The 286,953-nt window shown below is 43.5% G+C and overlaps 12 protein-coding genes, 1 long non-coding RNA gene and 1 pseudogene across 47 annotated transcripts; 7 read left to right on the top strand and 7 right to left on the bottom strand.

Moving 5' to 3' along the window:
- The first annotated feature begins 3,764 nt into the window (after window positions 1–3,764).
- On the top strand, window positions 3,765–17,414 carry SPACA6 (sperm acrosome associated 6). Its single transcript, XM_026488323.4, has 10 exons — window positions 3,765–5,942; window positions 6,404–6,481; window positions 12,154–12,222; window positions 12,824–12,847; window positions 13,189–13,266; window positions 13,386–13,492; window positions 13,571–13,573; window positions 13,855–14,011; window positions 14,090–14,300; window positions 15,001–17,414. The coding sequence occupies exons 1-10, from the start codon at window positions 5,729–5,731 to the stop codon at window positions 15,032–15,034; spliced, it is 975 nt and encodes a 324-aa protein (XP_026344108.3). The 5' UTR covers window positions 3,765–5,728; the 3' UTR covers window positions 15,035–17,414.
- Window positions 17,415–20,572: 3,158 nt separating this feature from the next.
- Window positions 20,573–29,819, bottom strand: HAS1 (hyaluronan synthase 1). 2 transcript variants are annotated; one of them, XM_057314032.1, is made up of 5 exons: window positions 29,695–29,819; window positions 25,585–26,292; window positions 24,134–24,355; window positions 23,392–23,528; window positions 20,573–21,643 (listed from the first exon to the last, which is right to left on the bottom strand). In XM_057314032.1, exons 1-5 carry the CDS (start codon window positions 29,701–29,703, stop codon window positions 20,968–20,970), a joined length of 1,752 nt encoding a protein of 583 aa, XP_057170015.1. In that variant the 5' UTR covers window positions 29,704–29,819; the 3' UTR covers window positions 20,573–20,967. The 2 variants fall into 2 exon arrangements, with proteins under 2 accessions (XP_057170015.1, XP_057170016.1); XM_057314033.1 differs by having other exon boundaries at window positions 20,574–21,643; window positions 25,585–26,289.
- Window positions 29,820–49,758: 19,939 nt separating this feature from the next.
- On the top strand, window positions 49,759–61,144 carry FPR2 (formyl peptide receptor 2). Its single transcript, XM_026488262.4, has 2 exons — window positions 49,759–49,798; window positions 59,751–61,144. The coding sequence occupies exon 2, from the start codon at window positions 59,762–59,764 to the stop codon at window positions 60,815–60,817; it is 1,056 nt and encodes a 351-aa protein (XP_026344047.1). The 5' UTR covers window positions 49,759–49,798; window positions 59,751–59,761; the 3' UTR covers window positions 60,818–61,144.
- Window positions 61,145–71,434: 10,290 nt separating this feature from the next.
- LOC125283300 (zinc finger protein OZF-like) lies at window positions 71,435–74,254 on the bottom strand (annotated as a pseudogene).
- A 14,558-nt stretch (window positions 74,255–88,812) lies between these two features.
- LOC113247253 (zinc finger protein 260-like) lies at window positions 88,813–102,578 on the bottom strand. 13 transcript variants are annotated; one of them, XM_057314021.1, is made up of 7 exons: window positions 102,490–102,578; window positions 101,252–101,363; window positions 96,862–96,966; window positions 95,489–95,614; window positions 92,611–92,737; window positions 92,245–92,334; window positions 88,813–91,558 (listed from the first exon to the last, which is right to left on the bottom strand). In XM_057314021.1, the coding sequence occupies exons 4-7, from the start codon at window positions 95,510–95,512 to the stop codon at window positions 89,718–89,720; spliced, it is 2,082 nt and encodes a 693-aa protein (XP_057170004.1). In that variant the 5' UTR covers window positions 95,513–95,614; window positions 96,862–96,966; window positions 101,252–101,363; window positions 102,490–102,578; the 3' UTR covers window positions 88,813–89,717. The 13 variants fall into 13 exon arrangements, with proteins under 13 accessions (XP_057170004.1, XP_057170003.1, XP_057170002.1 ...); XM_057314020.1 differs by having other exon boundaries at window positions 101,252–101,366; window positions 102,490–102,576; XM_057314019.1 differs by having other exon boundaries at window positions 102,306–102,546.
- A 4,655-nt stretch (window positions 102,579–107,233) lies between these two features.
- Window positions 107,234–120,804, bottom strand: LOC113247260 (zinc finger protein 268-like). Its single transcript, XM_026488223.4, has 3 exons — window positions 118,920–120,804; window positions 113,293–113,388; window positions 107,234–110,904 (listed from the first exon to the last, which is right to left on the bottom strand). The coding sequence occupies exons 2-3, from the start codon at window positions 113,363–113,365 to the stop codon at window positions 109,277–109,279; spliced, it is 1,701 nt and encodes a 566-aa protein (XP_026344008.3). The 5' UTR covers window positions 113,366–113,388; window positions 118,920–120,804; the 3' UTR covers window positions 107,234–109,276.
- Window positions 120,805–120,890: 86 nt separating this feature from the next.
- ZNF577 (zinc finger protein 577) lies at window positions 120,891–139,194 on the bottom strand. 2 transcript variants are annotated; one of them, XM_026488235.4, is made up of 6 exons: window positions 139,017–139,194; window positions 137,923–138,013; window positions 130,757–130,959; window positions 128,488–128,614; window positions 128,123–128,218; window positions 120,891–124,093 (listed from the first exon to the last, which is right to left on the bottom strand). In XM_026488235.4, exons 3-6 carry the CDS (start codon window positions 130,769–130,771, stop codon window positions 122,736–122,738), a joined length of 1,596 nt encoding a protein of 531 aa, XP_026344020.2. In that variant the 5' UTR covers window positions 130,772–130,959; window positions 137,923–138,013; window positions 139,017–139,194; the 3' UTR covers window positions 120,891–122,735. The 2 variants fall into 2 exon arrangements, with proteins under 2 accessions (XP_026344020.2, XP_048079879.1); XM_048223922.2 differs by lacking the exon at window positions 137,923–138,013 and having other exon boundaries at window positions 122,290–124,093.
- A 16-nt stretch (window positions 139,195–139,210) lies between these two features.
- On the top strand, window positions 139,211–194,750 carry ZNF613 (zinc finger protein 613). Of its 19 annotated transcripts, none has more exons than XM_057314029.1 (8): window positions 139,211–139,319; window positions 140,893–141,019; window positions 182,348–182,452; window positions 183,685–183,797; window positions 185,396–185,595; window positions 186,842–187,012; window positions 187,292–187,384; window positions 192,279–194,750. In XM_057314029.1, exons 6-8 carry the CDS (start codon window positions 186,874–186,876, stop codon window positions 194,009–194,011), a joined length of 1,965 nt encoding a protein of 654 aa, XP_057170012.1. In that variant the 5' UTR covers window positions 139,211–139,319; window positions 140,893–141,019; window positions 182,348–182,452; window positions 183,685–183,797; window positions 185,396–185,595; window positions 186,842–186,873; the 3' UTR covers window positions 194,012–194,750. The 19 variants fall into 19 exon arrangements, with proteins under 19 accessions (XP_057170012.1, XP_048079854.1, XP_057170009.1 ...); XM_048223899.2 differs by lacking the exon at window positions 183,685–183,797 and adding an exon at window positions 140,180–140,357 and having other exon boundaries at window positions 139,235–139,319; XM_048223897.2 differs by lacking the exon at window positions 183,685–183,797 and having other exon boundaries at window positions 139,214–139,319.
- On the bottom strand, window positions 145,580–156,975 carry LOC130544166 (zinc finger protein 613-like). Its single transcript, XM_057314660.1, is given in 5 exon segments — window positions 145,580–146,833; window positions 146,835–147,193; window positions 153,447–153,548; window positions 153,826–153,952; window positions 156,892–156,975. Coding segments are annotated over 5 exon segments (1,926 nt in total).
- On the bottom strand, window positions 166,484–168,526 carry LOC113247313 (zinc finger protein 84-like). Its single transcript, XM_048223975.2, is given in 2 exon segments — window positions 166,484–166,905; window positions 166,908–168,526. Coding segments are annotated over 2 exon segments (1,626 nt in total). The 5' UTR covers window positions 168,481–168,526; the 3' UTR covers window positions 166,484–166,852.
- Window positions 194,751–210,219: 15,469 nt separating the features above from the next.
- LOC113247312 (zinc finger protein 432) lies at window positions 210,220–249,417 on the top strand. The gene is given in 7 exon segments (XM_026488319.4): window positions 210,220–210,566; window positions 211,403–211,601; window positions 216,104–216,246; window positions 217,410–217,505; window positions 221,644–223,356; window positions 246,476–247,316; window positions 247,318–249,417. Coding segments are annotated over 6 exon segments (3,009 nt in total). The 5' UTR covers window positions 210,220–210,566; window positions 211,403–211,593; the 3' UTR covers window positions 247,526–249,417.
- On the top strand, window positions 229,018–240,941 carry LOC130544093 (uncharacterized). The gene is made up of 3 exons (XR_008960073.1): window positions 229,018–229,182; window positions 230,778–230,955; window positions 238,493–240,941. It is a non-coding gene; the product is annotated as an uncharacterized LOC130544093 (long non-coding RNA).
- Window positions 249,418–252,353: 2,936 nt separating the features above from the next.
- ZNF615 (zinc finger protein 615) lies at window positions 252,354–267,621 on the top strand. 2 transcript variants are annotated; one of them, XM_048223879.2, is made up of 5 exons: window positions 252,354–253,283; window positions 257,330–257,540; window positions 259,677–259,803; window positions 260,064–260,159; window positions 263,919–267,621. In XM_048223879.2, exons 2-5 carry the CDS (start codon window positions 257,526–257,528, stop codon window positions 265,877–265,879), a joined length of 2,199 nt encoding a protein of 732 aa, XP_048079836.1. In that variant the 5' UTR covers window positions 252,354–253,283; window positions 257,330–257,525; the 3' UTR covers window positions 265,880–267,621. The 2 variants fall into 2 exon arrangements, with proteins under 2 accessions (XP_048079836.1, XP_026343967.2); XM_026488182.4 differs by having other exon boundaries at window positions 252,354–253,330; window positions 263,919–266,545.
- Window positions 267,622–273,230: 5,609 nt separating this feature from the next.
- On the top strand, window positions 273,231–286,531 carry ZNF350 (zinc finger protein 350). Of its 2 annotated transcripts, none has more exons than XM_044380029.3 (5): window positions 273,231–273,361; window positions 277,790–277,985; window positions 278,492–278,618; window positions 279,842–279,994; window positions 283,815–286,531. In XM_044380029.3, exons 2-5 carry the CDS (start codon window positions 277,971–277,973, stop codon window positions 285,170–285,172), a joined length of 1,653 nt encoding a protein of 550 aa, XP_044235964.2. In that variant the 5' UTR covers window positions 273,231–273,361; window positions 277,790–277,970; the 3' UTR covers window positions 285,173–286,531. The 2 variants fall into 2 exon arrangements, with proteins under 2 accessions (XP_044235964.2, XP_026344024.2); XM_026488239.4 differs by having other exon boundaries at window positions 273,237–273,361; window positions 279,842–279,937.
- The last annotated feature ends 422 nt before the right edge of the window (window positions 286,532–286,953 follow it).

Here is a 286,953-nt window from a genome sequence, read left to right as displayed (position 1 = left end):
TAACTCACTCTGCAGGACCTTCTCCTTACACGGAGATAAAACAATTCCAATAGTAAGACAGCTGCAATGATCGAATGATCGAATGTATAACAAATACCCAGTCCACGGCTGGTCCCAAACTAGACATTCAATAAAGGGTATGTGTTGTCATCATTATTGCTCCTATCATTAATAATTAATAACAACATTTAGAAGACCTTGAAGTGAGTATTTATCAAATATCTGAGTTCAGAGGCTTAAGAGCATTGGAAGAAATCAGTAAAAAAAAAAAAAAGTAATTTACATATGCATCGGCATTAGTTTTTGTATGCAAGGAAAAAAATCACCCGATTGACTGATTGGATAAGTATGAATAAATTTATGCAATGGAATACTACACAGCCCCTAAAACGAAAGTTATCTCTATAAGCGTGGGTATAGGAGAATTTTCCAGATAGAGTGTTAAAAAAGCAAAGTGTGGGATAACGTGATCTCAGCTGGGGACAAAAAAAGAAGGGGGTGGCATAATATATGTGCATAGCTCTATAGAACTCATCTGGAGAGATACACAGGAAATTGGTAAGCATAAGCTGTCTCCAGCGAGTACTGGGTGGCTGGGGGACAGGGCGCAAGGGAAATGCATTTTTCACTGTTGGAGCCCCAGCACCGTATACCCACCACTGTCTGTCTTCCCTAAATGTCCCCTGGCCCAAAGGTCCATGAAGTTCCGAGTTGCGCATAGCACCTATCCTCTCCTGTCCCCTCTTCCTACTACTTCCTAGTTAGGAACAACTTCTGTCCCCTCAGTTCCTGGGCCAGATTCCTGGTTGGTGTATCTTCTTCACCCCTTCCCTCCTCGTCACCCCCCCCCCCCCCAGTCTGTCAGTGCCCAGTCCCTCCTGTCTCCTCGCATTCTCTGCCCCACCCCCTCCTTTTTGTCCGCAGGGTCCCAGCCCCAGCTCGGGCATCCTCCCCCTGCAACCATCCCCCACAGGGCCCCAGAGGGGACTCTCTGACGCCCAGATCTGACCACAACCCTCCATGGCTCCCGGTCACCCCCAGGAGAAAGTTTCCAGCCTGGCCTTCAAAACGCTCGTGAGCCTGGCCCCGCCCACCACCTCAGCCGCATCTTCGGAGCTCCTCGGCTCCTGTCCTCTAAGGCTCTAGGCAGACTTGACTGCTCTGCGGTCCTCCCGGAATCGCCCCCGGTTCCCTGCTTTCGAGCCTCTGCCTGGAACGCCCTTGCTGCGGCCAGCCCCCTTCTCGGCCAGCCAGATCTAACTTCTCCCGGTTGAGAGGTCCCTTCGGCTGTCTCCAGCTGAAAGGATTCCTGCCGCCCCTGGGCTCCCACGGCCGCTGGCCTCTGGCTCCGTCATACCGCGATCGCCCTGGATGGGAACTGTCTGCGTCTGGGGCTGTCTCCTCCATCAGACTGTGAGCTCCGACTGCAAGGGCAGATATGGGTCTGATTCACCTTTGGGGCCCCAGTGCGGGGAGCGGGCGGGGGGACCGAAGCGGAGGGAGGAGAAGGAGGCTGGGAGGGCTGGAAGGGGGAGAGCGAGGAGGGGAGCAGACCCTGCTGCGGCGGGGGGGTGGGGGTGCGGCGGGAGGAGGAAGAGGAGAGACACAGAGACCGAGAGACCAGGAGGAGAATGCACCGCGCAGGAGGCGGCGGCTGCGGCGAGAAGGCGAGGGAGCAGAGGTGGAGGGCGCGGGAGAAAGCAGAGAGGGGAGAGCCGGGCCGGCCGCGGGAGGCGGAGGGAGGGAGAAGTGGAGCGCGGCGCCCCGCCGCCCCGGCCCCTTTTGTCCCTTCCCTCCGCCCTGCGTCACGCTCCCGGCCGGCCTCCCCGCGCGCTCCCTCCCCCGCCCGCGCCTCCTCCCCGGGGCTGGATGGAATTTTTTCCCCTGGACCGGGGCCAGCTCCGGGGCCGGGGGAGGCAGGCCGGGCCGGGCCGGCGGCGGGGAGGGGCCGGGGCGGGGGCGCCCGGGGAGGGGGCCGGCCCGCGGGGTCCCGGGCGGAGACGCGGGCGGTAGAGAGTCGGGAGGAGGGAAGGAGGATGGCGGGGCCGCCGAGAGGAAGGGGAGAGGCCGTCGGGCGGCGGAGGCGGGGAGAGGATGGAGAGCGGGCGCCAGCGGGCCGGGCTCGGCGCGGCCTAGGGGTTGGCCGGGGAGCCCCTGCCCTCCGACGCGGGAGCCCCGGAGCCGTGAGTCTGCGGAAAGCGGGCTTGGTGGGGGCGGGGGGCGGCTGGGGCCCGGACCCAGGGTCCCAGAAGCAGGAGGCCGCGGCGGCCTGGGTTTCTGGGTTCTTGGAGGAGGAGGGGGCTGGGGACCCATACTCCCGAATCCTCCGGGGAGGGGGCTGGGGGCTTGGGGGCCTGGATTCCGGGGGTCCAGAGGAGGAGAGAGATGGGGCCGGGAAAGCTCGATGCGGAGGCTGGAGGACACTGGGGCAAGATGCCCGCCCGAGCCCTCTGGGGAGGTGGAGGGAGAGAGGTTGGCTTTGGAGGTGCCTCCGGCAGCGGAAGGGTTAACGTCTGGCTGGAGGGGAGGGGGAGGGGCAGGGAAGGGGCTGCGGGGCTTTGAGGGGTCAAGGGTGAGCCGTGAGAGGTGGGGGCGGAGGGGGGGGGAGGTTGTCTGGGCTGCCAGACAGGCCAGGGTCAGCGGCGGGGGCAGGGGATGTCTGGCGGAGGAGAGGCCCAGCATCCAGGCTCCCTTGGGGACCTGGGATTCCAGGCCCCAGCCCCCTCCTCCCTCAGACCTGGGAGTCCTCAACCCAGCCCCCTCCCTCAGAATTCCAGAACCCGAACCCTTAGCCTCCTTTACCCCAGGACCCGAGAGAGTCTGGGCCTCCGGCCTCTTTTTCCCTCAGACCTGGGAGTCTACACCCCCCCTTCACAAAACGACCGAGTCCGGGGCCCTAGCCCCTTCCTCCCCCGAACCCAGGCGTCCCCACCTCCTCTTTTAGCCCCAGCTGGATCCCAGCCCTCCGGGGGTTAAGGGGGCGGGGCCAGCTGGTTGCCATGGTGCCAGACTGTTTGGGTCTGCTCTCTGACCCTTGGGGGCTCCCCAGGGTCTGCAGAGAGGGGGAGGGGGACCCAGACCTGAGGGAAGTCCAGCGCCAACCCCTTCCCCAAATCGGGCCTATCGGCCCAGAGAGTTTATGTCTCCATCAACGCTGCGTCCGGTGACCTTGAACAAGCCCTGACCCTTCTCTCTGGGTCTCAGTTTCCCCAAGGAGAAATTTGTTGGGGGAGTGGGGAGATGCTCGGGTCCTGCAAATCTTTAAGATTCTCAGCTCCCCTCTCACCCCCTCCTCAGGCCCCAGGCAGCCCCGGGGCATGCTGGGAACCCGGCCTGGGCTCTGGGCCAGGTTGTGGGGGGGCGGGGGCAGCCTCCTCCCTTCCCCTTCCTCCCCACCTTGGCCTGACTCTCGCCCCCGCCTGAGGGTCTGGGAGGTTGGGAAGGAGGGAAGGGGGATGAGAGCCGGACCCGACTCTGGCCCCCCATCTCCTCCTTTCCTCCTCCGCCCCCTTCCCGCCTCTCCTCCCCCTCCTCAGCAGGTCGCTACCCCAGCCCTGGGCCCCTTCTCGAACCACCCCCACCCCACCCCCAGCTCCAGACCTGGCTCCGAGCTGCGAGGGGGAGGGAGAGAGGGAAGGAGAAAGACAGAGAGAGAGAGAGAGAGAGGCAGAGAGAGGCAGAGAGGGGGCGAAGGAGAAGGAAGGGAGAAAGAAGGGTGGGAGGGGAGGGAAGGGAGGAAAGAGACAGGGGGAGACAGAGATGTGAGATGGAGAGAAAGGGAGAGGAGAAGGGAGAGGGCCAGAGACAGAGACCTTGAGGAAGAAAGAGACTGAGAGAATGAGAGACAAAGAGAGAGGGAGGGAGGAGGACCAGGGAGGAAGAAAGACAGAAGGGAAAGAAAAAGAATGAGAAAGGAGAGAGAGGGAGAGGCCATCTGCAGGGGAGAGCGCCGGAACCACGGAGGGGAGAGAAGGACGACAGCGAGAGCGGAGAATGAGCAGTGCAGAGCCGAGAAGCAGACGCAGGAGGTGGAGACCAGGTAAGCCTGGGGCTGACACGGAGACCAGGCGCAGCAGAAACAGACAGCAGGAGGAGAGAGCTGGAAAGATGGAGATGAAGCGTGGGACCGGGAGAGCAAGACAGACAGAACTGGACCGAGGGACCGACCTGCGAGTCGCAGGTGCACACTTTTAGCCCTGGGGTGGGGAGGCTGGGTGCTGGGCCACCGCCTACCAGGCCCGGCTCCTCCCACTTGCCCGGCTCTGGCCAAGCCTCTCCCTTGGTCTCCGGGTCTCCGGTTCCCAGGGAGGCCTTCTCCCCTGCCCACTGGGGGAGCTGACAGCACCTGGGCTGGGGAAGCGTAGTGCTCGGGGGTCATAGCTGCCATCGTTATAAATGATGGGAGGCCAAAAGAAGAAATGAGAGAGGGGGAAAATATCCAGAGGCTTGAAGGTTTCCTATCCCGCCTGCGCCCTAGTCCTGGATTCCAGAATCTGACAGGTAGGTAGGGAGCTGCTTGCCCAAGAGGCCAAACTCTAAAACAGGTGAGGCTCCCTCTGACTCCGCATCCAGGAAGCCCGGCTATGCCTTCCCCAGGGAGGCAGGTCTGGCTGGACTCCCAGGTCTGAGGGAAGAGGGGGCTGGGGGCCTGGACTTCTGAGTCTGAGAGGGGAGGGGCCTACTGGCCTGGACTCCAGGGACCTTTGAGGAGGAAGGGGCTAGGGGCCTGAACTCCTGGGTCCCTGCTGAGGAAAGGGCCAAGGGACTGATTCCTGGGTTCCTTGGGGAGGAGGGGGCCGGGGGCCCGGACTCCTGGGTCCTGGCACCCACCCGTAGAACCGACCTTGCGGGGCCTTCGCCGCACACAAGCTCGAGTCTGTGGGTCCGTGTCGGGGGCTCACCATCGCGGCTGGGGTCTTCCCGGCCCTCCCCACCCTCCCTGGCCCCCATCTGTCCGTCCATCCGTCTGTCTGTCCACCTGCCGCGCCCCCCGGGCTGAGGTAGGAGGTTGTATAGTTGAGGAGGACACCCACGGAGATCACTATACGGCCTCCTAGCTTTCCCCAGGCTGCGCCCTGCACGGGACGCCCGGCGGGGACCCCAGCCCCTGACCGCTGCCCCATGCCGGGGGACCCTGGGAGGAGGAGCTGGGCTGTCTCTCCTGTCCTGTCCTTCCGTTCCCTCCTCCCACTTCCCTCCAAGAGTTTCTCTCCCATGAAGAAACCTCTATTTTGCCTTCTCTGTCTTTCCATGTCCACTGTGTGTCTGAAGTCTGTTGTGTGTCTACACAGCGGCCTCTCGGACTCTCTCCATCTCTCTCTCGTTGTGCTTTCTGGTATCGCTCCATGTCTCAGTTTCTGTCTCGCAGGCTCTCACAGTATCTCTGTGCCATCTCCACTCTGACACCCCCACCCCACCCTACGCCAGGGCCTGTCAGGCCACCACCCACCGCACTGCCAGCCTCTGGGTCCCTGAGACCCTTTAACCTGTGAGGACATCCAGGGTCACAGGTGAGGTTCTTGGGAGCCTGGCGTCCGGCCCAACCACAAGCTTGGGGATTGCCCGCCTGAGCCCGGACTCCTCACACCCTTTCTCCTTGGAAACCCAGAGCTTGACATTTGACCAGCCACAGAAATCCAACCTCTGACCCCATACCACGTGCCCCTCCCCCACCCCGTGGTGACCTCACAAAGGTCGCCAGCTTTTCCCTGGGCCAAGACCCTCCATTATGGCCCTGCTGCCCCAAGGCAGTGCTGTCCCATCTGCCCTGGTAGCCCTCATGGTCTTCAGGGCCCCGGCCTGGGCCTGTCTCCTCTGCTTCACGTCCCATAAGGAGCGCATCCGCATCTGCCAGATCTTTGCTGGTACCGAGGGCCCCGAGCTGGAGAAGTGCGAGGAGGCATTCGCTGTTGCCTTTAAGGGCCTCCTAGATACTGAAATCAGTGAGGAGACCTGCCACTTCCTCCGGGGTCCTGGGGGTGGGGTATGAACAGGGAGGTTCTAGAGCGCATGGAGAACCGCTGAGAGAGATTCACCCAGAGAGGAAGGGTGGGGGCAGACTTAAAGGGAAGGATGGAGACTGAGGGACAGATTCTGTGAGAGGAGGATAGAGTGGGGGACAGACTCAGAGGGGGAGGAGGATAGAGATGTGGGGGGACAGATTCAGGGAGGAGGCTAGCGATGGGGGACAGACTCCAGGAGGAGGACAGAGATGGGGGACAGACTCAGAGAAGGTAGGATAGACACTGGGGGGGGAGGGACAGACTCAGAGATGGGGGCATAGCAGTGGGGCGGGGACAGAGACTTGGAGACAGGAGGTGTCTTAGACAGAGAATGTCCATGCCGTGGACTGGTGTTGAGGGAACTGCTTTTCCCAGCCTCTGTCCTCCACCGTCACTCCCAGACTATGATGAGAGAAGCCACCTGCATGACGCCTTCACCCAGATGACGCACTCTCTCCAGGAGATAGCCGCTGCCCAGGGTGAGTGGGGTGGGGATGGTTTGGTGCACGTGGGGTGAAAACCCCCAAGAGATGGATGTGTGTGCAGGGGGCCCCCAGAATGTGGCAGGTCTGGAGGAGGCAGCGCCAGTAAGCTGAGTGAGCTTGATTCCTTGTCGGGGGGAAGGGATGGGCGGATGCTGGTGGGGACCTCCAAGGACAGCGCAGAAATGACTAGAGTCTGAAGCCTAGTAGGGATGAGGTAGACATGAGTTCTGAACGGGCTGTGTGGCTCCCCCTCTTCCTGGCTATGAGGTTCTGGGTGTGTTACTGCCTCCGTCTGGGTTTCAACTTACCCACCTGTAAGGTGGGACAGTGTCCTTGCCTCCCTGATGGCCATGGAGGATAGTGAGAGGGAGGAGTCTCCTGACCCTGCGGACCTCAGAGGGGGAGGGAGGAGGGAGGTGGAGCACTGCTTGCAGCATAAACTGGCCAGTCGTTGGTCCAGGGCTCAGGGGCTTACTTCTACATCTGCTGTTAATGCCTTTTGTTTTCTGCTCTTGCCCACCAAGCTTTCTGACAGTGATACTAAAAGATGGGGAGGTTCCTGTTCACCCAGGGGGCATCTGGGGGGTCAGCATGGAGAAGATTTCAGCTACAGATCCCCCACCCCCAAAGAGAGGCCTGAGCAACTCAAAGCTGAGGTGGGGGGAGGTGCTCAGGACTCCAGAAAACACCCTTTCTCCCCACTTAGGCCATCTGGTCATAGAATTTTGAAGAGAGCAGGAACAAGTCCAGTTCTACATGTAGAAGACCTCTCTAGAGCTGTGTGTGGGATGCACTGGAGGGGGAGGCAGTGGAGGCTGGGAGGCCTGGGTGAAGGCTGGGGTGAGGGAGGCGTGAGCTGGGGCGGGGCTGTGAAGGTGGAGAAGCAGGCATGGACAAAGAAGAGAGTAAAGGGCAGGAGGGATGGGACTCAGGCCTGACGGTCTGTCTGGGGACTGGGTTTGGGGGGGGTAATGGACAGTGCCCAGGGTCCAGCCCCACGTGAGGGTGGGCACTGGGTCCTCCCTGAGACAGGGAGCCCGGGAGAAAGCAGGAGGGGGAGCAGACGGTGAGCTGGGCTAGGACATAGCGATGGTGAGGGACATCAAGGAGGCAGCTAGACACACAGGTCCAGGGTTTAGCTGACAGGTTAAGGAGACCTGAGACTGTCCTGAAGGAGCAGGGCTGTGAGCTGCCGGGGTGGGGGGGGAGGGGTGTCAGCTCTGGGTGTAGAAGGACCCTCTGGGGTTGTGAGGGGGACAGACTGGAGGCCGGGAGAATCTGGTGCAATACGACAACAGGTATTCGTCGAATGTGCCAGAAACAACACTGGGAACATAGCTGTGACCAAATCTGCAGACCACTAGCCCTCAGGCTGCTTATACCGGGGGGGTGGGAGGGGCAGGCAATAAACATCATCAGTGAAATACTACAGTGTGTCGGTTAGTAATCCAGGGTGTGGAGGAAAACGGAGGAGAGAAAGGAACACGGTGCCCAGTGGGGTGATTATTTTAAATAGGTTGGTCAGGGGAGTTGCACTTAAGAAGGTCCAGTTGAGGAAAGACCTGAACCAGGTGACAGAACCATGCAGATAATCAGGGGGAAAGAGTGTTCCAGGCAGAGGGAAGAGCCAGTGCGAAGGGCTGGAGTGGAGTTGGTTGGGGGGGGGGGGTAGCGGGAGATGTCAGAGGCTGCAAAGAACCACATCCTGTAGGACCTCATAGGCCAGTGGTTCTCAAGCCCCAGTGTGTGTCAGAATCTCCTGGGAGCTTGTGGAAATGCAGACTCCTAGGTCCCACCCTCCATTTCTGACCAGTAGGTCTGAGGTGGGGCCAGGAGGTGGGCCTTTCTAGCAAGTTCCCAGCTGCTGCTGCTGCTGCTGCAGGAACCCACTTGGAGAACCGTTCCTGTGGACCCTTGAACTGACTTCTGCTTTTGCTCTTGAGGTGGGAGTCATCAGACGATTTTAGGGAGAGAGAAACAGACAGGGTCTGACCGAGGCCACGTGGGCCAAGGGCAGAAGCAGTGAGACTGGTGAGAAGGTCAGTGGTGATTTGGACCCGTCACAACCCCAAGACAAGGGCTAAGCTGAGAGGGGCAAGCCTGAGGGCGGAGGGGGAGGAAGAGCACAGATCTGACTCTGGGCCAAACCTGCCCCACACATGGGAGAGGCCACGTCTGCACTTACTGACGCTAATTATCCTCTAAAGGATATCTTCATAGCAGCCCTATCAGGTGGGGTTTTATAGCCCCATTTTCCAGATGGGAAAGTTGGGGCCCAGCTGGACAGAAAGGATGGACCCAGGAGATATGGGGACTGGCCTTGTGGGGGACGGGGAGGGGGAGCGGGGGAGGAGGAGGGCAACTTCCAGGTCTCCCAAATGGAGGACCCAAGAGCTGGACGTGCTGACTCAGAGAGGCTCTCGGGGGTGGCAGGTGGTACTGTTTGTGTCTATAAACCAGTGGGTGGTATGGTGTGAAGAGAAGGGCAGTGTGCTTCGGGTAATGCAGCTCGACCACCAGGGGTCAAATGTAGCTATGCGACCTTCGGCCCCCTTCCTAACTTCCCCGTGCCTCCGCTTCCCCATCTCAAACCTGGAGATGGTAATACGCTCGCTGTATGCCAGACACTATTCTCGGTGCTTACGGGCGCACTCTCCTGCAGCCGTCCGGCGGCACATAGGTTGGCACGGGGATGCTTTTATACTGTATGGCATTAAATCCCCCCCTCTCCAGCCCTAATAGACAGACACTGATACTGTCCCCATTTTACCAACCGAGGATCAGGAAACTTACATATTTGGCCGAGGTCATGCAGGCAAGAGGACTTGAAATGGATTGCTTAGGGGGGAGGCAGGTGTGCTCACAGATGGACGAGCCAGGACTCCAACCCAGATGGTCTGAAACAGTTGACGTTTCTAATGATACACACTTCTTTAGGGGAGACTTTGCAACACCCACCTATGCCCCCTTGTGGTTCACTTGAGATAACCTCCACCCCTTGGCCTCTTTGGACATTTCACTCCATCCCTCCTTTATTCCCGCGACGTTCTTGGATATCACACACAGACACATACCCCTGCCATGGCTCACTTGGCTTATCCCACACTCATCCTCCCTATGAGTCACTTGGTTTGGCACAGAGATATTCCTTGGATGACGCCTCCAACATCCTGGCCTCTCATTTGAGCACCCCACTCTGACCACATCCTCCTGACCATCCTGCCTTCTCCAGACCACACGCCTGCCCTGTGGCCCAGGAGAGACCTCTAAGTCCTTGACCCTTCATTTTGAACGCACTTCCTGGCTTCAGTGCCCCCTCTCTCCAGTTTATACCCAAGGATCATCGCATGAGCCACTCTCATCAGTATTCTCAGTTCCTTCCCTTTCGGTATGGGTTGAAATCACAGAGGAACGTGCGATGGCTTAAGCAAGCTAGAAGTCTTGAGGTAGGCTAGAAGTCTTGAGTTTCATATGGCAGCACCACTTCATTTCCTGGGGGACCCAAACCCCTTCCAGCCTCCTGCTTTACTATCCTAGGATGCGGTCCTTATCTTCATGGTTCTGCGTGACTGCTAGAGCTCCAGCCATCGAGTCCAAGTCTCGGGCAGCAGACGGAGGAAGGGGAAGGGTCAATAAGATGGTGCCATTTCTCTCTTAAGGCTCCTTCCTCTAACTCGCACATGACATTTCCACTTCCATTATCAGACCAAAACTTGGTTATATGATAAGTGGTTATATATAACCACATAACTAGCTGCAAGGGATATTGAGGAATATAGTCTTTTAGCTGGCCGGTTGGCGGGGCTGGGGGTGCTTTCCCAGCTGACATGCAGTGTGATGTTACTACAGAGATAGTTGGAGGCAACTAGCAATCCCTGTGTATTAGTTTGCCAGGGCCGCTCTAACAAAGTGCCATATACTGGGTTGCTTAAACAACAGGAACTCATTGGTCACAATTCTGGAGGCTAGAAGTCCAAGACCAAGGTATCAGAGTGAGCAGGGTTGGTTCCTTCTGAGGCTTCTCTCTTTGGCTTGTAGATGACCATCTCCTCTCCCCCTGTGTCTTCACATGGTCTTCCCTCAGTGTGTGGGTGTCCAGATTTCCTTCTCTTTTAAGGCAATCAGTCATACTGGATCAGGGCCCACCCTAATGACCTAATTGTAACTTAATTACCTCTTTAAGGCTGTATCTCCAAGTACAGTTAGATTCCGAGGTACTGGGGGTTAGGGCTTCAACATTATGAGTTTGGGAGGGACACAATTCAGTCCATAACACCTGCCACATTCCCTTCTTTCTTGATTTTATTTATTTATTTGAGAGAGAGCGCAGGGGGAGGGGCCGCGGGAGAGGGAGAGAGGGAATCCCAAGCGGAATCTGCATTGAGTGTGGGGCCCAACGCAGGGCTCGATCTCACAACCCTGAGATCACGACCTGAGCGGAAATCAAGAGTCAGACACTTAACCAACCGAGCCACTGAAGCGCGCACATCTGCTACACGTCGAATTTCCAAGACCACCTCCACCGGTAAATCAATCCAGCCAGTCATCCGCTTTGGGAAGAGCCACAAACCTTACAGTTTGGAGGCCATTACAATGGTCAAAACTCCAACAGCCATAAGAACAGAGATCCAAAAGAGTCAAAGGGGTAGAAATGAATAGTCTGGAGACCATGCAGAAGTGGCAGGTGCGTGCCCTGTCGTAAGGGGGTGGGGGCCACTAAGCTCTAGCTAATTGCTGCCTCATGAAAATACAGTCCCTTGTGTTATAGCTCTCCAAATTTTGTAAATGATGCCAAACATTTTATGTGACTTTCCCAAATTTTTTACGATGGCAACTGGTTCATTTTTAAAAATACTTTTCAGTCCAAATATAACACATTCAAGGGATGGACGGAAGCCACAGGCCACCAGTTGTGGTCTCATTCCAGCTGGATCCTGGAATTCATTCTACACATATGTACTGAGCACTCACTAGGACTCAGGGCCCTCTCCTGGGTTCTGGGGATACAGCACTGAAGAATGACATGTGTACTAACTTAAGAGACAGACTTAAATGATCATTGTATATATAAATATATAGAATTGTAAACTGGTGAGAACTCTGAATGGAATGAAAGGAACAGTTCGAGAGGCAAAAATAGGGAACTAGATTAGATTAGATTTATTTCTGGTCAGGGAAAACCTTGAAGGAGATGACATGAGGTAGGAAATGAAGGATGAGGAGGAGTAGGGGGAAAGATCTGTAGAAACACGCCAGCACATGCAAAGGCCCTGAGGTGCTAGGGAATGTGGTTTTCATACCAGGGGAAATGAAAGGTGGGCAACAGGGATGGAATAGAGAGGCAGAGGAAACTAGGCCAGACCTTGTAGGGCTGACTAGAACTTGGTGAGGAATTTTATCTTTAGCCTCCACTGTCCTCTAAACGATATCAATGCAAGAGGATGCAGAGGAGGGGCTCCAACAGAAAGATAGACCAGAGGCAGACGGAAGGAGACTTGGAGATCTGTCAGCCTTCTAGGTAGACAGGGTGGGAGGAGGTGAGACTGGGATGCTTTATATCCTAGAAGTGGGGATGGGGAGGAGTTGAGGAAGAGACAAACACTGTGATAGCAAGTTGACGGGCCTTGAGGAAGGGTCTTACTACAAGATCCCCCTCCACCCTCCAGGCTCCTTTAAGGTTGCTTTTCCTGATGCTGCCGAGAAAATGCGGAAGGTCATTACGCAGCTTAAAGAAGGTAACACACACACACAGAGAATCCTAAAATCCTGAGCCAGCCATTGTCTCCCCTCAGCCCAGTCTGTCTGAGCTTCTTCCCCTGCGATGAACACTCTAGAATCTGGTCCCCGCTTCAACAGAAGATTTCCTTTGCAGCTAGGATCCCATTTGGGGATGATTCTGTCCCAGATTAGCCCGGGCCTCTCTCTGGATCTGTCTGGCCCTATGCACTCTGTGACGTTTCCTTTCCAACTGGTCATTCTCAGTGGGCGAATTCTAGACGGGCCACACCTCTTGTCTAACTGAGCCCCCTCATTTGACCCTGTCCCCTGAAACTATCGTCCAGGGTCTAGCCCCACCCCCTCAATGGAAAGCCCAGGGTTGATCCCGTCTCCTTAGTAAGCAGCAGGCCTGTGCCTGACCTTAGTGGAATACAGCAGGCCTGGCCCCGCCTACAGGTGGAATGCTGCAGGCCTGGCCCCGCCTACAGGTGGGCTGCGGCAGGCCTGGCTCCGCCCCCTCGAAGGAAACCATCTGGCCCAGTAACCCATCCTCTAGGGGAGCTTCAGGGGGGCACTTCCAGGCCTTCCGGGATAGTAACGCTTCCTCTCTCTCCACAGTCCGGGCCTGCATCCCTCCCTGCGGTAAGCACTTCATTCCAAGCTCAGAATTGAGGGGGAAGGGAGGTGGTCGGGAGCGAAACCTGGGACTTAGAACGGGAGACCAATAAGAACCCTGGAGACCAGTAATTAAACCAGGTATTGCTCACAAACCTCATATAAGGCGGGCCTGAAAGCAAAAAGAAGCCAATAAGAGTCCTAGAGGCTGGAGAGTGTTGCGAGCCAGCCAGTGAGCGCAGGGAAGGCGGCGCCCAGGACCTGTCTGGCCGTTAGCGCCCGGGAGCCTTAACAGACCTTAACTTGGCCAAAGGGACCCGGGCTGGGGAACGCAGATGGAGCCCAGGAGCAGCGTTTCCGTCCCACAGGACTCCAGGAGGTCGCCCGGCGTTTCCACTGCCGCGGCTGCTACTCCACGGTCTGCGACCTCCCGCTGGACTGTCCAGGTGAGAGGCGGGGCCTGCAAGGGGAAGGAACCGGACGGACCGGAGGAACGAGAGCTGAGCAGAGAAGGGACCCGGCAAGACGGGGGCGGGCTCGGGCGGTGACGCGGACCTGTTTTCAGTTCAGGACTTGACTGTGATTCGGGGTCATCAGGCTAAGTTCTCTTGCACTGTGAACTTCCAACTGCCTAAGGAGGAAATCACCTATTCCTGGAAGTTCGCAGGAGGTGTGAGTCGGAGCGGGGCCGGCGCGAAGGGCTTAGGACAAGGGTTACGCTTCTCTAGAGGGTGGGGGGTAAGGACGCAGGGGGTGGGGCTCGGGGGAGCTCGGTCTAGATTCAGGCTTCGTGCAAGGGGAGGGTCCCGGGATTTAGAAGTGGAGGCCAGGCTCAGGTGGCTTAGAGGGGCGGGATCGTGCGTGAAGGGTCTGTGAATAAGGGGTTAGGGGTGGGGCCACGGCTCAAGAAGGCGTGGTCTAGCCCGGGGACCGGGCTTGAACGTTACATTTCGGCGAGACGCGGCAGACGGAATCTGACCTGGGCTGGGGCGAAGCGCCTCTCCTCCCGCCGCCTCAGCCCGAGCGTCCCGCAGGTCCGGACGCAGGACGTATCCTACTTCCAAGACCTCCCGCAGGCCCGAGGATACCTGGCGCGGATCCGGCCGGTGCAGCCCGCGCACCGCGGGACTTTCTCTTGTGTGATCCAGCACGACCAGCTCCTCCTGGCGCGGCTCTACTTCTTTCTTAACGGTGCGGGCGGGGCTGCGCAGGGGGCGGGGCTGCGCAGGGGGCGGGGTTCGCGTCTGACTGACGTGCGTGCCCCCGCAGTGACTGGTGCGCCCCCACGTGGGGAGACCGAGCTCCAGGTCTCCTTTCGGGAAGTGCTGCGTTGGGCGCCGCGGGAGGCGGAGATGATCGAACCTTGGAGGCCAAGCCTGGGTGAGCTGTTGGCCAGGCCCGAGGCTCTGACGCTGAGCAACCAATGCCTGCTCGCGGCCGTCGCGGCCTTAGCATCAGCCAGTGCGACCCTTGTGGTGTGGTGAGTTCCCTGGACCCCGGAGTTCCAGCATCCTCTCTCTTTCCTCAGACCTGGTGTCCAGCATCCTCATACCTAGGAGTCCAGGCCCCCGACCACCTCCTCCCTCAGACCCAGGAGTCCAGGCCCCAGTCCTCCCTCAGACCCAGGAATCCAGACCCCCAACCCCCTCCACCCTCCGACCCAGGAGTCTAGGCCCCCACCTCCCTTCTCCCTCAGACCCAGGATTCTAGACCCTCAGCCTCCTCCTCCCTCAGACCCAGGAGTCCAGGCCCCCAGTCCCCTCCTCCCTCAGACCCAGGATTCTAGACCCTCAGCCTCCTCCTCCCTCAGACCCAGGAGTCCAGGCCCTCAGTCCCCTCCTCCCTCAGACCCAGGAGTCTAGACCCTCAGCCCCTCCTCCCTCAGACCCAGGAGTCCAGGCCCCCAGCCCCCTCATCCCTCAGACCCAGGAGTCTAGACCCTCAGCCCCCTCCTCCCTCAGACCCAGGAGTCTAGACCCCCCAGGCCCCTCCTCCCTCAGACCCAGGAGTCCAGGCCCCCAGTCCCCTCCTCCTCCAGTTTCAGGAGTCCAAGCCCCCAGGCCCTCTTCCCTCAGATCCAAGAGTGCAGGCCTTACCTACCTTTGGGACCCAGGCTTCCAGAACCCAGATATCTAATCCCCAACCTCTCCCGCAACACAAATGCCTGCTTGTTTCCCCAGGGTATTCTTTCGATGGTACTTCAAGGGCAACTAACAAAGGTATCTTTTTCTTACTTCCTGATCTTATTTTAATTCCTAAAATAAAGAATACATTTCGGCTCTGTAGATCCGTTCATCTTTGAAGGTGGTCACTGCTACGCAGGTAGGAGGAGGGGCAGCATACCCCCAATATGCCCAGGTGGCTGTTCCTTTAATGACACTAATATGTAGAGCTGTCACAGTGCCAGGTCCTGTGCTAGGTACAGGACTTTAGGTACAAGCCCAGACCCCCCCCCCGGATTTCTGGCAGTTTCTTCGACATTTCAACCTGCAGAAATGGAGCCCTTAACGTCGCTTTGGGGTTTTTTTGTGTGTGTGTTCTTTTTGGGTTTTGGTTTTTGGGTGCAAAAAGGTGATTTTATTAAAGCACAGGGACAGGACCTGTGGGCAGAAAGAACTGCCCTTGATGTTTCTTTGAAAGCCTGTTCCTCCTCAAGGCTTTCCTGCCGAGGGCACCGCCATCCACCCAGCTGCTCATCCGGAAACCTGAGTTTAATTCCTCCTCCACTTCTGCTTCCATGGCTCAGCCTTTTTAACTCCTAAACATCTTGTGTAGCTGGCTTCTCTGCGGTCCCAGTCACTATCGTCCCTTGCCTGGATCACAGCATTCCCGCTCGCCTCCCTGCCCCGACGCAGCTTTGCCCCACCGTGGGCCATCCTCCACAGAACAGCCGGAGTAATATTTTAAAGTATGTCAGATCAGGTCACTCCTCTGCTCAAAAGCTTTCAGTGGCTCCCTGTGTCCATTGGAACAAAATCCAGTTCTTAGTCAAGGCCTCCAAGATGCTCCTGGGTCTGGCCCTTGCTGACCTGGCAAGCCTTGTTCCTTACCGCTCTTCTCCCTGATCTTTCTACCCTGCAGTCTGTCTGGCCTTTGCTTATTCCTTACACCTGTCCTGATTCTTGTCACCCTCGTCAGGACCTGGTTCCATGCTGTTTCCTGCCTAGAATAAGGTTTTGTCCCTTTTGTGTCTAGTTAACTCAGTTATGGTATCCCCTGAAAACCCTTTACATATATTAACCTATTTAATCCCCACGATGACTCTGTGTATCTGGCACTATGTTTGCCGGATTCCACTTCCCTTTTCTTGTCGCCCTCTTTACTTTCTAGCCCCACTAGCCATTTTTTTGTCCCCTGAACATGCAAGGCTGAGTCCCATGTTTGGGCCTTTGCACATGCTTTTCTTCATATTTGAAATGACTTTACTGTGACTCTCACAGAGCTACCTCCCTCTCACTGCTTAGGTCCCACTCAAATGTCATCTTCGCTGACTACTTCCCTCCCCCTCAACTGACATCCCCCTGTTCTAGCTTGTGCGTAGTACTCATTGGGACTTAATGTCAACCTGTGTGTGTTATTCAGATCTGTGTCTTCCCACCTAAAAGATAAGTTCCTTCTGGGCATCTACTCGTTCTTGTTCACTGATATATTCCCCTCTACCCACTCATTCAGAGAATATTTACTAAGTGCCTGGCATTTTCAAGGCACCGTAGAGACAGCAGTGAAGAAATCAGAACAGACAAAAATCTGCGTCCTCATGGAGTTTAGATTCTTTTGGGGAAGGGTGCAAAGAGAGAGGGAGAGAAAGAGTCTTAAGCCAGCTCCACACCCAATGTGGAGCCCAACATGGGGCTCGATCTCCCAGCACTGAGGTCATGACCTGAGCCAAAATCAAGAGTCAGATCCTTAACTGACTGAGCCACCCAGGCACCGCATGGAGTTTAGATTGTAATGGATGGTCAGATAATAAACAAGAAAATTAAGCACAGTAAGACATGGATCAAGGCAGAAACAGCAGGGGCAAATGCCCCTGAGTGCGCCTAGTGTTGGGGATGTGGCCGGGAGGCATCTGGAACAGGACTTTAGGAAATGAATATGCAGTGAGGTCAGAGAGAATGTGAGGGGATCAGATCATGCAGGACCTTGGCCACTGTAAGGTCTGGATTTTCCTCTGAGATGAGAGAGTTATGGGCAGTTTTTGAGGCAAGAAGGGTCATGATCTGATTTGATTTGCATGGCTACTGCATGGATAAACTGTAGGGGACAGGGGTGGAAGCAGGAACCACTGTTAGGTGCTGTGGTAATCTGGACAGCTTTAATTCGGGAAGGAGATGGGGGCAAAGTGGTGACAGTGAGGAGCAGTGGTTCTAGATCTGTCCTGGTGGTAGAACCACTGGGGTTTGCTGATGGATCGGGATGTTGGGTGTGAGGGAAGAAAAGAGAAGGGGCAGGTGTCAATGGTCATGGCAGCAGCAATGTCAGTAGAACCCTCTGCCATGACAGAACATTCTAGATATGCATTGTCCATTGTGATGGCCATGAAGCAGGTCAAATGTGGCCGGTGATACTGAGGAGCTAAATTTATTTTATTTTTTTTAAGATTTTATTTATTTATTTGAGAGAGAGAGAGAGCACGAGCAGGGGGAGCGGCAGGCAGAGGGAGAGGGAGAAGCAGACTCCCCACTGAGCAGGGAGACCGATGCAGGACTCCATCCCAGGACCCTGGGATCATGACCTGAGCCAAAGGCAGATGCTTAACCGACTGAGCCACCCCGGTGCCCCCGAGGAGCTAAATCTATAATCTTTTATAGCTCTAATAATTTAAATTGTCCCTCATCTCTGAAGACAGAAGTCATAGAGGCAGGTGTCTGGGCATCCTGGGTATAACTCTGCATCGCCCTCTTTGTTGCCTTGACTAGGGGCTGCTGGAAGGCAGGGGCTGCCTCTTACTCATTTCTGTATTTGCAAACCCGGCAAAGTGTGGAATTCAGTACATACTTGGTAAATGGTTTTGGGACTGATTGACATCATCAAAGAATGAGTGAACGAGAAAAAAAAGCCCTATGTGGTAGGGGCTACTGTTGTGCAAAGTGCAGTTCTAGCATTTTTGGTGTGAGCAGCTGGAACGTCCGAGTTCTGTCAGGGAAGCAGGTGTCATGGGGATTGAGGAGGAGGAAGAGGAGCACAGATGAGGTGTTGGGTCTGGTGAGGAGGTATCCCAAGTGGAAGTGTCCTGGAGGCAGTGGGGTACACGAGTCTGGAATTCAGGGGTGAGGTCTGATCTGAAGATACAAGTTGCAGAGGCCCCTCTCCAGGCACAGAGCGTGAATGAGGCATGCAGAGCCATGCCACTGGATACACAGAAGAAATGAGTGTCGCTGGATGAGAGAAGTGCGTAGGAGGACGTTTCCCCAAAGTTAAGCAGCCTGAACCATGAAGGGGAACTGAGAAGGAAAACGGGGAAAGCAAGGCAGCTGCGGCATTCTGAAAGCCAAGCGAAGAAAGCATTTCAAGGAGAGTGATCAGCTGGGTCAGATGCTGCCACGTGGTGATAGAAGAGGCCTGAGAATTGGCCATTGGTTTTAACAACAGGGACATCCGTGATGAACTTGACCAGAGCCATTTCCATAGAGTGGGGTGGGGTGGGGGGGAGCCATCTGATGGGCATGGGTTTAAAAGTCAGTGGGAGGCCACACACACACACACACACACACACACACACACACGTCATCAGGGAAATGCAAATCAAAACCACAGTGTGATACCATTTCACACCCCCTGGGAGGCTGTAATCAAAAAGTCTGGTGAGGGGCACCTGGGTGGCTCAGTCGGTGAAGCGTCTGCCTTTGGCTCAAGTTATGGTCCCAGGGTCCTTGGATCGAGCCCCGAATTGAGCTGCCTGCTCAGCAGGGAGTCTGCTTCTCCCTCTCCCTCTACTCCTCACCCTACTCATGTGCTCTCTCTCAAATAAATAAAATCTTTTTTTTTTTTAAGTCAGGTGATAACAAATATTGGTGAGGATATAAGGAAATCGGAACACTCCTACTTTGCTGGTGGGAATATAAAATGGTCCCGGCGCTGTGAAAACCATCTGGCACTTCCTCAACAAATTAAACAGGATCACCATATGACTCAGCAACTCCACTCCTAGAGAATTCCACCCAAGAGAACGGAACCCATGTTCGCACAAAAACTTGTATGTGAATGTTCATAGCATTATTCAGTGACCAAAAAATGGAAACATCCCAAATGTCCATCAACTCATAAATGGGTAAACCAAATGTGATACATCCCTATGACGGACTATCATTTGGCAATAAAAAGGAGTGAGCCAAGGATACGTGCATGTCTGCAGAGACGGGGAGTAGACTATGGTGGCCTAGGGCAGCGAGGTGGTTTCCCAGTGAGGAATGCAAGGGACTGTCAGTGGGCATGGGGTTCCTTTTTGAGGGAGAGGAAAATGTTCGAAAATGAGATGACGCTACTGGTTGCACAAGTCTATAAACTTACTAAAAACCACTGAATTACACACTTGAAATGGCTGAACTTTGTGGGAGAGAAACTGGAGACAAATAGAAACGGCCCTCAAAGAGTTCTGCTGTTTGAAATGAGGCAGTACGGGGTGCCTGGCTGGCTCAGTTGGCAGAGCGTGCGAAAGATCTTGGGGTCGTGAGTTAGAGCCCCATTGGGGGTAGAGATTACTTTAAAAAAAATGAGACAGTAGCTCAGGCAGAAATAGGTCAAGACGGGGAGTCTTTTTTTTTTTTTTTTTTAAGATTTTATTTATTTATTCGACAGAGATAGAGACAGCCAGCGAGAGAGTAAACACAAGCAGGGGGAGTGGGAGAGGAAGAAGCAGGCTCATAGCGGAGGAGCCTGATGTGGGGCTCGATCCCATAATGCCGGGATCACGCCCTGAGCCGAAGGCAGACGCTTAACGACCGCGCCACCCAGGTGCCCCAAGACGGGGAGTCTTAAAAATCAGAGAGTGAGGGGTGCGTCGGTGGCTCAGTTGGTTGAGTGTCTGCCTTCGGCTCAGGTCATGATCCTGGGGTCCTGGAACTGAGTCCCACATTGGGCTCCCTGCTCAGCGGAGAGCCTGCTTCTCCCTCTCCCTCTGCCGCTCCTGCTGCTTGTGCTCCCTCTCTCCCTCACTCTATTGAATAAATAAAAATCTTTAAAAAATGTATTTAAAAAATCGGAGAGTGACAGCACATTTGGATGCTGATGGTAAAGACCCCGTGGGGAGGGAAGAATTGATGACGTGGGAAGAATGGAAGGAGTGAGATCTTTGAGTAGACCAGAGGGCATGAGGCCAGTGCCCCAGTGGAAGGGGTTGGCATTGGAGCACAGACAGTTCGCCCTCAGGAACGGGGAAGAGTGGCCTGCGTGGGCACAGATGCAGATCAGTGGAAAGACGCGCAGGTGGGACTGAAAGTTTTCTTCTTGTCACCTTTGTTCTCACAGTGAGATGGGAAGCAAGCTAAGGGTGAGGTGCTAGGGGTTTGAGGAGACAAGATATGACTTACCTTTCTCAGAGAGTAGCCAAGTAGACGGACCAGGAAAAGGCCCTCCACAGTACCTAACGGTGTCCCCACATAGTAGGCACTCCATAAGTATCTGTGATGAGAAGTTGAGAAATTTAACCCTCACAACTGTGACCCAGGGGATTATTATCCCTGTTTCCCGAAGAAGGAGCATGTCTACGTTCAAACAGGTGGCACCCAAGACAGAGCCACGAGTCCTCAACCTTCGACCATATAGCGCTTCAGTTCTCAAAAAAAGGGGGGGGGGAGACCCAGAAGAAAATAAATAAAATTCTTTATTATATCCTAATCACACAGTACAAATGGATATTAAATAAGAACAGGGAGAAAGCAGGCCCCAGGACAGCATGTGGGGACCCTTGTCCCCCTTACCCTTAAAAATCCACACCCTGATCAATAAATACCCCTCCCCAGGGACCCTGAAGTCCTAGCCCCAAAACAGTCCAGGCTGAAGAATCTTGGATCGACCCCCTCGCTTCACAGAGGAGGGAAACTGAGGCCCAGAAAATCACCCAGCAAGTCCGTGGCTCCTGGGGCCCCCCCGCTGGTTTCCGCTCGCCTCCCTTGAAGTCCCTGGGCGAGCAGCGCGCACACCTGGACTCACACCTGGACCCGGTAGCCACCCGACCGCCGGCGGCAGAGCCTCCGCACGCCCACCCAGTAGAGCGTCAGCATGACCACCCAGTACCCCACGTAGGCGCCAGCCCCTGCGGCCAGGTGGTGGGCCTCGGCGGCGCGGGAAGGCCCGCTCCAGTCGGCCCGGGCCTCGTGCACCACGCTGCGGACCAGGCCGCCCAGCAGCAGCAGAGCCCAGAGGGCCAGCGGCAGCAGGGGGACGTAGTTGGCGGCCAGCTTCCGGCGGCCGGACGTGCCCCAGCCGCTCTGGTTCATGGTGGCCAGCGCCAGGAACTTGGCGGGCAGGAGGCCGCACATGTAGAGCGGCGCGTAGAGCGAGAGCAGCACCATGCGCGGGCAGCCGCGCAGCCAGGCCGCGAAGGCCGCCTTGGCCAGCGCCACGCCCTGCACGCACAGCAGCACCCAGAGCAGCGCCCACGGGCGGCCCGCGTAGAAGAGCCGCAGCACGGTGGCCGCCACGAAGAAGGGGAAGAGGCCCGAGACCACCGCCTCGTAGGTCATCCACGCGTGGTGCCGGTGCCACCAGAGCGCGTTGTACAGCCACTCGCGGAAGTAGGACTTGGACCAGCGCGTCTGCTGGCTCAGCCAGCGCAGGAAGGACGAGGGCGTCTCGGAGTAGCAGCGGGACCGGGAGGTGTACCTGCGCCAGGGGCAAGGCAGGGCATCAGCACCGCCCTCGCGGTGGCAGCACAGGCACCAGAGCCAGAAAAGGCCGCTGCCGCCCGACAACCGCGGGGCTGCCAGCTTTCTCCACCGCCCTGGGCCTCGCGTGCTCACAAGTAAAACGGGATCGACAAGGATTCCTACCTAATAGGGCTGTGGGGAGCCCTGAATGAGGATGTTGTACTTGCTCAATAAATACTAGCAACTCCTGCTGTTTGTGGATGACTAATATCACGACTGCCGTTACTAACACCATTACAGTTACTGACCTATTACTAATGCTATCACTAATCTATTACGAATACTCCAGCGCTCACTCTTATTGGCAGGCCCCGTGGTGAGGAACAAGCCAGGCGATGTTCCTACCCAGGGCAGCCCATGTGTTCGAGCTCAAGGGACCCATCAAGCCCCCTTCCTGTGGCGGCAGTGGACATCCTAGTCGAGCCCCACCCAGTTCGCAACTAAGCCTACACAAGGCTAGGATCCCGTTTACGGAAGGTCATCAGGTGGCTACTAACAGTCAAGTTTGTTAGGAGGCGTCAAAATATTCTATCCCCGCGGGGATTACTTGACACGGTCCCGTCTCCTTCCCCGTGTCGCCTGGCATCCTCAGTAGCCTCCCTGCCCTGCCCTTGTCTCCTGCAGTCTGTACTCAAAACAGCTGCCGGAGGGATCCTGTTACAACGACACGTCACCCCTCTGCCCAGAGCCCTCCCATGGCTCCCTCATTTTCGTTCAAAGTTCTTGGGTGGCCTATAAGGCTTTCTTGAGTGTGCCTCGTTACCACTCTGTCCTCCCCTGGTGCTCTCCCCCTTGCTAGGGCTCCCGCTGCACCATTTCAAGCCTCCATCCCTGCCCTTCCTAGGGCATCCTAGTTAACACTTCATCCCCTGCTCGCAGACTCTCTAACCCCCTTGCCTGGCACATCCATTATCCAGCCCCATTATCCAGCCTACTGCAGGTTCTCTTTAGTTACTGTCTCCCCAGTAGGTGTGAGCATGAATTTGTGTCTCTTGTTAATGGCTGCATCCTCAGAGCTTAAAACACTGTAATGAGGGGGCGCCTGGCTGGCTCTGTGGGAAGAGCGTGCTGTTCTTGATCTTGGGGTCGTGAGTTCGAGCCCCACGCTGGGCATAGAGATTACTTAAATAAATAAACTTAAATAAAAACACATTGTAATGAAAGCTTGCCTTGTGAATGAATGCATGGGTTCCCTCGGTGTACCCCAAGTTCTCCCTGTCCCTTTCACGGGGTCTAGCTTTGTAGAAACCTCTTTCCCCTGAACTCGACCTGGTCGAACCCATACTCCCCGAGTCTCACTGCATTACAACTCTTCCTGAAGCACTCGATTCTTCTCGCTGACTCCCTCACTAAATCCCACTCTCTTTCCCTTCCCACCTCACTTGAGGCACCTGTGCTGCTGAGGCAGGGCCATCACGCCCCATCTCATGCGGTATCTTCTAGGTGGAACTCCCCACCCTCACCTTGTCTCACTTGGTGGGGTCCACTGGGTCACATGATCAATGTAAATGCCACCCCTGCCCCTTCCAGTATCTTCCACTCTCCCCTAATGTCTCACTTGGGAGAGCCCCCTGTCCTGCAAGATACTTTGGGTTTGGAGAATTCCCAACGCGCGCGCACACACACACACACACACACACACACACACACACACAGAGTCACTGGCCTCCATGCACACCCAACTACCTGATCCCCTCAGCTTACTTGGTGGCATAGCCCATGCTGAGCATGCGGTTGGTGAGGTGCCGGTCATCCCCGAAGGTGCAGTGGGTACCCAGGAACTTCTGGTTGTACCAGGCCTCAAGGAACTGCTGCAGGAGGTTGTTTCTGTACAGGCCTAGGTGGGGGGCGGGGAGTACAGGAGCGTCAGCCTCCACTGTCGCCAACACTGTCCCCAATCCTGTCTCCAACCCAACTCACCTCCAATTCCAGCCCCATCCTCAACCATCGCAATCCTGTCCTCAGCCCCATCTCCAGCAACAACTCCAGCCCCAATCCCATTCTCAACGCCAATCCTTCCTCAACCCCATACCCATCCCAAATGTGTCCCGATCCTGTCCCTGACCCACACCCACATCCACTTGGACAGCAAAGCCACCCCAACTCCATCCTCAACCCCATATCCATTCTCAGCCCTGTCGCCTACCCATCCCCATCCCCAAACCCTTTACCAACCCCAAACTTGGCCCCAACCCTGTCCTTGACTCCAATTCCATCCCATTCCCTTTCCCAAACCTGTCCCCATTCCCTATTCCCATCCACACCCTTTCTCCAACCCCACCAAACACCATCCCACCTTCAACTTCCAGTCGTAGCCCTACCCCCAATCCCTGTTGCAGCGCTATCTTTGTCCCCAATCTCAATCACATCCTCAACCCGTTCTGGCTCCCTCTTGCCCTCTCCACCCTATCCATGGCCCTCCTGAGCCCTACCCCTGCTCACCTAGGGGGCCACTGATGCAGGACACACAGTGGAAGTAGCTCTGACAAGCCCGCTCCACGTTGAAGGCCACCCAGTACCGCAGGCTGCTGAGGAAGCTGACCCAGGAGTCCAGGGGGTTAAGGATCCGCACATCCCCCCCAACAGCCCCTACCCGGGGGTCCTCGTCCAGCACCCGCACCAGCTCCAGCAGTGCCATGGGGTCCAGCCTTGTGTCCGAATCACAGACCTGTGGGGTGGAAGGGGCCAGGATCAGACCAGATCCCTACCCAGGGCTGGCGGTTGAGGGGAGGGCACTAAGGGGTGGGGAGCTGCTGGGACACTCTGCACCTGATCTGAACATAACTTTCACTTTTGTAGTAATTTTCAATGTCTAATCACACTTTAGGATGACCTCCCTAAGACCCATAACCTTGTATCATACCCTCCTCTGGCATGTGGCTGAGACCTGGAACTTGCTTCTAACCCATAGGATATGGCAAAAGTGATGGCACACAACTCCCATGATTATATTGCCTTATATACAAATAGTAAAGGAGTTTTGCAATGTAATTAAGATCCCTAATCTATTAAGATTTCCTGGGTGGGTCTGACCTAATCAGGTGACCCCTTTAAAAGAAGGTCTAGAAGTCAGAGACTTTCTCTTGCTGGTCTCAAAGATGTTTTATGACCGCAAGAAAATGAATTCTGCCCACAAATCCATGAGCTTGGAAGAGGCCCCCGAGCCTTAGATAGGACCCAGCTCTAGCTGACATCACGATCATAGCCTGATGGTACCCGAACAGACAGTTAAGCTTTGCCCAGACTCCTGATTCATGGAAAGTAGGAGATAATAAGTGTTTTGTTTCACGCTGCCAAATTTGTGGTCATCTGTTAGGCAGCCATAGAAAACTAAAGCAGTGCATTACCGAATGAATTTCTACATTGGATGAAGACAGGAAGAAATCTCTACATTGAATGGGTGAATAAATAAAGCAGTGAATGATTTCTACATTGGATGGATAAATGAATAAATCTTTAGATTGAGTGGATGGATGGATGGATGGATGGATGAACAAGGGAAGAAAGAGTCTGCATCCAAGAGGTAAATGAATAACATAAACGAACGACCTCCCTATTGGAGAGAGGGATGTAAGAAGGGATGAGTGATGTCACCTACAATTTTAAAAAATGTATGCGTAGGAGTGAACGAGTATGCAACTGGAGAATGAATGAATGAAGAAAGGGAGGAATTAACGAATCGCTACACGATGAATAAAATGAGTGGTCTCCTTATTGGATGGATGGATAGATGGACGTAAGAAACAATGAGTGAGGGAAAGAATCCCTACACTGAATGGCTGGCTAAACAAAGGGAGTTAGAAAGAGGTGCCTTCCAATCTCTGCACTGAAGAATCTTGGAGAAGAGTGTCAGGGGCACAGCGGAGCGCGGGCACCTTGCACGCACCTTGCACTCACCTGCACGTAGTCCACTGAGTCGCCAAGCGCCTTGAAGGCAGTGTACATGACCTCGCGCTTGCCGCCCCAGCGCTGCGCCACGCACACACACCTGTGCGTCCTCACCAGCGCCTCCACCGCCAGCCGCCCGGGGTCCTCGGCCTCCACCTCCCGGTAGGCGCCCGTGCCCGCAGCGCCAGCCGCCGCCGGTTCCCAGGGCTGGTGGTAGTTGCCGTCCCACACGTAGGTGGCGGGGTCCTCGTCGGCGAAGACCTCGCGAAACATGTCCACCATGTAGAGGTCCTCGGCGCGGTTGCCGTCCACCACCATGAGGACGCGCAGCCGCGCGCGCGGGTACTGCAGGGCGCGGGCGGACACCAGGCACTGGCGCAGGTACGCCGGGTCCTCCTGGTACGCCGAGATGGTCAGCGCCACGCTGCGCGCCGCCGCCGCGTCCAGGGGCCCCCGCGCCGCCGCCCGCCGCGCCGCCGCCGCCACCCGCCGGTGCTCCAGGTACGCGAAGAGGCTCTGCGCCACCAGGTGCGCGGAGAGGAAGGCCCCGTAGAGGCCGAAGGCCAGGAGGCCATAGCGATCGGAGGCGAGCGGCACCCCGGCGGCGTAGGCCCAGGTCATGAGGCCCAAGATGAGCAGCGCGAAGGTGATCGTCAGCACCCGCCGGGCCAGGCCAGAGCAGTGGCGGGCGGCCCGGGTGGGCTTGGGCAAGTCCTGCTGGGAGCAGAAAGAGGAGAGAGCAAGGGGTTAAGAATCCTGAAATCCTCTTCTGGGAAGGGAACACCTAGGGTTTTTTTCCCCAAGCCAATACAACATCTCCTTTTTGTAAAGAAAATCCCCTGGGCACCGCAAAGTTATTTTCACTAATGAAAATAATTGTGGCAAACAGCAAAGCTTGATGCCTGATTATATTAGATTGATTCTAATACATTTTCCCCACATTTTAAACAGCTCTTCAATCCATGAGGATTACACTCAACGGAATGTCACAGTTTAATTAACAGGGGTTCTCGTCCCCTCCCGCTTCTCAGCGGCACATAGAATAATCACTCATCTCACAATTAAAGGTTTCTTAGTGTTGAGATCATCATCATCATCTTAAAAATAATGCAATGTGTTGGGGCGCCTGGGTGGCTCAATCGGTTAAGCGTCTGCCTTCTGCTGGGGTCATGATTCCAGGGTCCTGAGATCAAGCCCCTCATCTGGCTCCCTGCTCATCCGGGAGCCTGCTTCTTCCTCTCCCTCTGTGTCCCTCTCCCTCTGCCTGCGTCTCCCCCTGCTTGTGATTTCTCTGTGTGTCAAATAAATAAATAAATAAAATATTTTAAAAAAATAATGCAATGTGGTATGTACCAGGTGCTGCTATAAGCCTTTTACAGAAATTAACTTATTTTAATCCTCGAGACAGCCCTATGAGGTAGGTACTATCATCCCCATTCTACAGACGAGGCAACTGAGTCAGAGAGAGGTGCAGCAACCTGCCCCAGGTCACACTTGGATAGCAGAGAAGCCAGGATTTGAACATAAGAATCCGGTCATTGAACTACCAGTTTATACACTGGCTTTACAGCTCAGGGGAGCTAGGGGGGAGGGGGTGCAGCAGATAATGTTTACTGTCACCATACACATAGCAAAACTGAGGACTGATTAAGCCAGGAAGAGTGGCTTGCTCAAGGTCACGAAGCTCACAGGTGGAGGAGTCTTTGCTCTGACTTCCCAAATTGCTCAGGTTCCCGGCAGGGCCAAGTGCCCAGTACGCATTGCAGGAAGAGCCCAGACCAGAGAAAGGGGTGCCTCCATTTCCTCATCTTGTAAAATGGGGATTTAGCCCCTTCTACACGCCAAGTACTGCTCCAAGTGTGCTAGATACTGGTACTCGCTCCTATTACAGATAAGGAAACTGAGGCCCAGGGAGGTGATTCTCGTGCCCAAGGCTACTCAGGCAGTCTGGCGCCATCGTCCTCTAAACTGCCTCCCGTGTCACCAGCTCCCATCTCACGGGCTTCTTTATGAGTTAAACGAGTCATTAGGATACAGATTTGTGTCGTCCAATACAGGCGTCACCAGCCACATGTGGCTACTGGGTCCTTGAAAAGCAGCCAGTATGACAGAGGAACTGAATTTTTAATTTTATTTAAATATTTAACTTTAGACACTGATACTTGATTCAATTATTGGAAAGCTTTTAAGTATGTTTGAAACAAGTAGGGTGTGGGAAGCTTCTTTTTCATTGGTAAATTTAATGAAATCTAAATGCAGATCAAGTATCTCCAATGAAAATACAGCATCTGCATGAGATGTGCTGCACATCTGGATTCTGAAGCCTTAGTTTGAAAAAAAGAGGAAAACATCTCATTAATATTTTTGTATTGGTCACATACTGAAATGATAGCTTTAAAAATCTTGTTATGAAGTTTCATGTTACGTTGTAGCAAATACAGTCTGATGTGTCTATTCATGAAATGATAGTATTTCTGAGAGATAGCAGGGGTCGGCACCCTACAGCCCCGGGGCCCAAATGCCTGCTACCCTTTTCACTACAACCCTGCAAGCTAAGACTAGTTTTTAGGTTGGTCTTTTTTTTTATTTTTTAAGTAATCTCTACACCCAATGTGGGGGTTCGAACTTACAACCCCAAGATCAAGAATCACATGTTCAGGGGTGCCTGGGTAGCTCAGTGCGTTAAGCACCTGCCTTTGGCTTGGGTCATGATCCCAGGGTCCTGGGATGGAGCCTCACATCAGGCTTCCTGCTCAGCAGGGAGTCTGCTTCTCCCTCTCCCTGTCGCTCCCCCTGCTGTAGTCTCTCTCTGTGTCAAATAAATAAATAAAAATCCTAAAAAAAATAAATAATCACATGCTTTACCAACTAAGCCAGTTGGGCATCCCTAGTTTTTACATTTTTAAATGGGTGAAAAAAGTCAAAAGAATAATATGTGGCATATGAAGATTACGTGAAATTCGTATTTCAGCATCCTTAAATCAAGTTTGATTGGCACACAGCCACACTCCTCTGTTTACGTACTGTCTATGGCTGATTCCACGCTACACCAAAGTTGAGTAAATGCAATAGAGATCATATGACACAAAAAACTCAAATATTGACTATCTAGCTTTATACAGAAAAAGTCTGATGACCCCTGATACATTGGGTTATATAAAATATATTATTGAAATTAAGTTTACCTTTTTACTTATTTAAAATGTGGCTACTAAAATTTTTTGAATTATGTATGTGGCTCACCTGATGTTTCTATAGGTAGAGCTTTTAGCCTAGTAATAACTCAATATTAATAATTACATTATTAGTACTTCTTCTGGAATTCTCCTTCTCTGTTCTTTTGCTCCAAACCTGGCCCTGTCTGAGTTTCTCGGGCTGGCCCAGTTCGTCCTGGGGATCAATGAGATAGGTGGGTCACTGGAGGGTTCTAATGCCAATATTCAGAAACACACCTGTATCAGCTGTGGACACACAGCCCCACACATATGACAAGAGACACACAGTGTGTGTCTACATAGGAAAACATTCATATTCCAGAAGATAACCCTAGACACTTGCTCTTAGAACTTAGGGATCCTGAGACCTTCACCAACAGCCACACAGGTGAACTTGGGAACACACCCCCTTGAGCCGGAAGGAGCTAAGCCAGGAACAGATGCCCACAGAGCAACAAACACACAGGCACGCACTCGTGGGTCTGGGTGGAAGCAAAGGGACAGAGCTTCAGATAATAGTAACAGTTAAGGTTGAGCCCTATGAAATGGCCATTTTTTCAAGGGCAAAAGTGACCAGATATCCGCGATTTCATTTGGTTCAATTTGATAGTTACTGAACGCATAAAAGTAGAAATCCGGGCCACGTGTCAAGCAAATACAGCTCTGCCTCGCCCACTCGCGCCCCGCACGCAGACACGGACTCAAGGCGGGATCAGCAAGGACATGTCACATCTCATACACTACAGGCGGGACGGCCACCTACACAGGGGGATGGAACCCGCACGCTCCGATGGGGTCATTGTCCCACACTGACGGTCGCTGTCACGCACAGGAACGCGTGCTGTGCCCCTCACCCACGTGGTCGCACAGGTGCCAGAGTCCCCGCACGGCCGCCCGCACACACCTGTGTCATCGCTGCGGGTCCGGCGGGCGCTCCTCTCCTGCTCGCTCCCGGGTCTCGCTGTGGCTGGGGAGCCCGGGGGTCATTTGAAGACCGACGCAGGCGGGGGCGGAGGAGGGCTGACGTCAGGGAGGAGCTGGGCCAGGGGCTCTGAGGTCACGGACGAGTCGGGCAGCTCCACCCGCTTCCCGCCATTGCCCGCACCCCCGCGCCCGACGGCCTCCCTTCCCAGGGCCGCCGTCGCGCCCTTCCCTGCCCTCCCAGGCCTCCTTCTCGGCTCTCCGCTCTCTTCCCCCCTCTTCTCTCTCTCCATTTCTGCGTTCCTCCCCTTCCCTTTCTTTCCCGCCCCCCTCCACCCCCTCTGTCTTTCCTCCCGTCTGCCCGATTGCTCTGCCCCCTCTCCCGCATCCCAGCCGCTAAGCCCCGGGGACCAGAAAATGCGCACACGTGCGTGGTTGTGGGTGTGGCCGCGCGCGCTGGCTGTGAGGCCCGCTGTCTGGAAGGAGCTGTGAGTGGTTGTGGGTCTGCAGGTGTGCGCGTGCAAGCGTGTGCGCGTGTGCCAGGGCCCGGGGAGGGGGCTGGGCACTGGGATTTGTCTTCCAGGGGTGAACTCAGAGTTGTGGGTCAGCTGCCCCCAGGGAGCCCCGGGAACCCGAGTCAGGGTGAAGGTGGCAGTGGCCTCGCTTAGACGCCAAAGAGACGGGGTCCTGAGGCTTCTAAGCCCCCAGCCCCTCAGGACCAGGAGACTCAGGGATAAATGTCATTGTTCCGTGCCCTTCTTTTTCCACGATTAAAATGTATATATAATTCTTTCTCTCTGTTCCTCTTCCTGTGAACTGATAGTGCCCATCTCTCTCCCTCGATAGCTGCCTCTGTTTCTCCGTCTGTGGCTGTACATTCCCATCTCCTACCATCTCTGAGTCTCTGTCACTTGGTCTTTGTCACTCTGGCTCTGCCCCTCTGTCCACCTGTCTGTCTGGTTCTCTCTGTGTGTTCCTGTTTCTCTCCATGCCTCCCTATCTCTTTCTCTCTCTCTCTTTTCCTTCTCTCGGTGTCCATTTCTGTCTGCTTCCCTCTAGGTTTGTATCTGTCTGTCTCTTCATTTCTGACTCTTGGTCTCCCTGACTTTCCTTCTCTGTAAGTCTCTCTCTTCCTTTCTCACTTCCGGTGTTTCTCTGCCTTTGTTTCCTTTGTGTTAGTCTATCTTCTCTGTTTCTCTCTGAGTATCTGTATTTGTATCTTTTTTTTCTATCTCCCCGTTTTTCTTTCTCTGTTTCTCCCTGTTCTTCTCAGCGGCTGTTTCTCTTTTCTCTATCCTCTCTGTCTCTGTCTCTATCTCCCTCGGTCTCTGTGTATCTCTGTGCAGCTTCTTCTGAGGCTCCATCTCTGTGTTTTCTGACTCACTCTCTCTCTCATTCCCTGCTTCTCTCTGTGTTTTCTGTCTCTAAGTCCTCCTTTCTCTCTCGCGATGCTCCATCTCGTCCAGACTGTCCTGGGGCTTTCCCTTGCAGGACACCAAGTCCTCACTCCCTGGGTTTCCCTGGGGAGGCAGGGTGTGAGGGGCCATCACCAGGCTGGGCCTTGCCTGAGCCTGGCTGTCGCGGGGGAAAAGGCCAGTTCAGGGCCCAAGTGAGAGGCACCCCGCCCACCTCACCAGGGCGGGGCGCGTCTCTGACGCTGTTGCCAGGAGCCTGGCCGCCTGGTGTCTGGCTGTGTCAGGATGATGGATCCCCCGAAGGGAGCTGAGCCCAGAGCAGAAGGGGAGGGAGATTCCTCTACCCTAGGGTGGGGGTGGGGGCAGTCCAGGCTCCACTCAGAAGCCGGGCATTTGGCTGCCCAGCCCCCACCCCACCCTGCCCGGGTGGAGTAGCTGTATAAAACCAGATGTTTCTAAAACCAGAGTGTGGATGAAGGAGGGACCAGGACTTGAAACCCCAATGGTTTCCACTTCCAGGATCCAGGAGTCCTGGCCCCAGCTCCCTCTTCTTTCAGACCCAGGAGTCCAGGCCCCCAGCCCTCTCCTCCCTCAGACCCAGGAGTCCAGACCCCCAGCCCCCTCCTCCCTCCCAAAAGTCAAGCTCCCAGCCCCCTCCTCCCTCAGATTCACATGTCCAGTCTCCCAGAATTCCTTGCAGGGAGAGATGACCAAGGCTGGCAGTAGCCAAGACAAGGACAGATGAAACCAGGCACTCTCACAGGCGGCAAGAGGTAGTGGCAGGATCACCTCCTGCTCCCCTCACTAACAGCCATCTCTCTCAGAAAGGCGCCACTCCAGGGCCGGCTGATCTCTGTTCCCTGCCCTGGGTGCACAGTGGCCCTCCCAAGATTTCCATCATCACAAGAAAACCTCAGGGTTTGGTTTACAGAAAACCAAGATAGAAGTGAAGAGTGGGGAGATAATAAGGCAGAAATGGAGAAAAGGGAGGGGAATAGAACATTTGTTCACTGTAGGGACATATCCTGATCCACTGGTGGGCCAGGCTCTCGGCTGGGTGATGCCAGGCACACAGAGATGACTCAGATCCAGGCCCTGCCCTTGTGGAGATGCCAATCTTGTGAAGGAGACAGCTGTGTAAACAGAGGATCAAAGACCAGTGTGAGGATGCACCAACCCAGCTGGAGAACCAGGGTGGGCTTCCTGGAAGAGGTGATGTCCTGGAGGAGTAGAGTCCTGACTGGTGAGGGGTTAGCCAAGTAAGGGTGGGGGTGGGGCTGGTGGTTAGAAAGTGGAGTAGGAAGGGCAAGAAAGGCAAGAAATGTCCTGGCCAGTCAGCAAAGTACAGGTGGGGGTGGGGTGCCTAGCTGGGTTCACCTCATGCAGGGTTTGGATGGGCAGATTCAGGGGTGGGATTTGGTCCCGGGGGTGCTGGAGAGCTATGGGAGAGTTGGGAGCAGATGGGGGGCAGATGGCTCTGGGTGCCTGTGAGGGACAAACTGGATGGAGAGACCAGGGACTTATGGCTGGGGTGTCTGAGTGGCGGGGTTATATCGGGGTCTCCTCTGAACAAGTCTGAGCTGGGATGCAGGCAGTAGCTGTGGGGCTGGAGGAGAGGGGGGCACAGAGCGAGGCTGAGCAGAGCTCCCTGAGAACCCTGAGGGGCAGGGAAGCTGAGAGGCAGGCAGCTCACTGAGCCTTTCATCTGAGCTCCTTCTGACTACATTTGCCTCCTTTCAGGTGGATACCCTTCTCAATGATGACTTGTCTCCTGGGGAACGAGGGAGAGCAAAGGCCCCGGGGAAGTAAGGTGAAGAAGTTGTGGTGTTCTGTTAAATACTTGAGCCCAGGCAAATGTGTCTGGTGGGAAGGAAGAGCTTTAGGAGAGTGTAGATAGGGAGAGACAGAGCATGGAGGGAGGAGGGAGAGAAACGGAGAGGAAGGGCAGAAGGATGGAGGGAGAGGAGGAATGAAAGAATGAAGTGAGGGAGGGAGAAGGGAAGAGGGAGGCTGGTTTACCTGACCATGCTAATCTAGAAACCTGCCCCCCCCCCCCCCCCCCCCCCGCCCAAGGACTCCTGTTCCCCTTTACCTCCCTCCACTCTTTCCTGTTTTGGGCAGCATTTTCTACCTTCCTACATAAAGTAGAAGTTGCCCATTTATTGCCTTTCTTGAATAACGTGCATCTCCCTTGTTGGAACACAAGCAACATACAGGCCCTGGTCTTTGCCTGTTTTGGTCATGACTCTGTTCCCTCGGGATCCGGACCCGTGTCTGGTACATAGTAGGTGTTCAACAAACATGTGTCGAATGAACCAGTGAGATGCCGATGGAAGACAGAATGGGAGGTGGAGAGAGGAAAGACAAAGAAGAGGAGGAAAAGGAAAGAAGAGGAACTGGGAGGGGCGAGGAGGAGACGGGAGGAGAGAGAGGGAAGGACAGGGCTGAGGGGAGAGGGAAAGGGAGGAAGGCAAAGTGGGCGCGAGAAAGCCCAGTGCTGAGATCCCCCTACCCCTACCCAGCTGCTGGGGGGCCTTCCCTGAGTGGCCAGTCCTGAGAGGGATGGGATTAGGAGCTCCCGGGGAGGTGGGACCCTAGGCAAGGCCCCCCCAGGGTGGGGAAAATCCAAATCTGGAAGGAGACTGCCTGTGGACTTCCAGGAACTCAGAGGGCTTGGGTCCCAGCGCTCTCAGCCGAGCCCTGGACAGTCGCAGCCCACAGGGCCTTTCCTCCCACACGCCTGCCTGCGTTCTGGGAAACACCTAGGCCTCCAAGATTCAGCAGAAATCCTGGGAAGGAGGGAGGCAGCAGTGACTGCATGTCCACCTTCGGCCTCTAGGAGGAAGCTGTGGGGCCTTCGGGGGCCCTGTCCTCCCTTAACCCTGTCCCTGCAGCTGGGGATGCCTCGTCCCAGCTTCCTCCATTGCTCCTGTCCATGTCCCTGGAGGAAACAGAAACAGAAAGAGCCAAAAAGAGGGAGAGGAAGAAGGAGAAGGAGATTTCTTGTTCTGGGAGTTCTGTCCTCTCCCAGGAAAGCAAGAGAAGGGTCTCCTTTTTCAGAGAGGGAATCTGAGGCCTGAGAACAGTTTCCTAGCCAAAGTGGTGCAGCAAGCAGGCAGCAGAGCCAGAAAAGAAGGTCACTGAGGGACGAGAGGCTGAGGGCTGGATCTCTGGGTCTGAGGGAGGAGGGCCTGGGGGCCTAGGCCCCTAGGTCTGAGGGAGGAGGGAATGGGGGCCTGGACCCCTGGGTCTGAGGGGCAGGAGCTGGGGGCCTGGACCCCTGGGTCTGAGGGAGGAGGGGATGGGGGCAGGACCCCTGGGTCTGAGGGAGGAGGGCCTGGGGGCCTGAACCCCTAGGTCTGAGGGAGGAGGGCCTGGGAGCCTGGACTCCTGGGTCTGAGAGGGAGGAACTGGGGCCTGGACCCCTGGGTCTGAGGGAGGAGGGGATGGGGTAGGACCCTGGGTCTGAGGGAGGAGGGGATGAGGGCAGGACCCCTGGGTCTGAGGGAGGAGGGCCTGGGGGCCTGGACTCCTGGGTCTGAGGGGGAGGAGCTGGGGGCCTGGACCCCTGGGTCTGAGGGAGGAGGGGATGGGGGCAGGACCCCTGGGTCTGAGGGAGGAGGGCCTGGGGGCCTGGACCCTTGGGTCTGAGGGAGGAGGGGATGGGGGCAGGACCCTGGGTCTGAGGGAGGAGGGGATGGGGGCAGGACCCCTGGGTCTGAGAGAGGAGGGGATGGGGGCAGGACCCCTGGGTCTGAGGGAGGGATCTGTACTCCAGGCTGCTGAAGAGCAGGGCTGGGGCTGGACTCTCTTCTGAGCTCCAACAGAAAGAGACCCAGGTTACTCTTGCTCACACGGCTTTGGCTCTGAGCCTCCACCACTTCCTTCCGAAAGCGGTCCACTATGAGCCTGAGCCCACGTCCAGCACAGGCCAGCGCCTGATGAGCTTCCATGGGAGGAGCACAACTGTCTGAGTCAGAAGACAGATGCGAGTATGAGGAGTCGGAGGGACAGTCTGGGGCCCCCAAGGAGGAGGTGGTTACTTGTGTGTTCTTGGCAACAAGCCATTTCATTCCCCTGAGCCTCTTTCCGCATCTGTGAAATGGGAGTATCTCAAGTTGCCCCTCACAGAGCAGCCCTTCAGATTCAGGGAGAGAGAGCATGCGCCTGGCACACTGCCACGTGAGATACGTGTTAACTGTTCCCGAACCAGCAGCACCGAGGGTCTCCATGAAGGATTTGGGTGGCAACAGGGGACCCTTCACCTGCCCTGGTCACCTCCATTATGATCTGGGGGGTCAGCCTGGTAGGGTCTGGGAGGGGCCCATGGTCTGGAGTCAGCTGCTCCTGGGTTCCAAGGTTGGTGGCCTTTGGCAAGTCATGTCCTAGCCTAGCCAAGCATCCCCCTTCCACACGCGGACGAGGAGAGCCCATGACCACACGGATGTGCGTGGACGGAACTGTGCTGGCCACAGAGCCAATCCCTGGGCCCCGGATTCCTCAGCTCTGGAGGAGGGTGAAAAGACGCGCCCACTCCAGACTATTTCAAGGAGCTTGGAGAAGTTTGGGGAATGGACAGTGTGCAGCACAGATGGTGTGTCATGAAGGGGTGCCCTGTGGGCTCCAGATGGAGGAAGTCAGAGGCGCAGAAGCCGGGAGCCCCCTCTGTGGTCAGAGCCGCAGGCACCAGCCTTCTGGGGGCTCTGACCGCAATGCTGGGAGACGAGGAAAGGAAGCCACGCAGCCTCCCCGTGCTGCATCCTGCCAGCCCCCGGGCTCTGGGTTTCCGACCCAGCTCTCGTCCTGGCCCTTGTGCCTCTGATGCCCGTGAGGAGTTCCATTTTCCAAATGCCGAAACTGGCGCTCAGAGAGATGATGAAGGAAGGTGCCCCAGAGCCCACCACCACCACCTACTCTTGGCATCTCGTATGCAAGGATGCTGCCCGCACAGCATCCCAGTCACCTGTGTGCAGTGGCTAGAGATGGAGAGCACTGGGCCCCACTCCCACATATTCTGACCCCGTGAGCTCAGGGCCCCCGAATGACTTGAACAAATGTCCCAGACGGTTGTTAGCTTGTCAGGGTTGAAAACTGGTCCGAGGATTTTAGAGCAGAGTCTGCGGAATGATCCCCTGATGTGCTGATTGCTAAAGGGAGGTGAGGTGGGGAAGACAGACTGAGGCTGGACGAGGGCGGGTCTGAGGGGAAGGGCCAATATCACTGTGGTCTGGATCTCAGAGGACAAGAGAAAGCAGAGGGAGAGCAGGCCTGTCGCTGGCAGGTGGAAATAGCCAACATGTTGATGGCGGCCACGATCTATGCCACGCCCTAGGCCACCCACTTCACATTCATTAGCTCTAACCAGAGATCTCCTTCAGATGGTTACTATAGATCCGGTGTTAGAGAAGAGAAAACTGAGGTTCTAAAAGGTGACCCGTCTAAGGTCAAAGAGCGGCAGAGCCGGGATTTGAACATGGCTCGTATGGAATCAGAAGTCCACAGGCGTTCTGCACTCTGGTGTGCTCTTAAATGTTAACAGCTGGCTCCAGAAAAAAAGTATGCCTGTGTATAGAGACATACGTTTACAATAAGAGATTTACTGATTATAAAGCTACCTATTAGCACACGGTTTACAGACAATAATACAGTCCACGATACTCTTTGTTGTAAATTCCACACAACTATAGTTTCAGGAGACTTGCTGTTTCTTGCGACACACAGCACCAATTTTTATAATTCTGTCACCAACAGTAATATCACAATATCAGACTACAAGTGAATATTTGATTCTTATCTAATCCAGCAAAGACATAGCTCATGTCACCGATGAACAGGTGTAGGTCTGACATGAATGTCGGGTGGTATTTTTGCTTATGTTAATGAAAGACACACGTGAAACAAAGATGTATGTTGGAACTTGATTTGCTCATCAAATACAGCAAAGAAATGAGGAAGTGATGGATTTTAAGAATGTATTGCCTTTTTTAAAATGTGACTTATTTAATTTTATATGATTGATTTCTAATAATGGCTCATAAAATTCTTGAAATTTTAACAACTATCTCTTTGTGAGAGGGTACAAGCCATCTCAACACATCACTGGTGTTGCCCCCACAGACATACAGGGGCCAGCGGTGGTGGGGGACAGATGTGGGGACTCGACCATGTCAGAGTCCAGAAATCATGGTCCCTGCCTACTCTGAGGCTTGGGGGACTGAGGCCATCTGTAGCCGTGGAAATAATACTGCCCATAGCGGGCATTTGTCCATGGTGGTCTCTGCCTCAGGCACTATCCAGATGCTTCAGGACACTGACGATTGTGCTTGGAACCCAGATATTTCTGTGTGTGGTGCTGGTGTTTCTCCCAGCGCCCCTCTGTGTGGATGAGGTGGGGTGGGGAAGGGTGGGGAATGATTTTCACGGAGCCCTGTGTCAACTCACCCACCTCAACTCTGAAGCTGCAGAAAACTCTGAAACCCACCTTTTACCTATCCTGTGCCGGGAAAGTGCTCCCTCCTCCCCTTCTCTGCCCCTGCTCCCCTCCATCCCCTCTACCTCCCTCCTCTTTTCTTTCTGCCCTCCCTTCTTTCTCTCTCTGAGAGAAAGTTCTACCGAAGTATAATATACTTACAGAACATTACACTTACCATAAATATACCATCAACAAATGGTCACAAGATCGAGAAGGAGAACATCTCACCATCCCCTTGCCCTCACCTCGTGCCTGTCCCCCCCCACCCGCCATACGTGAGAGGCACTGTCCTGAGTCTAATCGACCCAGTCTAATCAACCCATTTTAAAATTTCAGACAGTGCATTCTCTTTTATGCCTGGTGGCAGTGCCTTCTACTACTGCTTCCTCTTCTTTTTGAGGATTTTATTTTTCTAGAGATGGTGAGAGAGAGAGACCGAGCATGAGTGGGTGGAGGGGCAGAGGGAGAGAGAGAATCTCAAGCAGACTCCCTGATGCGTGCACAGATCCTGATGCGGGGCTTGATCCCATGACCCCGAGACTCATCACCTGAGCTGAAATCAAGAGTCAGACGCTCAACCAACTGAGCCAGCAGGCACCGCTAGCGCCTGGCTTCTTTTGTTCAACATTATGTCTGTGAGATTCACCCAGAGCTGTGTACGTCATGATTGGCTCATTCTCGCTCCTGTAGAGAAGCATTTTGTTGTGTGAATATTCTCTGTCTGTCTTCCTTGTGCAGACGATCCTCTACAGAGGGACTGTTAACAGACCCACATTACAAGTGGGAAGGCAGAGGCTCAAAGCCATGAAGTCCTCGGTGCCAGGAGTCTGAGTCCCCAGCACTCCCTCAGTTGCCCTAAAGCTGAGGTTCTCTGTTCTCTACCCTTCACAGATCTGTCTTCTGATGAGGCAAAATTTCTCAATCTTCCATGATTTCTAAAGGAGCAGAGCTGAGGGACCAGAAGGAGAAGTGGATCAGGTGCTGCTTGAGTAACAGGAACCAGCGTCTCTCCTGATTTCCAAACAGTCAAGGATGTGATGCCTGTGTTGGCACCATCTGTGGCTGAGCCAAAGCCTCCTGGGAGTCTAAACACCCAAGCCCCTCACCCCCAGGCTCCTACTGTCCGCTGGCCCCTGCACGTTAGGGTTGATCTGTGATCTGGGCTGAAGACATACACGTCTCCCTGAGGTTTGAAGGGTTATCAGAAAACACCAGTGGCTATCTCACAAATATATTTGTCAAAAGCAGAGAGAAATTTGGGAATACAAAGGCAAAGAGGAGAACATGAGGGTACTCACTCCTTCATATTCCCTGGAGCCCGCACATGCCAGGCTCTGTGGCCAGAACACGACGCAAATGGGACTCACAACCGCCTTGATGAGCTCAGAGTGTGGTGGGGAGAAGGACCCTTAGTCATACGAGAGCTACAGAGCCAAGCTCATGGCCGCTAGCCACATGGAGCTATTTAGATTTAAATGGATTAAAATTAAATTAATTTTTTAAAAGATTGTATTTACTTACTTGACAGAGAGAGCCAGAGAGCACAAGCAGAGGGAGCAGTAGAAGGAGAGGGAGAAGCAGGCTCCCCGCCGAGCAGGGAGCCCCATGCAGGGCTCAATCCCAGGACCCTGGGATCATGATCTGGGCCGAAGGCAGGTGCTTAGCCATCTGAACCACCAAGGTGCCCTTATAATCTAGTTATAATTTAGACTCGGGGCTGGATGCACAGCCGCCATGACAAGGAGTGGGTCAAGGAAGAGGAAAGTAAGGATTGGCTGATTTTGAACCTCGTTTCACCAAGAAATTCTTTGACACCAGCTGGGTGTCCTACAATTTAATGCAATTCCAACACTACCCTGAGCTAGAGTCAGACCCCACAGACTGGGGGCTCAGTCCCACAGGATTGCCCCCCCCCACTTCGGATGCCAGTTGCAAGTCCAAATTGTCACCTGCTTCTGACCGATAGGCTATAAATCAGGTTCCCATGACCCCCTCGTTGGGTTTGAATAATTTGCTAGAGTAGTTCACAGAGCTCGGGAAACCTGTTTACTCACTAGATTACCAGTTTATTGCCAAGGACATTAAAGGATATGAATCGGGGCACCCACATGGCTTAGTCAGTTAAGTATCTGCCTTCGGCTCAGGTCATGATCCCAGGGTCCTGGGATTGAGCCCCACATCAGGCTCCCTGCTCAATGGAGAGCCTGCTTCTCCCTCTCTCCCTCTGCTCCTCCCCCGCCTCACGTTCTCACTCTGCTCTCTCCGTCTCAAATAAATAAATAAATAAATAAATAAATAAATAAATCTTTAAAAAAAAAAAAGGATATGAATCAACACCCAGATGAAGTTGAAACATAGGGCGAGGTCCCAATCAAAGGAGTTTCTGTCCCCATGGAGTTTGGGGCTAAGCATGGTGGCATCTGGAAGCATTCTGGTTCCCCAAACTGTAAGCTCTCCAAAACCCAGCCTTTTGGATTTTAATGGAAGCTTCATTACATAGTCATGACTGATTAAATCTTTGGTCATTAGTGACTGAACTCAATCTCCAGCCCCTCTCCCCACCGCAGAGGTGGCGGATGGGGGGGGGGTACTGAAAGTTGGCTTCTCTGGTGTGACTGGCCCCCATCCTAGATGCTTTTCAAAAGGCACCTCATTAACATAACAACAAACACCTTCATCACTCCCATCACAGGGAATTCCAAGAGATTTGGGAGCTTTATGCCAGAAACAAGGGTGAAGATCAAATATGTATTTCTTATTATAAATCACACTATCACAGACGCTCCCACAAGTCCCGCAAGTCACCTACCAGCAAGATCGCTTAGCTAAAGATAAGGTCCTTGCCCTCAGAGAGAAAAGATTGGGCAAAAGGTATACAGAGAAAACAAGAACTCTAACAAAAACGTGCACAGATGGTCATGGTAGCACTCTTCACAGCAGCCAGAAGGTGGAAGGAAACAAGCCAAAGATCCATAATGGATGGATGGAGAGACAAAGTGTGGTCCCTCCACACGGTGGAATATTACTCAGCCATAAAAAGGAACAAAGCCCTGCGTTTGCTATAACATGAACCTCAAAAAGAGAAAGAAGCAATACATAAAAGGTCACATATTATATGATTCCATGTTGATGAAATGTCCAGAACCGGCAAATTCCATCAGAATGCAGATTCAGGTTGCCAGGGGCTGGGGAATGGGGAATTACTGTTTGATGGGTACAGAGTTTCTGTTTGGGGTGATGAGAAAGTTCTGGAACTAGGGAGTGGTGATGGTGGTGCAATATAAATCTGCTTAATGCCACTAACTTATGTACTTAAAATGGTAAATATTATGTGTATTTTACCACAATTTTTAAAACGCAAGAAAAAAAAAAGGTGTACAGACATCAGGCTGATGGTTGATGGATGAGAGACAGCTCCAGTGACTCACAGTTGGACAGACATGAACTAAGACTTTCTTCCTCCCATGACTCTGCCTGAGGGCTACAAGACGCAACTTGCCCATCTCAGATCCTGCCCTGTCTCTCTTCAGGGGCATGAGAGCCCCCCCTTTCCTCTGCCATGGTGAGAGGTCAGGCACAATATTTGGTTGGGTTTCAAAGCTAGGCAAAATGGATCTGTGAGTGATAACAGACAATGTGTCATCAAGCATTGTGTCTTGTGGATTCCGTGCTAGAGGAAGTCAGACTCTTGTCTCTGTGGTTCTCCTGGCCAGATAGATGGGGCGCCCTTCTCCACCCATTGTGTGCACTCAGTTCTCTTGGGGATGAAGAAGAGCATGGTAGGAATTACCATCCAGATACATGCCAGGGATGAGAGTTAGCTAGAGGGGCTGTGCAAAATACATGCGGGACTCCTGCCAAGAGCTCTACTTCCCTTCTAAACTTCGCAGCAGCCTTCCTCAAATGGTTGTTGGAGAATGAAATAGGTTAATACCATACAGCCTGAGCCAGTGCTTGACACACCGTATGCACTGAATAATGTTTGCTTTTTACAGTTATTTTGCAGCTGAGGAACCTGAGACTTACAGCAGTTAGGTTAACTGCTTGCGGTCACCCAGCAGCTCAGGCTGTCCAATTCCAGCCAAGGTCTCCTTCCACTCCCGCTCTGCCATCCGGCCTCTGCACCCAAGCTGTGTAGTGCAGCTGCCACTCACCCCCTGTATTCTGAGCCCCTGAAACATGGTTAGTCTTATTTGAGCTGGACTGTACGAGTAAAAACACCCATCAGATTTCAAAGACTTAGAATGTTAAAAAATAACGTGAAATATCTCATTAATAATTTTTATACTGACTACATATTGAAATGACAATTATTTGGCTCTGGGAGATTAAGTAAAATATTTTCTAAAAAATTAACATCGCCTGTTTCTTCTTTTTTAAAAAAGATTTTACTTATTTATTTGAGAGAGAGAGAGCGCGCACACACGAGTGGGGGGCAGAGGGAAAGGGAGAAGCAGACTCTCCGCTTAGCAGGGAGCCCCACTCTGCTCCATCCCAGGACTCCGGGATCATGACCCAAGCAGAAGGCAGACGCTTAACCGACTGAGCCACCCAGGCGCCCCTCACTTGTTTCTTCTTACTTTTTCAAAGTACCTACCAGACCATTTAAAGTTACATACATGGCTCATGTTTCTATGGAACTTTGATGCCCTACAGTCTGAGAAGTAACTCCCCCCCCCCACCCGCCCCAACTAACCACAGAAACACCCTGAGGGCTGTTTGTCCTCAAGAATCTTTAAGGCAATCATTTTAAAGCAATGAATAAGGAAGATTCTGCAATGACAGGAGGGGACACACTGTGCAACTCTTACTCCACCATGGTTGGAGGGTGGGCAGGAAGCCTGTTATGTGCAACCAGTACAAATCACGGTGGCTCCCATTTATTGAGACCCATCTCCGGGGCCATCGCCCTGCTGCATCCCCACTCTTCCTGCCTCTCAGCTCAGCAAGCTCCAAACGGGCTAAGCATCATCACCAAATGCCAGAAGGAACTCTGCCTTGGAGAGGGGAGGCGGCTGCCTAAGGTTTAAGGTCGCAGTTTTGAGGAGGCAGAGCTGAGTCCTGTTGATGGGTCCCATGGAACATCCAGCACCAGTCTGGTCATGTGGAGACCAGGAATCACTGCTCTGGGAGGCTTCTGCTTCCCTATCACCTTCATTTCCCCGTGGTCCATAATAATTACTTTGGCCCTCTGCTTTGTCCTTAATGCTCCGAACCTCCTCTGTCATGCCCACTCACAGCTGATGCCCTTGCTTTGTACGCCACCAACTCCACCATCCTGTCTGCTCCTGTGCCACTGTTCTCTGCTTTTGCCTCCATGACCACCAAGCAAGCAACCCTGCCCAAGACCTGGCCTTCTACTTGTCTTCTGAATCTCGCCCCCCACCCACTCTCTCAAGAACTTCCCTCCTTCACTTTTCCCCTTTGTCCTGTAGCAACAATATTTTCTCTCTACTCCATCATTCCCTTCAGCACCCCACTATGGTCTAGAACCTCTTATCTTATAAATATTTTTTCCTTGATTCCATGTCCTTCTTTAGTTTCCAACAAATTCTTGGCTCTTTCAGAGCAAAACATCCTGAAGGAAGAGCGTATGTTCACTATATTTATTTCTTCACCTTGTATTTCTCTATAACTCACTCCAAAGGGTTTCTTGACCCCATCATTCTGATGTGCCCTTGTCGAGGTCTGCAACCCCTACAGATACATTTCCCACCTGGACTTTCCACAGACTGTGGTGTTTGTTCCGGATAGTTCTAAGTTCTGGTCTCCCGAGAAGAGTAAAGAGAGTAATCCTAAAAACATTATTTCCAAGGCCCTGAATCAATTAGGGTGCTTTCAATTATAAGTGATTTACAATTTGCAATTATACCTAACAACGCCTGAAACCAACACAACATTTATGGTCTACTTTACAAGAATTTGGAAATGGAGAGTACTAGGTTAGGTTCTGTCTGAATAATATCATCAAGAACCACATTTATTTTAATCCTCCTAGTTTATCGTCCCCAGTTTGGTGGCTTTCTTCCTGTAGATTGCCACCTAATGGCTGCAAGATAGCTGCCACAGCTCCTAACTTCACACACAGTATCCCAAGCCAGGAGGATGAGGATGAAATGGGAAATCACTGAAGATTTTTAATCAGAAGTAGGGCATGTTCAGATCTGTGTTTAATAGAAATTTCTTTGGAGTCATACATAAAAGACACATGTTAGAAGGTTCCCAAGGGAGGAAGGGTAACAAGTGTGGATGTAACCAAGAGTCAAAAGGAAGTCATAGTCTTACTGGGAATTAAAGTGAAGAGAATAGCAGAGGGCACTACTATTCATAGAGGAGAAGGGCTCAGGTGCTGAGAAAAGATAAGAGACATAAGACCCCACAGAGAGTAACTCCCATACAAATTTCCAGGTCTTTGGAAGTCTCGTGTTCTTCCTGAAACCAGGCTTCTTGGATGCCCTGCATGTTTCCCATAAGCCCTCTTTACTAAAACATATGAGGATTTTGTTCTTTGCTACCAAATGGCCCATGATTAACACACCAGGATTTGCAAAATGGACAGAGGCAAAGTGACTAAGGTGAAATAAAGGAAATTCTCAACAGGACTCTGATTCCTGAGTGTCCCCATTGTCTAATCTGTGTAAGGCCAAAGGGGAAATGATATTGAGCTTGGCCTTGGTGGGACAAGTTCCTGCCTATGTTGCAAAAATCCCTGACCCTTGTGGTAACTGATACCTGAAATGGCCTCTGTGACCAGCAAAATCTTTGAGTAAATCACAGTGCCTGAGACAGTGAAGCCAGATTGCCTGGGATGGAAACTCAAATTTACCACTGACTAGTTCTGCAACTGGTCAAGCCATCCAACCCACGGACTGGCTGACATTTTCTGTAAAGGGCCACAGCAGTAAATATTTTATGTTTTGCAGGCCATAGTGTCTCCATCACAACTACTCAACCTTGCTGTTATAGCACGAATACAGCCATTGACAATATGTAAATGATGAGCATGGCTGTGTGCCCATAAAACTTTATTTAAGGACACTGAAATTGGAATTGTATGTAATTTTTACTTGACACAATATTATTCTTTTGATTTTCTTCAGCCATTAAAAAATATAAAAACCATTCTTGGCTCATGAGCCAATCAAAAATAGATGGGGGGCTGGATTTGACCTCTGTTTGAACTTTCCTGAAAGTTCACCTCAGCCACCCCATCTGTGAATTAAGGATACTAACGCTCACAAAGGACATGTTTGAGCAAAACCAGTAAGATAACTGGTGCAGTTATCCTGGATTAGTATGGATTAGTTAGTTGGCATGAATTATCATTAGTTCGCAGGGATTCTTGTGTAATACATATTACCATATGCTAGTAATCAGAAAAGAATCTCTTCCTCTCATGTTTTACATTCTCTCTGGGTGAACCTATCCACACTTCAGGCTTCAACCACACCTCATTAATAATCCCCAAATCCCTGCCTCCAGCTCAGACCTTGCTCTTGAATTCCAGGCACATCATCCTGGGTTCATTTGTCCCTTCAGGCCCATTTCCAGAATTTGATCTCATTACCTTCTCTGACAACTTTGCGTGATGGAAGGAATTGTGTCCCTCCAAGATTCATACGTTGAAGGCCTAATCCCACTACCTCAGAACGTGACTGTATTTGGAGATAGGGCCTTTGGCCCTGACCCAATCTGACTGGTGTCCTTAGAAGAAGAGGAAATGAAGGTATGGACGCACACAGAAGACAGACATCCATCTACAAGCCAAGGAGAGAGGCTTCAGAAAAAACAAAAAACAAAAACGAACAAAAACAGCCCGGCTGACACCTTGATCTTGGACTTCTAGCCTCCAGAACTGTGAGAAAATAAGTTTCTGTTGTCTAAACTGCCCAGTCTGTAGTATTTTGTTAAGGCAGCCCTAGCATACTGATATACTCTGCTTCTTCTCATGGAATTCCATCTCAGCGATGGCCCCCAAATGCACCAAATTACCCTGGTGATTTTAAAGAAAATAGCCACAAAATTCTTTGACACTTCTCCCACTGAAAGGTAGGGTCTGCGCCCTCTCGCCTTGAATCTGGGTGGGATTGGGACTACTTTGACCAAAGGAATGTGGTAGAAATGACACTGCACAACATCGGACACGAGGTCAGAAAAGGCCATGAAGCTTCTACTGGTTTTCCTGGGACACTTGTTCTGGAGGAAGGCGGCCATCATGCAAGAACTCTGATTACGCTGAGACCACCATGCTGGAAAGGCCTTATGTAGGGCCTCAGTATTGGAGTCATTCCCACCCAGGTACCAGACATGTGGATGAAGGAGCCGTCAGGTAACTTCAATCTCCAACTTTCAAGTCACTCCCAAACTTTTGAGTCTTTGGGAGCAGAAAGAAGCATCTCCTCTGTGCCTTGTTCTAATTCCTAATTAACACATAATCCATGAGCATAATAAAATGGTTGTTTAACATTGCTATGTTTGGAGTGGCTTAGCAATAGTAACAGGAACTCAAAACCTGTGGGATTCATGAAGAGCCCTTCTTCTTCTTTACTCCACATGACTGTCCAGTCTCCGAGCCCAGTCTCCTGAGCCCGGACACCTCTCCCCAACCATACCTCCTCTCTGGGACCCTAGACCTGCCCTGGGCAGCTCTTCAACTTCCCTTTAATCTTTTGCTACATCCTCCACTCTAAGGTCTCTGCCTTCAACTGGGAGCATTCTCAAATCTATCCCTTTGCAGGACTCTAGGACAATTTTTTTTTCTGAAGCACACATCTGACAAGTCCCCCTCTTGCCTAAATGGTTTTTCATTTTTCCTATTTTTTTAATTGAAGTATAGTTGACACACAATGTTACATTAGTTTTAGGTGTAAAAAATAGCAATTCAACAACTGTATACATTATACCAAGCTCACCACAAGTGTGGCTACCATCTGTCCTCGTACAACGCTATTACATATCACTGACTAATTTCCTGTGCTGTACCTTTCACCCCCATGACTTACTCATTCCATAACTGTAAGACTGTACCTCCCACTTCCCTTCACCCATTCTGCCCATCCCTACTCCTTCCCCTCTGGCAGCCACCAGTTCGTCTGCATTTATGGAATACAGTTTCTGCTTTTTTGTTTGTTCATTTGTTTTTAAATATTCCACATAGAAGTGAAATCATATGTAAATGTCATTCTGACATTTCACTTAGCATAATACCCTCTGGATCCATCCATGTTGTTGCAAATGGCAAGATCGCATTCTTATGGCTGAGTAATATCCCATTATATACGTATACCACCTCTTCTTTATCCATTCACCTATCAATGTACACTTTAGTTGCTTCCATATCTTGGCTATTGTAAATACTGCTGCAATAAACATAAGGGTGCATTTATCTTTTTAATTAAAAAAGAATTAAACACTAATTGTTTTTGTTTTCTTTGGATAAATATCCAGTAGTGGAATTACCGAATCATGTAGTATTTCTATTTTTGACTTTTTGAGGAACCTCTATACTGTTTCTGACAGTGGCTGTACCAATTTATATTCCCACCAACATCAGCGCTCCTTTTTCTCCACATCCTCACCATACTTGTTATTTCTTGCCTTTTTGATTCTAGCCATTTTGATAGGTGTGAGGTCGTATCTCATTGAGGTTTTGATTTGCATCTTCCTGATGATAAGTGATGTTGAGCGAGCATCTTCCCATGCGTCTGTTGGCCATCTGTACGGCTTCTTCGGAGAAATGTTTATTCAGGTCCTCTGCCCATTTTATTTATTTATTTATTTTAAAGATTTTATTTATTTATTTGACAGAGATAGACACAGCCAGCGAGTGAGGGAACACAAGCAGGAGGAGTGGGAGAGGAAGAAGCAGGCTCATAGCGGAGGAGCCTGATGTGGGGCTCGATCCCATAACACCGGGATCACGCCCTGAGCCGAAGGCAGATGCTTAACCGCTGTGCCACCCAGGCGCCCCCCTCTGTCCATTTTTTAAAAAAGATTTTATCTATCTATCTATCTATCTATCTATCTATCTATCTATCTATCTAAAGCAGAGGCAGGAGGGGCAGAGGGAGAGGGAGCGAGAATCTCAAGCAGACTGTGCTGAACATGGAGCCTGATGTGGGGCTCTGTCTCGTGACCCTGAGATCACGACCTGAGCCAAAATCAAAAACAGGACGCTCAACCAACTGAGCCACCCAGGTGCCCCTACCGTTGTGTTTAGCGCGACTGTGTTTTGTTAAGAAATATATTTGGTCTTTGTCCCTGGTTCCTGGCACAGGCTCCTAAAACCCTAGGAATTTCCTGAGTGATAAAAGTGTATTTTGTTATACCTAGGGAGCTCTTTCTGATCACACCAGAGTTTATGCTAATGAGGTGACTTAAGGGGGGCTGAAAGACCAGGTGATTAAAGTTTGGGACTTTCAGCCCCATACACTGACTTCAGGAAGGGGAGATGGGAGGGGGCTGAAAATTAAGCTCTGTAAAAACTCCTGACGGAGAAGATTTGACGAGCTTCCAGGCTAGCGAACACATTAAGGTGTTGGGAGGGTGGAGCCCTCAGAAAGGGCGGGGAAAGTGTGCACTCCGCCTTCCTCGTACCTTGCCCTAGGCATCTCTTCATCCGGCCCTGTAACCGAACCAAATGAGTTTGTCCGCCTCCCGTGCACAAGCCAGTAAAAACGGACATTGAGCTTTGGCAGAGGAGAGAGCAGGGCTATTTATTGGTGTGGCACCGCTCAGGAGAATGCGGGGCTAATGCTCATTAGCCCCAAATGCCCTGATGCCTTGCAAGTCAGGGGTTTTAAAGGGCAAAATTTGGGGCCCCTGGGTGGCTCAGTCGGTTAAGTGTCCTACTCTTGATTTTGGCTCACGTCATGATCTCAGGGTCACAGGATCGAGCCCCGAGTCAGGCTCCTCCCTCTGTGGGGAGTCTGCTTGAGATTCTTTTTCTCCCTCTCCAACCTTGCTTGTGCTCTCTCTCTCTAACAAATCTTTAAAATAAAACAATGGGTAAAATTTGGGGCAGGGGTCTCCTGAGAAGGTGGATGCCGCTGACTGGAGGCCCATGAGATAATGTTAGCAGGTGCTATGGTGCCATTGTATCTGGTCCCCTGGAGGTCTTTTCCAACTCAAGAGACTGAGAATCTGAAGAATATCTTTATTCTTTAGGTTAGAGATTTCATGAAGTACATCTGGTGATTATACCTTTAGGGTAGTGCTAATTAACTACTTGTAAGCTCGCGGGGTTGCCTTCCTACAGGTTCCTGGCTGGTCCAGCCATGCCTGGGGGTGATAAGAACTCTACTGTTCATTTTTCATCAGAACTGACATGATGGATGCTGGCTTCTGCTGGTCTTGAATCCTTTAAAATAAACTGGTAAACAAAAGCAAATTGCCTTCCTGAGTTTGTCGAGCCACTCTAGCAAACTACTGAACCTGAGGAGGGGGTCCCAGGGATCCCTGATTTATAGCTGGTCCGTCAGGTGTAAGTGACAACCTGGGTCTTGCAAGTAGCATCTGAAATGGGGGCGGTCTTGTGGGATTGAGCCCTTTACTACACATTTGGTGTCAGAAGTGCTGTGTGAGGAGAGAAACGAGTTTTGGCTTAACCATCATCTACCACTTTGTATTGCTTGTCTCGAGTTCTCCTCACCTCAGTAATTGTTTCCTTCATTTTCCTGAATCTCCGAAGGAGAAAGGGCCTGGACACCTACACTCCTTGACCCTTGACATTTATTTTTAATTTTTTTATTTTTTATTTATTTATTTGACAGAGATAGAGACAGCCAGCGAGAGAGGGAACGCAAGCAGGGGGAGTGGGAGAGGAAGAAGCAGGCTCATAACGGAGGAGCCTGATGTGGGGCTCGATCCCATAACGCCAGGATCACGCCCTGAGCCGAAGGCAGACGCTTAACCGCTGTGCCACCCAGGCGCCCCGACCCTTGACATTTAGAGGGCTGAATTCCTGTCTCCCACAGTAGGCTGGAGGTGAGGGGAACATTCAGACTTCAGTCTCTAAGGAGAGTACACTGACAACATATCCAGGGTGCTTTCTGGAAATTGCAAAAAGCCCTGGGTTTCTGTCACCTGATTGGTTCCAGCTCCACCACCCCTCCCCGACCTTGTCCAATAAAACATCTGCCTACCCTGAGTCACTCTGCAGGAAGCGGGAACTAGCAACAGAAAAAGGATCTTAGCTGGTGGTAAGTTGGGGCCTAACAATTTCGAAAATTGTTATTTGAACATCTGCTAGGTGGCAGATACCTCCTAAACCTTCAGAGCTGGATTGTCCAATATAGAATCCACTTGCCACATATAGTAATTGAGCTCTCGCTGAGCTGTGCTCTAAGTGTAGGATTCGTTTAGTATATTCAAAGAGTTAGCATGGAAAAAGGATATAAAATAGCTGATTGATAATTCTTTTTTTTTTTTTTTTAAAGATTTTACTTATTTATTTGACAGAGAGAGAGACAGTCAGTGAGAGAGGGAACACAAGCAGGGGGAGTGGGAGAGGAAGAAGCAGGCTCCAGCGGAGCAGGGAGCCCGATGCAGGGATTGATCCCAGGACCTTGGGATCATGACCCCAGCCAAAGGCAGACGCTTAACGACTGAGCCACCCAGGCGCCCTGCTGATTGATAATTCTTATATTGGTTCCATGTTCCAATGAATATTCTTTTTGATATGTTGGGTTACATACAATATATTATTAAAATTAATATGTTATCACAATCGATTTCTTCTACTTTGTAGAAAGAATGGTAAGGGGCGCCTGGGTGGCTCAGTTGTTAAGCGTCTGCCTTCGGCTCAGGGCATGATCCCGGGGTCCTGGGATCGAACCCCACATCAGGCTCCTCCACTGGGAGCCTGCTTCTTCCTCTCCCACTCCCCCTGTTTGTGTTCCCTCTCTCGCTGGCTGTCTCTCTCTCTCTCTGTCAAATAAATAAAATGTTAAAACAAAACAAAACATGAAAGAATGGTAAGCCTCACATGTGGCTCACGTGTATGATTCTTTTTTTTTTTTTTTAATTGTTTTGGCTCCTCAGGATCCTTGAGATTCTTTTTTTTTTTTTTTTTAAGATTTTATTTATTTATGTGACAGAGAGACAGCCAGTGAGAGAGGGAACACAACAGGGGAGAGGGAGAGGAAGAAGCAGGCTCCCGGCTGAGGAGCCCGATGTGGGACTCGATCCCTCAACGCCGGGATCACGCCCTGAGCCGAAGGCAGACGCTTAACGACTGCGCCACCCAGGCGCCCCCACGTGTACGTTTCTATTCGACAGCATTACTCTAGAGTTTTAGCACCTAAAGAATTTGGTAGTCTTCTAGCATATATACTACTGTGGAGGATATTTATTTATTTATTTATCTCGCTATTTATTTTAAATATTTTTTTTAATTTATTTGAGACCGCATGAGAGAGAGCACGATCAGGAGGAGGGGCAGGGGAAGAGGGAGAAACGACCTCCCTGCTGAGCAGAGAGCCTAGTTTGGGGCTTGACGCCAGGACCCCGGGATCATAACCCGAGCCAAAGGCAGATGCTTAACCGACTGAGCCACCCAGGTGCTCCAATGTGGAGGATATTTAGAACAGAAAATGAAAGAATAGATACATACACAAAAATATCTGGTAGGATAAACTGTGCCTGGATTAGCTGCTCTGCATTGTGGGCCAGGTGGGGCCTCTGAAGATGTAATTACTAAGCTGAGAATGAATATTTGATAAGAGCCAAACGTGGGAAGCTTGAAAGAGCATCGTAGGCAGAAGGAACAGAGGAGGCAGAAGCCCTGAGATGGCGATGAGCTTGGCATATTCAAGGAATTGAAGGAATTGAAGGAATTCAATTTGGAAGGAGCACATTGTGCAAGATCAGAGTGTATGGAGTATGACTGAGTGTGATGTTGTGATATATAATTAGAAATATACACCCGGTTTTGGTCCTGTTTCTGGCACAGAGCTCCTAAAACCCTGGGAATTTCCTGAGCAATTGAGGTATCTTTTGTTGTGTTAAGGAGGTGACTTCTGGAAAGCACCTAAGGATGGGGACCAACCATGTGATTGGATGGCTGGAACTTTCAGTCTCGACCCCCTGACCTCCAGGGAAAGAAGTGGTGGAGACTGAGTTCATATCCAATGGTGAATGAGTTAATCAACCATGCCTATGTAATGAAGCCTCCATAAAAACCCAAAAGGATGGGCTTCGGAGAGCTTCTGGGTTGGTGAAAACATGTGGAGATGTGGGGAAGGCAGCTACCTGGAGAGGACATGGAAGTGCCACATCCTTTCCTCATACCTGGCCCCAGCATCTCTTTCATCTGCTGTTCCTGAGTTGTATCCTTTAATAAACTGATGATCTAGTAAGTAAAATATTTCTCTGGGTTCTGTGAGCCACTGCAACAGATTAATTGAATCTGTTTATTTACTAATCTGTTTATTAATCGGAAGCAGTTGTGGGAACCTCTGATTTACAGCCAGTCAGAAGCACAGGTACCCTGGGCTTGTAACTAGTGTCTGAATTGCCCCAGGGGCAGGTGGGCACCTTTTAGGACTGAACCTTAAACCTGCGAGTCTGATAATGTGAGAATTGAGTTGAATTCTTGGACACCTACTGGTGTCCAAGAGTTGTTTGTTGGTGTGGGGACTCTCCCACACTTTGGAAATTGGGTCACAAAAGGATAGATGGGGAAGATCCAAGAGTGCTCAGTAAGCTTGAGTTTGGAAGTCGGAGTTTGGAAACCACTGGAGGATGCTGAGCAGAATGTCGTGTTCTGTGTTTTTAAAAGATCATTTGGCTATTGTCTGAAGATGGATTTCTGGGGGGGTAGTGGCAGGGGAGACATTTGAAGCAGGAAGAAGCTATTTGCAAGGTCAGTGCAAATATGCAGGCCAGCCGAGGAGCCATGGACAAGGGCAGTGGGGATGGGAATGATTCTGGGTGTGGATTTAGTTGCTTTGCAGACAGAATCGATAGGCTTGGATTGGGTTGGGTGATAAGGGAAAGGCATCAAGGATCCATTTTAGATTTGGAGCTTTAACAGCTGAGTGTTTAATCCAAACAGATATGGAATACTAGGAGAGAGGCAGATTTGGGAGGATGGGATAGTAAGAGTTTGGTTTGGGTAATGTCAGGTTTGGAATGCCTATGGGATTCCCACAGGGAGATGTCAAGAAGTCAGGTGGCTATTGGTACCGGGGCACCTGGCTGGCTCAGTCAGCGGAGCATGGAACTCTTGACCTCCGGGTTGTGAGTTCGAGCCCCACGTTGGGTGTAGAGATTACTTAAATAAATAAAACTAAAAAAAAAAAAAAAGGAGTTATCAATGTGGTGTTATAAGCCATGAGACTGGATGATACTATGGAAAGACTACGTATAGAGGATGGAAGGGAGCAGGTATAAGCCCAGAGACACCCTAACATTTAAAGTTAAACTTAGAGGGGGTGTCTGGCCAGCTCAGTCAGTGGAGCATGTGACTCTTGATCTCAAGGTTGTGAGTTCGAGCCCCATGTTGGGTAGAGAGAGTACTTAAATAAATAAAACTTAAAAAAAAAAGGAGTTATCAATGTGGTATTATAAGCCATGAGACTGGATATTACTATGGAAAGACTCTGTATAGTGCATGGAAGGGGTATAAGCCCAGAGATGCCCTAACATTTAAACTTAGAGGGGGCGCCTGGCAGGCTCAGTCAGTGGAGTGTGTGACTCTTGATCTCAAGGTTGTAAGTTCGAGCCCCATGTTGGGTGTGGAGAAATCTTAAAATAAAATCTTAAAAATAAAATCTTTCAGAGGCACCTGGGTGGCTCAGTCGGTCAAGCATCCAACTCTTGATTTCAGCTCAGGTCATGATCTCAGGGTTGTGAGATTGAGCCCCGCGTTGGGCTCCGTGTTCAGTGTGGAGTCTGCTTGGGATTCTCTCTCTCCCTCTCCTTCTGCCCCTCCCCCTGCTCATGCACAAGTGTGCTTTCTCTCTAAATAAATAAATAAAACCTTTTAAAAAAATCTTTAAAAATAAAAAAAGTTAAATTTAGAGGAGAAAAACCTAGTAAATTGGACTGAGAAGAGGTGGCCAACTGAGCTATAATATCAACCAAGAGTGTGCTGTGGATACATTTGATCATCTCAAGGCATAAGAAAAATGTCTTAAGAAGGAGGGAGGGGTCCGTGGGTCCTCTGTCACTGAGGTATCAGGATGAGGACTGAAAAGGGACCACTGGAGTGGGCAAGGAGAAGGCCACAGGTATCCCTGAGGAGAGCACATTCTGTGGAGCGGTGAGCAGCAAAGTCAGTCTGGAGTATGTTTAGGAGAAAATGTGAGGTGAGGAGTGGAGAGGCTCCCTTCTAAAGTTTGGCTATGAATCCTCTTCACAGAAAGAATTCTCTTGAGAGAAATAGGGCTGAAGCTGGAAAGGACTATGGGCCAAGGATGGTTTCTTTTTCTTTTTTTTTTAATTTATTTTTTAAAGTAAGCTCAATGCCCAATGTGGAGCTTGAACTCACGACTCTGAGATGCTCTACCCACTGAGCGAATAGCCAGGCGCCCCAGGATGGTTTCTTTTAAAGGGAGGAGATACGGTCACATTTATGGAATTGTGAGAATAACCTAGTAGAAAGAAAATCTTGGGTTTTTGTCTTTGGGAGAAAAGAAAGGGGATAATGCAGGAAGAAATTTCTCCAGAAGGTGAAGTAGAGAGGGAGCAAACATGGGAGGGTAGCTGCTGGGATGAAAGAGAACTCTTTACTCGCTACGACAGGTGCAGGTGGATTGGAAGGTTTGGGGCAGGGCAGGCTAAAAAGTTCTCATGGTTACCATTTTCCCATTACAATATCAGGCAAAGGCATCTGCTGAGAGAGGGGACGAGAAGGGGAGATGCCAGGTAAAAGCAGGAAGGAGAAAAGAACTGAAGTTATTTCAAAACTTGGAGGAAAAAAAAAAAAGCAAAAGTTGGAAGTGCAAATATGGTAGAGAAGTAGAATAAGCTAACACAGAAATACTGAGTTGCCATCTGAAATCTGGTCATAAATTCAGTTGTGCCCCTAATAGTTGTAACACTCACTGGGCAAGTCACCTCCCCTGCCAGAGCCGTGGTTTCCTCTTCTTATCCCATAGCAAGGTTGTTGTAATTGGAGATTATAAAATGGACAGTGACTGGCACATTCGAGGGGCTCACCAAACAGGAGCCCTCATAATCCACAGTCGTATCGTGTGCGGTTCACAGGTCCCGTCTCCCACACCGCAACTAGGGTGGGCCCATAATGTACAACTTTGCCTCACTGGCCTTTCCCCTCCTGTCATTGCACAATTGTCCTTCCGTGTTGTAGCAGCATTTTTAAACCAAGATCTGTGGATCACTGAACATACCATATTTTCTGAGCGCCTCACAGGGTGCTTAGTGAGTGTGTAGAGAGAACTTTACTCTGTTAAGGCAGAATGGTGGGTGGCAGAGAATTGAGGGGACAATTCTGGTGGAATCTGTCTGGCTGAGCTCAAATGCTCATATGTGAGGGTTGTGGCGAGGGCTAAAGGAGCTCTTGACATATGGAAAATATTCCTAAGTACTAGCTACTACCGTTACGAGCACTGGTCTTGACCTGAACTTGAGCTTCCACAATGCATGGCCCGGGACTGAACCCCAGCACACAGCATAGAGCCTGGTGAAGACTGAGAGTTTCCATCTATTAAAGACTCACTTGGTCCAGCCTCAAACACTTCCATGTCCACTCTTAATTAATCCTCACCTGAAAATCAGTCTGCACCATAAAACCGCCTCCATTCTGCAAAGGAGCAAACTGAAGGTCAAAGAGACGGCACTAAGAACTCCTTGGGCAGGTGTCAGATGAAGAGTAGAACACAGACTGACCTCCCTCCAGAGCCTAGCACTTTTCACACTGGTAACAGTGACTCTCAACTGGGAGTGATCCCCCCCCAACCCAGGGGACATTTGACAATGTCTGTAGGCACTTTTGGATGTCAAAACTGGCGGCGCAGCTGCCTCTAGCATTGAGTAGACAGGGGTCAGGGATGCTGCTAAACATTCCACAATGCACAGGACAGTCTTCCAAAACTAAGAATTATCCAGCCCCAAATGTCAATGGTGCCAAGGTCGAGAACCTGCACTACACATCAAGCGATGTGCCATAGAGGCCCGCTGGGAAGTGACTGGTAAAGACAGGAAGAAGGACCGGAGGGATGGAGATCACTTCCAGGTAATCTTGGGGGAACTCCTTTAAAAAGCAGCATTTTAGACTGGCAAAGGCAGTGGCTCTGGAATTGGTTAAATCCAGTTTTTAAAACTTGCTGCCTCTGCTGACTAGTTGGGCATGATGCTGAACAAACTACTGAAACCTCTGGGCCATGGTTTCCCCTTGATAAAAGAAGGATGATAACAGACACCTTGCAATATTATTATTATTATTATTATTATTATTATTATTTTAGTTTTAATTTTACTTAAATTCAGCTTAGTTAACCTATAGTATATTATTAGTTTCGGGGTTGAATTTAGTGATTCATCCGTTGCATATAACACCCAGTGCTCACCACATCGAGTGCCCTCCTTAATGCCCATAACCAATTACCCCATTCCCCCACCCTATTATTATTTTTTAAAGATTTACTTATTTATTTTAGAGAGAGAGAGAAAGACCATGGGTGGGAGGGGCAGAGGGAGAGGACAGAGAATCTCAAGCAGACTCCTCCCTGAGCACGCGGCCTGATGTGGGGCTCAATTTTATGACCCTGAAATCACAATCTGAGCCGAAAGACTTAGACACTCAACCTGACTGAAACACCCAGGTGTCCCTATTTATTCATTTTAGAGAGACGTGAGGGGAGAGGAAGAGGAAGAGAGAGAGAGAGAGAATCTGAAGCAGACTCCCTGCTAAGCGTGGAACCTGACGTGGTGCTCCATGCCATCACCCTGAGATCATGACCTGCACCAAAATCAAGAGCTGGACACTTAACAGAGCCACCCAGGCGCCCCGACACCTTGCAGTATTATCATGAGTATTAAATGTGAAAAGGTGCTCAGTAATTGCAATTTCTCTTAAGGAGGCTGACTAGCCCAGAGTAAAATGATCCTCAAATTTTTGAGGCCTTAGAAGACCACCTTAACTTTTATGCAAAGAGATTCCAGGGTGGGGTTCATGAATATGCATTATTAATAGCTGCCGTGGATTTTTTTTTTTTTAAGATTTTAAGTAATCTCTACACCCAAAGTAGGGCTTGAACTCACAAGCCTAAGATCAAGAGTTGCATGCTCTACTGACTGAGCCAGCCAGGCACCCCAGCCACCCTGGATATTTCTGATACAGCTAACAGATCACAATAGGAGGAAATCTGTTAATGTGGCACAAGTCACACAGACTTCTGGGTTGAATGTGGAGCCAGTGGTTACAGACGTGACCTGGTCCAGACGCAGACACTACATTTTTTTGAATTCTTATTCTTTTTTTTGGTGGGGGGATTTGTATTCTTTTTTTTTTTTTTAAGGGGGAGTCTTATTCTTTTTTTTTTTTAAAGATTTTATTTATTTATTCAACAGAGATAGAGACAGCCAGCGAGAGAGGGAACACAAGCAGGGGGAGTGGGAGAGGAAGAAGCAGGCTCATAGCAGAGGAGCCTGATGTGGGGCTCGATCCCGGAACGCCAGGATCACGCCCTGAGCCGAAGGCAGACGCTTAACCGTTGTGCCACCCAGGCACCCCAAGGGGGAGTCTTATTCTTAAAAGCAAGCAAATCTATCCCTAGAAGCTCCCCTGGATATCTTCCCACAGTGTTACTGTCTAGGATTTAGTCATGTGCCCACTGTCAAAGCAAGCCTTTGCAAAGCAAAGGGGATTCCAGCTACGGGTGAAACTAATCAGAATTTGCCTCCAGAGAACATAGGCAACAACCTCTACGACATCGGCCAAAGCAACCTTTTTCATGACACATCCCCAAAGGCAAGAGAAACAAAAGATAAAATGAATTTATGGGACTTCATCAAGATTAAAAGTTTCTGCACATCCAAGGAAACAGTCAGAAAAACTAAGAGGCAGCCCACGGAATGGGAGAATATATTTGCAAATGACACTACAGATAAAGGACTGGTATCCAAGATCTACAAAGAACTTCTCAAACTCAATACACGAGAAACAAATAAACAAATCAAAAAATGGGCAGAAGATATGAACAGACACTTTTCCAATGAAGACATACAAATGGCTAACAGACACATGAAAAAATGTTCAAAATCATTAGCCATCAAGGAAATTCAAATCAAAACCACACTGAGATACCACCTTACGCCAGTTAGAATGGCAAAAATAGACAAGGCAAGAAACAACAATTGTTGGAGAGGATGTGGAGAAAGGGGATCCCTCCTACATTGTTGGTGGGAATGCAAGTTGGTACAGCCACTCTGGAAAACAGTGTGGAGGTCCCTTAAAAAGTTAAAAATTGAGCTACCCTATGATCCAGCCATTGCACTACTGGGTATTTACCCCAAAGATACAGACGTAGTGAAGAGAAGGGCCATATGCACCCCAATGTTCATAGCAGCAATGTCCACAATAGCTAAATTGTGGAAGGAGCCGAGATGCCCTTCAACAGATGACTGGATTAAGAAGTTGTGGTCCATATATACAATGGAATATTACTCAGCTATCAGAAAGAACGAGTTCTCAACATTTGCTACAACATGGACAGCACTGGAGGAGATAATGCTAAGTGAAATAAGTCAAGCAGAGAAAGACAACTATCATATGATTTCTCTCATCTATGGAACATAAGAACTAGGATGATCGGTAGGGGAAGAAAGGGATAAAGAAAGGGGGGGTAATCAGAAGGGGGAATGAAACATGAGAGACTATGGACTATGAGAAACAAACTGAGGACTTCAGAGGGGAGGGGGGTGGGGGAATGGGATAGACCGGTGATGGGTAGTAAGGAGGGCACGTATTGCATGGTGCACTGGGTGTTATACACAACTAATGAATCATTGAGCCTTACATCGGAAACCGGGGATGTACTGTATGGTGACTAACATAATACAATAAAAAATCATTTAAAAAAAAAAAAAAAAAAAAGAATTTGCCTCCAGAGACAGAGAGGAAAGAACACCCTCTCAGAAGGATGAGTAACTAAACAAAACCATGGTTTGGGCAGCAGAAGAGACTAGGGGAATGGATTGGGGGCAACCAGCAATGTCTGTCACAAATGTGTAACAGAGAAAGCCAGATTAACCTGGGTCAAAGTCCTTCCTCTACCACTTACTACTTAAGTGACTTTGGGCAGTTTCTAGAACTGCTCTGAACATCAGTTTATTCTTATGAAAACCAGAAATAACGAGCATTATAGCATTCTTACATAGATCAAACTGGATCCCCACATATAGCAATTAACACAGTGCATGGTCTCTGACAAGAACCCAACAGTTACTACTAACAAACTTTATTACTCTCATACTCTTTATCCCACAGAACACTAACGCTATGCAACGGGCAAAAATTCTTCACATCCCAGAGAAGAGATCCATATCAAGCAATGAAAAACAGAAGGTTGAAAGCAGAGATAGGGCCCCCTTTGCTGACTTCCTCTAGCACAGAATCCACATGATGTAACAGTATTACTACATATTACCAGTAACAGTTCAAGGTCCTCAATTACACACTCAAACCAAATTCTACAACTTTAACCTCAATACTAAGCAAATAGCAGGTGAAGGGTTCTCGTAGTGGGAGCTGGGAGTCTGGGAGAACCTGGGGCGGAAATCGCTGCAGAGCTTGCCAGCATCTGTGCGGTGAATCATGGGTGAGAGGTGAACCTACTGACTGAGTCTAGTGTTTCCCCTCACTAGGCCAAAATTGTCTACCCACCAATTTTTTCTTATCTATATACCCTCAGTGTAGTTTTCTGCTAGTGAACAGGAAGCTTCTTGACTAAGCAATCAGCCCAACAGGTGGAATACATCTGAATAATTATGGGAATATGGAGAACTATCCTCTCCCAAAGTAATAGCCAAGGGAGTGCCAATTTTATAGTATGACTGGCCACAGGTTTCAGGAGAGTGGGTGTCCTGGTTGGAGTGGGAGCTTATTGGAGGTTGATGGTGGCCACGAATAGGGATGCTGGCAGATGGTTCTGCAGATGAGACATGACCATTGTTGAAATGTTTCAGGTGTGGGCAAGATGGAGCGCAACCTCTCTATCCCTGTGAATGGAAGTCAGGAGATGCTCCATGAGTCTGCTGGCTACACGGTTCTGCGGATCCTATCATTGGTGGTGCTTGGGATCACCTTTGTCCTAGGCGTCCTGGGCAACGGGCTTGTGATCTGGGTGGCTGGATTCCGGATGGCACGCACAGTCACCACGATCTGTTACCTGAACCTTGCCTTAGCCGACTTCTCCTTCACTGCCACCCTACCATTCCTCATTGTCTCAAAGGCCCTGAGAGAACAGTGGCCTTTTGGCTGGTTCCTATGCAAGGCAGTTCACATTGTGGTGGACATAAACCTGTTTGGGAGTGTTTTCCTCATTGCTTGCATCGCACTGGACCGCTGCATTTGTGTCCTGCATCCCGTCTGGGCCCAGAACCACCGTACTGTAAGTCTGGCTACAAAAGTGATCATGGTACCCTGGATTCTTGCCCTAATCCTTACTTTGCCAGTTTTCATCTTTGTGACTACAAAAAATGATGAAACAGGGAATACATACTGTACTTTCAACTTTGCACCCTGGGGCAACAGTACTGCAGAGAGGATGAAGTTTACCATCGCCATGTTGACGGCCAGAGGGATCATCCGGTTCATCATTGGCTTCAGCATGCCAATGTCCATCGTTGCTATCTGCTATGGGCTCATTGCTGCCAAGATACGCAAAAAAGGCATGATTCAATCCAGCCGTCCCTTACGGGTCCTTACTGCTGTTGTGGCTTCCTTCTTTCTCTGTTGGTTCCCCTTTCAAATGGTTGCCCTTTTAAACACAGTCTGGGTCAAAGAGAGATTGTTGGAGGGTAAGTACAAAATCCTTCGTGTCTTTGTTAATCCAACGAGCTCCCTGGCCTTCTTCAACAGCTGCCTCAACCCAATGCTCTACGTCTTTGTGGGCCAAGACTTCCGAGAAAGACTGATCCACTCCCTGCCTGCCAGTCTGGAGAGGGCCCTTACTGAGGATGTAACCCAGACCAGTGACACAACAGCCAAATCTGCTTTACCATCTGCAGAAGCAGAGTTACAGCCAATGTGAGGGGGCTGGGGGACACTTTTGAGCTCTGCATACTCTTAACCCTGCTCCCATTTCCAGCTTCATCTTACCTTGGGTCATACTGAGACACTCATCAGGAAAAATACTTTGGTGTCCCCTGATTTGGGGGGGGGGTGACATAAGGTGTCATTTTGATTTTGGACCTCAGTCTCTACCCTGGGATAAAGTGGAGGTTGTCAAAGAGTACAAGGGAGGAGAAAAGAAAGTGGTAGGAAATTTGTAAAGTTTAGGTGAGAGAGTATAGTAAGGGGAAAACTTTAGTTATTTTACCATTAAAATTTTGCCTAGGGTGTTTTTTAAAGCTATTTTAATCAGATTACAGAAACTTCTTTGTATTCATAGTTTACTAAGAGTTTTCATTTCAAAATCATGAATGGTTATTGGATTGTATGACTTCCATTTTATGTATATATTAAGATGATCATATTAGTTTCATCCTTTCAATCATCATACATTACACTGATTAATTTCCGCATGTTACACTACCCTTGCAGTCCCAGAATAAACCACACTTGGTCATGATGTATTTTGTCTATTTGTAATTTATCTCGCTAGGTTTGTTTAGAACTTCTGCATTTATGTGTATGTAAAGATGGAAGATGGATCTATTACTTTCCTTTCCTCAAATGTCCTTGTCAGCTTTGACATTAAACTTCCGATGGCCCCCTAAACAGACTTGGGAAGTGATTCCTCTGATTCTTTTCTTTCGTAAATGTTTAGAATTTCACTAGCGAAGCCAGCTGGCCTTGAGTTTTCTTTCCAGGAAGGCTTCTAGCAATGAGTTCGATTACTTTAATAGTTATGGGACTATTCAGATTTTCTATTTCCTCTTCTGTCAGTTTTGGTAAACCGTGACTTTCAAGGAATTTAGCCATTTCATCCAAACTGTCAGATTTACTGGCATGAAACAGTATAATAGTGTGTGTAGTACTTGGTATGGTTTCCTTCACATACTGAGAATATAAGCTATCTGAAGGCAGGGATTTGGGTCCATATTGTTCACTGATGGATCCCCATACTCTGTATGAAATAGTGTCTAATGTGTGATAGACACTCAATATTGAATTAATGAATCAATAGACAATAGTGTCATCCAGGTGTCAAGTAATGTGTAGCTAAAATGATCTCTCATCCTCATTTCATGAATTGGGAGTGTCCAGTGGATTCTCACCGCAGTTTACAATATTTACAAATTCCCATGTGGTTTACATTTTTATGAACACCTCTGGTTTTGAGCTTCTGCTTCAAGTAAAACACTCTGGCTAACTGTTGCCTGGTGCTTTTGTTTTGGAAAAAGTCAGTCCACAATAGTACTCAGCTTTTTTTTTTCTCTCTCTGCAAACACCACTCACATATTATCTATTACTGCACAACATAGTTCCCTGATGCATTGGCAAAAGAAAGAACTCAAACTAAATATTAGGTAGTCTTGTTATCAAATGTCCCTTACTCGTTCTGCTGCTTTACTGTCATCCTCTCTCCTTTCCTCATGTCACCCCCAAAGTTTTGCATTTCCAGTGCACAAGGCAGTCTACCCATTTCTATTGCATTTTTGACTCCTAGAAATGCCTTTTAGTTCCCAAGAAATGTCCAACTAAGGTGTGGCTATAGAAAATAAGACACAAGTAAGAAATGCACGAGTGCAAAGCCAGGAGTCACAAAGGATGGTATACATCTTCTCAACAGAACCAGTGCTTCCAAACTGGTTAATTATGAAACTTGCTTCACTGTCAGGGCCAGGAATTCTTACAATTCCTGCTCACTGGCCTTGGTTATTTGCAACAGAATAGTGCCTGCTGTATCCTATTTTTCTGTTCTTCATTGGAAGTCTTCATTGTGTATGCCCAGCTCCTATTGCACTATTACGTATTGAGTCTCTGGAAGCCGAGGATTCTTTTAAGTTTATGGAATGCTTATCACAAAGAAACACTTACAAAACTCATTGAATCTAAAACTCCAAAATAAAACATTGGGGCTATATCACCTTTGGAAAGAATGGGATTACTTCTGTTTGGAAGAGTATACAGGGATGTTGAGGAGGCAAAGAGGTAGGATGTGGTAGAGACTGCCAGCTTCCTACCCAATATTCATCCCCCTCCATTACAAGAAGTAGGTGGAAAGTCAACCACCTAAAATAATACTTTTCTCAGTCATCCTTTCAGCTAGATGAAATTCTAGCAATTCTTAGCAAAAACATGCCAGTTATATCAGCATGTAGTTTCCTCCTTTTTAATGCTTGATGGTATTCCACTGGATTGAGATAACAAAACATTTAATCAGTTACATATTAATAACCATTTAAATTGTTTCTAATAATTTCTCTGGGCTTTTGGCTAAATTGTTTTTTTGTTTCGTTTATTTTATTTTTTTAAGATTTTATTTATTTATTGGACAGAGAGAGCGAGAGAGGGAGAAAGCACAAGCAGGGGGAGCAGGAGAGGGAGAAGCAGACTCCCCGCTGAGCAGGGAGCCCGATGGGGGACTTGATCCCTGGATCCTGGGATCATGACCTGAGCCAAAGGCAGACACTTAACTGACAGTTTAGAGATATATAACTATGTCGTAAAATTATGAAGGAAAGTGATGAATTGATTGCCATAATCAAGATAGCGGTTACAGTTGGAAGGAGGGAGGGAAAATGATCAGAAAAAAGTACGGTGTGGTTGATGGCTTCTGGAACGCTGATCATGATCTGTCTTCACTTGCTGCTGGTACACGGGTATTTCTTTTACACAAAGGTATTAATCTTCATTTTAAAAAATGATTCATTTATTTACTTTAAAGGGGGGAGTGAGGGGAGAGAGATAAAAATCTCAAGCTGACTCTCGGCGGAGGGTGGAGCCCAACCTGCGGCTTGATCTCACCACCTTGAGATCATGAACCTAGGCGGATGCTGAACTGACTGAGCCACCCAGGCATCCCTAATCTTCATGTTTATCTTCTATTCATTTTTGCCCTTAGGTTTGTTATATCCCACTTTTTTTTTTTTTTTTTTTAAATAGTTGAGTGAAATTCAGGCTCCTTTTCCTTCATACCAGGAATGCTTCACAGCTTCTGGATTTCGGCTGCCTCAAGTAGGGCAACCCATTCTTAGAGGCACTGAAATTCTCGAAATCTGGATTTATCAGGGCAGGGAGAGCTGAGGGGTCAAAAGGAAGCAGCTGCAAACAATCCCGGTATGGCTGGCTTTGGTGTCCTTACTTGTCCGAAGTGCTAAAGAAAACAAACTTAGAAATCGAGCTCCACCCTGTGGCTGCCAGAACACAAAGCAAGGAAATGGGAGTCTGACCCGCCCCCTCAACTGTACCACCTCACTGGGAGCGGTCCTCTAGGAGAACCAGATTCTAACCTCCACAAGTTCCCCCAGAGTGAATTTTTTTGGGGGCGGGAGGGGCAAGCAGAGAGGGGGAGAGAGAATCTTAAGCAGGCTCCACACCCAGTGCAGAGCCCGTCGAGGTGCTCGATCTCGCAATCCTGAGATCATGACATGAGCCGAAATCAAGAATCAGCCCTCACCAACTGAGCCACCCAGGTGCCCTCTCTAGAGTGAATTTCTAAGCGCATCTGAGCAAGGAAGTCTGTTTTCTAATCTAGGAAGTCCCTTCATTCCAGAATGTACATTCCAGAGATAGGAGAGTGGTGATCTCTCCTGCAACTCATCCCACCCTAAGATACTAGATAAACTTGCTAGTAGATAAAAAGAGAACCTGTGCGAATGTCTCATGATCTTGGGACACTGAAGATTGAGCAACTGTGTTTTTTCCTCATGTTCCCATCTCATGGCTCACCCAGCTCCAAATACCATCTAGGTAACTGTTTCCTAAATGTGAACCTACCGCTGATGCTGTTCCGTCAGAATCACTTGGGGAGGTATTTTTTTTTAAATAGGGGTCAGGTCACTGCAGCATCAAGCCATCTGATTAACAGAGTCTGGTGCAGAATGCAGGAATCCGTATTTATTCACCGAGCTCTCTGGTAACTGTGATGTGCAATCAGATTCCTCTCATGACTAGCAGTTACATAAATGCTCTCTTTACAAGAGAACAGAGTAAGAAGTAGTAGCAGATCTTGGAAACACAGATAAAGCTTTATAGTCCACACCCAAGAACAAATGGTCTTCTTATGGGGCTGGGGAGGAAGCTATTAGGAGGGCAATGTGGACAGCTCAGTTAGCAAAATACATCTTGACAGAAAGGTCGCTGCCCCATCTTCTTCGAGGCCCTCTAGAACTGCTTTGGTCTTGAAGTCCCAGATGTGGGCGAGTTAAGCTGTCAATATTCTACTCTTCTAAAAGGAGCGGTTCTCAGGAGCAGCTAAGAGAATTACTAATTAATCAGAAAGACATCTTCCCCACCCCTTCCAACTCCAAATTCTCAGCCTCCACAATCATGAGAGCTGATACCTCCCAAGAAATCATACAGCCACACCTACACAACCTATTAGTTCTGTTTCTTTGGAGAACTTAATATATTTTTTTAAATTGTCAATTGTAATGGTATGGTGGCTATAGTTTTTAAAAATCTTCATCTGTGGGCCGCCTGGGTGGTTCGGTCATTAAGCATCTGCCTTCAGCTCAGGTCATGATCCCAGGGTCCTGGGATCGAGCCCCACGTCAGGCTCCCTGCTCAGTGGGAAGCCTGCTTCTCCCTCTCTCTCTGCCACTTCTCCTGCTTGTATTCTCCTCCCCCTCAAATAAATAAAATCTTTAAAATAAATAAATATATATATTCCCCAGGGGAAAAAAGGAAGGAAAGGCAATGAGAGATCAACAAAATATTTTCAATTTTTGAAGCTTTCTACTCTTGTAGATGTTTCCATTTTGCACTTTTAAAGTCTTTTAAAAAGTCACTCTATGACCCAATAAACCCACTCCTAGATCTATGCCCTGCCAACAAACATGTGCCTATGAACGCTGGGATACATAGATGATATGGGAGGGAAAACAGGTGGACAACAGAGCGTGCCCAAGATTATAAATTACTTACATATTTAATAATAGTCCCAAACTGGAAACAAACCAAATGTCCATCTTTAGTAGGATAAACAACTGCAGTATATTCCTAAAATGAATTACTGTACAATAAAAATAACTGAAGTAGCCTGTGTGACATGGGTCAATCTTAAGATCATCATGTTAAGTGGTGGGGCGCCTGAGTGGTGCAGTCGTTAAGCGTCTGCCTTGGGCTCAGGGCGTGATCCCAGCATTCTGGGATAGAGCCCCATATCAGGCTTCTCCACTAGGAGCCTGCTTCTTCCTCTCCCACTCCCCCTGCTTGTGTTCCCTCTCTCACTGGCTGTCTCTCTCTGTCAAATAAATAAATTTAAAAAAAAATCATCATGTTAAGTGAAAAAGCCACATATATCAGAATAGATTTGTTATATTCCATTTATGTACAGTTTTCCAAAAGGCAGTTAAACTATACTACTTAGGTATACATACTTAGATTTAATTTTAAAAGGCAAGGGATTTGGGTGCCTGGGTGGCTGAGCTGGTTAGGGGCTGACTTTGGCTCAGGTTGTGAACTTGGGGTCCTGGGATTGAGCCCCACATTGGGCTCGGGGAGTTTGCTTGTTCTTCTCCCTCTGTTCCTCCACCCACTCGTGCTCTCTCTCTCTCTCTCTCAGATAAATAAAATCTTAAAAAAAAAAAAAAAAAGCAAGGGATTTATTACAGAAAGCCAAGAGGGTGATCACAGCTAGGAGGAGATAACAGGTTCGATCTGAAAAATATACGAGGTTGGCTGGCCGGCTTCTGGGGTTTCGTAAGTTTCTAAATCTTGACTTATGTGGGGGCACATAGGTGTTTGTTTTATAAGAATGGGACAAGCTGTACTCTTGTTTTATTCACTTTTCTGCACTTCTGGTATCCTTCACAATAAGAAGGTTATTTTTTTAAAAAATTAATTCCTCTCGTGTCCATTCCCCTTTACGCTAAAGAAGCCTCTCGGCTTCTGGAATCTAGGCAACCTCAAGTACAGCACTCTATTCATATCAGAGCTATGGTACCTAAAACTGGGCTTATTAGAAGAGAGAAATCTGGGGGATCAGAGGCCACCAAAAGCAAAACAACTCAGGTTTGACCTGGGGTTGATGCTACTTGTGTTACTGTATTTGTTCGAGTTAATGAAAACCCGAGTTAGAACACAACTGCCACCTAGTGGTTGCTTGCAGCTAAGACACAATAAAGGAAGCGGAAGTTTGCTGAACCTCACTTCTTCATGCCCACTGGGAGAGGCTCAGAACTTGCTTACTTCCCTGTCAGCTTCTCTGGAGTAAGTTTTCTGGGGCTCCCTGAACAAACCACCTTCCAAGAAATCCAGGATATCCTCATCCATCCGAATGTATATTCCAGAGACTGGCCCTCACCTCACCCCTCACTGTTACTAGACTGAAGAAAATAGGTTGTAGATGTTTCCCACTGTTTGTCCTCATATTCCCAGCCTCACCTCCCTGCCTCCCCCAAATACCGTCTACGGTGGTATTTCCATAATGATGATCTCCACTATGTCCACAAGAGAACCAGCCAGGGAAGTAGCTAAAAATACAGATGAGCAAACTGTGTATTCTGTTATTTAGCCATAAAAAATGAGAAAATCTTGCCATTTGCGACAACATGGATGGACCTTGAGGGCATTATGCTAAGTGAAATAATTCAGAGGAAGACAAGACTTGGTCCCCGGACTCTGGGATCATGACCTGAGCCTAGGGCAGACCCCTAACTGACTGAGCCACCCAGGCGCCCCATACCTACTGTTCTAAAACAAAAGCTTGGTTTCTAATGATTTGTCATGTGGAAATTTGCAGTGAAGCAAAAATGAAGCCAAATTATTTCGTACTGTTCCAAAATCTCAGTATGCAATTCTCTTAAGTATCTGGCTAATATAAAGGTGTTCTGACTTTATTGTCAGACACTTCATGAAATTCCTACAATGATAAAAACAATGGAAAGACACTATGAAGTCTTATTGTTCAAATATAGTAGGTACTGATCACCAAGTACTTGGGTTAGACACTTTCTGTCAATTAGGTCTCACAGTCAAAACAAAGGAAAGTGATGTTGATGTTTATTCACTATTATAGTACTTTCTGAAATTGTAATATTTCATACACATAATATGTATGTAAGATAGAAAAAATTAGTAAGGACTCCCATCCACCACTAAGCTTCAGAGAGATAATACTACCGACGCTGCGAAAGCCTTTTCTTTGCCTTTTCTGACTAAATTCCCCTTTCACACCAACAAGTAACTACTATCCTCAAGTTCTGTGTTTAGCATTCCCCTACCATTCTTTAGTTTTACTATATATGTATCTCTAAGAAACTTGTTTGTTTATTCCATGTATTTCTTTTTTCAAGCAATCTCTACTTGCCCAAGGTGGGGCTCGAACTCACAACCCCCAGATCAAGAGTTGCATGTGCACGCTCTTCCTGCTGAGCCGGCCAGATGCTCCTTTTTATACCATTTACTCTTACACTGTTTGTATTCTGTGACCAGACTTCTCAACCAACACTATGCTTGTGAGATTCAATCATACTGATAAACATAGCTCCAGCTCATTTCTTTTCCCTGTGGTATAGTGACCCTCTGATGAACATGTGGTTTTTGCCTCAGCATACATAAAACATATAATTAATGCTCTCTCTCTTTTTTTGTAAAAGGAACTACCCTTATTCTTTTTTTTTTTCTTTTTTTAAGTAAGTTCAATGCTCAATGCGAGGCTTAAACTCATGACCCCGAGACAAGAATCACACGCTCTACTGACTGAGCCAGCTAGGCGCCCCAAACTATCCTTATTCTTATTCCACATTCATGAATAAGCATAAATAAATAGGAATTCCAACCCTTTCAGAAATACTGGGAAAGAGTCATATATTTTCCTCTATACTCTCACTCATCTTCATCCAAAAAAACAGGTTGCAGATAACATAGTAGTTCCTACTACTCCAGTTATAAGGATACTGCACTGTTGTGATGCAAAATGCAAATGCTGCATTATTTTATGGGAAGTCTACGTACTAAAAATCATATAAACTACTTTGCTGAGTATGCCTTTGGGTATAGTTTTGACTTCTGGAGCCATGCTAATGTTTTGCATATAAAAAAATAATACCAACATCCACAAGGATGGGTATAAAAATTCTAAGTCTACAAACAGAAAATAACTAATCAAATTTTATTATTCATAATCACTCCAATGTAATTGTTAAAATTGTCCCAAGTAACTTTTTTTAAGTTTATTTATTTTTTAGTAAGCTCCACACCCCATGTGAGGCTTGAACTCATGACCCCAAGATCGAGAGTTGCACGCTCTACCAACTGCGCCAGCCAGATGTAAATGAGATAACAGTACTGAATCAATGTTCCTGATTTTAATAGTTATACTGTGATTATGCTGGACAATGTCCTTGTTCTTGGTATTTACACACCAAAGAGGCATCATGTCTGAAACTTACTCTCGAATGGCTCAGGAAAACAAAATACTATGTATGTGTGTATCCGTGGACAGAGAGAATATAATAAAGCAACTGCAGTAAAACGTTAACACCTGGGGAATCCGGATGAAAAGTCCTTTGTATGGAGCACCTGGGTGGCTCAGTTGGTGAAGCATTTGACTCTTGATTTCGGCTCAGGTCATGATCTCAGGGCTGTAAGACCAAGCCCCAAGTCCCACGTTGGGCTCTGAGCTGCGCATGGAACCTACTTAGGATTCTCTCCCCCTCTCCCTCCACCCCTGTCCCCCGCCCCGATTGGTCACCCACTCTCCCTCCCTCTAAAAAAATTTTTTTAAGTTCTTTGTAACTATTCTTGCAACTTTTCTGTAATTTTGAAATCAGTTCAAAATAGTTACAAAACATATATTCACCTCTTACCTATAAATATACTTACACATATAGCTCAAAAAGTCACAATTTTCAGAGCTCAAAAAGCATGTTCCATGATATTATCAGGAAATAAACACCTAAATATATAGCTGAAATTGCTGGTAACTTCTCTTTTTCTAAATGTTCCATGTATACATATACTTAAAAAGTCTCATACCCCACGGTGAACACTGATGTCTTCTTCATACTGAAAGCCTTCTGAAATATATTCTTTATCAATATGGTATTCACAGCAAGAACATGACTTACTTTATAAAATTATTTCTAGAGGAAATGATCTCAATTTATTGACCTGGCTTAATTTTTCCTAAATATAAATTCTTATACCCAATAAAGTTGCATTCATGGTGTAGTCATCTATACACTTTAATTTTTTTTTAATTTTATAAAATATTCTATTTGAGAGAGAGCAAGCACAAATGAGCACATGAGTCAGAGGGAGGGGCACAGACAGAGAGGGAGAAGCAGGCTCCCCAATGAGCAAGGAGCTCCATGTAGGGCTTGATCCCAGAACCCTGGGATCATGACCTGAGCCAAAGGCAGATGCTTAACCAACTAAGCCACCCAGGTGCCCCACTTTTTTTTTTTTTTAAGATTTTTTTATTTGAGAGAGAGAGAGAAGTAACATGAATGGGGGGAGGGGCAGAGGGAAAGAACCTCAAGCAGACTCCCCACCTAGCATGAAGCTTTATGTGGGACTCCATCTCACGACCCCGAGATCATGACCTGAGCCAAAACCAAGTCTGATGCTCAACCAACCGAGCCACTTAGGCACCCCCCCTTTTAAGAAATTAATTTATTTTACAATGAGAGAGAGGGTGGAGGAGGAAAGGGAGAGAGAATCCCAAGCAGCCTCCCTGCTGAGCACGGAGCCCAAGGCCGGGCTTGATCTCATGACCCTGAGATCATGACCTGAGCTGAAATCTAGAGTTGGATACTTAAGCAACTGACCCACCCAGGCACCCCCACAGGTTTGCATTCTTTTATGTATTATCTGTGGACATTTTTTTTCACAATCAGAAAAGGTTTTCAAGGGGCGCCTGGGTAGCGCAGTCGCTAGGCGTCTGCCTTCGGCTCAGGGCGTGATCCCGGCGTTGCGGGATCGAGCCCCACATCAGGCTCCTCGGCTGGGAGCCTGCTTCTTCCTCTCCCTCTCCCCTGCTGTGTTCCCTCTCTCGCTGGCTGTCTCTCTGTCACATAAATAAATAATAAAAAAATCTTAAAAAAAAAAAAAAAAGAAAACCTTTTCAAGCATTTTATGGCAATCAGTTATTCCTTAGTGTAAATTCTCTAATATCACGTTTCTTTCAATAAAAAGATTTTTCTCACATTTATGACTCTTCTATGATTCGCTCTGGTGTAAACTCTTTGATACAACTGAGATTTGGTTTCTCAATGAAAATTTTGCAACATTTCTCCCCTGTGTACAGTTTCGTCCCCCTGTGGGTTTCTGTGTGAAAACTTTTGCACATTTGCTGAATTCAATTTCTCTCGTGTATGCCTTCTCCTGATGAAGGACTGTGCTGCAGGTTATTACTGAAGATTTTTGTCTATTTGTCTATGGCACTAGATTTCTCTTTCATTTTAATTCTCATTGAAAGTAAACATCTGAGTGGAAGCTTTTTTTTAGTCACCATAAGAACTGTCTCCCGTATGCCTGCTGTCTCACGTTGGAATGACCTCCTTAAATGCTTTTTCATTTTCACATATCCATCTTATCCACCTGATTTCTCTACTATATGACATTTTTGGTGTCTAGTGAGGTGTGACTTGACGCCAAAGGATTTCACACATTCACTGCATTGTGGGGTCTCTCTCCTGTATGTGTTCTTTGATGGCACTTAGACAAGGCTTCCAGGAGAAAGCTCTCCCACATTTTTTTTTTTTAAGATTTTATTTATTTGACAGAGAGAGAGACAGCTAGAGAGGGAACATAAGCAGAGGGAGTGGGAGAGGGAGAAGCAGGCTTCCCACCGAGCAGGGAGCCCGATGTGGGGCTCGATCCCAGGACCCTGGGATCATGATCTGAGCCAAAGGCAGATGCTTAATGACTGAGCCGCCCAGGTGCCCCACCTTTTCACATTCACTGCATTCACAGGGTTTTTCTCCTGTATGGGTTCTTTAATGTACAGGGAGTTGTGACTTCTGTGAGAAAACTTTCCCACAACCACTGCATCTGTAGGGTTTCTCTCCTGTGTGTGTTCTCTGGTGTATAATGAGTGGTGATTTGGTGCTGAAGCCTTTCCGATTCACCACATTGGAAGGGCTCCCCCCTCCACCCCCTCTTATAAACTCTCTGATGTGAAACGCATTCTGACTGCCTCACGAAAGCTTTCTGATACCGACTGCATTTATAAAGTTTCTCCCCAGTATGAATTCTCTGATGTAAAGTGAGCTCTGACTTCTGGATGAAAGTCTTCGGACATTCATGAAAAAGGGTTTTCTCCAGTGTGAGTTCTTTGGTGTTCAAGGAGCTGTGACCTGCGGATGAAAGCTTTTGAACCTGACTCCATTCATTAGATTTTTCTCCTGTATGCGTTTTATGATGCAAAGTGAGACTAAACTTAAGAGAAAGTTCTTCCACATTCCTTACATCCACAGGATCTCTTACCTGTATGAGTTCTCTCACACTTAATGAGATGTGGCTTACTAATAAAGGTTTTCTGACATTCGTTACATTCATAGGGTTTCTTTCTGGTATGAGTTCTCTGATGCAAAATCAGACTAGATTTGTGGCGGAAGGCTTTTCCACACTCACTGCATTCATAGGGTTTCTCTCCTGTGTGACACCTTTGGCGTTGAGTGAGCTGAGACTTACTACTAAAAGCCTTTGGACATTCTCTGCACTCATAAGGCTTCTCTCCTATGTGAGTTCTTTGATGTAAAATAAGCTCTGTCTTCTGAATAAGATCTTTCAGACACTCACCACATTCATGTATTTTCTCTCCTGTGTGAATTCTCTGGTGTACCACAAACTGTGATTTCTGTGAGAAAAATTTTCTGCATTCGCTGCATCCAGAGGGTTTCTCTCCTTTGTGACTTCTCAGTGTAGAAGGAGTTGTGACATATGGTTAAAAGATCTTTGACATCCGCTACATTTATAAAATCTCATTTCTATATAATACATATTGAGGCACAATGTTCTACTGACAGCTTCTCCACGACCATATTCCTAGCAATTCCAGAATGAGTGTTTTTGTGCATAGTGTGGAAAAATAACTTTCAGCTTTTTTACTTATATAATTTCTGTTCTGGAAAAGTAAATCTAAATTATGTTTCAAAGTTCTTCCATTTGAATCAAATTGATCGAAGTCTTTTCTCAGGTGAAATATTTTGCTGAATACATCACATTCCTGGTGCCTCTCCATGGGATCCAGGCTGTCAGAGTTTTTCTGGAGCCAATCTATACCATCGTCAACTTGCCAGGTATCTTCTAGGAAGGAGACCAGTGAATGTGTATATGATTAGGTACTGGAAGGGGCCAACTCTCATAACAAGGATCAAGGGATTGAGGAAAGACAAGGTGTTCTGGAAATAGAATACAAGTTGGAAGCACCCACTAGAAGGAGAAGAGAAATTGAAGGGAAGCGGAGGGACATAAAAGTCATGGTTAAGGGGAAAAATCCACTTGTATCTGGAAGCTTAATTCTGACCATAGGTGAGATGCTGAGAAAGAGAAAGGCAACATGAGCAGTGCTGTTGATGAAGAGGGAAGATGCCAGAAAGAGAGAATTACCAAGAAAGCCGGGTCCTAGTTAAGCTCCAGATATAACACAGAGTGCAAAGACATAAAGGGCCTATCTCCTTTTTTTTTTTTTTTAAGTTTGTCTGTTTGTTTATTTTTAGTAATCTCTTCCCCCAAAGGGGGGGGGGCTTGAACTCAGACCCCAAGATCAAGAGCTGCATGCTCTACCGAGTGAGCCAGCCAGGCACCTCAAGGGTTTAAGGGTTTTTAAGTAGTGTTCTCAAAATAACCTATCAAAGGTTCTAGCTCCTTAGGCTTTCACTCATGGACCTGGCTTTTATCCACTCACCTAGATGGCCCTTACTGCTGATTTCTCCCTGTACAACCCATAACTCCCTGCTCCAGATGGAGGATTGCTGCTAGTCTGGAAGCCTAACAATCTGCATATGGATAAACATGGCACCAAGAACTTGGTCTTTGGAACCTCTGAAGAAGTAGGAAGGGGCTGTTTCAGAGTCAGCACCTCAGCAAACTGAAAAACCTCCAGTTGGTAGGTGAGAGCAAGATCCACTCTCCAGGTTCAGACAGACACAAAGGTTCTACCATCTATAAATCCTAAGTTCAAAGACATTAAACATTTCAGAAAACTTATAAATTCCAGCAGTTAAGAAAGGAATGGCAATAGGCTGCAGGTTCACCAAGAGTCCTTACCCACGGACATGAGGTTGCTATCATTTTCCAACAGTACATCCCAGTACAGGTTCTTCTGAACAGCTTCCAGTAGCTGCCACTCCTCCGATGTGAAGTCCACAACCACATCCTCAAATGACGATGTTATCTGTAACGGCATATTCTTGTTTCAAGTGATTTTTCACTTATTGATATGGAAAAAATGCGTATGAATTTATTATGATCATTTTCACAATACATTATGTATCCAAGGGTTGGTGAATCTAGTTTTACCTTTATGGAGGAAACTTAAAACTCATTAAACATATCCTGCCATTCAAAAATCAACTAATGTAACTCACCAGATTGCCATCGTCATGTCAATGGATGTAACACAGGTGAGCACACATATGTCAAAACTACTAAATGTTCGTTAAGACTTGTACATTTCGTTGTATATACATTTTACATCAAAATAAAGATACTATAAATAAATATTAAACCCTAAGTTAATGATATACATGCCGGAGTATTTAGGGAGCAGTTTACTAATGTTTGCAATTTACTTCAAAATACATCAAAAAACAAGAAAGGGCTGGCTAAATGGAGAGGCAGGTTCTTTTGATATTCTGAGACTCGATTTCCAACATGATGGTTTCCTCATAACAAAAATAAGCAATTCTTGGGACACCAGCTCAGTGTCCTACAATTCAGCTCAATTCTGACATTATCTACCATTTAAGTGTTCCACCATTTAAGGGTTCAGTCCCACAAGACTGCCCTTCCCCTCTCCCATTTCAGATGCCAGTCACAAGTCCAGATTGTCACCTGTACTTCTGATCGACCGCCTATCAATCAGAGGTTCCCACAACTTCTTCCTCGGGTTCAATTTCTTTGTTAGAGCAGCTCAAAACTCAAGAGAAACATTTTACTTTCTAGATTATCAGTTTACCATAAAAGGATATACCACAGGAACGGCCAGATGGAAGAAATGCACAGGGCCGGGTACGGGGAAAGGGCAAGGGGCTTCCATGCATTCCCCAAGTGCACCACTCTCCCCCAATCTCCACTTGTTCCCCAACCTGGAAGCTGTCTAAACACTGTCCTAATGGGTTTTTATGGAGGCTGCATTGCACAGGCATGACTGATTAAATCACTGGCCACAGGCAACTGATTCAACCTCCTGCCCTTTCCCCATTCCCTTAGTTTCAACCTTCTGATCACATGGTTGATTCTCCTGGCAACCAGCCCTCATCCTTGGATGCTTCCAAAAGTCGTTGTTCACATCACAAAAGAGACTGTTATCACTCTCAACATTTAGGACATTCCAAGGATTTTGGGAGCTATGAGCCAGGAACTGTGGACAAGACCAAATACAGATGAGAAATATATTTTGGTTGTCTGAATGACCAAATGTGTATTTCTTATGAATTACAATATCACATAGGTGATTAAGTGCAGTAAAATGTTAATTACAGGATCTAGTTGGCTGGTATATGGTGTTCATTGTAAAATTCTTTAAACTTTTCTGTATATCTGAGATTTTTTATAACAAAACATCAGGAAAACACTAGGAAAAAAGCATATAATAAAATTTAATGCCCCTTAATGATGAAAACTCTTAGCAAATTAGGAATATAAGTAATTTGCCTTAATCTGAAAAATAGTATAAAACCTAAATAATAATAAACCTAATAATATAAAACCTAAAGCAAACATTACACTCAATGGTGAATTATTAAAAGTTTCTGCACTGAGACAATGAGACAAGGATGCCTATCACCATTTTTATTCAAATGGTACTGAAGATCCTAGCCAATGCAACTGGGCAACAAAAAGAAAAAAGAGGCAAAATTATTAGAAAGGAAGAAATTTATCATTGACAGAGGACATGATTTTGAATGTAGAAAATCCATAAGAATTATAAACTATTAGAATTCATAAATGAATTTCTCAGTGGCACTGGCCATAGGATCAGTATTGATAAATCAACTGTATTTCATTTTTTTTTTAAAGATTTTATTTATTTATTTGACAGAGATAGAGACAGCCAGCGAGAGAGGGAACACAAGCAGGGGGAGTGGGAGAGGAAGAAGCAAGCTCATAGCAGAGGAGCCTGATGTGGGGCTCGATCCCACAACGCCGGGATCACGCCCTGAGCCGAAGGCAGACGCTTAACCGTTGTGCCACCCAGGCACCCCCCAACTGTATTTCATTTTTTAAAAAAGATTTATTTATTTACTCTAGAGAGAGGGAGAGAGAGAGAGCAGGGGAAGAGGGAGAGGGACAGAAGCAGATTCCCTGTTGAGAGGGGAGCCCAACACAAAGCTCGATCCCACAATCCTGAGGTCATGACCTGAGCCGAAACCAAGAGCTGCACGCTCAACTGACTGAGCCACCCAGGTGCCCCAATCAACTGTATTTCAATATACTAGTAGCCAACTACTAGAAAATGAAATTAAATAATACCATTCATAATTACAACAAAACAGCAAATGCCTAGAAATAATTCTTGAAAAAATTTGCAAGACCTCAATACTGAAAACCACAAAACTCTACTGAAACACATTAAAGAAAACGTGAATGAATCCAAGAAAATACCATGTTCCTGGATTAGAAAATTCCATGATATAGGGGCACCTGGATGGCACAATTGTTTGAGCGTCTGACTCTTGGTTTTGGCTCAGGTCATGATCTCATGGGTCACGGGATCAAGGCCTGTGTTGGGTTCTGTGCTCAGCAGGGAGTCTGCTTGAGATTCTCTCCCTCTGCCCCTCTCCCCACTTGTGTGCACACGCTCGCTCGCTCTCTCTCACCCCCTCTTTCTAAATAAATAAATTTTAAAAAATCTTAAAAAAGAGAAAATTCCACAGTATAAAAAGGTTGATTATCCCCGAAACTGATAGAGCCAAGCAACTGGATAAAACCAATATCCTAGGAGGTGTTTTGTGGAAACTGACAAGCTGATTCTAAAATTTATAAGAAAATACTAAGGGCCAAAGCAACAAAGCAATGTGGAGAAGGGCCTGCAAGAGAGCAAGAACATTAGCAAGAAGAACAGTGAGGAGGCAGCTGCAGTGGTCCAAGTGACCTATGACAATGGCTCTGACTAGGGTGGTGCTGTGGAAATGAAGAATGACAGATCTGAGGACTCCTTTGTAAACAGAACCAACAGGGTTTGCCCTCGGATGATGGGAAACACAGAGACCGATGAAAGTGTGAGAAATGGAGACAGGCCCATTGGCTTCTGTATTGTCTACGGCTGCTGTTGTGCTGTGTGTGGCGGAGTCGAGGAGTTGCAACTGAGGCTCTCTGGCCCACAAAGACTAATCATCTTACCCTTTACAGAAGTTTGCTGATCACTCATCTGAGAAGCCAGGAGAAGCTATTAACTGAAAGAGGGAAACTATGGAAGGAACAGGTTTCAGGTGAGATTAGGAGCTTGGTTTGGGAAACGATTAGCTGGACACACCTGTAGAGATGTGTACCTTAGAGATGTCAGGGAGTCAGTACGATACAGGAGGAGATGCTTACGGAAGAAGTGCAGGCTGGAGATATAAAGAGGAAGCCATCACCATACGAGTGCTGCTTAAACTATGACACTGGATGAGAACACTAAGGAGTGAGTACAAACACAAAAGACGCAAGGAATGAGCCCTGAGACACTCTGGCTTTAAGATAAGAGGACGGGAGGGGCGCCTGGGTGGCACAGCGGTTAGGCGTCTGCCTTCGGCTCAGGGCGTGATCCCGGCGTTATGGGATCGAGTCCCACATCAGGCTCTTCCGCTGTGAGCCTGCTTCTTCCTCTCCCACTCCCTGTGCTTGTGTTCCCTCTCTCGCTGGCTGTCTCTATCTCTGTCGAATAAATAAATAAAATCTTTAAAAAAAAAAAAAAGATAAGAGGACGGGAGACAAGACAAATGACAAAAAGAAGCTGAACCCTACAAGGGGCCAATAAGGCAGAAAATCCAGAGAGCACGGCATTCTGAACACCAAATGACAAGAGTATTTTAAGGAAGAAGTACCGACAATGCTAGATGTTGATGAAAGGTCCAGTAAAAACTGAGCGTGGGATTTAACAACATGAAGTCACTGGTGATCCTGATAAAAACCATTTTTGGAGGAAGGAGGAGATTAAAAGTTAACTGGAATGGGTTCAAATAAGAAAGGGAGGCGGGACTGGTGATACCGATTTTGGGCAACTCTTTTGGCTTTTGACGAAGACCTTGTGCCTAAGTGCCAGAAAGCATTTACTGACTGTGAGGAAATGTCTTAATGGAAAATGTACTTCGTAAAAAGGCCTGTTTCTCTTTTGATTACAGCTGCCATTAGCACCAGAGGAAAACTGGCAACTCCACTTGGAACCCCATGGTTTACACAGCAATGTTTCGACATTAAGCACTTTGAAGGACCCACCATCTGTATGTGCACCCATGCTCCACCCGGCTGCGTCTTAATCTTCTTTCTATGCCTCTTTCCCACCTGACTTTTACCATTTGTGTAGTGTTGCTCTTAATTACGTACATTCTAGAAATGTCCTCAAATCCTTTGGAAAGACAGCTCCCCTGGGATTTGGTCATTTTTAGCTGCTCTCGGAAAATGGCCAGTGACTCCAACATCTGCTCAAATGACTTTTCCAGCTCTTCTCTGAATCTTGATAAGAGCTCTCTGGTTAAGAGAACCACCAGCGACAAGACACTGCTCGTTCAGGAACCTCTACCTCCTCCCATCATGGAATCTGTCTTTTCCCAGGTAGTGAGACCTGTGGATTTAAGGGGAATATTTACTTTAGATGGCATATCAACTACAGGCCCCGAATCTCTGCCTTTATTGCAGAGGACCTACCCTCACATAGAACTCTAGGCTGGGCCTTCTGTTAACTCTGATCAGGCTTCTGGGAACAAAAGTAACATTGAGTCTGACACCTTAAGTGGTTAGTTCAATCCAAAGGTTCTAGAAATAAAATGTCCAAGGCTGAGATGCTCTTAATATTCATAAATACATCCTACACGTACTTATGGATTGGTAACTTCCCTAGTTATTGTTACTGGACTTGAGTGCTTGCACCCAGCAATGGTGGAAATAAGGATGGACCCAAAATTTATTTTTTTAAAGATTTTATTTATTTATATGTTAGAGAGTGAGAGCACAGGCAGGGAGAGCAGTAGGCAGAGGGAGAAGCAGGCTCCCTGCTGAGCAGAGAGCCTAATTCGGGACTTGATCCCAGGACTCTGGGATCATGACCTGAGCTAACGCAGCTGCTTAACTAACTGAGCCACCCAGGCGTCCCTGGACCCAAAATTTAAAAGCACATGCCAGGCTCTATTGGGGCTTATGGTCAAGCACAAGGGAGGCAGCACAAAGGAAGGAATCCTTAGGCTGACTCCCTGAGGAGAGGTCAGGGAAAGTTTTTAAAGAAACTTCGGTGGAAAAAGCATGGAGAGGCAGAGATTTATTTATATCTGTACACTTAAAGGTCATGCCTCTTCATGTGCTGCATGTCTAACATATTAAATCTCCACACACACACCCCACGTGATTTTTTAGTATTAAAATGAGGGTGAACGTCAGTGAAAGGTCAAATTGGGTAGCCATTGTGTCTCAGACTAGTTTGAACTGATCTGGGCTTGCTATTTGGCTGGTGCTTTGCTCTGCAAGAAAAGTGGTAACAGCCAGCAATGAGTTTCCCTGGAGCATAGAGGCTTATTTTTGAGTTTTTGACTATATATTGAAATCTGCAACTTCAAAAGTATAGTCTATTGGGAAACATAATAACTAGTAGAAACTGAGTTTTGAGAACAACCCAAGAAAAGAAAATTACAGGCAAATATCATACATGAACACCAGTGATACTAGGCAAAGGAATCGTAAGTCAAGTCCAGCAATGCAGAGAAAAGCTAATTTAGGATGTCATCATGGGTTTTATACCAGGAGTACAAAGTTGATTTATTTATATTTTTTTAAAGATTTATTTATTTATTTGAGAGAGAAAAAGAGAGCAGGGGGAGGGGAAGGAGAGGGAGAGAGAATCTCAAGCAGACTTGGTACTGGGCCTGACGCGGGGCCTGATCTCACAACCCTGAGATCAAGACCTGAGCTGAAACCAAGAGTTAGATGCTTAACTGACTGCACCACCCAGGCAACCCAGGAGTACAAAGTTGATTTAAAATCCTAGAGTCAATAAAGGTAATTCACAACAATCGAATAAGAAAAATCAAGATAACAAAAACATCTGAAAAAATTCAACTTACACTGATAACTAAAACAACAAAAAGAACAAAAATCTTAACAAAGTGGGACTAGAAGGAAACTTTCTTAGTCCAAAAAACAGTATTTATCAAAAAATCTACCTCAAATATCATACACTGAAAATTTTCCCCTACTGAGATCAAGAAGAAAAGGATGCCTACTAGCAGTATTTCCATTTTTCATTATATTGATTGTCCTGGCCAGGAAAAAACAAGGAAAAGAAAAAAAACCTGTAAGGATCGAAAAGATGAAACAGAACTGCAATAATTTGCCTTCGTTAGGATTGTTTACAAAGAAAAATTCAAAGACTTCGCAAATATATTAGTAAAACTAACAAAGTTTAATAACATAGCTAGATACATGATCAATATATAAAGTTTAATGCATTTCTATGTAGTAACAATAGCAATTGAAAATAAAGTTACTAAAAAAAATTTAACCATCTTTTTAAAAGTGTGCAAAATAAGTCACAGAATGTGAGAACATCTGCAACATATATCACCAACAAGGACTCGTATGTAGAAAATATAAAGAACTAACAAATCAATTTTTTTTTAAGATTTTTTTTTTTTAAATTTATTTGAAGAGAGAGAGACAGCCAGCAAGAGAGGGAACAGAAGCAGGGGGAGTGGGAGAGGAAGAAGCAGGCACATAGCGGAGGAGCCTGATGTGGGGCTCGATCTCATAACGCTGGGATAACGCCCTGAGCCAAAGGCAGACGCTTAACGACTGCGCCACCCAGGCGCCCCCTAACAAATCAATTTTTAAACAATGGGCAGATACAGGGCATCTGGCTGGCTCAGTTCGTAGGGCATGTAACTCAATCTCAGGGTTGTAAGTTCGAGCCCCACAATGGGTGTAGAGATTACTTAAAAATAAAATCTTAAAAAAATAAGGGGTACCTAGGTGGCTCAGTCGGTTGAGCGTCTGCCTTTGGCTCGGGTCATGAACTCAGGGTCCTGGGATCGAGCCCTACATTGGACTCCCTGCTCAGCAGGGAGTCTGCTTCTCCCTCTCCTTCTGCCCCTTTCTCTGCTCATGCCCTCTCTCTCTCTCAAATAAATAAATAAATAAAATCTTTTTTAAAAATCTTAAAATTAAAAATGGGCGGATAACCCAACAGAAACTGGGCAAAAGATTTGAAGAGGCATGTTATACAAATGAAATCCAACGTCCTTGAAACATAATAAAAGGGGCCCAGTCCTATTGATAATAAAGAAGATGTAAATTAAAACCACAGTAAGATACCACCACAATCCCAGTAGATGGACCAAAAGCAAAAGATCTGAAAATACAGAGGGTTGGCAAGGATTTAGAGCAAAATGAGCTTCCACACGCTGTTGATAGGGGTGCAAATTAGAAGAGCTCCTTCAAGAAAAACATGGTGTTAGCTAGTGAAGTTGACTGTTATGACCAAGCAACAAGTAAATATCTCAGAAAAACTTACGGAGACTAAACCAGGGTACGTATACCAGAATGTTCACAGTAACACAGTGCATAATAACCAAACATGAGAAACAATTCCAATGTCCATCCACAGTAAAATGGAAAAAAATTAACTGTGCCACATTAATAATATGAATGAATGAAATAATAAGAAACCAAAGATACATGTAATACAGATGAAGCTCATAAACATAATATTGAAGGAAAGAGGCAAGACACACAAAAATATAGCATGTGACTGTATGAACAGAAAGCAAATAAGAGAAACAGTTAAAAGTGCAACTGTCACCTACTGTTCCAGCTACTCTAGATGGAGTTCACTTAATGTTCACAGCCCTCAGAGTCACTATGAATTTAGTTTACACAAACGAGAAACTGGACACTCAGAGAGTTTAGGTAACTTTCCCAATGTTCTAGCTGGTATAATTGAGATATAAACCAAGACTTTAAAAATCCACATTCTTTCCACTAAAATCATTTGAAGATTTTGTGATTGCTTTCCTAAAAAATCTCGAGAGGAAAAAAAAAAAAAAGGAAAAGTATGCATAATAATGAAAAATCAGCAATGGGCCCAGGAAGATTTTTTTTTAAGATTTATTTATTTATTTTTGAGAGAGAGAAAGAGAGAGTGAGTGCAAACATGAGTGGGAGAAGGACAGAGGGAGAGAATCTTCAAGCAGACTCCCCAGTGAGCATGGAGCCCAATGCGGAGTTCAATCCCAGGACCCTGGGATCATGACCTGAGCTGAAGGCGGATGCTTAACCCACTGAGCCACTCAGGTGTTCCCAGATAGATATTTTAATTGCTTTTCTTCACAGCAAAATTAAAACAGAAGTCTAAATGGCAAAAAGAAGCACTTGCAATATAAGTAAAAATATAAGTATTAAAGACAAGATAAATATCCAGAACCTATATAATAAAACCAGAAAATTTTCTTGAGGAGCTGGAGAGAGACCAATTTGTATAAATATAAAATTATAGATTGTTCTGCCCAAATTTATGTATATTTTTAATGTGACACCAGGCAAAATTCCATAGTATAGCCACTTGATGGAATATTAAAAGTATTTTTTTAACTTTTAAAGAAGGATTTTAAAAAGAATATGGGAATGCATATATGATAAACTCAGTTTTAAGAAATTATTCAATTAATAACTTTTCAAAAAGCATAAAAATGCTAAAATAAAGGGGCTCCTGGATGGCTCAGTCAGTTAAGCATCTGACTCTTGATTTCATTCAGGTCATGATCTCATGGGTCCTGAAATTGAGCCCCAAGTCCCACCGGCGCTCAGTGGGGAGTCTGCTTGAGAATCTCTCTACTTCTCCCTCTGCCCTTCCCCCCAACTTGAGCAGTCTCTCTCTCTAATAAATAAATCTTTTTTTAAAAGCCTAAAATAAAAAACATAAGGAAAAGTTAACAATTGTTATCTCTAAGTAGCATATTTTGGGGAAACTGGCTTGTTTCTCCCTACCTGTTTCATGATCAACCAGAAAAGAAACACGCAAGTGAGATTTACAAAAACCCAAAGATAAAAGGCAGAAGCCACACCTTTCATAACACATATATTTTGCACATTAATTTAATCTAGTCACTTGAAAGTATTTTCATATTACATAGAACGAATAAGAAGAGAGTATGAGTTGGGGTCAAAGGAGAGTTGAAACAGCCCTTGCGTAGGTGACTGGGTATGATGGACCAAATTGTGTGTCAGCTATGAGAATCAAACCCCCAAAAAGCCTGTTCCCATTTTCTGAGCCGATGGAGTCAAATTTCTGAAAACCCCCTGCCCATCAAAATCTCCCCCAGTTCACACGTCTCAGACTTGTGCACAACCAGACAAGCTACTCAATTACAAACACAAACGAGGCTGTCCAACCACTCAAGCCCACACACTGCTATCTCATCCTGAAATAAGTCACCCCATTCAGGGACCCACCACATGCAGGTTATCGGACTCACATAGCCAACTAAACGCTGACCATCAGAAGCGCCCAAGGAGTAATCTCTAGCCCTCGCTGACCCCCTCCCGCGACACCTGCTCTCACACCCGAGCCACCTCTCCAGTCACTCATCACGGATCCTCCAGCCCACCGCCAAACGCCCGACACCCCCAGGCTGCCTTCATCAGTTAGGGACCCCACCACCGTCACCGAGCACTCGCTAAGCGCCGCACCTCCAAGCCAGCAACTGCAGACTCCTCAGCGCGCCACAGGTTTAAAAGGACAGCACACACCACTTCCGCTTCCGGTCCCACACAGCGCCGACGGCTTCTCTCGTTCACTCCTGAGCAGGTGGAAGTAAAAGGCCGCATCCTTCCAAAGATTCGAACGTCGCCACTTGGCGAGTAGTACGGCCGCCCGCATTGATCGGCTTCACAATGGGAGCAGTCGTTTTGAAATAATGTGCGGGGTAGAAGCCTCCGCCGGCTTCTCCCGCTCTCGGTCTTGCTCCCTCGGGAAAGCCTTTCCCTACCGCACCTCTGCAGCACGCCGGGGCCGTTACGCATGCGCAGTGGCACGTCCAACCCGCCGCGCCTTCTCGGAGGCGGAGGGATTACCTCCAGCTGAGGAGGTGGTTGATCTTGCACTGGATCGCAGAATCCGGGAAGACCTCTGATGAAGGGCACGGGGCACAGTAGACATGTGCATTGAAGAGAAGTAACTCTAGGGTGTTGGAAGTAGAGGTCGTGGAAGAGGAGGCACCGGGGCCAGTAGAACCGGGAAGCAAACGTGAGGACAGGCCTGTGCGTGCCTGATGGTGAGGAAGAGGGACGAATGTCGGCCCGGGGGAGGAGGGGAGCCGGAGCTCAGCGGCAGGGGGCTTTGCAGGTGCAGAGGGCGGGGTCACAGAAGAGCGGGGGGTGAGGTGGGGGGACACTGTTGCGAATCCCAAACGCAGAAAAAGTTCAGAGGGGAGCTACTGCATTTCTGGAAGCATCTGGTGAGCTCTGCCAATCAAATTAACCAGCCCTACTCCAAACGCCAATCTGTTACACATCCTGGGAAATCAGAAAGCTAAAGTTATGTCATCAAAAAAATATATATATATATGCTTCACCTCAATGCCTCCAAACTATCTGTGGGTTGGAGATGGAGATGTCACATAAAGACCTTGCTTTTGAGTTCCTCTTCACACGGCTGAAGAGGATTTTTGTGAAACCCCAACGACAAAGTGGAGATCCATGCTCAAACGACTAGTCACGTTAATGTGACCTGCTGCCAGACCGCAGCAAAATGTCCTGGTATACACTTTTTTATTTTTTTAAGATTTTATTTGAGAGAGACCGAGATAGCAATAGAGATAGTGAGAGAGAGCAGGAGTGGGGAGGAGAGGGAGAAACAGGCTCCCCGCAGGGAGCCCCACCGCGTGCTCTGTCCCAGGACCCTGAGATCATGACCTGAGTCGAAGGGAGACGTTTAAGGACTGAGCCACCCAGCCGCCCCTGGTGTACACTTTTATAGCTCTTATCACTTAGGAAACCCCCAGTGTTTTAATTTCCACCATTTAATTTCTTAGGTTTGGTAATGATGTCATGATTATGCAGGGGATGCAATGATAATATAGAAGTAAGGTGTCGTAGTTATCTTTAATTTCAGATGATTCTGAAAGGATAAAGAGATAGATAACTAAATGGAAAATAGGTACATAACAAAATGGTGAATTTGCTGAATCTTTTTTATAGGTACATAGGGACCATTATTATTTAGATTTTCAACCTTCTTATACTTAAAAATTATTAGAATGCAAAGTTGGAAAAATGACAATTTCTTCTTTGACTCATGGAATATTTAGAATTGTTTCCTAATTTCCAAAATTATAGATTTCTAGCTAATTTTTTGTCATTGACTTCTAAGTGTATGTGAGCTTAACAGAACATAATTGCACATTTAGTTCTTTGAAGTTTGTTGAAGTTTGCTTTATAGCCCATAACATGGCAAACATGGCAAACTTTGAGAAGAAGCGTTTGAAAATTCTGTGAATTTTGAGGATGTTGTATACAATACCTCCATTATACTGATTTTTATTAAGTATATTCAGAACTTTTATAAAAATTTTATCAGTTTCTTCTGTAATATACTGGCAGAAAGGGATTAAAATCTCCATGATTGTAAATTTGTCTTTTATAAATCTTACATTTTTACTTTAGATAATTTGAGTCCCTGTCTAATGTATGAATTTAGCATTTCTTCCCATGATTACTGAGTGTCCCCTTACAGATTTTTTTCTTCTGATATTTAGTTGTACTAGTTTTGTCATGTTTAGTATTTGCATGAGATGTTTTTTCATAGAAGAAAATCCGTTCTATATGTTTTATGTGGTTATTTCATTTAAAAAAAACCCAGTATTTTAACTTTATTTATCAAGTCTGACAAACTGTATATAAACCAGAGCATTTAATTCATTTACATTTAACTTACTAACAAATTTTTGTTTGATCCTACCTCTATTTCGGCAGCTTATTGTTTCTTTATACTCTACTTTTTAGCCCTCTTTGGGTTCGTGATAATTTTTGATTTTTAGTCATTCTATTTTTGCACTTTACTTTTGCTTTGACTAATTGGAAGATATACACCCTGCTCCTAATCCTTAATGATTACTTTATCAATTTATTTATTTTCCTTAATGATTACTTTAAACATGCATCCTGAGCCATAACATACATTCTTAACAACACTCCAAGTTAATAACTTTATACTTCTTTAGGAAAATAGAAAGTACTTTACCACACTTTAATACAGGATACTTGCAATTTACATGCTGCTGTTGTCACGTAGTTCAAGTCTACGTAATTTTTAAAACAACACGATAGGATTATTTTTGCCTGTCATCTTCATTGAAGTTTACTACACTTTGACTATAATTACCTCACAGTGACAGGGTAAATTAATGTGAAGATAGCGTGAATTAACTTTTATTACTATATATTTTAATTAATATTAATTATAGTTATTAATTGCTGTGCTGCCCTACCAAAGGATTACATAGCCCTTTCCTAAAGGCTTGGCCATGTGACTTTTTTCAAGAAATGAATTGTGGGGGGAAGTAGAATGTATCACTGTCAGTCTTTAAGAGCCTGCAAATTGTTTGCCCTGTTGTCTTTTTCCTTTGCAGTAAGACACACAGGATTTCAAATGAACACTGCTCCTTCAGTCCGGGCTGTGAGGAAGACGTGGAGCCAATCTGTAGTCATTGTGTGGCACGAACTGAAAATACTATACTCCTGTAAACCACCACAATTGATAGGTTACTGATAGCAAGGCATTACGAAGCCTCTATTGACTGATACAGAACTGGTACCTAAAAGTGAGGTACCACCATAAAAATATAAAATGAATGCAGTGGGGGCACCTGGGTGGCTCAGTTGCTTGAGCAGTTTGAAGCCAGGAGGGGGTAAACTGTTACTAGGAGCTGAAAAGTTGGAGGCACATCTTATGTAGTGATAGGACATTTTGTAAAACACCGTTTTTACAAAATGACATGTCAAATGTCACCTTTGACAACTTGGGTGATTCTAAATCAACCCATGGGCTTTGAATGAAGGGGATGGAAAACAAAATAATAGTCGCTTGCCTTGATGGCCATTCTCTGCAGGTGATGAGAATTTCCATAAAGAGACGAGTTCAGAAAAGAATTAGCCAATTAGGAAGAGCTAAAATAAACATATCAGAAATTCCAATTATTTCAAGATGAGCAGATAACACATTAGGTCACAGCTCCATCTGGTAAAAGATAAGATTAAGGGCATTTTTGAGTGTAACAAAATTCAGCTAAAACTCCTTTGGCAATTTCGGATTAAGGTCCCTCCTAAACTCAGATGTAGTCTGTGCTCACTTCCTTTTTCTGTTTGGGTTAGCCTGTTGGTAGTACAAGACAGTCCCTCATATATCTGCTGTCACAGCGGCAGGCGCCATTGGTATAGGATGGAGGGTGTGTCTCAGATGTAAATGCTGACTTCTTCCTCAGTCTCCACTGTGGAGGCCTGACAAGTGTGAACACCTGCCTAAATAAATGTATCAGACCTGAAACTGAGACTCTCTCTATAGGTTTATATCCAAATTACTAGGTGTTATGAATTCTTCCCCTCCCTTCAAAAAAAAGTACGCTGACCTAACCTCCAGTACCTCAGAATGTGGCCGTATTTGGAAATGGAGTGTTTGCAGATGGAGTTAGTTTACGATGAAGTCCTGCAGTAGAGTGGGTCTCTCTAGTGACCGGTGGACTTATGAAGTGGCCACGTGATGACACAGAGGCACACAGGAGAAAAGCCTTCATCACAGATTGGAGGTCTGCAGCTGCAAGCGAAGGGATGACAAAAACTGCCCGCAGATCACCAGAAGCTAGGAAGAGGCAAGGAAGGGTTTCCCAACAGGTTATAGAGGTAGCACGGCCCAGGTGACACCTTGATTTTATACTAGCCTCCAGACCAGAGACAATAAATTTCTGCTCTGTTGAGCCACTCAGTTTATAGTAGTTTGTAATGGCAGCCCTAGGAAGCTGATAAACTAGGTTTTATGAGAGAAAGCATCGGGAAGCACATCTTACCATAGGTCTAAGCCACATTCCCCCTTTGAGCAATATCACCACCAAAGATTTTCATTTCTTTGAAAATGGCAGCTGCTTCCAGTTTTTCAGAACTTCAGGGACAGAAGACTTGTGATTATTCATCACTCTTACATCTCAGTATTTTTTAAAGAGATTTTTAAGTAATCTCTACACCTAATGTGGGGCTCACACTCACAACCCCAAGATCAAGAGTCACATGCTCGGGGCACCTGGGTGGCTCAGTTGGTTAAGCATCTGGCTTCAGCTCAGGTTATGATCCAGGAGTCCTGGGATCAAGCCCCACGTCAGGCTCCCTGCTCAGTGGGGAGCCTGCCTCTCCCTCTTCTCTGTCCCTCCCCCCTGCTCATGCTCTGTCAAGTAAATAAAATCTTTAAAACAAAAAAAAAAGTCACATGTTCCACTGACTGAGCCAGCCAGTCACCCCAAATCTCACTATTTTTAACGGATTTATTTTTACTGAGTGACAACCAGAAGACAATTTGTTTAAAAAAATTTATTATTCCAAAGGGCTAAAACTATTATCAGATCCACTTATGTACACCAGTAAAGAGTTTTTTTTAAAGTCTTAATATTAAGCCTAATGACTTCCCTTGCAATTTATAGAATATTAAAAAATTTACAATGTTGGCATTTCTTGATGGATACTGCATATTACAAACAATTCTGTGGTATACAACTTTCCTTCATGACCTTGTGAAACCCAAAAATTACTATATACATGGATTACAAAAATACTCAGAAAGCAAATACATTCATCTTGGACCATTCTTCACTTCCTGTTTTGACTACCCAATATATTCAAACGTGAAACAAAGTGTCCTTTGGCATACTGAAGTTATTTGCTCTTCCTGACTACTTCATGTTATGTTTTCTATAAATAAATGGCAATGTGACAAGAGGAACGAAATTTTTGTTATAAAGTTTATACGTAAGCAACCTTTCCCAGCATCATCATACCACACTAATTCTCCTTAATAAGTGTTACCTGATGCACATTAACGTTCGACTCCATGCCAGAGGCATTCCTCATCGCAAGTCTTCAGTCATCTATTTTCTTTGGTATGAAAGCTCATTTGTTTGGAAGGCATTCCAGGATTCACAACATTTGTGAGGTCTTTTTTTTCCCCCACGGTGAAAACTATTAGATGACCATCAAAAACATCTGTTGCACTCAGCCTTCATTTCTGTGTGATGTATAATTGGATTTTCCATGTCAAGAAAAGATTTTTGACTTTTCACCTCTTTCATATGCCTTTCCCTAATGAAATGAGGCTACACTGGTAGTAGATAATTTTCTTATATTCACTGCATTTAAAAGATCTCTCTCCTGCATAAATTCTCTGAAACTGACACTGACCAAAAGTATCCTAACTTTCACAGCATTCATAGGGTGTGTCTTGTGTGATTTCTCTTGTATTCAGTGAGATCTGACATCTCACTGAAGTCTGTCCAGTGCTCACTGGGCTCCTGAGATTTCTTTCCAGCATGAATTTCCTCATGTGAAGTGAGAAAGAACTTGACAGAGAACGTTTTCCCACACTCATTACACTGATAAGGTTTCTGTCCTGCGTGACTTCTCTGATGGACACTGAGGTATGATTTCTCAAAAAAGGCTTTTCCACACTGAGTGCACTGATACGGTTTCTCTCCTGTGTGGCGTCTCTGATGTCTAATGAGCTGGGACTTCTGGTTGAAGATCTGACCACATGGAACACATCCATAGGGTTTCTCTCCGGTATGACACCGTTGATGGATAATAAGGTGGCTTTTTTGGCGGAAAGCTTTTCCACATTCATTGCACCCATGAGGTTTCTCTCCTGTATGAATCAGCTGATGTCTGCTGAGCATTGCCATACTGCTAAAGGCTTTTTGGCATTCAAGACACACAAAGGGTTTCTCTCCTGTATGTGTTCTCTGATGGACAATGAGCATTGCCTTCCGTATGAAAGCTTTTCCACATTCACTGCATTCATAGGGTTTCTCTCCCGTATGAGTTCGCTGATGGACAATGAGATGTGACTTGTCTATAAAAGCTTTTCCACAGTCACTGCATTCATAAGGCTTCTCTCCTGTATGAATTCTCTGATGTGTTATGAGGGATGACTTTTTATTAAAGGCTTTCCCACATTCCTTGCACTCATAAGGTTTCTCTCCTGTGTGAGTTCTTCGATGAACAATAAGCTGTGAATTGTCTATAAAAGCTTTTCCACATTCGCTGCATTCATAAGGCTTCTCTCCCGTATGGATTCTCTGATGTGTTATGAAGTGTGACTTTTTATTGAAGGCTTTCCCACATTCCTTGCATTCATAAGCTTTTCTTCCTGTATGATTCCTCTGATGTACAATAAGCTGTGACGTGTGCACAAAAGCTTTTCCGCACTCACTGCATTCATAAGGTTTCTCTCCTCTATGAATTCTCTGATGTACCAAGAGATGTGAGTTTTTATTGAAGGCTTTCCCGCATTCCTTGCATTCATACGATTTTTCTCCTGTGTGAGTTCGCTGGTGAACAGCAAGCTGAGACTTACTACAGAAGGTCTTCTCACATTCTCTACATCCATAGGGTCTGTCTCCTGTATGAGTTCTTTGATGGATAATCAGGTTTGACTTCTGCATAAAACCTTTCCCGCAATCACTACACTCAAAAGGTTTCTCTCCGGTATGTGTTCTATAATGCAATCTGAGCTTTGTCTTCTCCCTGTAAGCTTTTCCACACTCTTTGCATTCATAGGGTTTCTCTCCTGTATGAGTCCTGTGGTGGAGAATGAGATGATACTTTGTTCTGAAAGATTTTGGACACTCGATACATCCATACGGTTTCTCTCCTGTGTGAGTTCTCTGGTGTAGAGTGAGATGACATTTTGTACTGAAAGCTTTCTGACATTCAGGGCATCTGTACGGCTTCTCTCCTGTATGAGTTCTCTGGTGTATTATGAGCTTTGACTTATATCTGAAGGATTTTGGACACTCACTACATTCATAAGGTTTCCCTTCTGTATGAATTCTGTGATGTCTTTTAAGATTTTTCACCAGGCTGAAAGTCTTCACACAGAAATTATGTTCACTGTACTGGCCCTGAGTATGGCAGGTTTCATGAAGAGTATGGAAAAACGGTTTCCCATGGCTGTTTGGTTCATCAGAATTCATTTCTGCATAGTTTTTACTCTGGAATTTTGAATCTGACTTTAGTTTTATTCCTCTTGAGAAACATTGAAGGGGTCTTTCTACAAAAGGAACAAAGTTTTTGCTCAGAGAAAATATTTTTCCCAATGCCTCATTTTCACTATTTCCCTCCACAGATTCATCCTTCTCAATATTTTCCTGATACCAACCCTAAACTTGCCACAGTACTTCTAGGGGGAAAAAAATCGGTGATTCCTACCATTATGAAATGGAGGGGGATGGAATCTCAAGTCAATATCCAAAGAGAATGGAGAAAATGATACAGCAGGTGCACAATGTAAGTCAGAGATATGCAATAAAAGAAAGAGACAATAAGTAATGAACTGAAGACATGGTGTCCTCAAACTTTGGAGGGAATCTATGAATATCTAAAAGCGTAACAGAAGAGCTATGCAAATATGGATACGATGTGGTGAAGGCAGGGTGTGTCTAACAAGCTGCAAAAGAAGAACTAAGCCAAAAAGGAAAGACCAAATGAAATAGGCCAAGATTTGACCCAGAGTAGATAAAAGGAGGCACATCTTCTGCTAGGTGGCTAGCAAATGAGTCATACATGGTGACAGAAGGAAACACCATTCACACTGATGACCTCTTTTCACTTGCTCTAAGTCACCTCTTAAGATTCAGACACTATGAGAAAAAAATGTTAAAATAACAAGGCTCCCAACACACCAATGATCAACTGTCACTTGGCTTCCACCAACTCCCACTGCCCTAGTGTACTCACCAGGACTACGCTGACTTGGGAATTCTCTCTCTACCATTCTTTGTTCTTTCTCCAAGTGGACCGTTGCTTCTGGCCTGGTGGCTTGATATCCTGTCAAGAGGTAATCCCAGAGAACTGAGCAGTATTAGGGCCTATGATGAAAAATTTAGTTTCAGGGAATAGACAGTACATCTAGCAAAACAGAAACTTTTCATTCAGAAAATGAAAGTAAGTACCGTCACTATTTGATCATAAAGAAAACAAGTTCTACCACCTACACAATTCCAAAATCACTAAGGATATCAGAGTACCCATAAATTCTATCAATGGGGGAAAAAAGGGCAATTAATGGGCTCATGGTGAGATATTTAGGGAAGTGGTCTTTACCCAATGACATTAGGTTGCTATAATTTTCCAACATCACCTCCCGGTAGAGGTTCCTCTGAACAGTGTCTAGTAGCTGCCATTCTTCCCAGGTGAAATCCACAGCCACATCACTGAATGACAACAAGCCCTGTAATAACATAATCCTTTTTAATCTGCAGTTAATATAATGGAATAAAATATAGAAGATATATAGGATATTATTCTGATTATTTTTACTATAGAAATTTGTAAACAAGTATTTCTCTATACCTAGTTTTGATTTACACTTTGCACGATAATAAATCCGTTAAAACTATCCTTTCTGCATTCTTTTATTTGTTTTTTTTTTTTTTTAAGATTTTATTTATTTGTCAGAGAGAGAAAGAGAGAGAGCTAAGCAGGGGAAGCGGCAGGCAGAGCAGGTAGAACAGGCAGAGGGAGAAGCAGGCTCCCCGCTAAGCAGGGAGCCCAATGTGGGACCTGATCCCAGGACCCAGGATCATGACCTGAGCCAAAGGCAGTGGCTTAACCGACTGAGCCATCCAGGGGTCCCTTAAGATTTATTTATTTGAGAGAGAGCGAACTGGGGGAGGGGAGAGGGAGAGAGAGAATCTCAAGCAGACTCCCCTCTGAGCAGAGTGCCCAATGCGGGGCTTGATCTCACAACCCTGAGATCGTGACCTGAGCTGAACTCAAGAACTGGATGCTTAACTGAGCCACCTAGGCACGCCTCCTTTCTGCATTCTTCATTCACTTCTTCACTCATTAATTCACCCAATGTAAAATGTTGTTAAAACTTTACCCAAAAACCATCTGCAACCCACCTTAGAAGTATTTAATGTTTTTTGGTTTTTTTGTGGGGTTTTTAAAGATTTTATGTATTTATTTATCTGAGAGAGAGAGCACGAGCTGTGGGAGGGGCAGGGGGGAGGGAGAAGCAGACTCCCCGCCGAGCAGGAAGCCTGACGCAGGGCTCTATTCCAGGACCCTGAGATCATGACCTGAGCCAAAGTCAGGCACTTAACTGACTGAGCCACCCAGGTGCCCCAGGAGCATTTAATGTTACCTACTATACACTGCAGTAAAAAAGGAAATAAAGCACAGTACTGACCAGGTAGCTTCTGATCTTGCAGAGTGGCAAGTACACTCCTTTACAGAGTTCATACATGGCAAGACATTAACAAGGGTTACAACAGAAGTATACTCAAGTTAAAATATGGGCGCAAGTAGGTGAGGAACTAATAGCTCTGAAGAAGAGGTCAAGCTGGACGAGGTACAGCATATTTAGTGGTATGTTCCGTGGTACGAGCTGGAAGACATGGGAGCTGTGGGTCTTCCAGAGAAAGCATGTGTTAAAAGTGTTAAATACTGGGGCGCCTGGGTGGCTCAGTCGTTAAGCGTCTGCCTTCGGCTCAGGGCGTGATCCCGGCGTTCCGGGCTCGAGCCCCACATCAGGCTCTTCCGCTATGAGCCTGCTTCTCCCTCTCCCACTCCCCCTGCTTGTGTTCCCTCTCTCGCTGGCTGTCTCTATCTCTGTCGAATAAATAAATAAAATCTTTAAAAAAAAAAAAAAGTGTTAAATACCATGCTGGGTTCAAAGGACTGCAAAAAGTTCAATGAAACAGAAGAGACCAAAGAGAACAGATGCCCAGGGTACAGGCAGCAACAGACCTTGGAGGAATTGGCACAAATTTCCTGCAGACACTTGGTAGACACTGCAGTGCTTTTCATATACAAAAGTATGTTATGATCAGAACTGCCTTTTAGGGGGCACCTGGGTGGCTCAGTCGTTGGGCGTCTGCCTTCGGCTCAGGTCATGACCCCAGCGTCCTGGGATCAAACCCCGCGTCGGGCTCCCTGCTCCGCTGCGAGCCTGCTTCTTCCTCTCCCACTCCCCCTGCTTGTGTTCCCTCTCTTGCTGGCTGGCTCTCTCTCTCTCTGTCAAATAAATAAATAAAATCTTTAAAAAAGAAAAAAAACCTGCCTTTTAGAAATTGTGCTATGTATTAAATCATGATACTCAAAAAATCAAAAACAGAGCTCTTACTATGCGCTATATATTGTTGTAAACACTTTACATATGTTGACGCAACGATCTACACAATAACCCTTAGGTAGAAGTTACTCTTGTCTTTGGATAAGAGATTTTTAAAGTTTTCTACCTATGCCTTTTATATCTCCCACATTTCCTTAGAAAATGACCATTCACTGGGTCCACACTCTGGAGAAAAACAGAAGAGGAAGACCCATTAAAGACAGTTCTTCACATTTAATCTCTGGGAAATGGTTACTCAAAGTTCATGTGCTTCCTGCTTATATACACAGTAAATCTTATAACATGTTTTTATTCTTCTGTGATGGTTTCCAGTATTACCACAGAAATGTCTGCAACTCAGCTCTGGATCCTGCCACTTGTGTGGCAATGTTCCAGTTGTTAGCACCTTGCAACATGTGACATACAGATAAGATAGAACTCCCTCCCTGAGTGGCTACTCCAGATCATTATTCTGTCTCCCAGTCTAAGCACATCTCTCCCAGCTGCAATAGATCTATATACATCATTCACTTCGATTGTGTAATTTTTTAAACTGTTAACTATAGTTGTCACGCAATGTTACATTAGTTTCAGGTTTACAATATAGTGATTCAACAAGTCTGTAGTTACGCCCTGCTCACCACAAGTGTAGCTACCATCTGTCACAGAGACACTATTACAATATCATTGATTATATTTCCTGTACCTTTTATTCCCATGATTTATTCATTCCATAATTGAAAGCCTATCTTCCCTTCCCCTTCACTCATTTCGCCCATCCCTCCCACCCCCTTACCAACTCTGGCAACCATCAGATTGTATATTTTTATAAACTTCTAGAAATCTAGGAAATAAACAGCTCACCTGGGACTTGGTCATTTTCAGCATTCAGGTGTCTCATCAAGGGTATCCTCAGCAAGGATGAATTTCTAGACTTGAGATCTACTTTTTTTCCTTTATAGGAAGTGCTTCATTCTCGGAAGCCAGCATCTGTGGATTCAAAGAAAGATCTGTTTGCGTGGAAATAATAATAAAAGCAGGTTCCTATACATGCAAGGAACTGTTTTAAGCATCTTCTTTTCTCACTTAACCCTCACAATCCAAGGGGGTAGACTATAATCATTCCATTTTAGAGAAAACGAAGAAAGGAAAGGTCAGGCACCTAGCTAAAAGCCACACAGTAACTGGTGTACCAAGGATTAAAACATAAACCCTCAGAATTGATAGAACCTCTGATTGCAGGGAAAATTACCAAATTATGAATGACCCTTTCATCTTAACAACTTGAAAAAGGGGGGGGGGGACATGTCTAAAACAATTATTTTCTCACACAGAAGTCAGAGATGAAGGGAAACAAGGTGAGAAACCCTTGTGTGCCGCAGCTCACTGCCTGGAGACTTTCTAGGCCACAGCACAGGGAGAAGGAACCCCAAGAGTCTAGCAGTGTTGCTGAGTTAATGATACAGAATTCAAAGTCTGAGGAAGCAAAGATGACTAACACTTGCCAGGCAGTCTACCAGAGAAGAGAGGGAAAACACACTCTATAGAGGCGGAGGGTTCCTTTGAGTCGCTGGCTTAGCACTAATGAACTGGGAGGAAACTGCCAAGGCCACTGGAAAGGAGCAGGTGGAACGATTTCTGGCGCTCACATGAGATCAGGAATAGTTAGTGTTCCCACCAGCCTGAGTGGAAAGACCTTCTACTATGCCTGGTCTCACACTATGCAGAGGTCTCAGGAGAATATTACCTCAGAAATGGGGACAAAACAATCCCAGACAAAAGACTCTTGGCACCACCTAATAAAGCTTAAAAGAAAGCCTCCAAAGAATCAAACGGTTTCAAAGTAACTTGATTACCTCCCAGAACTAACCTCAAAAGTAGTTAAAGGAATAAAAGAAAATCCTTCAAACAACAATGTGAAACTTACAATATATGACATCCAATCAAAAATTACCAGACATGTGCAGAAGCAAGGAAACATGACCCATAGCTGGGGGAAAAAATCAAGCAAGAGAAACAGACAAAAATGGCCAAAGGGAGAGACCTGGTAGACCAGTACACCAAAAACGCTATTATATATACTCCATATATTCAACAAGTTAGAGATAAGCATGAGCATGATAAAAAATAATAAAATGTTTAACAAATGCTGTTGAAACAATAGGATATTCCTGTTTACCCCATACCAAAATTAACTCAATATATTATAGATTTAAGAATTGAAATTGTTAGGGTACCTGGTGGGCTCAGTTGGTAGAGCACGTGATTGTTGATCTTAGGATTGTGAGTTCAAGCCCCACGTTGGGCGTAGAGATTACTTAAAAAAAGAAACAGTGAAACTTCTAGAAGAAAGCACAGGAAAACTTTAAGTGACCTTGGATTAGGCAAAGATTTCTTGAACAGGGCACAGAACGCATATAAAAGAAAAAAACTGATAAATTAGACATCCTCAGTACCAAAAATTTTGATATTCTAAAGGCACTTGAAAAATGAAGCATCAAGCTACAGGCTAGAGTAAAATATTAACAAAATGCATACCTGACTAAAAGACTTCTAACTAAAAAATAAAAAGAACTTTTCCAACTTCACGAAAAAGACAATCTAGTAAAAAAGAAAAAAGATTTCAACAGTCATGTTCCCCCCCCAACCAAAAGTAGAGAGATGGCTAATGAACACACAAAAAGCTGCTTTAGGTTACACAACAAAAGCAAATTAAAACCTAAATAAAATGTTGCTACAAACCTGTTAGAATGGCGGTAAATTAATTAATTAATTTATTTATTTATCAATCAGCTCTAGGCCCAACTTGGGGCTCAAACTCACAAGCCTGAGATCAAAAGTCATGTGCTCCACCATAAAACACTGAAAATACTAAGTACTGACTAGGATGTGAAGAAAAAGAACTCTCCTGCACCGCTGGCAGAAATACAAGGAGGTACAGCCACTCTGACTTGTACACGAATGCATATCACAGCTTTATTCAGAATATCCAAAACTGACCTCCCAAATCCAAAAAATCCATCAACCGGGGAATGAACATGCTGCGGCGTATCTGTGCCACCAATTATTACTCAGCAGCGGAGAGGAATAAACTAACGATAAATGGAAAATCATGGATGAAGATGAAAAGCATTATTTTAAGTGAAAAGAAGCCAAACACCAGCGACTGAGAGAGTAGGCAGTTAGCTAGATATGAGGGGGAAACAAGTGATTTCTGACTGTAAAAGGGCAGAGTCCAAGCTCGAAACACCTGGGAAAGACCCCAGGGGATATGCCTGCGTTCTTCCCCGTGACCACTGCCCTAGAGTAACCTAGAGCTTTATTATAATACATTTCCATTATGATTTTAACTCCCCCTACCCCCCCCCAAATGGCTGCCATGACAGTTCTGACAAGGACCATATAAAGGCCAAAAATTCCCCCAGTAGGTGGAGTCCGTTAGATGACTGGCGGCAACCTCAGTCAGAAACCGCCCTAGCTATGACCCATAACCTAGCCAAACACAAAAGGGAAAAACAACCCCGACTCAGGGCACAGCTGCCACCTCTGGGCCTGCTCACTCTCCCATCTCAGGAATTTACTTTTGCTTAAACTGCTATTAAACCTTTGCCTGCTTAAAAGTTTGGCTCTGAATTCTTTCTTGGCGGAACTCAAAAACAGAGGCCAGGGAATGGGACTCGCATTGACACAACTACTTACTGTATAACTCAGGTTTTATGAGGTATTAGAATACATATAACTGTAGAAAGCACATAAATGATCACAAGGGAACAAAGGATGGGATCGTCTCAAATGGAAAGGGGAACCAAGAAACTGTTGGGGTTGAGGCAAGTAGAGGTTACACATTGGTATACCTTTGAGAAACCCATCAAATTTGCACATGAAGAACTGGTAAGAGTTACTGTAGGTAAATTATACCTTCAATTAAGCTAACATTGCCTACAAAATGCAAAACAAATACAGGCTGTCTGCCTCTGAAAACAAAGTGTGTGTCCTTAAACTCTGCAATGGAATCTCAAATACGTATCTCTTGATGAGACTTCATCTTCACACAAAATCCCAGCTGGATCTCTTACATAAACAGTGCTGACTGTTAAAGGATTAATTCTGGCTATGAAAAAATTAATTTAACACCGAGTAATCTAGTGATGCCAGGACACCCTAGAAATATATTAACACAGTTTAATATTCTCAATATCACACTGCTGAGAACTCTGAAGGAAAATGCGACTCTGTGTCTTAGGCTACAGGGCAACTGAAGAAAACAGTACTGGATTTCAAGGACAATGTGAGAAAGACATTTACAGGCCAACTGCATTTATTAACTTAGCTATAAAAAGCCTAAATAAAATACCGAGAAACCATATCCATTGATATATAGGAAGAATACTAAGAAAACCAAATACTGGAAGAATCATACTATGCACCGTTGACTTTATTCCAGGAATGCAAGGATAGTGTAATAAGAACCATTTAATTATCTCAACAGATGAAGAAAAGACATGTAAGGAAAAACCGTACCCACTGACAATTCAAAGATTTATTTATTTGAGAGGGGCGGGGGAGAGGAAGAGGAGGAGACAGTCCTTGAACAGAATTCCTGCTGAGTACAGAGTCCAATATGGGGCTCAATCCCAGGACCCTGAGATCATGACCTGAGCCAAAATCAAAAGTCTACAGTTCAATTGACTGAGCCACCCGGGTGCCCCACCACTGACAATTAAAAATATATATATTACTAAACTAGAAACAGACAAGGAAGAGTATCTGAAAATAATCCACAGCATTTCTTTAAACTTAGGGACAGGGATAACCTCTCTCTGAGGTAAAAAATGTACCACAGATTAAAAACCTAAGCAATAAAATGGGAAAAATAAATTGAAGGAATGAAGATTGGAAAAGAAACAAAACTGTCATTATGCAACTGTTTTAATATCAACATAAACATTAATTGCAATTTCATATTCAAACAAACAATAAGATTCAAAAGGGGGAGAAAAACCAGTAATTTACAAGGTACCTGGGGGGGAAACTGTGCAAGACAGAAGTTTTATTATAGCAAAAGGAGGGGCACCTGGGTTGCTCAGTGGGTTAAGTGTCCGACTCTTGATTTCGGCTCAGGTCATCATCTCAGGGTCATAAGAAAGAACCCCCAGTTGGGCTTCATGATCAGCGGGGAGTCTGTTTCTCCCTCTCCTTCTCCCTCTGATCCTCCCCCAACTCATGCACTCTATCTCGAATGAATAAATAAAATCTTTTTAAAAATAAATAATTAAAAAAATATATTATTATAGCAAAAGAATACAAATCATAACCAGTCAAATGGAGAGAGACAATAGGGTAAGTGAGGTTTGGGATCCTCTCAAACCAGAAGCTTCCATTGTCCTATACCTCTGGAGTCAGGACACAATACCCATCCAGCGTACCTACAAGTGACAATATCTAGGGTACTGCCAACCACAGCAGCTCACCTGAGCTTCAGTCTCTATAGCTTTTATCAGAATTTCATTAAGTAAACACGACTGATCTAATCACTGGCCATGTGACTCAACCTCCAGCACCCTTACTATCTCGGAGGTTGGGCCTGTATCACCAGGCTCAAAGGCCCAACCCTCTAATCACATGGTTGGTCTTTCTGGCATAAAGAGCCCCATCCTGAGTCACCTCACTGGCATAACCATCTACAGACCCACCATGAATAACAAAGACACTCCTGTCACTCAGGACATTCCAACAATTTAAAGGCTATTTCCCAAGAATACAACTGCATTGTATTTACGCAATGAAATTCATATTAATGAACCAAGCCTACATGCACAATGGATGAATAACAGACTTGAACTGAATCAAGACAAGCAAGCCTCAGAAGACCACATTATAATATCCTCATTATAAAACTTACAAACTCGAAAAACTAAAAGAGCGTACTCTTACTACCGTTAAGAGTATATCCATATACATGTAATAAAATTATACAAGCCCAGGGAATAATACATACTAATTTGTGAATAGTAGTTTCAAAGTTCGGGAGAGTTAGAAGGAGAGAGGCCAGGAAGATGGAACAAGGATGGAGACTTTTCCATTTTCAACTAATCAAATATGACCTTTATTAAATAAAACTATAAAGAAAAGCTGAGGCTAATCACTTTTCTCTAAATCGGACTATCATATTAGAAAAGAATGAAAGGATGATTTACCCACTGCCACTAAAGATGTAGAAAAACCTGGCACACTGTGTGGAAGCATAAGATAATGAAACATTATCGGGGCGTTTGGTTAAACTAAACCAGAAGCCTTTGAAAAACGCATTCGATCCAGCCTACTTTTACCCATTAAAAAAAGAAAAATTTCCATAAAATATAATTCATTTTAAAAATACATTTCAAACCATTACAGATTAAGGTTATTTTTATCTGCTTTTACTGATGATAGTATATAATGATATTGTGATAAACTGAAGAGAACTCCATTTAATATGAAACATAAATACAGAGTTAGAAAATATATACATATGTAAATGTTTATATATATAATTTAAAAAGTTAACAGAATCGTTTGAAATGTGAAAACTCCCATTATGAAAGCATACATTTAAATAATAATAGCTACCTTTTGTCAAGTACCTACCTGTTATGGACTTAATATTTATGTCCTCCAGGGGTGCCTGGCTGGCTCAGTCGGTAGAAGATGTGACTCTTGATCTGAGTTGTGAGTTCAAGCCCCACCTTGGGCGTGGAACCTACTTAAAAAAAAAAAACAACGTAGCCCCCAAACTCACGTGTATTTGGGAATAAGGCCTTTGGGAGGTAATTAGGTTAGATGGAAGTCATGAAGTTAGGGCCCTCAAAAGTACCTGTGAGATAGATATCAATGTGTTTGAATAGGAAAACAGAATTAAAAGAGTTTAGCACCATACGACAAATCACACAAACATGTAGCAAAACGGACATAAAAAGCTAGGGCTAGCTTTGCGCAATGGCAGCAGGGTTTATCCGAGGAGCGATTATTGCTAGCTGAAAAAGCTAGGACTGACACGATTTCATGCGCGTGCAAACGCACGTGTACACTGGCTGATACGCACACACACATTCTAAGAGTTTATGGCGCGGGTTTTAACAACTCGTGGATCTATTCATGGCGGGTGAATCATTCCTGCTATTCTTTCGACTTTTCTGTATGCTTCAATTCAGCATAAAAAGCTGGGAAATATAACACCCCAATATACACACCCAAATGTCTCCCTGCGGCTCCTTTCGTTCCAAGCCCACCCACCTCTCCCACGAACACCCTGCACTTCGCTCTCGCACCCATGCACAGCCCCCACACACCTATTTTCACAGGGATCACGGGCCCCTCGGATGCTCAAACTTGGACCATAGGAACCTCAGATGACCCCCAATCCTTTCCTCACCGACCAGACCCCGATGGGCCCCTCGGTCAGTGGTTCTCCCAACGCCTCTAACTACGGCCTGGGGCACGACCCGGAGCCCACCTGCCGCTGTCAGTAGGAATAGTCTTTCGTTCTAAATACCATTGCCAGCCCAAGCTTCCGCCAACGCCGCTGACAACCCCGAAGCCAACTGAAACAGCCCCCCACGACTACCCACCACGAACCGCATCTCAAGTCGCAGAATTCCCACAGCGCGGGACCCTGAAAGCGGCCAGCAGAAACCTAACTAACCTCGACCGCGAAACTGTGACCTTACGCCCTGGGAACCCAAGCTTCGGTACGCCACTTCCGTTTCCGCTCATCTGGTCTGCGGGCCCGTGTCTCGGCATCCGTGGCACTTTGGAGTGAACGATCAGCCCACAAACCCTCATTCTGGCCCTGGTTAGAATTTTATCGCTGCGCAACATCGCCTCACCGATTTCGCTGCGTTGCGGGGATAGCGGCCGTTGTGGACCGTGCGCCGCCATCTTGGATCGTACGCCGTACGGAGAGCGAGATGGCCACCGTAAGCGACCGGAGCTGGTCGGCCTGACCAGAAAGGTGCAAATACAACGCATCCTCTCCCTTCCTTTCAAGACTTATCATCATCTCCAGTTCTTCCACCTCGGCAGCGGGTGTCAGTGCCATCGCTCATGCTTAGTAGAACTTAATCGCTCTCGCCTAGTCTTCGACCTGAGCGGAGCGCTAAGCCAATCACAGACCAGGCCTGAGCCGGAAATGGTTGCTCCCGCTCGGTCTCCTCGCCGTTTGGAAGCCGCTCGGAGGGCGCAGCCATATTGGGAAGCTCTGGATCCGTACAGCGAAGAGCAGACCTCGGGGCAGGGATCTGGGGGCGGCGAGGACTCTGGCTGCACATTTGAGAAAACGGGGATTAGGAGACTAGAAGTGGATCTGAAGAGGCAGAGGCGGCATGAGGATGTGTGCTTCGCGACCGGAAACGGTTGTGGACCAGACACTGGCAACCGCGATCCGCGCCAGAAGAATACTACTTGTATCTCGTCTCAAGATAAACTGGGTACAATAAAGAAGGATCCTGTATATCCTCGTTAGACACAGCCCGCCCAGTCATTTGTTTTCGTGAATACTGTGTAATGATCCCAGCTGCATTATTTAGTGGATTTCCCCACTTCTAGGTGGAACCATCTCTATCCTAAGTCCCTATCTGCGTGGCTCTGAATTTGGACGTTCTATTCCATTGTTTTCCCGTTTATCCCTGCGCCAGCACTTCTGTTTTAGCTATGGGAGCTTTCTAAGTCACAATCTGATAAAGCAAGGCCTCCTGCCATATTTTTTTTTCCTACACGCCTTTGTTCTTTAGGCCCTTTATATTTTCAAATAAAATTTTAACTCACCTTGTCAACTTCCACACACACAAAAAAAGTGTTCAGGATTTGTTTTGTTACTGCACTGAATCTATAAATCCTTTGAGTAAGTGACATCTCTACAATAATTAAGTCTTAAAATCCATGAACACTGTGTATCACTCCACTTAGTTAAATCTTTTTTTTTTTTTTTTTTAAGATTTTATTTATTTGACAAAGAGACAGCGAGAGAGGGAACACAAGCAGGGGGAGTGGGAGAGGAAGAAGCAGGCTCCCAGCGGAGGAGCCTGATGTGGGATTCGATCCCGGAACGCCGGGATCACGCCCTGAGCCGAAGGCAGACTCTTAAGGACTGCGCTACCCAGGCGCCCGCACTTAGTTAAATCTTTAATGTCTGTAAAGTTCTGAATGTTTCTTACAATAGTCTTACATGTTTTTATTAGAGTCGTTTCATGATACCTGACATTTTTAACGCTTTTGTAAACGATATTTTACAATTTCATTGTTTAACTCTGTTGGTAGTAGATAGAAATACAATTGATTTGTATATTGAAATTACACCAAGCAAAACTGATAAGCTGTCTTATTAATTCTAATCGTTTTTGTGACTATTGTGTTGTAAATTTTTAAAACTTCATATTTTCCCACTGCCTCAACATCCCCACAAACAGGCCCAGAGTACACCAATCAGGCGACCAGGTGTATCTCTGTAATAGCGTTCACTCCTGCACAAGTTCCTCCTCCTACCCTTCTGTTGACCTTGTGTCATTCAAACACACCGCTGAAATCTCCTACAGTCTTTTCTTGTGTACTCCCCCAACAGGGCCCTTCCAAATAGGGGGTACTTCCTGACCTTCAGTAAGGGCATTTACTCACGGATCCTTGCTCTCACCTCATTTCCTTGGTTGAGACTGATCCCTTGGCACTCTCTCCTGAGCAAACTCCTTGCAGCAAGCAGTGACTCTGTGTCTCAGGACCTGTGAGTATAATAAACTTTTTTTCCTGCACCTCTCCTGTGTCCCCTCTCATTGCTGCACCTGGCTGACAGTTACCTAAAGGAACATAAAGCAGTTATTCTAGATTTTTACAAAAAGTCATATTCTCTTTATTATTTTTTTATTTGACAGAGAGATAGAGCCAGAGAGCATAAGCAGGGGGGAATGGCAGAGGGAGAAGGAGAAGCAGGCTTTCCGCTGAGCAGGGAGCCAGACAAGATGTGGGGCTCAATCCCAAACCCCTGGGATCATGACCTGAGCTGAAGGCAGACGCCCAACTGACTGAGCCACCCAGGCGCCCCCATATTCTCTTTAAATAATGAGTTCCCCCATTCTTTTCCATTTTTAAACCTTTATTTTTCCCTTTTGCAGTGGGTGAGACCTCCAGTCCAATGTTGAAAAGGTGTGATGATGCAGCATTGTCTTCCTGATTTCAAAGTTTGTCCTTTAAGTATGATGTTTATCAAAGATTTTTGTAAACTCCCTTTATCAAATTAAACCTTGCCTATGTGATTAAGTCTCCATAAAAAAAAAAAATCCATAAACAGTGTGCTTAGCTGCCTCAGTCAGTAGAGCATGCAACTCTTGATTTCAAGGTAGTGAGTTCAAGGGGCGCCTGGGTGGTGCAGTTGTTAAGCATCTGCCTTTGGCTCAGGGCGTGATCCCAGCGTTCTGGGATCAAGACCCACATCGGGCTTCTCCGCTGGGAGCCTGCTTCTTCCTCTCCCACTCCCCCTGCTTGTGTTCCCTCGCTCCTTGGCTGTCTCTCTCTGTCAAATAAATTAATAAAATCTTAAAAAAAAAAAAAAAGGTAGTGAGTTCAAGCCCCAAACTGGGTACAGAGCTTACTTTAAAAAAAAAAAAAATCCATAAACTACAGAGAGCTTCCAGGTTGGTGAACATATCCATGTGCCAGGAGGATGGTGCACTCCAACTCCACAGGGACAGAGCTCCCGCAACTGGGGATCCTTCTGGACCTCGCCCTTAGGCTAGACCTAAGTGGATGATGATGTATTCACTTAGCCTCATTGCCTTAAGGGTTCAGGGACACTTGGCTGTTTTGGAAGAGTTTTGAGGTCCTTACAGCAAAGAAAATATTCCCTGGGCAAGGAAAAGAGGATCCAGCAAAAGGGGCTCCAAGGATGTCTCTAGCAAAGGAAAAAATCTAGAGAAGTGAAATTGACTCAAGAAAGCACTCCAGGTTTGTCTCCGTGAAGAGATCTAGACCATAGAAAATGAAGGGGGGGATGTTTTCTGGGACAAATAGGGCTTCTAGGACGTTCTATTGCTTGATATGAGTGGTAGTGGATAGTTGTTCACACATAGCTGTTGCCATTTTATGTTAAACTGACACCTGCGTGCGTGACTGTTTAATATACTTTTCTGTATGGTATATTTTACAATACAAATGTTTTAATAATTGCACATACTCCGCTTTACACAGCTGGAAATCAGAATGAATAGCTTTTTAGTTCTTCTATGTCAACGACGACTGCTTATCACTACATAATACTGCATCCAATTTAATAATCATCCTAGTAAACCCTTAAAAATTCTGATGTCCCAAAATTATTTCTGTCCAACTTTATTTCCATACTTCCATCAAGTATTTCAAAGAAAAAAATGACAAAGCATCAAGATAATATTAACATTTATGCAGTACTGTATTTATTTGATTGCCTTCTATATGAAGCCAAAAGTCTCTACATGACTAGGTCAATGTCATATAAATCTTTTCATCATCAGTACTTGGGTATGTGTCTGTCATGTTCTAGACATCCATGTATCTTTGCTTGAGTAAGTGAATAACTAGATTCTTTGAAGAAAAGAGAAATTGTTGTGAATGCATCATTAATAATTTGAGATTTTTTGTTCACCATTTAAGAGCAGAATCTTGGTGCTTGGGGATCTTGAAGCAACAATATCAGAGCGCTGAGGGAATCTACCAATTTGCCGTCTGTCTCTATAGATTTATCTATTCCGCACATTTCATATAAATAGGAATATAATATGTGGTCCTTTGTGTCTGGATTCTTTCACTTATCATGTTTTTGAGGCTTATGTTCTAACATTCAACAACACTTCACTTGTATAGGTCATCAATATCCCATTATGTATCAATATCCCATTATGTATACGTATGGGATACATATGGGATACATAATGGGATATTGATACATAATGGGATATTGATGTGTATACATATATGTGTATACATGTGTATATACATACACATACCACATTTTGTTTATCCATTCATCCACTGATGGACACTTGGATTATTTCCACCTTTTGATTATTGCGAACAGTGCTGCTGTGAACGTTCATGTGGAAGCACTGAAGTACCTGCTTTCAATTTTGGTGAATATATAGCTGGGAGTGGAATTCCGGGGTCATACAGTAATTCTATATTTAACTTTTTAGAGGAACTGCCAAATTGTTTTCCACAGCAATTGAACTACTTGCCATTCCAGCTATGTTCAAGAATTCCAACTTCTGCAATGTTATCCTTAATATTAGTAAATATGGGGCATTTTAGGAAATGCTAAGAGAGAAAATGTTTCTAGTGCCCAAGGACATATTTTTATAATAAATCCAAAGTTCCTGCATTATACAGCACTTGCAAGAAATATACATGAACACACACATAAACCCAAGTCTTTTCTCCCCCTTGGTCTCATATGTTGCTTATTTTTTAGTATTGCATGTAAATCTTTTATCACTTTTGCATATCTAAGAAATAAGGCTCTAGGATAATGGAGGTTTCAAGTGGTGACAGTTCATCACAGCTGGCAGAAACACTACAAAAGACAGTAAAAATAAGGACAGCAAACTTACGCCATCTAATTCTTTAGAATTTTTATTGAGTCAAATTATATATTACAAGACATTCTGATTTATAAGGAAATAGAACATTCCTATTTACATGAGATTTTATTACTTAATATTCTATGTCTATGCTGAGAATTTATTAAACCCTAAAAATTATGTTCCTTCATGTAATTCCAAAAAATAATAAAGTCAAATACATAAAGTCCATGTTATATAGTATACTCCACAATATAAGCCCTACAAACCTTTGTCACTATTCAACTTACTATTTTTTATATATTCAAATGGCACCATATTTGCAGTGAAAATGTCTAATATTTGTAGTAGAATATTCTCTGGAATCCTTTCTAAAACAATTATGTTAGGCCCTTACAAAATAATTTCACTCTATACATACTTTCCAAGTTTAGCTAATTATCCAAATCTAAAATGCCATCAAATATAGAGAAGCCATAACAACTAAATGAGGACATTCCACTGACTGTAACATGCATCACAACTGAAGATAGTCAGGTGTGAAGAAATAAATCCAGAAATACAAAAATAAAATACAATTAATCACTGATGCTTTTCCCACATTCACTGCTCTGTGTAGAGCAAATTCTATTTTTTAAGAGCTTATGATGCTTACTGACATCAAATCCTCCATTATTTTTAGTGACATAATCATAGTATTTCTATAATATATGATTCCTTAGGGGTTTTATAACTTTACTGAACCTAAAAATTGTTCCCTTGTCTGAGAATAGGATCCCTCTGCTATGTGAATTAGAGAGCAATTAAAAAGCTCTGAATTGTACCTTGTTTGAGAAAAGCATCAGCATCCTAGAAACTCTGACTGGAATGCAAGGGCTTTGGGTGAATGCTCTAACCTCTGCTTCTAGACTTCTTCCCAGCCTGCTCCTACCTACAGGTCCTGGACGTGAGCCGCATCCTCCCTCTGCATCCCTGTTGCAGACTAGCTGCCCCCACAGCTCACATCCTTCTATTCTGGCCATTTCTCCTGCCTAATGGGGCTTTGTGCAATTCGGAGTTTTTTTCCCATAAACTGACTTTTTATTTGTATAGCCTTTAGTCAATGGGAGATTTTTGTAATAAGAAACCAAGGACCTCCCTTCAGTCCTGAACAGGTTTTCCCTCTGATTCCAACTCAAAGCTTTATATACCTTTCTAGTTTACAACTCACTAAATGTGTGACTATACTTCACCCCCTTTACTATTCTACATTCTTTAAGTCATATTTTTGCTTTACATCTCAGAAAATGTGAAATGTAATCTGTTCAATAAAATACGAAATTACTGTAAAAGGCTCTGAATTGTAAATAAAGCACCGTAGATAATCACTGCAATTAATGACATTTCTTTCTTGATATGCAGTGAGTTTTGTGGCCAAAGGATTTATCTACTATATGATTTTGCTAGATAATTAGTGGCTTTGACATGTGGATGAAGGCTGTACTACATTTACTGCATTAATAGGGGTTTCCTCCTACTTGAGTTTGCTGGTGTAAGGAGGATATGCATTAATTGGAAACTGTACCACGGTCATAGCATCTGTAGGATCTCTCTCCTATACAAGATGGTCAAAGAGTTTTGACTTTCTAGAGAATGCTATCATTACCACAACATTCCTGAAATTTTTATGTACAATGAGATGTGATTTTTCTTGGCTTTTCTGCACTCACTGCAACTGCAGGGTCCCTCCCTTGAATGAATACCCTAATGTATAACAAATGTGATTTGAAAAGAATGATTTCCCACTTTCACTGAAACCACAGGTGTTGCCTCCTAAACTCACAGCCTGTGACTTCCAAATGAAATTTTTGACAATCATTGAATTTACAATGTTTCTCTCTTTTGGCGAGATCCCTGTGGTATACTGGGAGGAGTCTTCAGATTTAAGGCTTACAACTTTTCATTGCATCCAAAAGGTTAATTTCCTACAGAAGTTCCAGAAAGGTCACTATAATCACAGCATTCATGGCATTTCTATTTAATATGAGTTCTCTGAGCAGATAGGACTAATCAAAAACTATTTCTCACATTCCTATAGTCATTGCATAGAGAATTTTCCTCGATGCTGAGTTTGCTGATGATTAATAAGAGCTGACTTCCGAAAGAAGGCTTTTTGACATTCATTGCATCCATAGGGCCTCTCTCCTGTGTGAGTTCTCCGGTGACCAATGAGAGTCGACAAAGTAGCAAACGCCTTCTTACAATCACAGCATTCATATGGTTTCTCTCCTGTATGAATTCTCTGATGTACAGTGAGATAGGATTTAGCCGTGAAGGCTTTATTACATACACCACATTTGAAAGGCTTCTCACCTGTATGGGTTCTCTGATGTATAATGAGAGTTGACTTACAGGACAAAACCTTCCCACATTCACTGCATCCATGAGATTTCACTTGTGCGTGACAATTTTGCAGATGGTTAGTAAGACCTGACTTCTGGATGAAAGCCTGTTGACATTCATTGCATCTGTATGGTCTCTCTCCTGTGTGAATTCGCTGATGAATCATAAGATGTGCCTTAGTGGAGAAGGCCTTCTCACAATCTGAACATTTGTATGGTTTCTCTCCTGTATGAATTCTCTGATGGACAATAAGATGTGCCTTTGATGTGAAAGCTTTATCACATACACTGCATTTGAAGGGCTTCTCACCTGTATGGGTTCTCTGATGTATAATGAGTGTTGACTTAGAGGACAAAACCTTCCCACATTCACTGCATCCATGAGATTTCCCGAGTGCATGCTGAGTTTTCTTATGATTAGTGAGATCTGACTTCTGGACGAAGGTTTGTTGACATTGACTACATCCATATGGTCTCTCTCCTGTGTGAATTCGCTGATGTATCATGAGCTGAGCCTTTTTTGAGAAAGCTTTCTCACAATCTGAGCATTCATATGGTTTCTCTCCTGTGTGAGTTCTCTGATGCACAGTGAGATGTGTCCGAACCATGAAGGCCTTATCACATACTCTGCATCTGAAAGGTCTCTCACCTGAATGAGTTCTCTGATGTAAAGTGAGTTTTGACTTCCAAGGAAAAGCTTTCCCGCATTTACTGCATGCATAGGATTTCCCTTCTCTGTGACGAGTTTTCTGATGATAGATGAGTGCTGACTTTGTAATGAACGCTTTTTGACATGGACTACATCCGTATGGTCTCTCTCCTGTGTGAATTCGCTGATGAATCATGAGCTGAGCCTTTTTCGAGAAGGCTTTCTCACAATCCGAGCATTCATATGGTTTCTCTCCTGTGGGAGTTCTCTGATGTACGGTCAGATGTGTCTGAACCACGAAGGCTTTCTCACATACTCTGCATGTGAAAGGTCTCTCTCCTGAATGAGTTCTCTGATGTAAAGTGAGTTTTGACTTCCAAGGAGAAGCTTTCCTGCATTTACTGCATGCATAGGATTTCCTTTCCCTATGATGAGTTTTCTGATGACAGATGAGTGCTGACTTTGTAATGAAGGCTTTTTGACATTGATTGCACCCAAATGGTCTGTCCCCTGTGTGAGTCTGTTGATGAGTAATTAGTTCTAACTTACTGGGAAAGGCTTTCCTACAATCACAGCATTCATGGGATTTCTTTCCTGCATGAATTCTCTGAAGCACAGTCATGACTGGTTCACAAGCATTCACTGCACATTCATTGCATCCATATGGTTTCTTACCTAAAGGATTTGGGTCATAATCAGTGAGCTCTGACTTTTGAGTGAAAGCAAGTGTACCCACAACAGAATGAGCAAGATAATAAGGAAAGGTCCAGAAAAATATTTTTTTCCATTTACTATAAAAAACATTAACGAGACAATCAGTAAACTTTGAGTAAGCTCTGTATATTGGGTAATAGTTCTATATCGATGTCAATATTTGATTTTGATTTTTTTTTCTATTTTGGTTATGTGAAAAATTAACTTGTTTCTAGGAAATACACACTTAAGTATTTAGGGATAAAGAGTTCAGAAAAACAGGATGTGTGTATGTGTGTGAATGGAATAATACGTGGATAGAATGTGATAATGCAAATGTGATAAAATATTACCACCTGGGGAAATCTACAAAAAGAATATGTAAGCAACTTGTGTATAATTTTGGGACTTCTCACTAAGTCTAAACTATTCAGAAATAAACGTTTTCAAAGGTAGGAAAATGTAAAATAAAGGACCTTTATGTAAAGATATGTAGGAGTATTAGTTATAACAGCCTGAATGTGGAAGGGATAATTTGTTGTATGTTCACACAATGGCATCCTGCACAGTACTCTCGTACTCTTGATCTAGTTTACTGGTTACACAGTATACTGACTGTAAAAATTAACTGGGCTGTACCCTTATAGCTATATATTTTTGTGTGTATATGTTATACTTCAAAATTTTTTACATAAGAAAGTAAGCAAACATTTAGGCAGGAGTCAGGAAATACTCACGTATAGGAGGATCCTGAAAGGAATTTGGATATTATACTAATAGTAACAGGATGCCATTCAAGGTAATAGTGGGAGAGAGGTGATATGTCCCGATTTTCACTTTAAAAATGTCATCGTCTGTGTACATATATCAGTTATCACACTAACAAGGTCTTAAGTATTGTGACATAAATACTATTTTTAGGATTGTGGACTGTGCTTGGGAAAATCAGTAAAGCCCAGCTGTGGCATACAGCATTTTTCTGGTTTATACTTTAGATCTTTCCCTCTTTCCTCCAACTCAGAAGACTGTGCTTTCCATATGATGGTTTAATTATCTTCCATACCCAGATAATTGTCAGAACCTGATGTCTTTATGAATCTGCATGTTTCTAAAGTTTGTTTTTGTCTTCATGAATTTTGGGGGGGTGAGAGGATGGAAAAACTGACTTCTACTACTTTTTAAAAATAAATAATAAAAAAAGACCAAGAAATCTGGCTATTAAGTGAAGAACAGAGAGAAGCAAGAGTAAAGCAGTGAGAGCATTCTCAAGAAAAATATAATAACTTTGGCAAAAGACAATGGATATTGGCGCTTGGGTGAAACAATAGTTACAGAAAGGAGTGGAGGACCTCCAGATACAATAAGGGGAAAGTACAGACTACACTCACTAATGGACTGGATCTGTGGTATAAGTGAGAAGAGGAACCAAGAGTGACATGACGTTTGAAGTAGTTATTAGATCTTCAAGTGCAGAAATGAAATATCTAGGTGAATGTGTGTGGATAAAAGAAGGTCTGGGCTGGAGACAGAAATTTAGGGCTCATCAGCATATAACTAGTATTCTTAAGGCCATGAAAATGAAACCACACTAGGAACAAATGATAGAAATAGGCAAGGATGAAGCTTCATGCTCTCTGACTCTGGAGACTTTTGAAGATGCCCAGAGAAGGGAGAAAGTCCATTTATCAGGTGCAAACAATGACCAAAGAAAGATGCCAACATAAGTCTTGAACAAGTATCTTGGAGAAGCAGGTTAGAATGAAGAATCCTCGGCTTCTCACTCAAAGATAAGCATAATTAACCTCTCTTACTGATTCTTCTCTAATTCTTCATGCAACAGAAAACAAACCTTTCCCAAGCTCTAATATATTTAGACACCACCACTGTGGTCAACATTCCCACCTTCTAGCTTGTTTTGATACATTTTCACATGGCCCACAGAAGTCCAAAAACCTGATCCCAGGATAAAAGGCTTCTGTGTTGACTAGAAGAACCGTTACGTCACTTGATCAGGTAAAAGGGGTGAAAACAAGAGCTGTAGAGAAAACAGGAAGGGGCATTGCCAGAGAGGAAGTAGAAGAGAAGAAGGAGGTCTGGAAGCTGCACAGGAAACATTCTACTGAACATGAATCAATCCAAAGCGAGAAAAAGAGGTGCACGTATCCCTTGAAACACCAGGCAAATGAGAGCCTCATTAATGATTTCTGTAATTACCTTGATTTACATTAATGATTCTGTAATTACTGAATATCTGTAATGACGTTTAAAGTTTTAGCCTTGTTAAAACACATTTGGAAGGGATCATCCCCTCCTGGCCAACCATGTTACTTTCAAAGTCTCACATTTTCCTGTTCTCAGTTGCTCACTTACCTGAAAAGTACTGACATTGCATTTCATCTTCTATGCTCCAAGACTCTTCTCCATGCTTGAAATTAAGGATCATATCTGGCTTGGTAGCTGGATAGCCTGTTCATGGGAAATGACAAAGACTTAGACACTTATAATTGGACTTTGTGGGGGATATCTAGGAAAAGCACAAAAGTCTCAGGAATTGACATATTTTCACCTTGAGAGATCAAATATCTATCAAAGGTGAGAGCACATAAGTTCTATCTGGAAACAGAAGACAGACTAAGAATCTATTGCCTATTAACTAAAGTCCAGTATCTTAAAGCTCTTTAGAAGCCAGGGCAACTGAAAATGGAAAGAAAGGCTATTGTCTGTGACACTCTGAATGACACGCAGCAATCATCTTTAACTATTGTCACAGGCTGCTAGAAGTCTCCAACATCATACCCAGATACAGATTCTTCTAAGCAGAACCTAGTAGCTGCGACTCTTCCCAGGTAAAGTTTACAGATAAATCCTCAGCTGATGTTAATCCCTCTAATAACACATTGTTCTTCAATTTGTGGTGATCATTACTGATGTGAAAAAGACCTCTAGATATACATTCTGGTTGTTTTTACAACTTACAAAGACTATGTCTTTGTGTAATAGTCATTATTCATTATGGAAAGAAGTAAAATACCATTAAATCTATCTTCCCATATTATCATATATATAGATGTGTCAAATCAACATGTCGTACATCTTAAATTTATACATCAAATATATTTCAATTAAAAACTCTATTGCAATCGTACACTTAATTATTTTTTTTAAAGATTTTATTTATTTATTTATTTGACAGAGATAGAGACAGCCAGTGAGAGAGGGAACACAGCAGGGGAGTGGGAGAGGAAGAAGCAGGCTCATAGCGGAGGAGCCCGATGTGGGACTCGATCCCGGTACACCGGGATCACGCCCTGAGCCGAAGGCAGACGCTTTAACGACTGCGCTACCCAGGCGCCCCCGTACACTTAATTATTGACTAACCTGACAAATTAAAAGTTTTTGAAAGGTATATCCATTAAATCCTACAGGTGAAATATCCCTGAAATAGAAATTGCTGAAAAATATTTTTATCTTTTTAAATTTTTATTTATTTTGAAAAACATTTTTAACATCTACGTAAAAGGTAGAGATCTAAGCGCTAACATAAAAACACAGCAAATATGGGCCCTCAAGGAGTATTTATCTTTTTTTCCAACTAAATACTACCTTTTACTTGTTTTTATTGAGGTATAATTGACACACAACATTAGTTTCAGGTGTGCACCATAATGATTTGCAATATATTTGTGAGATGACCGCCACAGAAAGTCCAGTTAGCGTTTATCACCATACATACAGTTACAGGGAAACATGTATCAACAGAAAGAATATACAATCAGACATGAAATGACTGTGCATCAGTAATTATCAGCACAGGATATGAATATATTTTCAATATATTGAGAAATAAAACATCCAAAATATGAGCGAAGAATGAGTTATTAAAATGACCATTCAGGGGCACCTGGCTGGCTCAGTCTGTAGAGCATGTGATGCTTGATTTTGGGGTTGTGAGTTCAAGCCCCGCATAGGGTGTGGAAATTACTTAAAATCTTTTTTAAAATGACCATTCAGTTGTATATCTGATGTTCAGATGTATATGAACCAGCCGAAAATTGAAAAGTTGACCCTTGAACAATGTGGAGGTTAGGGGCACCAACCCCCTGCTTTTGAAATTCCACGTATAACTTTTGACTCCCCCAAAACTTAACTACTAATAGCTTACCTTCGACCAGAAGCCTTGCTGATAACATAAACAGTTAACTGACACGCATTTTATGTTTTATATGCTGTAGTCTTACAATAAAGTAAGCTAGAGAAAAGAAGTGTTATTAAGAAAATCACAAGAAATGGGGCCCCTGGGTGGCTCAATCAGTTAAGTGTCTCCCTTCAGCTCAGGTCATGATCTTGGGGACCTGGAATTGAGCCCTGCATCAGGCTCCCTGCTCGGCAGGTAGTCTACTTCTCCCTCTCCCTTTGCCCCTCCGCTCTGCTTGTTCTCTCTCTCTCTCAAATAAATAACATCTTTAAAAATAAATAAATAAAAATTAGTGTGAAATAAAGACATTTTTCATCACTAGAAGTCCAGTGCACTACACATTACACAGAGCCACTTGAAATAAACACATTTTTTGAAATAAACACAATCTTATTTTTTACTTTTATTTTTAAAAGCTTATTTGTTTTTAATCTCTACACCCAAAATAGGGCTCAAACTCACCACCCTGAGATCAAGAGTCACATGCTCTTCTGACTGAGCCAGCCAGGCACCCCAAGGACATTTTTAAATGAAAAAATCTGAGAGAACTCACTGCTGAAAGACCTACACAGAGAAATCTTAAAGGATGTTTACAGTCTGAAAGAAAATTACACTAGTTGAAAACTCAGATCAACAGAAAAGTAGTGAACACCAGAAATGGTAAATAATGGGATATTTATAAGGTTTTCATTCTTCTCATTTTCCTTAAAGGGTAAAGTGTTTAGGAGAGGTCCATGGGCCAAATTCCGCTCCCTGCCTACTTTTTAAAGTTAAGTTTTATTGGTACATAGCCACATCCATCTGTTTACATATCTATGAATGCTTTCACTATAGAACAGATCATTTAACAGATTTAATAGAGACTGTATGGCCAGCCAAGCTGAAGATGTTTACTATCTGGTCCTTTATTGCCTAAGAATGAAATTAGTAATATTGTAAGGTGCATTTATAGCAATAAAAAACTAAAAGGTGGGGAAATGGTAGCTCAAAAGACAGGGAATGGACTTAAAAGGAATTATACTGCCATTAGGTTATTAAAATTTTGGAAGCGTGAAATAGAATGTGTGAATTACAAGTGCGAAGTAGGCAAGGTAAGATGTCATGTGTGAAACGAATAGTGTAAAATGGCATGATATTAATTCTAAGTCAGGGGCGCCTGGGTGGCTCAGTTGTTAAGCATCTGCCTTCGGCTCAGGTCATGATCCCAGGGCCCTGCTCAGTGGGACACCTGCTTCTCCCTCTCCCACTCCCCCTGCTGGTGTTCCCTCTCTTGCTGTGTCTCTCTCTGTCCAGTAAATAAATAAGATCTTTAAAAAAAAAAATTCTAAGTCAACTTGATGAATTAAAGATGTCACGCTGTGAGCTCTATAGTAACCACTAAAATAACAACAATAAAATAAACAATATTAATAAAACAAGAAATACTATTTAACCCAGCACAGTCTGCCCTTGAGGCACCAAAAATCACCATTCCATGTGCAAAATGCACTTTTCCCTGAGGACTGAGAATGAGACAAACTGTTCACTCCCACACTCTCCATCATACTAGAGAACCTCACAGTGTAATAATACAAGAAAAATAATAGGTTTAAAGATCAGAAAAGAATATTGTTGCTATTTGCACACAACAGGATTGTGTATAAAGAAAACCCAAGAAAGTCTACAGAAAACTACCAAAACTTATGAATCTACCAAATTCACAAGATAAAAGATCAAAATATTAAAAAATCAGTTGTATTTCTATATTAGCAATTGAAAATAAAACTAAAATATCAGTAAAAATGGCAACAAAAAATCCTAATACCCAAGAGTAAATCAAAGATGTACAAGATTGCTATGATGAAAAACACAAAACATTACTGAAACAAAGAATACCCAAACAAAAGCTGTATCATGTTCACGGATGGCAAGGCTCCCCATTGCTTATTATTATTATTTTTTACTAAGGTAGATTTTATATAAACACTACCAAAATTACCAAAGGCATTTTAAAGCAAGTAAACCAGCTAATTTTCATATTTATATGGAAAAGCAAAGGATGTAGAAAAGCCAAAACAATAGTGAAATAGAACAAAGTTGGAGAAGTTAATTATCTGATTTCAAGACTTAAGCTCCAAGAAATAATTATTTCCTCTAAGGGTCTGGTCTGATTTCTCCTTATGAATAATAGATATCATATAACTTTCAGTGTTTCTGATCTATTATTTGTATTAGGTAGAATTCTAAAGATGTCCCCTCAAGATTCCTGCCCCTTAGTTGTCCAATTGAACATGAATTTAGGTACTGTGTTTGGAGATGTAATTAAGGCTACTACTCAGCTGACTGTACACAGGGAGATGAACCTGGATTATCAGGGTGGGTACAATGTAATCACATATGCAGCTAGAAGCAGAAGAGAAAGATGCTTTAGGAAGGAAGCTGGAGAGACTGGAAGCATAAGAGGAATTCAACTGATTGCTAGAAGAGGACCACATGTAAAGCACCAGAAAGAATATAGGCAGCCTCTAAGAACAAAGACCAACCTGCAGCTGATAGCCAGTAAGGAAACAGGGGCTCACTCACATGGTCACAAGGGAATGGATTCTACAAAACCTGAATAAGATTGGAAGCAGTTTCTTCCCAGAGGCTTCTAATAAAAACTCTGTGGGTCCACACCTTGATTTATTTCAGTCTTAATGAAATCCAGGGCAGAGAAATTAGCCAAGCCAATCCAGGCTTCTGACTTAAAGAACATGAGATAATAAATTTGCACTGTTTTAAGTTGCTAAAAGTTTGTGAGAATTTGTTTTGGCACCAAGAGGAAACTAACACATTATCGATACTGGAAACATCAGAAAGTATTTGCAATTCAATTTAAATACATCATACATTCTTACATGTCTATTCACCTGTGTTCCTTTAAGCAAACTCAGTGGTCTACATCTCATTATTCTACCTTTGTCCTAATGTTGGTTTTATGGCTTATTTTTCCTTCAATTCTGAATTTAGGAATGTTTGTATGTTTCCATTGTTAATTATTTTTCTAAGCCTCTGCAAATCCATGACGATGAAGCGCAAAACACAGAAAAAAAAAAAAAACCCACCAGGGCCTTGGTCATTTTCTTCTGTTCTTAGGAAATGGCCAGCATTTTTAGTCTACTGTCTTTTCTGGTTCTGAACATCTGACAAGAGAGCTCTATTAAGAATAAAGGAGGCATTTCAATGACAGGCTAGCTTTCAGAGTTTTTTTTCTTTTTTAAGATTTTATTTGACAGAGATAGAGACAGCCAGCGAGAGAGGGAACACAAGCAGGGGGAGTGGGAGAGAAAGAAGCAGGCTCATAGCAGAGGAGCCTGATGTGGGGCTCGATCCCATAATGCCGGGATCACGCCCTCAGCCGAAGGCAGACGCTCAACCGTTTTGCCACCCAGGCGCCCCTAGCTTTCAGAGTTTTGACAATTAGTCAACACCTCTCTTTTCATGAAGGATTAACTCTTTTTTTTTTTTTTTTTAGAGAGAGCATGTGAGTGTGGGGGGGGAGGGACAGAGGGAGAGAGAATCCCAAGCAGGCTCAAGGCTCAGTGTGGAGCCCAACACGGGGCTCAGTCCTGGGATCATGATCTGAGCTGAAATCAAGAGTTGGATGCTCAACTGACTAAGCAATCCAGGTGCCCCATGAAGGATGGATTCTTAAAAACACAAAGCTGGGGTTAGAAAATGGAGCCCTCAGAGAGCAGACTAATCAGTCCACACACCAACTAGGAATTTCTAGTCTTCTACCTTTACCCCTAAAACACAGATACAAAAATAGAGAAAGCCAAACCTGGAGTAACTGCTCCCCTATACAGAACCAGCACTGGGCAACTTGTTGTGGGGTAGTTGATTCTGGACTTCTTCTCTGAGATCTGGCAGGTTCTAAAATATAGAGACCCAAGCTCTAGACTAAAAATCAACACAAAGTAGGTGGAATCTGTAAATCTGTACAGATTGTGTTGTAGGTTCTAAAGTATGTAAATCAAATTTCTTTCTGCTGAAATCATCTTCCCATTCATAACAATACTATTTCAAAATTGCCTGCTTAGTCTTCAAGGCACTGCATGGCAGACATTGTTCCAGAAGTTTTCTGTTCGTGGTGACAGAGCTGGTAAGATGAGACCAGGACAAGACACCCCATAGAACACACAGACACCCAAAGTTTTTCCTGGGGACCAGGAGGGGAAGGGATAGGATAAGGGGCAGAGAATGGTTCAGTAGGACCCACAATCAAATTCCCCTCCCAAGCTCCCAATATGGGGTCTATCTAGCCCCCTAGAGCAGGAGGAATGAGGGCAAATACCTCCCACACAACAAAGGAGCTCTCTAGAGCCACCTCCTGCCCCAGCCACACAGCTGGACAGACCTACTAAGATCTGACCTTGTCCAAGGTGAGCCACAGGATAATCTTGGAATTGACCCATTGAAAGCCAGTTCCCTCACATGCTGCATAAAGAAGCCCCAGGCATCTTTGATAGGGTCTGACAGGCACCCTCTTCAATAGCCACTTGAACCCAGGCAGAATTCTCATGTGAAGAAAAATAGACAAAGACAGATGAACTGCTTGTCCCAGAACCCTGTGGCAGCCAAACAGCCAAGAAGCCCTAGCCATTAACTAGTAAGACAATGTATCCCAAACTGTATCTCCCAGAAAGCTGTGGCTCAGCACAGGTCCCTCAGTTCCCAGAAAAACCGGAGGGACTAGACAGAGACCAAACTACACTCCCCAACTTCAGCTGGGCTTGGGTCTCCTCCTCATGGGACCTGGTTCTCGCTGATGGAAATTACCTCCTTCTGACCTTCTGACCTCTTCCTGGGAGGCTGAACAACCTGGGGTTGGGGGCTTCAGTGGCTAGACTGGCCTCATCCACCCCTTTGCTCATGTGGAGAGAAATCCCACAGTAATTTTTATAATCCATTTGATACAACCTTCTTAAGCATACAGAATATTTAGAAATAGCTGTTTTGAACATAGTTTTCTGTTAATTCTGTCACCCATATCAATTCTGGGTCTCTATTGACTTTTCTTCATGTTTATAGGTCCTAATTTCCTGTTTTGTTTTTTGCACACCTGGGTAGGTTTTGATGAGATGCCAGACATTGTGATTTTGACATTGTTGGTTTCCTTTGTTGATGGATTGCTTTCTATTCTTTAAATACTACTGGGCTTAGGTCTGGGAAGCAGTTAAACTACTTGGAAACAGTTCGGTTTTGTAGTAGCTTGCATTTATGCTTTGTCAGGAGGGTTCAGAGCAGCCGTTACTCTAGAGCCAATTCGAGTGACCTACTGAGATACTATTTTTCTGAAGCTCCACTGTGATTTTCCAAATCTTGGAAGGGGTTTCTATTCCAACTGGTAGAAACAACTTACTCCCAACCTGTGCAAGTTCCAAGGACAGTTCTGCCTGTTCCTTTCCAGGGGTTCTTTCTCCAGCCCAGGGAGCTTCCTCACACATTTGTGCCGATCACAACTTCAAATCACATAGGCGAAATGCGCTCCTCTGGGTGCAGCTCTCTCCTCTCCTGTAACCTGCCCCCATAAATTTGAGCAACTGTGAAGTCTCCAAACCCTAAACTGCCTCAATTTGGAGAGACTGCCAGGATCTGATTAGATTCCCTCTCCTTATGCTACAGAATGGAAACTCTCTCCAGGCTGTAAGCTGGAGGTAGTCATAAGGCTCCCTTCCTTTGTTTCCTTTCTCTCGAGTTAGCTGTGCTGATCTCACTATTACCCAATGTCTGAAAACAGGCCATTCATATATTTTGTCTGTTTTTTTTTGTTATTTAATGAGTATATACACTAAACATTTACTGTTAAAGAAAAAAGGTTGTTGGAATTGGCTGTGAAGAGTTCTGTTACTTGAGTGCATTATGGAATATGCATTCTATACTCAGAATAGGATATGGTAATTCATACAATTTCAGAATAAATACAAATACATTTGGCAGCATTTGCAGCACATAAATCTCATGTTCTTTCAGGGCATTTAGGAGTTCTTTTCCAGTGCTCATCATTTGATTTACATATTTCAATAGTATTCCATGCTGGTCACATCTCATGACACAGGCATAAGAGTCACTGATTGTAGAAAAAAGTTACCGTATTTGGACCGTAACGATCAAAGATAATTACTACTCTGTGAACACGATTCTCTAGATTTATTTAATGGTTAGGTAGGAATTTACTGTAGTATGAATTCTCTGAAATCTAATGTTTTTGTGGTAGACAGAATGGCCCTCCAAAGATGTTCATGCCCTAAACCCCAGAACCTGTAAATATGTTACATTACATGGAAAAGGCATTTAAAGTAAAAGATGCAATTAGGTATTTTAGGGCCATATGAACTGTTTCTAGAGTTTCATAGGCTCACAGAGAGGAACTGCGCCTCAGGACAAATCATAACCAGAGCCTCACCCAATACTTGATTTAGAGCTTGTGAGCTGATAAGATTTAGATGAAATGTTAGACTTTGAGTTGGTGCTGTAATAGGTTGAGACACTTGGAGGTGCTGAGAGACAGTGAATGTATTTTTCACGTGGTATGGACACAAATAATTGGGTGCCAGAGGTGGTCTGAAGGAGGCAGAATAATAGCCCCCCAAAGATGTCCACATCCTAATCTCCAGGACCTGTGAATATGTCACAGTATAAGGCAAGGGGGAATCAAAGTAGGTGGAGTTAAGACTGCTAACTGCTGACTTTTAAGATAGGGAGGTTATCCTGGATTATCTGGGTGGGCCCAATGTAGTCACACAGGTCCTTAAATGTAGGAGAGGGAGGCAGGAGTCAGTGTCAGAGTGATGGAAGAGTTGACCAGACATTGCTGGCTTTGAAGGTGGAGGGGTCTGCAAACCACAAATTTGGACAGCTTCTAGCAGCTGGAAGGGCAAAGAAAAATGGGTTCTCCCTGTCAACCCCTTGTCCAGAGAGACCCATTTCAGACTTCAGACCTCCAGAGCTATACGATAATATTGTGTAGTTTTAAGCCACCGAATTTATGGTAATTTGTCATAGCAGCCATAAGAGACTAATAAAGTTGTGTCTCCATATTCACCATATTCATAGATTTTTGCTGCATAATGCAATTCCTAGTGTCCAAGATTTCATTTATTAGAGAAGTCTTTCCCAGATTCCCAAGGTATAAAATTGTGACACATTAGTTAGTCTGGCAATAGAATTCCCATCTCAGAATTTACATCTTTTATTGTTTTCAGGGGTTTCTCCTTCCTAGTTCTTCCACATTTTACTGAAAATGTTGTCCATATGCAGTGTCTAGAGGTGTTTTTCTACACTTCTCTGATGTGATGAGGTAGAACTTATCATTGAAAACATCATCACATTCTTTCCTAATGTTCTGGTCCTGTGGGAATTCTTTGATTCCAATGGAGATATCACCTCCAGGAAAAGGCTTCCCCACAATAGCTGCATCTCTGCTCAGTGAGATTTCATAGATATTTAATAAGTCTGAATTTTCACAGACTTATCCTCCACCACCACTGCATCCATAGCATTTTTGTCCAAAAGGAACTGACATATAATGTGTGGAGGATTCTTGCTAAAGGCTTTTCTGGTATCAGATACATTCTGGTACCAGAGATTTTGTTTCCTACACAATGTCTGTAACATATAAGACATAATTTATTACAGACGGTGTTGTCAGATTCATTGAATTTGCAAGACTTATTCCCTGTGCAAATTCCCGATTATCTACTGAGGCCTGACTTCTTAGAAAAGGCTGTTCCACAAACACTACATTTCTACCCCCAAGGAACTCACTGAGGTTTAACAAGGGCTGAGTTCCCAAAGAAGGTATTTCCACAGGCACTGTGTTCATCTCGCTTTGCTCCTGTGCAAGATCACTCATGTATAAAGAGCCATGACTCCCTGAGGAAGGTTTCTCCACCTTCAGTGAATTTATAGCTTTCTCTCTTGTATGAGTTTTCCTATGTTTAATGAGGACTGACATGTGGGCAAAGGCTTTGCCACATTCACTGCATGCATATGGTCTCTCTCCAGTATGAGTTCGCTGATGCTGAATGAGTTTTGACTTGCTCCTGAAGGCTTTTTCACACTCACTGCATTCGTAAGGTTTCTCTCCCGTATGAATTCTCTGATGCTTGGTCAGGTCCGACTTAAAAAAGAAAGTTCTTCCACATTCACTGCATTTATACGGCTTCTCTCCTGTGTGAAGTCTCTGATGTGCAATGAGGTATGCCTTCTGGGAGAAGGCTTTCCCACATACACCGCATCCATAGAGTTTCTCTCCAGTGTGAGATCGCTGATGTCTATTGAGCCGGCACTTCCGGCTGAAGGCTTTGCCACATTCACTGCATCCGTAGGGTTTCTCTCCTGTATGAGTTCTCTGATGTACCATAAGCTGTGACTTTCTGGAGAAGGCTTTTCCACATTCATTACATTCATGGGGTTTCTCTCCAGTATGAGTTCTCCGGTGTTCAGTGAGCTGAATCTTCCTCATGAATGTTTTCCCACATTCATTACATCCGTGCGGCTTCTCTCCTCTTTCAGTTCTCTGATGCCTAATGAGCTGTGCCTTCCTGGAGAAGGCTTTTCCGCACTCACTGCATTCATGTGGTTTCTCTTCTGTATAAGTTTTTTGATGTTCGTTGAGCTGTGATTTAGCGCTACTGGGTTGAATGCATCCATGGCATTTAATTCCAGTAAGAGTTGTATCCTGCTGAGTGCAGATTGATGATTTCCCACATCCACTAAACTCATCAGAATCCTCTCCAGCATATCTTCTATTCTGGGTAACAAAACCTAAATGTGATTTCAAGCTTTTACAGTGTGAGCCAAACTTATTGTGCCTTTGTGTTAAAGGAACAAGACTTTTGCATAAATCGAAATTATTTCCAAGTGCATAACTTTGCTGATATCTTTCCAAAGTTTTACTCTCGTTTTGGTTTTCTGGGTGCCACTGCATATGGTCAATCTCCCATATTTCTTCTAGGAAAAAGAACAATGAAAACATCCATGATAATTTTAGGGGGAAAAATGTAAAAAAAAAAAATGTCATGGTTTGGGCTAGCTCTTTATAAGATCCCTGTCTAAGAGAAATATACCCTATGCTCTGTGAAAAAAGACAATATTATAAAACAGCAAAGGGAAGAACAGCTACTTTAGAAACAACAATGGAGGGGGTGCCTGGGTGGCTTAGTTGTTAAGCGTCTGCCTTCGGCTCAGGGCGTGATCCCGACGTTATGGGATCAAGCCCCACATCGGACTCCTCCACTGGGAGCCTGCTTCTTCCTCTCCCACTCCCCCTGCCTGTGTTCCCTCTCTCGCTGGCTGTCTCTCTCTCTGTCAAACAAATAAATAAAATCTTTAAAAAAAAAAAAAAAAAAAGAAAGAAAGAAACAACAATGGACAGCCTACAATGAAAAGTATACCTTGGGATTCTTTCCAAATACGACCTTGCAAAATGGAGACAGAAGTAAAAATAGAACCACACTGTGACTGGAATAGAACAAAAGAAGACAGAGGGGATGGATCCATTCATTCAACAAATACTGAATGTGCCGGTTTTCAGGAATATACTACAATATGATACTTGAACATCAGAATGATATATTAGAATATTAGAATTAGAATATATCAGTCGCACTAAGGTAACTTATATAATCTGTCTCCATGGAGCTGTCATTCTAGTAACCAGAGAGAGAGCAAGATGGGGGATTGAGAGGATCAACAAGTAACCAAAGAAATAAAAAAGTTACAGATTGTGCAAAATGGTATGTATGAAGGAGATGACAGAGTAGTGGCAGATTAATCTTAGATAAAATAGTCATCCACGAGACAAGGAAAATTAAGGTGACATCATAGGATAAGAATGAGCAATGTTATGTAGATAACTTGATGAAGAAATTTGCAAGAAGGAACAGCCAATGCAAAAACCCAGAGGCAGAAAAACAGACACGACCGAGAAACATAAGAGAGGCTGGTGTACCTGGACTATCCTGAGCTTGAGTGAAGTGGAAATAGATAAGAATGAAAAGGGAGGGGGCGCCTGGGTGGCACAGCAGTTAAGCGTCTGCCTTCGGCTCAGGGCGTGATCCCGGTGTGATGGGATCGAGCCCCACATCAGGCTCTTCCGCTAGGAGCCTGCTTCTTCCTCTCCCACTCCCCCTGCTTGTGTTCCCTCTCTCGCTGGCTGTCTCTATCTCTGTCGAATAAATAAATAAAATCTTAGAAAAAAAAAAAAAAAGAATGAAAAGGGAGGAAGAACTGAGACCATACAGATGACATAGGAAGACTTTGTTAGAAATTAGGTTTTATGCTAAGAGCAATGGCCATAAGCCACTGAACATTTTTTGGAAGGAATACAACCCATTCTGAATTAGTATTTCCCAAAATACCAATAATCACACAACTGCTATATGAAGAATGAACTGGAGAGATGAAGTTGTTGAGAGAATACACAAGAGGCTACAGCAGAGTTCAGGCAAGAGGTAACAGCAGCATCAGAGTGACTGACCACCATGCAGATGGAGAAATGTACAAGAACAAGGACACAGTACAGAGAAAGGAAGACAATGACAGGAGGAAAAGATAAGGCTCACTGTAAGAATGAATGCTAGAGGAAGAAAAGGGAATCAAGGATAGGTTTTCGATATGTGGCTTACGCATCTGTGTAGCTGCTGGTGCCATTTGATAAGATGAGGGCAATTAGGGAGAGAGGTTTGGCATTTGTGGGGAATCAAGTGCTCCATTTTGAGGGACACATCAGGTTTGAGATAATATATACATTCAAGAACAAATATGAAGGGGCGCCTGGGTGGCACAGCAGTTAAGCGTCTGCCTTCGGCTCAGGGCGTGATCCCAGCGTTATGGGATCGAGCCCCACGTCAGGCTCCTCTGCTATGAGCCTGCTTCTTCCTCTCCCACTCCCCCTGCTTGTGTTCCCTCTCTCGCTGCCTGTCTCTATCTCTGTCCAATAAATAAATAAAATCTTTAAAAAAAAAAAAAAAGAACAAATATGAAGTATCCAGTTAGATCTATGAGTGTGGAGAAAGTTCTAGACTTCAGATAATTTTTTTTTTTAAGTGGGCCTGAAGCCCAATGAAGGCCTTGAATTCACAACCCTGAGATCAAGACCTGAGCTGAGATCAAGAGTCAGATGCTTAATCAACTCAATCCCTCAGGTGCCCCTTCAGATAACAATTTTAAGTCATGAGTATATAAACAGTACTCAAATATTTTGACTACAGAGAACCAGATAAGATAATGTAGGAAGAATGGACAGAGAAAGAGGAAGGCCCAGGTCAAGAAGTTCATGGATTTCAAGTCTTAAGAGTTTTGGGAGAGGGACAGGCAAAGAGAATATGAAAATCACATCCAGAGACATCAAACAAATGCTGATCAAACATAAACAGTGTGGGTTTTCATAACAAAGGACTGGAATTGGAAAATCAGAATGTAGGACCTACAGCATCTCATCCCAAGATTACTGAGGTAAAATATTCAACAACTGCCTCGTTACTAAACCTTTCCCCTTTCATTCCACCTGCACACCAAAACTGAATTTATATAAAACACCAATCACCTACTTAGAGTAATACTGTAGTCAACACTTCAATTTTCTATGTAAAAATGATACAACCTCACCCAGTCCAATATATCCAGACACACAGATGTCCATCTAGAATTTTTTTTAAAAGATTTTATTTATTTGACACAGAGAGAGACAGCAGGAAAGGGAACACAAGCAGGGGGAGTGGGAGAGGGAGAAGCAGACTTCCCACTGAGCAGGGAGCCTGATGTGGGGCTCGATCATGACCTGAGCTATGAGCCTGCTTCTTCCTCTCCCACTCCCCCTGCTTGTGTTCCCTCTCTTGCTGGCTATCTCTATCTCTGTCAAATAAATAAATAAAATCTTTAAAAAAAAAAAAAAAAGAAAGAAAGAATACAGAAAATTCAAGGTAACTCACAGGTGACCAAGCACCTAACTCATACAGCAGCACAGCAGAACCTAAGTAAAATGCACTAGGAGTAAAAGTATTCACCAGGAGGAGAAATGATCTCAGGTTCCAACACCACAGCTGAAGGCAAGAGGACCTCACAGGATAATTATCCTCCGTGCTGGCAAAATACAGACTTAGAGGTCCGATCAGACTACAGAAGGGGAGATGTCAACTTGGGAATAACCGTCAGAGTACAGAGAGCTTAACTCCTCAAATATATATGAATACACTCTATCACGGTGAAGACATAATCTGGGAGAAAGGAGGACTCTGCTTTTGCAGACAGGAAGGAGGACATCAAAGGGCAGCTGCCGTGGAGGCTGGCAACATACAGGGGATTACACTGCAGATTAGACATTAGTAGAAGAGGTCAATTTGGGACTCTCCCGCAGAGAACAGAGAGCTTAGGCCTTGAGAATGAAACTTTTAATATGAGAATCAAGCAGAAGATTAAAAAAAAAAAAAAAACACCAAAAAACACAGAACATGGAAGTTGGGGAAGCAGAGGCTGAATAAGTAGATAGAGGTACCCTCAGAGACAAGGTACGTGTAGTTTTCAGATGACCTCAGGTGAGGTGGGTTGTCAGGGAGGGATTTCAGCCCTTTCGAAAGGGGCAAGGATGTGCAGAAGATGAGAACTGTGCCAAGTGCAAAGCCATCTGTATGGGAACAAGTCAGTGGGGAACAGGAGGTGGGAACGCTGCAGAAAAGGAAAGGGAGAAGACGTGCACAAGTGGGGCAGGAGGGAACCAGGTAAGAAATCTGGATCCTAGATGAGCCAAGACTGTAATCAGATCTAGAAATGAGAAAAAAAGGAAGACCTCATCCTTTAATAGCAGGCAAACAACAGCCCTAATAAAGAAGAGAGATACAGGAAGGAGTTGCTCAGATTTCTGTGTCACCAACTGGTGTAAGAAAAGTTCTCCACACAACACTTCCAAAGTGTTAACCTTTCACTGACCGACTGGAATTTTAGTGTCCTTTCTCCCCGTCTTCTTGGTTTTCACTCACTCACCTGGACAGGTTTGACTCTGAGCTGCTCCCTCTACCGTCCACGGTGGTCCTCCTTGCTCCGACTGGAAGAGTGAATCTAGTTTGCTAGCCTGATAACCTGTAAAATGGGAAATCATTGAAAACTTGGCACCAAGTATTTAAGCTTGGGGAATCTATGAAAACTGAGAAGGTCTGTACGTCATTTGTACTTCGGTAAAGCAAAAGCCTTTTCCTGGGGAAGGGAGAGCATATACACTCTAGTGCCAAAGAAGGGAATAAAAGTCTATCCCCCACAATGTGTTAGTCCAAACCAGGAGGTATTTCAGGGACAATACCGATTTTATTGAATGAGAAAGAAAAGGCCATGGATTGTGATGCTGTCCTCACCCACTGACACCAGATTCCTATAGTTCTCCAACATCACATCCCGGTATAGATCCTTCTGAGACGGAGCCAGTAACTGCCACTCCTCCCAGGAGAAGCCCACAGCCACGTCCTCAAATGACAACGATGCCTGTAACAACAAATGCCAATGCAGTCTAAGGCGGAACAGCTGATGCAGAAAAGAGGGACAGGAACACGTTCTCATCATTTTCTCATGATAAGTTATGCACACTCTGAGTATTTCACATACCACAGGACCGTGTGTCTTAGTCCACTCGGGTTCCTATAACAAAATACCAGACACTGGGTAGCCCACAAAAACAGAAATTTATTTCTCACAGTTGTGGAAGCTGGCAAGTCCCAGATCAAGGAGCCAGCATGGTTGCATTCTGGTGAGGGCCCCCTTCCTGGTCCAAAGGCCCTACCTCCTAACACATCATCTTTGAGGGTTAAGATTCCAACATATGAATTTTGTGGGGACACAAACATTCAGACGCCACCACCATGGAATTCTATGGATTGGTTTTCTTAGCCTAAAAGAGTACTAAGATAATATTTGAAAAAAAATATTTGCAGAGACAAAACAATGTGGAGGAAGAATGTTCATTATTTGTTTATAACAGTGAAAAACTATCCATATCTACATGTTCATCAAAAGCAGACAAGGGAGTGCCTGGGTGACTCAGTTGGTTAAGTCTGACTCTTGATTTCAGCTCAGGTCATGATCTCAGGGTCGTGAGATTAAGCCCTGTGCCAGGCTCCGCACTGGACATGGAGTCTGCTTAAGATTCTCTCTTCCTCTCCCTCTGCTCCTCCCCACCCCTTGAGTGCATGAGTGCACGTGCACTCTCTCTCCCTAAAAAATAAAATGGAAAACCTTAAAAAAAAAAAAAAAAGCAGTCGAGGATATATTGCAGTACCTCCATGCTATAATATACTACATGAACATTAAAATCAATTTGGTAGTGGGGCACCTGGCTGGCTCAGTCGGTAGAGCATGCGACTCTTGATCTCACGGTTATAAGTTCAAGCCCCACGTTATGTATAGAGATTACTTAAAAATAAAAAAAAAATAAAAATAAACCAATTTGGTAGATGTAAACCTATTGATGCCAATGATCTTCAAGGCACTCTCTTAAATAAAAAAAAGTGAAGTCCCCAAGTTGTATATATAATATGATCCCAGACATGTGAAAAAATCTTAATAATATGTACAATTATATATGTATAAGTACATATATTTATGCATATAAAAATATGTATAAATATTTTCTACCACTTGTCAATTACACAAAGAGATTGACTGAAGACCCAAACTACTAACATCTATTACCTCTTGGGTTGGGCAGGAAGAGGTGAAAGGGGATAGATATTCTCTTTTGGTGTAAATACTTCTTTTTGTTTGAATCTTTTACATGCAAATGTAACCATGCATCATTTAAGTAATTAAAAATACCAATGCCAGACCAAGAATAATTGACTGCCTTCATTCTCTGAACCTGTGGTATAAAGGGAGCACTGCCACTATCTGTCCTCCAAGCTGTTATCAAAGAGTGGAACTTTCAGGTGTCTTCTGCCATATGACAGAATTCTTCTTCATGGAGGACCACTCAAAGGTCAAGATGCTTTAGCACATTCATTTTATTAAATAATTTAGGCTTTATTCCTAGGTAAAGTATGGACTGCCAGAAGCTTCTATCGTCCAGGTGCACTGCTTTTGAAGAATTTTGTCCAATCACGTTCTGCTTTGGCATTATCCCCTTAGCTTACTGTGAGGAACACAATGAGAAAAAGCCAAAGGAAACATCCTATGCCTTTATTACATGACTAATATTGAGAACACTGTCTAACCACAAAATCTCTGTGAAGAGCTAGGAAAAGAAATTTCTTAAACACTAAGAGCAATGAAATTACTTTCCCTGAAGAATTGGTTTGCTTTCTCCTCACAGACACCTCAAATCATGTAACTTCTCATGTTTTTCTTGTTATTACAGCTGCTAAGAAATGAGACACAAATTCAAAGCTAAGGCAGCCCACAAGATCTTACACAGTCATTTACCTCAGTTCCATCCTTAAGGGCTTTGTATGAATCCTATGACCCATATATCTTGCTTCCTAACTTGCCCAGATTTTAAGATTATAGCCTAAACTTATTTTCCTACAGATCCTGATCTTTATCAACATACACTGTCTCATTTTATCAGACTGTGTTTTAGAAGCTTCCACAAATCCACTGGGAAACAAAGGACAGAATAGGTAAAATAAGCCTTACCCGGGCTGTGGTCATGTTTTCCTGTTCTAAAAAGAGAGGGCTAGCAACTGCAGGGTACGCTTTGTCTTCTGTCTGCTCTGGGCCTGCCTGGAAGTTATGGTCAGATATCTCAGGTCAGGCTGCTGCCAGAAATGATGACCTCCCAAGACTGGGACCTCCTCCTTCTTCCAGTACTGATAATGTCTTGTTCTGTAGACTAGAACCTGTGGATTCAAGAGCAAATTCATCTGTAAGAGGACATGTACCTGGGACCCCAGCTTTCTCTCGCCGTGCAGACTCACTCTAACAAGGGCCCCAACATTTCCTCTCTTTAACACCAGGGAAGCTTTTATATCATGGGGCCATGCTCAACAGGAAGACACGGGATGGGCGAGAGGAATGCCCCCCCACTTTTTGGGGCAAAGTTGGACTAGAATGGATGTGAAAAAGATGGGAAAGAAACCCAGCTCATGGGGTGCCTGGGTGGCACAGCGGTTGAGCGTCTGCCTTCGGCTCAGGGCGTGATCCCAGTGTTGTGGGATCGAGCCCCCCATCAGGCTCCTCCGCTATGAGCCTGCTTCTTCCTCTCCCACTCCCCCTGCTTGTGTTCCCTCTCTCGCTGGCTGTCTCTGTCTCTGTTGAATAAAAAAAAAAAAAAAAAAGAAACCCAGCTCATGATTTTGTCTGTTGCCAAGTCTTCACACAGATCAGTTTTAGGAAAGATAATGAATACAAGTGGTGGCTCTGGAAACTGCCTTAAAACCACCTGTGCCCACACATTCCTAAAATTTTTGTTTATTGCACTGGAGCAATTATCCCATCTGAAGACCAAGGGACTGTAAAAATCATGAGCATAGTCTTATTTAATCCTCAATACTACTATAACGTAAGCATGGTCTCCATTTTAAATATAAGTAAGCTGAGGCTTGATCAGGTGAAGTGTGCTGTCCATGGTAACATCCTCCCTAAGCAGCAATGTGGGAATCTGAATCCACATCTGCCTCTCTCCATTATTATAGATTCCTTTACCAACAGCCTCACAATACAATTTTTTTTCTTTCTCATGTACTTTAATAATTTTACTCCCTGGGGCACCTGGGTGGCTCAGTCAGTTAGTGTCTGACTCTTGATTTCAACCCAGGTCATGATCTCAGGGTCCTGGAATCGAGCCCAGCACTGTTGGACTCCCTGCTCAGTGGGGAGTCTGCTTCTCCCTCTGCTCTTCCCCTCCCCCCCACTTGTGTTCTCTTTAAGAAATAAATAAAATCTTAAAAAAAAAAAATAACTTTACTCCCTACCACATCATACTTGGAATGGCCATATGGTCATAATTGCAAAAACAGAACCCCTGGAACCAGTACTTACAATATTTGCTATGCACACCGAGCCAGCTCCTTCCACACAAGCCAGAATGCAAAGGCTGACCCATCCTTGCCTCAGCAGCACAGGTCAGAGATCAGTCTCCCCAAGGGCCAAGCCCTGGAGGCATGCTAGAAACTCACACTCTGAGGACACCAACACTATGAAGTCAATTTGAATTTTGCTTCACCCTGCAAGGCAGCAAATTATTCTCAAAGACTTTCTAGCTCTCCGGAATCCTCCATTCCCAGAGAGCTCGTCTCTGACCCATTCTCTGGCCAACTGGTAAACACAGTGAACAAGGATACCTACCACTCCCATGTCTAATCCTGACAATGCTTTGTCCCAGTCTTGGCCCTTCAGCTAAGTCTCCCTGCAGTGCCAGCCTAAAAAGAATGGTATACAACTCAAATGTAGACCTCCATATGGGCAGGAGAGAGGTAGGAAGAAGTTAGACATGAATGAGTTTACAACTGAGATCTCTAGGATTGGAGATCAAGGACTCAACCACTTCCCAAAAGCTCCTTGGCAGACTTTCCCTCACACTTAACAGATCAGAGCTGCATCAAATGTTCATGCCTGGAACATAGCAATGAAACTGAAAATGGCAATGGAACTACCCTGATTTGTAGGACTAGTCTGCATTTTCTACTGAACTGAGGTTAAGGTCAAGTTCCCAGATGGATGGCTGTCTAAATAAAATAGCGATTTTCTTAACAAAAGGGGCATGGATGTCAGGTTGGCAGCCAAGAGTAGCCAGTAAAATAAATTAATAGGTTAGAAGAGAAAAGTCTAAATTGACATTGAAAAAGTAGCTCATAAAATTCGGTATTCCTTTTGTTATGAGCCTATTATAGCCTAGGAGTGGAGTGGCTACTTCCTTAGACTCATTACGGTACACTGGGAAATAGATATTTGGTGTTTGCCCCAGGTTTCTGGCACACAGCTCCCAAAATCCTTGTAATCTTTGGAGTGACAAGAGTAGTTCTGCTATGCCAATGAGATTATTGGTAGCTGGGGGTCCACAGACAGCTTCAGGATAGGGGGTGGTCCCCAGAAAGACCAAAGCATGATTAAGGGTTGGAACTTTCAGCCTCACCCCCTGGAACCTCTAGGAAATGGAGAAGGGCTGGAGATTGAATTTAATCATCAGTGGGCCATATAATCGTGCCTATATAATCAACAAAATCTCCTAAATTACACGGTTTGGAGAGCTTCTGAGTTGAATGCTTTGAGGTGCCAAGAGGGTGGTGTACCCCAGCTCCATACGGGCAGAAGCTTCTGTGCTCAGGACCCTTCTGGACCTCACCCTATGTACCTCTTCATCTGGCTGTTCATTTGTATCTCTTATAATAAACTGGTAATAGTAAGTAAAGTATCTTCCTGAGTTCTGTGAGCTGTTCTAGCAAATTACTGAACTTGGGGGGGGTGTAGAAACCCCTGATTTACTTTTTTAAAAGACTTACTTATTTGAGAGAGAGAGAACAGGGGAGGGGCAAAGGAAGAGGAAGAGAGAGACTCTCAAGCAGACTCCCAGCTGACTGCAGAGCCCAGTGTGGGGCTCGATCTCACCACCCTGAGATCATGACCTGAGCCAAAATCAAGAGTCAGATGCCTGACTGACTGAGCCACCAAATCCCTGAAACCCCTTATTTATAGCCAGTTGGTCAGAAGTACAAGTGGCAACCTGGGAATTGTGACTGGTATCTGAAATGTGGTCAGTCTTGCAAAACTGAGCCTTTAATCTGTGGGATCTACATGAATTCCTGGTAGTTAGCAACAAAACTGAGTTGAATTTTAGGACACCCAGTTGGTGTCCAGGGAGTTGGGAAAATTGGCTGGTGTGGGACAAACTCCCACACATTTGATGTCAATAGTGTTGGGAGAAAAAAACAGCTTGCTGATAAAACAAGAACAAAATAAAATCCTATAAATCTCTTGTAAAAGGATATATCAAGTATAACACCATTTGCATAAACTTCTTAAATGCACACAGAAATAGAATATATATTGTTTGTAGAGACACACTTAAAGTCCAAAAATTATTATAATGTAAAATTTCAAGCTAGAGGTTACTTCTGGGGATGAAGAGGAAGGAATGGAGTTGGGACTTGTAATTGACATGTTAGTTGGAAATCACGCTGTCTTTCTTTCCAAAAGATAAGAGGAAAAAAGGAAAAACATCTAAAGCCAAACAAAACCAAAGCAAAAAACAAACAAAAAACACACCACTTTACATGCCCAATGGAGAGCCAGTGAGATGCTGGAAGCATTCCTATGAAGCATGGAAAGGACTAAGTCCCACCATGCTCATTCATCACTGGTCTTACCACATCGTTAGAAGAATCAAATAGCAGTGATCAATATGAAAGAAAAGAAGAGAAATTAACAACATTTGCACAGTATTACTGTAGACCCAGCAAACTCAAGTAATTGAAATGGACAAGAGTAAAAAAGAAGTTATGATGAACATAGTAATGTACAAAACTCCTCAAATAGCACTAAGTTGCACAACTGAAACTAATGTAACATTGTGTGTCAACTGTGCTAAAAAAAGTTTAGTCAGTGGTTGAAACTGACATGAAAATGACACATGAAAAATGATAATAGTCCTTTACATATATAAATACTATCTGTCCGTATTATTACTATTTTTGGTATAATTGACATACGCTACTTTCAGGTGTACAATGTAACAATTCAATATCTGTATACATTATGAAATGGTCACCATAATAAGTCCAGTTAACATTTGTCACCATACAGTTATAAAATTTCAAATATGCAATATGGTATTCGTAATTACAGTCACCATTCTCTACATTACATCCCTATGACTTATTTATTCTATAACTGGAAGTTTATGTCTTTTGACCCTTTCACCCATTTCACCTACCCCCACACCCCAGCCTCTAGCAACCACCAATCTGTTCACTAGATCTATGAATTTGGTTTTTTCATTTTGTTTCATTTTTTAAGATTCCCTATATATAAGTGAGATCATACAGTATTTGTCTTTCTCTGATTTATTTCACTTAGCATAATGCAAGGTCCATCCATGTTGTTGCAAATGGCAAGGTTTCCTTCTTTCTTATGGCTGAATAATATTCCATTGTGTGTGTGTGTGTGTGTGTGTGTGTGTGTGTGTGTAAATGACTGAGCCACCCAGGCACCCCTCTAATACATGCATTTCTTTTTTTTTTTTTTAAGATTTTATTTATTTATTTGACAGAGAGACAGCCAGTGAGAGAGGGAACACAAGCAGGGGGAGTGGGAGAGGAAGAAGCAGGCTCCCAGCAGAGGAGCCTGATGTGAGGCCCGATCCCACAACACTGGGATCATGCCCTGAGCCGAAGGCAGACGCTTAACGACTGAGCCACCCAGGTGCCCGAATACATGCATTTCTAATACATGTCTAAATTCCCTCCACTGATTGCTTCAGTTGAATTCAACAAAAGCTGACATGTAGGATTATTAAAATGCAATTCAGAACATTTCCACTGTAATTTTTTTTGAATCATGAATTACTTAGATGTGCATGGTATGCTTACCAAAAAATGGGAGATTTTCTAGTTATCATTTTGGTATTGCTTTATAAGTTTAATTCCACTGTAGTTGGAGAAAGTATTCTGTATCATTTCAATCCTTTGGAATTTGTTTAGACTGGCTTTATGGCCCACCATATGCTAAATTTTTTATAACTGTTCCATGTGCGTTTGAAAAAAATCATTGGGTGGAGTGTTTTACACTGGTCAAGTTTGTTAATCAAGTTATCCTAATTCTTCAGGGGTTGGCAGTATAGTGGGCTGGTGACCTGTTTTTGTAAATAATGTTTTCCTGCAACACAGCCATACCTATTTATGTATTCTCTAGGCTACTTTCATCTTACTAGGGCAGAGATGAAAAGGTGCAGGACTATCTGCCCTGCAGAGCCTAAAATATTTACTCTCTCACTGCTCTTTACAGAAACTTTGCTGATCACTGTTAAACTATAGCCTTCTAGCTTTTTGTCTCCTTGTTCTCTGTTACTGAGTGAGGTATGCTAAGAACCTCCCATTATGACTGGGCATTTGTCCTTTCTCCCTGTACCTAGCATACCCTACACTTTAGGAATTCTACTAAGTATATACCCAACAGAACTTTCATGCATCAAAATGCATGTACCAAAATGTTCGTATCAGCATTATTTATAATAGACACAAGCCAGTAACAAGCAAAATGTCTATTAATAGTGGAGTGCATAAATAATCACACCAAAGAATACCACAGAGCAATGGGAAAAAATGAACTACTGCTATATGCAACAACGTAAATGAATTTCACAACAAAATATTGAACAAAAGAAGCTAGATACAAAAGGACATGTACCCTATGATTCCACTTGTATAAAGTTTTTTTTTTTTAATATTTTATTTATTTGAGAGAGAGACAGAGAGAGAGAGCACAAGCAGGAGAAGCAGCAGAGGGAGAGGGAGAAGCAGACTCCCGGCTGAGCAGGGAACCCAGCAATACTGGGCTCGATCCCAGGACCCTGAGATCATGACCTAAGCTGAAATCAAGAATTGGACGCTTAACAGACTGAAGCCACCCAGGCGCCCCTCCATTTGTATAAAGTTAACAGCCAGGCAAATTTAATATGATGTTTCTAGGATAATAATTACCTCTGGAGAGAAGGGAGGAGATTAGGATGAGATGGGGCTCCTAGGGTGCTACAATATCCTATTTTTTCATTTTTAGTGTTATACTTGAAAAATACTCTTTAAAAAAAAGGACAGATCAGTTTCACTTATAAATGTAGAAGCAAAAAAATTTTAATTTTATTATGAAAAAGTTCAAGCCAAAGAAGAAGAAACAGTATAGTAAAACCCTATGTACAAAGAAAGAGGAGGGGTGCTTGGGTGGCTCAGTAGGTTAAGCATCCAACTCCTGATTTCGGCTCAGGTCATGATCTCAGGGTCATGGGATTGAGCCCCACATCGGGCTCCTTGCTGGGTGTGGAGCCTGCTTGAGATTCTCTCTCCCTCTGCCCCTGCCCACACATCCACTTTCTGAAAGAAAGAAAGGACAGTATAATCAAATTCCTCACATCCATTATATGCCTTCAAAAATTATCAACTCAAACCTAATTTTGTATTATCTACACTACCACTCATCTCCCTTCACCACTGGATTATTCTGAAGCAAATCCAAGACATCTTTTTATTTCTAGATGCAAAAATACTAAATAAAATTAGCAAATGGAACCCAGCCACATATTAAAAGAACAAATCACTATGGACAAGTATGGTTTCTTCCAGGAATATAAGACACTGGGAAATCTAGTAATCTATAAATCAAATATTAAATAAAGAGAGAGAAGAAAAATATAAATGAAAGTAATTTTTAAGTTATTTGAGGAGCTGCATTGTACAGCATGCTGATTACTGTTGAGACTGTATTATATAACTGAAAGCTGCTAAGACAGTAGATCTTAAATGTTTTCACCACATAAAAGAAATGGTAATTATGTGACATGATGCAGGTGTTAGCTAACCTGTGGTAGTAATTATTTTGCAATATAGAAGTGTATTATATCAACACATTGACACCTTAAACTTACAGAATGTTATATGTCAATTGTATCTCAATAAAGCTGGGGGGAAAAATCTTGGAGAAAGAGGAATAAAAACTTGATAAATTATAGTTACCATTTATTCAGACTATACTAAGTGCCAGCACCACACTTTGTACTTGAAGAACATTTGCTAATTTAATCTTCATAAAAACTCTATGAAGTAGGAATTATGACAGCTTTTTTCACAAATAAACTGACTCAGACATTAACCTACCCAAGTCAGAGGCAGAAGCAGTTTCTTCTTACTTCACAGTTCATACACTTGCCACCTGGCCAAAATACTTGCAGGTAACAAAAATACTCAACTAGAAAATATAAAGGAATCAATGTATAAGCTAGTGGCAGTAACGTTAGTATTTTGAGGGGACAAAATAAGTATATCTTTTAATTTTTTGCTTTTGTGCATTATATAAAATTAGAAGAAACCAAAAAAGAGGGAGTGGGAGTGGTCATAAGGGGGGGAATAAAACACACACCATGTACGATGACAACAACAGTATAAACTATTTAGGAATAAACATAAACAGATTGTCTAAAAAGCATCTGGAAGTGTTTTCACCACCACAGCTGGTCAAGGAAACAAAACACTTGTGTTAAAGGAAATCCATCACATGTTCCTGAAAGTATTGGACCTATCCCCACATCAGTTCTACCCAAATTAAAGCATCCACGCGATAGAACATAACTGCAATAGTTTAAAACAAAAGAAAAGAAAGACGAAAACTTCCAAAGAGTTATAATATAGAAACAGCTGGCAGGACAGCAGATTCAAAATGTATAAAATTATACCAGTACCTACACAATGATCCCAACATTAAAATTGAAATACACTAAAATTTAACAAGAGTTATTTTCTGGACTATTTAGGAATTCGAGCATGTCATTACATGGGTCGGAAGTAAAAATGAAAACATATTTTCTGCAAGAATATACAGTAAACATCGGCGCAAGAGGCCGGAAACCCCATCTTTAAAAGTAAGGATGTGGTAAGCATCAACAACAGAACTCCCCAAACGCTGTCCCCAACACCGACACGACTCCCGCTTCCCCTAACCAGACACTCCAAACCGCTACTCTCCCCCAAGTTCTCGTCCTAACACGGAACCTCACAAGCTCTCCCTCCACAGGAACGCCCAGTGATCCTCCAACACAACCCCCTAGCGAGAATTCCCACTCGCTTCCCCCAACACCTACCCCAACCCGCTCCGGGACAAAAAAAAAAAAACAAAAAAAAACAAAAAACAAAAACCACCCACAAACCCAACGCGCTCTCCCTGGCCGCGAAACGCTCCCAGAACCGACACTGACCTAGAGATAACCTCGATCTTCACCGCTGGAGACAATCACCATACTACTTCCCCCAACACTTTGCCTCAGTGTCTACAGTCCGCGCGTCCCACCTCAGCGACTGACAGACCCTCAGAGGCGCCTTAGACGGCGGCCGACGAGGGCCAACGCGCGTTGTTCCAGAGACCCGGAATCTGGCGCTGGGCTCGGCCTGTGACGTCATATTGCAGCGCCGGCTCCAGGCCGTTCGCCGGGAGGGGATTCCCCACTTACTGCCCTGAGGCGGGCGTCCTCTCTGCGCCTTTCGCGGGAAGGCACTAGACGGTGAGAAGCTATTGGAAACGCTTTATTTCACTTTATTTCTAGGCCACTTTAGCCACTGGGCCGCGAATTTGTAACATTCACCAGGGGCGGTGCATCAGGCCTGCCCACATATCTCCTCAGGAGACCGGCCAAGATGGTCGCGGACTTTAAGAGACTCATTTAGAGGATAGGGAGAAGCTAAGTGGGCGCGGCCCGCGCTGAAGTTCACCAGGGAGGGAGTTCGAGCCGAGCCTGAGCAACAGTTGGAGGGGAACAGGCTAGTATCCTAAGAATGCTGGCGGGAGGGAGCTGTGTGGAGAAAGCGGCATTTGCGGCCAGGCTAGATTTTAGAGAACCGCTGAAAAAGGCATTGCTCAGAGAGTGGGCAAACAGGATTATAAAGCTCTTGGTATGATTTGTGTGGGTGAAAACGGGGCACAAGGCTGATGGGGGTCAACAAGTGGCACAGCTACTAGAGAAGCGTGGCTCTCCCGTGGTTCTCTCCTCCGTGGTGGGAGGAATCAAAGACGCGGCAAGCTTTTCTTTCCCTAAAGATGAAAAATACCTTAAATCAAAAGCTCTGTAGGGCCCCTGGCTGGCTCAGTCATCGAGCGTGTGACTCTTGATCTTGGGGTGGTTGGGGGGGTAGATTGCACTTAAAAATTTTTTTAAATCTTAAAAAAAAAAAAAAAGTTTTGAGAAAAGTGGTTTTGTTCAGTACTGCAGCCCAACTGATTAAACTCATGAGCTCCCAGTGCAGAGCCCGCTCCCCAGTTACACAACCAGGCTTAGAGCGCCTTCCAATTAAAGGGATTATTCGTTCATTCATTCGGATGTTTATAAAATGCCTACTATGTGGCAAACACTGTTCTGCATGCTAGGGATACAAAAGCCAGAAATGCACGCAAAAATACCCTTGGCGGAGCTTTACATTCTAGTGGAATGCAGAATGTAAAATTGCTGGTTTGAATATAAAGTTGCAAGAGTGTTATGATTCCCACCTACAACGTGACCTACAATGCCTGGCAGCCGGACGTAACCAAAGATAAGTAACCAAAGGTGATTATTCTTAAGATCGAGTGGAATTTGCTTTGCTAGGTTTTGCGTTTTTGAGGGACCCATACCCCTTTCTTCCTCCTAATTTCTCTCTCTTGGAATGGGAATGTCTGTCCTACCATTGTATTTTGGAAGTGAGTAACTTCTCTAATTTTACAGGTTCACGGCTAGAGAGAAATTTTGCCTCAGGGTAAATTGCACCTGAAGGCTCACCCATATATGATTTAGACGAGACTTGGACTATATAGACTTCAGAGTTGATGCTGGGATGAGTTAAGACTTTGAGGGTTGTTGGAATGTATTTTGCATGCAAAAAGGTCATAAATTTGGCGGGGTAGGGGTGGAATATTCTGGACTGAATGTTTGTGTCCCCTCAGATTCACATGTAGAAGCCCTAACACCCAGTGTGGCTATATTTGGAGGTGGAACATCTAAGGCGGTAACTAAAGTTAAATGAGGTCCTAAGGGTGGGGCTCTGATCCCAGTGAGTTCAGTGTCCTTATTGGAAGAGACACCAGAGAACTCTTTCTTTGTGCAGAGGAACTGCAGAAATGCCTTGCGAGGGCATGGTGAGGAGGCAGCTAGATGTCTGCAAGCCGGGAAGAGTCCTGACCAGAAACCAAATCTACAGTAAACTTGACTGTGGACTTCTTGCCTCTGGAACTGTGAGAAAATGAATTTCTGTTTTTTCAAACACCCACTCTGTGGTATTTTGTTATGACAGCCAAAGCAGTCTAATACAATGGTGAATTACACTGCTTAGAAAATTAGACGAAATTTAACTTACTTTGCATTCTTTGGTTAAACCCAGTGTAGTCATGAAGTATTTATTTTTTATATATATTGCTTATATAAACAGAATCGTGGGAAACATTTGTGGGATTATGGTGGAAGGAACAAAAATTTGGATCAGGCAAATTTAACAATATGGGCTGACCATGAATTGCTTCTGGCTTTAATGTTTGAGCTCAGTTAGAATGGTTCTGCAGTTTGCTTGGTTGGTTGACTGAAACTGGACGCAAAGGTGGCCTACACTAAAGTTTAAATGCCAGAAATTTCTTCATATTTTGTAAAGATTCCAAAAGTATGTGGAGTTAGGAATACTAATGTGTAATTATCATGTAAAGCCAGTTTACCCATCCACTAAAAATATATCCCAGGAGCATCCAGAAGATAATTTCTTCAATGAAGCTGATCTGGCTACAGAAAATTGAAGTATATAAGATTCTGGTACTATACATGAAAAGGTATAATAACTTGAAGATACACTGATAAGTGAATGATACATGCTATAAACTCTAAAGGAACCACTTAAATAACAAAGTTATGCCTAATAAGCCAACAATGGAGATAATCATAAAATATAGTTACTCCAGGGGTGCCTGGGTGGCTCAGTTGGTTGAGCATCTGACTCTTGATTTCAGCTCAAGTCATGATTTCAGGTCCTGGGATCAAGCCCTGCGTTGGGTTCCCCACTCAGTGGGGAATCTGTCTGTCTCCCTCTCCCTTGCCCCTCCCCCTGAAATAAATCTTTTAAAAAAATATATAGTTACTCCCAAAGAAGGTAGAAAATGACAAAAAGGGGAGCAAAACCAGATGGATAAATAACAAATTGCACATTGTTAATTTGAACCTAACCACATTAATTATGAATGATCAAAATACCCTAGTAAAAAGAGATTATCAATTAGACAAAAATTTAAGGTCCAACTACTCTACTTTTTAAAAATTTTATCTATTTATTTGACAGAGAGCACAAGCAGGGGAGTGGCAGGCAGAGGAAGAGGGAGAAGCAGGCTCCCCACTGAGCAAGGAGCCCAGTGTGGGGCTCAGTCCCAGGACCCCAGGATCATGACCTGAGCAGAAGGCAGATGCTTAACCGACTGAACCACCCCGGCGCCACTAGAAACTTACTTTAAATATTAGGTTAAAAGTAAACCGTGTTGAGGCACCTGGCTGGGTCCGTTGGGGTTGTGAGTTCAAGCCCCATGTTAGATGTAGATATTACTTAAATAAAAGCTTAAAAAAAAGTAAGCCATATTAAATAGAGATATGAAAGCTATAAAAAGAAAGGCCCAATTCAAATTTCTAAAGATAAAAATTACAACTTCTGAGATAAAACATACATTTGATGGGATTAATAGGAGATTAGACATTGTATAAGAAAAAATTAGTGAACTTAATGGGGCGCCTGGGTGGCTCAGTCGTTAAGCATCTGCCTTCGGCTCAGGGCATGATCCTGGTGTTCTGGGATCGAGTCCCACGTCAGGCTCCTCCACTGGAAACCTGCTTCTTCCTCTCCCACTCCCCCTGCTTGTGTTCCCTCTCTGGCTGGGTGTCTCTATCTCTGTCAAATAAATAAATAAAATCTTTTAAAAAAAAAAAGAAAAGAAAAAGAAAAAATTAGTGAACTTCAAAGACACAGCAATAGAAACTATCCAAAATGAAAAACAGGTTGGGGTGGGTGGAGAGTCTAAAACCTAGGAACAGTATTTTAACCTATTTGTGTATGCAAAAGGAAAGATCAGTGAATTTTATGACAAGCCAAAAGAAACTCAAGTACAAAAGCTTTTATTAAAAAGAGAAAAAGTGCTTAGAGAACCTGAACTCAAACAAAAGAGAAAAGCCTTGAGTTCTTGGTGGGGGTGGGGGGGGATGGGGGGGGAGGGTAAAAGGTATTGTGAAGAATGCCTAGTGGAAATTGTTAACTGCCCACCACTCTCTGATCAAGATAGTGAATAAACAATATTCTGGGAGGGTTTATAAAATATGAAGTAAAACATGTCTTATAAACCCAACACATTGTTATTAACATGTTAATCATTCCTCTATGTTTTTGATCTAATGGAATACAGCTCTAACTATACAGTTACAGTTTGCTCAGTCTAGCATATATGTCAGCTTTAGTCACTTCTGATTGGTTTCAACACTGGTCACATTTTCCTGACCTATAAGTTTTGGCTGGATGACAAACACTGTCAACTTTATTATGCGGCAGTGGGGAGAGCAGGAGAGATCAGGATATTTTTGCACCCCTATATTCTTAAAGCTTGTTTTGGGATACATTGAGGTTACTTGAAAACAGCCTGGACCTCTCTGGCCCTGTTTAATTACTGAGTTAGTTAATTTTTACCTGGCCCTGCTTTAAATCTTCATTTAGCAAGACCCGACTGCTTATTGAATGAGAGTCAGTCAATTAATATTTATCAAGTGCCTACTCTATATCACATATTCTTCTAGCCATCTTGTGTATAGGGGTTAACAGAAGTTCCCTACCCTCAAGAAGCTTAGTCTAACTTTTACAGTGTGTAACTTACATTCAAGACCTTATACTTGAGCATAAACCTATAAAGTTGATACTGTAATATGCTTTGTATCGAAATTGATACAGTAATGTTTATACATGACCCAAGGTCTTTATATTCCATATCAAAATCTTTAACAATTGAGATGTTCTCTCCAAGTGATTCTAGTGGTGTTTATGTCATTGATTTTAAAAAATCACCTGTCTAAATGCCATTAAAATACCTCATCTACTGACAGGCCTCTACTTTCTCTCTGAGATCTAATCTAATGCCCTTTTTCAGATTGCAGTTTTTCCAGCAGGGGACTTGGTCTGAACCTCTTCCTGTATTAGTTTTATGCCAGCCCCTACCATTACCCCTGACTACGTTCAACTAATTATACATATCAGGAGTGCCTAGGTGACTCAATTGAGCGTCCAACTTTTGATCTCGGGGTCCTGAGTTTAAGCCCCATGCTGGGCTCCACAATGCACATGGAGCCTACTTTAAAAAAAAAATTACACATACTAGATTCTGAAAATACTTTCCAGGCTGGTTACGGGTCTCTAGTGTTTCAGTCCAGCACTAAATTCAGCCTGCTCTTCCAGCTTCTATGCCTATTTCAGGTCCAGTTCAAAGTCTCTCTGGCTTGATGCAGTACATCAGGCCAGGGTTGATTCTATGAAGATCTACTTTTCTCTTCCTTGTGTATGTAGGACTGAGTCCCTCTGAGCTGAGAGAAAATGGGACTAGATGCCAGGAAGAATGTCAGGGTGGTTCCATCATTGAGGCAAAAGGTAGGGTTAGATAGCGTACTACCTCCAAGGGAAGAGTGCAACTGGATAGTTATCTATGAGTTTAGAACTTCCAATTCCCAGCATTCTGAGAATAATAATTTTATTAATCCAGGAAGGAGGAGAACTAGGATGGAGGTAGTCATCTTAATCTGTATTCAAATTGCCTACCTTACTTTTTTATGTTTTCCAAAAAAATTACCAAGAGCTGTGTTGGAATGTATTTTGTTATTTATTTTATAAGTTTAAGTTACTAATTGTCCTTGGGCTTTTAGTCCATTTTGCAAACATGGTTTCTCTACCTTTTCAAGTTTAGAAAATTTTAAAAATCACTTTTACGACGACATTGTATAATGGTTGGTCTTACCTTTAAATTCAATTTATGTTCATTCAAAGGCATTCAGTTATATTCATGAGTTTAATAGATTCATTTCATTTTTGAAGGACTTCAGTTGCCTGAAATAAAACTTAAATCTAAAGCCAAAGAAATGCAACAGTTAACCATCATATGATATTGGGTGGGAACTGAAGATAATTTTAGAAAAAGAATCCACAAATGGGAAAAGTGAATATAATGTGATAATGTTAACCATTGATGTAGGGCAGAGACTAACTCCTCTAAATTATGGAATCATTAACATGGTAACTGGGAATGTGGTTCAAGGTATCCTGTCTGAAAAAGCCCATCAGGTGTATCATGTGATGTACAGGTCAAGTTGGAAAAGGTACATAAAGCTCTCAAACATTTCTCACTTTCAGAAGCCTTCTTTGCTTCACAAGAACTTTAGTATTTTGTTAAAGGTATTTCACAATTAGTGGATTAACAGTGTTTTCTCTGTGATTTCATCTGCTAATGGATAAGGCAGAACGTACCACTGAAAATCCTGCCACATTCACTGCCTTCTAACAGTTTCTCCCCAGTATGAACGGACACATATTGAGGGTAAGGACTTTTCCACCGTCATATTTCTACTCACTATAAGCTCACTGATGATCTGTGGTGATCACTGATGACAGACGGGGTCTGTTTTCCAAAAAACAGCTTTCCTAGCCTCTGCATTCATAGGCTTTCTGTTTATATATAACCATATAATCAGCTAGACATTATTGCTCAAGGCTTTTCCAAATTGAATGTACCAGTTTTTTCCTATGTGTTTTTTGTGACATAAAATAAGATGTAATTGACCACTGAAGGCACGACCACATTTACTGCATTCATAAGGCTTCTTTCTCGTACAGACTCTCTGATATCTCCTGAGGGTGCACATCTGACAACTGATTGTCCCACTATGACTGCATTCCTATCTGTGAGGAACCCACTGATGTTTGATGAGGTCTGAGAGATCATAGAAGGCATCTGCACAGTCACCGTATTAACAGGGCTTTTCTCCTGAGTGAATTCACTGGTATTTAATAAGCTGTGACCCTCTGTGGAAGAATATTCAACCTTCACTGAATTTACATGTTTCTCTCTTCTGTGTATTCTCTTATGTTTAACAAGGCATGACATGTGGGAGAAAGCTTTCCCACACTCATTGCATGCATAGGGTCTCTCTCCTGTATGAGTTCTTTGATGGACAGTGAGCATTGTCTTTGTAGTGAAGGTTTTCCCACAGTCACTGCATTTATAGGGTTTCTCTCCTGTGTGAATTCTCTGATGTTTAATGAGTCCTGATTGCTGTGAACAAGATTTTCCACATTCAGTACATACAAAGGGAGTCTTTCCTGTATGAAATCGCTGATGTGCTATGAGGCATGCCTTCTGGCTGAAGGCCTTACCACATTCAGTGCACCTATAGGGTTTCTCTCCAGTGTGAGTTCGCTGATGTATAAGGAGATTGCCTTTCTGAATGAAACCTTTTCCACATTCACTGCATATGTAAGATTTCTCTCCTGTATGGGTTTTCTGATGTAGAATGAGTTGTGATTTTCTGGAGAAACCTTTTCCACATTCATTGCATTGATGGGGCCTTTCTCCTCTTTCATTTCTCTGATGTATAATCAGCTCTGCCTTCCTGCAGAAGGCTTTGCCACATTCAGGACATTCATAAGGTTTCTCTCCTGTATGAGTTCTCTGGTGTTCTGTTAGCTTGAACTTTCTGGAGAATGCCTTCCCACATACACTGCATCCATGTGGTTTATTTCCTTTATGAGTCTTCTGATGTTCAGTAAGCTGAAATGTCCTGAGGAAGGTTTTCCCACACTCACAGCACTCATAGGGTTTCTCTCCTTTGTGAGTTTGCTGATGTTCAGTGAGCTTGAACTTCTTGGAAAAGGTTCTCCCACATACACTACATCCATGGGGTTTCTTTCCCATATGAATTGTCTTATGTTCTGTGAGCCAAGACTTCTTGAGGAAGGCTTTCCCACATTCAGTACATTCATGGGCTTTCTCTGTTTTTGTGTGTTTGATGATGTTTAATGAATTGTGACTTAGAGCTGATGGGTCTTCTACTTTCATGAAATTTAATTTCAGTATGAGTTTGCTTATGATTAGCACAGGGAAAGGATCTCCCATCTCCACTATACTCAGCAGGCTCTTTTATGTCATAGCTTCTACTTTGGTTGATTAAATCTAAGTGTGGCTTCAAAGTTTTTCCGTGTAAATGAAACCGATCGTGATTTGGCCTGAAAGGAAAATGACTTTTGCTCTGATGAACAATATTTCCACATGTGTTCAGTTCATAACACTGTTCTTTTCTCTTTGGCACTTTTGGGTTTTGTAAGTGCTGAGGCAGATGATAATCAACTTTCTGAATTTCTAGGAAAGAAGAGAATCCTTCTGTGACCATCATATGGAATAAAACTGCTCCAAAAATACTGTTTGGGGGGGCTCCTGGGTCACAGTTGGTTAAGCGTACAACTCTTGGTTTCAGCTCAGGTAGTAATCTCAGGGCTGTGAGATCAGGCCCCAGGTCAGGCTCCACACTGAGCATGGAGTTTGCTTAAGACCCCCTCTCCCTGGGGTGCCTGGGTGGCTCAGTTAGTTACGAGTCCTTGATCTCGGCTCAGGTCTAAGGGTTGTGAGATCTAAGGGTTGTGAGATCAAGTCCCTCATCGGGCTCTGTGCTCAGCGGGAAGTCAGCTTCTCTCTCCCTCTCCTCCCTCCCCCTGCATGCATGCTCTCTAAAATAAATCTTTAAAAAAAGAAAAAGGCTGTCTCTCCCTCTGCCCCCACTCCCCCACTCTTGCTCTCTTGTGTGCTCTCTAAAATAAATCAATACATCTTAAAAAAAATATATTGTGGGATGGCTGGCTCTTTAGTGGGAAACCTATGATATCAACCAAAAAGAAATTCCAAGTATATCCTTATATATATTCCTTATCTCTTTAAAAAACACACACACACACACAAAACACTTTTAGGGGTGCTTGGGTGGCTCAGTTGGTTAAGCATCCAACTCTTGATTTGGCTCAGGTCATGATCTCAGAGTTGTGAGACTGAGCTCCACGTCAGAATCTGCTCTGGACATGGAGCCTGCTTAAGATTTTCTCTCTCCCTACGCCCCTCCCCTCTCTCTCCCTCTCTAAATAAATAAAGCTTAAAAAAAACTTTTAGAATTGTAGTTAAATACACATAAGATAATATTTAGCATTTTAACTATTTTTAAGTGTACAGTTCTGTGTCATTAAGTACATTCACATTGTGGTGCAGCCATCACCACTATTCATCTCTAAAACATTTTCATCTTCCCCAACTGAAAAACACTGTACTTGTTAAACACTAACTTCTCATCTGTTGGAAATGTTTAAAAATTGGTACTCATTAAACACTAATTCCTTATCTGTTAGAAATGTTTAAAAACACAATAATATAAAACACAAACAAATCAAAAGATGACAGCTATCAGTGTAAAACAGGGTAAATTCACAGTGAATCAAGATTTGTCTGCTTTATGGCACCTAGGTGGCTCAGTCGGGTAAACAACTGCCTTTGGCTCAGGTCATGATCCCAGAGTCCTGGGATCGAGCCCTACATCGGGCTCCTTGCTCAGTGGGGAGCCTGCTTCTCCCCTGCCTGCCAGTCCCCCTACTTGTGCTTGCTCTCTACCTCTCTCTGTCAAACAAACAAACAAACAAACAAATAAAATTGTCTGCTTTATACGTAGGACCCTGGAGACAGTAAAATACAAGGAAGTCACTAGCAGCATCAGATCACAGAGGCTGGAGAGACACCTGATTCAAAATGGTGACAGATGGCTATTCACTCATTCCATACATTCTTCTTAAGTGGCTAGTACCGTATACCAGGCATAGTCCTAAGTGTTAGGAAACACAAAAATATTCTTTATTTTCACTGAAGTCAGATTGTAGGGGTGGAAAGAGAAACAATAAACACGCAAGAAAAAGAATAAAGTAGGCAGTTGCAAATGTAACCCTGGTTTGAGGAAGCATAGGAAATGAAAATTCGAAGAAATCTGGATGTTTTGAAGGGTGGTGGTAGAAAAACATTTCTGTGTTTCCCACTAATTTCAGTCTCCTTTACTGTGTGTTAGGACTGCAGTTCATCAGCTAGGGTCACAATAGCACTCTTTGCATAAAGACATAGCCACAGAATACCCATATTCTAATAAAACCAGACTTTCCGAGGATTATATTGAAAATCCCTTCAATAAAAACCTGGCATTTAAGAAATGCTTGACAGAGAGATGGAAAAGTGTGGTCTCTCCCCAGCCTAGCTATAGTCGTTTGATAAAGAAATAAATGGATGACTAAGCTGCATTTTCTTGCACAAGGAGGAATGAAAAACAGGCCCTTGACTCAAGAGTGGAACTCAAGTATCTCCACATCATACAGATACAGTATCTTTAGGAGTGGCTGGTGTGACTGGCGCACAAAGTATAATGGGAATTCAGAGAAGAAAGATACTACTATATTTTTGTGTAGCATAAACCACTCATGGAAAGGATTCAAAGTGAAAGAATACCTATTGTTTGAGTGGGAAAAACAAACAAAAAATGACATCCTTATCCCTGAGTTCTTATCTTGATGCTTCAGCAACTCTCAAGACAATGTTTATGGCTTTGTCTTTCACGAAACACTTGCTTATCACGTGCTTTCTCCCTGCCATGTTTGTTACACACTCATGTGTTGGTCCCTAATTGTCCAAGACTCTTGTTTTCTTTATCTGGATCTAGTCCCGAGAAGATCTCATCTGGTCCAGATTTCTATCTCCACACCTAACCTCTCCCTGAACTTTCCAGGTACATCAAACTGTAGCAGAAAGCTCTGCTTGGATGCTAACAAGCACATCTAACTTAGAATCTCCATTATACAACTCCTGATTTCCCAGCCCAAATCTCCTCCACGTATCTTCCCTGTCACAGCGTATGACAACTCCACTCAGGCCAAAAATTCTTAGCATCATCATTCATCGTTTTTTTTCCTATTCCATGTTATGGGCTGAATTTTGTTCCCCAAGGAGATATATTCAATTGCTAACCCCCTGGTACCTGCGAATGTGACCTTTTTTGGAAATAGTCTTTGCAGATATAATCAAGTTAAGATGAGGTCATACTGGATTAGGCTGGGCCAATGACTGGTATCTTTATAAGGAAAGGGAGATTTGGACACAGACAAAGAAATATGCACAGAAATGACCATGTGATGACAGATAAAAAGATTGGAAAGATGTTTCTACAAGTCAAGAAAGGCCAAGAATTTCCAACAACCACCAGAAACTAGAAAGAAGCAAGAAAAGGTTCCTGTCTCTACTCTGGAGGAAACATGACCTTGATTTCTGACTTTTAGCATCTAGAACTATTAAAGAATAAATTTCTGTTGTTTTAAGCCACCCAGTTTGTAATATTTATTATGCAGCCATAAGAAACTAACATACCTGATATCTACTTTGATGGCAAATTCAATCAGCCTTCGTACACACACACACACACCCACACCCACCCACACACACATATATATATATCTCCAGAATCTTCCAGTACACCTCAAGCCTAGTGAAGTCACCAATAACTAGGTCTCCTATCTGGCTTTTTGTTTCAACTCCTGCCCTATACCAGCATAGGATTGACTATACCCATAGTGAAAGTGACACTTCTAAAATATAAATTATATTATCACTGTGTTAAACTTTAAACTTCCAAATGTTTCCTTACTTCACCGGAGTAAAATCAAGTCCTTGAAATGGACTATAAGGCCCTATGTGACCAACCAACCTATCACTACTACTCCATTAACTTCATCTCCAATAATTTTCCCTTTTGCGCACTCTGCTCTATCCACACAGGTTTCCTTGATGTTCTTCAAACACACTCTTGCCTCTAGCTCTGCACTTCCCATTCTCTTCATTTTTCATCCAGGAAACCTACTCATGTCACTCATCCTCTGCTCACAGGCATCTTCTATTATACAGGCATTCCTATTCGTAAAAGGGCAGGCCCCAACCCCATCACCCACTGTTCCACTATGCCAATGGATTGGTGTTCACAGCCCTTTTCACCACTAGACACAGTTTCTATGTATTTTTGCCATATTTTAAATTCTGATAAAATACACGTAACACAAAATTTATCATCTTAACCACTCTGAGGTTACGGTTCAGTGGTATTAAAGATATTCAAATGTTATGTAACCATCATCACTATCTATCTCCATTATTCTTTTCATCTTATAAAACTGAAACTGCATATTTGTTTTTGTTATATTTATGCCTCCTCCTTTTTGAGTGTAGAGACTTAGGTCTTTGAAAGAAGTGAAATTTGTGTCATGGATGGTAATATGGTCAACTGGGACTTAATGTCATCATTCTATGGGGAGAAAAAGGAAAGCTTTAGGGAAAAGAATCCATCAACGAAATCTAACTTGAACTACGAAAGATTAAAATTAACAAACATACAAAGGAATTACAGTAAAGCGGACATGAGGCTTTAGGCTAGGAACTGAGAATGAGAAATTATATAAAGATCTTTCCTAATTAAAGAAGAGGAATAGCAGACACCTTAAATACCCCAGAGAGCAGACAAGCCTCAAGGTAATCCCAGCATGGCCAGGATTTAAGATGTATAAAAGTAGAAGAGAATCTCAATATTTTTTTATTATTTTTTTATTTTTTATTTTTTTTAAAGATTTTTATTTATTTTATTTGAAAGAGAGAGAGACAGGCAGCGAGAGAGGGAACACAAGCAGGGGGAGTGGGAGAGGAAGAAGCAGGCTCCCAGCGGAAGAGCCTGACATGGGGCTCGATCCCAGGACTCTGGGATCACGCCCTGAGCCAAAGGCAGACACTTAATGATTGAGCCACCCAGGTGCCCCAATTTTTTTTTTTTTAAGATTTTATTTATTTGACAGAGACACAGCCAGCAAGAAAGGGAACACAAGCAGGGGGACTGGGAGAGAAGCAGGCTCCCAGCAGAGCAGGGAGCTCGATGCAGGGCTCAATCCCAGGACCCTGGGATCACGGCCTGGGCTGAAGGCAGATGCTTAACGACTAAGCCACCCAGGTGCCCCGAGAATCTCAATTTTTAAAAAGATGATGGGGCACTTGGGTGGTGCAGTTGCCTGGGCATCCAGCTCTTGGCTTTGGCTCAGGTCTGATCTTGGGGTTGTGAGATCAAGCCCTGTGTTGGGCTCTGCGCTCAGTGCAGAGTCTGCTTGGGTTTCTCTCTCTCCCCTCTGCCCCTCCCCTGGCTCACTTGAGCTCGTTCTCTCTCTGGAATAAATAAATCTTAAAAAAGAAAATGATGAAACTGGAAACTAATATGTCAGTTATACCTCAACAAAAACCCAGGAAATATTTTTTTAAAACTTTAATAAAGAAGATAGGAAGGGAATTTCTTACAGGAAGACCATTCTCCTTTGTAAGTGTGAACTCTGAGGGAGCTGCCATGGAAACAGGCTGGCTACAGTTGACCCTTGAACAACACAGGGGTTGGGATGTCAACCCTCTGGGCAGTCAAAAATGTAACTTTGACTCCCCCAAAACATAAATAGTAATAGACTGTTGACCAGAAGCCTTACCAATACGAAACAGTCAGCACATATTTTGTATGTTATACATAATCTATACAGTATTTTTACAATAAAATAAGCAGAGGAAACAAAATGTTATTAAGAAAATCATAAAGAAGAGGGGCGCCTGTGTGGCTCAGTCAGTTAAGCTTAAGCGTCTGCCTTCAGCTCAGATCATGATCCTGGGATCGAGCCCCGCATCAGGCTTTCTGCTCAGCAGGGAGTCTGCTTCTCCCTCCACACCTCCCCCTGGCTCGTGCTTGTGCTCTCTCTCTGAAATAAATAAAATCTTAAAAATTATATATAAAAAAAGAAAATCATAAAAAGATAGTTATTTATAGTAGTGTATGGAAAAAAATCCATGCAGTTCAAACTCATGTTCAAGGGTCAACTGTATATAGATTAGACAATGTTAAAGGAGATCTCAACTTGGAAATCTCCACAGAGAACAAGAACTCAACATTTTGAATAAAATAAGATTTTAAGGCCTTTGAGATAGAGCAGAAAATAAAAGGAGAACCTTTAAAGAAGCTCAGAGTGGGGAAAGAGAAAAAGAAGCAGATTAAGTGTATATTAACAAACCAGGTTACCATGGGGGCAAGGCATCCTAGATGGGGCTGGATGTTAGAGAGGGAAATAAGTATTTCCCAATGGGGCAGGAAGTTGTATTAGTCAGAAGACAACAATGAATTCAAAGTTTTCTCTTAGCAGAGAGACACAGAAAGAGGAATTTCATAGCAAGAGAGGTGAAAGGAACTCTGACAAGTGAAGAAGAATGGGAAGATGTGGAAATCTAAGCAAGAATAATCCTAGGGGTTTAAGAAGAAATAAGGAGGGATTAGTTCCAAAAAGAGACAAAAGAGTGTATTTTCCTCTAAATTCCCACAAAGAAAAAGCTCTCATATGGGGAGAGGGATACATAATTCAATTTCTGTATCCTCAGACACCCTCACCATTATGATGCCTTCTCAAAATGACAAGAAAGTGACTTCCACAGCCTCCCCCGGACCCCCCAGCCCCTGCCTTGCTGGTTTTCTCTCACTTACGTGGATGGGTTTGACTTTGGACTTCATCTTCATCTTCTAAAATCCATGGTGGTTCTCCTTGTTCCAATTCAGAGAGTACATCTGGTTGGCTGGCTTGATACCCTGTTTATGGGAAATGACAGAAGACTTAGGCTCACTAGATTGCGCTGGGCTCTGCAAGGATACGAGAATAGTATATGTTAGGGACTACACAATTTGCATGTTCACAAATCAAAGGCTTTTCTCTAAGATAAGGAGAGGTTATACCTTCTCTTCAGGGGCCAGGGAGGGAACAGAGAATCTACACTTCAGAGCAGCACAGATATGCCACAACTCAGAAGCTAAGAGAGGAAAGGCCACTGACTGGGCACCGTCTGAGTGACAGGGGAGCTGTCCTCACCCACTGACACCAGGTTCCTATAGTTCTCCAACATCACATCCCAGTATAGCTCCTTCCGGGTGGGGGCCAGGAGCTCCCACTCCTCCCAGGTGAAGTCCACGGCCACATCCTCCAGTGTCAGCGATTCCTGTAACGACAGATCCTGTTTAATATGAGCACTTCCCTTTTATTGAAATGGAAGGTGTGAGATAATAGAAAATATATATACTGGCCTCTGCCCCTGGTTCCTGGCAGAGCTCCTAAAACTCCTATAATTTCCTAGGTGATAAGGGCCCTAGGATCATCTTCTGTTCTATATTTAACCCCAGTTTCTCACACAGGGCTCCTGAAACCCTTATATATTCCTAAGCGTTAAGAACAGTATGAGTGTCTTTGTTCTAATGGGGCAACTGGTTGGGCTCCTAGATAGTGCTGGTCACCAGAAAGACCAAGCCATGATTAGAAGCTTGGAACTTTCGAGGGCGCCTGCGTGGCTGTCGGTTTAGCGTCTAACTCCTGGTTTTGGCTCAGGTTATGATCTTGTGGTCGCGGGATCAAGCCCTGTATGGGGCTCCACAGTCTGCTTCAAATGCTCACTCCCTCACCTTCTGTTTCTTTCTCTGTTCGTGCTTGCTCGTTCTGTCTAAAATAAATTAAAAAAAAAAAAAAACTTGGAACTTTCAGACCTGCCCCCCCCCCATTCTCTTGAGAAGGGAGAGGGGCTGGAAATAGATGTAATGATCAGTCATGCCTAGGTGAGGAAGCTTCCGTAAAACAGCAAAAGTATAGGGTTCGGAGAGCTTCTGGGTTGCTAAACATGTGGAGGTGCTGGGAGAGTGGTGCCTGGAGAGGGCATGGAAGCACCATGTTCCTTCCCACATACCTCACCCGACATATCTCTTCCACCTGATTGTTTATCTCTATCCTTTATCATCATATCCTTTTATAATAAACTGGTAAATGTGTTTCCCGAGTTCTGTGAACCACTCTAGCAAATTAACTGAACCTGAATTTGAACCCAAGGAAGGGTTGTGGAGAACTTCCAATTTGTAGTCAAGTCAGACAGAAGTTGTTAGTAACCTGGGGAGCTACTGTTTCCAGTTCACATCTGAGTGGGGAAGAGTCTTGTGGGAGTGAGCCCTTAACCTGGGATCTGACACACTAATTCCAGGTAGATAGTGTCAGAATTGATTTGAATTGTAGACAACCCAGCTGGTGTCAGAAAATTGCTTGGGGGGAGTGGAAATCCCCACACATCTGGCATCAGAAGTGATATAAGTGTGGTAGTGATGTGAGAGTAAAGGGGACACAGAAGGGCGAGGTTTTCCCCACTCGAGAAATGTGAAGGAAGTTGTTCTGCTCATTTTCACATTGTAGGCTACCTCGGTATTCTTATTTTATTTCAGTTAATCACAAAAGTAGAAAGTCATTAAAATATTCCGTCATCCTTTCATTCAACAAATCACAGATTTCTGTAATATGCAGCCATTAAATCCTCTCGCTAGCCTGAGGTCATTTGCAATATATGTGTTTTAGCACCTTTTTGTCAATCAAACTGTACTAAATGCTAGTGACATCAGAATGACATAGTATAATTTCACTCATGTAAAAATGTCTTAATCAAGGGGCGCCTGGGTGGCACAGTCATTAAGCGTCTGCCTTTGGCTCAGGGCGTGATCCTGGCATTCTGGGATCAAGCCCCACGTCAGGCTCCTCCGCTGGGAGCCTGCTTCTTCCTTTCCCACTCCCCCTGCTTGTGTTCCCTCTCTCAGCTGGCTGTCTCTCTCAGTCAAATAAATAAATAAAATCTTAAAAAAAAAAGTCTTAATAGATGTATTTACCTACACAGATTCTTGTATATGTATGCACACACATGCATGCACATATAAACCCATAGATATAGATGTCCACACAGGTAAATGCCCAGAACACAGGAGCACACAACCAAGCATTTGTTTATGATGTGTCAGAGAATTAAGGGGGGGAAATGTATGGAGGGGAATTTTATCACTATGTGTACTAGATAATGACTCTTTTACATTGAAAATGTGTCCTGAGACTGGTTCTTTCTTTCTTTTTTTTTTTTTTTTTTTAAGATTTTATTTATTTATTTGACAGAGAGAGAGGCAGAGAGAGGGAATACAAGCAGGGGGAGAGGGAGAGGGAGAAGCAGGCTTCCCACTGAGCAAGGAGCCTGATGCGGGGCTCGATCCCAGAATGCTGGAACCGGGACCTGAGCTGAAGGCAGACGCTTAACGACTAAGCCACCCAGGTGCTCTGAGACTGGTTCTTTCTGACACCAAATATGTGGTGTCTTTTACAGTACCAATTTTCCAAGTCTCTCATTCTCCAACACTGGGTGTCCTATAATTCAATCCTATCTGACACTAATTACTCCTACCACTCACGAAATAAGAGGGATTTAGGAGCTCTGCCAGGAACGGAAACAAAGACCAAATATATATATACATACACACACACACACACACACACACATTTTATTGTGCCACAGTGAGTCATTTGTGTAATTAAAATAAAGGCAGTAAAAAGGTGGGAGGTAACTACTAGATTTTGAACACAGAAGTAAAGGCTCTGTATTTTCTGAGATAAGCTGAAGTTCCAAAATAACCTTTGTGGATCTCAACAACCCAAGCCATTACCAGACAACAGAACTTGTAACTCCCTATGGCCAGATCTGTACTCAACCACCAGTTTAGCCACCTGTTTACAGAGGAATTCTGGAAACGTACAAACTTGCCATTTTACTGGCACCTTAGGTTCTACTCAAGGATAAATCCAGATGGCAGCAAGGGTGGGTATGCAAGTCACGAGGCTGTGGGCTCCTCAAAACCTGTCTACTGAATTCTACTTGATCAGGTCCCACCAGGGACTCAGAATAATCATGTGAGCAACAGCCATGCTGGTACATCGATTAGGAGAAGGCTGATGAGGACACAGAGCTCACCATATCACCTCTGGAAAGAAACCATCAAAAACTGTTCCTAAGACTTAAGTGCCATGAAGTGGTGACCTCTCCTGAGGAACTGATCCGCTTTGTCCTGAGTCAGTGCCTATGATGTAACTTACTCTGATTTTCCGGTTGCAGTGGCTCTCAGAGGTAGGAGAAGCGCTCTGATGGCTTATGTCACCAGCAGGATCCTGCAGAGCCATATGCTATATTCCAGCACTGGTCATGTAGGAACTCTAGGAACATGTTCCTGATCCCACTCTGTCCTGATTTTGAAGGTATAGTCTATTTCTCCCCAGAGCCCATTTTCCCCAATTTATGCTTTTTATTTAGTTGAACTGATTTTTTTCAGGCCTCCACAAATCCACGAAGGACTCAAATTATCAATAAAACAAACCAAAAGTCACCTGGGCTTTCATCATTTTCTTCTGTAAGAAATGCCAAGTAAGAGGGATGTTAGTCTCTTCTGATCTGCACTAATTTTCTGTTCAGAAATCTCAAGTCTTAGGACGAGGATGTCCCACAAATGCCAAATGCAACTCCAGAAGCCTCCTGCTCGTGCTTTACTGGATCTCTCTTACTCCTGGGAATCCAGGACCTGGGGATGAAGAGCAAGTTCATTTTGGATGACACATTCGCTCTGGGCCCAGATGCTGACACTGCTGCTGTGCACCCACCTTAAGTCAAAGCCAGTAATTGTAACTGTCTCTTTACTTGGTGCCCCCAAAGGCTATATAACCCTGGGGAAATAAAACATAACAGTCTGAATGTGGGGGAAGTATGCCTTTCTTCTGTGAAGTAGAAGTAGCATGAGTGAGAAAGGGAAGGTGGAAAAGAAAGGTTAGTTTGTGGACATATTTTCCCTTAAAATCCACACCCATTTGTACTGGGTTGAATGGTGACCCCCCCAAAAAAAAGATATGAACCTATGAATGTGACTTCATGTGGAAAATTACATCTTTGCAGGTATAATTAAGGATCTTGAGATAAGAAAATCCAGAAGTATCCAGATGGGCCCTAAATCCAAGTCCCCTTGTACCAGACACAGAGGGAAGATGAGACCATCTGAAGACAGAGGCAGAGAGTAGAGACATGTTGCCACAAACCAAGGAACACCTGGAGAATCTGTTAGAAAAGGAGAAGGAAGTGAATGGATGTTAGGCAGATGCGTTGGGAATACCCAAGACCACCCCCAGGTTCAGTGATTAAGTAGGACTCACGGGCCTCAGCATATAATTTATTACCACAAAAACATACAAAGCAAAATCAGCAGAGAGAAAAGGTCCATATGGCAAAATCTGGAGGAAATTAGGTGCCAGCTCCCAAGAGTCCTGTCTCCATGAAGTCACACAGGATATACTTATTTCCGCTAGCAACAGGTTGTGATAACACACATGAAATGTGTTAGCTTATTAGAGACAAGTGCCCATGGCTTTTTACTGGGGGTTCATATAGGCCCCCACTGCCTAACACATACCAAAATCCCAGAATCCCAGAGGAGACCAGGTGTTTAGGATAAACTATATATATATTTAAAGATTTTATTTATTTGACAGCCCACAGGCGAGGGGAGCAGGAGAGGGAGAAGCAGCTCCCCGCTGAGCAGGGAGCCTGATGCGGGGCTCCGTCCCAGGACTCTGAATCATGCCCTGAGCTGGAGGCAGATGCTTAACTGACTGAGCCACCCAGGCACCCCAACCATACTGTTTGAAAGGACAGTTATGCACAGTGAGCCATTCAATAGAGAATGATGAGAACCCTCCCTAAATCGAAGTTCCCAGATGTCAGGCAAGGGGCAATCTTGTAAGCAGGACTTTCTAAGAGCTTGTTGCCTCTTCTGCAACAGCAAGTAACCAACAGTGTCTGCTACAATATATTTGTAGGTTAGAAAAGTCCTATGATCACCAAAATTTACGCTGAGGAAAACATGACATAAAATTCCAACAGCTATTTCAAATTTGAGCCCTTGGTGGGTTAGGAATTTATTACTTCCACAACAAAACACTACCTATAATTTTTTTTTAATACGTACATATACTACCATTCTCATCTGTTTCTAAAACACACACAGAAAAAGAGGATGTATTGTTCGTGAATACATTCACATCTAGGAAAAGCATGAAGATATGTATGATATAAAACAAGATAGCAGTTATTATGGGGAGGAAAGAAAGACTGCTCCCCCCACTGCTTCAGGTCAATCCCAAATCCAGGTTGTTACCTGCACTTCTGACCAGTTGGCTATAAATCAGTTTCCACGACCTCCTTGGGTTCAATTAATCTGCTAAAGTGGCTCACAGAAGTCAGAGAAACATTTTACTTACATTACCACCTTATTATAAGATGATGTAACTCAGGAACAGTCAGACGGAAGAGATGTAGAGGGTATGGGGAAAGGGCAAGGAGCTTCCATGCCACTCTCCAGGTTTGCCACTCTCCCGGGACCTGCACGAGTTCTCCCACCCGGAAGCTCTCTGTTCCGTGGCCTGTGGGGTTTTTAATGGAGGCTTTGTTACACAGGCATGATTAACTCATGGGCCATTGGCGATTGATTCCACCTCCAGACCGAAGCCCTCCACGGAGGTTATGGGGAAGGACTGAAAGTCCAACCCCCTAATCACATGGTTGGTTCCCCTGGCAACTAGCCCCACTCACAGGTGTTTTCTATAAGTCTCATTAATATAACAAAAGACACCTTAAATACTCTTAAGGCTTAGAAATTCCCAAGGATTTTAAGAGCTCTTGCCAGGAAGGAGGAAAACTAAATATATATTTATTATAAATCACAAATCACAGTGACACCCAAGTAATCCAGTAAGAGCAAGAATCCAGGTTAAAAGCCAGATTCAGGGGCGCCTGGGTAGCACAGTCGTTAAGCGTCTGCGTTCAACTCAGGGCGTGATCCCGGCGTTATGGAATCGAGCGCCACATCAGGCTCCTCTGCTGGAAGCCTGCTTCTTCCTCTCCCACTCCCCATGCTTGTGTTCCCTCTCCCGCTGGCTGTCTCTGTCAAATAAATAAATAAAATCTTAAAAAAAAAAAAATCCAGATTCATTCCATCCCAAAATCCACACACTTGTCACTGGGCCAGTAGTATTTGGAGATGGGTGGGGCCGAGAAGTATAAATAACTGATAGAGCAAATCGGTAAAATGTTACATTAAAGGCACAATCTAGATGGTGGGTATATGTTCACAGTAAAATTCATTCAACTTCTCTGTGTTGGAATTTTTCATAATGAGATATTGTTTTCATAATTTCATAATAAAATTTTGAGCTGGAAAAAGCTATCAGTAATAAAGGTTTGGTGAAGTGACCAAAACAAAATAATGTTTAATAATGTTTTTATTTAATTTTATTTTTTTAACATTTTTCTTTTAAGTAACCTCTCCACCCAATGTGGATCTCAAACTTACAGCCTCAAGATCAAAAGTTGCATGCTCTATGACTGACCCAGCCAGGCGCCCCTAATAATATTTTTAAATTGTTTTACCAACTAAAGAAAATTAGGAGAAAAGAAAAATGAGAAATGAAAGGTTGGTTAAAAAGACACTATTTACAAATGCAACAAAGGCAAAAAAAAAAAAAAAAAAAAAAAAAACAGGAAGGAGAAGAGTCAGGGAAATACACCACTGGGTAAATGCCAAATCCTAAAAGTAATGACTAAATATTTCAAATATTCCAAAGCCATCCAAATAGATGCAAGTACTTAATCAGATTCTAGTCACAATGTCACTCCTTCTCTTACCTGTTTGTGTGTTAGTGTAGCCATTACAAAAATTCTTTTTTTTTAAGATAGATTTATTTATTTATTTATTTATTTTTATTTATTTATTTTTTTGACAGAGATAGAGACAGCCAGCGAGAGAGGGAACACAAGCAGGGGGAGTGGGAGAGGAAGAAGCAGGCCCATAGCAGAAGAGCCTGATGTGGGGCTCGATCCCATAACGCCGGGATCCCGCCCTGAGCCGAAGGCAAACGCTTAACCACTGTGCCACCCAGGCGCCCCCATTACAAAAATTCTTAATAAGAGAATTTGTTTTATGGAAATGCTTAGAATGTGAAAGTAACTTAAAAAAGCAGATTATCCCAGTGATTCCAGTTTATCTGAATTACGAAAATTAAGCAGAGAAAATAAAAGACAAAACTGAAACATACTATTTGAATAAGCAGTATCTTTGGAAAATAGAATTGGAAGGCTAGAAATGTTGTTTTACTGGTGTCATAATCTGAAAGCAAATATCCAGGTAAACTAGCGGTGAGAAGGCAAGTCAGAAAACTTACCAGTTTAGATTTGCTTAATCCTTGATCTACCTAAAATTCTTATCTGTGGGGACGAAAGGAGCGGGTGATGTGGGGGCCTAAAGAGACTTGCAAACTAGTCCTGGGAGAGGAACTGGACTGAAGGCGGGAGGGGGGGGTGGATGATAAAGGTCATCAGGTGTCTCACTGTCGGCTCCTCCATCACTGAGCCCCGCATTCAGTGCAGACAACGCTTTCACTGACAAATACCCACTCCCCTCCAGTTCTCAATCGCGGAGCCCAAACTCTGACCTCACGAGTCTCAGACCTGGAATGACTGACCATCGCAGCCCCCAACCTAGTAGCAAAGGCATCCCAGCCTCAGAGCCACGGACGCCCGCAGAGCTTCTCCCCTCCTTAACCTCTTCCGCTGACCTGGGTCTCCCCCGAACTCACTTCGATCTCCAGCTACCACACCTCACCTCTGCGAACTCCTCGGTTCCCGGCCGCAAGCCCAGCTCCCGGGAACCCGCTACGTTGGCCGCGGGGCCCGGAACGACTCCACTTCCGGCGTCTTCTCAGGCTGGGGCGGCTCCCTGAGCTCTCCCGCGGTGAGCGTCGGCCGTGCGAAGGCCGCGGCCGTCCTCGCGCCGCTCACCGGGGCCTCGAGGCCGTGCACCGGCTCGTTGCTGTGCACCAGCTTGTTCCCGCCCCGCCGCTTCAGCCCCTGCGCCGCGGCGCTGGGAGTTACAGATAACGCTGCGCAAACTGCACGGACGGACGAGAAACTCTCGGAAACGAGCGTCCCTGAGCGCAGCCATGTTGGCGAATGTTAGGGGTCCGTACAGCGGGGATCACGCCCCGGGAAAGAGGCTATGGGAGCGTCTCATAGGCTGGAATCTAAGTGGGCATCTCAGCCAGTGATATTAGGCTTGGAGGGTGTGCGTGAGGCTCACAATATAAATTCACAGTCAAGGCCACCTTTTGTTCCGGGCCTGTTTGGAAAACACCAAGTGTTGAAATTTGAAAGTGTGGTCTATGAAGTAAGTGGATACAAAAGCAGCTATGATGCTGTCGTAGCTTAAGCAATGTGGTGCGGATGGTTTTCTAAGGAATCACATGCAAGCATTCTTGATGGCAGTGCCATCCGATCTTAGCGCAGCTGCCTGCAACTAATGTTACTGGAAGAGTATTCTGGAGCGTGCTGTTTTGTCACTTTGGTGCGTTGGCCCGCGCTTTCTGCGCCTGCCTTCCCTTCTCTCTGCTCTCTAATCCAGGCTGCCCCACCTGCAGGAATAGTGAGCTAGGACAGAGACAAATCAAGTACAGTCACAACCTTTTAAGACAGTATAAATCGGCTAACTATAACTTTATAGAAATGTCCAAAACCTATTAAAATTATCCATTCCAGTAGGAGTTGCTGTGAATTTTTGGGGGGAAGATAAAATATCTGAGAATTGGCTCATCCACAAATTGGTCAATTTCCAACTTAAAATGTATCTTGGGGGGCCTAGGTGGTTCAGTGGGTTAAGTGACTTGCTTTCCGCTCAGGTCATGATCTGGGCGTCGTGGGATAGAGGTGCATGTGAGGCTCCGGCTCAGCGGGGAGTCGGCTTCAGGATTCTGTCTCACACGCACACTCTCCTCTCGCTCAAATAAATAAATCTTTTTAAAAAATATAGTATCTGGGGGGTGCCTGGCTGACTCAGTCCGTAGACTGTGTGACTCTTGATCTGAATCTGAGACCCTGGTTGAGTGTAGAGATTAAATTTTTTAAATGTATCTTTTAATGTTAATTCAGAGTTGCCTCTTCTGTGAATATTTGCCCATTGATTTTTATTCTTGTCATTTTCTTATTGATTTGTAAGAGTCCTTTATATAATCTTAAGTTTTCATCTTTTTACAATTTATTACAAATATATTCTCTCAATGTGCAGCTTGTTTTTACTGTTTTTTATGTATATTATATGAAATACCTCAACGTAGATGAAATTTATTGATCTTTCCCATTATAGTTTCTATCTATTTCTTTTCTTTCTCTTTCTTTCTTTCTTGGGGTGGGGTGGGGTGGTAAGGAGCTGAGGGAGAAGGAGAGAGAGAATCTTTTTTTTTTTTTTTTAAAGATTTTATTTATTTATTTGACAGACATAGAGACAGCCAGCGAGAGAGGGAACACAAGCAGGGGGAGTGGGAGAGGAAGAAGCAGGCTCATAGCCTCATAGCGAAGGAGCCTGATGTGGGGCTCGATCCCACAACACCGGGATCACGCCCTGAGCCGAAGGCAGACGCTTAACCGCTGTGCCACCCAGGCGCCCCAGGAGAGAGAGAATCTTAAGCAGGTTCCATGTACAGCTCAAAGCGTGACATGGGGCTCCATCTCATGACCCTGAGATCATGACCTGAGCTGAAATCCAGAGTCCCATACCTAATGGATTCAACCAATTAGGCACCCCACTACCTAGTTTTTTTAAAGAAATCCTTCCCCACATTAAGCTCAAAAACATTCTCTTGTATTTTCTTCTAAAACTTTTCGAGTTTTGCTCTGCGTATTTAGGGTTCCAGGGGTCAGCAAACTGCACCCTATGGGCAAAATCCAGCCCACAGCCTTTTTGCCTTTGACCTTAAGATTAGTTTTTAAATTTTTGAAGGATTGGGATGCCTGGGTGGCTCAGTCATTAAGTGTCTGCCTTTGGCTCAGGTCATGATCCTAGGGACCTGGAATTGAGCCCCGCATTGGGCTCCTTCCTCAAGGGGGAGCCTGATCCCTCTGCTTGTCTGCACGCGCTCTCGCTGGCAAATAAATAAATAATAAAATCTTTTTAAAAAATAAATAAATAAAATTTTAAAGGGTTAAATAAATGGAGATTGTATGTTTCCTGCAAAGCCTAAAATACTGTCTGGCCCTATATTAATCAAATAAGTTCACTGACTTTTAGTCTAATACATAAAGCATTGATTTGTGTAGGGTGTCACTTAGACACACTTTTTCTGTAGGATAACCAATTATCCTAGCAGTCTTTTAAAAATAACTGCCATTCGGGCACCAGGCTGGCTCAGTCAGTAGAGCTTGAGACTCTTGATTTCAGGGTTGTAAGTTCCAGCCCCACATTGGGTGTGGAGATCACTTAAAAATAAAAATCTTAAAAAATAACACAACAATAACTGCCATAGGGAGTTTGGCTAGCCTTTGTCCCTGGTTCCTAAGAAAGAGGTAACTTCTAAACCTTTATAATTTCCTGAGTGATAGGAGTGTCCTTGTTATACATGAAGGGCCCTCAAACCACAAGATAATTTCTGCTAAGGAGATGACTCAGGATAGGAGCTGGCTAGCCAGAAAAATCAACCATTTCATTAGAAGCTTGAGGCCTTGGAGCACCTGAGTGGCTCAGTCGTTAAGCGTCTGCCTTCGGCTCAGGGCGTGATCCTGGCGTTCTGGGATCGAGCCCCACATCAGGCCCCTCCGCTGGGAGCCTGCTTCTTCCTCTCCCACTCCCCCTGCTTGTGTTCCCTCTCTCGCTGGCTGTCTCTATCTCTTCAAATAAATAAAAATAAAATCTTAAAAAAAAGAAGAAGAAGAAGAAGATTGAGGCCTTAAGCCATATGGTATCAGTCTTACCTCCAGGGAGTGGAGGAGGCTGGAGATTGAATTTAACCTGAAATCGATCATGTCTGTGTGATAAAACCCAAATAAAATCTCTGGGAAGGAAGTTCAGGTGAAATTCCCTGATTGGCAATACTCTTTTGAGTATGTCATTTCTCAGTGCTGGGTGGGTAATGCATCTCAGAGGATGATGGAAGATTTAGGTTTACAACCTTCACAGACTTTTTCCTATTTGTCTCTTTTTTTGGTGGTTCTAATTTGTATCCTTATGCTACAATAAAACTGGAATAAGAGATGGGGCGCCTGGGTGTGTCAGTCGGGTAAGCGTCTGCCTTTGGCTCAGGTCATGATCCCAGCATCCTGGAATTGAGCCCCGCATGGAGCTCCACGTGGAACACGGCCTTGGGCTCCCTGGAGCCTGCTTCTCCCTCTGCCTCTGCTCCTCCCCCTCGCTCATGCTCTCTTGCTCTCATGTGCACATGCTCTCTTTCAAAATGAATAAATAAAATCTTTTTAAAAAACTGGAATAAGAGGGGCGCCTGGGTAGCGCAGTCATTAAGCGTCTGCCTTCGGCTCAGGGCGTGATCCCGGCGTTATGGGATTGAGCCTCACATCGGGCTCCTCTGCTATGAGCCTGCTTCTTCCTCTCCCACTCCCCCTGCTTGTGTTCCCTCTCTCGCTGGCTGTCTCTATCTCTGTCAAATAAATAAATTTTTAAAAATCTTTAAAAAAAAAAGAAAAATAATTTACGAGACTTTCCAGCTACATTTCTAGAAAGGGATTAATAAAAACACCTCTAAAGTTTCACTTATGCTCTTTGAAAGGGATGTGTACCTTGTACAGGAGACGGGAAATAGGAGCTTACTTTATTTGACTATAGGAACAAGTTACATTGTCCAATCAAGCAGTAGCAGGACCAATGCTAGTATTTAATTTCTGTCTTCTGATATCAGGCATGATCTCTCAAACTCTTTAGAATTCAAAAGGGTATAAAACTTGTGAATACTCATTATCTTCAAACCCTAAATATCTGATTGGTTTAGAAGAAACAAAATTCTTTATTACAGATACTTCTACTGTATTTCATCCAACCTAAGATACCTTTGATTGTGTGATACACCATTATTTTGTGTACTAAGTTCTCCATTTAAATCTTTTTTTTTTTAAGGATTTTATTTATTTGACAGAAAGACACGGTGAGAGGGAACACAAACAGGCGGAGTGGGAGAGGGAGAAGTGGGCTTCCTGCTGAGCAGGGAGCCCGATGCGGGGCTCGATCCTAGGACCCTGGGATCATGACCTAAGCTGAAGGCAGACACTTAACGACTGAGCCACCCAGGCGCCCCTCCATTTAAATCTGCCAAGTCATCAACTGTGTGCTGCATTCTAACTTCATTGTTAATTATGTGTAGGGGGAAATTCTACCTTGGAATCAATGAAAAAAACATTTTACTCAAGGAACTTTCAAAATCTTCTAGGCCCATTTACAAATACCAGGAAATGGGTGGCAGGGGAGGAGATATTCAGTATTTTATTAAGATTCCTTACTAAAATAATGAACCATGTAGTTCAATTACAACTTATATAGCACTGTAATGATATAAAGATTAAATGCAGACTATTCTATTGGCAAGTTTTGTGTACATTTAAGTACATGTACTAGGGAGTCACGATTGCTATGCTAACACATGCAATTCTCAATTATGAACAATCATTTTAATATTAAAAATAGATGTAAAACACATGTTCTCACATAGTTCTGATATAATATTTGCTGTGTTTTCTGACAAGTGTATTTATTTACATACTTAAAATTTTCCATAATGCTGATTATGTCACAATTATATTTACATACTTATAATTTTCCATAATGCTGATTATGTCACAATTACAGGAAATGACATCCCACATGATAACCATAAAAGAGGATACTCCAGGTTCACTGAAGTATAGAATTTTTTCCTCAGTGTCAATTCTCTGATACCGCTGCATGCCAACAACATCCTCACAATCAATACACACACACAGACACACACAGACACACACACACACATTCCCTCCTATTTGTTCCTTCTGGCTACATTCAGTTGACATGTGTGAAGGAAGGTATTTCCTCCTGTCTGGCATTCTGCCTAGTACCATTCTCTTATAAGCATGAGGTGTGAGTCTGGAGGGGGGGAAAAAGTGTGTCCACGTCCGTAGTCTTAAGGTTTCACTCCTATGTAAACTCTGGTGTAATCAGCTTTTCACTTTCAATGACAACTTCTGGATATTCACTTCATTCATGATTTCTCTCCTCTATGAGTTTTCTGGTGTAAAATGAGGCTGAATTTGTGGGAGAAAGTTTTCCAACACTCACTGCATCCATAAGGTTTCTCTCCTGTGTGAGTTCTTTGATGTATAATAAGATGTGACTTCTGGGCAAAAGACTTCTGACATTCACTGCATTCATGGGGTTTCTCTCCTGTATGTGTCTTCTGATGTAAAACGAGGCTAAACTTGATAGGAAAAGTTTTCCCACATTCACTGCATCCATAGGGTTTCTCTCCTGTATGGATTCTCTGATGAATAATAAGGCTAAACTTGTGAGAGAAAGTTTTCCCACACTGGAGGCATTCGTAAGGTTTCTCTCCCGAGTGAATTCTCTGATGAATAAGGAGATAGGACTTCCGGCTGAAGGCTTTGTGGCATTCATTGCATTCATAAGGTTTTTCTCCGGTGTGAGACCTCTGATGAATAGTGAGGTGTGACTTTTGGGTAAAAGCTTTCTGGCACTGACTGCATTCATAAGGTTTCTCACCTGTATGTGTTCTTTGGTGTAGAATGAGACTAAACTTGATGGAGAACGTTTTTCCACATTCAGTGCACCCATAGGGTTTCTCTCCTGTATGAGTTCTCCAGTGAGTATTGAGGAGTGACTTTACACTAAAGCCTTTTCCACATTCGCTGCAGTGATAAGGTTTCTCTCCTGTGTGAGTTCTCTGATGTCTAATGAGCTCAGATCTCTGGATGAAGGCTTTTCCACATTCACTGCATCCATAAGGCTTTTCCCCTGTATGAGTTTTTTTATGTAAAATGAGACTAAACTTAAGGGGGAATGTTTTCCCACATTCATCACAGCCATAGGGTTTCTCTCCTGTGTGAGATCTCTGATGAATAATGAGCTGTGACTTGTTGCTGAAGCTTTTCTCACACTCACCACATCTGTAGGGCTTCTCTCCTGTATGAGTTCTTTGATGTGAAGTGAGTTGTGACTTATCGCTGAAGCTTTTCTGACATATACGACATTCAAACCGTTTCTCTCCTGTGTGAGTTCTCTGATGTTTATTAAGGCAAGACTTATCAGTAAAAGCTTTCCCACATCTATTGCATCCATAAGTTTTCTCTCCTGTATGGATTCTCTGGTGTAAAATGAGATGGGATTTCCGGCTGAAGGCTTTCTCACATCTACTGCAACCATAGGGTTCCTCTCCGGTGTGTGTTCGCTGATGCTTAATGAGGTCTGACTTCTGGGAAAAGGCTCTCCTGCAGTCACGGCAGTTATACTGTTTCTCTCCTGTTCGAGTTTTCCAATGTTTAATAAGCTGTGACTTATGGCTGAAAGCCTTTAAATGTTCATTATATTCATTGTATTTTTCTCCAGTATAAATTTTCTCATGCTTAGTATAAAGAAAGACTTCGTCATAGCCATTAAATTCAACTTTCTTTCTTGCATAGCTTTTATTCTGAATAATGTACTCTAAACTAGGTTTCAAATGTTTCCCAAGTATGTCAAATGTATGGGATCTTTGTGCTAAAGGGACATCAAAGTTTAGGCTTAGAGACAATATTTTTCTAAATGCATTATTTTCGTGGTGACTCTCCATAGTTTCAAGGTTGCCTTGATTTTCTTTGTGCCCATCTGTATGACAATCAACTTCCCAGGTGTCTTCTAGAAAGGAGACCAATGAGCCACAATGACCATGTACTAGAATTCCATAGCAAAGGCCAAGCAGAGAAGAGGAAATGAGGCTGGGTATACAATGAAAGTCTGAGACATTTGTAAGTGGAAGGAGGGAAAAAAAAATGGAATAAACTATAGAATGTGGAGACAAGGGACAATTTACAAATGCTGAGTATATTAGACAAGAGAGCTATAACCATGAATAATGGGGATGGAGATGAGGAGAAGGCAGGTAAACTGAGGATGCCAGGGAGAAAGATTAGAAGAACAAGTTCCAAGATGAATTAAAGTGGAATATGATCCAAATACATAAGAGAAGAAAATGTATTCTTTTTATTTTTTTGGAAACTTTTTTTTTTTTAAGTAGGCTCCACACCCTACATGGGGCTTGAACTCACAACCCTGAACACACTCTACCAAAGGAGCCAGTTAGGCGCCCCCAGAAATGTATTCTTTTAAAAACCAAGCAAAAGAATCCTAATATGGAGAGATTAAAAGGTAGAGTCAAGGGGCACCTGGGTGGCTCAGTCGGTTAAGTGTCTGACTCTTGATCTCAGTTCAGGTCTTGATCCTCAGGGTCGTGAATTCAAGCCCTGTCTTGGGTTCCATCCTGGGCATGGAGCCTACTTAAAAAAAAAAGGGAGCCAATATTAATGTATGTGGGAACTTATGTTCCCTGTGCTGTCACACTCAGAGCTTAAAAACTTCAAGATTTCTCCAAACAATAGGTCCCTGTTTCTGACCAAACAAGAATTTCCCTCCATTTATGTCACAGGGCTGGTTTTTCACTCACCTGGATGACTCTGACTCTGGATTTCTTCCTCTGTTATCCATGGTGTTCCATTTTCCAACTGGTAGAATGCATCTGCTTTGGTAACTTGGTACCCTACTCAAGGAAAATTATAGCAGATCCATGGACCCAAATACTTGGGCCACAAGGCCTCTGAAAAATGGGGAAGGTTATATTTAAGGGCCTGTACAATTTGGATCGTAGCCAAATAATGGCCTTTTACTTTGGGCGTGAAAGAAAAGCACTCTGTTAGAGGCCAGGAGGTACTAAAATCTATGATGTATGAATTCAAGTTCAAAAAAGTAAGGTACTTGTAAGGGGCCACACATTTCATCACTGAGAAAGGAAAGGCAATTGATTGCCTACATTACCCTGGGAAAGCTCTGCTTACCCACTGATACTAGGTTGCTATAATTTTCCAACATCACATCTTGATACAGGTTCTTCTGAACGGGGTCCAGTAGCTGCCACTCCTCCCATGTGAAAACCACAGCCACATCCTTGAATGACAGTGACCCCTGAAATAGAACATTCCTATTCATTTCTAAAGGGATTATCATTGGTTAATACTGTGAAGATAAGTATAATATAATAATTTATCCTATGGTAAGTCATTTGACTGCTTTCTGTATAACTAGCGTTGCATTATGCTTTGTAGGAAAAACTGTTTTTTTATTTAAAATATCCTGTCTTTATGCTTCCAGTCATTCATTGATGTACACGTTCCCTCTTTCACAAAAGAGAAATAGAATAGAACATCCTCAAATCCTTTAATCTAGGAACTATCTACAATCTATGTGAATGCACCCATAGTCAGAGACTGCACTAGATACTCCTTTGTATATAAGATTCTCTCCTACCCTGAAGGAGCATACTAGCTTGCAGAGAGAGGAATGCAAGTGCATGAGAATACAACACATTTACATAAGGCGAGAAAGAAATGTACACCACGTGGGCACCAATGGGGAGGAGAAAAATTATAAAGGTTGAACTTCAGAGAGGGGAGGAGGGCAGTGAATGGAATTCAAGAAAGAAGTAACATGAATGACAGCACAGTGAAAAACCATGAGCATTTAAAACACTACAAATACATTTCTTCCTGAGTTGTGAAGTCAAATGACTGAATTTAGAGTAGGTAGAACACACTATAGGCACTCGAAAATTTTTTCACTTATTATTTTTGTTAGTTAAATGTTGATAGGGATAGACTTCCGAGGTACTCGGTTAAGTGCATTTAATAAGTTACAGAAAGTACATAAACTGTAACGTCAGTTATGACAATGGGTATTAGGTTCTGTGTGGTAAAGCGCTGACTCAGCAGGCCTGGGTTCCCCAAGCACTGCATGCTCCAAAGAAAGGCCTGTCTTCAGGAGAACCGGCCCCTGACTTGGTCCTGGGAGATAACTTCTGAACCCCTGTAATATCCAGCCCTCTACAGGTGTTTTCACATTCCTGAAACCTTGGGCTATGCTCTATCAGTTTGAATTTTGGGGGCTGGCGACTCAGTAGCGGAGGTTAGTCATGTATGCTGAATGCCTGTGTTGACTGACTCCCAATAAGATCCTAGGCACCACGGGGCATGTGAGCTTCCCTGGATGGCAACACTTCCCACCTGTTGTTACACATCACTGCTGGGACAATGAAATGCTATTCAAGCCACTCCACTGTGCAAGGACAACCGTAAGCTGGTGCCTGGTCTCTCCTAGACTCTCTGTGTCTTTTGCCTTTGTTGACTTTAGTCTGTATCTTTTCACTATAATAATTCATACCTGTGAGAGCTTTTTTTGAGTCCTTTTGATTTCTTTCAGAGAATCATTGAACCTGAGGGTTGGCCAAGGACCCCCCCCAACTCAAATATATACAAATTCATAGTTACATATTTAAATCCTGACAGGGGAAGTCAAAAGAATACACCTAAGTTATTATATAGTTTATCTTGAGGATGATGAAAAAGGATTAATAGAGGACTTAAGTGTTTAGCTCTAGAAACTTCTGTACTATTTGAAACTTTGAAACTGAGAACACTTTAAGCTTTACTAATGTAATTGGAATTTTAATTTAAAAAAAATTTTTTTGGAATTTTTTTAAAATAGAAGAAATGGATTATGAACTGAGATTATGAAGGAAACATTCTAAAACTTTGCTAATAGATGTAACTTGGAAATGTTTGCTAATGAATATAAATTGGGGTTTCTCAGCCTCAACCCTACTGACATTTTGGGCTGGATAACTTTTTGTGGTGGAGGCCTGTACCATGTGTTGTGGAATGTTTAGCAGCATCCCTGGCCTCTATTTACTACATCCTATTAGCAGTTATGACAATAAAAAACGTCTCCAGACATTGTCAAATGTCCCCTGGGCAGACAAAATCATCCCGAATTGAAAACCACTGATTTAAAGAAAAAACTGAATTTTGAGGGCTGTTTGTGGAAGACCAAATGATGGTCTTAGAATCCATCCATTTTTCTTGATAATCTAGATATTATCCCTGGATAAAGTCAGACCACCAGGAGCCTATGGAATTGAACTACTAATACTAAAGACAAGTGTGCAGCTCGATTTTATGAACTGTTTAGAATTTTCTGGGTCATAATCTATTTTCGAACTTAAAATAACTTGTACATTGGGGCACCTGGGTGGCTCAGTCAGTTGAGCATCTGCCTTCGGCTTGGATCATGGTCCCAGGGTCCTGGTCTCTATCGCTATCTCTGTGTCTCTCTCTCAAATAAATAAATAAAATCTGTAAAAATAATAATAATAATTTATATAAACATACGATTTACATATTCTCATTGCAACCTGGCTGTGAAGTTAATCCTTTGTCTATTTTTCCCCAAATACTTTTTTTTTAAAGATTTTATTCATTTATTTGACAGAGAGAGAAACAGCCAACGAGAGAGGGAACACAAGCAGGGGGAGTGGGAGAGGAAGACGTACGCTCCCAGCAGAGCAGGGAGCCCAATGTGGGGCTTGATCCCAGGACCCTGGGATCATGCCCTGAGCCGAAGGCAGATGCTTAATGACTGAGCCACCCAGGCGCCCCTATTTTTTCCCAAATTCTGACATTTATCTCTTCATGCTATATCTGGTATAGAGTAGTCCTCATAAATACTGAATAAACATATTCTTTTAATACATGTATTATAAGTCTCTTCAAACCCAGGGAAGGCCTAATGGAAAATAAATATATAAATAAACTCACTTGGGACTTGGACATTTTCTGGAGCCCTTAGCTACCATCAGAAAGTCTAATATATGCTCTGTTGTTGATTCTGGGCTCTATTCTGAAGCTCTAGTTCAAGGTCTCTGGTCAAGGATGCAGTGTTGATCTTCATACCTTCACTTTCTTCCCTCATAGGAACTATTTTATCCCAGGAAGCCAGGACCTGGGGATGAATATAATAGATTTTCTGAGTTGTTTGAGTCCTTATTTGTATGTGTATATGTATTTTAGATATACACAAATACATATATATATATATATATATATATATAAATTTATGTTTTCTTTAGATCGTAGGTTAATATGATAGTCTAAAGAAAAAAGTAATATATAACCTGATGACTTATTTTTCAATAAACATATAATTATTTTATAACAAAGAAACATAAACAAAGCTGTCATCGTTAAATTATGTAATTTTACCAAAACTGTACTCAAAACTAAATCTGCACTTAGAGAAAGACCATTATCAAAGAAACACTGGGGGGAAAGTCCAATGAGAAATTTTTAAAATCCTAAAAAATCCAGAGAAACAGGTATAAATACTGGAATACTGCTTGCTAACCTGTCTTGGGTATCTACTGGGTGATCTTTAACTGTATGAGTAGTTAGCACTGTTTATTTTTTGTTTTCGTTTAACAAATGGGAAAAGAGTCTCAGAGAGGTTGAGAAACTTGCTCTAAGTTCACATAGTAAAGTGGCAGAATGTGGATAAAACCCTTAGGTCTGCCCAAATCCAAAGTCCATATTTTTTTCTCTGAGTTAAACTTACCTGCAGGTGTTCTAACTGCTTACCTGGAAAACCTACAAGAATCGATTAGTAATTACATTTGTTATAAGAGTTCAGTAAAGAAAGGGAAGATTTTTTTTTAATTAGCTGCTTTTATATCTACCAGAAAATAAAAAATAAAATAACCATTGCAGACCCTCAAAGACAAGAAAGGAAGCTGCCCCAAGCACTGACCTCCCCACAAGCCACGCCATTCACTGACCACCCCTAAAGATCAATCACTGACCCCTCCCCCCAAGTACATCCCAAACACTGACTTAAGCAAAGACATCAAAAGCACTAAACTATCTACCAAAGATGTCTCAATCACTGAACCCCCACCCCCAACCCCATGAATATTCCCACCATGGACACTGGCATTAGTAAACCCTCCCAAGGACCTCCTGATCATTGACATGTTCCAAGGATTCTTCAGTCACTGACCTTTTTCCAAGGATGCTCCAATTGCTGACATGCCCCTCAAGGCCGTCCTAAGTACCAATCTTCCCCATAATTCCTTTTCAGACACTGACACAACCTCAAAGACACCCCCATTCCTGACTTCTTTCATGAACACCCCAAACACTGACCTCCCATCATTCGTCATCAATCAGTGACCTTACCTGAAAGATGCCCCTGTCACTGACCTATCCCAAGCGCATCCAAATCACTGACTCACTGTTTAGGTAACGCCAATGACTGATTTGCCTTCAAGACCGCCCCAGTCACTGACCTCCCCTACAAAGCAATACCCCAAGCCCTAACAACTTTCTCCAGGCCACTCCAGTCCCTGACCATCCCCAGGCCTGCACCATTTCCAACTACCCCGCTCCCTCAATCACAGAATGCATCCCCCACCCCACAGCGGCTTTCTTCTCTCATGGACAACCCAAGCCTCCCCTACCATTAACTCCAAATCTCCACAAACCTCGCTCAACCTTACTCCGCTCCCAAAAGGCGAAACTGAGACCCCTTAAGAGAGCCTTCGCGCACCAGTTGGGTGGGTGCAAAGAGCCACGGTCCATTACTTCGGCTTCAGACTCACAAACGCTACTGTTCCACCTCACAAAGTCAAGTTTAACGTCTGTGGCATCCGAGTCTACAGGCTGCCAAACCACCACCCCGGAGGCATCCTTGCACAGTGGAAGATTCCGTTCGGCTTTCGGTCTTTAGACAAAGACACTACAAGAGAGTATGGCGGCGCCCTGTTGGCCGATTTATGTGGGAGCCGCCATATTGGAAGACCTGTCGTACAACTCATTTTTCTGCCCGAGAGGACAGTACTAGCCCCGGTACGACAGTTGTGAGCGACACAAAGGGCGATGCGCACGCTCCCGTCTCTATGGATGTCTTAGGCGCACCAAGCCCAAAGGCCGTGGACTCCGCTTTGCGGGCGGAGCGCGCCAAGCAGCAAAACTTTGTAGCGGGCGCGGCCATCTTGAAAGAGATGCACATGTCCGTACAGGAGTGGGCGTCCTCCTTTAAGGAGTGGAAAGCATTGGAGCAACTTTAGGGAATGCTTATACAGAATGGTTTAGAGTTCCGAGAAGCCAAAGTTGTACGACAAAGGCGGTAGGCCTCGCTGTGGGCACAGAGTAAACTAATGTAGTTTAAGGAAAAGATTTTTTCTTGCCAGGAACGGTGGTGGTGGTTAGGTGACATCTCTAGGGTGAAAGGCGAGAGGGCTAGTGGGAAAGTAGAGCTAGTAGTGAGGGAGGGGCTATGCTCTTCGTAAGGTAGAGGGTGGAGAAATGTGGGGATAGACTAGAAATTGTTGGAAGAAATTTCTTAACAGATTTTTATATCAACTCAAATGTTTTCACATTTAATTTCTAGTGAAGTAATTATCATAATTGGAATTGAGTTAAAGAGAATGAAAAATATTTATTGGGTAGATAATTCTAGATTGTTGTCCCAAACCGGTTCTACTGATGAATACATTTTACTGGCTGCTATCCTTTTTCAAAAACTGGACTCTGGGGAGGTGGGGCCTGGATGGCTCAGTCAGTTAAGCGTCTGCTTTCAGTTCCGGGTCCTGGGATTGAGTCCCAGGCCAGAGGGCTCTCTTTCAAACCTGCTTTTCCCTCTCCCTCTGCACCCCCCACCCCCGCTTGTGCTCTCATGCTCATGCTCTCTCTCAAATAAATAAATAAAATCCTAAAAAAAAAAAGAAAAAAGAAAAAAGAACTTGATACTAAAATGAATAGCTAATTTATATTAGGCGTATAGACATTTTTTGAATAGGGAACTACTTCAGGTGTAGTAATTACGTTATCTTGCTTAGTACTCTGAAAGCTGATGTGGAACTGGTGTCTGGATTGAACAGCCAAGAAAAAATTCTTGAAACATCTTTGGTGTAAATAGGTGGTTTTATTAATGCATGGGGACAGGACCCTTGGGCAGAAAGAGATGCACTGGGATTGTGAGGAGCAATTGATTATATACTTTCAATTTGTAAGAGGGTTAGGGATAGCATAAATCTCTAAGGAATTTTGGAAGCAAGGTTTCCAGGACTTTGAGGGGGCTAGCTATTGTTAGGAAAAGGTCATTTATTACTGTCTAATAAAACCTTAGTCACGATGATGTGGGAAACAAAGGCAGAAGAAAAATTATTAAATTTCCTTACTACTTGCAGCCCACTGACAAGCCCTTGAGGTGGGCTGAGTTACATTTCTGTAGGGACTCAACCACCTGGATGTTGACACTTTGCTAAGGTCAAGAGGCAATCTTAGCCCAACCCCGAGGATCCTGTAAGTCTACTTTGACATATAAAAATTCCTTTGGAAACTTCCTTTATCTCTACCTTTCCCCCCAAGATACATGTTGGCAATAATCCGCCAAGTATATGACCCACCAATATACATCTGAGGAGTCTCATCGAGTAAGAGACAGGCAGGGGTGTGTAGGAAGAGATAGGTAGGGAGCTAGGTGATCAGGTGCACAGAAATCCTGGTCAGTTCTAAATAAAAGACTGTTGGTGGAGGCCCACTTTGGCAACCCTGTCAGGACCCCTCTCAATCCTGAGAGCTTCTTCTGTGTGCTTGCTTAATAAAACTCTATCACTTTACTTACTCCCCTTTGTTGGCAAGATTCATTCTTTGAACCTGTGAGACAAGAACTTCACTCTCCTGCTTCATTGAGACTCTTCAGATGTACATCAGTGGGCCGTATGCTTGGCAGATGATTGCTAACATATATCTTGGGGGTTAGAGATAAAGGAAGTTTCCAAATGAATTTTTGTATGTTGAAGTAGAGTTACAGAATCCTGGGGTTGGGGGGGTTGGGCTAGGATCTCCTTTTGCCCTTAGCAAAGTAATAACACTGAGGCAGTTGAGTTCCTAGAGGAAGGTCACTCTGCCTGTCTGAAGGACTTGTCAACAGATATAAGTTTTAAGGAAATTTAATTTTTTTTCTTTTGCCTTTCTTCTCCACATCAAAAGCTACTGATGATGACTTTAAATATTACCCTCTTCACACATGGCGGGGGGGAAAGGCCAAGTCTATCAGAATGCCCATTTCCTCAGTATCTCATCAATCTTTTAATCTTTGCCCATCTTAAGGGTGAATAAAAACCTTACTTCAGGGGCACCTGGGTGGCACAGTAGGTTGGCTGTCCAACTCTTGGTTTCAGCTCAGGTCATGATCTCAGGGTTGGGAGATTGAGCCCTGTGTCAGGCTCCATGCTCAGCGTGGAGTCGGCTTCAGACACTCTCCCTCTCCCTCTATCCCTCCCCCCTCTCAAACAAATAAATCTTTTGTGTTTTTTTTTTTAAGATTGTATTTATTTATTTGACAGAGAGAAAGAGAGAGAGAGCGAGAGTGCACAAGCAGGGGGAGCGGCAGGCAGAGGGAAAGGTAGAAGCAGGCTGAATCCTGCAGGGCTCAATCCCAGGACCCTGGGATCATGACCCAAGCTGAAGGCAGATGCTCAATGGACTAAGCCACCCAAGTGCCCCTGAAATAAATAAATCTTTTTTTAAAACTTATTTCTGTTTTTCTTTAATCTTGTAAGTTTCTTGTTTACTTCCACCCCCCCCCCCATTTTAAGTTGGTCAACTTTTTCTTAATTGTATTGTGGGTATTTGTAACTATTATTCTACCCCCATTCTCCTATATTGACAGACACCCTAGTTTGGGACTATTATGAATAAAGGAGCAATGAATTTTCTTGTGTAAGTCTTCCTAAGGACATATCATTTCAGTGTTTTTGAGTAAATATATAGGAGTGGAATTGCTGCCTCATATGGTTCTCAGTTTTTAGTTATTTACTTAAGTAATCTCTACACCCAACATTCTGGGGATTCTGACTGAGCCACCCAAGCGCCCCATGGTTTTATTTTGCAATTCTCTTAAGCTTAAGAGTAAGTTTTGAAAGGAGTTTTACTCTTTTAAAGTTTGTAAAAGTTTAAGTAATATGGATATACTAGTAGTTGATTTTTAATTTGGGGGCTTTATCCACAGATTTATCATAAAGGAAACTTCAGAACAAATCCTGCAAATACAGTTCTCTGCACATAGGAATTTCCTTTTCCTCATTCTTCTAGGAGTTACATGTTAATTTTGGTTGGATTAGATTTGGTATTTACATTATGATGAATATGTGAATAGTATTTATAGCTCAGCCATGTAGTGTACAATGATTATTTTTCCTTTCTTGTACAATTTTTTTTTAAAAGATTTTATTCATTTATTTGACAGAGAGAGAGACAGCCAGCGAGAGAGGGAACACAAGCAGGGGGAGTGGGAGAGGAAGAAGCAAGCTCATAGCGGAGGAGCCTGATGTGGGGCTCGATCCCATAATGCCAGGATCACGCCCTGAGCCGAAGGCACACGCTTAACCGCTGTGCCACCCAGGTGCCCTTTCTTGTACAATTTTTAATTCTTCCTGGAGTTGTCTTATTTATTCCTTCCAGAAATTCTGGCCCTTGGTTCTCAGAAAGCCCGCCCTTGGCACTAGCTCCACGTGGGAGCCCGCTACCCTCCTGTGAATAACTTGCCACCTGAACACTGGCTTGGGACTGCTCTCCTCACTTTTCTGGGCGGTAACTGAGGCTCGGTTTCTTCCAGTCGCTGTTTTTCACTTCCTTGGATAGCTTTATCATTCTCCCTGTACAGTGAGTGTTTCTCCAGATACTTTTTTTTTGTCCTCAAAAATCTTCCTCTCTGCCTCCATATCCAGTCAGAAGCGTTCCTAGGGTATTTGTCCTTTGGCCTTTACGTTTGCTTTTCTTCTTCCGTGAAAGACTTTTTATTTTTGTACGATACCTAAGATGGCTGCGCCTTGTGTTTTCCAAATCTTTCTTCGTGCAAAGTGGATTACTTTTCTTGCCAGCCCGCTGAGGTGTAGATAGCCTACCCCATGTTTGCCTTGTGTAAGTTTGAGTTTCTGAAAATCCGTGCAGTTTGCAGCGCAGGATTTAAGGTGCAAGAAATGGGAGTATTTTCGGTAGGTTTTCTCTGTTCGAGCCTTACCTGGCTATTCTGCCCAAAACGGCCACTTCGCCTTCTGTACCTCGATTATTGAAAGATGGCCGCATACGGGACCAATGGCCAGATGGGCGCAGACATATTGACTCTAGGAAAAGCCGGAAGTCCAGACGGCCGTGCTCCGCAGAAACGCCTCTGGCCCTCGTCGGCCTCCGTCACCGGCGCGGAGGCCGGGCATGGGCGCGGCAGCAGTATTCGCGGAAGTGCAGCTTGTAGGAGGTCGCGGTGGGGTCACTAGAAAATCAGGTCTGTGTGTGATACGGTTTGTGGAACAGGATGAGAGGTCTAAGGTGATTGTGGGTTCCCGAGTGGGTGGAGGCGTGGGTTCCGTTGGGGAGAGGAAGCAAGTGGAAGCCCGTGACGGGGAGTCTGTGGGTGCGGTGGCTTTGGAGTCGGTTCTGAAGGATTGTGGGGGTCAGTGATTACAGGTGTGTGGAGATCGACGTTTCCGAGTCGGTGGTGAGGGTTTGGTTTCTGTCTGTAGCGCCCAGTGATTGAGGACTAGGGAGGGGGGTGGTTTTTGTCAGTGAAAGCGGTGTCCACTTCAGATTCGGGTTTTAGCTTGCGGCTCAGCGACGAGCGGGGGCGCGCGGTCAGCGAACTCTAGTGTTTCGGGATTATTCCGGGGGTGGGGGAGGTCCAGGTGTGTCGGCTGTTGAGAGGTTTGTGGCAGCTGAAGCACGTGGGTGGGTGGGTGGGTTGAGGTTCCAATGTTTCTTTCCCTCCAATCCAAGCCCCTAGTTTGCCTTTAGCTTTACACATCTCCGCTCGACCCCGTAGTTACGAGAGCTTTGCTGGAGATGGAGGATTAAAGACAACCAAAGTGGTTTCTACTAAAGATGAGGATTTTGCCCTTTCTGCAGGTACACTGTGTGCACGCATACGCACGCACACACACTTGGAAATGTTTCTTTTCGGTGCCATTGTAACACAAGTAAAGTAACATTGCTGTTACCCCAGTTTTGCTCCCCAGTGCTAATATTCGTTAACCTTTTTTTTCCATTTATTTCCCCTTCAGTCTTTATTTTTCGATGTTTCAGTTCCAGTAACCTCCTGAAACACTGGCATTGTTTGCCTCAATATTTAGTTTCATGTCATAAATACCATATGATACACAAAATTTTTTTTCATTAAAAATTGTTTTTTTTTTTTTAAAGATTTTATTTATTTATTCGACAGAGATAGAGATAGCCAGCGAGAGAGGGAACACAAGTAGGGGGAGTGGGAGAGGAAGAAGCAGGCTCATAGCGGAGCCTGATGTGGGACTCGATCCCGTAACGCCGGGATCACGCCCTGAGCCGAAGGCAGACGCTTAACCGCTGTGCCACCCAGGCGCCCCAAAAATTGTTTGTTTTTTTAACTTCTGTAACAGTCGGGAGGCAAATCTGTGCCAAAATGACTGGAATCACTTAGTCTCTGCATTCATTTAGATAGAATTTAAAGATGTTTAAATAATCTCTACACCCAAGCTGGGGCTCAGACTCACAACCCTGAGATCAAGAGTTGCATGCTTCACCCACCAAGCCAGCCAGGTGCCCCTAGATATAATTTAAATACTTAAATATTCCGTTAATCATTTTTGAAAGCAGGTTATGATTCTCCATTTACCTGTGCATGTGGTTTCCTGTCAGTCGTGCCCACCTTGATCTTCAATTTTTTTGCCATTGTGAATGGTGTTTTCAACTTTTTGTTCTCTTTCAATTTACTATCTCTTAGAAGAGCAATTACATTAAAAATACTTATTTTGTTTCTGCTTACTTCACTGAATTCTTAGTATTATGAGCGTCCCATTCCCAATGATTTTTATTTGAACATTCAAACATAGTTTAAAGAATTTTATGTTTGAGCACCTCTTATGCCTACCACGTAGATTTTCTCATCATGATTTTGTTTCCTTTATTCCATATCTATCCGTATATCACTTCTCAATCCCTAGTCTACCTTTTTACGTTTTTAAACATGTTTTTCGAAGTAAGTAGCAGACATTTAAATATTTCTCCCTAAATGTTTCGCAAGCATATAATTAGAGTTCCACCTGTAGCAACCACTAATCTTTCTGTCTCTATCGATTCGCCTGTCCTGGACATTTCATGTCAATGATGCAAATGCAGTCATATGCTGTGTGCACTTTTCTGATTGGTTTCTTTCACTTAATGTAAGAGGCTTATCCATGTGGTAACATGTATGTGTACTTCATTCCTTTTTTATACCTGAATAGTATCCCATTGTGCGGATATAGCGTTTTGTTTATCCTTTCATCAGCTGAAGAATATTTGGGTTTTTTCCACATTTTGGCTCTTATAAATAATGCTCCTATAAACATTTGTGTATAAATTTTTTTTTAAATTCCAGTGTAATTAACATAGTGTTGATTAATTTGTACAATATTCAACAATCCCATGTATTACTCAGTGCTTATCAAGATAAGTGTACTCTTAATCCCCTTCATCTATTTCACCAATCCCCCCACCCACCTCCCCTCTGGTAGCCATCAGTTTGTTCTCAATAGTTAAGAGTTTGTTTTTTGGTTTTTCTCTCTCTCTCTTTAAAGTTTATTTAAGTACCCTCTGCACCCAACGGGGCTTGAACCCATGACCCAAAGATCAGGAGTTGCAGGTTTTTTCAACTGAGTCAGCCAGATGCCTTGGTTTGTCTCTCTCTCTCTCTCTCTCTCTTTTTTTTGTTCATTTGTTTTGTTTCTCAAGTTCCACATATGAATGAAATCATACGGTATTTGTCTTTCTCTGACTGGCTTATTTCACTTAGCATTATATTCTGTCGATCCATCCATATTGTTGCAAACGGCAAGATTTCATTCTTTTTTATGGCTGAATAATATAACATGTATATTATATGTATACCATATAATACCAATATATACCGTATATACTAATAGTATTCCATTATATATATATATTATGTTATGTATACAATATGTTATATATAGTTATAATAAATATATGTGTTATAATATTGTATACACACACACACATATATACACACCACATTTTCTTTATCCATTCATCTATCAGTGGACATTTAATTTGCTTCCATAATTTGTTTATTGTAAATAATGCTGCAGTAAACCTAGGGGTGCATATATCCCTTTGAGTTAGTGTTTTCATATTCTCTGGGTAAATACCCAGTAGTGCAATTACTGGATCATAAGTTTGTTCTATTTTTTTTTTTAAGATTTTATTTATTTATTGACAGAGAGAGCCAGCGAGAGAGGGAACACAAGCAGGGGGAGTGGGAGAGGAAGAAGCAGGCTCCCAGCGGAGGAGCCTGATGTGGGGTTCGATCCCATAACGTCGGGATCACGCCCTGAGCCGAAGGCAGACACTTAACGACTGCGCCACCCAGGCGCCCCGGTTCTATTTTTAATCTTTAGAGGAATCTTGTTATGTCTTCCATGATGGTTACACTAGTTTGCATTCCCACTAGCAGTGCATGCAGTTCCTATTTTTCCACGTCCTCGCCAATACTTGTTTCTTGTGTTTTTGATTTTATTATCCTGACAGGTATGAGGTGATATCTCATTGGGTTTTGTGTGTACAAACTTTTGTGTGGACATGCTTTTACTTCTTCTGGATATAAACCTGGTCTGGAATTGCTGGGTATAAATGGTAAGTGGTAATTTGTTTAACTGTTGGAGGAACTACCAGACTATTTTCCGAAGTGACTGCACCATTTCACATTTCCATTAGCAGTTATGAAAGTTCCATTTCTTCCACATACTCACCAACACTTGTTATTTCCCTTTTTTTTTTTTTTACTATATCCGTTGTAGTGAGTGTGAGTGGTATTTCAATTTGTATTTGTATTCTCTGAAGAATGATACTGAGCATCTTTTCATGTGCTTATCCTATGCATAACTTGAGGTATATATATTTTCACTAAATATTAGAATTTCTAATAGCTGCATAATATTTCACTGGATGGGTGTACTTTTATTCATTCAATGAATTCTCTGTTAGCAGACCTAATAATACTTGCATATCAACTTTGCATGCTTGTGCCAATATTTCCTTTCCAAAGATTCCTAGATTCCAAAGATCCCCAAAGAAATCCAACGTGGCTTTCTGGGATTCTAGCAAAATCTCTATTGATATTCAGTACAAAGTGTTAAACCATTCCCCTAAAATAGTCAGTCATGTAACACTTCTATAAGAAATGTGTGTTTTGGAATGCTACCAACTTGTTTATTTATTTATTTTCAAGTAATCTCTACACCCAAAATGTGGCTCGAACTCATGACCCTGAGATCAGGAGTCACATGCTTTTCTCCCTGAGCCAGCCAAGCACCCCAAAAATGCTATCAACTTTTAGATATAAGGTCTGTAATCAGCCTTCTGACTAAAAACTTATTTTTTTACATCAGAAATGTAATTTATTTAATACATAGAATGTAAGATGGAAAACTTATTTTTGATACATGTTCACTGAAATCTCTGAAGTTCTGACTCTTATTTAATCATATTGGGGGAACTTTTAATAATTTCCTTCCTTGTCTCTGATACTGATTATTTTTATTTGATTCTTTATTGAATTAACTGAGTAGCATTTCTAGAAGAGTTATACATAATGGTGGTGTTACTGCTCATCCTTGTCTTGTTCTTGACTTTAGAGAAAATGCTTTATTGTTCTGCTGAAGATATGTAGGACATATTGGATTTTTTTTATTGAGGTGAAATTCACAAAACAAAATTAACTATTTTAAAATGAACAATTCAGTGGGTTTTAGTAAACATATAACATTGCGCAACCACCACTTCTATCTAGTTCCAGAACATTTTTATCTCCCTGAGGGAAATCCTGTACCAATTAAGCAGTCACTCCCCACTGTCTCCTCCCGCAGACCCTGACAACTACCAGTCTGCCTTCAGTTTCTGTGGATTTGCCCATTCTGGATTTTTCATATAAGTGGAATCATACAATATGTGACGTTTTGTGTCTGGCTTCTTTCACCTAGTATGTATCATGATTGTGTATTGTGTTCTGGGGTGTTCCTTCAGTGCTTGGCCAGGCCGTTTCATTTATAGCCCTGCTTTAACCTTCCTTTCCTGCTTGCATTGAGTGTAGAGATCAGCCAGAGGGAAAGCTTAGGAAAGGAAAATGCCCTGCGCCTGTACTTGGCTTTATAAATTCCCCTGTATGCCCTGGGGCTTTTGAATGGCTTAAGTTCCCTAAGAAACTCTCTTCCCAACTTTTTCTCTGGGCCGTTCAGCTGCGCGTCAACGGTCATCTTTTGTCCCGGGCAGCTGGAGGTTGTTTGTCCACCTTACATTGTTCCTTTTTTTTTTTTTTTTTTTTTCAGATTTTATTTATTTATTTATTTAGAGAGTGCACACGAATGGGGGGAAGAGCAGAGGAAGAGGGAGAGAGAATCTCAAGCAGACTCCACGCTGAGTGCGGAGCCCGACATGGGGCTTGATCCCACAACCCTGAGGTCAGGACCTGAACCGAAATCAAGAGTCAGTCGCTTATCCAACTGAGCCACCCAGGCACCCCCACCTTACGTTGTTTTTGAGAAACATCCACTGCTTTTCCATCTTGTGTGAGGTCCAAATTAAAGGGATGAGCACATTGCATTAGTCCTTAGGGTAGGCCTCACGGTTTGGAACAGATAAACACAATGCTTGGCAAATAAAGTCTGCTCTACTCATTCCAGGACCAGGCACCAGAGTCCCCCACTGGGAATGCTGGTTCCCATCTCTAGGACTATGACCAAACTGGGGAGGGGGTGAAGCAAGGGCAAATAAAAATGACACAGAGCTTTCCTCCCATTTTTAAGTCGCCTCGTTCTTGATGGAGTGATCACTCTGCTGCTATAAACCTGTGATGGTTGTTCAGAGTCGTGATAAAGGTTTTGTTTTGTTCTCTATTCTGACAGTCCTTACTTGTTGTTTCAGTGTTTCTGTGGAGGCACGCGGCCTTGGAACTTCCCACTCTGCCATTTTCGTTCAGTGGCATTTTCCTCCATGATGTACATGGTTACGATTAATTTTGTTTTGTCTTTTAGGTCATTAGTGCTTTTTTAAAGAAATAAACTGACTGCAGATTTAGTTTAAATGATGGCCTCTAATCCACCCTCCTTTCCTACCCAGACATAATTTTTTTCTATTGGTTTGCCTTTGTTTCCTTTCACATGATGATTAGTGAAAATGGTTTGTTAGGTCATGTTTTGCTGAGCACATTTGTCTGCAAACTGAGGTGTGTATAAAAACTTTTGTCCATGAGCACACTTGGTCTTAAAGGAATAGATGTCCAAATCCTCACCTGGTTTACGTGTTCTCCTTCCGAAAACTGACTTGTGTGAGAACCCGTCTGCTGTGGGGTGTTATGCTATGCTGGTTCTCCTTTCTTGGCTCCCTTTCACGGACTCCACTCCACTGCATAGAAGAAAGTGTTCACATACTCACAGTCTGGTGTTTCATTGCTCCAGAGTGCAGTAGCCTCTGGGATTTCAAATAAAGGGACAGATGGCCTTGAAGTGCAGTGAGGGGCAGTAGCAGGGATAACACTGGGTCCAGAGGGAGATGTGCACTCAAAGTGAATTTACATTTCAGCCCACAGGTCCTACTCTAGGAGCAAGATCCAACAAGTAAAGCAAGGACGAGGTCTCAGGACCTGCGTGTGGTCATTGTGGGGTCACCATTGACCAGAGACCAAGATTTCAGGAATTGAGGGGAATTCAAGAAGAAACTAAACACACAATTCCCCATTACTGGCTGTTTTCCAGTAACAGAAGAAAATGATTAAGGACCAGGTGACTTTGTTTTATTCCTTCCTTCAATCTGTGATTGATTTCTGGAGGACTTTAAAACTCAGTTGACTTACGTGGAAAAGTATAAATTGGTAAACTAGGACTTGTGCCGGAACATACTGTGCAGACATAGACTTAGATTCCAACTTCAGTATCAAGGCAAATAGGATCAGGAATGTATTGTTCAGGGGCGCCTGGGTGGCACAGCGGTTGGGCGTCTGCCTTCGGCTCAGGGCGTGATCCCAGCGTTATGGGATCGAGCCCCACGTCAGGCTCCTCTGCTATGAGCCTGCTTCTTCCTCTTCCACTCCCCCTGCTTCTGTTCCCTCTCTCGCTGGCTGTCTCTATCTCTGTCAAATAAATAAATAAAATCTTAAAAAAAAAAAAAAAGAATGTATTGTTCATAGGATCCACACTAAATGACTAATGTTAGAACATCACAGGTGACTGGAGTGTCCTACAGGCTACGCTGGCTTTCAGCTTATACCTCTGGCGGCCATCACAGTTAGAGAATCATGATGATCACAGCATATGCAGTGATGGAAGAGAAAGCAGCCTGGTTCCACAAGGATGTCACTATATATTTCATGGCACTTGGGTGTCAGGACTTTTGTTTAATGGTGCTTCCTAGACGTTGTATGGTAGACAGTGTCCTTAGCTTCAGATTTCTCCTCAGTGCAAAAGAAGGTTTCTTGACGAGCTCTTTGAGAATAGACTAGGAGAACTCAGTGGGCACAGTTCTTCCTGGGATCTTAACAAGGTGACCCATGGACCCAGCCTTGAGGCTGGCAGGGTTAATGTAGAAATAAACCCTAGGTGACCTAAGAAAAATGCTCCTGTTCAAAGCGAATTCCTACTGCCTCCTCTTTTATTACCTTTTAAAATTTAACCCTGTAAAGGTCCCTGAATATATCTTAAAGATAAAAAAATTCCAGTGATTACGAAGTCTAGAGCAAAAGTAAGATTCTTCTTCATGTATATGTAGAGCTAATGCTTCACGTACATATATTGCAAATGTTTTCAGTTTCGCAGGGGAATTTAATGGCTACTTATTACAGAAACTTGTGATTTGTTGAATGCTACTGTATGATTACGGAATATTTTGTTATATACAGAATTGAATGTGGATGTATTTTTGATTCTATAACAATGTAGTTTAAAAGAAAAAATCAAAACACCTAAATGTATAGATGTAGCCTATGTGGTGAATATGAGCACAGCAACTTCCTTTATATGCCTTCCATTTCAGTAACTAGAGGAACACGCACATGAAACAGGGCCATGTTGTTATGGGAATCGCTGACACTGGAGGATGTGGCCGTGGACTTCACCTGGGAGGAGTGGCAGCTCCTGGCCCCTGCCCAGAAGAACCTGTACCGGGATGTGATGTTGGAGAACTATAGGAACCTGGTGTCAGTGGGTGAGGACAGCTACCCTGGGTCACTTAGGGGGTCCCCATCATTGGCCTTTCCTCTCGTAGCTTCTGAGAGCTCTGGCATGTCTGCGCCACTCAGAAGTATAGAGTCTCAGTCCCTTCTCTGGCCCCAGAATGGAGGCTATCATGTGCCCGTCCTGAGAGAAGACCTTTAACTTTGCTGATCTGCAAATTGCGTGGCTCCTAAAATATAACATTGTTCTGTGTTGGCAGAGCCCAGCCCAGTTCACAGAGCCTCCCTCCTCTCTCATTTCCTGTGAACAGGGTACGTGGCCAGCAAGCCTGACGCACTCTCCAGATTGGAACAAGAGGAACTGTGGACGACAGAAGATGAAATCCACAGTCGATTCCATCCAGGTGAGAGAAAACCAACAAGGAAGGTGGTGAGGAAGTCGTCTTTAGTCACTCAGAGGTGTCACAGCTGCCAGGGTGTCTGAGGACATGTGAACAGAGCTCTAGGAATCTCCCCGAGAAGCGCTCTTTTTCCTTGAGGTGTTTGGAGCCCTTATCTCTTCTTGGGTTCAATCCCTGTTTGTTTCATACAGATCTCCACTAATTTTCTCTCTAGTTTTCTTTTTAGAATTCTCAACTCTTACCACCCTTCTTCTCCCAGCACTATATCGCCACCTGTTCCTTCTGCTTCTCTTGCTATGAAAGTCTGTCTTCCACACCTCTCTCCAAAGAGAAATGTTTGATTTGAGCACCGTCTGCTGACTGCTGCCCTTTCCTGCCCCTTTGGATAATGTCAATTTCCTTTCTTAATATTCACCTCCATTTTTGATTGGGAGTTAGAATTTCAACAATGTGAATTTGGGGGGGACATAAACATTCAGTCCACAGTACCTGCTGTTCTTTAAGTCTTACATCCTGGCTGTGTAGGAAAACCTCATGGGTCTTCTTTACTCTGACACCATGACCACACACACAGTACTTCTGACACCACATGTTGGCAGTTTTCCTCACACCAAGCAGTTCTTTGCAGCACCAGCCAGGTGTCCTACAATTGACCTCAATTCTGATGTTATCATTACATGGGGAAGCATAAGATCCCACAGGTTAAGGGCTCTGTCACATTAGATTGCCCCCCACTTACTTACTTTCTTTCTTTCTTTCTTTCTTTCTTTCTTTCTTTCTTTCTTTCTTTCTTTCTTTCTAAAAGATTTTATTTATTTATTTGACAGAGCACAAGCAGGGGGAGCAGCAGGCAGAGGGAGAGGGAAAAACAGGCTCTTCGGTGAACAGGGAGTCTGACGTGGGGCTCGAACCCAGGGCCCTGGGATCATGACCCGAGCCAAAGGCAGACGCTTAACCAACTGAGCCACCCAGGCGCCCATATTTTTTATTTTTTATTTTTCTGGAAAGAATAATCACACTTACTGATTAAGGAAAAGGGTATTCTTTTTTTACACCCCCCCCCCACTCTTTAGATATCAATCACAATTAGTAGGTCCCCTGGTTACTCACAACGTCTGTCTGTCTAGGCTACAATTCAGAGGTTCCCGTGACTTTCTCCCCCTTGGATTTGATTGCTTGCTGCAACAGCTCAGAAAACTCAGGGAAATACTTGCTGTTTACCAGTTTATTATAAAAGGATATGATAAAGGATATGAACGAACATCCAGAGGAAGAGATGCATAGGGTGAGGTATGTGGAAAAGGGCATGGAAGCTCCAGGCCCCAGTCTCCCAGCACCTCCATGTGTTCAGCAATATGGAAGCTCCCTGAAGCCCGTGCTCCTGGAATTTTCTGGAGGCTTCCTCACAGGCATGATCAGTCATTAACTCTGTCTCCAACCCCCTCCCCTCTCTGGAGGATGGAAGGTGGGGCTGAAAGTTCCAAACTTCTAATCATGGCTTGGTCTTTCTGCTGACCAGCCCCCATCCAGCAGCCCACTCAGAGTCACCTTATTAGAACGAAAGACCCTCTTATCAACCCAGGAAATTCGAAGGGGTTTATGAGGCCTGTGTCAAGAGCCAAGGTCAGAAACAAAGATGAGAACAGAAGATGCTCTGAGTGCTCTTATCACTTAGGAAATTGTAAGAGTTGTAGGGGCTCTCTGTGGGAACCAGGGGCGGTGAAGTGTGTTTTTCCTAGACACTTCCATAACCTTCTCAGCTCCCTTATGTAGAGTATTTGCTATTCCTGTTGATTTCTTAAAATTTGTCATTGATTGTTCCCAGCCCAGACCACATCATTAAACCCCATGCCTGCTTTGCTGTAATTTCCTTGTATAATTGTTCATTCTGATCATTACTGTAGTCCGTGTTAAATGAAGCTGCTGGATTCATTCCCTTGAATCTTTCCTTTTCCTTATGATAATCAGTAACAGTAAGTCCCAACTAATCATATTACCAGTCTTTTTTTTTTTTTTTTTAAGATTTTATTTATTTGAGAGAGAGAGGGAGAACATGAGTGGTGGGAGGGGTAGAGGGAGAGGGAGAAGCAGACTCCCTGCTGAGCAGGGAGCCTAGGGTGGGGCTTGATACCAGGACCCCTGGATCATGACCTGAGCCAAAGCCAGACGCTTAACTGACTGAACCACCCAGGTGCCCCATATTACCAGTCTAATAGGATGGAAATTTCTCTTTGATAAACAATATCCATGATACAGCTCTTGCTTATATAGAGTTTGCTTCCCTCTTCCTAAAGTCAAGGTCAGCTATATTTGAAGGAGTCTCCTTAATGTGTTCCATACATGAGGATCTTTGTTTTAAATATTTTTGCTTACCTTAAATGTTATTTTTGTTTTGTTTTATTTTGTTTTTGGTAGCCTCTTACACACAGGCCCTGACAGTTGTGAACAACAGCAGCAACAACAAAATTCTTTTTGGGAGATGAGTTTGTATGAGGAGAAACAAAATTAAGCAAAATAAACAAATATGATGTCTTGTGATAAAAAGTTCCGGGAAGATCCGTGGGACAGCAGTGGAATAGTGTGCAAAGCCCTGGAGCTGCTCTAGCACCTGGGAGTCTACCTGGGGCCTCTAATCTTAGCTCTTTAGGGAGTGGGAATATGTCTTTGGTAAGATGCCTTTGAGCAGCTGTATGAGGGATGTGAGGCCTCAGGTGAATTGAGCTCCAAGTAGACAAAATGGTGAGTTCAAAGGCCCAAAGCTCGGGTACCTGGATGGCTTAGTTGGTTAAGCTTCTGCCTTTGGCTCAGGTCGTGATCCCGGGGTTCTGGGATCAAGGCCCACGTCAGGCTCCCTGCTTGCTTCTCCCTCTCCTGCCCCCTCACTTGTGCTCTTTCTTGCTCTCTCTCTCAAATAAATAAAATCTTTAAAAAAAAAAAAAAAAAGATGAAAATCAAAGGCCCAAGGCAGGAGGGTGTTTGTAGAACCTCAGGGAAGCCCCTATGAATACAGGGAAGGGAGCCAGAGGGCGTGGCTGGCGATCATGCAGAGATAACGGCAGTGGTGTAGTGGCTGGAGTTGGGAGTAAACAGCTCATGTAGGACCTTGGAAGGACATTTCACGGGCTTGATATTTTTAAATAATGAGAGAAGAAAACAATAGGGAGTTTTCAGTAGAAGACATATATGAAATCATTTATACTCAGAATGATGGCTTTGGCTCTTCATAGAAAGGAGACAGTAGCAGATAGGGGTTGATGCCTGAAACCAGCTGGGAACCTGTCGCCATAGTCCAGGACACCTGCGGAGAGAGGATGAGGGTTGGTCAGCTTCCGAATGTGTTTATAAAGAGGGCAGAAATGATTTCCTACTGAAGTAGATAGAGGGTGTGAGAGAAAATACAAAAGCAGGATGCTGGTAAGTCTTTTTGGTGTGAGTCTGCGAAGAGGGAGTTGCCATTTCTGAGATGAAGAGGCTGTGTGGAGAAGGTGTGGTTTGAGAAGTCAGGGGCTCTGTTTTGGACATTGTACGTCGTCAGACCATGCTTGTGCACATCCAGGTGCAACATGCTGTCTTTGGATGTACCTGAGTCGTCCAGGGAGAGTTTAGGACTAGAGATAGAAATACGGATTGAGTAGATCTCCTGTGATAGGTGTACAGATTAAGAAGAGCCTTGGACAACTAGCAATCAGAACAATGACTATTTGTTAAATGCAGGGTTTCCTAATATGGTACCCAGACCCCTTTTGAGAGTGTGTTTTTTTTAGATTTGGGTGATGGCCTGGGCTAGTCTACATACAGTGCCATAAGCAGGCCTTCATGAGCCTAGGTGGTGAACCAGAATCTTTGTATGTGCTGGAAAGAATTGAATTTAGTGAGAAGTAAAGCAATATATTCTAGGAGTAAGATTTTAGTACCAAATAGAGGACATGTAATATGTAGAGGTTCAGCTTTTGAATGAGGCTTTTTTTTTTTTTTTAAGAGCGCACACGTGAGTGGGAGGAGGGGCTGAGGGAGAGAGAGAATCTTATCTTTCTTTTTTTTTTTTTTTTAAAGATTTTATTTATTTATTTATCTGACAGAGATAGAGACAGCCAGCGAGAGAGGGAACACATGCAGGAGGAGTGGGAGAGGAAGAAGCAGGCTCACAGCAGAGGAGCCTGATGTGAGGCTCGATCCCATAACGCCGGGATCATGCCCTAAGCCGAAGGCAGACGTGCAACCGCTGTGCCACCCAGGCGCCCGAGAGAGAGAATCTTAAGCAGGCTCCACGCTCAGCATGGAGCCCAATTCAGGGGTTGATCTCACAATCCCGAAATCATGACCTTAGCTGAAATCAAGAGTTGGATGTCCAGGTGACTGAGCCACCCAGGCACCCCTTGAATGAAGCATCTTGTGCTATAGTTCTGGGCTGTGTAAAGTTAATTGTCAAAATGAACAGTAAAGCGGGGCACCTGGTTGGCTCAGTAGGTTAATTGTCTGACTTCGGCTCAGGTCATGATCTCAGGGTCCTGGGTTCAAGCCCATGTTGGGCTCTGTGCTCAGAGTGGTGTCTGCTTGAGATTCTCCCTCTCCCTCTGCCCCTCCTGCTTGTGCTCTCTCTCCCACTCTCTAAAATAAATAAATAAATCTTTAAAAAAAAAAAAAGGCAGCAAATCTATGTTTATTCATTTTGAATGATCTAACTTTGTCTATGCAACTGTTCTTAACTTGTATTTTCTTTGCTTATATTATTGTGTTTAATCATTGTCCAAGTGATAACAAACATATTTACTTGGACTTTCTTTAAAATGAGGTCATAGTGTTATCAATAAAGAGCCAGGCTACACAAAGCCATTTGTGGAAGAGTTTTATTATATACCAAGCTCATGGAAAGATTCATTCTTCTCTTCTTTCCTAGAGATCAAGAAAGATGATGGTCATCTACAGGGGCCCTTGCAAAATCAAAGATGTCTAAAGAGAATGAAACAATGCCATGAACATAATGCATTTGGAAACATCATTCATCAGAGTAAAAGTAATTTTCCCTTAAGGCAAAATCATGATATCTTTGACTTACGTGGGGAAACACTGAAATCAAATTTAAGTTTAGTCAACCAGGACAGAAGCCATGAAGTAAAGAACCTCACTGAGGTTAATGGAGATATGAAATCCTTCTCCCATACAAAGCATCACCGGTATTGTATTGAAATTAAACTTCCTGAATGTGGGAATTCTATGAATACAAATTCCCAATTCAGCAAGCATCAAAGAACTCAAAAGATAGAGAAACCCCATGTATGCAGTGAATGTGGGAAAGGCTTCTTTAAAAAGTCTCGGCTCATGGATCATCAGAGAGTTCACACGGGAGAGAAGCCTCATGGGTGCAGCATATGCGGGAAAGCCTTTTCCAGAAAGTCCAGACTCACTGAACATCAGAAAACTCACGTAGGAGAGAAGCGGTATGAATGCTCTGAATGTGACAAAGCATTCCCCAAAAAATCACGGCTACTCATGCATCAGAAAACTCATACAGGAGAGAAACCCTATGTGTGCAGTGAGTGTGGAAAAGGCTTCATCAAGAAGTCTCGGCTCATTAACCATCAGAGAGTTCACACAGGAGAGAAGCCTCACGGATGCAGTCTGTGTGACAAAGCATTCTCCAGAAAGTCCAGGCTCATTGAACACCAGAGAACTCATACGGGAGAAAAACCTTATGAATGCACTGAATGTGACAAAACGTTCCGCTGGAAGTCACAGCTCAATGCCCATCAGAAGACTCATACAGGAGAGAAATCGTATATATGCAGTGATTGTGGAAAAGGCTTCATTCAGAAGGGCAATCTCATTGTACATCAGCGAACGCATACTGGGGAGAAGCCTTATATATGCAGTGAGTGTGGGAAAGGTTTCATTCAGAAGGGCAATCTCCTTATACATCAACGAACTCACACTGGAGAGAAACCCTACGTATGCACCGAATGTGGGAAAGGCTTTAGCCAGAAGACATGCCTCATATCACATCAGCGATTTCACACTGGAAAGACGCCCTTTGTGTGTACTGAGTGTGGAAAATCCTGTTCACACAAGTCTGGTCTCATTAACCACCAGAGAATTCACACAGGAGAGAAACCGTATACCTGCAGTGACTGTGGGAAGGCTTTTAGAGATAAGTCGTGCCTTAACCGACACCGGAGAACTCATACAGGAGAGAGGCCCTATGGATGTGCTGACTGTGGGAAGGCTTTCTCTCACCTGTCATGCCTTGTTTACCATAAGGGAATGTTGCATGCAAGAGAGAAGGGTGCACGTTCAGGCGCGTTGGAGAATCCTTTCTCAGAGAGCCAGAGCTCATCCCTTTCAAACGATAGCATGCAGAAGAAAGACCCTGTTAACACGGTGTCCGTGCAGATGCCTTCTGTAGCAGCTCAGACTTCCTTACACCTCCGTGGGCTCCTAGCGGATAGGAACATAGCCACTGTGGGACAGCCAGGTGCCAGGTGCGCACTGTCAGCAGATAACAGAATTTGCACAGAGAAACCTTTTGAATGCAGTGAATGTGGTCGTGCGTTCACTGATCAGTTACGTCATATTCTATGTCCCAAAAAGCACCCAGGAATAAAGTGTGATACGATCAAGGTGGAAAACCCTTGACTAAAACCTAGCTCATTATGTGGTTGATAAGCGTATATGGAGACAAATAGTATAAAGACCAGGAATAGTATAAAGATCGGGAAAGCCTTTGTGGAAAGACAGACCTTACTGGTGCTTTATAGGTCACATATCATCAGTGAGCTCGTAGCTGGTAGAAATACAATGACCCTGGAAAGCCCGTTCCCCAGAAGTAAGACTTCAGTGGGCGGCAGAGAGTTCACACAGAACGGTTGGAAGAGCTCTGAAGGCAGTGAATGTGGCAGGGTTGTCAGTGCAGCATTCTGCCTCATCAGTTGGCAGAGGAAATCCTACAGAAGCAAAACTCTGAACACGCCAACCGCGGAACATCTTTGGCAAAGTACCAGAAAACACGTAAAGCAAATAAGCCCTGTGAAAATGAATAATTTAGAGATTTCTGTCACCAGTCTAACATCATTTTACGTCAGATAATGTACATAGTGTACATTTTAGGACACTATACCTTGAATCAAACTCACTGATACGATGGTCACGCTTTAATTCGAAGGAGGTCGTATATGCTGCACATTAATTGTTAGAGTTGTAACAGTGCACTCCCTCCCTTTTTAGGGGGAGGGCGTGAATCTTTCATTCCCACCACGATCGTTATATGGTTAGCTCTTGTGTTTCTTTGGTTCTAAATTTATTCAGTTTATTTTAGGCTACTAAAGTAAGTCCTTCCACCTTCAAAGGGAAAGTGAATACATTTGATTCAATAATATACTCTAGTGTGTTTGGATGTGTTTAACTTTGTAAATATCACCCAAAGGAACAACTGCTCAGAACTCACGAATAACCTATCAGCCAGGTTCTTTCCCTAGAAGATAGTTCCCATCCGGTACACACACCACTCAGAAAAACTTTCATCAACTGTTTCCTTTACCTGGTTCTGTTCTGGACCCTACAGATGCTGACCGTGATGAACTGAACAAAAGTCCTTGCTGCGTTTGAGCTGGCATTTTTTTAAAAAAAGATTTTATTTATTTATTTGAGAGAGCACAGGGAGGGGAAGTAGAAGGCAGAGAGAGAGGGAGAAGCAGGGAGCCTGATGTGGGGCTGGATCCCAGGACCCTAGGATCATAACCTTAGCTGAAGGCAGACACTTAACCGAGTGAGCCACTCATGTGCCCCTAAGCCAGCATTTTTTTTTTAAAGCTGGATTATATGTATGTAGCAATTTGACCTTCCAGCAAATGTAATCGAAGGATGTATACACCTACATCAGTTGAAAAGGACATACCATAGAGGGTACAAAATATCCCGGTAATTTCTTATTCAAGGGGCATATTATGGAGAGGGAGTGGGAAAGGATTCACTTAGTTTTAGGTATGTAAAATAGGTTATGGAGACTTTTTAAAAAGATTCATATCTCTCCACTTGAATTATAAATGTCTGGATAGTTTATAATAGTCATATATTCCCCAGCACATAACAAAATAGAAATGAATAACATAGCTTTGAAAGGTGATTGAAAGTGAATGCATGCCCTAAATGAATGACCTAACAGACTAATCAACCAAACATATTTTTGTTACTGAACGAAAGGAGCTATGGGACAGAAATTTCAAAGATCAATATTATCCCAAGAAACATTAAAAAAAAAAAAAACCTGAATAGAGGCCTCTGGCAAATAGAAGGGGCAGATCAGCGAAGGAATAGGATCCACAGAAAAGCCCAATTAATGGAAGAAAATTTAAAAATTGAGGACTGTGTTAGATGGGTGAAGGTGAGATTCCGTCAGATGTGGAGAAGAACCCAGACTATGGTCCACAGTATGCCACTTGTTAGAGTTGCCAGCATCTCAGGGATCCCGGCTTCTCTGTGATGCGATGAATGGAGACATGATGTAGCATCATCCTTATTGTGGGAATGGGGCTTGTGTCATCTCTTCTGTACTCAGGGTTCTTTCCCTTGGTTCAGTAAAGATCTGTCCAGCTTAGAAGCTGGAAGTTCTGTTTATAGGGGAAAAAGTGGAAATTCGCCAGGAAGTGGCTGTTTTCATAATTGAATTCCAAACTCGTGAGTAAATTCACTACTAGAAACTTTTTTTTTTTTTTTTGAGCATCTGCACTGTGCCAGGCCCTGTTGTAGACATGGGATACTCTGGTGAACAAAACATGCAAAATAATGGCCTCTAACAGGATGGATGTGGGGAGATGGTCTTCAAAGAACTAGAAATGGATTCTTCCTGGACTCGGTCTTCAGGTCCTCTCCGCCCCTTGTCTTGTGAATCTGCATGTCATATCATGCTGGTCAGCATCCTCCTTAAATCTGCAGTCAGGGCCCCTGAATGGGCTGCCTGGTCTACCCTGAACCTGAGGACCAGGTGCTGAACTCACCTTTCCAAGGTGGCATACCAGGCAAATAAGACATTTTAGTGGGATAGAGTCCATATTATTCTCTTTGAGAAGGCTGTCTCAGCTTACATCCTACGGCTCCACGCCCTCACCTTCATAAAAAACAGTTCTAACTAACACTAAGTGTGCCATTTGCCAAATGATAACCACATTGTTTTGTTACTTAGTAATCTGAGATGCTCCATTTCCATCTTGGTGTATTTTAGGGAACTGGTTTTGTACATTTGAAGCCTCATCACTTTCTCCTTGGTCCAGGAACCACGTGAGATCTCAGCTGTTGCACATGGTCATGAGTGAGGGTACTGAGAACAGGGTCTGCTGGGGTCACTCTGCCTTGTCTGGTTCAGTGGGGGTGGGTGTATTATCTGCTTGGGCTGTCATAATGAAGCACAGACCGGGTGGTCGAAACAATAGACATTTCTGGCTCACAGTTCTGGAGGCTGAAGTGTGAGATCAAGGTCCACAGGGTTGGTTCCTTCCAAGGTCTCTCCTTGGCAACTCCTCACCTCGAAGACAGTCGTCCCTTTGTGTGTGTCTGGGTCCGAATTTCTTCTTGTAAGGAGACCAGTTATATTGGATTAGGACCCAGCCTATGTGACCTCGTTTCCACTGAATTATCTCTTCAAAGACCCTGTCTCCAAATACAGTCACATTCTGAGGTACTGGAGGTTATTTGAACATAAGGATTGGTGGGGAGAGGGGAGGAACGGTGGTATTTGTCCATGAATGCCATTCAAATTTGGAAATTTATATTGGGCTAATTGATGGAGCTGGCAGGTCATCAGTAAACGGTGGTGTCTTTTCCAGGTTTGAGGATCAATACAGGACCATATATCAGTATATGTGAAGGTCCATGTGTAGCCAGCTGGTTGAGAGGCTGAAGCTTTGGAGGCCCAGGACCTCTGGGCTGTTGGAATAGACCTGACGAATGCTACTTTCCCCTCAGTCCTTCAAAATCCCTCTTCAAGGACTAGTTACGTGTGTATATATACACGTACATATATTACATACACACGAACACATGCATTTTCTGGAAAAGCAGTTTGTCCTTGGGGAACAATGATGGGACATACCCACTATCAGTAACAGGAGTGATTCCACTGTATTTTTTCTTTTAATTTTAATTTTTTAAAATATTTATTTGAGAGAGAGGATGTGAAGTGAGGGGAGGGGCAGAGGGAGAGAGAGAATCCCAAGCGGACTCCAGGCTGAGCACAGAGCCCGACATGGGGCTTGATCTCAGAACTCTGAGATCATGACCCAAGCCAAAATCAAGAGTTGGACGCTCAGCCAACTGAGCCACTCAGGGGCCCCAGATTCCATTGTCTGGAAAGTGATTTAGGCTGGAAAATGAAGTGAAAGCTCTTCAGCTGTTCCTCGTGGAGGACCATGGAGGTTCAAGTGAAAAGGAGAGTTGAGTTTTGGATGATGTGCCTTGAATTTCTCTAAAAGTTGCATTCACTGATTTCTGCCCACAGTATGCCTGCCTTTGGGCTGTGTACCTTTTCCTCTGATAATGTTACAAAGAGTCATTTAGGAAGTTTTTGGGGCTTGGACTAGATTGCCTTGGTATCGAGATCCAGGCTGGGGGATAAGGGGCCCTGTGAATTTGGAGGATGCAGGAAAATTGTAGAAAGTGATTAAGGTTAAGTTTGTTCCTGAGCAAGATATTTGAGTCCAAAGGCTTAGTGTGACATAATAAGAAATACATATTTGGTCTCTGCTCCCAGTTCCTGACTCTAGAGTTCCTAAAACCCTTGTAATCTCCTGAGCAATGGGAGTGATAGGAGTATTTTACACAGAGCTGTTAAACTCCTTGGAACTTCCTGGTGCTAGAAGTGTCTTTTGTTCTAATAAGGTGACTCTTGGTGGGCTCCTGGATGTCTCCTGGATTGGGGCTGTTTACCACAAAGACCACCACCCCGGACTAGAAGCTTGCAACTTTCAGGGAAGGCAAAGGGCCTAGAGATTGGGTTAATCCTTCCTTCCTTCCTTCCTTCCTTCCTTCCTTCCTTCCTTCCTTCCTTCTCTTTGTTTCTTCTACCTACTTACCTATAATCATTTGAAACTTTTGTCTTTAAAATGCATACATGAATCAAGTAGGTAATTTTTTTTTAAAAAGTAAAGGCAATATATATATTTTAAAGGGTTAATATTTATGCATATATTATATATATGGGAACCAGTGAGTTCCCTTTTATGTTGGGGATCCCCAAGACCATCCTCAGGTTTGATAATTTGCTAAGAAGACTCAGAACTCAGAAAACTTGTTATACTCAAGGTTACATTTATTATAGAAAGGGTAGAGATTAAAACAGCAAAGGAAAAGCCACAGTGTGACTTGGGATGGGGACTGTGTGTCAAGAGGTGTCTGCGCCTGTGGAGAAGCTGGAGACTGATGTCAGCCATGTGTGTGTCCCGCCTGGCTGATGTGACCAAGCCCCAGTAGAGAGTGGACATCAAGGCTCAGGTGAGCTTTCCCTGTTGGCAGTCCCCCCTGCCTACTGTCTCACGTTCATGCCGAGAAAGTAACACTGCCCATGACTCCGTTGTGGGAGGACAGCTGGAAGCTCCATGTTTGGAACTTTCCTGTGCCGTGCCCTTTGTGCCACTTTTCTTGGCTGATGTTAATCTGTATCCTTCAATTATAATAAACTGTAACTGTGAGTGTAACAGCTTTCAGTGAGTTCTCAGTCCCGCTAGCAAATTAAGATGGCCTTACAGAATATTCTTCCTAGTTTCAGGAGCTCCGTGCTGCACTTTGGGTAATTTCTAGTGCACTAATTATCCCTTCAATGCCTCTAATATGCTTTTAAAATATGTGCGTATTTCTTTTTTCAGAAATACTCTTTTCCTCAAATCTGCCTACTTGTCTGTTTATAGTTCCTGTTCTTTCGACATTTTAAAATACTTAATTCCTTACAAAACATTTTCTTTAGAGGAAGAGGTAGGGTGGGGGGAGGGGCAGGGGGCGAGGGAGAGAGAATCTTAAGCAGGCTCCACTCGCAGCATGGAGCCCAACATGGCGCCAATCTAGGACTCTGAGATCATGACCTGAGGTGAAGTCAGGAGTTAGACATTCAGCCAACTGAGACACCCAGGCGTCCCTACAAAGTGTTTTTTAAAAAACTGCTTGTATTGATGCAGCATATATGGTGAAAATAAGCAGAATAATTTCCTTTACATACCCTCTGTATCAATAAAAGGAAGGTGCGCCTGGCTGGTTCAGTTGGTAGAGCATGTGACTCTTGATCTCAAGGTTGTGAGTTCAAGCCCTGCATTGGATGTAGAGATTACTTTAAAAAAGAATCTTAAAAAAAAATAAGGGTAAACAGTCATGTGAAAGAGGACCCTATTGTTACAGGAATTGCTGGCACTGGAGGATGTGGCCATGGACTTCATCTGGGAGGAGTGGCAGCTCCTGGCCCCCGCCCAGAAGAACCTGTACTGGGACATGATGTTGGAGAATTATAGGAACCTGGTGTCAGTGGGTGAGGACAGCTCCCTTGTGTCACTTAGGGGGTCCCCATCAGTGGTCTTTCCTCTGTCAGCCACTTAACACTTCAGAGTATCTGCAGTGCTCTCAAGTGGTAGATTCTCAGATCCTTCTCTGGGTTCAAACAAGAGTGTATAATGAGTTGTCTCCTGAGAGAAAAGCCTCTGGGTTGCAGATGGGAAAACTCTCAGTCCCTCAAATGTAGCATTCTCCCATCTTGACAGACCCCAGCCCATTTCGAAGTGTTCTGGCTTTTCCATGAGCGGGATATCAAGCTAGCAGACCAGATGTGCTCTCCAGGCTGGAATGAGGGCAAGAACTGTGGGCGATAGAAGGAGAAGTCCACATTCTAACCCATCCAGGTGAGTGGGTGAGAACAGCAAGGTGGATGACACATTCTCATCAGTCAGGGAAGGTTCCAGGGCTGTGACGGGGTCTGAGGATGTCTAAACAGCTGCCCCTCATATCTGTCTTCCCTTATGAGAGCCTCTTTGTAGGAGTTGAGGAAAATATGCCCATTTTATTCTTCTGAGAGCTGATCCCTGTTTATTTTACGTACATCTTGATTATTTGTTGTTGTTTGGTTCTTTTCTTCCTACATTTCTCAGATCTCCTTTTTTTTTTTTTTTTAAGATTTATTTGTTTTAGAGAGAGTGCTAGTAAGTGGTGGGGAGGGGCAGAGGGAGAGAGAATCTCAAGCAGACTCTGTGCTGAGGGAGGAGCCCAGTGCAGGCTCAATATCACGACCCCAAGATCATGACCTGAGCTGAAACCAAGAGTCAGACGCTTAACTGACTATTGCCACGCAGGCACCCCAACTCAAATCTCCTTTTTTTATTCTTTGTAACAGTGTCTCTAACTACTTCTTCTACCTCCCACCTCCCTTGCTATGAAATCTCACCTGCCAGGTGTTACTCCAAACATAGACTTTTTTTTTTTAAGATTTTATTTATTTATTTGACAGAGACAGCCAGCGAGAGAGGGAACACAAGCAGGGGGAGTGGGAGAGGAAGAAGCAGGCTCCCAGCGGAGGAGCCCGACGTGGGGCTTCATCCCAGAACGCCGGGATCACGCCCTGAGCTGAAGGCAGATGTTTAACAACTGAGCCACACAGGTGCCCCATTTTTTTTTTTTAAGATTTTACTTATTTGAGAGAGAGAGATCGGGAGCACAAGCAGGCAGAGCAACAGGCAGAGGGAGAGTGGGAAGCAGGCTCCCGGATAAGCTGGGAGCCTGACGTGGGGCTCAATCCCAGAACCCTGGGATCATGACCTGAGCCGAAGGCAGATGCTTAACTGACTGAGCCACCCAGGTGCCCCCAAACATAGACCTTTGAATTCAACATAGTTCTCCAGCTAGTTCATCTTCCCATTCCATCGCAAACTAGTGATTTCCCTTCCCACGTTCAGCCTCATTTTGGATGCTGTGCCCACACTGTAATCCGATCTCTGTGTTTCCGTGGTTTCTTAGCTTGTTCTAGACTAAATGTTTGTGTCCTCTCAAGATTAAGATGTTGAAATCCTGGGGCGCCTGGGTGGCACAGCGGTTGGGCGTCTGCCTTTGGCTCGGGGCGTGATCCCGGCGTTGTGGGATCGAGCTCCACATCAGGCTCCTCTGCTATGGGCCTGCTTCTTCCTCTCCCACTCCCTCTGCTTGTGTTCCCTCTCTCGCTGGCTGTCTCTCTCTCTGTCAAATAAATAAAATCTTTAAAAAAAAAAAAAAGAAAAGAAAAAGAAAAACAAGTATCCACTAGAGTAAGTTAAGAAAGAATAGTGGAAGTTAAGAAAAAGGTGGTGAGTTTGGAAGATCGAAGAGAGGCTGGTTCTCCAGAAGCAGAACAAAAATGTCTTTCAAGAAAGTAAGAGCTGGGGCATCTGGGTGGCTCATTTGGCTCAGGCCATGATCCCGGGGTCCTGGGATCAAGCCCTGTGTCAGGCTTGGGAAGTCTGCCTGCTTCTCCCTCTCCCTCTGCCCCTCCCTGCTACTTGTGCTCTCTCTCACTTGCACTCTCTCCCCTTTCTCTCAAATAAATAAAATCTTAAAGAAAAAAAAAAGTAAGAGCCATAAACATTATCTGGAGTTGCTGATTCATCAAGTCAGATATAAACTAAGGGACAGGAGTGTGATCTTACTGTTGTCTTCCCATTCTTTTTTTTTTTTTTTTTAAGATTTTAATTATTTATTTGACAGAGAGACAGCCAGCGAGAGAGGGAACACAAGCAGGGGGAGTGGGAGAGGAAGAAGCAGGCTCCCAGCAGAGCAGGGAGCCTGATGCGGGGCTTGATCCCATGCCCCGAGCCGAAGGCAGATGCCTAACGACTGAGCCACCCAGGCGCCCCATGTTGTCTTCCCATTCTTACAGTTGCATGTATGTGTACTTTTTTCACTTTAAATTCTCTTTTCCTGACATGGTCTTTGACCACTCCCTTGTGTCTTTCTTCTGTGAATTCTCATTGTACTTTGTGTCCAGACCATTGAAACGCAGCCTTGAAAGCACTGTATCCATCTATTTTTCAAACATTTCTTAAATCCAGGATTGTTGTTGGAGACTTTATGCATAAGGCATGTATATGGGCCTCTCCCTCTCAGTCTGGTTGAGTAGATTTTGGGTCCAAGTCTGGGGATGTCAGTATTTAAAGTTCTCTAGAGGATGCTGTTGTGGCAGTTGACTTGGTGACTCACAGCTAAAAATGCTGCATTTCAACAGAAGCAAAAAATACTATCTAGTAGCAAAGAATTTTGTGGTGAATATATGACATGGATACATGAAAATCTGTATGAGATAGGTTTTGAACACAAGGTATTGCTGCTAGATTTCAGGGTTGAGATTACATGTCAAAATGATTAGTGAAGATGTGATCTTGAAGATGTGGAAACCTAGAGGAAATAGAACCTACAGTTATATAGAGAGCATGGGGAATGATGGCACGATATGTGGGAGCTTATCCAGATTTTGAGTAAAGATCATATGGGGCGCCTGGGTGGCTCAGTCAGTTAAGCATCCAACTCTTAATTTCAGCTCAGGTCGTGATCTCAGGATCATGAGATCGAGCCCTGTATTAGGCTTCATGCTCAGCACAGAGTCTGCTTGAGATTCTTTCTCTCCTTCCTCTGCCCCTTCCCTTGTTTGCGCATTTTCTTTCTCTAAATAAATAAATAAAGTCTTTTTAAAAAAAGATAATGAAAGGCAAAGAATGGAGGCATAAACAGTAGGAAATCTGCGAAGCCATGGCCAAGACTGCCACAGATTGGTCTGAAGCCAGCCATGCGAAGGCCAGTGTCACAGGGTCTCTGTGGGGGAAGTAGTGGAATGGAAATGGGTAAACGGGGTAATCAAGGCAATGTTAACTTTTATTGCCACGCTGACTGTTTAGATTTTATGTATTAGTAATTGAGTTATTTGAGGTAGCATGATGGTAGGAGTTTTTGTTGTCGTTGTTGTTGTTTTGTTTTTTTTTCTAGCTCTGGGTAGTCTCAATTTCTACCTGGTAGCAACTGTATAGCAATAATAAGGAACAGCGAGAGGTTGTAGGAAGAACTGAACGTATAGCTGGCTTGAGTCTTGGTTCAAAAGGAGGCAAGTAGTCCTTTAGGCTGCTTAACTGATAGCAGCATGGAGACATAAATGTAGGATTATGGAAGAAGATGCAGTCCGTTGCAAGATGAGGGATCAGTGCGTTAGGGATATCAAAATGGGAGATGATCGTTGTTACATTTATATAGGTACAGCATGCAGGATGTGTTTTTCTTATCACGTTTAGAAGCACATCTGTCGGTTAAGTGTCTGCCTTCAGCTCAGGTCATGATCTCGGGGTCCTGGGATCAAGCTGGCTCGGGGTGGGGGAGTCTGCTTCTCCCTCTCTCTCTGCCCCTCCCCACCATTCCTGCTCTCTCTAGCTCATGCTGTCTCTCAAAGAAATAAAATCTTTAGAAGCACATCTGCCCCTGGAGAACTCTGTGTGTCAGTCCAGTCTGTTGGAAATTCCTGGATGGTCATTGTCTCTCATCTTTGCCCCTTTCTTCGGAACATACCTCAGCTAGACTAAAAGTTGGAGTATTGAGATAAGAGTTGCTCTCTAAACATGAGGCCAGTGTGATGGTACTATGCAGAATGAAGAAAAGGGTAAATTTTAGAAACAGGACGACCACCTAAGAGTATCATAGATATGTCGAAATCAAACACTGGGGATCCAGCCTTCTGAATTGCCTCTCTGAGCCATTTGTTCATAACAAGCATCTGCTTCTATCCTTGACCAGCATAATCCGTTTGTTTCCTTTGGTGGGAGCTTCCAAACCAGAAGTCTGAATATATGAGTGACCAACATCTTGGTCCTCTGCTTCAACTTTCTTTCAGTCTTTGCATTCTCTGAACATGACCTCAGCTCATCTCTTATCCTTAAATATTTATATACTGATGTTTCCCACACTGCTATGTCCACACAAGCCAATTCTCAACATTTATATATCCAACTGGGTATTGGCACGTTATGGTCTAACAAAAATCTAAATGTTTATATGCTTCTAAAAGTCCACTTATTTCCCCCACATTCTGAACCTCAGTAACATTCACCCTCTTGAAGGCAGTTTCCGCTTACCTCTTGACTCAAGCAAAATATTTAGGAGTAAACCTTAATTCCTCATGTTCTTTATCTCCCCCCCCCCAATTTTGAACTCACCGGTGAGACTTGTCTTACCCCATAGCGTATCTTCATTTCCTCCACCCTCTTATCTCCTTTGCTCTTTCAAACCACTTCTTATAATTTGCAGCTGCCTCCTTTTCTTCTTTGCTTATTGTGTTTTCCCTACCTACAATGTAAGCTCAGTGAGAATGATATGTTCACATGTCCCCAGCGCCAGCACCGTGGCCAGTCCCTAACAGGCATTTTATCAGGATTTGGGGAATGACTGAATGCAGCCCTTGTAATTTTGGATGACGTTTTCCTTCCACCTCTATCTTCTCTTCTAACAGTGGCTTTCTTATTTTCTACTCTTTCTGCATGTTTCCGCAAGACACTATTTACAAAGCAGCCGACTCTATATTCATTGTGAATTAAGCTCATTTGTATGTTTATTGCTTTTGCCACTTGATGTTTGTGTATTGTGTTTTTACCAGTGTTCAAGAAATAAGGAACATCATTAAAGAGTCTTTTATCCCGAGATCATGCAGTCAACCCTAAAGATTGTCCAGTCCACACCTGGGCGTTCATTGTTCTCTTCTTTCCTAGAAGTCGAGGAAGTTAATGATCATCTGCAGGGATACTTGTATACCCAGAGATTTCTAAAGATGACTAAATATGGAACAATGTGTGAACATAATGTCTTTGAAAATATTGTTGATCTGGACCGACCTCATTTTCCTTTAAGGCAAAATCATGGAAAAACACTAAAATCAAATTTAAATTCTATCAGTTAAAACAGAAGCTGTGAAATAGAGCATCCCATTGAGCATGGTGGAAATGGGAAATCCTTTCTCCTTACAAAATAGGATCAAATTCATACTAAAATGCCTGAAATTGGAAAATCCATCGGACCTAAGGCTTCCATTTGTTAAGAATCAGAGAACTCACAAAACTGAGAAATGCACATATGCAGTGAATGTGGGGAATCCTTCATCAGGAAGTCTCAGCTCACTAAAGATGAGAGAATTCACTGGGGAGAGAAACTCCATGGCTGTAGTACATATGGGAAGGCACATACCACAAAGTCTAGGCTCACTGAGCACCAGAACATTCATACACGAGAGAAACCTTATATAGGTGAATGTGGCAAAGCCTGTTATAGGAAGTCAGTCATTATACATGAGAGAAATGAAAGAGGAGAAAACACCCGTTGATGCACTAAATGTGACAAAGCCTTTCTCATTAGAGGACATCTTATTTTACATCAGAAAACTCATACCTGAAAGAAACCCTATACGTGTAATGATTGTGGAAAGGGCTTCACCCAGATGAGTTTCATTGTACATCGGTGAACTCGTACTGGTGAGAAAACTTATATATGCAGTGAATGTGGACAAGGCTTCATCCAAAAGATAAGTCCCATATGACATCAGGGAGTTCATACAAACAAGACTTCCTTTCTATGTAGTGACTGAAAATCCTGTCCTCAGAAGTCAGGTCTCATTAAATATCAGAAAATGCACACAGGAGAGAAACCCCATAAATGAAGTCACTGTGGGAAAACCTTCATCATGAAACAACAGCTCATTGTCCATTAAAGAACTCATAAAGGAAAGAGATCCTATGAATTACACTGGGTGTGGGAAAGCTTTTTCCTACAAGTCATGCCTTATTAAACATAAGAAACACAAAGAAATATGTAGATTCATAAATGTGGAAAACCCTTCCACAGAGAGTTACAGCTTCTTACGTATAAGTGAAACACTGTTAATTTGGTCACTGCAAATGTCTTCTTTTATCCCTCAGACATCATTAAATATCAGCGGGCTCCTAGCAAATAGGAACATAATCCTTTTGGAACAAACTCTTGCTAGATGTGCGCCCTCAAGAGAGAGCAGAAACTTTGCACGGGGGAATAAAAACCTTGTAACTGCGGTGAATGTGATGGTGCCTTCACTGGTCAATTAGGTGACATTTTATGTCTCAAAAGAACCAATGGGAAGGAAACTTAGATATATTCAAGGTAGAAAAACAGTGAACAAAAATTCCAGGTCATTATATAGCTAAGTATATTTTGAGAGAAATACGAATGCAGAGACTGGGAAAGCATGATAAATTTCATCCTGTATGTATATTTATGTGTTGATACAGAGACATAGTCTGATGTTATTAATCGTAGCTTCCATCTACATTGATTGCTCACTTTTGTCAACTAATCTGGAATGTCTGAGATCATAAGTGAAGCAAAACACTACTGTGATTATAAAGAAATAAGATCATTGGTATCTGGATGTTACTAGGAATGGAAATCTTTATAATATAGAGTTGATTGGGGAAAAAGCAGTATTTGACTAGTGGAGTTTGGGGCACAGGAGTTTGGGGCACATGTATCTGTTCAGTTTCCCTAGAATAGTGTGGAGGATTAATTGAAAAGTGGTAACCCTTTCACAGATTTTCGGGACTGTTTATTATGCAAAGTTACCTGAGAATCAGGCTTCCACTGAATCTCTGTTCATTCAGTGAATATTTAAGTACCTCCTTTGTACCTGGTATTATTCTATCAGCTAAGGACACAGGGGTGAACAAAACAAAATGTCTTTGCCCTCCTGGAATGAGTGTTAAGTTAGCTGAATTACATGTAAGTGGTATCTTCATACTCCATCTAACATACTCAGGGTATGTAAACTCTACATTAGGTGAAATGGACATGGACTAATTGGATCATGGGGTTTGGATTTAGAATGATGTGGAGTTAGATCCTAAAAACATCTTTCCCCAAGGAGGGTATTATTTGAATGGGAGATGAGGGAAACATTCCTATTAATAAATAATTGATGAATGGATAAAGATGTGATACACACACTCTCAGACAATGGCATATTACTCAGCCATAAAAAGAATGAAATCTTGCCATTTGCAATGATGTGGATGGAGCTAGAGAGTATTATGCTAAGCAGAATAACTCAGAGACAACTACCATATGTTTTCACTCATGTGGAATTTAGGAAACAAAACATGAATATGGAGTGAGGGCAGAGAGGCAAACCGACTGACTCTTAACTAGAGAACAAACTGATGGTTACTGGAGGGGAGGTGGGGGGGCTAGGTGGGTTTATAAATAGATGATCGTTATTAAGAAATGCATGTGTTACAATGAGCACCGGGTGCTGTATGTAAGTGATGAATCACTAAATTTGAGACACCTGAAACTAATATTATACTGTATGTTAACTAACTGGAATTTATATTAAAACTTGGGTAGAAAAAGGATGTATAAGTAATCCAGGATGCAAACACTTTTTAAAAAATGCCCATGTCTTATCTCCCCACATTGATTATACATTCCTTGATAGTTTTGCACTAATTTCAGTAGCAATTAGCCACATGTGGCTATTTAAATGTAAATTAATTTAAATTAAAAATGTATTTCATTAAAGGGTTCACATTTCAAGAGTTCAGTAGTTCTTTGTGGCTAGTGACTACCATGTTGGACAGTACGGATGTAGAACATTTCCTTATCGCAGAACAGTCTATTGCACGGTGCTGCTTTATAGAATCACATATCCTTTGTGATATAGAAAAAAATAATTACATATTGACTTGGAAGATGAAGGTGAATGTACTATAGAGAAAAAGTTCTATCATTGCAAAGAATGAGCAACTGTAAAGCGTTCTAAAAGAATGGAATTGTTCAAAAAACATTTTGTGTACATGTGCATTAGAATAATTGTTTGCCTTCAAAAGGGGGAGAGCAGAAGAGGAATGGGATGCCCAAGATTAGTAAAATAAAAGGCATGAGAACCTCAGTTTAAGATGGAAGAAAGCTGGAATATGAAAAGAGGTAAGATTCCTCTTGGGTGTATTGGAGAGGAGCCCTTATATTGTTCACAGCCCTATCACCTCTGAAATTTGCCGTAATTTCATAGTTCCCCATTTCCTCTATGACCTGCTTAATGCACGTGATCTTCCTTTTCTATTCCTTCTTCCTCTTATGACTTGGGGCTCTTGTCCTCTCTCCTCTACCCAGAGTCTTTCTCTTGATCCAATAAAGGTATATTGCTAAAAAAAAAACCTTGAATCCTGGTTAGAGAGGAAGAAATGGGTATTTGCTATGCAGTAGCTGTCTTACCTTTCTACCACAAACCCCTGAATTATCGGGGAAATTCAATCCAACATATTATTTTTAAGCACCTAAATTTGGTTATCTCAGCACTTGAGATTTGATTCTTTAATGCAGTCATTAGATAATTGAGAACAGGGAAATTTTCATGATTGATTTGTGTTTTGCTGGGGTCACCTTGCCTGCCTTATGAAAACGGGATAGTACAGACTTAGTATCAGGTAGGAGGCTGGGCCAGCGTAGTAATGATGAAGAACTGACTTCGTGCTTTGACCTGTGGTTACATGACTCTATCAGGTGCATGCTGAAAATGATGATGGCCTACGGGGTTGAACATAGCGGGGCAAACAGGTTAACCTGGCGTCTGTGCCACAGCCTGTGTTCTCGAGATGGGTGAAACTTCTGGTTCCTCGGGGTGAGTGAGACTTCTAAGCTCAGTACTGGGGTTTGGGGAGTGGGGACAATATGAGCTGGAGCAGGGCTAGAAATGAGTAGTAGGCCTGCAAATGGCTGGCAGAGACAGCTGGGAGATTCAGACGCACAGGACTGTGGCAAATCAGTTCTTTGTGGCCATTTTATTTTCTACACATGAATTCATAAGATTTCCAGTTGCAATATCCAAAACACTGGAAACAGCCCAAAGGCAATTACGCTGTGTGAGAGAAGCCAGGAAAAGAGTACACACACGACTAATTTCATGAATACGTCGCAGACTAATCTTTAGTGACTGGCGGCTGCCTAGGATGAGTAAGGGGCGTAGTTGGGATAAGGCTGGCAACAAGCTCAAGGTCGTGGCTTCGGCTTTCTTTGCGACTGCAGCACACCGCACACCATCTCACTTTTACAAACCGGGGTGTCGCGAGGCACCCTTGCCTAGCTCCCGGGTAGCTCGGGTTCCGCCGCCCGGACACCCAACTCCGTCCAGGCCGACGCGCACCTGCTCGGGAGCAATCCTCCCCGCCACAGCGCGCCGCCTGCTTTCTTGTCAAACCTGCTTACATTTTGACACGGGTTCTGAGCCTTTTCTTAATGAGAATCGAGACTGCGGAGACCGGAGGTTATTTTAATTTCCCGGCTGTAGGAGCCGCGCCCCTTAGGTGGGGAAGGGCTCCGGCCTTTGAAACTTAGCGCCGTTCCCCGTCCCCTACAACGAGGAGCCCTGCCCCTTCAAGGATTACCCCCACGTCATGTCTGCCTTGCGTGAACTCGAGCCTCTGAACATTTTTCCATTTTCCCTTAAGAGCTGAGGGGCCAGGAAGCGCGAGGGTCTCGGTGGCACTCTCGCCGTCTTGTCACCGCGCAAATGCGGCCGCCTTGCTTTCAGTACGTCAGGTGTGCAAAATGGCGGCCTCCAGGGCGTCGAGGGGACGGCCGCGCGGACATATGACCTCATAAGGAAGCGCCGGAAACCAGTATTCCGTTCTCCATAGAAACGCGCCAGAAACGCCGCTGACCCTCGTCAGGTGTTCCCGGAGAAGAGTCTGGGTGAGGGGACTAGAGCGAAGGAAGTTTAGGGAAGTAAGCTGGGCTCTGAAGAGGTCGCTGCAGGCTCAGGAGAGACTTAAGTCCGTGTGTGGGTCAGTCTGTAGAGAAGGGTTGGGGAGGGGAGGGGCGGCCTAACGGCCGGTAAGTTGTTGCTCCCTTGAGTCCGTGAAGGTAGCGCAGGGGGGGCTGTGTTTTTTGGAGGTGAGCATGGAGGAGTCTGTACTGTATGTAATCGAGATGTCTTTGAGGTCAGTCATGGGGCGGGGCTCTGGTGATCAGTGATTGAAGGTCTGAACAGATCAACTACCGAGAGTCCTGAAGTCTGGATTTAAAGGCTTCGAGGGTCACTCTCCTTGTAGGTGATTGACAACTGGCGGCGTGGTGTTTGTCATTGAAGGCGGCGTCTGGCGGGGGTTCTGGAATAATTTGGAGCTCAGCAATCGAGGAACCATTAAGGGAAGTGAGTGTGCGTGTGTCGCCGGTCCGGGTTTAGTATTGCCTGTCTTTTGTGCAGGGTTGTGTGACAACAGGATTGGAGATTCAGGAACACTGGCTGGTCAGTGCGTTGCCTCAGACCCGCTCCTGGAACAGAGTTGTTGAATGTTAACATTCCTCAAAAGCTTCAGGCCCAAATCCCTCCTCCATATAATTTTCTAATGTTTTTTGGCTCCCCACATCATCCCATCCCTTTGAACCTGCAGAAATGAAAGTTTTTGGGGGAGATGAACGATTCAGATTTAAAATTAATTAGCCTTTTATTTAAGATTCTGTGTTTATCCTTCTGTAGTTTTTGTATATTCTCTTGGATATTTCCTTTCAGGTTACATATGTATGTAAAGGCTTCTATTTTCCCAGTATTTATATTTTTGAGGTGTTTTAAATTAAAGAAAAAAAAATTTGGGGTGTTTTTTAAAATTTGTATCTATAGCTTATATTCCTTCCCCTTTTTTCGGTGTGTTCATTGTTCCTCATATTGAAGTATATGTAGATGGGGGTGTAAAGACTTTTAAAGAGATAGTAGAGCAACATAGTTTAAAGGAAAAATTCACTGTTCCTCACTGTGCATATGGCCTCATTTCTAAAATTGATCTGAAAATTACCTGCCACTGAGGCATATTTCTGTTCTGATTCTCCTTTGCCACTTTGCCCTTACTCGTTATTTCTACACATTCAGAGTCTTATGCCTAAGGCATGATTTCTGAAGAACCAAGTAAAGAGACAGAAATACTGGGACCATGTGTTAAGGTGAGTGTATAGCAAGAGACAATGTAACACTGAAAGTAATTTTGTTCTTAGACCCACAGGTCCTGACAAGAGACAAGAAATGAATGAAGAAAAAGGCGGTCCCAGGACCTAGGTAGTGTCATCTCTGGACCACTTTTGACTGGTGACTAGATTTCTAACTGGAAATTTAGAGCATATCCAGAAGAGACAAAGACAGAATATCCCAGTTGCTGGCCATTTCTCAAAACAGAAGAAAATGATCAATGCCCAGGTGATTTTTGTCTTGTTTTATTCCTTGCTTTGTTCCCCAGTGGATGTGTAAGGCTTGTAAAAATCAGTTCAGTATCTGGAGAGAAATAAATTTGAATCTACCTCCAGCCTTGTCACAAAGTAGAATCAAGAATATAGGGTTCAGGGGCACCTGGGTGGCACAGTCGTTAAGCGTCTGCCTTCGGCTCAGGGCGTGATCCTGGTGTGCTGCGATTGAGCCCCGCATCAGGCTCCTCCGCTGGGAGCCTGCCTCTTCCTCTCCCACTCCCCCTGCTTGTGTTCCCTCTCTCACTGGCTCTCTCTCTCTCTCTGTCAAATAAATAAATAAAATCTTAAAAAAAAAAAAAAGAATATAGGGTTCAGGGGCCCCTGGGTGGCTCAGTTGGTTAAGTGTCTGGCTCTTGATCTAAGCTCAGGTCTTGATCTGAGGGTCATGAGTTCAAGCCCTGCATTGGGCTCTATGTGTGGAGCCTACCTAAAAAAAAAAAAAAAAAAAAAAAGAATGTAGTGTTCATTGATTCCTAGTAAATGACTACTGTTGGAACATCGTATGTAACTGAAGGATCCTCTGGCTTACATTAGCTGTCACGCCGCATCTAATATGTGTGACAACCAACATAAGAGAATCACGTTATGCGATATGCAGTGACCGTGAGGAGAATACAGGAAGGTTCCTCTGGCACTGAGGACTCGAGAAAAATGTTACATTCTTCGTAGAGGTGATCCGTGAACAGTGTTGTGAGCAGTAGTCTTCTAATAAAGGCAGCAGCGGACTTCCTACTGCTGTTTATTACAGAGTTCCTCAGAGTCTCCTGTGGGAATAGACCAAGCAAACTCAGTGAACACTATTTTTGCAGGGGAACAATGCAAGGCTTCACGAACAGGGGGCTGAACTGGCATTAAATTACAGATTTGACATTATATAGTTGCAAGAAATTTTGTTCGGTAAGAACTTGTTATAAGGTTCCAGAATGTTTGCTGTGTAACTTCATGTTATCTCAAAAAATGCAGAATCCTTTTCCATATTAAGATCTAATTTTTACCTACTCTTCCTTTATTGCTTTTATTTCCTATAATTGTACAAATGACTCATGAGTGTCTATTTTAAAAAAAGGTTATTTATTTTATTATTTTTTAAAATAGTATGGAACTCTTTTTTTTTTTTTCTTTAAGATTTTATTTATTTATTCGACAGAGATAGAGACAGCCAGCGAGAGAGGGAACACAAGCAGGGGGAGTGGGACAGGAAGAAGCAGGCTTATAGCGGAGGAGCCTGATGTGGGGCTCGATCCCATAACGCCGGGATCACGCCCTGAGCCGAAGGCAGACGCTTACCTGCTGTGCCACCCAGGCGCCCCAGATTATTTATTTTAGAGAGAGAGAAAAAACACGAGGGGGGGCAGAGGGAGAGGGAAAATCTCAAGCAGACTCCCCTCCGAGACTGGAGCCATTTTGGAATTCGATCCCACCACCCTGAGATCATGGCCTGAAATCAAGAGTTGGACGCCCACGTGACTGAGCCAACCAGGAGCCTCTCAATGAACACGTTCTATTTATTTATTTATTTCTCATGAGTACCTTTTATTTATTTATTTTTTAAAAGATTTTATTTATTTATTTGACAGAGATAGAGACAGCCAGCGAGAGAGGGAACACAAGCAGGGGGAGTGGGAGAGGAAGAAGCAGGCTCATAGTGGAAGAGCCTGATGTGGGGCTCGATCCCACAATGCCGGGATCATGCCCTGAGCCGAAGGCAGACGCTCAACCACTGTGCCACCCAGGCGCCCCTCATGAGTACCTTTTAAAGGAAAAAAATCCTCACGATGGAGTACACACACGGGGAAAAAGTAAATTCTCTCTTCATGTCCCCTTTCCTCCTTCCCTCGTACCACTTCAGCAGATGCTTGGTGTGTTCTTGCGGTCGCTGAACCTTTGTGTGCTTCTGTATACATGTGCCCGTTTACAAATGTATTTGAATTTATGTATATTTGTGTTTGTAAACACATCTATCATGACGTTTTGTGTATCAATGGAATCATACTCCAAAAGACATAATCTGTTGGCTTAACACGGTATAATTCAAGCATCCAGAGGAATAATAACTGCAACTGATTGGTGACTATTAACTCTACAAAATTTCATTTGTCTGTAGTCATACTTAACAAAGTGAGTTAAACTATGTAAAGCATTTAGCGAGTGCCTCCCAAGTGATACGCGCATCGTCCATGCCTGAAGTCTTTGCCAGTGCTAATAATAGGACATTACCAGATTGCTAAATTTTCTTTCTTTTTTTTTTTTAAGATTTTATTTATTTATTTGAGAAAGAGGGAGAGCACAGAGGGCAAGTGAGAGGGAGAAGCAGACTCCCCGCTGAGCAGAGAGCCCAATGTAGGGCTTGATCCCAGGACCCCGAGTTCATTCCCTGGTGGCATTCGGGCATAAGCTATATGACCACGGGGTCAGGACACTGAAGCCGTTCCACACTCCTGAACTGTTTTTATTCACAGAACTTCTGACACCAAATGTGTGTATTTTCCTTACATCTACTGATTCTACAATTCCATGGCCACCAGCTTGGTGTCCTACAATTCAACTTAATTCTGACACTTACTACCTGGAATTAGCGTCAGATCCCACAGGCCCAAGGGCTTGGTTCCATGAGACTGCCCCCACATTAGGTGCCAGCCAAAAGTCCCAGGTTGTCACCTATATTTGTGGTGACCGATTGTAAATTTGAGAGTTCCCACAACCCTCCTTTCGGATTTGATAATATGCTAGAACAATTCACAGAACTCACGAAAGCAATTTACATACATTTACTGATTTACCATAAAGGCTACAACTCAGGAATAGGCAAATGGCAGAGATGCATGGGGCCAGGTATGGGGGGAGGTCCTCCCTCAGAGAACCACCTTGCCAGCAACTCAGTGTGTTCACCAACCTGGAAGCTCTCCAAATCTGTTTAGGGTGTTTTATGATGGTTTTCTTATATGGGCACAATTGATTAAATCGCTGGCTGTTGGTAATTGAATTCAACCTCCAGTCCCTCTTCCCTCCCGGGTTGTTGGGGGTCTTTCGGGGGTCTCCTATCCTGAAGATATGCGGGGGCCCCCAGCCATTTGTCGTCATGTTAGGATGCAGAAGACACTCATCACTCCAGAGATTCCGACAGTTTTAGAAACTGTGCCAGGAACCAGAGAAAGACCAAATATATATTTATTACTACATTTTTCTAGTTTCTGTTCTTTTGATTTCACTAAATTTTGTCTTTCTTTAGATGGTAATGAGTCTTCTCTTTCTGGTTGTTTTCATAATCTGACTTTTGCAACTGGTGTTCTGTAGTTTCAGTCTGATGAGTCTAGAGACAGATTTCCTGCTTGATTTTGCTTGCTTACTAAGTCTGGGTTGTCAGTTCGTCAGTTGTGAACTTTTCTCAGTCCTGAGATCTTCACATTGCTTCTCTGATTCTCTATAATTGCTTCCAAAAACCATGTATAAACCTCACTCTGTCCTCATTCTTTATTAACTCTCCTTTATATTTTCTATCTCTCTGTGGTCTGCTTCAGTTTTTGGTTATTTTTTAAAATGAGTATTCCAGTTCACTATCTCTTAAGTGTATCTATGACGTTAACCTTTTATGAAAGAATAAGAAACATATATTAGTCTCTGCCCCTAGTTTCTGACACAAGACTCCTAAAATCCTTGTGATTCCCTAAGTGAAAAGAGTACTAGAGGTTTCTTTTGTTCTAATATTTGGTCTTTGACCTCATCTGTGACAGAGTTCCTAAATCCCTTGGAATTTCCTGGGTGATAGAAGCGTCTCTTGTTCTAATGGCATGACTCTGGGTGGATTCCTAGGGGGGTGGTCACCAGAAAGACCAACCCATGATCAGAAGTATGGGATTTTCAGCTGTACCCCCATTATCCAGAGAGGGGAGAGGGGCTGGAAATGGAGTTCATGACCAGCCATGCCTGTATGATGGAGCCTCCTTAAATTCCAAAAGTGCGTGGTTTGGAGCACTCCCTGTTTGGTGGACATGGGTGCTGGGTGACACACCCCTCCCCTCGTGCCTTGCCCTGTGTGTCCCTTTGATCTGGATGAAATCTGTGGCCTTTGTCATATCCTCTTATAATAAACTAGTATGCAGTAAGTAAACCGAATTCTCTGAGCTACTCAAGCAAATTAAACCCAAGGAGGGGGTCATTGGAACCTCTAATCTATAGCCAGTTAGTCAGAAGCACAGGTGACAACATGGACTTGGATTGGTGTCTAAAGTGGGGGCAGGTGCAGTCTTGTGGGACTGACCCTTAACCCATGAAATGTGACTCTATCTCCAGGGAGCCCGTGTCAGAATTGAGTTGAATTGTAGGTCCCCCAGCTGGTGTCAGAGAATTGCTTAAAAACATCCAAACCGCCACATATACATCAGAATTGGTCTCAGTGCTGAGACTTCCTTTATATTCCTTATGACTCAATGAAAGAGGAACACTCACATGAAACAGGACCGTGTTGTTACAGGAATCGCTGACACTGGAGGATGTGGCCGTGGACTTCACCTGGGAGGAGTGGCAGCTCCTGGCCCCTGCCCAGAAGGAGCTGTACCGGGACGTGATGTTGGAAAACTACAGCAACCTGGTGTCAGTGGGTGAGGACAGCTACCCTGTGTCACGCAGACGGTGCCCAGTCAGTGGCCTTTCCTTGCTCGGCTGCTTACACTTCGGAGTCACTGTGTTGCCCTGTATAGCAGATTCTCGGTGCCTCGTTGGGCACATGGTAAAAGGGTCTGATGTACTACGAGCTGCTCTTACTGCCAAAACAAATGGTGCCAAACATGTGGGGGTTTTCTACACCAACAGCCAGTTCAACTCTCCAGGTACCAGCTGGGTGTCCTGCTGTTCATTTCAGTTCCGCCACTACCCAGAGTTTGCATCAGACTCCACAGGCGTAAGGGCTCAGTTCCTCAGGACTGCCCTCACTTCAGACGCCAGTCGCCAGTATTGGGTACCCACTCTGCAGGGTACCCACGCTTCAGTCCAGCTATAAATTGGGCATTCCTGCAACCCCCTTCAGGTCCGGCAATTTGCAGGAACAGCTCACAGAGCTGCGGAAAGCACTTTACTTAAGATGACCATTTTATCATAAAGGATAAAACTCGGGAACAGCCCCAAGGAAGAGACGTATATGGAATGGTATGGGGGGAGGGGTGTAGACCTTCCATGACCTCTCTAGGTATGCCACCCTCCCAGCCCTTAGGTGTGTTCACCAACCTGGAAACTCTCCCAGCCTGGTGGTTTAGGACTTTTTATGGAGGTTTCATTATGTAGGCATGATTGCTTAAGTCATGGTTAACTCAGTCTCCGGTGGCAGGGGCAGGGGATTGGAGCTGAAGGTTCCAACCTTCTGATCCTGCCAGGGTCTTTCTGGCAACCATGCTAAAGCTCTCTAGGGGTCCCTGCCACCAGTCATTAGTTTACAAAAAGACACTCATCACTCTAGAGAGTCCAGGGGTGTTAGAAGTTCTTGTGTCAGGAACCGGAACTTAGACCAAATACTCTAACAGAAGATGTTCCTATCACGGCTGTCACTTAGGAAATTACAAGGGCCTTAGGAGCTCTGTGGCAGGAACCGGGTACAAAGACCAAACACATATCATTATATCACGGTATCACACGTGCCCTCTCCTAAGAGAGAAGCCTCTGCTTTGCAGATGTGAAAGCTGTCTCAGTCCCTCAAATGTAGCATTCGCCCATCTTGACAGATCCCAGCTCAATTCGGTGAGTCTAAGTGTTCTTTCTTTCCCGTGAGCAGGGTATCAAGCCAGCAAACCAGATGCACTCGCCAAGCTGGAAAGAGGGGAGGAACCGTGGGCGAAACAGGAGGAAGTCCCTAGTGGAACCCGGCCAGGTGAGTGAGAACTGGCCAGCCGGATAACTGCGGAAGTCGCCCTCGGTCAGCGAGAGAAGGCTGGCAGGGTGTTTGAGGACAGAAACGGTGCTCCGTGTATCTCTCTCCCGTAGCAGAGTCTCCTTCATAAATCACATGCACATAAATTCCTTTAGGTCTTTAGATGGAAGTTGAACTCTTTTTTTCTCTTCTGATATCCGATCCTTGCATTTTTCATTTTACATATTGAGTTTTGTTGGTTTGCCTAGTTTTCTTTCACAGATTCTGTACTCATTCCTTCTTTGTGCCCTATCACAGTGTGTGTCCCTGTTCCTTCTATCTCCCTGGCTATGAAATCCGCACCCCCTCCCCCCTACTGGGCCTTACTCCAAAGAGAGATGTGTGAATTCACACAGTTTCTGACCAGTGTACCTTCCCACCCGGCTCCTTGGCTCCTCCGGAAATGCCAGTTTCCCTCCTGACAGCCAACCCCACCCTGTATGTTGTGCCATCACAATAGCGTGGTCTCTTACGGGGCATCAGTCCGCTTTCTAGCTTTTCCCTCCACTCGAGATTCTTCAGTTCTTTTCCATTTTCTCTGCTGAATTCCTAATACTTGAGGTTTTCCTTCTGGCTCATGAATTAAGCTCTTTCTGTTGTGTGGAAGAGACTCTAAATTGGTATCTCCCTCCATACTGTCTAGCGTACGCTTGCAGCTGTAGCTATTTTACCTGCCTGAGATTTCTGAGTCCCTGCATGAGGAATAGGAGTCCTCTTCCCTCCACAAAAAGTCCCCTCCCAGCTAGTTTGAATGTTAGATTCTCCTTTGGTACTGTACACCGTACCCCGTCCACACTGCTGTTAGCTATGGCATCCTTGTCTTAAAGGTCTCTGCTGTTTCTGTTGACTGTTTCACTAGAAAAGATGGTTTTACATCCTACATCAGTTCTAGCCAAAATCAGCTTATGCCTGCCGTGATGGCTTCCTTCGAATGGTTGATAATTCTGATTTTCCTTTGGTTCATCCGAGGTCTTCCCATTGTATTCTTTTCTCTAAATCATTTATTTTCCCCATTTTTTTTAAAAGCAGCTTTGATAATTCACGTAACCTACATTTTGCCAACTTAACACATACGATTCGGTGCTTTGTAGTACATTGACAGGGTTATGTAACTATCCCCATAAGCAATTTTGGAAGATTTTCATCACTTTAAAAGAAACGTTTCCAGGGCACCTGGCTAGCTCGATCAGTAGAGCATGTGACTCTTGATCTGGGGATTGTAGAAATTACTTAAAAATAAAATCTTTTAAAAAAATAAAGTAAAAAAAAAAAAGAAACGTTTCTTCCCAGGCCCTCAGCTCTGGGCAGCCACTGATCTATTTTCTACCTCTAGAGATTTGGCTGTTCTGGATATTTTATATAATCATAAAATGTTTGGTCTTTTGTATCCTGCTTCTTGCATTTAGCCTAAAGTTTCTGAAGTTCTTCCAAGCTTTAACATGCGTCAGTACTTCATTCCTTTTTATTGCCAAATAATTCTCCCACTGTATGGATATACCACGTTTTATTTACTCATTCATCTGTTGATGGACATTGGCTTTTTCCACTTTTTGGCTTTTATGAATTATGCCATGAACATTCATTTTTCTTAGATATATACCCAGGAGTGGAATTCTTGGGTTATATGGGACCCCCAAGAACAGTCCAAACATGGTGCTTCCAGACTCATGGCCAGCATTACCTCCTCCCAGCCATGGTGTGTGACAGTATGCAAAGAGTACTGCCAACCAGGAGAGCTCATTTGAGCCTTTGCGTCCAGTGTTTTTATTAGGGCTCAATCACACATTGCCCACATGGCTGAACTTTAGTTTTTAGCCCTGTCAGAAATCTGACTAATTCCTATAGTCTCCAGTTCCTCTGAGGGTCTGGAGGTTGGAACTGATGTGGCATGGCCCAGAGTCTCCTTCCTAAATCACATTGTTAGAATATCCAGTGGCCAAAGCCCCCAGGCAGACAAAGGCACTCCTGTCAGATAGGACATTCTGAGGGCCTAGAGATCACCCACCTGGAGCCAATGGCAAGGGCTGGACCTCTCTTTGGGTGAAGGTAAATCTTAACTGAAGGTAACTATGAAAATGAACAATAAAGAGATTAACTTAGAAATAAAGAGGAAATAGAGCTTATGGTTGTACAATCGGAATCGAATGACAGCATGATATATATAAAGGACATCTACATTTGAATTAGGAAGATGCCGCCGTGAATTAGGAATGAAGGCATGAAATAGGAAACTGCAAGGCATGGTGTTGACTATTCAGAATGGCTTGAAAGTGGCTGGATGAAAGCAGCATTAACAGGTGTCTACAAGAGAAGCAGTAGAGTGGACACGTGGATAAATGGGAGTACTCATGATGATGTGCACTTTTATTGCCAGGATGACTGGATTTGATATGTGAGTAATTGAGGTAGCATGGTGGAGGGTTGTGCTTGGTTTTGTATTTTTTTGTAGCTCTAGCTTGTATGACCTTTCACCTGGACAGTGGTAGTAAAGTAACAATAAGGAACAGCTAGATGTTCTAAGAAAAACTGAAGGTAAAGCCGACACACCTTGGTCTTAGAGGAGGAAGTTGGTCCTTTAGTACAACCTGTTGCCAACCAAGACACAAACGCAGAACTACTGAAGTAGATGCTTCTGGTGGCAGGTGAGGGAACAGCATATCAGAGATGCTGAAACGGGAAAAGCCTGGGTATGATTTCTCTACTGAATGCAGATTGTGATCAACATGACAGTTTCTGTATCCTGTGTGGGAGCATATTAGCTTCTGAAGATGGCTACATGGTATACTGGCCAGCTGCAAAATTTCCTACCAATTGTGGTCAGCCTATTCAGTATGAATGGAACGTATGACACCATGACACCTGGACTAAGGTTGGAGTGTTGTTCACTAAATCTGATTGATGTTTGTGGGAAGTTAGTTTGATGGTGGTCCACAGAAAGGCAAATTTAGGAACAGGATTACTATGCAAGAGTCTGTCTCAGGTAGCTTTAAATTCTGAAGACCTTACTTTCTTACTTGCTAGGTCACAAATGCATTTATTCTGTACACCTCAGTTTGCATAGTCCCCCGATGTCTCTAGTCAGATTTTGGGCTCTCTAAGTGAACTTAAAGAGTCCCCAGCCTAATTGTTGAAATGTCTAAAACCTTCTTCTCTACCTTCATCATCTTTCATTCTCTGTGTCCTCCCAGCATTTCACCCTGTCTTCTTTTCTTGATAACAGGTATATGTTATTTCGACACTGCTATCTCCATCTGTACCTCCCACCAGACCTGGATATCTGTACTATGTTACCTGATAATCCTCTCAGAGTTTATGTGCTGCAACACAGACATTTTCCTACACGTTCTGGATTTCAGTAATATTCCTCATCTCCATTTGCCATGCCTCTACCTACCCAATTAGCAGGGAAATCCTTGATTCCTCACTGTCATTAATGACTCTCCATTAAACTCATCACTGAACTGTCTTTTCTTTATGCAGATATATCCTGATTCCCTCCACTTTCCAGTCCCCAGTCCTCCTTCAATCAACGTTTCACAATATCCAACCTTTCTTTTTTCTTTTCATCATTTGGTTTTCCCTAACTAGATTTATGATCAGTGAAAGTGAGGCATATTTTATATATTCCAAACACCAGCATAGTGCCTTGTACACAGGAGCCATTCAATAAACGGTTTGGAGTGAACAAATGCAGCCCTCATAGTTCTGGATAGTAGTCTCTTCTACCTTTACGATCTGGTGTCTTTCCAAGTTCTGTGGAATAGTGTTCCTCCAACCCTGTTGTTTGCTGCCAACAGTGACTTGCTTGTGTTTTACTATTTCTGCATGTTTCGTGAGTTCCTAGTTAGAAGGCAGCAAATCTACATAGTCAACTGTGTAACCTTATTTATACTTATGCTTTTTCCTTTTGTTTTGTTTATATTACTGTGTTCTTTTACCAATGTATAGGAGACAAGGAACATTTATATATGGCATTTCATTTATACTGTTATCATAGGGTTGTCACTAAAATGCCATTTTTTAAGAAACACCAAAGAATTTTTTAAAGTTTTATTCAAAACAAGATTATGAAAGGATTCATTGTTCTCTTCTTTTCTAGAACTTAGCAAAGTTGATAATCACCTGCAAGGTCATTGGGAAAATCCCAGAATGCTGAAAGGTATGGAACAAAACCACAAACACAATGCATTTGGAAATATTGTTCCTCAAAACAAAAGTCATTTTCCTTCCAGGCAAAATCATATGCTTGAGTTCTATATAAAAACTTTGAAATCAAATTTAAGTTTAGTCAACCAGAGCAAAAGCTATGAAATTAAAAACTCTACTAAATTCAATGGAGATGAGAAGTTATTTCTGCATGAGAAGCATGAAGATTTTCATTCTGCTGTTAAACTCCCTGTAAGTGCAAAACCTATTAACAATAAGTCCAAAGTCATTAAGCATCAGAGGACTCGTGAAATAGAGAAACCCCATGTATGCAGTGATTGTGGAAAAGCCTTCATTAAGAAGTCTCAGCTCACAGATCATAACAGAGTTCATACAGGAGAGAAACCTTACGGATGCAATATTTGTGCGAAAGTATTCTCCAGAAAGTCCAGGCTCAATGAACATCAGAGAATTCATAAAAGAGAGAAATCCTTTCTATGCAATGATTGTGGAAAAGTCTTCACCATGAAGAGCCGTCTAATTGAACACCAGCGAACTCACACTGGAGAGAAACCCTATGTATGCAGCGAATGTGGAAAAGGTTTCCCAGGGAAGCGTAATCTCATTGTACATCAGCGAAATCATACTGGAGAGAAATGCTATGTGTGCAGTGAATGTGGAAAAGGCTTCACTGGGAAGAGCATGCTCGTCATACACCAGCGAACTCATACAGGAGAGAAACCCTACATCTGCAGTGAATGTGGGAAAGGCTTCACCACGAAGCACTATGTCATCATACATCAACGAAATCACACAGGAGAGAAACCCTATATATGCAGTGAATGTGGGAAAGGTTTCACGATGAAGAGTCGACTGATTGAACATCAGCGAACTCACACAGGTGAGAAACCTTATGTATGCGACGAATGTGGAAAAGGCTTTCCCAGGAAGAGTAATCTCATTGTACATCAGAGAAATCATACAGTAGAGAAATCCTATGTGTGCAGTGAATGTGGGAAAGGTTTCACTGTGAAGAGCATGCTCGTCATACACCAACGAACTCATACGGGAGAGAAACCCTACATCTGCAGTGAATGTGGGAAAGGCTTCCCCTTGAAGAGTCGGCTGGTCGTACATCAGCGAACACATACTGGAGAGAAACCTTACAGATGCAGTGAATGTGGGAAAGGTTTCATTGTGAATAGTGGACTGATGTTACATCAGCGAACTCACACTGGAGAGAAACCCTATGTATGCAGTAAATGTGGAAAAGGTTTTGCCTTTAAGAGCAATCTTGTGGTACATCAGCGAACTCATACTGGAGAGAAACCCTTTACGTGCAGTGAATGCGGAAAAGGCTTCACCATGAAACGCTATCTCATTGTACATCAACAAATCCATACAGGAGAGAAATCCTACATATGCAGCGAATGTGGCAAAGGCTTTGCTATGGAAACTGAGCTCATTTTACATCAGCAAATTCATACTGGAGAGAAACCTTATGCATGCAATGAATGTGGTAAAGGCTTCACTGTGAAAAGCCGACTAATCGTTCATCAGCGAACTCATACAGGAGAGAAACCTTTTATATGCAGCGAATGTGGGAAAGGCTTCTCCTCAAAGAGAAACCTTATTGTACATCAGAGGACTCATAATGGAAACAAACACCAATGATGCAATGAATATGGTCACATGCTCAGGAGGAAAATATGCCTTGTGCAACATCAGAGATTTCACACAGAATCGACTTTCTTTATTTGTACTGACTGTGGAAAATCTCACCCATTACCCACCAGGGAATTTTTGCAGCAGACAAACTATGTATACAGTTAATGGAAGAAAGCCTTCAATACCAAGTCAGCACCCATTGTACATCAAAGAATTCATAGACTAAAAAACTCTATGGATTTAATAACTGGGGGCCACCTTTCTCTCATTTGTCAAGCCTTGTTAATACACACAAGAAATGTGTAAGTCAAGGTACATAAGCCTTTGCAGAGAATCTGAACTCATTACATACAAGTGAACTCATGCTGGGGACAAACCGTGATAGTTCAGTGAACTCGTTAAACATCAGTGTGCTCCCAGCATACCTGAATATAGTCAGTATAGGTTAATTAGCCTGTTCTAGGTTTTCACCCTTGGGAAATACGGAAGTTGCATAGGAGTGAAGTTTAATGAATGCAGAGAATGTGCTAGTGCCTTCAGTGATCAATTACCTCACATTGTATGTCAAAACAGGAAAAAAAACCTGATACATTCAATGCATAAAAGTCCTGAAGAAACATTTCTAGGTTATTACATATCTGAAAAGTAGATATTAGGATGAATCTTATGGATGGAGAGAGTAGGAAAGGCTCCTATGGGAATACAGACTCTGTCTCATCAGTGATCATAACAGATGCCAAGACCAGTGAGCTTACACATAGTAGCAACGTGATGATTGTGCAAAACCCTTTGCCTAGAAGTAAAACCTCAATAGTTGTGTGATATTCATGTTGGAGGAAAATCCAGTGAATATAAATTTTAACGATACATTCTGCCTCATCATTTCTCATGAATTCATACAGGCATAAAACTCATGAACACACTAAATGTGGAGTAACTAGCAAATTATCAGAAATTTTGAAGGAAAGAAGCCTCATGAAAACAATGCATACCTGAGCTTTCCGTCACAAGTCTAAAAAGGTCTACATCTGATGTCCATTTGGGGTAGGATACCTTGGTCGATATTCTCAGTGATGCCATCATTTTAAAGTAGGCTATTCTCAACACTGATTACATTTTAATGGACACAATGCAGGGGTGTTCTGGGCCCCACTTGTATCATTATATGATTAGCTCTTGCATTTCTTAGGTTCTAAAGTCCTCTCTTTCAGGCAAAAGAAAAAGGAATATATTTATAAATGTAATTTAACATATTAGGGTGTATTTATTCAAGTTTGTAAGTAGTTTACAAAAATAACCTTATATATGATTTTTTCTAAGTTTTTTGAAATAATTTTAGATTCATAAAAAATTATAGCATATACAAAGTTCCTGAGTACTGTACCCAGCTTCTTCAGTGACATTATCTTACATAACTATAATACATAATCAAAACCAAGAAAATGACATTAGTACAATGCTGTTAAGTAAACTATAGACCTTATTTGGTTTTCACTAGTGTTTGCATGCATTAATTTATGTGAGATTTTGTTTTGTTTTTTAGTGTAGCATTCTAAGAAACTTTATCACATATATAGATTCCTGTAAATCCCACCACAATCAGGATGCAGAATTGATGTGCCAACACAAAGAAACATCCATGTGCTGCCCCTTTATAGTCACACTCTCCCCACAACCTTGACCTATGGCAACCACTGACCAGTACTCCATCACTCTGATTTTGTCATTTCAAGGATGCTGTTAAAATGGAATGATACAGCGTGACCTTTGGGATAGGCTTTATTTCACACAGCAGATTACCCTTAAGGTTCATCCAATTTGTTGGCATATAAATAGTTTTACTTTTTGTTACTGAATAGTATTCTTTTGCTATGAATGTACCATGGTTTATCTGTTCAATGTTGGTGGGCTTTGGGTTGTTTCTAGTGTTTCACTGTTATGAATAAAGATGCTATGAATCCAGTTTTGTGTGACCGTAAGTTTTCATTTCTCTGGGATAAATACCCATAGGAAGTTTGTGTTTGTAACTTTATATAAGAAACTGCCAAACTTTTCCATAGTAGCCATACTAATTTACATTCCCACCCTCAGTGTATCAATGCTGCAGCTTGTCTAGCACTTGGCACGGTCATATGTGATCCTACACTTCCTATCAGGTGTGTGTAGCATGCAATGGTGGTCTTAACTGATCTTTCCCAAACCTCCACATACACCGAGAACTGTATCAGGTAAAGTTGCCCTTTTTGCTTTCAATCATCAAACATAATTTTAAAAACTCAAAGGGGAATAGCCTATTACGTCTGATGATATATTTACCTTTTTCATTCTATTTTCTTCATTCCCGATGTTTCATGTTTCCTTCTGTCATTTCCTTTTTGTTAGAACTTCCTTTATCAATTCTTTTTGAGCAGGTCTGCTGGCAAAAAATCTTAATTTTCCTAGCAAAAGGCCTCGTGTTCTCCCTTTTTTTTGCTTTGTTCTTTCCTTATTTATTTATTTATTTATTTTTAAGATTTTATTTATTTATGTGACAGAGAGACAGCCAGCGAGAGAGGGAACACAGCAGGGGAGTGGGAGAGGAAGAAGCAGGCTCCCAGAGGAGGAGCCTGATGTGGGACTCGATCCCGGAACGCCGGGATCACGCCCTGAGTCGAAGGCAGACGCTTTAACGACTGTGCTACCCAGGCGCCCCCCCCCTTTTTTTTAAGATTTTATTTATTGGACAAAGAGAGACACAGCGAGAGAGGGAACACAAGCAGGGGGAGTGGGAGAGGGAGAAGCAGGCTTCCCGCTGAGCAGTGAGCCCGGTGCGGGGCTCGATCCCAGGACCCTGCGATCATGACCTGACCCAAAGGCAGACACTTAATGACTGAGCCACCTAGGTGCCCCTTGTTCTTTCTTTTCTGTCCAGTTATTTCCCTTGATATAAGAATATGTGGGATGCCTGGGGGCTCAGTCAGTTAAGCTTCCGACTCTTGGTTTTGGCTCAGGTCATGATCTCACGGTTGTGGGATCAAGCCCTGCATCAGGCTCTGCACTCAGTGGGGAGTCTGCTCCAGATTCTTTCCTTCCCCATCTGCCCCTCCCCCCACTCACTTGTGTGCACGCATACGTGCTCTCAAATAAAATCTTTTGTTTTTTTAAAGATTTTATTTATTTGACAGCCAGCGAGAGAGGGAACACAAGTGGGGGGAGTGGGAGAAGAAGCAGCAGGCTCCCAGCGGAGCAGGAAGCCTGACGTGGGGCTCAATCCCAGGACCCTGGGATCACGACCTGAGCTAAAGGCAGACACTTAACCGACTGAGCCACCCAGGCGCCCCTGGAGGAGCTATCTTAGTATGGGTTTTCAAGGAAGGCTGTTCTGAGCAGATGTAATTTGAACTAAGACCTAAGGATACCGAGGATAACCAGCAAGCATAATACTTGTAAGCCCAGAACACTCCAGATCTCTTTCTAAGTGTTTTCTCTGAGCTTCCTGCCTCGGTATTCTCTGAGAAGTTTGTACAAGATGCAAACTCTTAAGTCAAACCCCAGACCTCCTAAACCAGAACCTCTAGTATTGGGCCCAAGACCCTGTATTTATAAAACGACCTTTGTGATCTATACTTAAATTTTAACATCTCTGTCCTAAATCCTGGATTAGTGCACCTGTTACCACCACCACACTATAACAGGATGGATTCTGGGTAGACACTCTCTACAGTAAAGAATCAGATGTGAGTGTTCTACCAATCAGGCCCTTGGATCCCCTCTACTTCTTAGCCTTTTGTGGATCTACACATCCTGCCATGGCAAGGTCAGATCAGCTCTTTCCTGAAATTGATGAGGCAGGGTCCCAGAATGGGCTGCCCAGGCTTGCCTGAGTTCTGTGGACCAGATGCCAAACTCACTGTTCAGAGCTTGACATCCCAAGTGAATGGGGTTGCCCATTTAATCCCTGAAGAGAATAAAATACTCTTAAGAAATTATGCAAACAATAAATTCTTAATGTATAGAAATTAGAAAACATAGGGGTGCCTGGCCCACTCAGTTCGTAAAGCGTGCGTAAAGCGTGCGACTCTTGATCTCAGGATCATGAGTTCAAGCCCCATGTTGGTCATGGAGCCTACTTAAACTTTTAAAGAAATTTTTAAAAATTAGAAAACATATATAAACCATTGAAGAAATTTTAAATCACCCATAATTGTACCTGAGAGTCTAGCATTGTTAACAATATATCCTCCCCAAATTTCCAAACATACGTAAGTATATTTCTTTCACGAAAGAAAAATGAGGCGTTTTTTAATATTTACAATGTTATGAACATGTACATCATTAAATATTCTAAAACTTCTAAAATTGACATTTTTAGAGTAATACAGAATGTATTACAGAATGTACAGAAAGTAATACAGAATGACACAAAGTATATAAACAATGGAGAATTGCAAAAATTGGAAAGGTGAAAACTTCTGACATTCACTACTCATAAGTACAAACCCTGAAGTAATCCAAACTAAATGTTTACTTAACCAATCACAAATAAACAGGCAAATGTTTATGATTTGTTCCCATAACAGGGGTCATAAAATGTATTATCCTGCAGATGTATTTTTTTCTTCTTGAGAATACAGTTATCTTTCCTTGTTTATACTGACAGTTGTAGTATATTCTTTTCACTTGCTATGTACTGTTTCGTTGAATGGATGTTCCATAACTTACCAAAGTAATTGTCTATCATCGTACATTTAGATTTTTTCCCTTTTTAATTGCAAAAACCAATGTGGTTAATATTAAGAAAAATTTTTACTAAGTAAACTGTTGCAATTAGAATTTCTAGGTCAAAGAGAATGAAAATTTTAAATTGATTCAGGTTGCCTTCTAAAAAGGGAGTAGCTACTTAAATCCTCTACGATTAAATCTCCCACGCCTAAATAATAATAAATTTTTAAAGTGCGCTCTCTTAAAAATTTGGGAACTATTCAAAGTATAATAATTACATTATCTCGTAATTTCATATTCTCCAATACCCCACGGTCAGCTTCATTTATTTCTGGAAGGAAAACATACATTTGCACCTTCACCTCATCCCTTCCCCACTAGAGATAGTAGCTCTGTATCCACTTCCATGGGGGGATTAGCATTTCTTTAAGAAGCTCCACCCTATTGGCTTCGCCCCTTCAATGGCGGTCTTCCTTCTAAACAACAAGGGCCTTACCCGCTCCTCACACAGCCGCCCTCTCCCTAAACCGAAGACGACAAGCGACCACTGCTTTTGTCAACTCCGTGACCGCTGCCTCTACAGCGACGTCTCAGCTTCTAGAACTTCTTTCCCTAAATCGGCCTTGGCCTGAGCCCACCACAGCTGTACGGACATCTGCCTTCCTCTAAGATGTCCGCGCCCACGGTGCTCCAGCCTAACGTCTGCGCTCGGCAGTGCACAGAGGGCGCCGCCATCTTTCTTCCCTCGGGAGATAAACGTGCCTGGTGGCCTTGGGTAGACACCGACCTCTGAAGTCTTACCCAGTTTGCACAGCTTTGTTGATCATCCCTCGCAACGAAAAGGTAAAAACACTGAGGTGGCCAGTAATGATTTCCATCTCCTCACACAGCCGCTATGGCCCCTCCCATCAATGCCGGGGTGGGCGTGGCCGTTACGTCACAGAGAGGGGCCCGCCGTCGGAGCTCCGAAATCCCGTAGCGCTCCCAGGTCCTCGCGGGAGTCGCTGGCCCCGGTGGATCCGAGTACCTAGGTACCGCAAGGAAGGGCGCGCTGAGAGAAGTGTCTTCGGAGGTGTGTGGCCTTTCGTCGCTGCCAGCAGCGGCTGTTGAGGTTCGGGTTCAGGTGAGTCGGGTTCTGGGCTTAGCTGTCGGCCTGTGGGGTCTGTGAAACGGAAGCGACTGTGAAGCACCGCAGTTGGGATTCTATTGGGATTCAGTCACTGAGGAATCTGAGGATAGTGGTGGGGCCTTTGGGAGTCGGTGATTAAAAGTCTGAAGAAATCTCGACCGAGAGGCCGACTGTGTTAGGGTTTGAGGCCCACGTGGATCACTCTGTTTGTGGGACTCGGTGGTTGAGAAGTGGGGTGGAAAGTATATCCGGGAACGCCTGTCTCCTCCAGCTTCCGTGTTAGAGAAGCCTGGGTTGGAGATGTCCCTGTTGGTTTCTTGGGTATGTTTGTGGGTTAGTATGGCATTCAATATAGGACTGGCGCTGTCAGTGTTTGAGGAGGTCCAGGGCCCCTAGAGAATCGGAAGGTTCAGGCTCAAACCTTGAATGCCGGAAGCAGACCCGAAGGCTGCATTGTCTCCAGTTAATCCAAACCCAGTTCACTCCTTCAAGTCCGTCCTCACGGACCTGCCTGAAAAGTTTGTCTCCCAACGTCACCACTCTTCTCACTGTCCCGACAAAATTAGATGTGTTCGGAGTGAGCTAGAGATATATTGACTGTTAAAGATGTAGCTTTTGTTTTTCTTGACTTCGAGTTTACTATATTTTTGGATATTTCCTTTTAGGGTCATTCTAAGTAGAAGCATCTTCTTTACTCCATATTCTGTTTCATAGTGAGAACGTTCTCCCCCCACACATTTAGGATCATCTGTATAAACATAAAGAAAAATTTAATTGTGCGGTGTAATTTCTCATCCTCAACATATTTGCATGGGAGATGATAGTTATACATTTTTAATCATTGCAGTAAGTATCAACACAGGTTGGTGAGCCAGTGCCATGGTGTCAAACATTAATATAAGTAATAACATAAAATATTCAAAAGTATTCAATTATAATTTTAGTAGTTTTACTGAGGTTTAATTTACATACCATAAAATACACCAGGTGTAAGTATTTACATTTCAGTGATTTTTTTTTTTTAAGATTTTATTTATTTATTTGTCAGAGAGGGAGCACAATCAGGGGGAGCTGCAGGCAGAGGGAAAAGCAGGCTCCCCACTGAGCAGGGAGCCGGATGTAAGATTCAATCCCAGGACCCTGGGATCAGGACCTGAGCCAAAGGCAGACACTTAACCAACTGAGCTACCCAGGCATCCCTACATTTCAGTGATTTTAACTGAGTTTCTAGAGTTGTGCAACCATGAGTACAGTCCAGTTTCAAGACAATCCAATTTTAAAACATTTCTATCACCTGGAAAAATTTTCTTGGTCCTCTGTACACTCAGTCTCCACTCCTACCCCCAGCCACACACCACCACTGATTATCTTCTAGAGTCTATTAATATGCAATTTCTAAATTGCAATTAATTTGTAATTTCTAGGCATTTCAGATAAACAGAATCATATATGTAGTCTTTTGTTGCCTTTTTTCATTAGCATTATATTTTGGTCTATGTTATAATTATCGCTAGGTTTTCCCCTTTGTCCCCAAGTGATTGATTGATTGATTGATTGATTGATTTTAAAGATTTTTATTTATTTGACAGAGAGACAGCCAGCGAGAGAGGGAACATAAGCAGAGGGAATGCAAGAGGAAGAAGCAGGCTCATAGCGGAGGAGCCTGACGTGGGGCTCAGTCCCATAAAGCCGGGATCACGCCCTGAGCTGAAGATAGACGCTTAACCGCTGTGCCACCCAGGCGCCCCTCCCAGGTGATTTATTGAGGTAAAACTGACATACAATAAGCTAAAGATATTTAAATCATATTGATTGGTAAAGTTGAGATATATACTCATGAAAGTGTCCCAGCATGAAAATCATGAACATACCCCTCACCACCGAATTTTCGTTGTGCCCCTTTTTAATCCATCCCTCTTTCCCTTTCCCTCCCTAAGCAACTGTTGATCTATTTCAATCATTACTGTAGGCCAGTTTGTATTTTTTTAAGTTGTATTGAAATGGACTCCTACAGGATGTACTCGTTTTTATCATGATTTGATTCACTCAGCGTTAGTATTTCGAGATAACATTCTTGTGTGTATTATTAGTTCCTTTTTTTTTATTGCCTTGTATTCCATGTAGGCTTATCAGTTCATTCTGTATATTAATTCACCTGTTAATGGGCAGTTGTTTTTCCAATTTTTAGCTCTTACAAATAAAGCTGCTGTGAACACTCATGTTCAAGTCTATATTTATGTTTATATGTTTTTTTTTCTCTTGAATAAATCTCTAGGAGTTAAATGGCTAAATCATATGGTTGGTGTATGTTTAACTTCTTCAGAAACTGCTAAACTGTTTCCCCAGTTGGCTGCACTTTGTATTCCCAAGAGAAGCCGATAATTGTTCTGTGTCTCCATGTTTTTGCCAATACTTTGTATTGTCTTTCTTTTTTGTTTTAAATATTCTAATGGGAGTGGAGCAGTCCCCTTGTTTTAATTTGTATTTACCTAATAATGGCTAATGATGTTAAACATCTTTTCATTTGCTTATTTGCTATCCATATATTTTCATTGGTGAAGTTAATTGTTCAAGTCTTTTATACTTTTATGTTGTCTTTTCTTGTTAATTTTTGAGAATTCATTATAGATTCTGGATACAAGACTTTTCTTTACCAGTTAGATGCTTTGCAAAGGTTTTCTCCCAGTCTTTGGCTTGCCTTTCAACATTCTCTTAACGTTGTGTTTTGAAGAGCAGAAGGATTTAGTTTTTATGAAGTCCAGCACGTGAGCTTTTCTTAATGAATTATTCTTTTGGTGTTGTACCTAAGGAATCTTTGCTTTACTACAAGAGCAGAGGATTTTCTCCAATTTTTTCTTCTTGAACGTTTAGGGTTTTTTGTGTTTTTTCTTTAGGTTTTCCACTTATTTTGAATAATATATATGGTACGATGTATAGATCCAAGTTCTTTTTTTTTTCTTTTTGTATATGCATATCTGCTTGTTCCATCGACATTTGTTGAAGGGTTTTCCTTTCTCCTCTGTATTGCATTTGCACCTTTGTAAAGTGTCAGTTGACTATATATGTGTGGGTCTTATTCTGGACTTTGTTCTGTTCATTCATCTATCTGTTCTGACACAAATACTACCCTGTCTTGATTACTATAGTTTTGATAAAAATTCCTGTAATCAGGTAGTGCAAATTGACCTTTTTTTTTTTTTAAAGATTTTATTTGTATATTTATTTTAGAGAGCAGGGGGAGGGGCAAAGGGAAAGGGAAAGACAGTACCTTAAGCGGACTCGAAGCTGAGTGTGGAGTGCTACACCAGGCTCGATCGCAGGACCCAGAGTTCACAACCTGAGCCGAAACCAAGAGTTGGATGGTCAACCAACTGAGCCACCCATACCCCCCAACCCTGTTCTTTTTTACAGTTGTTTTAGCTATTCTAGACCTTTTGAATTTCTATGTGAATTTAAAAATCAGGTTGTCAGTTTATACAGAAAAGCCTCCTGGGATTATGATTGAGATTTGTGACTCTAGACCAATTCTGGAGAATCGTCTATTTGGTTCATTTAAAAAAATGGTCCATTTTCTGACATGGACAAAGTGTATCTTTCCATTTATTTAAGTCTTTAAAAATTTCTGTGATACAGTTTTCAAAAGGTGTTTTAAATTTTTGGTTATCTTTTTCCGTAAGTATTTCACATTTTTTAAATCATTTTCACCTTTTCTTTTATCATTTTATTTACTTATTTATTTTTTTGTTTCAAGTTTTATTTAAATTCTGGTTAGTTAACATATAGTGTAATACTGGTTTCAGGAAGTAAAATTTAATGATTCATCACTTACATATTAATATCTAGCGCTCATCATAGCACATGCCCTCCTTAATACCTCTCACTCATTGAGCCCATCCCCCACTCCCCTCCCCTCCATCAACCCTGTTTATTCTCTGTGGTTTAAAGAGTCTCTTATGGTTTGCCTCCCTCTCTTCCCCCCCTTCCCCTATGTTCATCTGTTTTGTTTCTTAAATTACACATGAATGAAACCATATGGTATTTGTTTTTCTCTGACTTGTTTCACTTAGCATAATATACTCTAGCTCCTTCATGTCATTGTAAAAGGCAAGATATCATTCTTTTTGATGGTTGAGTAATACTCCATTGTATATATGTATACCACATCTTTATTCATTCATCAGTCTGGACATTTGGACTCTTTCCATAATTTGGATGTTGTTGATAACATTGCTGTTAACATTGGGGTGCGTGTTTCCCTTTGAATCAGTATTTGTGTATCCTTTGGGTAAATACCTAGTAGTGCAATTGCTGGGTTGTAGGGTGGTTCTATTTTTAACTTTTTAAGGAACCTCCGAACTGTTTTCCAGAGTGGCTGTACCAGTTTGCATTCCCACCAACAGTGTAAGAGAGTTCCCCTTTCTCTGCCTCCTTGCCAACATGTGTTGTTTCCTGTGTTGTTAATTTTAGCCATTCCGACAGGTATGAGGTAATGTGTCATTGTAGTTTTGATTTGTATTTCCCTCACGATGAGTGATATTGAGCATCTTCTCATGTGTCTCTTAGTCATTTGTAGGTCTTCTTGGGAAAAATGTCTATTCATGTCCTCTGCCCATTTCTTAACTGGATTATTTGTTTTTTTGGGGTGTTGAGTTTGGTAAGTTCTTTATAGATTTTGGATGCTAACCCTTTATCAGATATGTCATTTGCAAATATCTTCTCCCATTCCGTAGGTTGCTTTTTAGTTTTTGTTGATTGTTCCCTTTGCTGGGTAGAAGCTTTTTATCTTGATGAAGTCCCAATATATCATTTTTGCTTTTGTTTCCCTTGCCTCCGGAGACATGTCTAGTAAGAAGTTGCTGTGGCCAATGTCAACGAGGTTGCTGCCTGTGTTCTTCTCTAGGATTTTGATGGTTTCTTGTCTCACATTTAGGTCTTTCATCTATTTTGAATTAATTTTTGTGTATGGTGTAAGAAGGGGGTCCAGTAGTATTTCACATTTTTTGATGGTATTGTAAATTGTATTTTAAAAAACTAAATGGCCTCATAGAGTGAGTTTGGAAATATTCTCTCCAGCTTTATTCCTGAATGATCTGTTGGATGTATATTATGCCTTTTGTTTATCAAGTCACAGTTACTGGAGTTGTTTTCAGTTTGAGGCAATGATGAGAAATGTTGCTACATACATTCAGGTACAAACTGGAAGTGTTCATTTCTCTTTGCTAAGTTCCCCTGAGCAGAATGTTTGGCTCATAGGGCAAACATATGTTTAACATTTTACAAAGTTTTCAAAGTGCCTGTACCAGTTTACATTTCTAGCATCATTGTATGAGAGTTCCAGTTTCCCCACTTTCTCATCAACATTTGGAATCATTAGTCTTTTTGATTATAGTCATTCTAGTTGGTGTATAGAATTTCATCATCATCTTAATTTCCCCAAAGACAAATAATGTTGAACATCTTTTCATGTGCTATAATAGAGATTCATATGTCTTCTGTAGTGTAATGTCTATTTAAGTCTTTTCTCATTCTTTAAGTGAGTTGTTTGCCTTCTTAACAAATTCTTAAGTTTTTACAGTTATTTATATATTCTACATAGTAGTCCTTTATCAGATATATGATTTGCAAATATTTTCTCCCCAGGTGTAGCTGACTTTTTCCTTTTGCTTTATAAAGTCTTCTGATGTGCAAAATTTAGTACAAGTCCAATTATCAGTTTTCTTCTTTTATGGTTCACTGGTTTAGTGACATGTCTAAGAATTCTTTGCCTAAGCCACAGTTATGAGAAGTGTCTCCTATGTTTTCCGCAAGATAGTGTGTGTGTATCTATGTGTGTATAGATATAGATGTAGATGATGACTTTGTTTTTCAGAGCAGTTTCAGATTCACAGCAACACTGAGTGGGAAGTGTGTAGAGGCTGCCTATGTATACCCTGCTCCCCTCCACATACAACCCTCCTCACTGTCAACATCCTGCACCAGAGTGGTGCGTTTGTTACAATAACCGTATCGACATGTTATCACCCATAGTGCATAATTTACACGAGTGTAGGATTCCCTCTTGGTATTGTTCATTCTGTGGGTTTTGACAAATGTATAATGATATGTGTCCTGCATTTAGGATGTTACAGGTTAGTTTCATTGTTCTAAAACTCCTCTGGTTTCTGCCTATTCATCTTTCCTCTCCCCCCAACTCCTAGCAACCACTGATCTTTTTTCTGTCTCTTTGTTTTGCCTTTTCCAGACTGTCATATGGTTGGAATCATACCATGTGTAGCCTTTTCCGATTGGCTTCTTTCACTTAATAATATGCATTTAAGTTTCCTCCTTGTCTTTTCATGGCTTGATAGCTCATTTCTTTTTAGTGCTGAATAATATTCCATTCTCTGGATGGATAAAGCTGCTATAAATATCCATTATCAGGTTTCAGCTCCTTTTGGCAAATAAGGAAAGTGTTGGAGCATGTGGTAAGAGCATGTTTAGTTTTTTAAGAAGCTGCCAAACTGGGGCGCCTGGGTGGCATAGCGGTTAAGCATCTGCCTTCGGCTCAGGGCGTGATCCCGGCGTTATGGGATCGGGCCCCACGTCAGGCTCCTCCGCTATGAGCCTGCTTCTTCCTCTCCCACTCCCCCTGCTTGTGTTCCCTCTCTCGCTGGCTGTCTCTATCTCTGTCAAATAAATAAATAAAATCTTTAAAAGAAAAAAAAAAAGAAGCTGCCAAACTATCTTCTAAAGTGGTTCTGTCATTTTGCATTCCCACCAGCAATAAATAAGAGTTCCTCTTGCTCCACATCCTTGCATTTGGTGTTGTCAGTTTTTTGAATTTTGGCTATTCGAATAGGTGTGTAATGGAATCTCATAGTTGTTTTAATTTTTAATTCCCTAATTATATATGATGTTGAGCAGCCTTTCATATGCTTATTTGCTATCTGTGTATCTTCCTTGGTGAGGTGTCAGTTTGGGGCTTTTGCCCATTTTTTAAATTGGGTTGTCTTTTCTCATTGAGTTTTAAGAGTTCTTTGTGTATTTTGGATAATAGTCCTTCATCGATGTGTCTTTCACAAATATTTAGTCCGCAACTTGTCTTCTCATTCTGTTGAAATAGTTTATATTTCTAGCTTTTACATTGAAATTTATTATCTAACTTTTTTTTTGAAAGAGTGTGCCTTCATGTGCGAGGGGTCGGGGACGAGCAAAGGGAGAGGGAGAGAGAGAATCTTAAGCGGGTTCCATGCCCAGAACCCCATGCAGGACTTGATCTCAGGACCCTGAGATCACGACCTGAGCTGAAATTAAGAGCCGTATGCTCAACCGACTGAGCCACCCAGCCAACCAAACTGGCATTCCTGGGCTAAATCCCCCTTAGTCACTGTCTGTAATTCCTTTTTATAGTATCCTAGATTTGTTTTGCTAATATGTGTTTTTTTCCTTTAAATTCTAGTTTGTTGACATACAATTCAATATTGATTTCAGGGGTAGAGTTCAATGATTCATCCTTTACATATAACACCCAGTGCTCATCATAACAAGTGCCCTCCTTGATACCCATCCCCCATCTATCCCATCCCCCACCCACCTCCCTCCTTCAACTCTGTTCTCTGTAGTTAAGTGTCTCTTATGATTTGTTTCTCTCTCTCTCTTCTTTTTTTCCCCACTCATGTGTTCATCCATTTTGTTTTCTTAAATTCCACATATAAGTGAAATCATACTGTATTTGTCTTTCTCTGATTGACTTATTTCACTTATTGTTTTGGTAATATGGTAACGATTTTGCACCTATATTCATGAAAGAGATTGGCCTGTAATTTTCTTCTTCTGTAATGCCTTTGTCTGGCTTTAGTATTTTGTTGATAATGACACCATGAAGGAATACATCTGGGCCTAAGCTTTTCTTTGTGAGACAATTTTTTTTTTTATCACGACCTGAGCTGAGATTAAGAGTTGGACACTTAACCAACTGAGCCACCCAGGCGCCCCTATGAGACAGTTTTTAATTACCAATTCAATTTCTTGTTATATGTCTATTTGGGTTTTTTGCAACTGTTCTTCTGTCAGTTTTGTTATTTGTCGCTTTCCAGGCGTTTGTCCATTTCAGCTAAGTAATATTTTAAGCCATGGTTGCACAGAATTGTGCTTGTTAATTTCCAAATGTTTATGTTATTTCCTGAATTTCATTCTGAAGCTGATATCTAATTCAATTCTGTTGTGGTTGGAAAATATATTTTAAATCTATTGACATTTGTTTTCTATCTTAAATTATGGTCTTTCCTGGAGAATGTTTCATGTACCTTTGAAGAGAATGTAAATTTTGTTGCTGTTGAGTGTGGCATCAAATAATTGTCAGTTGATTATGGTGTTCAAGTCTTAAATATCTCTGCTGGTTTTCTGGTTTTTAAAGAAAATTATTGACAGTGGGATTTTGAAACTTTCAACTATTGAATTTTCTATTTCTCTCTTTAATTCTGTCAGTTTTTGTTTGTATTTTGTGATTCTGCCATTAGGTGTATATAGATTTATAATTTATAGCTTCCTCATTTGTATACCTTTTCTATCATTATTGCCAGCCAGAGAAAACTCACATAAACCTTGGCGCCATAGTTTTTATTGGAGTTAATGAACACAGACATGACTGACTCCCTGTGTGGCTGACCTTGGTCTCCTCCAGCCCCTCCAGAGTCCTGGCTGATACCACGTGGTCCAAGGCCCTTCACCATAAATCACTTTATTAGAATAGACAACCTTGCATGGCCCAAGCCTCCCAGCTGAGCAGAGACAGGATATTCCAAGGACTTAGAAGTTTCCTCCTAAACTAAGGGCAAAGGCCAAACCTCTGTTGGGCAAGGTTCATTATTTAGCGCACAAAGTAGGCTAAGACAGTCCTTTTGATTTGCTTGGTACATTAGTCTTCACACTGAAGTGTGTGTACCCACGGAGCGCATAAAGACTTTCAAAGCAGTGCATGAGCACACATGCTTTTTAAAGACACAATTTCCAGATCTTTGGAACCTTCCATATGTCCTAAATGGATGTGCTTGATAATCCGCCTGCCTCTGAGGCATCATGCTCAGCATGCTGCTTTTGCTTTCCCACCTCCCCTTGAAAAGCCATGCCACTTCTACTTCACAGAGGAAAGGCATACCTTTCACTCATTTAGAACCCTGCTTTACTGCCCTAGAGAGTGAAAGCCTCGGGGGCACCAAAAAAAGGAACAGGTGGAAGTATTGAGGTCCTCTAAGGTAAGTGCATAGCTGCAGTGATAACACCTAGGCCAGAGGAAACGTGCACTCAAAGTCAGTTTGCTCTTCAGCCCACAGGTCCCAGGTCCCCAAGAGCAAGAGTAATCAAGTGAAGCAATGAAGGTTGAAAAAAGAGGTACTTGGACTTGGATATAATTGCTCCTAGGGACAACTTCAAGCAGACACCAAGCTTTCTGACTCTAAGAACTTTGTGGCAGATGCAGAAGAGACGAAAGACAGAATCCATGTTACTGTTTTGTGAGCACAGAAGAAAATGATCAAGGCCAAGGTGATTTTCGTTTGTTGCATTTTTCCTGTTTTCTGACAGATTTGTGGTGACCTGAGAAAAATCAGTTCAACCTTTTGGTATAAATTGGGATAATTGGATTCTGGGGAGAAATTAACTTAGACTCTACATTCAAAAGCAGCGCAAAGTGAAATCAGGAATATATTACTCATAGGGGTCATCCTGAAGGACTAATACCAGAGCACAGTGTGTGACTGGTGCATCCTGTGGGTTACGGTAGCGGTCACTTTGAGTCTGATATCTCTAACAGGCATCATAACCAGAGAGACATGAAAAGCTGCGTGATGTGCCCTGACTCTGTGGGGAAGGCAGACCAGTTTCTTGGGGGATTCAATAGTTTACGCCACTTAGGTCTCCTGAAATTTCTTTGGTGGATTTTCTTGGAGGGCATCAGTGAGGTAGGCATCCTTCTGGTAAATGGAAAATCAGATTTCCTATAGCTGTCTCTTACCAAGGGCCTCCTCTGGCAGTGGGTACAGTTCTTCAGAGCACCATAGTCTGATGATCCAGGGACCCAACTTCTTGGCAGTCTGGTTTTATTCAGGAATAAAACCATTGAAATGGCGTACGAAAATAAAAAGATTGCATGACTTTCAAATGGTCCTCCATGAACAGGTAGTTGAAGTGGAGTTTGAGTACAGATTTGGCAGTAGTAGTAGTAGTAGTTGAGAAAGTGTTTTTCTCTGTTAAGGGTTTGGGTTCTTGGCATCCATGGGGTTTGATTTAAACTCTCGCTCCATCTCAGAAAGTGGGGTATTTTTCCTTGTGTTTAAATTACCTACCTATTCGTGTTTTTATTTTTATTTTTTTTACCTTTTTTCTTTCATGTACACAGGTGACTCATGGTAAGAGAGTGCCTCTTAATCCCCTGGTGTAGCATTAACAAATGCGTGGTAGTGCACACTTCTTATATGTATCTGTGTGTGCATTTATATACCTAAATGTATATATCTATCATATTTTATATGAATGGAACAATACTCCAAACAACACAGATAACTATAAGGGGCTTCCTATTAGTTGAAGTACCACAGGCCTAGTACCAGTTGAGCATCTAAAAGAAAGATGACTGCATTAGACTGAAGCATAGTAGCTATGCAGCCATGGAAAAGTCCATGAGTTCGGGGCATCTGGGTGGCTCAGTCAATTAAGGATCCAACTCTTTGATTTTGGCTGAGGTCATGATCTCAGGATTGTGAGATCAAGCCCCGTGTCAGGCTCTGTGCTGAGTGTGGAGCTTGCTTAAGATTCTCTCTCTTCCTCTCCTTCTGCCTGCACCCCCTGCCCTTGGCTCGAGCACACGCACATTCTCCCTCTGTTAAAAAAAAAAAAAAAAAAAAAGGAAGAAAGAAAAGAAAAGAAAAAAGTCCATGAGTTCATAGTCATACTCAAAAAACAAAAAATCTTTGGAGTTTGATGGGAACAAAATATTTGATTTTTGAATGATAAATAACACAGTAACACATAGGTTCAGAGGTTCACTCTGAATTTAGTAGAGTTAGTGTAAATAATACAAACTTCATTGATAGCTCAATACTCCTTGACCCCTTACACTCATGTATGAATCACCTCTCCAGAGTGAGCCACAGTTATTTTCATATACGTCCTCCAAACTCTTTTAAGTGTGTTGGCATTCTTTACCTCTTGGTGTCTACAAGCCAACTTTCTTCTTTTTCACCTGACACGATGAACTTCAGACATTGTGTAATAATTAAATAATTCACCTATTGTTGAATATTTAGATATTTTTGTTATTACATGCCATGAGAATGAACTGCCTTGTTAATGGCTTTTTGTGAAATTGTATCAGTGTTTGTTCAGTGTGGCTCCAGAGAAATCAACTATGGGGTGTGGTCATTTCACATTTTAATGTTCCAACTCATGGTCAGTGTGGCATCATGTTTAAAACTGTTGATTTTGCAGCCAGTTGCCAGCTGTGTGACAGCACACTTCAGTTAGCCGTCACGCCCCTGAGCTTTCTCACGTGTAGAGTGGGGTTAATGACAGTGGCACTTATATCATAAGGTAGAGTCTAAAATGAATTAATCTAGACTAAACATCTGGAAGAGTGCCTGGTTGATAGAAAGTGGTATGTTAAGAACATCCAGTGCTCCTCAGATTGCCTACACTTGTTACTATGTTATCAAATTGCATATTTTCCACAGTCTGTATGAGCCAGTATTCTTTTGCCTTGTTTTATTTGAATTTCTCAATTCCTTGCGAGGTTCAGATTCTTTTTTTTTTTTTAAGATTTTATTTATTTATGTGACAGAGAGACAGCCAATGAGAGAGGGAACACAGCAGGGGGAGTGGGAGAGGAAGAAGCAGGCTCCCAGCAGAGGAGCCCGATGTGGGACTCGATCCCAGAACGCCAGGATCACGCCCTGAGCCGAAGGCAGACGCTTAATGACTGCGCCACCCAGGCGCCCCTAGATTCTTGTCCTTTGTTGCTTTTTTGGATTATTCTGTGATATGTGGTCCTCATTCTTGGACCATTTTAAAAATTATTTTTTGTCTTACTGATTTGTAATTGTTTTTCTTGTGGTATATTGATCTTTTATATGTTGCAGTTATTTTTCTAGAATCTTACTTGTCTTTTAGCTTTTTTTCTTAATATCGTTTTCCATGCAAAAGTTTTATTTTTGATTCAAATTAAAATTTGTTAGTCTTTTTCTTTATAGCTTTTTACTTGTGCCATAAACATTCCATATTTTCTTCTTCTATTCTTATGTAAGTTCTTTCTTTGAAACTTTATGTCCTATATTCATTATCTATTGGTATTGTGAAATAATTACATATATATCTGCCCCTGGTTCCTGCTAATATTTAGTCTTTTACCCTGGTTCCTGACACAGAGTTCTTCTAAAACCCTTATAATTTCCTGGGTGATAGGAGTCTGTCACATTGCTCCTAAATCCCTTGGAATTTTCTGGGTGATAGGACCGTGTTTTTTTCTAATTAGGTGACTCTTGGTGTGGGCTCCTGGATGTCTCCTTTGGGGTCTGGTCTCTAGAAAGATCAAGCCATGATTAGAAGCTTGGAACTTGCAGCGCTGCTCCCATCCTCCAGAGTGGGGAGAAGGACTGGATAATGAATTAGTAATTGATTATTAGATTGTGTCCATGCAGTGAAGTCCCCATAAAAATCCCAAAGGTACAGGGTTCGGAGAGCTTCTGGATTGGTGAACACATCTACATGCTGGAAGGGTGTAGTGTACCCCAACTCCACAGGGATGGAAGGTTGTGGGTTCAGGACCTTCCAGACCTTGCATCAGGTACCTCTTCATCTGGTTGTTCATTCTTGTCCTTTATAATGTCCTTTACTATGTATTAAACCAGTAAACTTAAATAAGTCTTTCTCTGAGTTCTGTGAGCTGTTCTAGCAAATGATTGAATCTAAGGAGAAGGTTGTTGAATCCAAGGAGAAGATTGTGGGAACCTCTGATTTGTAGCCAATTCAGACAATGTATTACCTGGAGACCCCCTCCAGGCAGGCAAGCAAGCATGACTTACCTAGTCTGTGTTGTTTTTACTCACAGTACTTCTGACACCAAAGTTTTTTCCTCCTGATGCCAAATATGTGATCTCTTCCAACACTACTTCTCTAGACTGACATTAGACTCTCTGACCCTGACTACGTGCAGTTAACATCAGATTACACAGATTTAAGGGTACAGACCTGCAAGAAAGACCCCACTTGGGGTGCCAATCTCGTCTTGGTGTCCTGTACTGACTGATGGGCTGTAAATCATGGTTTCTCCCGTCCCTTTCTCGGGACAGAGTATGGGGGCATGCCACCCTTCCAGCAGTTTGATGTGCTCACTGCCTTGGATGTTTGCTGAACCTGTGGTTTTGGGGGCTTTATGGAGGTTTCATTACTTAGGCGTGATTGATTAAATCATTGAACATTGGTGATTGAACTCAGGAGGTGGGACTAAGTTCCAACCCTGTAATCATGTGGTTTGTTCCTCTGGTGACCAGCCCCCAACCCCCAGCCATGTGAGGCCTCGGGCTACCAGACATCTCATTAGCACACAAAGCACACTCATCACTGTGGAGATCCTAAGCATTTTAGGAGATCCGTGTAGTAGGAACTGGCCTAAAAGCCAAATATTGGTGTTTTTTGTCATATCGCTGCTGGGTACTTTGTTTCACAGTCACTCATGAGCCTGTAAGCAAGGTGTAAGCCAGGGTGGCATCTGATCTGGAGGCTCGGATGGGGAAGGATGTATTTCTAAGCTCACTTACTGGGTTGTCAGTGGAATTCATTTCTAGAAGGGCTGATCAAATGAGATCCTCAGTTCCTACCTGTCTGCTCATGTAAGATTCTTACTTTTTAGTTCCTTGCCACATGGGTCTTCCCTACATGCCAGTTGTTTCATCAAAGTCATGAAAAGACAGATTCTGTTAGCAAGATGGAAGTCACATACAGTCTAATTGTAAAAGTGCAGTCTAGTCACTTTCGCTGTATTTTCTTTAGAAGCGATTCATGAGGCCAGGCCATGCTCAAGGGCAGGGCACTACAGAGGGACATGAATACATGGTGTGTAATAAGAAATTTGACTGACCTTTGTCTCTGATTTCTGAGAGGTAACCTCTAAACCCTTGGAATTACCTGTGTGACAGCTGTGTCTTTGTTACTCATCATGGGCCAAAGGGACCACACTTTATGCTAATGAGGTGACTCATGTAGGCCCTAAATAATTTGTGCTAATGAGATAACTCAAATGGGACTGTCCATGCCAGAAATACCAACCATGTGATTAGAGGACTGTGGCTTTGAGCCAGGTAACCTTGGAAGGGAAGGATCTGGAGATTGAATTCAGCAGTGTAATCTGTGTTTCAATAAATCATGCATAAATAATGAAGCCTCAAGTGAAAACTCTGGACACCGAGGTTGAGGTGAGCCTCCTTGGTTGGCAGTACTCTTGAGTACTGTCACATGGTGGTTGGGGGTAGATGATGCTGTCCACACTGTACAAGGAGAGTCATGTGTTTCAATACCAAATGGCCTTCATGTTGGCCATTTTGGCACAAAAAATCAGGACTTTGAAGATAATATTGCATTCGTTTCTGAATTGTTTTTTCTGTTGTAGTTTATCTGGCTTTTGTCTCTGGATGCTTTTATAGTTTCTCTTTGCATTTGGTGTATTATAGTTTTAGTCTAATGTGTTGAGATATAGGCTTCCTGCTTGGAGTTTATTGGGAGTTCTGAATCTGAGGTTTGGAGTGTTTAATTGTGAGTTTTTCGACTTTTAGGTCTTTTGGATACTGCTTCTCCATTACTCTCTTTTCTTTTTGAGAAACTATAAGCCAGGTATCATATTAGATCTTTTAACACTGCGTGTTTGTTAACCTCTTCCTTAGGTTTTCCTTTTGTGCTGCATTTTGTATAATTTCTTCAGTTATATTCCAGTTCACTACAGTGTATCTGATGTGCTGTTTTGCTGTCCACTGATATATGTATGTGTATATATGTTTATCTATTACAAGTTTCTTTTTTTCCCCCAAAATTTTCCTAATCAACTTTAATGGTCTTTTTTGTGTTAGATATACCTTGTATAGTTTATACCTTATTTCTTTACATTTATTAAAAACACTGTCTTACAAATCCTGGGTGTGGAGTCTGGTCATGGTTGATTCTCATATTAGCTATGAAGTTTTGTTGTAAAGTAGGAATATTTTATTTGTCCTGATGTTATTTGCCTATTTTTAGTATTTGGAAATGGTGCTAAAATATATAGAAAGAAAGACAGGATTTTGCTTCTACTAAAAGCAGGGTATTTTAAAGATTTATTTATTTTTGAGAGAGAGCATGTGTGCATGAGGTGGGGAGAGGGGCAGAGGAAGAGAGAGAATCCTCAAGCACACTCTCTGCTGACTATGGAGCCTGATGTGGGGCTTGACCTTAGGACCCTGAGATCATGATTTGAGTCAAAATCAAAAGCCGGCCCCTCAGCTGACAGAGGCACCCAGGTGTCCCATTTCTACTAAAATGCGTACAAGAAAAGTATATACAGGGGTGCCTGGGGGGCTCAGTTGGTTGAGCTTCTGCCTTTGGCTTGGGTCATGATCCCAGGGTCCTGGGATCGAGCCCCGCATCAGGCTCCCTGCTTGGCAGGAGGCCTGCTTCTCTCTCTCTCCCTCTCCCTTTCTGTCAGATAAATAAATAAAATCTTAAAAAAAAAGAAAAAGTATATATAGATGAGGCTATATGGTGATTAGAACAGCCTCCCTCATGCTTCTTCCATATTAACAAAAGTAATTCACATCATATTAAACAGGACCGTGTTGTTATAGGAATCGCTGACACTGGAGGATGTGGCCGTGGACTTCACCTGGGAGGAGTGGCAGCTCCTGGGCCCTGCTCAGAAGGACCTGTACTGGGACGTGATGTTGGAGAACTATAGCAACCTGGTGTCAGTGGGTGAGGACAGCTTTCTGTGTCACTTAGAGGTGCTCAGTCACTGGCTTTTCCTCTGTCACTCGATGAAAGCTTTGCAGTCACTGTGGTCTTCAGAAGAGTCCCCTATCTTGGCCCTAAACAAAAGGGATAATCTTTTCTATCCTGAGAGAGAACTTTTACTTTGCATGTGAGAAATTGTTTTGTCTCTAAAATGTAAAATTTTCCCATCTCAACCTATTGTACTCCAAGTCACTGCATCTAAGTCTTTTGTCATTTCTCATGAACAGGGTGTCAGGCTACCAAACCAGATGCATTGTCCAAGTTTGAACACAGAGATGAACTATGGATAACAGAGAATGAAATCCAGAATAGGACCCATCCAGGTGAGTGAGAGAGAACCAGCAAGGGGAGTGGCTGAAGAAGTTTTATTCCAGTCTTTAAGAGAAGGTGTCACAGCTGTGAGGGTGTCTGAGGATACCGAATCGGCTCCTCCACCTATTCCTTTCCCCAGATGAGAACTCTTTTCTTTTGTGGGTGTTTAGTTCTAAATATGCCCCTCCTCTCTTCTTGGACCTGATATTTATTTCATCTTACATCTTTATAATTTTCTTTTTAAAGTATGTAGTCAACAGTAAAGAGCCACCCCCACCACATCATCTCTTAAACACTTGTATTCCATACCATCCTCGCAAGAGAATTTTTTATTCCCTTTCTTTCCTAGGATTCGGGAACTTTGATCATCATCTGCAGGAGCCCTCTCAAAACCACAGATTTCTGAAGAACACACAACAATACGGGGAACGGAGTGCATTTAGAAATACTGTTCATCTGAGCAAAATACATTTTGCCATAACGCAAAATCATGTGTTTGACTTCTGTAGAAAAGCTTTGAAATCAAGTTTGAGTTTAGTTAATGAGAAGAGAAGATATGAAATAAAGAAGGTTGTTGAGTTTAATGGAGAAGAGAAATCTTTCCTACATGGTAATCATGAACATTTGTATTCTGGAATTGAATTCCCTAAAGGCGCAAAACATATCAGCACCAAATTCCAAGACTTTGAGCATCAGAGGACTCACAAAATAGAGAAATCCCATGCATGCACCGAAGGTGAGAAAACCTGCATCAGGAAATCTCCACTCATTTACCATGAGAGCAGTCATAGAGGAGAGAAACCTCATGGGTGTGATCCATGTGGGAAATCCTTCTCCAGAAATGTCATGTTTGCTAAACATCAGAAAACTGCTACACAAGACAAAGTCTGTATAACCGGTGAATACAGAAAAGGCTCTAGTGTGAAAAGCAGTCTCACTTTGCCTCAGCAAACCCAAACAGCAGAGAAATCCTACACATGCAGTGAGTGTGGAAAAGGCTTCACCATGAAGCGCTATCTGATTGCCCATCAGCGAACTCATAGCGGAGAGAAACCTTATGTGTGCAGTGAATGTGGAAAAGGCTTCACTGTGAAGAGCAATCTCATTGTGCATCAGCGAACTCATACAGGGGAGAAACCCTATATATGCACTGAATGCGGAAAAGGCTTCACTATGAAGCGCTATCTTGTTGTACATCAGCGAACTCATACTGGAGAGAAACCCTATATATGTAGTGAATGTGGAAAAGGCTTCACGGTGAAGAGTAATCTCATCGTACATCAGCGATCTCATACCGGGGAAAAATCTTACATGTGTAGTGAATGTGGAAAAGGGTTCACCACAAAGCGCACCCTCATTATACATCAGCGAACTCACACAGGAGAGAAATCTTACTTATGTAACGAATGTGGAAAAGGCTTCACCACAAAGCGCACCCTCGTTATACATCAGCGGACTCACACAGGAGAGAAACCCTATGAATGCAGTGAGTGTAGTAAAGCCTTCAGCCAGAAGATATGCCTCATACAACATGAGAGATGTCATACGGGAAAGACTCCCTTTGTGTGTACTGAGTGTGGAAAATCCTATTCTCACAAATATGGTCTCATTACCCATCAGAGAATTCACACGGGAGAGAAACCCTATGAGTGCAATGAATGTGGAAAAGCCTTTACCACAAAGTCAGTACTCAACGTCCATCAAAGAACTCATACAGGAGAGAGACCATATGGATGCAGCGATTGTGAGAAAGCCTTCTCCCACTTGTCAAACCTTGTTAAACATAAGAAAATGCACACAAGAGAAATGGGTAGATTCAGTCAAGTTGGAAATTCCTTTAACACAGAGTCACAGCTCATTACTTATGAGTGAACTCCTGCGAAACAGAAGCCCTATGAATGTGATGACTGTGGAAATGCCTTCTGTGGCACCCAGGACGTCACTGACATCAGTGTTTCCTGCAGAGTGGAATGTAATCACGGCACTGCCGGTTGTGAGATGTGTGCCCCGTGGAGGTTAAAGAACTTGTCCAGGAGGTAAATCTGGTGGCTACAGTGAATGTGTTGTAGTGCCTTCAGTGATCCTTACCTCATATTTTCTGAAAACATGTTGGGGAAACTCCGATACATTCAATGTGGAGATGCCTTGAGCAAAACTTTCTAGCTTCATTATATTCTGAAAAGTGTATACCGAGACAAATCCTGTGAATGCGGAGACTAGGAAGGCCTTCAGGGGGAAGGTAGACTTGATTATCAGGGATCATCATAAATCATCAGTGAGCTTATTGTTTATAGAAATATGATTTTAAAGATTTTATTTATTTGACACAGAGAGAGACAGCCAGCGAAAGAGGGAACACAAGCAGGGGAAGTGGGAAAGGAAGAAGCAGGCTGCGGGGCTCAATCCCAGGGTCCTGGGATCATGCCCTGAGCTGAAGGCAGACGCTTAATGACTGAGCCACCCAGGCGCCCCTATAGAAATATGATTTTAAAAATATATATGATGACCATGGGAAAGCTTTTTACCCAGAAAGTAGACCTCAGTGAGGGTCCGAGTCCACACTGGAGAAAAACTTCAAGAGGACAATATATATGTGGCAGGATATCAGTTACATTCTGCCCCGTTTTGTCAGGAAATCATACAGAAATTAAAACTTCATGAACATGCTAAATGTAGAGCACCTGCAGTCAAATATCAGAGAACTCATGAAGGAATGAAGTCCTGTGAAAATGCTAAATGTCGGAGTGCTTTTAAATGTTACAAGTCTGACCTCATTATACATCAGATAATTCACCTGATGCATTTTCAGATGATACTTTGAAACCCTTTTCTAGTGGCCTTGTCAGTAATTCCATAGTTTTAAAAAGTAGTCTGCTTTCCTTATCACTGATTTTTATTATTCTATACAATGCAGAGTGTTCCATGGAATATTCTTGGACTACCCTGTATTATATGATTTGTTTTTACCTTTCTTGGGCTCTAAACTTAATCGTACATTTAGCACATTGAAGGAGTTTAAAAAAAGGAAACTGAGTGTTTTAATTTTATAAAATAACATGTATTTGTACTTCCTTAACTAAGTTTATAAATATGACCAAATATTTTATAAAACCACCTTCTGAGTTATTTTTATAAAATGTTTAATTTGAAGTCATTTTAACTTAAAGAAATTGCAAAATAGTCCAGAGACTTCCCTAACATCCTTTACCTAATGTCTCCCAGTAAAAACATTTATGTAAGCCACATCTTGTTATTGAATCCAGGAAAGTGACATTGGTAGTATACTGTTAGCTAAGCCCTTAACCTTATTTGGATTTCATTAGATTTTCATGGGTTTTTTTTTTATGTTGTAATTCTAAGAAGTTTTATTACATATATAGATTCATGTAACCACTACCACAACCATCATGTAAAACTGTGATCAACTGTGATCGACACAGATTCCCTCATTTATACCTTTTTATGCTCATACCCATTATCCAAACCTACCTCTTGGAACCACCTATTTTCCATCTGTATAATTGTATAATTTTATGAATGTTACAAAAATCATTTTTACAACTGGATTTTATGTATTTTATATATATGTTGTATTTATGTAATTTTATATTTTTTCCATAAAAGTTATTACAATATTATTGACTATATACAAATTTATAATTTTTTATTATAGGAAGTGTGTCAGCTTTTCATGTTTTTGTCATTTGGCAAATTGCTCAGAAGACTCATGTGAGTTAGTGGATGGTTGTTTTATTTTTATTAGTGAGTAATATACATACTGGATGACCAGTTTGTTTATCCCTTCATTCTTGGAAGAGGTTTCCTGGTTTCAGCTGTTATGAAATCTGCACACATGGTTTTGTATGAACATAAATTTTCATTTCTCTACAATAAATATTCAGGTGTATGGTTGTTGGGATGTATGGTAAGTTGTGTTTAGCCTTACAAGAAACTACTCTCTTTCAATGTGGCTGTGTTCTTTTACATTCTCACCAGCAGTGGATGAAATACTGTTCTGTGTTCTCTCCAGCACTTGGTATTCAATGCACTTGACACTTGAACAACACGGGGGTTAGGGGCACTGACCCCCAAGCAGTTGAGAATCCACCTATAACTTAACTAGTAGCCTGCTATTGACCGGAAGCCTTACCAATAACATAAACAGTTGATTAACGCATATTTTGTATGTGTGTTATATACTACATTCTTAAAGTAAGCTAGGGAAAAGAAAATATTATTAAGAAAATCAGACTTGTGGGGCACCCGGGTGGCTAAGTCAGTTAAGCGTCTGACTCTTGGTTTTAGCTCAGGTTATGGTCTCATGGGTCGTGGGATCAAGCCCTGAGTCAGGATCTGAGCTCAGTGCTGGGTCCGCTTGAAAAATTCTCTCCCTCTGCCGCTCCCCCTGCTTTCTTGCTCCTTCTCAAGTAAATAAATCTTTTTTAAAAAATCAGACTTCTGGGAAGACAGACAAATACCATATGATTTCATTCATATGTGGAATTTAAGAAACATGAACAAAGAAAAAAGACAAAAAAAACCACCCCAGACTCTTAAATAGAGAATGAACTGGTGGTTACCAGAGGGGAGGTGGGTAGGGGAATGGGTGGAAAAAAGGGGATTAAGAGTACACTTACAGGGGCACCTGGGTAGCGCAGTCGTTAAGCATCTGCCTTCGGCTCAGGGCGTGATCCTGGCGTTCCGGGATCGAGTCCCACATTGGGCTCCTCTGCTGGGAGCCTGCTTCTTCCTCTCCCACTCCCCTGCTGTGTTCCCTCTCTCGCTGGCTGTCTCTCTGTCACATAAATAAATAAAATCTTAAAAAAAAAAGTACACTTACAGTGATGAGCCCTGAGTAATTTATTGAATTATTAAATCACTGTATTATACACCTGAAATTAATATAATACTGTATGTTAATTATACTGGAGTTTTAAAAATTTATAAAGCCTAATAAAAAAAATCATAAGGAAGAGAAAATACATTTACAGTACTACACTGTAAAAAAAATTCACCTATAAGTGAACTCATGCCGTTCAAACCCATGTTGCTCAAGGCTCAACTATATTTCTTTTAGCCATTCCACTAGCAACATAGGAGAGATGTAGTTGCTTTCCATCCTCCCCAGCACTTGGTATTGTCACTATATTTTACATTAACTGTACTCTTAGGTATATAGTAGTGAACAATCTTGAGCTTAACTTGCATTTCCCTAATGGCCAACGATGTTCATTCAACACATCGTTATTACTATTACAATTAGACTTATTTATAACTGGAAGTTTGTACATTTTTACCATCTTTTTTTTTTTTTTAAGATTTTATTTATTTATTTGACAGCGAGAGAGGGAACACAGGCAGGGGGAGTGGGAGAGGAAGAAGCAGGCTCCCAGCGGAGGAGCCCGATGTGGGGCTCGATCCCAGAACGCCGGGATCACGCCCTGAGCCGAAGGCAGATGCTTAAGGACTGAGCCACCCAGGCGCCCCTGATCATCTTGACATATTTCATCCACACCCCACACCCCACCCCCAACCCTGCCTGTCGAAACCACCAATTTTTCTCTGTATCTATGAATTTTGTGGTTTTTTTCCTTTTAGATTCCATATATAAGTGAGATCATACAGTTTATCTTCTCTGAATTATTTAACTTAGCAATAGTACCCTCAGGGTCTATTCATGAGTCATAAATGGCAGGATTTTCTTTTTTATGGCTGAATAATATTCAATTGTGTATACTCCATTTTCTTCATTCATTTGTATAGGACACTTAGGTTTCATTGCCATGGCTATTGTAAATAATGCTGCAATGAGCATGGGAGAACAATTGTCTATTTGAGATAGTGATTTCATTTCCTTTGGTAAGTTCAAGTAGAGTTAGTAGATCATATGGTGGTTTTATTTTTAATTTTTTGAGGAAACTCCATACTGTTTTCCATAGTGGCTGCACCAAATTTAGTGTCCTTCATTCTTTTTATGTCTGTATGCATGTTCATTTATGATTTATTTAACAAATCACCTACTGATGTACATTCATATTGGTATTAGTTACCTTTGCATTACAAAATTACTTTCCTAAAAGTTAATGTCTAAAGACAAACATTTGCTAATTCTGTTGTGTGGGTCTAGGGTTGGATTGTCTGGTGGGGCTGTTTGGAGAGAGGCTGCATGAACTAGATGGCTTTTTTTACACCTCTAAGCCTTCACTGGAATTGATGGAGTCTTTCACAGGCTCTCATGCGGCAAGAGGCTAGCCTGGGCTCTATTTTAATGTATTAGAAGAGTTCCAAGAGACAGACCATACCTCACTGAGCAAGTCCAGTTCTACCCTGTTTGTTATTTGTCCTATTGGACACATGGGTCAGAGTCATCAGGAAGAGATGCTATCCAAAAGTGAATATAGAGATGCAAGTGTTATTTCCTTAAAATTGTCAAAATTGATGCCATAATTATCCTTGTACGTGTTCTCAAAAAAGTAAAATTTCTACTGAATCAATTCTTGAAATTAATTGCTGGCTCAAAGAGATGAAAAGTTTAAATGGATAATTGCAGGATTGTACTCCAAAAACATTTTACTGATTTATGTGCTCTAGTCTGAATCCTGCTTCCCTAAAAACACATCAAATACTTAATATTAAACGTGGTGTGCATTTTAAACTTCCAACTATGATAAGATGATAACGTCTCAGTTCACTCAGCGCCGTATGTGGTGGACAACATTTACGCAAATGAGAAAAATAAGACTTAGCATAATCGAGTGCCTTTATCCCATGACCTCGCCACTCTGAATGTTACTCATCATTCAATCTTTATAAATCTTAAGACTTAAAATATTTTGGTTCGTGCTTACTTTGCATTTTTTTGAGTACTAGATGCACTTTAAAAAATCGAGTATTTGCAATTTAAAAAAATAAGTGGCTTATTGAGCTATTTAAAAATTAGGTTGGTTTTTTTCTTATTCCTTTTATAGTAGGACGTGGAGAGTGGATCTCATATATTGATGATGAAATGGGTTGATCGGAAAACAGTTGGCAATTTTTCTTTCACATGCATGCGCCTTTCCCTCCATTCTTCCCTATTTCTGGCCTTTGGTCCTCAAAGCCTGCCTTCCTCTCCGGACCCAGGGAAAGCTCCGCCTGCGTCTTCGGTTCAGCCCTTCGCCCTGGCCACTGACCTTTTCTGACTTTCAGTGGCCTCCCCCATTACTCGTCCCGAAGCCTAACTGACGCGTTCCAGCGCTTTTATTTCCCGGTCAGTGACCACCATCCCTGTGCCCTCAGAGCTTCCGCGGACGTCATTCATTGTCCAAAAGTCACTTCACGCCCGTTTTTGCTAGACACTCGGTGGAGAAAGCTTCTGTAAGCGGGTTCGCCTTTTCCCAAGCGAGTTCTGTGCTGGACAAATACCTCCACTTCCCGTTAACAGGGTCGTGCCAACTGAGCCGTCTAATTTTAATTTTCCAGTCGGCTCGCTGAAAGGGATTTCCGCCGCGCGGTTTTTGCCTTGTTTAAGCTTCAGCCTGGAGACACTTGCGCGTTACCCGCGGCACCGACACGCGGGTCCACTTTCCCAGCGCCCGTCCTCGCGGGCGCCGAAGAGGCCCCTCGGCGCCCCCTACGACCGTGATCCAAGATGGCCGCCCCCGTGGGGCACGGCCAGGGCGCGGCCATGTTGCCGCAGCGGAAAAGCCGGGATCCAGTTGCCTTTTCTCTAGAAATGCCTCGGACCCTTGTTGGCCACCGTCCCACGGTGCTGAGGGACGCCGACGAAGTTCAGCGAAGTAAGTTCAGGCGCCGACCGTTCGCCGTGGTGTGTAGCGAAAATCGGGTCAGTGTCTCTGTTCATGGACCGTGGCCGAGGTGGGTGGTCGGCGTCGGCCTTGGGTGATGCGGCTGGGATTCCAGCGGGAGGAAAGCGCGGGTGGGTGCTCTTCGGGATTAGGGTGTGCGCTTGTGGTGCCCCTGGCCTCAGTCGGGAGGTGCTCTCGTGGCTCGTGGTTAACGATCTCTGAAGAACAGCCCCCTGGTGCCGAGGGCACATTTGGGGGCCGTTTACTCTCGGGCTCAGAGATTGCTAGCCGGAGGGTGGTGACTGTCAGCGAAGGCTGCATTTTGTTCGGGGTGCGGATTTTGTTCGGGGCTCAAAGATGAGGAGTTGTTTCGGGGTTCATGTACAGGGGTCTGTGGGGTTCATGAGGGGGGTGCTGCCCGTAGCGTCCGCGGCGCTGGCGCGAGTGGGGGCTGCGCCTGGAGGCCAGGGGCTTGGCAGGGGCGTGCTGAGCCCAGACGTCGGCTGCTGCCACAGACTCGAGGTGCGTTTGCGTCCCCCTTCCGCCTTGTAGCCCCGAGTCTTCAGCTCCAGTTTTAAACCCTCTTTGGCACCCAACATCACCCCTTACTCTCGAACTTTCAGAAATCAAAGTTTTTGGTGAGATGAATAATCCAGCATATTTAATAGCTGTTTCATATCTAAGATGCAGCCTTTTATCCTTTGTCCTGCAAGATTCCTGCACATTCCTCTTGGATATTTCTTTTCAGACTCCGTCTGACACAAGTAAAATAACCTCCCTTGTCACTGTAGGTTCCGTTCCCTTGTCAAAATTTTAGTACATTTCAATTTGAGACTTTTATGTGCTCAATATTGATAATTCAGATAAATTGTGTAAGTGGTACTATGATTTTCTCTTACCTTATTTCATGTAAGAAACATTTACAAATTATTTTAATGGCTGAACCTGTGGTATTGTGAGTGGATTCGTATTCAGTGTTTGCATGTATTTATACAAAGGTGAAATGTTTGAAATGTTTAGGTATCATTTTGGGGACATTTTATGATTATGCATTTACTCATGGATTTGTTCCCCTGCCTTTCATTTCCAATGTAGACTGTTGATTTTTATCTCAGTTGTAAGCCTGTTATTCCATTCTGACTCCCTTTCCTTATAATTTTCTATAATATAAAAGATCAATTAACTGTAAATATTTACTTGCTGCTTGGCCACCCTACTAAATTCTTATTGCAGTATCTTTCTCTCCACCTAACATTTTAGTATGCAAAATTTTCAAGCATTACAGAAATACTGAAAGAATATTAAAGTATCCATCCATATACCTACCACCTAGATTCTACCGTTAACGTCCTACTAGACTAGCTCTACCAGTTATCTAACCCTCTATCCATCCTCTGTTCGTAAATCAGTCTTTTTTATTGGAGGTGGGGAGGGGTGGAGGGAGAGGGAGAGAGAGAATCCCAAGCAGGCTCCATGCCCAGCACAGAGCATGGGACTGGGCTCCATCTCACAACCCTGAGATCATGACCTGAGCCAAAATCGAGAGTCAGAAGCCTAACCACCTGAGACACCCAGACACATCATGAATCAGTCTTCTGTTGTTGGTTTTGGTGCATTTTAAAGACACTTGCAGTCCTCTCCCATTACTCTAAATGCCTCTGCAATTACCTGATTAACAGAGTTCTAATAGCTTTTTACTTGTTTCCTTTGTTTACTTAATGAACAGAGATCTTATTTACAAATAGTCTTGGCCTGCTGTGATGTGGAATGAAAGTGAAATTTGGAATGAATTGAATCTGATTTTTATTATTTTTTAAAGATTTTATTTATTTGAGAGAGAGGGTGAATGAGAGAGAGAGAGAGATAGCACCAGCTGGGGGGAGGGGCAAAGGGAGAGGGAGAAGCAGACTCCCCATTGAGCGGGGAGCCTGACAAGGGGCTCAATTCCAAGACTCCAGGATCATGACCTGAGCTGAAGGCATACATTTAACCGACTGAGGCACCCAGGTGCCCCTGAAATGAATGTGATTTTTCAATCCCACTGTGTGATTGATGTGACCTGTGTGTCTGTTTCCCTGAGAGCAAAAAGAAGTTAAGATCTCTCTCAGGGGTTGTTTTGAAGATTAAGTGAAGTAAAATACCTAAAATGGTGATCTGTGATGGCAGGAACCTAGTATATTTGAGTAAAAAGGCTGATAATTTCCCCATATTTATGGTTTTGTGCTTTGTAAAATTTGTGTTTATAACTCATTTTCGCTCTCTCTGCCTCCCCCTTGTTTCTCTGTCTTTTTTTTAAGTATGAAAACTTTTAAAGCTATGAACTTACATTAATGATCTAGCAACAGCAATTTTATTTTAATTGTAGAATGCTGATAATTTTCTGATTTAAAACATAAGTGCCCTTATGAAAACTATAATTAAGAAACTAAATGTCCTGTCAAATATTACACTGTAGGCAGTATTTCCTTTTCAGAAATTCTTAGAAGTAGACTTTTAGGTTACTAGCAATACTTTCATTGACTGTTTTAAATTGATTGTTAAATTATTCCCATGAAACGTCATGTTCTTTAACACTGACCTTGACCTATGTGTGGTTTAAGATGGTATAGTATTGGCCTGGGTGGCTTAGTCATTAAGCGTCTGCCTTTGGCTCAGGTCATGATCCCAGCATTCTGGGATCGAGCCCTGCATCGGGCTCCCTGCTCAGCGGAAGCCTGCTTCTCCCTCTCCCACTCCCCCTGCTTGTGTTCCCTCCCTCACTGCCTCTCTCTCTGTCAAATAAATAAATAAAATCTTAAAAAAAAAAAAAAAAAGATAGTATAGAATTTCTCTATTTAAATGTTGTTAACTAGCCACCTGACTAAAGAGGTATATAGACATATTAGGTGAATACTGATAATTTGCCTCTTTTTTTTTTTAAGATTTTATTTATTTATTTATTTGTTAGAGAGATAGAGCAAAAGCAGGGGGAGCAGCAGGCAGAGGGAGAAGCAGGCTCCTCAGTGAGCAAGGAGCCCAATGTGGGACTCGCTCCCAGGACTCTGGGATTATGACCTGAGTCAAAGGTAGTCGCTTAACCTACTGAGCCACCCAGGCATCCCCATTTCGTACTAATTTACACTTAAACTCTTACTTGGCAGTTTTGTTTCTCTTGACCCCTTGCTCCTCTACTTATGTTGAAGGATCCTTTCCTTTTGTTTGAAGAACATTCATGTTTGCTGTAACACAGGCCTTCTGATGAAGAATTCTCCCTGCTTTTGCCTGAAAATGTCTTTATTTCAGTTCTATTTCTAAAGCATATTTTTGCCGACTATCCTATATAGGTTTGTACTTACAACAGTCTACAGAGTATCAAGAAATGGATGGTAATGAGAAACTAAATAAGACCCTGCTTATTGTTTGCTTAGCACCATGTTCTCAAAACCAAAGTGTGTGCACCCTGGGATGTCAGAAGACTTTTTGAAGAGGTGGACGGACATGCATGATTTAAAAGATACATGGGGCACCTGGGTGGCTTAGTTGGTTAAGCATCCAACTTGGTTTCGGCGTGGGTCTTGATCTCAGGGTCATGAGATTGAGCGCTACGTTGGGCTCTGTGCTGTGCATGGATCCTGCTTGGGATTCTCTCTCTCCCTCTCCCCATCTCCTGCACACAGGTATTCTCTTGTTCTCAATAAATAAATAAATAAATAAATAAATAAATAAATAAATAAATTTAAAAAAATAAAAATGTGTACATCTTAACGGTCTGTATGTCCTCTTTCCTAAAATGGATCCCCCTGAAGAGTCCCCTGCCACTGGGTATCACACTCTTCTGGGTCTCTGTCCCACATTCCCTTCAACAGTCATACTGCTTCTACTCTACAGAAGAAAGGTGTGCTTCCCAAACATTCTGAATATTATGTTTTCTTGGCCCAGAGCACTTAATAAAAAGACTGATCTTTTGGGGGCCTTGGTTTAATAAGGTGAATGCACAGCAACAGTGACAACATCTGGGCCTAAAGAGAATGTGCCACTAAGATTAATTTGCTTTTCAGTCTGTAGGTGCTGGCCCCCCAGGAATAAGAGGGATCAAGGGAACAAGGAGGAAAAGACTCCAAGACTTAGGTAACATCATTTCTGGGGAAACCCTTGACTGGAAACTGAGATTTTTGAACAGAAATTTAGAGCTGATCCAGAAGAGCTAAAGACAGAGCATCCAAATTAGCAGCCATTTCCCAAAATCAGAAGAAGATGATCCAGGCCCAGGTGACTTTTGGTTTCTTTTATTCTTTCCTTTATTTTCCAATGGATTTGTAGAGATCTATATAAAAAAAAAAATCAGTGCAGTTAAAAAGAAAAGTTTAATTGAAAATAGCAGGATCTGGAGAAATCTGGGGAGAGTAGTATCAGGAACCTATTTTTCATAGGATTCCTACTTTGTGATTTATGTTGGAATGAATATATGTGACTGTGTAAGACCCTCTAGGTCACATTAGCTGTCAGTGCGCTGCAAATATCTCTGACAGTCGTCACAAGAGAATCTTGGTAAGTTACAAGGTAGGCATTACTGTGATCTGTTTCTACTGCCAACACTTCTGACACCAATAACCTGTTCTCCAGCTCTCCAGATACCACCTGCTTACAGTTTGATTCGATCTTGACACTGATGACATGGAGTTACTATCATACTCCACAAGTTTATAGGGCTCAGCTCTGCAAGACTGCCCTCACTTCAGATGTCAAGTATCGGGTGCCCAGGATACACATACTTCTGACTTGACTACAAATAGGCAGTTCCCACAATCCCTTCGTTGGTTTTGATAATTCACTGACTCACATAACTCAGGAAAACACTTTGCAGTTACCAGTTTATTATAAAGGGTAGAAGATGGGAACAGCCAAATGGAAGAGAAGCACAAAGCAAGCTATGGGAGAAGGGGCAAGGACCTTCCATGCCCTCTCCAAGCAAGCTACCCTCCCAGCACCTTGATGTGCTCACCAACCTGGAAGTTCTCAGCCTTGTAGTGTAGTGTGGTGGTTTTTTTTTTTTTTTTTTTTTAATATATTTTATGTATTTATATGTGCATGTGGGAACAAGCCGGGGGGGGGGGGGGGAGGGACAGAGAAAGAGGAACAAGCAGACTCCCCACTGAGCGCGGAGCTGGATACAGTGCTCTCTACCAGGACCCTGAGATCATGATCTGAGCCAAAGTCAGACGCTTAACCCGCTGAGCCACCCAAGTGCCCCTGGAGTGTAGTGTTTTTTATGGAGGTTTCATCTTGTAGGGGCAGTTGATTAAATCACTGGCTGTTGGTGATTATCTCAATCTCCAGTCCCTCTCCCCTTCCTGGACAGCTGGGGTGGGGCTGAAAATTCCAGCCCTGTAAACAATAGGTTGGTTTCCCCTAGCAACCAGCCATATCCTTAGGGTATCTAGGGGCCCACCAGAGAGTTACCTTGTTATATAAATTCAGGTATGGTTGAAAGGAGCTTGTTACAAATAATGGAAGATGCCCCTCCCACCCGAACCGCTTAGGAAATTCCAGGGCTTTAGGAGCTCTTGTGAAAAGAACCGAAGACAAATACCAAATACAAACTTCTTCTTATATCACAATATCACAGGCATCACCTGTGAGGAGAAAACAGACTGGTTCCTTGAGGAATGTTAATGTTTCATGGCTCATAGGTCTGAAGTTCACATAGGTCTTTGATGGTTCTTCAGAGAGATAATCTGGTGGGTGAGGTCCTTAACTACCCTTACTACTTATAAATGTAAAAAATGTATTTCTTCATTGTATCTATTATGGTATTAGCCTTGCCTAATAATATGCACCCATACATATATATTTGTCTATGTATATATATGTGCCATAAATATGTTCTTTATAGTTTTTTTTTACAAATTTGCTTAATCATGTTAATCCTTTTGCTTTATACATGTTTTATACGGTTTCTTTTATTTTGTTTATTTTATTAACCACTGCAATTAGTATGTATTGTCTTGTGACTCTATTTTCTGCAGTCTCTTCATTACTGGTTTTGGTATTGGCTCAAATGCTCTTGGTGAATTTAGAAACCTGTATTATTTGTCTGCTTATAAGCATTATATAGTTCAGTATTGACAAATAGATGCTCAAATAATATATAGATTACAGATCTTCTTATACTAGCAAGAGGATTTAGTGATACATATTACAGAAATTTTCTTAAATTTTCAAATTTGTTGAGTAAATAGAAGATTGCCCAATGACATAATATTATACAAGGTTCGTCTATCACGGTGTATTAAAGAATAAAACCCACCATTTCCTATATAGCGAAATGAGCAGAATAATTTCCTTTATCTGTTTTTTCCATATCACAAGAATATCACTTCATTAAACATAACTGTGTTGTAACAGGAATTCCTGACATTTGATGATGTGGCCGTGGACTTCACCTGGGAGGAGTGGCAGCTCCTGGCCCCTGCTCAGAAGGACCTGTACCGGGACATGATGTTGGAAAATTATAGGAACCTGGTGTCAGTGGGTGAGGACAGCTCCCCTGTGTCACTCACAGGGTGCTTTTCCAGTGGCTCTTTCTTTCTCAGCTGCTTAACTCTTTAACACTTTGAAATGGTAGATCCTCAGATCTTCCTCTTGCCTTAGACAAGAAGGTATAATGTCCCATCTTTTGAGAGAAAAGCCTCAATGTTACAGATGGGAAACCTGTTTAGTCCCTAAAATATAACATTATCCCTTGTTGATGTACCCCAGTCCACTGAGTCTTTTATCTTTTCTCATGAACAGGGTATCAAGCCAGCAAACCAGATGCACTCTCCAAGTTGGAACGAGGAGAAGAACTTTGGACAATAGAAGATGAAATCCACAGTCGAATCTGCCCAGGTGAGGGCGAACTGGCAAGATGGATGGCTGCAGTAGTATTCTGGTCAGTCAGAGAAGGCATCAGAACTGTGACAGGAAACATAAACAGCCCCTCTCTGTATCTCTCTTCCCATATGAGAACTCTCTTTCTTTGTTGAAGTTTAGAGGAAAATATTCCCGTTTTTCTTTTGAGATCGGATCCCTGTTTACTTTATATACTTATTTTTGTTTGCATAGTCATCTTCTTTCTAGGATTTTCTTTTCTTTTTCTTTTATTATTTTTTAAAAAATTTATGTATTTATTTTTAGACAGAAAGCCTGCGTGAGCAGGGGGAGGGACAGAGGGAGAGGGAGAAAGAGAATCCTCAAGCAGGAGAGCCTTGATGCAGGTCTCAGTCCCACAGCCTGAGATCATGACCTGAGCCAAAATCCAGAGTCGGATGCTTGACCAACTGAGCCACCCAGGTGCTTCCTTTTTAATTTTTTTAAGGATTTTTGTTTTTGAGTAATCTGTATACCCAACGTGGGCCTCAGACTTACAACCCCGAAATCAAGAGTCACATGCTCCAGTGACTGAGCCAATCAGGCTCTCCCTCCTAGGATTTTCTAATCTTCCTCTTCTTCCTCCACTGTGACAGTGTTTTTACCTGTGTTACCACCTCTCCTGCTATGAAATTCCACTTTCCAGGCGTCTATGGAAAAAAAACAACTTTGACTTCATCACTTTTTTCTTACTGCTTTGCTTGCCTACCTTACTAGGAAATAATGATTTCCTTCCATAACATCTAACCCTACCTTGGATGCTTTGTCTCCACAGTAACCTGGTTTTTGCTATCCATTTATGTCATTCTTTGGCTCTCCTCCCCCACTTTCCCACCAGAACCCTGGAGGTTCTCCATACTTCTGTTTTCATTTTCTTCTCAGTCCTCATAACTGAAAAGCTTCCTCTATTCCCATGAATTAACCTCTGTTCCTTCTCTCCAACATCCAAATTGGCTTCTCTCTTTTTTTTTTTTTTTTTTTTAAAGATTTTATTTATTTATTTGACAGAGATAGAGACAGCCAGTGAGAGAGGGAACACAAGCAGGGGGAGTGGGAGAGGAAGAAGCAGGCTCATAGTGGAAGAGCCTGATGTGGGGCTCGATCCCAGAACGCCAGGATCACGCCCTGAGCCGAAGGCAGACGCTTAGCCGCTGCACCACCCAGGCGCCCCTGGCTTCTCTCTTAATATTGTCTAATGCATGCTTTCTTTCTATGTATTTTACTCCTTCATGGCAGCTAGCCCATGACTTCCCATTTTGTGTGTGAGAACGGGAATCATCTTTTCTCCATCCTTTTTTTAAAAAAAAAAATAGGTTCTTTTTCAGCTCAACACAACCACACATTTTAAATTTCTCCCTATCCTGGCATTACCTCATTACCTTGAGTGTTCTCTACTTGTTGAGCTTTCTTCTTTTTGGGGGGCGTGGGAGGGGAGAGAATTTTAAGTAGGCTCCGCAGCCTTACACGGGGCTCAGTATTACAATGCTGAGATCATGACCTGAGCAGAAATCAAGAGTTGGACGGTTAACTGACTGAGCCACCCAGGTGCTTCTGAGATCTCTTCTTAAAGGTCATTTGATTAACAAGAAAATATCTTTTTTAACATGGCTACATGATTTCCAACCCAACCAGGTCATAACTTATATCTGCTTCAAATGATTTCCTTCATGGTTTTGCTAATTCAGATTTTCCTTTAGTGATTAGATGTTATCACTGCATTTATTTTCCTAAAACAAAAGTTTTCACATGATTTTTTTTTTTAATTCAGTCAGTCATGCCCATTTATTATTACTTTACAATTTCTAAAGTGATGGCAAAATGGAATTTCCACTAATTTTTTAAGACCTTGAGTCTGATTCTTTTCTTTTCTCTTCAAGTATAATTAACATATAGTGTTAGTTTCGAGTATACAGTATGATTCAACAATTCTATATATTTCTCTGTGCTCATTAAGGTAAGTTGCCCTTCACTCCCCTTATCTATTTAAGCCATCCTCCCACCCACCTCCCCTCTGGCAATTACCAGTTTGTTCTCTGTATTTAAGAGCCTGCTTTTTTGTCTCTTTTTGCTTTGTTCACTTGTTTTGTTTCTTAAATTCCACAGATGGGTAGAATCATAAGGTATTTGTCTTTCTCTGGCTGACATATTTCACTTAGTATTATACCCTGTAGGTCCATTCATGTTGTTGCAAATGGCAAGATTTCCTTCTTTTTTATGGCTGAGTGATATTCCATAGGATGTGTATACCACATCTTCTTCTTATTTTTTTTTTTCCCAAATTTTTATTTATGGGGCACCTGGGTGGCTCAGGCGTTAAGCGTCTGCTTTCGGCTCAGGGCATGATCCCAGCATTCTGGTATCGAGCCCCACATCAGGCTCTTCCACTGGGAGCCTGCTTCTCCCTCTCCCACTCCCCCTGCTTGTGTTCCCTCTCTCGCTGGCTGTCTCTCTCTCTGTCAAATAAATAAATAAAATCTTTAAAAAAAATTTTTTTTTAATTTAAATTCTGTTTAGTTAACATATAGTGTAATATTGGTTTCAGGAGTAGAATTTAGTGATTCATCTCTTACATATAACACCCAGTGCTCATCACAAGTACCCTCCTTAATACCCATCACCCATTTAGGCCATCCCCAACCTACCTTCCTCCATCAACCCTCAGTTTGTTCTCTATAGTTAAGAGTCTCTTATGGTTTGCTTCTGTCTTTTTTTTTCCCCCTTCCTGTATGTACATTTGTTTTGTTTCTTAAATTCCACCTGTCTGAAATCCTGTGGTGTTTGTTTTTTCTGACTGGCTTATTTCACTTAGCATAATACACTCTAGCTCCATCCACATCATCGCAAAAGGCAAGATTTCATTCTTTTTGATGGCTGAGTAATACTCCATTGTATATATATGCCACATCTTTATCCATTCATCAGTCGACGGACATTTCGGCTCTTTCCATAGGTTAGCTGTGGTTGATAATGCTGCTATAAACGTCAGGGTGCATATGCCCCTTCAAATATGTATTTTTGTATCCTTTGTTGTATCATAGGGTAGTTCTATTTTTTTTTTTTAAGATTTTATTTATTTATTTGAGAGACCACGTGAGAGAGCACAAGTGCTGGAGAGGGAGAATCAGGCTGCCCATTGAGCAGGAAGCCTGATGCAGGGCTCGATCCCAGGACCCTGGGATCATGACCTGAGCTGAAAGCAGCCACTTAACTGACTGAGCCACCCAGGTGCCCCAGGATAGTTCTATTTTTAACTTTTTTTTTTTTTTTTAAAGATTTTATTATTTATTTGACAGAGATAGAGACAGCCAGCAAGAGAGGGAACACAAGCAGGGGGAGCGGGAGAGGAAGAAGCAGGCTCATAGCAGAGGAGCCTGATGTGGGGCTCGATCCCACAACGCCGGGATCACGCCCTGAGCCGAAGGCAGACGCCCAACCGCTGTGCCACCCAGGCGCCCCTATTTTTAACTTTTTTTTTAAATGATTTTATTTCTTAGAGAGAGAGCAAACACGAATGAAGGGAGGGGCAGAGGGAGAGGGATAAGCAGGCTCCCTGCTGAGTGTGGAGCCGAACGTGAGGCTCGATCCCAGGACCCTGAGATCATGACCTGAGCCAAAGTCAGACACTTAACCTACTGAGCCACCCAGGCACCCCCACACGAAGGCATTTTTAAAACAGTTTTATTCCAATCTAAGATTATGAGAGATCACAGAATGATTCATTGTTCTTTTCTCTCCTAGAACTCAGGAAAGTTGATGATCCTCTGCAGTGTCACTTGCAAAATCGAAGCATTCAGAAGAGTGTGGAACAGTGCTGTGAACATAATACATTTGCGGATATTCTTAATCAGAGTGAAAGTCATTTCCTGTTAAAACAAAATTATGATATGTTTGACTTATGTGAAAAACCTTTAAAATCAAATATAAGTTTTGAAAGCCAGAGTATAAACTGTAACGCAACGAACTCTACTGAGTTTAATGAAAATGGGAAATTCCTTCTTCATACTAACCATGAACAATTTTATAGTGTAATAAAATTTCCTGTAAATGTAAAACCTATCAACAATAATTCCCAGGTCATTAAACCGCAAAGAACTCACAACATGCAGAAAGCCCACGTATGTGATGAATGTGGGAAAGCCTTTGTCAAGGTGTCTCAGCTCACTGATCATCAGAGAGTTCATACTAGAGAAAAACCTCATGGATGCAGTCTGTGTGGGAAGGCATTCTCTAGAAAATCCAGGCTAACTGAACATCAGAGAATTCATACAGGCCTGAAACATTATGAATGTACTGAATGTGACAAAACGTTCCTCAAGAAATCACAGTTCAGTGTACACCAGAAAACTCATACGGGACAAAAGTCTTATACATGTAACGAATGTGGGAAAGCATTCATCAAGAAGTGTCGGCTTATTTATCATCAGCGAACTCATACAGGAGAGAAGCCTCATGGGTGCAGTCTATGTGAGAAAGCCTTCTCTACAAAGTTTAGTCTCACTACACATCAGAAAACTCATACAGGAGAGAAACCCTTTATATGCAGTGAATGTGGAAAAGGCTTCATTGAGAAGAGGCGTCTTGTTGCACATCACCGAACTCATACTGGTGAGAAACCTTTTATATGCAATGAATGTGGGAAAGGTTTCACCTTGAAGAACAGTCTTATCACACATCAGCAAACTCATACAGAACAGAAATTGTATACATGCAGTGAATGTGGAAAAGGCTTTTCAGTGAAGCACTGTCTCATCGTACATCAACGAACTCATACAGGAGAGAAACCCTACACATGCAATGAGTGTGGAAAAGGCTTCACCTTGAAGAGTCCTCTCATCAGACATCAGCGAACACATACAGGAGAGAAACCCTATGTATGTAGTGTATGTGGAAAAGGCTTTACCATGAAGAGTGATCTCATTGTACATCAGCGAACTCATACTGCAGAGAAGCCATATATATGCAATGATTGTGGGAAAGGCTTCACTGTGAAGAGCCGTCTGATTGTACATCAGCGCACTCATACAGGAGAGAAACCTTATGTATGCAGTGAATGTGGAAAAGGTTTTCCAGCAAAGATACGGCTGATTGGACATCAACGAACTCATACAGGAGAGAAGCCCTATATATGCAATGAATGTGGAAAAGGCTTCACAGAGAAGAGTCATCTCAATGTACATAGGCGCACTCATACAGGAGAAAAACCCTATATATGTAACGAATGTGGCAAAGGCTTAACTGGGAAAAGCATGCTTATTGCACATTTGCGAACTCATACTGGGGAGAAACCGTATATATGCAATGAATGTGGAAAGGGCTTCACCATGAAGAGTACTCTAGGTATACATCAGCAAACTCATACTGGGGAGAAACCATACAAATGCAATGAATGTGATAAAGCCTTCAGGAAGAAGACTTGCCTCATACAACATCAGAGATTTCACACAGGAAAAACTTCCTTTGCATGTACTGAATGTGGAAAATTTTCTTTGCGTAAAAATGATCTCATTACCCATCAGAGAATTCACACAGGAGAGAAACCGTATGAATGCAGTGAATGTGGGAAAGCTTTCACCACAAAGTCAGGGCTCAATGTTCATCAGAGAAAACATACAGGAGAGAGGCCCTATGGATGCAGTGATTGTGGGAAAACTTTTGCCCACTTGTCAATCCTTGTTAAACATAAGAGGATTCACACATAGTCACTTTGGGATAAACTGTTGTCAGTTGTAGGCCCTCAAGATAATAGTATGTAATGAAAATAATGCAAAGAATGATATTATCTTTAGTGATCAATTGTGTCATATTTTATGTTGATGAAAAGATTTACAAAACAACTCACAATCATCCTTGATGAAAATATTTTAGGATATTATACATCTAAAAAGTGTAGACAAATAGATTCAATGAATGTGACAGACTAGGAAAGCCTTCAGTGGAAAGTAGACCCTATCATGTGATCATCACAGATAATGAATATTTCTAATTGGTAGAAATATAACTGTGGGAAAACCTTTGCCCAGAAGTAAGACCTCAAAAGATGTCAGTTCACACTAGACAAGTACTTTCCTATGGCAATAAATATAGTAGGGCTTGAAGTAATATATTTGCCCGGAAATCTGTACAGAAATAACTTAGGAACACATTCAGTGTGGGGGACTTCAGCAAAATATCAGACAACTTAAAGAAGCCTTGGGGAAATGATGAATGAGAGCATTCTGTCATGTCTAAACATAACAGATAATATGCCTCACAAGCATTCAGAACATACTTCAGCTATATTCCTGATTGCCTTGTCATTGATTTTATAAATTTTAAATAGTGGCAGTTACTCTCCCCATGGATTAAATTTTAATATGTACAATGCAGGAGTGTTCCATGCCTGTGTCATTATATAATTAACTTTTGAATTTCTTTAGTTCCAGTTTAATTGTTATTACAGAATACTTAAAGTACTTCAAAATGAAATACTATATTCATTTCATATGTATAACTCAATATATTTGGATGTGTTTAACCAAGTTATAAGCACCATCAATTTTGAATTTGAAATAGGTTTAGAATCACAAAAACTAGAATGTTTCAGAGATTTCCTAAATGCCCTTCAGCCCGCTACTTCCAAAGGTAACATTTTACATAACCTGAGTTCATTATAAAATAGAGGAAAGTGAAATTATTATAATGCTTTTAACCACAGGATTTACTTGGATCTCACCAGTTTTAACATGTACAAATTTTTGTTTGGTTTTTATATATAGTTTTAAGAAACTTTATCACATGTGTAGGTTTTTGTAACCAACACCACAAAATGTTTTGTCAACAAACCCCTTCATGGTTACATTTTTCTGTGACCCTAACCCCTGGCATCAGAGATTCTATCAATTTGTCATTTATAGAATATGAGGAAAGTAGAATCATTTAGCACTTACTCTTTGAAGTTGGCTATTTGACCTTGTGATATAATAGAAAGTATATACGTTGGTCCCTGCCCCTGGTTCCTGGCACACACTCCTAAAACCCTTGTAAATTACTAAGTGATGAGTACACTAGGTGCATTTTTTTTATTCTAATGAGGCAACCCTGGGTGGGCTCCTGTATGGCTTCTGGATGGGGACTGGTCACCAGAGAGACTAAGCCATGGTTAGAAGCTTAGAACTTTCAGCCATGCCCCCCTACCCCGCCACCCCCCAATCCACCGGAAAGGGGGGAAGGAAATTGAGTTAATAATTGATCAGTTCTACCTGAGGAAGCCTCCATAAAATCCCCAATGGTAGATGAACTTCCAGGTAGGTGAACGCATCCAGGTACAGGGAGGGTAACATACCACAACTCCATGGGGATAGACGCTCCTGTGCTTGGGACCCTCCCTTACCGCCTATGTAGGTCTTCATCTGGCTGTTACCTATGTTCTTTATCCTAGCCTTTAATAAACTGGTGTAAGTGTTGTCTCTGAATCCTGTGAGCTGCTCTAGCAAATTAATGAAAGCAGAGGAGGGGGTTGTGGGAGGCTCCCACTTGTAGCTACGTCAGAAATTGTAGGGTGCATGCAGACCCGCTGCTTGCCCCCCGCATATGAAAAGAGGAGAGGGGTACACTTGGTAGGACTGGGCTCTTCCCCTGTGGGATCTGAACTAGCTCCACGTTGACAGTGTCAGAATGGAGTTACATCGCAGGACCGCCAGCTGCTGCCCTGGAGAACTGCTTGGTGTGTGGAAATCCCCACGCACGTTTGGTGACCGGAAGTGTCCTGTGGCAGTTGTGTGAGGAAAGGAGACGCACAGGACGACAATGCAACGGAGATGGAGCGAGGAGCTCTCTGGGGTCTTCTCTGCATTTGGACACCGGACTTACTGCAAACTGGCCGCACCCAAATTCTTCCTGCCCAACGGCTCAGGGGAACCATCAACTTGCTCTTTTTCCCAAACTCATGATTAGAACGCGCCCCACGCCACAGCGGGCTTAGGTAAGTTCCCGCCTCTGAAAGGTAGTTAGCTCTGCGCCTGTGACCCTCTCTTGAGAGGAAGGCTTCGGGTGCCCCTAAGACGGTTCCATTTCTTCCCGCCGGGGAGACTGCTGGCAGCCAATGGCCGCTCCAGTCAGAAACGCCACACACGCTCTGGGAGGAAACGGCGGTCACCTCACACCTGCATGCTCTCAGCGAGCGAGCAGAGCGCACTTCCGGGGGACCGGAGCTCTCAGCGAGCGAGCAGAGCGCACTTCCGGGGGACCGGAGCTCTCAGCGAGCGAGCAGAGCGCACTTCCGGTGGGTCCGGCGCGCGCCCGACGCGCTGCCTGCAGCCTGCGACGTCCACAGTGTTGGCGGGGAGGGCGCGGAGAGCACTGCAGGCAGACGCGGTCCGGGGAGCCCTGAGAGGCTGGGGGTCTGGTGCGCCTGACTGGGTGTGGGTCCCGAGTGAGGGGCCCAGCCGGTGAAGTGGGAACGCGCGTGGGGACGTCTGCCGGGTTTGGGGTCAGTCACGGAGGAATGCAGACGTGCGTTAAGGCGTAGTCCTCAGAGACTGACGATGAAGGGCGGATGGTCAGGGCCTGGGGCCAGTGTGTTAACTCAGCCCGGCTCGGTGACTGAAAACTAGGTGGCAGGTGCGGACCCACGATCCCTGCCCCTGGGCTGCCTTAGCGATTTCACCTGGGGCTCCTGACAGGGAGCAGCCTGCGGTGGTAGGGGCAGGAATTTCATGGACCAGAGCTCCTGGGGCTGAACTTGAGATCGCATTTGAGGTCAGTGCTGTTTGGGGAGTGCAGGGTTTGTCTGTGTTTGAGAGCAGAGGAGTCTGGAAGTTTTGAGACCGATAGCTCCGGGCTAGTGGGTGTTTTGAGGCTCAACCTTCGGATGGTGGAAACATTTCCTTTTGGTTTTTTCGAGTTCCTTCTCCAGGTTCCTACAAAAATGTGAAGAAAAATTTGTCTCCTATATCCACTCTTCTCATTGCCCCTCGCAAAATCGGAGTAGTTCACCATGATCAAGTGGGGTGTCCATGAATAAAGAGAGAATTTTTAACTTATGGCCTAGTTTACCCGGCTATTTCCTTTCAGGTGTGACACAAGTAAAAGCAACCATTTTCCTAAATTCTCCTCAGTGAGAGCCATTTTGTTAAAAGAAATTTTTTAGATCACATTTCTAAAAATTGAGGTCATCTACACTGAAGACTCTGCCTATCTTCTTTTTTTTTTTTTAAGATTTCATTCATTTATTCGACAGAGATAGAGACAGCCAGCGAGAGAGGGAACACAAGCAGGGGGAGAGGGAGAGGAAGAAGCAGGCTCATAGCAGAGGAGCCTGATGTGGGGCTCGATCCCACAACGCCGGGATTATGCCCAGAGCTGGGGCAGACGCTTAACCGCTGTGCCACCCAGGCGCCCCAAGACTCTGCCTATCTTCTAACATGGCTTGTCGCTGGCAAATATTAAGAGTTCCTGTTACTCCACCTTATCACCAGCATTTTACACTTTCAGTTTTTTGGATTTTGGCAATTCCAATATCTGGGTACTTGCATCACACTGCAGCTTTAATTTGTAATTTCCTAATAACGAATGATGTTGATCATCTTTTCATGTGCTTGTTTGCCATCTGTTTGGCTTTGATCAAGTGTCTGTTCATGGTCTTTGCCCATTTTTAAAACTGAGTTTTCTTATTGTTGACTTTTAAGAATTCTTTCTGTGTTCTGTGTTCTGGATACCAGTCCTTTATCAGATATATGACTTGTGGGATGAATGTTTAGATTCTCTTTTTTTTTTTTGCCTAGGGATGTCTTCGTGTTCTAGCATGATGTGTTGAAATCTGTCCTTTCTCCATTGAATAGCCTTTGTACCTTTGTCAAACAGTTTGCTTTGTGTGGGTCTTTTTCAGGGATCTCTATTCTGTTCCATTGTTTATCTTTTCAACAATGCTATCAATACCAAGACTCTAGTATGTGTTTATAAGTCTTGAAATCTATTGATGTAAGCACTGTATGTATGATGGTTCTTTTTGGCCAGAATTGGTTTTGATTTTTCAGTGGAGAAAACTGGCAAGCATACTTTTACTAGGATATCAACATTAAGTCATTTTGATATTTGGTACTCCTACACATGATGTGATGAAAAAGGAACTTCAGTTCTGAGTGTCTTTCCAAAATGCATAACCCCTGTTTAATGAGGAAAACTTAGACCAACCCAAAAGGTGGACGATATACAAAGTACCTGACCAGTACTCCTCAAAATAATTGAGAGATGAAAAAGAAAAGACTAAGGAATGGTCAAAGACATGAGAAAATCAAGGAAACATGATTTGTAAATGCATTATTATATTCTTGGACAGAAAAAAGATAGTAGTGGAAAAACTTGTGAAATATGAATAGAATCTGTAATAGTTGAGTATTATACAATGTTGTTTTCTTACTTTGACAAGTGTACCATAATTATATAAAGTGGTCACATGAGAGGAAGCTGAATAAGGTATATGTGAAGTCCTTATAGTATCTTGTGACTTTTATGTAAATCTAAGATTTTCCAAAAATAAAAAGTTTATTAAAAATTGATATAACCTATGTCAATTATATCTTTTTTAAAAAAGATTTTATTTATTTATTTGACAGAGAGAGAGACACCAAGAGAGGGAACACAAGCAGGGGGAGTGGGAAAGGGAGAAGCAGACTTTCCACTGAGCAGGAAGCCTGATGCGGGGCTTGATCCTAGGACCCTGGGATCATGACCTGAGCGGAAGGCAGACGCTTAGCTTAACGACTGAGCCACTCAGGCGCCCCTATGTCAATTATATCTTAAGAAAACTGGGGAAAATAGGTGTAACCTAATTTTATCACTTAGTTTCTCATTGTAAACATACTTCCATACTATAAAATGTTTATGCATATCTATATATAATATTATTAAGCGGCTGTAATAATATAGGTGAATTTGTAGGATGGTAACTAGAGTTACATAAAATGTCTGCATTAAAGTAAGGTATACTTGAAGAACAAAGTCTTCAATTATGTTCAGTTTTTATTTTGATCCTCTCATTATCCAAATTCTTACATTCTCACTGCAAGATTTGTTGTAACTTTTTTCTTATATGTTCCAGATATCTCCATTTACTTTTACTCCTAGGTAGTTTATATTTTGCAATTATACTTGGTGTCTTTAAAAAAGAATCATACCCTATACATTTTGTAGTATTTTGTACAGCAATTCATTTTAACAGGTCAAAATGTACATATAACATTTACCATTAGTGAGTGTACAGCTCAATGACATTTACTAAGTTTATAGACTTGTGCCACCATCACCACAATCCAATTTTTAGAAATTTTCATGACCACCAAAAGTAACTGGATGGTTGTTTTGTTATTGTTGAATTTTGACAATTTTTTTTAAAAGATTTTATTTATTTGTCAGAGAGAGAGTGAACACAAGCAAGGGGAACAGCAGGCAGAGGGAGAAGCAGGCTCCCCACTGAGCAAGGAGCCCAATGCGGGACTCAGACCCAGGACCCTGAGATCATGACCTGAGCTAAAGGCAGACACTTAACCTACTGAGCCACCCAGGCATCCCAACAATTCTTTACATATTCTGAATACAAGTCCTTTATCACATGTATAATGTGGAGATATTTTCTTCCAATCTCTGGCTCCATTCTTCACTTCTTAAATATTGTGCTTAGAAATTACAAATGTTTAAAAGAAAAAAAAAAGTACAGATGTTTTTATTTTTATTTATTTATTGTTATTTTTTAAGTAGGCTCCATGCCCAATGTAGGGCCTGAACTCATGACTCCAAGATCAAGAGTCACATGCTCTACCGACTGAGCCAGCCAGGTATCCAAAATACAAATGTTTTTAATTTTAACTAAGTCCAATTTAATACTTTTTCTTTTGTGGCTCATCCATTATTGTTTTTTGTCTCATAACTCACTGGCTAACTTATTTTGGTTTATCTCCAGTTTGCCTCTCTAAATTTCATACTGTTAACCCTTATATTTAGGTCTGGGAAATCTCTTTAGTTAATTTTGTATATGGTTAGAGTTAAGGGTCCTAATTTATTTTTCTGCAAACAGAAATACAATTATCCCAGCATTGTTTGTTGAAAAGATTAATCCCATTGAATTAACTTGGTACTTGGTCTGCTTTTTCCTTCAGTTGGTGATGGCCAATCTCACACCCATAAGGGAAAGAAGCACAAAGTCATTCACCTTTAGCCCAGAAGGCTGACCTACACTGTTTCAATAAGAATCAAATATGTGCTGGTTGCTACATTCTTAAAGGGCCTCATGACTGCCTGTAAATCTAACCCATTGTTGATATCAAACTGAAAGATAAGCACCAGCGAAATCTTGCAAATGTAGTTTTAGGAGTAGAAATTCAAAGAAAACATTAATGATCTAATACTCCCTGGTATGTCCCTTTGTCCTTGAGCACTAAGCATATAACCACCAGTTTCATACAGCAAAAGGGCAGCTCTTTCCACGGAGGGGTCCTGTCCCTGAGCTACTTAAATTAAATTACTAAGTTTCACCACAGTACCTCTCAAGAATTCTTTCTTGACCATTGTGCTCAACAATCCCGCAACAACACTGTACTAGCTGCCCAAAATCTTTCTGTTCTTAAAAACCGCTTCCTGCAAGGAATTTTTCACCAGAAGCTTTCCGTGGGTGTCCGTTTACCTGATGTATTACTTTTTCTCTCCAGAACTTCCTTCTCTCCTGCAGTATCCACACCTGAACTTATACTATTTTGAAACTTCCTTTTTTTAAATACAGAGTGGATAACATACACCCTGACCTTGTTACTTCCTGTTCAGCCCGCTAACACGTTTTAGCCCACACCATTTTTGCCTCCAAGAGCTTGAGTCTCTGGAAATCTACCCATTTTCCGCACCAGCCAACACTGAGGACGAGACATCAGTGGCTTTTCACGATCTCGGTCATCCCAGGCTTGCGGCCGCAAACCCATCCCTTTGCCTTGCGTACGTCGGGTGTTCCAACATGGCCGCCCCCACAGCCACAACGAGCGGGCGCGGACATGTTGCCTCTCTGGAAATAACGGCAAACAGTTGTTCGCCATTCTTCAAAGGCATCGGGTCCTCCTCGGCCGCCATAAGCTGACGAAAAGTTTGGGCGACGTTCAGGAGTAGAAGCAGTTCGCGGAAGTGTTACGTTTAGACTCTCGTTTTGGTCTGGAGAAAATCAGGTCAGTGTATGCTTTCATTCCTTGAAGATTTTCTGGGTTTTGTTTTCTGTTTTGTCCCGTAGGAGTTTTGTTTCTCACAGGATGACGTGATGTCCTCAGGGTGGAAGTGGAGTAGGGTGAGCATGTGGAATTACTGGCGGGGATCGATTGGGCCGAGCGCAAAAGTGGAGGTATTTGAGAGGAACCAGCTGGGAGTCTATGACTCACCTGTCTGTGGTTAGGGTACCTTTGGGGTCATTAAGACTGCTAAGGGTCTATAGAGCTCAGCCACTGTGTCCCGGCTGTCGAGAGGTTGGGGTTCTGCAGATACGTCCGCTTGTCGGTAGTGCAGGTGATGCGGCTTATTTTCGATGATCGCAGGGTCTGGTTCCAGTGGGGGATTTAATTTGGGGCCCAGTGATGTTGGGGCGCGGCTGGATGCTCATCACATCGGGGTGTCTGGCCAGGGTTTCGGATTAATAAGGGCGTGTGTAATCCGTGTCTGCTACGGAGAGATGCATGTGAGGGTTGAAGCTTTCGACGCCAAGGACCCGGGGCTGGAGTTTGGGTTGAGGTTTCTCAGGCTGCTGGGACAGAACGCTGCAGAGCCCAGAACAGTAGTTCGAAACCCTGTTTTTTGTTTGTTTTTCAAATCTGTCGTCCAGGGGTTGACTAACTGCAGACCGAGGGATTAAACCGCTACCCCTCTCCCCCGTCTGTTAGGCGTCGTCTATGGCTGCTTTCCCGCGGAAAAGGAAGAATTGGGTCCTTGTGCCAGGGATCTTAAAGTTGAAAATGTGTAATATCTGCCCCTTTGCAGAAAATGTTTGTCAACGTCTGCACTCACCTCTTAATACATTAGCAGCGGCGAACACTGTTGCATCCTTGCCTGACATACACTCACTTTATTCTTTGCTAACAGAATCTCCATTTTTTTTTAGCACCGCTCCCTCTTGCAAGGTGACCCACATCTCGGTTTATTAGTAAATGCTGGTTGGTCTTAGTCATGGTGGTTCCACTTCCCATTGCTAATGACTGAATTTCTGTGAAATGAGCTTAGTATATTATGTGGTGCAGTTCTAACCAGCCGTATGCCAAAATCTGCATAGTGGTTTCTGGAGGAGCATTTTCTCTTTTATGTTAGTAATTCCTTGAATCTCTTTTTCCGTGTCCATGATGATATTGTCTGAGTATAAGCTGAATTTTCAGTCCAGTTTCCAATGTTTATAGTTTATTCTTATCTCAGTGTTTTGGGTCTACTCAGCAGTTAGGTGGTAGCGGACATACATATGTGTCCAGTTGCTTACCCATAAAATTCACCTGTTATATTGTCTGGAGTTAACATGTTTCCAGGAGGGTTAGATCATAAAATTATGAATGCATTCAGGATTTCAAACTTAGTGACCCAAAAATGTTCATAGTATTTTTTTCAAGACAAAAAAAAAAAAGTCTATTTTACCTGAGTTATCCCTTTCACTACAAATGGGTATGTTTTATTGATATTTTTAAAGAACAGGCTTTTGGTTTTGTGGAGCACTTCTATTTATTTGTTAGTTTAAAAATTCTAAAAGTTGATCTGTATAAAAGTAATGTGTATTTATATAAAGTCATCATTGCCCAGGTCAGGAAACAGAATGCTGCCAGCACCCAGTGGTGTGCTGTGAGCCTCTTCCCAATTATATTGCATCCTCACACCCAAAGGTAATTACCATCCTGTTGTTGATATCAAGCACTTTAAGGCTTTTCTTTATGGTTTTATCATATTAAAAATCATTCGTAATCATATTTTATTTAGTTGTGCCTATTTCTGTGTGTCAGTGTAATTATACTTCATGCATCTTTAAAGGTGAGGCTGCTTTTGCTCAATATTTTTAAGAATGATTCAACTTTTTGCATATAGGTGTATTTTGCTCTGCAACAAGAGTCAGGCATATTCTGTGAATACACAGTAAATATTTTAGGAGTTTCATGCCACAGAAAGTCTCTCGTATATGCTTCTTTGTTTTTGTAGTACAATTCTTTAAAAACATGGAAAGCATTCTTAGCTTGCAAGCTGGATAGAAGTTGTAGTTTTTACGTAGCGTTCCATGTTTTGACTATATGGCAGGTTTTCCTACTATTAATTAAACGTATTGTTTGCAGTTTGTATTGTTAGGAATAATGCTGTGAAAATTCTTGTCTGTTTTCTGGTTCACATGTGCCCTTATTTTGGTGTGAAGGGTGGTATAGCTTAGATGTATATCTCAGAGTAAAATTGCTGTGTCTCAGGGTGTGTTTAACATCAACCAAAATAGGTGATGCCAGAATGTTTTACAGAGTGGTTGTACCATTTATAGTTCTTCCAGTAGCATATCATTTGCTTTATTGTACTGTTTATGTAGCCTGTTTAAATATCTTTCCATACCCTAATATCGTTGAGAGATTTTCCTATATTCTTACAGATCTCTTGATTTGCATCTTTCATTAACATTGATAGTCGTCCCTTACAGTGATTTTTGTATATGATGTGAGGTGGCGTTCAGCTATCTCCTTGTCCCCTCACCCCCAGCATGGCTATCTGCTTGTTCCTGCATCATTTTTTCAAAAAGAAACCCTTAGGGGCACCTGGGTGGCCCAGTCAGTTAAGTGTCTGACTTTGGCTCAGGACCCCGAGATCATGACCTGAACTGAAGGCAGACGCTTAACCGACTGAGCCACCCAGGCGCCCCAGAGACATGACATCTTTAAAATGCTTGGTGTTCTGAGCCATTGTCATAGTCCATCTTACTATTTATTTAAGTCTTAAGATTTCAATATTTCTTCCTACTTATCAGATGTTTTTGATGTTCTTCAAAAGAATGCCATTGATTTTGTTTGTTGATAGGCTGTTCTGTGAGTTACTGGGAGAGGTGTGTTGAAGTCTTCTATTGGCATGATTGGTTTATTCTTGTTTTTGGGTCCATTTTTGCTGTATACATTTCAAGGCTATGTTGTTAAGTGGATGGAAATTGCAAATTTTTATAATGTGGTGACCTGAACCTCTTAACCAGTGAGTGTTGTTTCTCTTTCTCTGTAGTAATTTTTGGGCCTCCTGGTCCATTTTGTCTGAGAATAAAATTACACCAAATTATGTATGGTTACTTTTTCCATGGTATATCTTTTTCTAATCTTTTGTTCTTGAGCTTTCCATGTCATTGTGTCAGACATTTAACCTATAATAGCATGTTGTTAGGTTTTAAATTTTAATCCAGTCAGACTGTTTTGAGACGTCGGTGTTTAATTTACTGAAATCCTTGTTTTGTTTATACTTCATATAATTCTTAGTATGTTTTATTTAAAAACAGTCATGTAAGTGCATTGTAGTTACCCCACTTGTTCTCAGTTCCTTATTCTTTTTTTTTTTTTTTGCCTTGATTTGGATGAATTTCTTGTCCTTATATTTTCCCCTTCTGTTAGCATGAAAATTATGTATATTAAGACAATTGTTAGTTTTCATCGTAACACTTGAGATAACATACAGCGTGGAACCTTCCTTTGTCAAATTCTTATATTAATTAGTACTTTTACACTCTTCGCCAATGATATAGGAATCTGAGAACACTTCAACTTCATTTACCACTTTCCCAATTTATTTACAATATTCTGTACTTATGTTTTTATCTATTTAAAACTTCCCAAGAGGGGCGCCTGGGTGGCACAGCGGTTAAGCATCTGCCTTCGGCTCAGGGCGTGATCCTGGCGTTATGGGATCGAGCCCCACATCAGGCTCCTCTGCTATGAGCCTGCTTCTTTCTCTCCCACTCCCCCTGCTTGTGTTCCCTCTCTCGCTGGCTGTCTCTATCTCTGTTAAATAAATAAATAAATAAATAAATAAATAAATAAATCTTTAAAAAAAAAAAAAAACTTCCTAAGATACTATGAGACAATAACACATAACTTGTAAGACAATGCCTCTGATTTGCCCAGTACATTGGTTTTCAAACTGAAGAGCCTATACTCACAGACTGTACAAAAGCTTTGAAGAGATACCTGAGTGCTCATGGCTTAAAGGAAAACAGTGCCCCAATCCTCTCCTTCTGTGTGGGATGTTTTATAAAAGTGATCTGTGTGAGATTCCCCTTCTCCTGAGGCATGGTGCTGGGGTAGATCTCATTTTCCTCTTCTCGTGTCACACTCACTCCATTTACACATCACAGAATGAAGGAAAACCTTCACTACATTCAGAACCTCAGGCTTTATTGGTTTACTAGAAGCTCAGGCTTTATGCTGTTACTAAAATTCTTATCCACGTCTTCTGGTAAACATGTACCAGGCTTTATTGGTCAGAAGAATCAGTCTTCTGGGGCACCAAATAAAGGGACACTTAGCAGTACTGTGTGCATGTGTTAAGGTGAGGGCTCGGGAGCAGTGACAGCGTCTGGACCCAGAGGAAATGCACCACTCAGACTACATTGTCTCCTCAACCCACAGGTCCTGATGCCCCAGGAACAAGAGGATCACGTGAAGGAGGAAGAAGTTACCAGATGTGGTGTCAGTTTTTCTGGGGGCACACCTGACCGAGACTGAGGTTTCTGAAGAGTAACTAAAAGTAGATCCAGAAGACACAAAGGAGAGTTTTCCCACTGCTGGCGGTTTTCAGAGAGCAGAAAAAATGATCCAGGCCCAGGTGACTTTTGGTTTGTTTTATTCTTTCCTTTGTTCCCTAACAGAGTTGTAGAGGCCTGTGAAAAATTAGTTGCAATGATACGCAATAATGAATCATGGAACACTACATCAAAAGCTAAGGATGTACTACTGTGTGGTGACTAACATAATATAATAAAAAAATTATTGTTAAAAAAAGGAAAAAGAAAAAAATCAGTTGCATTAATCTGAAAAGCATGGATACATATATCTTTTGTCTGTCATATACATATGGATGGTGTTTCTAGGTTAACAAGAAGATCGAACTTCTACATGTTATAGAAACTTCTCATTGGATGAATGGGTGGATGACTGTGCCCAATTACAGAATATTTAATTAGGCATTTGCTTCTCCCAGAATGTGTCAAAATAAAAACCCCACTAGATATCTAGGTACAGCCTCTAGAGTGGAAATAAGCAGAAAATTTTTCATATTTCTTATATATCATTAAAAGGACATCACTTCATTAGAGAACACTGTTGTTACAGGAATCCCTGACATTTGATGACGTGGCCGTGGCCTTCACCTGGGAGGAGTGGCAGCTCCTGGCCCCTGCTCAGAAGGAGCTGTACCGGGACGTGATGGTGGAGAACTATAGGAACCTGGTGTCAGTGGGTGAGGACAACTCCCCAGTGTCACTTGGAGGGTCCGCATCAGTGGCCTTTCCTTTCTCAGCTTCTTAAAGCTCTGTATTGTCTGTGCTGCTCTGAAGTGAGATTCTCAGTCCCCCTCCCTGGCTGCAGACACATGGGTATATTTTCTCTTCTCCTGAGTGCAAGCCATTACTTTGTACATATGTGTGATATATACATATGATGACGTATATATATATATATATATATATATATATATATATATATATATATATATCACACATACATATATATGAAGTACATGTATTTTTGGTCTTCACCCTGAATTTTGGCACAGAGCTCTTGTAGCAGTTGTGATTTCCTAAGTTATAAGAGGATAAAGGTAAAATGGGTGTCTTTTGTTATTTATATAATAAGACCCTTTCAACCACATTTGAGTTTATGTTAATGAGGTGATGTTTGGAAAGCCACTGTATAACCTAAGGATGGGGTCTGGTTGCTAGGGGAACCAACCATCATTAGAGGGTTGGAACTTTCCAACTCACCTCTGGGGAGGAGAGAAGAGCTGGAGTTTGAATCAGTCACTAAAGGCTAATGATTTAATTAATCATGCCTACTTAATGAAGTGTCCATAAAAACCCAAAAGGACGGTTTTAGAGACCTTTTGAATTGGTGAACAAAAGGAGGTGTGGGGAAAGTGCTCAGAGTGGGCATGGAAGCTCGACACCCCTTCCCACGTACCTTGTATTGTGTATCTCTTCCATTGGGCTGTGCCTGAGTTTATAATAAACCAGTAATGTAAAAAGGAAACTTGCTCCAACAAATTAATTGAATCTCAAAAGGGGTCACATGGGAACCTCTGATCCATGAAGCCCAGGAAACAATTTGGACTTGCAATGGGGGAAGTCTGAGAGAAGTGGAGGGGGTGTGCAGTATTGTGGGATTGAACCCTAACCTGTGGGATCTGAAGCCATCACGAGGTGGAGAATGTCAGAATTGAGCTAAATTGTTGAACACCCAGTGTCCTTTGGTGTCACAGAATTCCTTGGTGTGTGAAAACCCCTTGTATCAGGGGTCAGAAGTGAAGTACGATAGTAGAGTTTCAACAATAGAGGAGACACATAGTGCGGTATGTTTTTCCTTTATAATGTGAAAATTGTTTTGTCCTTAACTATAATATTCTGTGGTCTTCCCAGACCCCGAGACTAAAGCTTAGTCTTGGCTTCTGTCATTTCCCACGAACAGGTTTTCACACCAGCAAACCAGATATGCTCTCCAGGTTAGATCAAGGAGAACCAACATGGACAGTGGAAGATGACTTCCCCTGTCGAACCTGTTCAGGTGAATCCGAGAACCAGGAGGGGGCCAGGCTGAGGAAATCATATTCTGGTTGGTCAGGTAAGAGGCTCAGTTGTGAGAGGATTAGAGGATAGGTAGGCAATGCCTCCATGCATCTCTCTCCTGTGTGACCTCTTTTTCATCGTAGGAGTTTAGAGAAAAATGTACCTTTTACCCATTCTGGGATCTATTCCATTTTTATTTTATCTACATCTTAATTTTTTTGTTTATTTTCATAGTTCTCTTTTTCTTAGGATTTTCAGATCTTTTCCTTCTTCTTCATACTCTTCTGCCTTCCTTGCCATAAAAGTCCACTGTCCAGAGGCTTCCCCCCAAACAGAAAACTTTGAATTCCTCACTGTCTTCTAACTATTGCACCTTTCTGTCCCATTGGTAATGTTGATTTTCCTTCCTGACCTTCACCCCATCTTGGATGCTGTGCCCCCAAAGTAAACTGGTCTTCACTGGGCCGTTCTCCTCACTTGGAGGTTCTCCAAAGGTTCTGTTTTTCATTTTCTCATCTGGTCTCCTAACCCTTCAGACTTTTTCTTCCTTTCCTTTCCTTTCTCCTTTCCTTTCCTCCTTTCTTCCTTTCCTCTCTACACTCAGTGTGGGACTCCCACTCACAACCTGAGATCAAGAGTCACGTGCTCCTGTAACTGAGCCAGCCAAGTACCTCAAACTTTCTTTATTCTAATAAGCTAAGCCTCTTCTTCTTTTTTTTTTTTTTTTTTTAAGATTTTATTTATTTATTCAACAGAGAGAGAGAGACAGCCAGCGAGAGAGGGAACATAAGCAGGGGGAGTGGGAGAGGAAGAAGCAGGCTCATAGCAGAGGAGCCTGATGCGGGGCTCGATCCCGGAACGCCAGGATCACGCCCTGAGCCGAAGGCAGACGCCTAACCGCTGTGCCACCCAGGCGCCCCAAGCTAAGCCTCTTCTCTTCCCTGCAGGAGAATTGACATCTCCCCAAAGTGAGCCACCAGACTTTAGTTCTGTATGATTCACTCATCCCCTTGGCAACTCTCCCGAGTTCCCAGTCAATGCAAGAAACTCTCATCATCTTCCCTCCCAGAAAACCCCCATAAGTTTAGATTCTCTATACTTTTGTGCATCTTACATCCCTGCCATCCGGACATTACCTCAAATGTTCCCTATATACAGAGCTCTCTTCTTAAAAGGAGTCTCTTGTTCATGAATTTTAACTAAAAAGATATTTTGGCACCCTCCATTCTTCATTCCAACCTAAGCCAGATCATAACTCATGCCTACTTTAATTTTGTGTGTTTACTAATTTTGAACTTTCTTCTCATTCATTGTAGATGTTACACTGTTGTGTTCATTTCCCTAAAATTTCTATTTTTTTCCATCATATTCTGACATTAAGTCCCAGTTAACCACGTTACCTGTCACATGACATGAAATTCTTTCTGTGATCTCCAGAGTGTATTATCTTGCTCACACAAATACAGAGTTTTGTCATCTCTCCTACACTTTCCGCACTGTGTTCTGTCCATGTGATTGCTTCCTTCATTCATTCCCTTAAAAATTATTTTTTGATAGCATTGTATGCTTGAGGGTAGAAGCAGTAAGAAAACGCATTCTCATAGACCAAGAACTTTCATTCTAAGAGGTTTCAAAAAATTAATCAAAATAAACAAATAAATAATATGTCCAGGGGTTGAAAAGTACTGTGATAAAAATTTAGTTACTATAACAGAACAGTAGGGGCTTGGTCTCCTCTTTAGGAGTGGAACACCCCTCTGATAAGGTGCCTTAGAGCCAAGAGGTGAGGGAAATTAGCAGGCTGCTGGATTGGGAATGTTCCAGGTAGAGAGCGTAGCAAGTTTAAAAGCCCAAAGCAGGAATGTGTTTTGTGAAACATTAAGGAGCTGTGTGGACAGAGTGGAGTGTGCTGTCAGGAACGTGATGCAAATAAGACCAAAGAGGCAGTAGCAGCAAGGGGAAGGGAGAGTAAGATCATTCAAGTAATCCATTTCAAGGAATCATGATTTTATTTCTAACAAGATGAGAAACCATGAATAGTTCTTGAGTACTGGAATGACACGAAAGAATCTCTTTGGTTGTTGTATAGACAGTAGACAGTAGTGGGCAGGGGTGCCATATAAGAGCCTTTGCACAACAAGATGACAGATCGATTGGCTTTGGTATGGCTGGAGGGAAGTGTTGGTCATGTTCTGAATGTAGTGATTACAGAGAGCAGATGAGATTCGACATTGAAGTAAACCTGGGCTGGTGAGAGGAAGGAATGATGGAGGTTGAAGGTAAGGCTCTGCGGGTGAGAACGGCTGTAAGGAACATTAAAACAGCATGAATGAATAGTGAGTGCTGGCCTTGGTTGTGATTTGAGGAACAGGAAATCCTTATTAAGGTACATTTGAGCAGGTAGATGAGGGATGTGAGTAGGCTCCCTGAGTAAGGAATGTTCCAGAGTAAAACTGGGAAGTTCAAAGGCCTGTGGCGGGAGTGTGGTCTGAAGAATTTAGGAAGAGTAGACAGAGCGAGACTGGGGAGAAGGTCAATGGGTAGTGGCTGGGGTTTGAGGTAGCAGGTCACATAAGGGCCTTTCAAGGACATGGCAAGACCTTGATTTGATTCCTCATGAGATGAGAAAACATTAGGGAGTTTCGAGGAGAGGAGGCTTGACACGATATAATTTATGTTTGGAAGGATCACTTTGGCTGTTGTCCAGAAAGCAGCCGGGAGCTGGCCAGGCAGGAACAGGAAAGCCAAGTAGGAGACCGCTGCTGTAGAATGAGAAAGTGACTGGCTTCCCTGAGGGTGGAAAGCATTGCTGTGGGTCCAGTTCTGGTGATGATTATGAAGAGGGCAGGCGGGAGTGATCATTGAAGGAGATAACTGTGTGCGAGTGAGACACAGATGACAGACGGTGCTGAGAAGTTCTGTCCTGATTAAAAGGAAGAGTGGAGGTGTCATTCACTGTGATGGAGGTGATATGGGGAGGAGGCACCTTGGGACGGGAAATCAGGAGTTCCCTTTTGGAACTTGTGCTTGGAGCCCAGCATGTAGCATTATTGTTGCTCCGCAAGGCTGACCACGACAATGAGGCCTGTCTTCCTCTGCAGTGTCACCTGATTTCCTGCATCTCTCTCCATCTCCATTGCTCCTTCACACCAGTTTTCACAACGTGCAGCTGTCTTCCTTATGTCCTTTTACCAAAGTGCAGTGTAGGCTCCCTGAACATGAGGGCTCTGTGTGTGTCCCCAGCATGAGCAGCATGTCCTGTGCACAGGAGTCCTCAGTAAGGATTTGTGACGTGAATGAGTCTGTCTCTCGCCAGTTTGGATGAGGTGGCCCTCCACCCTGTGGTCTGCTGCTCATGGGAAATTGCGTGTATTTCACAGGCGCTGCATGTTCTGCAAGGCCTTGTGTAGAAATCAGTCAAATCTGTATTTATTTATTATGAATGAGCCAACCTTGTTTTTACGCTAACTACTTCTGTCTTTTGGATTATTTATATTATTGTTTTATCTGATGTGCAAGGAACATTAAACATGGAGTTGTATTGATACTAATTTCATAGAGTCATCACTAAATAGACATATGACATCAAGGGAGTCTTTTAATTGTCTTTCATCCAAATCAAGATGATAAATATTCAGGGCGCCTGGGTGGCACAGCGGCTAATCGTCTGCCTTCGGCTCAGGGCGTGATCCCGGTGTTACCGGATCGAGTCCCACATCAGGCTCTTCTGCTATGAGCCTGCTTCTTCCTCTCCCACTCCCCCTGCTTGTGTTCCCTCTCTCGCTGGCTGTCTCTCTCTGTCGAATAAATAAATAAAATCTTAAAAAAAAAAAAAGATGATAAATATTCAAATTCATTATTCTTTTCCTTTCTAGAAATCTGGAAACTTGATGACTATTTGCCAGAGCACTTACAAAAGGAAATCATGGAGAATAGTCTAGAACGATGGCACAAACATAAAACATTTGAAAATGTTCATCAGAGCACAGCTCGTTTCACGTTAAGGCAAAGTCATGATATGTATGACTTATATGGAAAAACTATGAAACCAAACTTAACTTTACTTCACCAGAGCAGAAGCTATGAAGTAAAGAATCCTGCAGATCTTACTGGAGATGGAAAATCCTTTCTACATGCTAATAATGAACAATTTCATCCTAAAATTAAATTCCCTGAAAACAGAAAACTCATCAGTACTAAGTCCCAATTCATCAGGCATCAGAAAATGCAAAAAATAGACAAGCCTCATGTATGCAGTGAATGTGGGAAAGCCTTCATCAAGAAGTCCTGGCTCACTGATCACCAGATCATTCATACAGGAGAGAAACCCCACAGGTGTAGTCTGTGTGGGAAGGCATTCTCCAGAAAGTTCATGCTCACTGAACACCAGAGAACACATACAGGAGAAAAACCTTATGAATGCACTGAATGTGGCAAAGCCTTCCTCAAGAAATCACGGCTCAATATACATCAGAAAACACACACAGGAGAGAAACCATATATATGCAGTGAATGTGGAAAAGGCTTCATCCAGAAGGGAAATCTCATTGTACATCAGCGTATCCATACTGGAGAGAAACCTTATATATGCAGTGAGTGTGGGAAAGGCTTCATCCAGAAGACGTGCCTGATAGCACATCAAAGATTTCACACAGGAAAGACTCCCTTTGTGTGCAGCGAATGTGGAAAATCCTGTTCCCAGAAGTCAGGTCTCATTAAACATCAAAGAATTCACACGGGAGAGAAACCCTTCGAATGCAGTGAATGTGGGAAAGCCTTTACCACAAAACAAAAGCTTATCGTCCATCAAAGAACTCACACGGGCGAAAGACCCTATATCTGCAATGAGTGTGGGAAAGCTTTTGCCTACATGTCTTGCCTTGTTAAACATAAGAGAATACACACAAGAGAGAAATGTGGAGATTCAGCCAAAGTGGAAAATCCTCCCTCAGAGAATCACAGCTTATCACAGACTAGTGGTGCTGGGCAGGAGAAAGACCTTGTCAGTACAGTGACTCTGCAGGTGCCTTCTGTGGCTTGTCAGACGCCACTAAACCTCAGTGGGCTCTTAGCAAATAGGAATGTGGTCATAGTGGGACAGCCTGCAGCCAGATGTGCACCCTCGGGAGACAACAGAGGATTTGCCCAGGACAGAAACCTTATGAATGCAGTCAATGTGGTCGTGCCTTCAGTGGTCAATTATGTCTTATTTTATGTTACAGAAAACCAGTAGGAGAAAGCTCAGAGACCTTCTATGTGGAGAAGGGTTGAGCAAAAATTCCTAGGTCATATTATGGCTGAAAAGTATATACTGAGGGGAATTGTATAAATCCTGAGGCTGGGGAGGCTTGATCTCATCCTATTAAAAATATGCCTTGATACAGAGGCATAATCTGATGTTAACCCAGATACATACAGCTCAATTGCTGTATTGTGTCTGTTGAAGGAGTGAAGGAAGTCTGAGTTCAATAAGTGGAGGAAACAAGTAGGTGAATTCTAAAAACACAAGAAAATTTGTATCTGGAATGCTGCTATGAATGAAAAGGGCTAACACTAGGTGGGTGGGATATGGGGCACATGTGTATCAATTCAGTTTCTGCAGGCCAAGGTGAAGGATTAATTGGAAACTGGGATGTCTGCTGTTAATACTTAGAAGTTTATTTTGTGCAGAGGCACTTATGAAACAGCAGCCTTAGATTGAATCAGTTCATTCATTTACTGAGTATTTGCTAATGCTGTTTGTTAATACCTGTTTGAAGAAGTGAGGATTCATTGGTGAACAAAACAGAAAAAGGCCGTGGTCTCTTGGAGAGAGCATTGAGGTAACTGGATTATCTTTAAGTGGTACATTTACACCAGCTAATCTAGTAAGAGGATGTAAATATCTATTCCACGTGAAATAGATACTGTCTTGGTTCATTCTGGTTGCTGTAAGAGCATACTGTAGCCTGGATGGCTTATAAAAAGAGAAATTTATTTAAAAAAAAGTGCAAAGCTCGTATATAATGAAAGTTTTAAAACTTTCTAAATAATATATGAGAAGTCTTGAATAAATAATGAAAGAAAAAAGAAATTTATTTCTGTTTTGAAAGCTGCAAAGTCGAAGATCGAGGTGCTGGCAGATTTGGTGTCTGTTGAAGTTCTGCTTCCTAGCTCACAGAGGGCAGTCATCTCACTGTCCTCACATAGGGGAAGGAGAGAGGCGTTCTCTGGGATGCCTTACAAGGGCTCTAATCCCATTCGCGAGTGTTCTACCGTCATGACCTAATCACCTCTCAAGGGCCCACTTCTTAATACCATCATATTTGGGATTAGGATTCAATATATGAATTTTGGGGGGACACAAACAATCCATAGAAGATAATGGAGTACGGAAGTCCCCTCTTATATGTGGGGGATATGTTCTGAGATCCCCAGTGGATGCCTGAAGCTAGGATAGTACTGAAGCCTATATACAGTATGTTTTTTCTTATACAGACACACCTGTGGTAAAGTCTAATTTATAAATTAGGCATAGTAAGAATTAACACCAAAACTAATAATAAAATAGAACAATGATAACAATACACTATAATAAAAGTTATGTGAATGTGGTCTCTCTCTCAAAACATTTTATTGTCCTGTACTCACCCTTCTTCCTGTGATGATGTGAGATGATAAAATGCCTACATGATATGAAGTGACGTGTAGGAATTGTGACTTAGGTTTAGGCTACTGTTGATGTCTGCTTCCAGACCACCCTTGACTTCAGGTAACTGAAACCCCTGAACGTGAAACCATGGATAAGTGGTGACCAGTGTAATTGGCTCAAGGTGTTATGATAATTTCTTGTTCAAGGGGTATTTTACTTCAGTGGAGGGCAAGGACTCTCAATGGATTTTAAAGTACCATAGGATATAAGCAAGTTATTTTTTTAATGTCCATGTCTTTTTTTTTTTAAGATTTTTATTTATTTATTTGACAGAGACAGCCAGTGAGAGAGGGAACACAAACAGGGGGAGTGGGAGAAGCAGG

This window comes from Ursus arctos, unplaced genomic scaffold, assembly GCF_023065955.2.
Source record: "Ursus arctos isolate Adak ecotype North America unplaced genomic scaffold, UrsArc2.0 scaffold_19, whole genome shotgun sequence".
Classification (NCBI taxonomy): Eukaryota; Metazoa; Chordata; class Mammalia; order Carnivora; family Ursidae; genus Ursus; species Ursus arctos.
This window is presented reverse-complemented; position numbering and strand designations above follow the sequence as displayed.

Coding starts and splice junctions, on each gene's coding strand:
- ZNF613 (XM_057314029.1), top strand. CDS start 186,874: ATGTTGTTATGGGAATCGCTGACACTGGAGGATGTGGCCGTGGACTTC. Junction 187,013..187,291: donor TAGGAACCTGGTGTCAGTGG/GTGAGGACAGCT, acceptor TCCTGTGAACAG/GGTACGTGGCCAGCAAGCCT. Junction 187,385..192,278: donor CCACAGTCGATTCCATCCAG/GTGAGAGAAAAC, acceptor CTTCTTTCCTAG/AGATCAAGAAAGATGATGGT.
- ZNF615 (XM_048223879.2), top strand. Junction 259,804..260,063: donor TAGGAACCTGGTGTCAGTGG/GTGAGGACAGCT, acceptor TCTCATGAACAG/GGTATCAAGCCAGCAAACCA. Junction 260,160..263,918: donor CCACAGTCGAATCTGCCCAG/GTGAGGGCGAAC, acceptor TTTCTCTCCTAG/AACTCAGGAAAGTTGATGAT.
- ZNF350 (XM_044380029.3), top strand. Junction 278,619..279,841: donor TAGGAACCTGGTGTCAGTGG/GTGAGGACAACT, acceptor TCCCACGAACAG/GTTTTCACACCAGCAAACCA. Junction 279,995..283,814: donor ATCATATTCTGGTTGGTCAG/GTAAGAGGCTCA, acceptor TTTCCTTTCTAG/AAATCTGGAAACTTGATGAC.
- LOC113247260 (XM_026488223.4), bottom strand. CDS start 113,365: ATGATCCTTAATTTCAAGCATGGAGAAGAGTCTTGGAGCATAGAAGAT. Junction 110,905..113,292: donor GCAATGTCAGTACTTTTCAG/GTAAGTGAGCAA, acceptor CAAATCCTTTAG/GTAAGAAACCATATGGATGC.
- SPACA6 (XM_026488323.4), top strand. CDS start 5,729: ATGGCCCTGCTGCCCCAAGGCAGTGCTGTCCCATCTGCCCTGGTAGCC. Junction 6,482..12,153: donor GGAGATAGCCGCTGCCCAGG/GTGAGTGGGGTG, acceptor TCCACCCTCCAG/GCTCCTTTAAGGTTGCTTTT. Junction 14,301..15,000: donor AGTGCGACCCTTGTGGTGTG/GTGAGTTCCCTG, acceptor TTGTTTCCCCAG/GGTATTCTTTCGATGGTACT.
- HAS1 (XM_057314032.1), bottom strand. Junction 23,529..24,133: donor TGTCCTGCATCAGTGGCCCC/CTAGGTGAGCAG, acceptor CCCGCCCCCCAC/CTAGGCCTGTACAGAAACAA. Junction 21,644..23,391: donor AGCATGGGCTATGCCACCAA/GTAAGCTGAGGG, acceptor CCCCTGGCGCAG/GTACACCTCCCGGTCCCGCT.
- LOC113247253 (XM_057314021.1), bottom strand. CDS start 95,512: ATGCTGAAAATGACCAAGTCCCAG. Junction 92,335..92,610: donor TAGCAACCTAATGTCATTGG/GTAAAGACCACT, acceptor ACCTCTTGACAG/GATATCAAGCCACCAGGCCA. Junction 91,559..92,244: donor CCCAAGTCAGCGTAGTCCTG/GTGAGTACACTA, acceptor TTCCTTTTGTAG/AAAGACCCCTTCAATGTTTC.
- FPR2 (XM_026488262.4), top strand. CDS start 59,762: ATGGAGCGCAACCTCTCTATCCCTGTGAATGGAAGTCAGGAGATGCTC.
- ZNF577 (XM_026488235.4), bottom strand. Junction 128,219..128,487: donor TAGGAATCTGGTGTCAGTGG/GTGAGGACAGCA, acceptor CCCATTTTACAG/GTTATCAGGCTAGCAAACTA. Junction 124,094..128,122: donor TCAGAGTCAAACCTGTCCAG/GTGAGTGAGTGA, acceptor TCTTTTTCCTAG/AAGAAATATGGGAGATTGAC.